General features: G+C 37.6%; 2 protein-coding genes across 2 annotated transcripts; one reads left to right on the top strand and one right to left on the bottom strand.

The window, feature by feature from the left end:
* The first annotated feature begins 21,989 nt into the window (after positions 1-21,989).
* LOC114680653 (pleckstrin homology domain interacting protein) lies at positions 21,990-149,000 on the top strand. Its single transcript, XM_037208233.1, has 40 exons — positions 21,990-22,266; positions 22,372-22,430; positions 22,580-22,609; positions 22,793-22,852; positions 40,571-40,721; positions 40,810-40,908; positions 57,746-57,906; positions 71,374-71,595; positions 71,891-71,991; positions 74,716-74,786; positions 76,164-76,264; positions 76,355-76,395; positions 77,106-77,204; positions 78,133-78,286; positions 78,695-78,829; positions 90,369-90,497; positions 91,897-92,122; positions 95,834-95,971; positions 96,681-96,864; positions 101,102-101,219; positions 103,905-104,044; positions 107,312-107,482; positions 110,039-110,270; positions 115,050-115,169; positions 117,961-118,068; positions 118,424-118,548; positions 118,675-118,757; positions 122,194-122,305; positions 122,655-122,716; positions 125,371-125,526; positions 126,315-126,435; positions 128,763-128,888; positions 132,405-132,474; positions 132,793-132,843; positions 133,917-134,066; positions 136,504-136,656; positions 137,387-137,550; positions 138,009-138,268; positions 138,823-139,020; positions 143,206-149,000. Exons 1-40 carry the CDS (start codon positions 22,227-22,229, stop codon positions 143,841-143,843), a joined length of 5,559 nt encoding a protein of 1,852 aa, XP_037064128.1. The 5' UTR covers positions 21,990-22,226; the 3' UTR covers positions 143,844-149,000.
* A 20,252-nt stretch (positions 149,001-169,252) lies between these two features.
* On the bottom strand, positions 169,253-188,708 carry Irak1bp1 (interleukin 1 receptor associated kinase 1 binding protein 1). Its single transcript, XM_028853672.2, has 4 exons — positions 188,110-188,708; positions 179,392-179,457; positions 169,883-170,013; positions 169,253-169,784 (listed from the first exon to the last, which is right to left on the bottom strand). Exons 1-4 carry the CDS (start codon positions 188,419-188,421, stop codon positions 169,517-169,519), a joined length of 777 nt encoding a protein of 258 aa, XP_028709505.1. The 5' UTR covers positions 188,422-188,708; the 3' UTR covers positions 169,253-169,516.
* Between the last annotated feature and the right edge of the window lie 76,121 nt (positions 188,709-264,829).

Raw genomic sequence — 264,829 nt, 5'->3', positions numbered from 1 at the left:
AGAGCAGAGAGCCCAGAGCCCAGGCAGGGTGGGGATTTTATCATAGCTGACATTTGTCTAGGGATATAGGGAATGTTTGGAATGTCAGGTATTTCCTCTTAGATACAGGCCCCACTGGGTGGGGTCAGCTCAGGGCTTTTCTTGAGTCCAAGTGTTGCCTGCCAGAAACTGTGTCTGGGCCTCTAAGCCTGTCATGGCAGCTGTGTGGTCAAGCTGCTCACCCCACCCCACCCCACAGTGGCACCTTCTTAGTTCATTTCCTCAGTAGGTTCAGTTTAGGTGGAGACAGAGGGTGGCTGGTAGGCAGTGTTGAAAGTCAAGTGAGGCCCTAGATCCCATCCTCAAACCCGTCTCCCAGGCCTGCACCTCTCTGGAATCACTGACTTGGGCCGTTTTATCAGTGAGATGACAGAGCAGGGAGAGAGCAGCTGTGTTTAAAAGCTCTTAACTCGTATCATTCTGCTGCTGGAAACCTTCAGTGAGCCTCTCTTTCATGCTCCATAAAATCTAAGCTATCTTAACATTTTTCATGCGGTGGGGGACCTGCTGGGCATGACACAGCGCACACAGGGAGGTCAGAGGACAACTGTCAGGAGTTAGTTCTCTCCTCCCACCTTGTCTCTCTGTCTCTGTACCCCAGGCTTGCTCTCCTACTATTCTCTCTCCACTTCCCATCACCCAGTAGGAGTGCTGAGATTAGAGATTCAGGTCATTTGGCTTTTTGTGGGTTCTGGGATCAGGCCGTTAGGCCTGTGTGGCAAGTTCTTGACCTTGGTCTTCTACCGTTTCCGGGGACAGACTATGTTAATGTCTTGAAACCAGCACTCAGTAGCAATACGACCTTGGGAAAAGTCTTTGGACACTGGACTATTAGCCATCTAGTAGAAAAGAAGAAAAGGAGTGCTGAATTATACTGATCCTGTTTTATGTACAATATCAGCTTCTCGCTGGTATTTGTTAGCCATGGGCCTAGGGTTTTGGTTTCTTCCCTCCAGACTTGAATGGAGTGATGCAGAACATGGGATCTAGCATTCCATGCGGCCACACAAACCTAGACTTGGAGAGGAGTCAATACGAATAGTGTAAAATTGAACTAGTTGGGGGAATGGGAGACAGAGAAATTCTGTCTTCTTCATTCCTCTCCACAAATTGCCACAAGGCATTCTTTCTCCCAATATCATCTATGGTGATAGCCCCAAGCCACGGGTGAGGCACCTGCGCCTCTTTCAGGGCTGGTCAGGAAACGAGGAGAGCTTGAGATGGCATTGCCTTGTTCTGCTGCCGTTTCCCACTGGTACCAGCCCCCTTGCATTTTCTCACTTAGGGTGTGAACCTCGCAAGTAAAACCTTCTACATGGCTTTGGGATAGACGAGGAAGAAGTCATCAGAGTGGAGCTGAACTAGTCAACCCCCAGTGAAACTTCCCTTCTACATAGTCCAGCTGCTTGGATTCCCCGGGTTTAGGTCACATGTTTTTAATTCATTTACTTCTTTGGCTTTATTGAGTTGAGGCTTCACTATGAGACCCTAGGATGAATTCATTATGTACCTGAGGCTGGCTTCAAACTTGAAGCAGTCCTTCTGACCCACCCTCCAATTTCTGGGGGTGGGTACAGGCCTGAGCCACCATGCCCGGCTTCAGGTTGTAGATATTAAGGAGCCTCTCCTGCCCTGCTATCCCTAGGGTAGCGGGATAATGACTGTCTGGTCAATTTATCCTGGTAGTTTAGAACTCCATCTATGGAGTCAGTGGACAATTTTACTTAGCAGCAAGCTAGTAGTAAGAAAAGAAATTGTCCATATCCTAAAGTGACAGAGCCAGGATTGGAACCAGGATCTGTCTGCTCCAGAGGTCTCTTTCCTGAGGTCAGCTACCTTCTATAGATTCTGGCCCAAGCCAAGTCTTGAGACAAGCCATGGGGATTCAGGTCTGATTCCTATGCTCAAGGGACCACGTTGGGGCAGAAATGGTCACCTCGGTGCAGTGGCCACAAGAAGAGGTAGGTCAGAAGAACTTTCTAGAAAACATAATTCCAGTAAAAGCATACCATTTAATAATCCCACAAGTGTCAAACAAAGGAGGTGGATGAAAAGGCAAAGACATCTCAGAAAGAGAGGACACCAGCAAGGGCTCAGGAGAGTTACCCCACAAACTTCCACAACACAGAGCATGTGAGGCGCATAGACTCAGCCAAAGGATGTGCCAGGGTCAAAAGGTGCTTAGCTGTCCTGCCTCCCTTCCCCCTCTTCTCCTTCCATCCTTTCTTCTGCTCCCCCTGTCTTTCCGTGTACAGTTGGGTTGCCTGGTCCTCACCATCTAGACTGCTTTGGCCGCAAATTCCTGGCAATCTTGCTTCAGCTTCCTGAGTGGCAGGATTACAGACATAAGCCACCATACTCGGCTGTTGTCAAGTATTATGTCCGAACAACGAGAAAAGTCTTGAATACAGTGACTGAGGTCACAGGTGACTAGCCCTTCTTAAGAATCATTTCAGCCGGGCGGTGGTGGCGCATGCCTTTAATCCCAGCACTCGGGAGGCAGAGCCAGGCGGATATCTGTGAGTTCAAGGCCAGCCTGGGCTACCAAGTGAGTTCCAGGAAAGGCGCAAAGCTACACAGAGAAACCCTGTCTCGAAAAACCAAAAAAAAAAAAAAAAAAAAAACATTTCATATACACACAGCAAAAAGTCACACTGCGTATCTTGAACTTAAATCACTCTTTAAAGCTGAACAAGATACTGTTTTGGAAAAACTATTCAGAAAAACAAAGTACACACTATCACAAACATAAGCTGTTTTAAAGGCTCTGGTTTGATTTTTTTTTTAATGACATAAATAATAACACTCCATTTATTAAATTAAATCTCAATAGAGTGGATTATTTTTAAATGCTTAAAGTGACTGTCATACACTCTGAAATCTGGTGCTGTTTGTCTAGAAAGAGAAAAAGTAAGAAATAGTCTGCTGTGAGGAGAGTAACTGCCCAAGTCTTAGTATAAAGCACAATTAGTCTTATCAAGCTGGCTTCATGATTTGGTACAGGCAACCAGGAAACCAACACCTAGTTGCTTTCCCTTGAAAGTTGAACATGTGTGAATGAGCAATTTTGTCTTTTTAAAATGTGTTTATTTTCTTTTCTATTCTTTTTTTCCTGTTTTTTCTAGACAGGGTTTCTCTGTGAAACAGTTCTGGCTATCCTGGAACTCACTTGGTAGCCCAGGCTGGCCTCGAACTCACAGAGATCCGCCTGCCTCTGCCTCCCGAGTGCTGAGATTAAAGGCGTGCACCATCACTGCCTGGCCAAATGTTAGTTTCTTAGAAATATGTTATAGGCCTAAAAAGAGAGGCTTCATCTGAGTACGTTTTTATTTTTTAATATAAGAAAAAAGTAAAACTAAACACCGGATAAGCATACTTTTGAAACTACCAAAAGACGGATTATTCTGGTGATAAGCCATCAGCTATGGCTGGGCACGTGGCAAGACATAAACCAAAAGTACCGTGGATAGTCTGGATTCCTGATTTCCCCTCAGTGGTATTCTGCAGTACTTTGACAATGTCTGGTTGCTCTGTTTCTCTACTCTGAAAAGCAATTACATGGAAGACTCCAGCACTTTGGAACACAAACCCTCTCTGAGTGTTTCTATAGCTTGGGATCTTGAATGGCCTCCAAAGACTCCTGTGTTAAGTATTCAGCTCCAAAGGTGATGCTATTTGGGGATCGGTGGATGTTTATGAGGTGGGGTTTGGTTAGAGCTCCTTAGGTCATTGGGACTGTGTTGGGAAGTAGATAATGGTACCTGGGTCTCTTTTTATTCTTTTGCCTCCTGGCTGATGAGATAAACATATTTCCCCCTCTGCTCTTCACTCCTGCATGTGTGTATATATGCATACACACATGCATATAGAAACACACACACACACACACACACACACACACACACACACACACACACGATTACACGGAACTTTTTGTTTTTTTTGAAGAAACTGCTTTGCAGTATTCTGTGTATAATGAACCTGCTGTGGGCTCAGCCTTTTCCTGACATTGAAGTCTATCCAACACCCAGAATATAGGAATAATGCTTACTGGAAGATAGGTCACAGAGAAGAACTTTGCCAGCCTGCAGTAAATGACTGGGGTACACATTACTCACAAAGGAGACGATCAAGCCTAAAAGATGGCAGAGCTCATGGACAACCTCAAAGAAGTTAAATGTAGAATTTGTCTAATGTTCAAATTTTAGTTCTTGAGTTTTCAACATACACACACACACACACACACACACGCACGCACGCACGCACGCACGCACGCACGCACGCACGCATGCATGCACGCTTTTCACAAGTCTATATAGAAGAGTTTCTACTTTTCCTTTTTTTGAATAGTTTAAAAAAAAACCAAACATGTCATTATGACATTCCAACTCACTAGGATGGGAAAAATGGCCTTGAAGGAGAATATGGCTGGTTTCCAAGCTTCCTGCCCAGAATGGTGCAGTGGTGAAGAAGAATTGGGTAGAGTGGTTAAGGCTTTTGCTTGGATTATTTTTTTTTTTAAATTAGGGAATGCATTCATCACACAAAGTCTTACTGTCAAATTGATCCCAACAGCTTACACTGAAGACCTTTTATGAAGCTGATCAGTGAAAATGAGCTAAATAAAGCAGTAGAAAGCTAGTGTCTACCCTCCTTGAGAGAAGTTACTTTATTATTTGTTTGTTTGTTTGTTTTAGTGTGTCAAAGGTTTGAGGTATTAAAATTACTAAGCAACTTTAAATACAGCATAAGAGAGATAAATTGTTCAGATTTGGGTAAGATAGATGTTTTAAAACTTGAAGAATGGACTTAGGCTTCCAGCCAAGGTGAAAATAGCAGAAACTAAATTGCTTTTCAAGAAACTGGATGTCAGGTTGGACTTACATTCATATATATATTCAGAATTGACTCAGGAAATGCCTCATGAGGGAATGCAAATTAGAACTATAATAAAAATCCACTACCCATCTGTGTTGGCTAGTTTCATGTCAGCTTGACACAAGCTAGAGTCATCTGTGAGGAGGGAATCCTGATTGAGAAAATGCCTCCAGAAGATTGGACAAGCCGGTGGAACATTTTCTTAACTAGTGATTGATTGGGAGAGCCCAGCCCATTGTGGGTGTTGCCACTACTCTGAGGGTGGTGGTCCTGGGCTCTAGAAGAAAGCAAGCTGAGCAAGCCCGAAGGAGCAAGCCAGTAAGCAGCACCCCTCCATGGCTTCTGCAACAGCTCCTGCCTCCAGGTTCCTGCCATGCTTGAATTCCTGTCCTGACCTCCTTTGGTGATGAACAATGATGTGGAAGTATCAGCCGAATAAACCCTTTCCTCCTCAAGTTGCTTTTTGTCACGGTGTTTTATCATGGCAAGGGTAACCCTAACTAATACACCATCCAACAGTATTGCTAAAATTAAACTCTGACCATTTTAAATTTTTCAATAAAGATGTGAAACAATTGGGAACTCATAAATTTTTGATAACAGTGGTGTAATCACTATGAAAATATTTGGGATTATCTACAAATACCAAAAATATGTTCAACCTTGAATCCATTCATTTTTGTCCTGATATATAAACCTAAAATACTTGTACATAGTAAATGGTCATATGATTATGGCCATGAACAATAGCCATATTATTCCTAGTTGCCGCCAATGAAAAGCAAAGCAGCCGGGCGGTAGTGGCGCATGCCTTTAATCCCAGCACTCAGGAGGCAGAGCCAGGCGGATCGCTGTGAGTTCGAGGCCAGTCTGGGCTACCAAGTGAGCTCCAGGAAAGGAGCAAAGCTACACAGAGAAACCCTGTCTCGAAAAACCAAAAAAAAAAAAAAAGAAAGAAAGAAAGAAAGAAAAGAAAAGCAATATCTCCCTACAGGTAAATGCAAAACTACACTATAGAATAGTCATACGGTGAAATACTATGAAACAATATGTAGCTACAAACTATGGAACATCCAACAATATGAATGAATCTTAGAATGGCACAGCTGGGGAAAGAAGCCAAGCATGGAAGAATATTTGACTCTATGATTCATTTATCTAAAAAATCAAGAACAAGCAAAAAAAATCCATCAGATAAAGTTTAGAAAAGTAATTTTCTTGGAAAGAAAATGGGGGAACTTTCTATGGGTGATGTCAGTCTTCTATGATTTTATTTGTGTGGTAGTTTGTGTGGGTATATACATAGATAAGTATTCAGCAAATTATACTTTTATTAAGTGTATATTTTTACTTTGTATGTAAAGTTCCTTAATATAAAATAAAATAGAGAAAAAAATCCCAGTTTGATTGGAGAGAAATCATAGTAGAATGGTGTTATAAAAGCTGGAAAATTGTCAGATCATGTAGACCCCTAAGAATATCCAATCTTTTTGTGTGAATGACCATTATAATGCCAAACGAAGCTAATTGTTGAAGAAATGACTAGACTGGTTAGCCATCCTTGGTGTTGATTAGAGAGGTGTTGATTAGGTGAAAGTAAAGCAGACAAATGCAATATGAGACAGGTCCTCAGCCAACAGGTGACACTTGGCTTCTTCAGACGACACGGTGAAAACAGTAAGAGCTAGCATCTATGTGGCTAGTGCTGCACACAGAGAGCAAGATTTGCACATTCTCCTAACACAGGAGTCAGGAGACTGAATGGCCAAGTAGAGGCTCTGGAGTCTTCAAGGTTTGATTCTCGGCTTTCCAAGTTACTAGCTTGACACAGGACAAGGTACTTTATCATTCTATAATAACAGCATGTTCATCATGGGGTCTTGTGAAGATGAAGTAAGATGGCATTTATTAAACATTTTAATAGTGTCTGACCATTCTCAATGCTCAGCACTGTATTTAAGTAAATAATTTTAGCTTTTTATTATAAATAGTATTATCTAATTCAGGCCTCATGATGGCCTTATAAGTTAGGTAAACATCTCTATTCTTATATTATTTGTCGGAAAGTAATGCTAAGTGAGGTTAAATCCCCTAAGGCCACTGATATGATTCTTGTCTCTTGTCGATGTTACTTTATGAAGTGTGATCCTAATTAGTCTTATTAATAAAAGCCAGGAGTCAGATATTGGGTTAAAGCTGAAAGATCAGAGAAGCAGAGCAGCAGCCATTAGAGGCCTCTTACCTCTATGAATCCTCAGACTGAATGGGGCCGAGATCTTGTCTCCACCTACCTTATAGTTCTGTCTCTACCTCCTGATTGTACTGAGATTAAAGGTGTGAGCCTCCCAAGTGCTGGGATCAAAGGTGTAAGCCACCACTGCCTGGCCTCTATGGTTAACTAGAGGCTAGCTCCACACTTTGACCTCCAGGCAAGCTTTATTTGTGAGAACACAAGCAAAATATCATATAATATTTTAACTCTTCAAATCTTTTCTGTTTCTCGCTACACTCTCTTCTTCACCTCCTCCTCCTCTTCTTCCTCCTACTCCTCCTCCTTCTTCATCTTCTTTTTCTACTTCCCTGTCCTCCCTCTGGTTTATTTTGCCTCCTGGTTGCAGAACACCCAGCCAGTCCCTCATGGAGGGAAGGGTCTGGCAGAACACAAGGTAGAGACTCCTTATATTCAGCAGATCATGACATCACCAGGCTGGTTCATAATGGTTTAAATAGTCTCTGAAAGTCTTGTCAAAACCATTTTGAAAGTTTGAATATCAAATTTTTCTCCAGATTTCTTAGTTGTCTTTTGTTATTCCCTGATAAACCTTATGCAGAGGACATGTTGACTGCTTCATGATGAACTATTCTCTTTTGATGATTCTGCTCACCTACCCTTTAACTAAGCATAGCAGAATTATCTCAGTGCTGGTTGACATGTGGAAAAGAGGATATGGGTTTTGACAAATTATTTAGCATCCTAGATTTTAAGATATACTACAGAGGTGCAGTAGTGAAAGCAGCATGGCACTGGCATAAAAACAGATTTAATTCCCATATAAATCCACATTTCTACAGCCCACCCAATTTCTTACAATGAAGCCAACAATACACATTTGGAGAAAAGACAGCATCTTCAACAAATGGTGTTGGTTGACGTGGATAGCTATTTGTAGAAGAATGAAACGTAATACTTCTCTCTGCCTGAACAAAACTCAACTCTTAATGGATCAAGAACTTTAACATAAGATCAAATATCTTGAATTTGATAGAGGAGAAAGTAGAGAATACACTTAAACTCATTGGCACAGGAAAAGACTTTCTAAGCAGACCCCATTAGCACAGGCATTAAACCCAACAATTAATAAATGGAACCTCATGAAACTAAGTGGTACTTGGACAACGAAGGACACTATCACTTGAATATAGAGGGAACCTATAGAATGGGGGAAAAATCTACTAGTTACATATCTGACAGAGAGCTAGTATATAGAATATATAAAGAACAACAAAAAATTAGATATCAAGTAAGCAAACACTCCAACTAAAAGCTAGGACATGGAACTAATAAAGTTCTTAATAATGAAATACAAATGGCCAAGAACATTTTTTTAAATGTTCAACGCCTTTAGTTAACAGGAAAATGTAAATTAAAATTACTTTTAGATTTCACCTTACCTCAGTCAGAATGGCTAAGGACAAAATAATAAAAATAAAACAAAACAACACAAAAACCAAGCAACTACAAATGCTAGCAACTCCTATTGAATGGGGATTCTCTGCATCCTATTGATGTAGAGAAAGGGGAACACTTATTCACTGTTGGTGGGAGTGCAAACTTTTTCAGCTACTATGGAAATCAGTGTGGAGGTGCCTCAAAAAGCTGAAAATAGATCTGCCACATTACCCATCTATACCACTATTGGGCATATGCTCTAAAGACCCTATATCCTACCATAGAGATGCCTGTTTATCCTTATTCCAGGAAATAGAAATAGTTTAGCAGGCCTTCAACTGATGAATGGGTCATGAAAATGTAGATATATTTACACATTAGAATATTATTCAGCTATTAAGAAAAAGAAAGTATGAAGTGCTCAGCTAAATGGATGGAGCTGGAAAGAGTGTGGTAACCCAGACTCAGAAAGACAAATATCACAGTTTCTCTCATTTGTGGAGGCGAGCTTTGAATCTTTAGACATGTGTGTTACATTTGGAATGTAAGGAAGAGGTAATGTAATGTAAGAGGTCAGGAAATTACTAAGGGCCCATGGAAGAGTCTTTCAGGGGAGGAAAAAATAGAATACACTGGTATAAAAGGTTAAAAGGGAATCGTGGAACAAGAAGTGATAAATTGGGAGAGGGGATGACAAGAGGGCATGATAGAAGAGAGAAACTAGATGGGATAGAAAACACTAAAAACCTTTGCAAAAAGTCATAAGGAAGTCTATTACTGTAAAAGCTTCCTAAAATATATCTATGTACATGGATAGAGTTAAAAAGGAGTTATCGTTCATTATAGGGGCAACAACTAGACACTATAGGCTAACAAATTAAAAAGCCCAGTCATAGGAATGGGTTACTTCCTTTGGAATCATTGGACATCGAGTTCCCAAAGACCCCCAAACATTACAATTGCTAATGATCTTGGTTACCTACCATAACTTGATGGTTAGACTCAATTGCTGAAGACACCACATACTTGAGTTACTGGACATAGAGAAACCAAGCTGGCCTTAACTTGAAAACTTTGTCTCTACTGGCTAGCTTTTACAGTGCTTGAAGGTGCTATTCATACTACTGGAGGGGGAAATTAACCATCACTCTTAACCCAGCTGTGAACCCTGCGAGCTACAATAATGGTAAGACATACCCACTGGTGTAATAATGGTACACATGTTGTGGGAGTAACCCATTGTTTTCTGATTGGATTCAAGTCCCACTCAACAAGATAAACTTCATACCTAGAGCCATTATTTGCCAAGAATCTGTAACTATACAGATCACAAGCCCTAGGAGAGACTTACTATTTTTTTTTTTTTTTTGTGATATATATTTTTTATTTTACAATACCATTCAGTTCTACATATCAGCCATGGGTTCCCCTATTCTCCCCCCTCCCACGCCCTCCCCTTACCCCCAGCCCACCCTCCATTCCCACCTCCTCCAGGACAAGTCCTCCCCCGAGGACTGTGATCAACTTGGTAGACTCAGTCCAGGGAGGTCCAGTCCCTTCCTCCCAGACTAAGCCAAGTGTCCCTGCATAAGTTCCTGGTTTCAAACAGCCAATTCATGCATTGAGCACAGGACTTGGTCCCACTGCCTAGATGCCTCCCAAACTGATCAAGCCAATCAACTGTCTCACCTATTCAGAGGGCCTGGTCCAGCTGGGAGCCCCTCAGCCTTTGGTTCATAGTTCATGTATTTCTATTCATTTGGCTATTTTTTTTCAGTAATTGAGAGACTTACTATTATTATCCTGCTAACTGGACGTAGTACTTAACCAACTCCTATTGAATTATCATTATACCCATAGATATCTCTCCACCTTCATCAGAGATGTTGCTGTTTACAGTAGCTAATGATCAGCTGGCTAATACAGACAAAAAGAGACTGTAGAATGTTCAGCTTTCAAAGGAACATATATACTGTGGTAGTTTAAATAAGTATTGCTCCCATAGACCCATGTGTTTGACCCATGCTTGGCCCATAGCAAATGGCACTATTAGGAGGTGTGGTCTTGTTGAAGTATGTGTGGCCTTATTGGAGAAAGTGTATCACTTTGGGGGCGGGCTTTGAGGTCTCATATGCTCAAGCTATGCCCAGTGTGGGACACAGTTTACTTCCTGCTGCCTGTGGATCGAGATGTAGAAATCTTAGCTACTACTCCAGTATCATGTCTGCCTGAAGGCTGCCCATGTCATGCTGATAATGGACTAAACCTCTGAAAGTGTAAGCCAGCCCCAATTAAACGTTTTTCTTGATATGAGTTGTTATGGTCATGGTGCCTTTTCACAGCAACAGAAACCTTAACTAAGACATATACCATTCCCTCATCTCCAAAGGCCCAGGGATTATTGCAGAAGAGGAATTGGAAAAAGCATAATAGCCAGGGGTAGTGGATGACTATAGGGAAAAATGATCTCTGGACACAGCCAGGCAGACGAACATATGGATTTACAGTGTTAAGACAAAACATGCAAGACCTGTGTTAGCCCAAGTCAGAACAAATCCCAGGCTAGAGAGGAGAGATGGACACAAAGTTCTAATTGGCAAATATCAATTACTGTGGAAGGAAGGGTCAGTAAATCAACCATGCTTAGAAAAAACATACATCCAAGAATTTTTAGGTAGCAGAAATTCACATTAATGGGGGGACACAAAGTTAGTGGGAAGAGAAGGGGTATGTCTTTGGGAAAAGTTGGGGGAGGGAGGGTGAATATGATCTGTGGTGATATTTTGCTTATGTTCTAACAAATAAAGCTTGCTTGGAGATTAGAGTGCAGAGCTAGCCACTAGTTAACCATAGAGGCCAGGCAGTGGTGGCACACATCTTTAATCCCAGCACTTGGGATCTCAAGCCTTTGATCTCAGTACTTGGGAGGCACACGCTTTTAATCCCAGCACTAGGGAGGAGGAAACAGGAAGTGATAGGGCTGGGCAGAGAGAGGAATATGAGGCCGGCAGAGGCAAGAGCTCTGCCCCTTTCAGGCTGAGGAGTTGGTGAGGTGAGAAGTAGCTGTGGCTTGCTCTTTTGTCTTTCTGATCTTTCCGCATTTACCCCTATATCTGACTCTGGGTTTTTATTATGACCAATTGGAATTTGCACTACAATGATAAAAGTATATTGTACAAAATTCTCAAAGAGCTGATAAAAAGATGTGTCCATTTTTACTTTATATGTATGTGTGTTTTGTCTGCAGATATGCATATGCACTTCATGCACATAGGCCAGAAAAGGACAGCAGAACCTCTGGAACCAGAGTTACAGATAGTTGTGAGCCACCTTACATGGGCACTGGGAACTGGACAGTGGCATATGTAACCACTGATAGTTTTCCTGTAAGAGAACTTACAAGAGCACCAAGTGCTCTCAACCTCTGAGCCATTGCTCCAGCCCATAGTTCCCATTTTAAGGTGGAACTGCCAAAGTTGTAGTTGAAATGACTCAGACCCTCTTCTGCACTTTGTGCCTAAAAGATATTGAAGAAAATTATACTATAAAAGGCATAATAAAGTCAAGTGGCAAGAAAGAATATGAAGGAGAAAAATGTATGTTCGTTAATTTAAATTAGGCTTGTTTTGTATTCTGTGACCTTTTATAAGTCATATCATTTCTTCATTTTATATTCAACTAATACTGTTATAAAGACTTGGAAAAGGGCAAAGCTGATATCTAAATGTCACATGATTTTCTGGTGTTTCATTTAAATGCAACCTACCTTTTGTTTTCTTCTCTCAACAGGAAAACTATCAATGGTTTCCATATGCCAACGTTAGTCTTATGGAATTATGAAAAACTAGAATCATTGTTGAGAGCACCTTAATATACCTCCAGAAGTGACCATAGTCTAGTTAATAGAATTAACTTAAGGAAAATGCCACAAATTATTGGCTATTGTATATTTTGAATTGTGTACACAATGAAGATGCAGAAATCCAAAGTTCAGGGACTGTCCAAAAAACAAAAACAAAAACAAATTCCTAGTATAGTGTTAGCTTTCACTGTCAAATTTGAAACAGCCCACAGTCACCTGAGAAGGGAGTCTTAACTGAAAATTGCCCAGATCAGACTGACATGAGGGTGGAGATTGTCTTGATTATTAACTGATGTAAGAGGACTCAGCCCATTGTGGGCAGAAACATTCCCTAGGCATGTGATCCTGGGATATAAGGAATATAGCTAAACATGAGCGAGTAAGTAAGACAGCAAGCAGTGTTCTATGGTTTCTGCCCCGAGTTCCTACTTGAGTTCTGGTTATGACTTCCCTCAATGAGGGACCATGCCCAGCAAGTGTAAGCCAAATAAATACTCCTAAGATGCTTTTGGTCATGGATGGTGTCTGTCATAGGTACAGAAAGAAAACAAATATAGTCAGAAGAAAAAGCCAACAATTGTACTATACCTGAATGTTTTATGACTATAGAGACTTACAAAGTTTATTCAGGGGCTAAGAGCACTGACTGCTCTTCCATAGGACCTGGGTTCAATTCCCTGCACCCACAAGGCAGCTCACAACTGTAGTTCAAGTTCCAGAGAATCTGACACCCTCATACAGACATGCAGACAGGAAAACACCAATGTATATAAAATAAAAATAAATAAATCATTAAAAAAATTATCTAGAAGCACAGAGTATGGGCAGCTCATTGCTTGATTGCTAGTAGCTTTTCCCTTGTTCTTTCTTTGGGAAAGGTTTCCCAAACAGCCAATTTTTTTTTTCTTTTTCTTTTTCTTTTTTTTTGCTATGCATCTTGAAAACTGCATCAGAGTGACCTGGTTTGGAGTTGAAAATTCTAAAAAGAGACACCAGTATTTGTAAAAAACAAACAAAAAACCAGATGTCATCTTCAGAAAATTTAAATGTTTACCTGGAAGATAGTAAAGAGATCATGGTCCATGAGATCCAGTTGAGCATAGAGATTTGGGGGGCTAGCCATGACCTTGTAACATTATAGAAAACTAGGGTCATCCTTGAATTTTAATGGGACATTTCAAGTGACATCTTGACTGGCTAGGTGTCATAGAACATCATGATAGGGCTGAAATAGTTGAGCAATGTGATTCCACTGGTTATCAGTTTATATCTCTAATCAAAGGGTCCCTTTAAAGGGTCCTAATAGTCTTGGGTCCAGCCAATTCCAAGACTAAATACAGTGTCAAGAATATGGTCACATTCAACATATGTTTAGTAGAGGTAGTAAATGATTGAGTCCAACAATCAGTAAATAAGTAGCTAGAAATTAACTTCTTTATTCATACCCAAGTTTTACAGGAGTAATGCTGGAATTCACTTTAATACAGTTAATCAAGAAGGCTGGTTGGGGAACATACATAAAGCCTGATTATTAAAAATTGGAAAATTACTAACATTAGGAATTGGGTACATCAGTGGTTTACTTTTTATTTACTTATTTTTTTAGTATTTGAAAGTTTTCACATTTAAAATTTTTATTCTGAAAATTACTCAATTTCTAGAAGAATAAATATCCTGGCTTAAGAAAGAATTAACTCTTTTTTTTCAGTGTTAGGCATTGAAGCCAGGGCCTGGCACATGTTAGGCAATTGCTCTTCTACTAGCTGCACTCTTAAGCCCAAGGCTTAATCTTTTAAAAAACGAGAATGTAGGTTTGTAACTTTGAAAACTAGATCGGAGGGAAAACTTTGCACAGTATAAATATTTTTGTACTCAATACAACTTAAAAATTGTTACATTTGGGCCGGTGGTGGTGGTGGTGGTGGTGGCGGCGGCGGCGCGGCGGCGGCGGCGGCGGCGGCGGCGCGGCGCGCGGCGCGGCGCGGCGGCGGCGGTGGCGGCGGCAGCAGCAGCAGCAGCAGCAGCAGCAGCAGCAGCAGCAGCGGCGCACGCCTTTAATCCCAGCACTCGGGAGGCAGAGGCAGGCGGATCTCTGTGAGTTCGAGGCCAGCCTGGTCTACAGAGTGAGTTCCAGGAAAGGCGCAAAGCTACACAGAGAAACCCTGTCTCGAAAAACCAAAAAAAAAAAAAAAATTATTACATTTATATTTAGTGTGTGTCTGTGTGTGGTCAGTGTACAACTTGCAGGTGTCACTTCTCTTTCTACAATGTCTTGAGGATGAAACCCAAGTTGCAGGCTTGGGAGGTACCTTTATCTACTGCATCATCTCACCCACCTATAAGTATGGATGAGACTTCGACTCTAAGCAAAGTTTCAGTCTTAGCATGGCTACAGGACCGTTCGGCTCAAAACTCTCCACACCCAGTTGCACGACTAAAACTAATTTACTAGAAATTAGATGTCAAAAGCCTACTCTCACTCCAAGAAGTCCTGTAAAGCAGTCAGGAGTCCGTATTGTACTTAGGAGATTATTTCATATAATTTGTTAAAAATATCTTTTCCTGGATTTGTAAAAGTTATATTTTTGTAATACAAGAAATTAGGTTAAGACACAAAAGCATAGTCTGCATGTAATAAGTACATCCATTGTTTCTATTTCTGGTTTCTGAATTTTCTAAAGCTAAACTAAAGAGGTCTATGTAGCCATTGAATCAGATCTCTTGCAGTCTATGCAATAAATTGAGTTATTGCTGCTGAATAAAGCCTGATTTTAATAACTGATCACTGAGGGAGACAGGCCAGACCACCAGCGAAACCTCTGCTTTCCAGGTCTAGGCCTTCGATGGGGAGGCTGCCGCCTCACATTCACTCTTGGCCTCTGGACCGCCTGTGCTTATCTGTGTACCTTGTGTGTTGGAGTGAAATGTACAACAGGGCCCCCACCTGCAAACTGACATTTAAATGATGGTTCTTCAGCTGGTACACAGAAAGTAAGAATTTACAATGAGGATACTATTGTGTGAAGCGAGGCAGACAGGGGCAAGGGGCAGATGCTAGAGATGGACTTGGGGTTTCCATGTCAACTCACTTGTGTCCAGAAAAAGAAATATATCTTCACAGAAGTAGTACGTGATACCAGAACTTGTAATAGATACTCCTATTTGTTTTTTTTTTTTACTTTTAAAAAGTAAAGTTCTATTGAAATAGTTTATTGGTAAAATAGAATAAGAACTAATTGAACAAGAAAGGAAAAGAATTGAGAGCCAAAGGAATAAACAATTTTTTAATAATTATCCTAATAAAAGAAAAGGGTCTAGTAATAGTTGGTAATAGTTATTGGAGGAAAATATCCTTACAACTGAGCCACAGCAAATTTTCCAAGTTTATACCATAAATCACTCTTTAAAAATTTAAGGTTGTATGGGATCTGGACCCAATAATCAAACGCTTTTTCTAATTTAAATTTTGTAAAGAGGTGAAGTTAGGCAAAATTAGTCATAAAGAAATTCAAGCCTATGTAAGTGCTAGAAGCATCACAATCTAAGAATTGGAGAGAAGCAAAAATGACATGTAAAAATTCACTAATTTCTTTGTGTGAAATTTAATATCTGAAGAGGCCTCTTCCATCTTGACTTGGTCAGACACACGGAAACAAAATTAGTAATATAAAAAAACACATGCACACATTGCACAAGCAGAAAACACTTGTTTAGACTTCATTTGTTTATGTTTGTGGAAAAATGAGAAAGGAAGGAGAAAAGGAGGAGGAAGAAAAGGAGAAATGTAGGGTGAGGAAAAGGCCCTGCTTTCCTGATTTTTTTTTTTCAAAAATCGTTCCCAGCCTTTCCTTTGATAACCAAAACAGTTGAAAGTTAGAGATGCTAAAGATTTTAATGTATGACAACCTCAATTTTAAAAAGCAGGGACCAGATTCATATGTATATATATTTTTAGAGTTCTTACAGTAGATCCAAACCGATCACATTAAATGGAAATTGTTTTTTGAGTTGATTATGGATCTTGCTTCTCATACTTGATTTACCACTAGAAAGTAAAGTCTCATTTATGGAGGAGAGGAAAATTTTAGATATTTTTGAAAATGACTGAAGATGTAGGAGTGTTGGGGGAAGGTGAAAATCTGAGGCATGACCTTATGAAGGAACCCAAGACGGACTAGAAAAAGCGCACAGTGTGACCTGAAGAGTCAGGGACCAAGGGAAAAGAGGAGCGCTTTGAAGAATGGAAACTGTTCATTTTTGACTTTTTTAAAAAAAAATTGTTAAACGTTAAGAAGACATGCTAAGCCAGGAAGGAATGGCAGAACAACAACAACAAAATAATGTATTTCTTCCTTCTCGTGTAGTGCTACTTTCTTAATACTAGTGAGCTAGTCCCCCAGGGATGCCCAGTGATCCGACGTGTAATAACACTTGAAGGCAAACAGCACGGGTGTACCTACTACAGTGTCTCATGGAAAGGCTGTTTGTCTATAAATCATTCTCTCTCAGTACGGCTTTTTCCACACCTGAATGTGAGCACTCGAATTATGAAGGTAATAGGATTTGCAATCCCAGAATCTAGTGATAAGCCTTTCATAAACTTCAGCGCAAATATCTCACTAGAATAATGTTGGTTTTATTCTATAAGGGCCTGATGGATACTCTAGCACAAGTTAGCCGATTACATTTCAGTCTTTGCAAGGTGCAGGCACGTATAGGAAAACAAAAGCAATTTACATGTAAATTATAGCTAGGCCTCCTATTTTCTAACTCTGAAGTTGGAAAGAACATTTTGATTACCAAATGGGTTAAATCTATAATGTCAGTCACATCTTTAATCTTCGTTGGAAACTAATTTAATTCTCAAGTTTGAGTTGGACTTGACCTCTACTGGCATCCTGAAAGTTTAGGTCTTACTCCTTCGGAGCCTTTTCCTTCCCCGCCGACAGGTCTACTTTGGTGTCCTTGGTTCCTCGGCATTTTTCTTTTGAGAAAATTTCTCAATGTTTGCTAGAGAAGCCTCCCTTCCTTCCCTTTCCATAACGAAATCCATTTTTATTCTGTGGGGGTCTTGAAGTTTATGAATTAAGTACATATAAAGGCAAGAGATGACTAACTCCTGCCCTGAAATCCTATCTCAAAAATCACATGAATAATAAAATGTTTCATTTAAAATCCCTCCAGTAGCAACTTCTGGAGCCTCGGCATCCTCCTCCCCATCTCTCTTTTCCACTGTTCGGAGTCCAGCCCACTCCCTGTCCATCAAGCACCTTGCTAGGATTGAACAAGCCTGCAGACATCTTTATGTTTTTTTTCCCCCCTGAACAGGCTTTTTTTACTTCATTTACTGTGCTGCTCTGAATCTTGGAGAAATATGTTCTAAAACTGTTTCTTTTTTCTAACGTCCAACTGTACTGTTAAAGTCATAAAGTGATTTTTAAAAAATAAATTTATCCATGAAGACATGTATTTATTTTATAAATTAACATGTACAAATTGTAAACTAACAGGATAATTTAATTGGGAGGGAAAAGAAGCTTGAATGATTTACTAATGTTAAACTTGGGAAGGGAATAAATGATTGCTGAAATCTAGTTAATATTTGCTACAGATTATAAGGGAAGGTGCTACAATTTATGTAAAAAGTTCTTTCAGTGATCTAATAAGGGATAACCATTAAATATCTAATAAGGGGTAACCATTAAATACCAAAAAAACCTTGTTAAGTGATGGGGTGGTTTATTCAAGTAAATCAAGCCTGTTCTTTCTAAAGGCACCTGAATTCTATAGCTGCTCATGAACTTCAGCTTTGGCATTCACACTCTGTGGAGACAGAAGGATGTGAGAAGACAAAGACAGACAGGCATGGCAGGAACACGGTGGTGGAGAGCAAAGCTACAGGAGCGTGGCTTATAGGACAACGCCCTCCTAACAGCGGATGTGTTTCGTTCTTCAGGGCAAATACGTATGTTTAAAAAGGTGTGTTCTTTGGAGAAGGATGCTTTCTACCTTTTTATTTCATTGGGTGAAACGTTTTGCTATGAAAGTAGCATATGAACGGAGAATACAAAGCTCAGAGGTGGACTGCCTAAGTAGTGTGAGCAAGAACCTGGGTTCAATGACCAGTATTACAAAATAAGAAAACAAAACAGAAGAATGCAACAGTCCCACCAGAACCCATAAGGATAACATGATACCAGTACTGAAACATGACTTAACATACAAGGTAACACACTGAATCCATGAGCTTCAGTTATGTGTCATTCACCATACTACAGGAGACAAATCAAATTTCATAAAGGGAGCACAACTGCAATTAGTAGCCATCTTATTCTAGAGAAGACTTAAATGGCAGATTTTTTAAAAAATAATTATTGCTTATCAAGATCAACACAAAGTTTTTGTGCAATGTTTAGCTTGTTTCATGCGATGCCAGGCTGCAGTATGGAATTTCATAGAAACTTCAAAAAAGTTTATAATTCTCTTAAACTATCATATAAAAATTACTTTCAGCTTTCTAAGAGTTCTTCTCTTTCTTCTTTCATTTTTTGTTTGTTAATTTGTTTTCTGTTTTATTGTTTGTTTTTTGTTTTTGTCCAGCTTTTTAGTTAAAATTCATGGAGAGTTTTTTTTTTTTTTTTTTTTTTTTTTTTTTAATTTGGAGTACATGAAAGAGATGAAAATAGAAAGGGCTGTGGGTGGAATCTCAACTCTCTATAGAAACAGATAACCTGTGAAAATAACTGTACACACTCTGCTGTGGGAATAAAATACAGGGCTTCTAAACAGGAGCTTCTATTTGATAAGCACAGACATTTTGCATATAGATGCACAATAGATGACTGAGCAAGCTCCCAGTGAGCTGAAATGTTTGATGTTAAAGAGACTTATGTGAAGTCATCTTGGTTTTATTTATTTATTTTTCAAAAAAAAATTAATGGACTTAGCAGGATATAATTTAACAGTGAGAGGGAAAATAATACTTTATTGGACTGAGAGAATGGGAGAAAAAAAATCTTAATTTTTGTCAAGTTCTCTGTGTTTTTAATACAAAGTATTGATAGGAATTAGTTTAAAGGCAAGCTTGTACTGTTTTCAAACTAAGTTTTTCAAAAAGAAACTAAAAACATTGTCAAGGGTTAGTCAAAACAATGGGAATATCTGAATATGATATTCAGAAGGAAGCAGGCTTTTCTTAAACAAGTTTATTTATTTTTTATTTTGGTCTCATGAAAAAGCTCATAAGGCTTCTGCATAAAAAGCATACATGAAATAATCATGATAGCTTTGCATATCTCCCAAACACCTATAAGACATGTACAGAAAACTTTACCCAGAGAAATTTTGCATTACATGTCGAAATTTGACTTTACTTCACAAGGATAAAAAAATCTAAGCATAAGAATTAGATTAGTGTGTGCATTCAGAACCAGAAAATGTCAAGTAGAATTTCTAGTTCTCATAATCTGTTGATTTAAAGACCTTCCCAGTGGAATATCACAATTACGTAAAGAAATAACACATTTTAAGAAGTAAAGATAAAACAGCATCAGCCATATAAATAAATACAATTGCAAAAGGCATAGAAAATGTGTTTTTAAGCCTAAGCATCTAGAAGCCGGCTATTTTACCTATCACTGTAAGAATAAAATGCCTTTAAAAATGCAAACATTTTCAGAATCTGAGGATAGCCATGTCAGGTTACTAGCAGTTCTTCTGATAACGAGGCGGTGACAGGACCAATCATGGTAACCTCTCATTTCTATTTTATTGAGTTACAAAAGGCAATTTTATATCCCATTATTCCGAAAGGGTGGAGGTTGGTCCCTCTTGCTTCCACGTGTAAGCATTTCTGATGTTTTAGTGCACTCTTGCAGTTCAGCCCAAGGCAGCTGCAGCATTTCCCACCAGGAAGGCAAGGAGCTAGGAGGGAGCGAGCTTTGAGGGAACAATCCGGAAAACCACAGTACAGCTTCTTGGTCCTTACCTCACAAATTACCTTTTAAAATCAGACTCATAAAAATGCAGCTTATTGTCTAAAAATTTCAAAGAGGAGCTTTTGTTAAAGGATTAACAAAAGAACGACTATCCTAATTCTTTTTAAAATGCCAACCTCTAAAAAACTGACCTCTCAAAGTCTTTTTGGAAAGTGTTTAAATCATCTGGAGATAAATATCACTTGGTGTCCTTGTTTTCTAACAAATGGCATTTTCCATTGTTTCCATTAATTTCACCCATATTCGTTTTAAAAATAACAAGGCCCCTATCCTCATCAGCAAAACAAAGATGAACGATTTATCATATGAAACCAGTAATTACATTCTGATTTACGAAAGATTTTTGTTTCTGCTTTTCGTCTGTTTTTAAGAAGTCCTCCGGTGATTAACTGTAAACAGGAATGGTTTACACCTCAAATTAGAAGCCATTAATTAGCATGACGAAGTCAACTGCAAGATACACAGATAATTTAAATTATTTAATCACTAATCACCTTGGCTAAACTGTAATATACTCTTTTCAATAACCTTCGGTAGGTTATCGACCGGTCAGTAATTTACGTTCATATCAGTTAGAGATTAAGTATTAGCTAGCGTCCTTTCCTTCCCCTCAGGTTTATAATAGCCCTTCTTGTAAACACTTTAAAAAGCTTTACGGTTCTTCTCTCCCAAATCCCTAATTAGCCATCACTAGCCTTTTTGTAATAAGGGGGAAAAGATGATCTGAAGTACAAAATCTGGAGTTCCTCCTATCCGTTTAACAAAACAAAAAAACATTTTTTTTTTTTTTTAAATCGAACGCTTCAGGCAATGGTAGTAATAAAAGAAATATGCAGAGGTGGCTTCGGGAAATAACGGGTTTGCAAAACGCCAAGTGCCTCACAAAAAAAAGCAGCCCGAACCTCTATGGCAATCCACGGCACTCCAATAAATTACACAACACTTGCACAGGCTGCAGAAATATCGCAGGACAAGACTTACACAGATGCCAATCCGCAGCATTTATACTCATGCACATGGCAAGACAGAAAGCAAACACTAGCGTTCAAGTCGGGCAGGGCGGCGCGATCCCGACTTGGCCCAGCGTGAGAGTGCTCCCTGAGTGTCTCTGTGCGTGCGTGAGAGTGAGCCCCATCCTCCCGGCATTTCCCCTCTTTGGGCAGTTTTGCTTCATTTGTTTCCTATTTCTGCTACATAGAAACTAACTTCCATCTCAGCCCAGCCAGCGCCGCTGAATAGAGCCTGTGCTGCGGCTCCGTGTGCGTCAGATCCCTCCGCGCAGCCGTGCCGGGGCCCCCCTCCTTTCCCTCCTTCCCTTTCTCCCTCCCGCGGGCGGCCTCCTTCAGAGAAAGCGCCTGCCAGCCAGCCAGCCCGCCAGCCCGCCGTTTCGGCTCCGGCATCTTCTCGGGCTGGAAAAATAAATAAATAAGTCGCGGCCCGGGGCCGCGCGGAGGGGGGCGGGGGGGGGGGGACAGCGCAGGCCTAGGCCGAGGCACTCCTTTTCCCGCGGGGGGCGGGGGCGGCGAGTGCGGGCCGCGAAGGCGCGGACTCCTTTCTGCGGCGGAGGGATCCCGGCGGAGGCGGCCGCAGCCGGGGCCGCTGCCTGAGAGTTGTTGTTTCCTCCTCCTCCTCCTCCGCCTCCGCCGCCGTTGCTTGAATGGTGGAGCCGAGGCTCGGCTCGTGAGCACACACTGACAGCTACAGGGCAGGCGGCGGCACCGTCCCCGCTTCCCCTCGGCGGCGGGGTGTCCCGCCGGCGGCCCCGAAGTGACCCGCAAACATGTCTCGTGAGAGGAAAGGCCTCTCGGAGCTGCGATCGGGTAAGTCGGGCGCTGCGGGGCCGCCGCGCCGGGCGGACTCGCCCGCGGGCCCCCGCCCCCCGCGGCCGCTCAGCCCGTGTCTCCCCGTCCCTCTCTCCCGCGCAGAGCTCTACTTCCTCATCGCCCGGTTCCTGGAAGATGGACCCTGTCAGCAGGCGGCTCAGGTAGGCGGCGCGCGGCGCGGGGCCGGGCGGGCGCTCGCGGTGGCCGCCCGCGGGCGTTGGGGGAGGGCGGGCGGGCGGGCGGCGGCGGCGGCGGCGGGGCCGCGGCCCGGGGCGCGGGGCTCAGCGTTTGCCCCGCTTTGTTGTTGCAGGTGCTGATCCGCGAAGTGGCCGAGAAGGAGGTAAGGGCGCGGCGGGGTCGGCGCGTCCCGCCGCCGCACGGCCTCCTCGGGCCGGCGGCGCGAGCCCGGGCATCCGGCGGGGCGCGGGGCGCGGGGGTCCCCGCGGGGCGCGGGGCGGGCTGGGGCGGGGAGCGGCGCGGGCCGGGCCGGGGGCCGCGCTCACCGGGCGTCCTGTCCCCGCAGCTGCTGCCCCGGCGCACCGACTGGACTGGGAAGGAGCACCCCAGGACCTACCAGAATCTGGTGAGACATTCACAGCGCACAGCAAAGAAACTTTTCCCCGAGTCGAATAAAAATTGAATTTCCCGCAATTTTTTTTTTTTTTTTTTTTTTAACAGAGACAAAAACTTGGCCTCGGAACGGGAAAGCTGCAAAGGCCACGGGGGAGGGTTGGGAGGCAGGAGCGGGGGCGGCGGGGGGCGGTGGCTGGGGGGTGCGGGCGCCCCGGGGCCGCAGGGGCCGCGGACAATTTATTTGTGATATTTTGTTAATGTGCTAGAAATAAAGATACGTCATGAGTGTTGTGCAGTGCAAGGCCGGAGGAGGAGGGGCCGGCGCGCGCGTCCGTGCGGGCGGGCGGGCGGGCGCGGGCGCGCGCGCGCCGCGGCGGCGGGAGCGGCGCAAGCCTGGAGAGCGCGCTCGCCAGCTCCTCGCTTGCTCTGCACGCGCGGCCGGCTCAGCTTTCTCCAGACCCACACAATAGCTGGTGACTAACTGCTCCGAAGTGGCATTAGCATTTCACAAGAAGGCCTTTCAGCCAACGGACGAACCTTGGCAAGATTTTTTTCTTTTTCCCTTTTCCCCCCTCTCTCTCCTTTTCCTTTTTTTTTCCTGTAGATTCAGACCTAGATTTTTTTTTAAAGCTTTTTTTTTTTTGGTTGGAGGCGTTCAGATAGATCTTTGATGGTAGCTACCCAGAGGCACATTGTGCATTTATAGAGACATATCTGCTGAAGTAGAAACCGAGAAGTTTTAACAGGCGTTTTCTAATTTTGCTGATTCTTAGGGTATATCCCCTTTTATTAAAAATCATTAACGTAGAGCTTTGCTTTTTAGCTGCATAGTTACCGTGGTCTGGACCTTGGCTCTTAATTTTTTGTTTACATTGAGATGTTTTGCTTAATGGCTTGAAAAATCATGTGTTTTTTTTTTTTTTTTTTTTTTTTTTTTTTTTTTTTTGTAGTTTGTGGGTCTTTCAAGGCAATAATTTAAAAAAATAGCTTCCCCAAAATGGAGCTATCACTTGAGTATTGTGAATGGAAAGGTAAAGTCTCACTGCTAGTTGACTTTATTAAAAGAGCTGTAGTTTGCCTACCCTGATAGAAGTTGTTTGTATGAATGTATTGAATAGTCAGTTACGGCAGGGCCCATTTAACAGTTGAAATTTAGACAGTACTTTGAAAAAACTGTTTTTGGACACGTTTGTGACTGCTTGAGGTAGATGTAATTCCTCGTGTTGACAGGGCTGTAGTGATTGGGCAGTTTTGGTAGTTCAGAATGTCTTCTGTGAGGCGATGGCATGACACGATTCTGATTGCTTTGGTTTTGAATAGAATTCGCATAGCTTTTGTGTGTATGTCTTATGTTTTAACGTAAACTATTGATGACTACGCTGCTGTTTAGGCTTAAATCTAATGGAGACTGTTTTTCATTTTCATGCCTAAAGTTAGTTTTCAGGTAGCGATTTAGGGTAGTTCAGTCAATACTTGGGCCAATCCCAAAATGATTGGGATTGGAAGTAAACGCCACGGTTTACTGCTTTCGATGTTTTAAGTTTTTAGGTTTACAATTTTTGGTAAAAATCTTAATTTCCATATCTTCCTTGCTGTTTAAGAAAAATCAACTCTAAAAATACTGTCACAAAGATACAGTGTGTTTTTACCAAACTCAGTTTTCCTTTCTAAAAATCCCACAAAGTTCAAGTCAATAAAAACTGCTGTCTTTTTAACTAGGAGACTTTAAGTAATACTGTGTTTTTTTGATCAAAGCACTTAATGGTGTTTGACCAAATAATGACAATGTCTAATCTGTGTGGGAATATAATTTGGTTTGTCTAGTGAAAACACTACTGCAGGTTTAGATTTAGACCTAATTTAATTTTAGAGGGGGTTCTCATCGGTTCAGATACTAGTAAGATGAACTATTCATGGTTTTCAAATTTCTTAAATTGCCTTTGTTAGTGTGCTGCTTACCAAGAGGCATGCCTTTCCCACGAAGGTGCTTCTTCTTGCTTGAAGAGTTTTTATTTAACTCTAGTCAACGATGGCTTTACTCTTAAGACAGGTGAAAATTCCTCCTGGAACTTGGGGTTAATTATTGCTCTTTTATTTACTCTGCGCTTACTGCCTGCTGGATGCAAGGCACCCTTGGAAGTGCTTTCGTATCCATCGAGTTATATGCTGAGGTGTGTGAGAGTGTGATTTATCTTTATCTCACTTTAATTGCAATTTTAGTTAGCTTTAAAAACATTTTGATTGCCAGGTTTCTGAGCACATTAGTAGATCTGAAAATTTTGTGTTTTGGTAAACAAATGCAAAATCTCTTGTATATTCTGTTGCCTTAATTTAATCTCATGGCTTAAAGTTTTACTTTTTATACATCAAATTGAATTAACAAAAATTGCTTTAAAATTATTTGGTGTGTAAAAATGTAGTTTCAGTAGTTTCTACTTCTACCTGGAAATAGTTTGTTGGTGTATTAACCAAGAAACTGAACAGTATTTTAAGTGGAAAAATTAATGTGAAATTGGAATTTTCTAGAAAGTCTTTAGGAAGAAGATGTTCATTTGTACTTAATGAGTTTAAAAATAAGTATTGATCAGCACTGATAGTCTATGAATAGAATTGCAGTGATTCAGTTTTGGTCCAGAGGAAAATGGAGTGTTTAGTTCTGTTTTGAAAGTTTTATAAGTTAAGAAAAGTAAAACTGATATAGTATATATAAATGATTGTATATAAATGATTGAAAAGGGGGATTCTCACAAACTGAAAATTTTGTCTTTGCTACTAAGAATGTGATGGATTATTATCTGGGCAAACACTTAAAATATTCTTTTAAAAGTGAATGGAATATGATAGGACGTTAAAATTGTTTTGAGGACTGATTTAAGTTTATTCAGAGTTTATATTTGTTAACCTGTAAATTTTTTTTTAAGGTAAAGGACATTTTTCAAGTATTCTTCAGAATTCTTTTACATGAAGCCAAGTATTAATCCAAAAAAGTATTTATTTATTTATTTTAAAGATAGGCTTGCCTTGAACTGTCCACGTAGCTGAAGTTGACCTTGAATTTCTGCTTCCACTCCCAGAAGGCTGGAATTACCGAGTGGTTTATACAGTACTAGGAAATGAACCAAGGAGCTCTGTGCATGGCCCTTCAAAAACTGAGCTGGCTACATCTTCAGTCCAGCCACATTTCTATAGAATAAGAGGTCTATTTTTTGGACAGTGTTTTCAATTTTTTTTTCTGTGGGATTTCACTTATCCCAAGGTGGTTTTGAATTAGCTGCAACCTTATACAGTAGTCGGATGGCCTCTGTCCTCTGCCTCAGCTTCCCAAGTGTTGGGGTTATAGGCATGAGCCACCTGGCTCATTTCTTAATTCATGTATTTGAATTTGTTGAGTGTCTAGTTCTGTTTCCCACTTGTCTCCTTACTTAGTCCTGACTGCTATTTTATTAGATATTAAAGCAGATTATTAAAGCATTTTCACCAGACTTGGGATACTCTGATTGCATTATTTCTTACAAGTTCTTTTTTTCACTAGAGTTGATGTTTTGCTAATTTGTTAAAATGATATAATTTTGCTTTAAAAAAAAAAATCATACTTTTCTTTCCTTAAACTGATTGCATCTTACTAGATATATTTTTGTCAAAGTGAAAGAATTATAAGTCAGGAGATGTGGTTTGTTGTTTTAAACCCTGGTGATAGCTTGCAGGTAATATGGGCAAACTCTTAATTTCTCTTGTCTTGGTTATTTGTAACCATATGTAAAAGCATGGATTGAAAATTATCTGGAAGTATGATTTTGAGTTAGAAATAACAGTGCATTGTTTTTAAGTTCTTAGCCTTCATTTTTGGAGTTTAGTTTTCCAAACTGGAAAACTAAGCCTGTAGAAATCATGCCAATTTGGAAGTTGAATAAGTGCTTCTCATAGTACCATTCTTTGGTGGTCTTCCTACTTTGGTTTATGTTGCTGGCATAAAAATCTCCATGAAAAGCAACTTGGGGAGGGAAGGGTTATTTCATCCTAAAACTCCCAGATCAAAATCCATCCCTGAGGGAAGTTGGAGGAACTCATGTCAAAAACCTGGAGGCAGGAACTGAAGCAGAGGCCATGGAAGATGCTGCTTATTGATTTATTCCCTGGCTTGCTTAGCTACTTTTCTTATACAGCTTAGGCTGGGTACCATCCACAATGAGCTAGATTCTCATCAGTACATGGCCACAGGCCTCTTTGATTGAGGCAGTTCCTCTTCCCAGGTGTGTCAAGTTGACAACCGAGTTATTATAATACATTTCTTGTAAAGATGAAGGTTTTTGAGATAGTAGCCAAATTGTAGAATACCTCGTCATTGCTGTATGATTTGTGTTTTTCACTTTGGTTTAAGTAAGCTATTAGTAGCTTCAAATTGAGAGATGAATACAGGGGCCATGAATAGAATTTACTCAAGTATGTGTATATTTTAGGTATACACGTATTTAGAGTATGCTGATTAAATTGAGTCATGGAATTAAACTTAGAGGTGCACTTAAGGAAAGTGATAACATATGAGATGTCCTTAAAATAGGATTAAGATGCTTTGAAGACTTGTATAACTCTTTTTCCAGTTTGAAAGAGAACATATGAGGAGGTATATATATATATGTAACATGACAAGCAAGGCTTCTGTGGGGATTTTCTCCTTTAATTTTAAATTCTTTGACAGTTTTCATACATGTACATAATGAATTTTAATGTCCCCTTTTAAGAGTTTCAAATAATAAGCTTAGCTTGGTAGTTCACAAAACTGGATGTTTAAAATGACTTACAGTTATAATTAGGGATAAAATGTGTTAGGTAAAAAGGAAACAGTATGTGCTAAAGGACTGAAACTTCATCTTTTTTTATATGTGCAATTCTGTTGGTACTTAGTATCATTTTTAAACATTGGATTCATTTATAAAATTTATATGTGTACTTGTGGGTTTTTATGCATGTGCGATTGTGGAGATCAGGACAACTTGAGATGGTGGTCCTCAGGCACTACCCACTTTCTTTTTCTTTCTTTTTTTTTCTTTCCAGATAGTTTCACTGACCTACAACTCTCCTAGTTAGGTGAGTTTGACTGTCCAGCATATACCAGGGATGTATCTACCTGTTTGTCTTTCCAGAGCTAGAATTAATTACATGTGTGGATGCCTGATATTTTTTAACATGGGTTTTGGGGACCAAACCCAAGCACTTAGCTGACTTTATCCCCCAGTCCTATACATTTTTAAATGAAATAAATCCACATTAGATTCTTAATACTCACATTGCAAAGTGATGTGGTATGAAAGGGTAGTGGAATTGTTCCTTTCCTAACTGCATGGTGGTGGTTTATATGACTGAGACAGGAGTATCAAAGGCATCCATTTATTTGCTAATATCTAAAATGGTCTGATGATGAGAAATCCACCTTAAAAGGCTGGAGTGGTAATTGGTGTCGGTTTGGATTTGCTCTTGGCAACCATAGTGACAGTAGAAAAGGCTGTAGAACTGTGGCGGTGTAAAGTTTTCCATAAGGAAAGCATTTCTGTTTGAGATACAAGTACTCAACTTTCTCAGCCTAGCAATACTTTCTAAAAAAAGCTACTTTGAAACTTTAGAAAGTACTAATACACTTTTTAGACTTGAAGATGAAATAACCCTAAGAAATAGAAAAAAGGCCAGTGAATGTAAAATAAATAATTTCTTAGATATTGTGGATGGGTCTCTAGACATTTTGCTGTTAATTTTGCAATGATTTTCTGTGAGATAGCAAACATTAAATGTTTGGATGGTTGAGTTACCTTGAACTGAGGCTGGAGTTACAGCTCTCTATGTGGTCAAGCACTTGCGCAGTCTGAGTGAGGTCCTTTCTGGGTTTGATCCCCAGTGCTGAGAGAAGGAAAAACAATAAAAAATGAAGAGGAAAGTAAAATCCTGAAGTGATTAAAGATGTCATGAAGTTTTTTCTTTTAGGGAAGATTGTACGGTACTTTGGAGTAGGTAAAGAGAGACTGAGTGTTAACATTGGCTCCTTTTATTCACAAGTTTGTGGAATTTAAAGCCAGGGCAGTTTGTGAGAATTGTCACGTGTTGTTCTTAGTCTGTTTAAAGATGTGTTCCAAGCAATTTAATAATTTAAAATTTGCATTATTCTTCGGTTAGTTTTAGCTTAAATAAATACTGTCAAGTTTTTACTTCATTTAGAGGTTCTTTGTTAAGATTGTCTGCAAGTTTTTGTCTTTGTTGATTACCTCTGGAAATTCTTTTCCTGTAGGCATTTTTCTCTGTCCCAAGTTTTGTGACTGTCTGCCTGTTCCTGGAGAGCTTTTAACACATGGGCAGTTTATTTTGAGCAGTACCTAACCTAATGGGTGAATTCATTCTTTCGAGTAGTTTTCTTATGTGTATTTTAGGATTCTCAGAACAATATGTTAATATTAACTTACTTGGCCTTGAGTTAGCAGATTATTTAGCAGATAATAAAATAATTTCCTAGTTTATTTTGTATTGACTTCAGGAAGATCAGGCATTATATAAGTACATTGGACATAAAAAACTTATCTAATTAGGAATTTTAATTTACTTTTGTAATTATATCTAAAAGTGATAAGGGCTATCAAATTTAAAAAACTTAAATTACCATGTTTTTAGTTTCATATTTTGTTTGAGAGGATATTTTGGTGACATAAACAATTCATGAAAGTTAATAAATTTCTTTGAAAAAAAATTTTGAGAATCCATTTTGAAGAATTAATATGTGAAAGTGAAAGTTAATGTTTGCAATTAATAAGGTATTGAGCATGCAGATTATACAGAGGTATAAGTACTCTATGATATGGGGAAAATTTAATTTTTATTTATGGAATTTGAGAATATAAGATATTGCAAGTCAGAAACAATGATACAGAACAGTCATTTATGTAACTTTGAGAACTTGGTTATGCATACGAGGCAGTCGCTGCTTGTCTAAGTCTACCTTCAGTTACTCAGTACACATGCATGTGCAGTCTTTGAGTTTTCACGGATGGTTGGATGAGAAGTTTTGATATTGAGGAAATCTAAGCAGCAGCGTAGTTTGGTATATCTTCTGATTAGTTAAAAATGAAACTGTAATGAGATTTGTCATCTAAGTTATCCATGGCATTACAGATGATGGTAGCATGTAACAGGCAGTACCAAAGAGTGCGTGGATTCTGCCACAGTTGTCATGGCATGACTGTCCTGAGTTTCTGTTATGGGTGGAGAGCTTGTATAGAACTTAGGAAGGGTTATAGTGTAACAAGGCAAGAAATAACTACTGTAAGCTGAGTCAGTTGACTCCAGTTTACTTGTGGAGTGCAGAAACACTAAGTTTGTAGGCACCTTGGTGAAACACATGTCTGAAACGTCACTCTATCTCTAGATGTTAAGGGATAGTTATTTTGAGTACTGGAAACTAAAACATAGCTAAAAATGAAACTGGTTTTTCTGTTAGCATTATTTACATTGACACTTTTAAGAATAAGCAATTTAAGGACTTTCTCCTCTATCTTTTTACTAGAAAGTATCTTCATCAGATTCATAAATTTGAGTTTTGAATTACACTCTAATAGGTTTGAGAGAGAATTTATTGTACATAGCAAATACTTGATTTTAAAAACTCAGTGTGTTACTCTATGAATAGAGCACCCTACTTTGCTGTAGGGAGGAATCTGAAGAGGGTTTTTTTTTGTTGTTGTTTTTGTTTTGTTTTGTTTTTAAGCAAAACAATCAGATTTTAAGTGAATAAGGTTGAAAAATTTGTATTGCCATTTTCTTTAATTGATAACATCATCTGAATTAACTAAATGTATTCTTATGGTTGACTGATTCTTGAAGACAGGCATTCATGTTGTGTTTGTTTCCAAGTACTTTGTAAGTAGACTTTCCAAGTTAGTTTTGATGTTTGGCAAAAAGTGTTTGTGTTAACTGTTGTTAAGCATCTTATAAAGAAATGATGAAAATTTAAGAATTCTCAAGTTAGTTAACCTAACTTAGAAAATTTGGTTTATAGAGTCTGTTAAATTTTAATGCTCAAACTTGTGTAATTATTGGGGAAAACTAAAGTTTTGAGAAGGAAACAGTACTATAAACAGTGTTGGAATCTGGAGACCTGGACTTGATTAATTTGTGTCCTATTTTCTGAAGATAAATCCTTGAACAAATTTACCTTTTCTTTACCTATAACATAGGTAGTTTCCTTGCATTTGTTTGCAAATCTTTAATCTTTAAAAGATTAAATTTTGAAAAATAGTTGGCACCAACATGTTTTTCTGAGGAGAAGCTAGTAAAAAGTTACTAGAAAATACATACTAGCTTTAAAGACTATAGATAAATTTAACACATACTTAAAAAACCATAATAGCTTATAAATTTGGAAGTTTTGAAACTTAGTTTTAAAGTTTTGGAGTTTTTATGATTATGCTTATAAACAGTGAATATGTTTCTTGAAATTTTTTAATATTCTAGAATAATTGGAAAAATGAGAGTTGTATTCCATTCAACTGGCCTTTTATAATGCAAAATATAGAGAGCAGAAATAACCAACCCTTTTGATCTGACAAAGTTTATTGGTCTAGTCACATGGAAGGAATGAATATGAAGTGTGTATTTTAATTAAAACATCAACGCTGAACTTCATTTTCAGAAATACTGATTTGCTAAAGGAAGGACATTTTTAGGTCAACATAAGCAAACCAAGTAATTGGAATGAGTCTGTGGAGCTAACCTCACAGTGGGAATTTGCTGGATTTTGTATTGCTATATCAGTCGTGTATACGTCATGAAACTAGAAGTGAAACTGACAAGGGGATAAAAGGACTAAGGGGAGTGGAGAGGGATGAGGATGCAGGTAGGAGCCCTGCAGAGAAAATGCTCAATGTGCAGTATACACTTGTATGAACGTTTAACAAATAAAGATACCCTAAACAATTTCCTGGATTAGACAAGTTTTCTTCCCAGTATGTGGGTCACCATGTAATTTGTGTTTGGAGTATAATTGAAGTAATAGTTGACTGTTTATGTGCAGTGCTAAGGATATCAGATGGTTTAAATAATAAGTTAGTGATGCCTTCTATGTGATGATGAGGACACTTGGACTTAGTGCTTTCTCCATTTGTATTGCCAGTAGAATGCCTGGCTGCTTTGACTTGAAATGTTTTCTGAGCTGCTTACCTTTTCTTTAAAAGTTGAGTAAGAAGTTCTTTTGGTTTGTTAAGACAGGGTTTCTCTGTGTAGCCCTGGCTGTCTTGGATCTTGCTCTGTAGACCAGGCTGATCTCAGATCTGCCTGCCTCTGTCTCCCAAGTGCTGGGATTAAAGGTGTGCCCTACCACTGCCTGGCTGAGTAAGAGAGGTTCTTAATCACAGTATGTCTAGTGGAAATCAGTGGCTTTCAGTTTCCTCATAGGAACATCTTACTGATTATACCTTTTTTTTTTTTTTCAATGAATGAATGCTCTGCATATATACCTGCATGCTAGAAGAAGGCATCAGATCCCACTGTAGATGGCTGTGAGCCACCATGTGGTTCCCGAGAATTGGAGCTCAGGACCTCTAGAAGAGCAGCCAGTACTCTTAATCGCTGAGCCATCTCTCCAGCACCCGACTACCCTTTAACATTACCTTCTGATAGTTGCCAAACTTTCTGTCTAGAAGGGATAGGTGCTTATATTGAATAGCTTGTATCTTAGTTTGCTTTTCTATTGTTGTGATAAACACCATGACCCAAAGCATCTTGGGGGAGGAAAGGGTTATTTTATCTTAACAACTTCAGGTTACAGTCCTTCACTGAGAGAAGTAAAAGCAAAAACTTAAGGAAGGCAGGAATCTGGAGGCAGGAACAGAAACAAGCAGGGAGGAGTATACTGGTTTAATCTCCTTGGCTTGCTCAGTGTGCTTTCTTTTACAACACAGATACCTGCCCAGGGGCGCACCACCCACAGTGAGCTCTTGAGACTTCCCATATCAGTCAACAATCAAGAAAATGATCATCAATCAAGAAATGTTCCACAGACTTGTTTATAGACATATATATATATATATATATATATATATATATATATATATAGAGAGAGAGAGAGAGAGAGAGAGAGAGAGACTGTATGTATATAGTGTAATGGAGGCATTTTCTCTACTGAGGCCCGTCTTTTTGCATAACATTAGCTTGTGTCCAGTTGACAAAAAACTGACCAGTATAGCATGCTACCCAGAAACAGCTTGGTTTACCCAAAGATGCAGATAAACCAACCATCCGGCTTAGTTTTTTTTTTTTCTTTTTTTCCTAATATGCTGCAATTCACATTCTCAAATGATTATTGTTAGTTATTTGGCGGTTGTAGCTAGAGTTTTCCTCTTGTCCACAGTCAGGACAAATCTTTGTCACCCGCTAGTCCCACAGCTGCTCAGATCCAACCAAGTAAACACAGAGACTTATATTGCATACAAACTGTATGGCCGTGGCAGGCTTCTTGTTAACTGTTTTTAATATTTTTTGTTTGTTTGTTTGGTTTTTCGAGACAGGGTTTCTTTGTGTAGCTTTGCGCCTTTCCTGGAACTCACTTGGTAGACCAGGCTGGCCTCAAACTCACAGAGATCCGCCTGCCTCTGCCTCCCGAGTGCTGGGATTAAACGCGTGCGCCACCACCGCCCGGCAACTGTTTTTATAGCTTAAATTAGTCCATTTCTATAAATCTATACCTTGCCACGTGGCTTGTGGCTTACTGGTGTCTTTACATGCTGCTGGTCATGGCGGCAGCTGGCAGTGTCTCCCTGCCTCAGCCTTCTGCTTCCCAGAACTTTTCTCTATCCTTGTCCCACCTACTTCCTGCCTGGCCACTGGCCAATCAGTGTTTTATTTATTGACCAATCAGAGCAAACAGGAAGAGGGGGGAGAGACACTGCAGCCACCGCCAGGACAAGCAGCATGTAAAGATGCCGGCCGGTAAGCCACCAGCCATGTGGCTAGGTATAGATTTATAGAAATGGGTTAATTTAAGATATAAGAACAGTTAACAAGAAGCCTGCCACGGCCATACAGTTTATAAGTAATATAAATGTCTGAGTGATTATTTTATATATGGATTGTGGGACTGCGGGGCTTAATGGAACCTGGAGAGAAGCTCTCCAGCAATAGGCGGTGTTCTTACCCTGCGAGGAAATATCACGAAACACGACAGAATCCACTAACAAGAGTTTTATTAAGATAAGAGAGAGAGAGAGACAGATGTGCTCAGGCCTGTGGAAAAGACTTGTGTATAAGGAGAGGAGCCGGGAATACAGCGCCGGCTGGGCCACTCCTGCGTACACAGGCTCATGTGGTTACTCCACGCATGTGTGTAGATCACATGATTGTGCTGCACACTTTACACAACCATGCAAAGCCACAGGGTCCTGGTCACGAGAGATGTTTTGACCCAGAAATGGCTAGGCGGAAGTGTTTATGTCTGCCGGACATGGGGGCGTATTGTAAATCTCTATACCATTCAAATTGTAGTTAATAATTCCAGAAATATTTCTTATATGTGATCTGAGAAAGAAGTGATACACATGTGATTTTGATCAAAGTGGAAAAAGAAATAAGAGCTGTGTTGTTTTTCAGAGAAGTTTTTTGACCCTGATGTGAGAAACATTGCTATAGACCTATGGATCATTCTTTTGGGAAAGGGTCAGTAAATATTGATTGCCATGGTAAAGTGCTTCTGGCTTTTAAGGTTGCGTACCTAATTGGTATTGATAGTCCCTGTTTTGCAGCATTTTGTGTGGAGTGTTGACATGAAGGTCCATGGTTGCAGTTTTCCAAATGAGTTCTTAAAGAGACTCCTAGGATTCCAGGTGTCCTGAGGAAGTTGAATGGCCAAGGCTAAGAAAAGATGTAAATTTGGGAATTAGCTAAGAATTGTCCAAAGAGAGAATGTAGCGTGAGGAAATCATGTGTGGATTTGGGTTCTGACAACTAGGACCTCAAGGGCTTTACCACTTTGTGGCTAGGTAGAAGAGAATGAACTTGTAAGAAGGAATGGATCCACAGATAGAGGAAAGTCAGGGAATAGCTTGAAAATCAAGGCTAGATGGTGGTAAAAATATGAAGATACAGATTTAAAAAAAAAAAGATCACTGGGCGGCAGTGGTGACACACGCCTTTAATCCCAGCACATGGGAGGCAGATCTCTATGAATTTGAGGCCAGCCTGGTCTACAGAGGGAGATCCAGGGCAGGCTCCAAAGGTACACAGAGAAACCCTGTCTCGAAATCCCCCCCCCCCAAAAAATCAGAAGTTAAGGTGAACCCCAATGAGGCTTTTGTTTTTCTGGTATTTCTGTATTTATTTTAAAAATAAACTTAGAAATCTACTGTCAACATTACTTTTTAGTAGAATTTTATATTAAAGTATTTGTAGGTTCACAAGTAAGAAAAAATAGTGGAAGCCTATGTAAACATAGGTCCACTGTGAACATTTTGTGAAATCATGGTGATAATGACTTTGATACAGTGTGATCGTACTTATATCCCAGTTTTTCCCCACACTTGCTTATTTGTGTACATGTATGTGGGCATATTACATTCTATGTCATTATTGTTTTTATTATTTGAATTGTATTTATTCACCAATATATGAGTCAATATGTAATGTGTAACTTGAAGCATAATTAAAGTAACAGTTGACTCTTAGACCAGGTGCAGTTCTAAGGACATCACATGTGGTTTAATGTATCCAAGACCATAGCCAACAGTTATAACACTTTCACTCTGTCTTAATGTCTCTAAACTCTTAACAATGCCCTACTTGCCCTATGTTTCTAAAATAGTATCTCAAAAAGTGATATATATACCTGAGCTTTTTTTTTTTTTTTTTTTGACTCAGGATTTCTCTGTGTAGCTCTGTAGACCAGGCTGGCCTCGAATTCAGAGATCTGCCTGCCTCTGCCTCCCTAGTGCTGGGATTAAAAGTGTGCACCACCACCGCCCGGCCACTTGAGCATTTCTTAATGTTTTTTTGTTTTAATTCATTCGAGTGAAAGCTGTTGTTGACTGAGGCAGGAGAGTGAGGGAAGAAATGAGACTGAAAATGAGCTATCAAAACAACAACAAAACATGTTTCTGAGGAGGCAAAGACTAGAAACACGTCTGGATGATTAAACTGAAGGGGTGGAGAACAAGTCAGGCAGGATTTGGGAGTTTTGCTAAGAAGAAACTTGAGGATATTTAAATAAATGTAGGTATGAATAGGAAGGAGGTACTTGAGAAGAACATTAAATATAAGGAGGACTAGCTTATGGTTTGGAGGATTCATAGCCTAGGTAGAGGATTTAGATCTTATATATTAAGGGGAGCAATTCTGCTAAGAAGTGGAGTAGGTTCAGTTGTAGCTTTAGGGATTTGATGGAGAGAAAGCAAAGTTCCCCCCATAAAGAGATGACAAAGGGGGTATGGAAAAGGACTCAGAAGAGCTTATTATGGGAAAGAGAACATTGTTAGTCTGTTTTCACCTTCCACCCCCTTTTGGTGATAATTCCTTACAGACTACTAAAGAGAAATAGTGGCAAATGGAGATATGTATTGCTTGGAGCTACTTACATTAGAATACTTTAATACAGTATCTGTACTTTCCTGTTTCATTTAGAATTTTATTTGGGGAATTTTCTTTGGCTTTGAAAAATGTTTGAAACTACTAGAATAAAGCACTAGAATGCATAAAGTCAAACATTTTGTTTTCTCTATTTTTATGTGCTGGAGTAGGTGCTAATAAAATGTTTTCAGTATTGGGTAATGATGAAGTCAGCAAGTCTTTGTTAACATGTTCATTTATCTAAATAATCATTTATTAACCCCCTCAAGTTGTTAGGTACCTAGTAGACAGGTAAACCAGTCTAATCCTGTGTCTTACATGGGACACAGACAAATTAGTTGGTCAGTGATTCAATATAGTATGATGTCTTCTGAAATCCCTGCTAGAGAGGCATAGAATGGATTTCTGATGTGGATTATAGTTACCATTAGATTCTTACTGAGGTTTAAAGTATAAAGATTTATTAAGAATTAATATATATACTTTGAAATGTTATGGGTGACCAGGGAAAACTTGAAACGTAAAAAGGGATGTGCAAAAAGGGACTAAGGTAGTGTATAACAACAGCTCACAGAAGGCAGTGAAGCATAGACAGACATGAGGAAAAGGAGGTTTGGAAGTGGGTGGGTAAAGAAAAAGATTTCCAGTAGACAAGTCAGTTTCTATATTTAATATCTCAGAAACTGGAGAAAGCATTGCATTTAAGAACTGAATGTCTCTTCTAACTTGAAAGTGAAAGTTGAGTTTGAAAAGTTGGAATATTCTACATTATCAAAGAAAGCTTTAGTCAAAGTGGATTCATAATATTTTACTAACAGGTAGAGATCTGTAGAAAAGGTTACCAGTCTTACTACTTGAAAAGGTATTCAGCCTACAGATTCTAAAACAAGACCATTATAAACTTCTCCTTGCTAAAATAAAAAACTGAAAAGGAATTTCGAGCAGTTTCAGAGGTCACATTAAAATACTTATATTTGGGCCAGAGAGATGGGATGGCTCAGTGTTTAAGAGAATTTGTAGCTCTTGCTAAGGACCTAAGTTGAGATTCCAGCACCTGTCTCAGGCATCTCATAACCCCCTGTAACTCCGGATCCCAAATGCTTTCTTGCCTCTGCAGGCACTGGGGGCACATAGACACAGACACGCACACGCACACATGTAAATTTAAAAAATCTTTTAAAGCAATAATTGCTTTAAGTTTGGATCCAAAAGGCACCTTATAATTACTCCAGGCCTTTATTATAACTTAAGGTGCGTGTGTGCGTGTGCATGTGTTAGTTAGCAGGTGTTCTGCTCCATCTGTATTAGTCCATGGAGCCTTTGTGACAGGGTCTTCTACTGATCCTGTCACTAGACTAACCATGAGTAAGCCCCAGCAGTTCTCCTGTCACGTGTCCTCAGTGCTGGGGTTCTAGGCATGTATGGTCACTCCTGGATTTTCCTGTGGCCTTAAGGGATTTGAACTCTGCTCCTCATGCTTGCTCACCAAGCACTCTTAACCTGCTGAGCCATCTTCTCAAGCTTAATTATATTTTTAGTTGACACACAGTTCTTTATGAGGTCAAGTATATGTTCATTGTATGGTTATCAGTCAGTGTTTAGAATATCCATCACCTGATACATTTATTATATCTTTGTGTGGTAAGAACATTCAAAATCTTTTGAGTTACTCAGCTAACTTTGCTAACTATAGTCACGTTGTACTCAGAATCTAGAATTTTCTGGGGCTTATGAAAGAAAAGTATAAATAAAATTTAAAAAATCTTTTATTTTGTTATAATTGCTAAAGATAATTTACTAATTTACTACTCATTAGTGTTTCTTTCTTTTTTGGTTTTTTGAGAGAGGGTTTCTCTGTATAACTGCCCTAGCTGTCCTGGAACTCGCTTTGAAGACTAGGTTGGCTCAAACTCAGAGAGATCCACCTGCCTCTGCCTCCTGAGTGCGCCACCACCACCACCACCACTGGGCATCATTAGTGTTTCTTAAAGTATGTTCTAGTCTGACAGATACTAGGGAGAAAGTAATGCTGTAGCTAAACAAATTAGGGAAATTAAGTGTTGAGCAAAATTAAAAACATTCTTCTGGAGTCTGAGAGGCTTTACTGACACTGGCCAGGAGAGTATATTGTACATCATTTGTAATGCATATTTTATTAAGTCCCTCTTTTTCTAAAGATATTCATTCTGCCAAGCCTTTTTAGCCATTTAAATATATTTATTCTAGACCTCTGTTTTTAATTATCAGTGTGATAGTATGACTCCAAGTTATCTTCACAACAGGAATGTCTTCTGGAGTAAAATTTCTATTACTGGCTTCATGTTAGAAGGATGTTTATTAGTCAACTTTAAAAAATATGTATGCTAGTCTTCAGAGTATAATTAAACCTAAAGGTGTATCTCGGTGGTAGAATGCTTGTCTTGCATGCTCAAGGCCATCTATCCCCAGCACTGAGAAGGGGAAAATAAAAAGAATATAACAGATAATATGAGATATAATAAAAGGATTTATCTATTCACATAGCCCTCGGTATTTTAGGAAATTCATATTAAGATTGCCTAATGGATAAAATACTTGGAGACTTGGGCTCAAGTCCCTTTTCAACACTACAAATTACTGCATTTCTTTGTTAATGTGTGTTGTACTGTACTGGTGGTTGCCATTACTTTTTCATATACTAGAAACCTATCAGACACCAGTATAGTAATCCAATTTCATGTTATCACAGGTAGCATCTATGTTAGAACTTTTCAAAACAAATTTGTAAGGGAAATGGCTTTTTATTTACCTTTTTGTGAATCTTTAATAGCTGCCTTACTTAGATCATTAGTCTTTGTTGACTCTGTCGTGAAGTCATAAGCTGTGTATGTGGCCTCTGGAAACCACTACTGCAGACAGAAAATGGCAGGGAAAAGGTTTTATTCTTAATTATGATTTTTACCTGGAGAGTCATCCTGGTTCTTAGCATATGTTTGAAGAGCACCTTACTTGAATGGTTAGTTTCTACAATAGAACATATTTCATAATTTGGGGAGGTAAATGTAAAGTGGAAGATAGTATATACTTGTTCTAATTTAATTCATTTTGGATTTTGAGAATATTTATTAAAAGATGAAATAATAAAAAGAATGAACATTATGCTTTCAAATGCTGATATAAGTTAATCAGTGGTGTGGAATTCTTAATGTGGTTCATCTTTTTATAGTAGATAGCTTATTTTACTGTTGAAACTTGTTTGATATAACAATTAGAATTTTGCCTCCCTCCCCACCCCTTTTAAAGGTCTCTGGTAAATTAAAAATAAGCATGGCAGGGCATGGTAGTACCTTTAATCCCAGCACTTGGGAGACAGAGGTAGTCAGTCTCTTAGTTTGAGGCCAACATGGTCTACATAGTTGAGAAAGCCTGTCTCTAAACAAACAAACAAAAAACCCAAAAGTTAGCATAGATGGTATATTAAATATCCTTAAACTTTTTATAATGAGAATCTAAAAATACTAATTGTCTTTAATTTTTAATTATTCTAGAGACATAATAGCAGTTTCTTAACACAGATTTTATGGTTTTTTTTTTGCTGCTTTAAGGTTTTAAAATTGCAAATGCTGTGTGTGTGTGTGTGTGTGTGTGTGTGTGTGTGTGTGTGTGTGTGTGTATACACATTTTTTTTTATGGAGGTGGGAGGATATTCTGAGTTTCCATCGCAGGCTGGCCTCGACTTTACACAGTGGAGCATGGAGCATCTGGCCCTCCACACTGCTAGGGTTATAGGTGTGGACCACCACATCTATAGTGTTATAGGTATATAGTGTTAGAGATAAAAACCCAAAGCCTTATGCATTCTAGGCAAGCTCTGCCAACTGAGTGGTATCCCCTGTCCTGAAACTGTATGTTTATCATTATTTAATATTGGCATTGGCCAGCATGTTAATTTATAGAACTTAACGTTTAGTTTACATTAATTTATAGCAACTTTTTCTTCCTTGGTATACTAACTGATAGGCAGCTTGGTTCTGTGAGTTAAGTGGTTTAACAAAATGTGAACATTCTGGAGTGAAGACAGTGTTGACTAGCCTAAACAGATTGTAACTTTTGAAACTGTTGTCTGGGACATAATAGATGTCTATGTCTGTTTTTAACATAATAGGTGAAGTATTATAGACATCTTGCACCTGATCACTTGCTGCAAATCTGTCATCGACTAGGACCTCTTCTTGAGCAAGAAATTCCTCAGAGTGTTCCTGGAGTACAAACTTTATTAGGAGCTGGGAGACAGTCCTTGCTACGTACAAATAAAAGTATGAACATTTTCCTTTACAATTTAGACTTTCTTTTTCTTAGTTTTTATATTTTATTTTTGTATTCATGAAATGTATGTTTTGATAGGCTGCAAGCATGTGGTATGGAAAGGATCTGCTCTGGCTGCACTACATTGTGGAAGGCCACCAGAGTCTCCAGTTAACTATGGTAGCCCGCCTAGCATTGGTGAGTTGAGTTTACTACGTTGTGATATCCTCTAGGTAAAAACCTATTGAAAATAGTTTTTGGTTACTGTGATGTCAGAGATCTTTATATTATGCATATATTATGTATATCAACATTCAAAGATGAAAAACCTCTGAGATTTTCTTATATTTAAATTGTTTTAATAATGAACATGATGTACAATTGTAAATTATAGGCATTGCTTCTTATGAAGATTGGTCATCTCAATGTTTTATTTTTCCTAAAACTTCCTTATTAAAAATTATATTGTTTAGTTAATTAGTATCAGAATTCCAGTTAGCTATAATGTTAGTAAGCAACTAGTTTGGTTAAGCATTGCATATTTTTTGTCTAAAGTTTCAAGGAGAACAAATTTGCAAATAAGTTTGCCTTGCTTTACAGCCTATCACCTCCATTACTACTAGACATTGTCTTGTGAATTAATAGACCATCCTAAAGACTAGACTTCTTGACCTTGTCTTCTACCTTTCTCCCTTCCAGTACATTGTCTAACACTATAATCTTAATTTTTTTGTGACTTTACCTTTGCTCTTCCCAAAGAAATACATGAAGGTAAATTATGACGTTTTAGAGATATTTGTTTCATTTACCATTATGTCAGCTCCTGGCTTTTAGAGATCTCATGTTAATCTTAGCTTCTTTTCTCATGTGCACTCTTCTGCCTAATGTCTTTTGGTGAAGCTGAAAAATTCTTCTTATTTTAAAATAAGGTCTGCTTCATTATTTTTCCTTCCTAGAACTTCAGTTAATAAATGAAGGATTTTTTTTTATTTAGTCTGTTTTCCTCTTTTTTGTTTACAATTTTTTCTTTCTGTGATGCATTCTGAGTCATTTCCTCCTACCTGTTTTTCAAAACTATCCTGATATTTGCATGATATGTAATCATAATTGGTTATATTTTATTTATCTTTTATTGGTAAGATTTAATACCATTTTAATATTAATCTTATGTAAATTATGCTGTACAGTTTTTCCTATTGATCAATTTTTACCTATTCATTGTTATTCCTTTCTTCCGTTCAGTTCATAGTTTATCTCTATACTTATCACATAGTGCTCATCACCTAAGCACATTCATTCCAACCTGCTCTCTTAGTAGCTGTTTTCCTTTCACAATTCATTTTCTTGTGCTTTCTTCATCATAGTTTTACCATAACAGTTTTTTTTTACAGTTTGTGGTTAGTCATTTCAAACTTAGCTATTTTCTTTTTATATTGCCATTTGCTTCTTAATTTATCTTTAAATTTATTTCTCATTTCCATTTGGCACAATGTTAACTTTAAATTTTTTTTTTCTTTTCTGTCTTCTGTAAAGAGAAAAGTGTATTGCCCCTCCAAGGTCATTTTTTCCCTTCATTTTTTTTTCTTTTATAAAATATGATAGCTCTTAAAAGATTTGTAAGATGTGTTTGCATTATACCAAAGTTCTTTTGTTTCAATTTCTATTTCAAGTTACGGTTGACAAAACAAAGGGGTGAATTTTTGAAAAATAGCAATTTCCGTAGGGAGTTCAGTGCTTTTAAAGTTGTGTTTTCAGGGACTGGAGAGATAGCTAGGTGGGTAAGAGCACCAGCTGCTCTTCCAGAGGTCCTGAGTTCACTTCTCAACAACCACATGGTGGCTCACAACCGTCTGTAGTGGAATCTGACGCCCTCTTCTGGCATAAAGTCATACATTCAGACAGAGTAGTCATATACATAAGATAAATTTTAAAAAGTTACGTTTTCATTTCTTTAGTAAATAATTGATAAAGTTTACTTTTAAGTTATAGGTAAGATAAAAGATTCCCTTATCCCACGATGTATCTTGACAAGCAACTCAACTACTAATTAGGATGTACTCACCATTTCTCCTTTCACTTCTCACTATGTATTTTCCCATAGTGATTATTGAGTTTAATGTTGGGTTTTCATCTTTGTAAATGAAACAGATTATCATCTTTTCATTAGGCCTTTGAATTTTTCAATTTCTTCAAGAATCCTTTGATTAGGATTTGAGTAGATTTTATATAGATATTAGTGCTTTATTCAGGTCCTCCAGTAAGACTCAATGTAGTAAAATAGTCTTCCATAAAATAATTTACTTTTATAACACATAATGCTTTGATTGCTTAGGGGCAGCCAATATAAGTAATTGTTAGTGTAAAATAGTGTTGAGTTTGCAGAACCAGTGGTATCATTTGCACTTCATAGCAGGTCTCTGTAAAAGACCCCTTTTATTAACGAAGAAACCAAATTGTAGACGTGGTAACAATTTCAGTGTGTTCTCTGTTGGCTATGGTTTGTAGCTTTTGCATATATATATATCTACTATATAGTAGGAACTCTTTTACTTCTGTGAAATTATTTATGCATTAACATACCCGCTATGTCCATTTATTATTTGAGTATAATAATTGTTGGAAGTATGCCTTAGTATGAGAACTGTAGAAATAATGAAGCGTGGTATATTCTTTCAAGTTTACATATTATCAGATAAGTACTTGAATTTGAAATTAGATACTCGGTTCCTTAAGAAAATTATAGGAATCTTCATGTGTTAGACTTATAACTGAGGATGAACTTGCAATTCTCCTCCCTTTATCTCTTGAGAGTTGAGATTATAGGTGTGTACCTTACCACACCTGGTTTATCTCCTGCTAGGGATAGAGCTTAGTGCTTTGTGGATGCACAAGAACTCTACCAACTAAGCTACATCCTTAACCCCAAATTTTGTAGTTTGAATAATGGATTTGTTTCACTAAATCAGCTTTTGCTTTTAGTTGCATCCTTTCCAGTTTCATTTTCATTGCTGCCAAGAGAGAAAGTCACAATAAATTATCTTAAAGCAAATCTTACATTATTCTGTGCATTTCTCCCTAAAGACTTTAAACTCATTTTCACTGGAATTTAGTTAAAATGCATCTGCCACATCTTCTCTCCTTAATTTTTTCCCTTGACACTTGTTCTTTTGTATTTTGTGTGCTAATCATACAAGACTTAAACTGTGTTTGGTGCTTTTTCTTTTTTCTTTGTTCCTTTTTATTGAGATAGGCCCTCCCTGTGCATTTCAGGCTGAGGGTTGCAGAGTTGGAAGTACAAGCCTCTACTACCTTGTCCAGCTCTGTAACTGACTTCTTAAAATTTTTTTTATTGTATTTGTTTGTGTGTATTGTATGCATGCACATACTACATGTTCATATGGAAGACAGAACGACTTGTGGGAATTGATTTTTCTCTACCATGTGGGTCCTGGGGTTTGAACTGTGGGTATTTGGCTTGGCAGCAAATCCTTTAACTCTCTGAGCCATCTCCTGTCTCCACTTTTTTAATGGTGTTTTAAGGCACCAGGCCATTGTACTCACTGTTCCTCAACTTGGAATATATTCACGTCCTGTGAACATTCTTTGTCTATTTATTTTTCAGTTTTTAGACTTCTAGAGAAATTACTTAAATTTCCCCCCTTATGTTTAGAACCTTTACTATATGTTCCATAATTTCCTAATCTATACCTTTATTTGTTAATACCATTGTTTGTTATAGAATATTATTTTAAGATGTGTTATATTTGTTTATGCTGTGGAATATTTGTTTAATGATACAAAGATGTGTTGCTTTTGTTTATGTTGCATTTGTTAACCCTGTGAAGCTGTGTTACTTAGCTTGTCTAAAACACTTGATCTTCTAATAAAGAGCTGAATGGCCAATAGCAAGGCAGGAAAAAGGATAAGCAGGGCTGGCAGGCAGAGAGAATAAATAGGAGAAATCTGGGAGGAGCAAGAGAACAAGGAGAGGAGGATGCTAGGGGCCAGCTACTCAACCACAATGCCAGCCACGGAATAAGAGTGAAAGTAAGATATATAGAACTAAGAAAACGTAAAGCTTAGGGCCAAAGATGTAATAATTTAAGGAAAGCTGGCAAGAAACAGTCAAGCTAAGGCCAGCCAGAATAAGCCTTGTGTGTGTGTGTGTGTGTGTGTGTGTGTGTGTGTGTGTGTGTGTGTATTTTGAGGGGGTAAGGGAGCTGGGTGGCGAGCCCTCCAAAAGAACAAAAATAGCTAACATCATTTTGACATTCAGTGTGGGCCTGCAGAAAGCTGAAGAGTTGTTTGTACCAGGCTTTTTCTTGTGGGTCACCAACCAGCTCCCAAATCATAACACGAATTAGTTATGAATGATCGGCCTAGCTTAGGCTTGTTTCTGGGTATTTCTTTTAACTAAAACTAACCTGTTTCTTTTTGTGTACCTTTTACCTTAGGGCTTTTTACTTTTTCTTTCTGTATATATTACTTTCACTGCTTCCTGTGTCTGGCTGACGAGCGGCTGCCTGGTTTCTGGCCCTCGGTGTGTCCCCCTCTTTCTCCTTGTTCTCTTCTTTCTTTTGTTCTTCTCAAAAGCCTAGATTTCTCTTATTTATTCTCTTTGCCTGCTAACCCTGCCTATCCCTCTCCTGCTAGCTATTGGCTGTTCACTTTTTTATTAGACCAGTCAGGTGCCTTAGGCAGGCAAGCAGAAACAAATGAAACACATCTTTACATAATTAAACACACATCCTTACGTCATTAAGCAAATGCAGCACGAGCAAATGTAACACACTATTGCACAGTTAAAGTAATATTCTGCAGCATAAACAAATGTAACACATCTTTGTCCAGTTAAAATAATATTCCACAGCAACGTTGCAAGCCCTTATTTCCTACCTTTCTTCCTTTCGAGACTCAGTTTCCACAATGGTAAGTACCACTTCTTTTCTCTGTTAACATCCTTTTGTCTACACTTGGTTCATATGAGCCCTGTAAATATGTTAGTTAGCTCAAAGTTAAATGACTGGGATGTTTGACATAGAGAAAAACTATATAGCATTTTAAGGGTAGACATTTAAAGGTAGTTTTAAGTTTGACCCTCAGCACCAACCCAAAAAATAAATTTTTTTTGGGAGGGACAGGGACTTTCTGTGTAGAATGCTGTTCTGGAACTCACTCTGTAGACCAGGCTGGCCTTGATCTGCCGGCCTCTGCCTCCCAAGAGCTGGGATTAAGGGTGTGTGCTACCATGCCTGGCCAAAAACTAAAATTTGTAAAGAATTTTTATTAAAATAAGTAAACTTTTTGCTAATACTTAAAATTTAAAAGTATTGTTCTACTGTAGTATTTTCTAGTTGAAGTAGCATCAAATTGATTTCTAGTAAAAGGGAAAGAAATACCATTTCCAGTAGTAATAGTCATTATCTTTTCCTTTTCATTTTATTCCTTATGTACTTGGCTCATGAAACCTTTTGCATAATTCTTAGGATTATCATTTCTTCCTGCCTGAAATTTCACCTGCTTTGCTGCGTTTTAGACATTGTTCATCTCTTAAAGTATTTACTAAATCTGCTTTTTTTTTTTTTTTAAGTAAAACAACTGAACACTAAAACTCAACATGTGAGGATTTAACTCCTAAGTATACCAGTCCTTTTATTTATTATTATTAGTAAAATAAGGAGAAAAGCTTTCATGGTTGTTCTGTTGTCCAAGAGATTATTTCTATCTTCTATTCTCCATTACCTTTCTTAATTATTACTATGAAACTGATTATGGGATTGTCCTCTTAATACTGTAATCATCATCTTTGGCTGAAGTTGGAGCTGTTAATTATGTGATTTATCTTGTTCTGCTCTAGGTGGTGCTGTAGAAATGAACCAAATCATGTTGAAATATTTTCCACATGCTATCTGGCCTTCAAATTAGGATTTTTAGGTTGTCTTTTTCTGCTAATGTAATACGACTTCTTGTTCTACTTATTAATTGTAACCTCAATAATTCTCATGCTTCTATAGTGAATTAGATGTTCCCTTTTAAATCTTTTTTTCCTTGTAGCATGAATCTTAAAGAGTCTTATTAATAAAATCAAACCTGAGGCAGGTATTGGGGTGAACTGGAAGATCAGAGAACCAGAACAAGTCACAGCTAACTTCACCTGGCCAACTTCTCAGCTGATCTTGTTTCCTCAGACTGGAAACCTTTGTGTCCTCATATCCGAATGGCTCTCAGCTGAACTGTGCTGCTCAAAACCTAAAAGCTTAACCAGCCAAATGCTTCTAGTTTCTGGTCTTCATGCCTTATATATCTTTCTGTTTTTGCCATCACTCCCTGGGATTAAAGGCTCACTTTTTGGGATTAAAGGCTTGTGTCACCATACCTGGCTGTTTCCAATGTGGCCTTGAACTCACAGAGATCAAGAGGGATTTCTGGAATGCTAGGATTAAAGGTGTGAGTGCCACCATTTTCTAGCCTTTGTATCTAGTGGCTGTTCTGTCTCTGACCCCAGATAAGTTTATTAGGGTGCACAATATTTTGGGGAACACAATACCACCACACTTCCTAAAACAAATAGAAAGTAACTATCTTTGATCTATCTTTCTTTGATTTTAAAAGCACAGTGAATTTGTGTGTGTGGTGGGGGTGGGGAGTATTCCTGTGTAAATGTATGTTTGTGCAGGTACAAATCCATGTATACACATATGTAGGCCAGAAGTATAGTCACATGTCATACTCTGTTGGTTTTCACCTCATTTCTTGAGTTAGGATCTCTCATTGAACTTTAGAGGTCATTGATTTTGCTCAGTTGACAGCAAGTTTCCTGGATTTTATTGTCTTTGCCTTTTCAGCACTGAGGCTATCATGTCTAGTTTTTATGTGGGTGCTCTGGTTCAAACTCAGGTCCTTATACATGCATTGCCGACATTTTATTCAATGAGCCAGACATTCAGTGAGAGATTTTATAAATCAAACTTATATAAAACCAAATGTAGTCAGATTTTTTTTGGGCCAACAGCCCCCAAATAATAACTTGGAGACTTATTAATTATGAAAGCTTGGCTTTTAGCTTAGGCTTGTTCCCAGCTAGCTGTTATAACTAAATTAACCTTTTCTTTTAATCTGAGTTCTGTAAGTTCAACTTGTTCTGTGTCTCACTGGCATCTCCTCTGTACCAAGATTTATCTCTTGAGTTTCTCTCTCTCCCCAGAAATCCTGCCTATCCTCTCCTGCCTAGCTATTGGCCATTCAGCTCTTTATTAAGTTCATCAGAATAAAACAGTGACACATTTTCACACAGTGTGATCAAATATCCTGCAGAGTCAAAATTGAGGGCCTGTTGTGTTTATCTTCTGCCTTACAGATCAGAATATGTGATTGTTTTGTTTTAAGCAATTTTTGTTGTTGTTGATTTTGCTTTTTGAGGTGTTGTCTTATGATGGAGCCCTACGCTAGCCTTAACGCTGCACTCTTTCTGCCTTAGTCTCCTTTATGCTGGGGTTATAGTGTGTCCGCCAATATGTGAATTCTCTATATCAGTTTTCCGTCCATGTGAAACTGGCAGTTGTCATTTCTGTAGCATAATATATTTTCATATTCTTTAATATGCTTATTTTTAATGCTTTTTGTGATTGAATCCTAAGTATTTCTATATTTCTATCAAGCTTTGGATTTAAGTTAATCTTTCTAGACACTGTAGAAGAATATGTGCCCAGTAGGAGAAAGCTTGGAAAATAGAGAAAAGCTTAAAAACATACAAACAAAAATCAGTGTAATTGGTTATATGCTTATACTTTGGAATATTTTCTTTCAGTCTTTTTTCCTAATGTTGATGTAAGCACCATAGTGTTGGGATCATTACAGTTTACTTTCAGTTTTCTTTCTGATGAGGCATATAATTTCTTATGGTAAAGATTATATATGTGTATATATATACATATACATATATATATATATATATATATATATATATATAAGAAACTACTGCATTGAGTAGTTTCTAGAATGTAGGAAAGCACTCAGTAAATATACCTATTATGAGCCATCATTTCCAGATACGGTACATTGACATTTTTAAGCATTATTGAAGTTTATCTGCTAATATTTAACTTTTAAAAAATACAGTTATTTTGTGGCTGTACCTCTGCCACAGTGCTCCTGTGAAGGTCACAGGACAACTAGTAGGAGTTAGCTCTCATTCCACCCTGAGGATGAAACTCCAGAGGATCTGGGCAAGGGTCTTTAGCCACTGGACCATCTATTTGGCCCAGATTTTACATTACTAAAGTCCTTTTACCATGACCCTCTCTAGCTATCATGGCTAGATGTTGATGGCTTTCTTCCTCCTCCAGTCATTTTTTTCCAATATATTTTATATACATATACACACACACATATACATATACATACACACACACATACACACATATATAAAAATCGTGTTTTGTCATTTTTGACTGCCACTGTCATATATCTTTTTATTACAACTCTTTTGTGGTCCTTTGAAATAACATTTTATGTAAATGTTGACATTAAATACTTTAGACCATACAGTATGTTTGTATGATAGAAATTCTGAAGTCATCTTATCCTGTAAAGACAAGTATTTGTTTAGAGTAAACTTAGAAGCATAGAGAAAGTGCTCTCTGAATGTTTGGTTAGAAATACAGAACTATTTCACTAACATTAAAGATGGGCTACATGATAATTTTTTTTCTTTTTTGCTTATTTAGGTTTTTATCACTTCATTGTAAGTAAAATTTAGTTTTAACGATTCATAGATTTCTGTAGTCTTTAATTTACAGATATTGATTGTAAGCCTTATATGTACAAAGTCTTTCTTGACATTGTGGAGATTAAAACGAAACCTAGTTACAGATTATTCACAGTTCATTCTTTTTTGTTTTAATTTAGGAAACATTTTGGTGTTTATTATTATAAATCTTATGTTAACATTTTACTTAGAGGAAACTAGGAAACTTTTCAAGTCTGAGTGTTTTTTAAATCACAGTGACAGAATCAAATTAGGCAAGGTAGGGTAATAAAATTAATATACATTATTTCAAACAACCTGCTAAAATACCCCAATGTTTCTTATCTGAGTTCTTATTTTGTATAAAAAAAGACTTGGGTTGCTCAAATTGTACCAAAATACTTTCTAAGTTAGATATTTTGCCTCTTCATTTTCTTCTTTTCTAAGTGTTCTTTCACAGAAATTGTTTCCCCGGGTTTGGAACATGCAGCTTCTTCTTGTATTCTTTTTTTTTTTTTTTTGGTTTTTCAAGACAGGGTTTCTCTGCGTAGTTTTGCGCCTTTCCTGGAGCTCACTTGGTAGCCCAGGCTGGCCTCGAACTCACAGAGATCCGCCTGCCTCTGCCTCCCGAGTGCTGGGATTAAAGGTGTGCGCCACCACCGCCCTCTTCTTGTATTCTTTAGGCTGATAGATAGGCTTTGATTTTGTAAATGTGTAGTTCTGGGCCCTCCAGTTCTGATGTTAGGGGGAAACAGCTGTCCTACGTGACAATAGGTAGTATATCACATGTTTTATTCATCGTAAAGTTCTTTTTAAAAATTGTGGTTAATTTTGACCTTAGAATTTGGCTAATTTCTTACAGTTTACCTGAATTCGTGTACGTTTTACTAAGTACTTTGCAAAGGAGAAAAAGTCTGACCATTTGAGAGGGAAACAGTGTTTCTTCTTTAGTGCTTAGTTGTTGGTTTTTGCCATGTGTATTCTTTCCTGTCATTGAATATGTAGTTACCAAGGTGGCCGTAGATGCTCTTCTGTGCCGCTGTCTGTGTGCTTGTGCATGTGCTCCTTTCCTTCCTAAAATGGACTCAGTACACTGGTGCCTGTATAGTAAAGGAAACTGGGGTGACGTTGCTGAACTGTGTAGAAAATCATCTGCATTGAAAATTGGATCCAGAGAGAGGAACTTGATAATGAAAGATGTCATTTTATCAGCAAATGAGTCTAAACTGAGACTTGCAACAAATATTTTTACTTATTAATTTCTTCAAAATTAGTTAATACTTAAGAATAAAATATTTTAAAATAGACTTATAATGAAAAATACCCAGAAACATTAAAATGCCATTAATTATAAAACTAAAGTACTTAGTAATGACATAGAATAGCCTATAATAATTGTTAATCACAGTTTAATGGAAAAAAGAATGAGTACAATTGAAAGGCTAGATACAGTGGTTAGTAATTTGGGGGCGGAAAAGTCCTTAGAAGTTGTCTCAGTCACTCTTCTATTGCTGTGAAGAGACATCATGACCCAGGCAACTCTTCATCAGGCTTTTCTTTAAACTTTTTATCTCCTTGAGCACAGGACTTAGCTCCATTACACTTCCTGGTGCTCTTTTCCTCCTCACACTGTACATTTTATATTTTTCCTTTTTCAGCCTGCTTCTTTTCATTAGGAGCTAAAGCATGACCACTAATAACCACACACGTGTCCATACTAGGCTGTCTTGAAATTTCCTCTGCTAATGTCATTAATCTAAAACTCTTCAATTTAGCCTCAGGCAGATATTTAGGACAAGGGCAAAAACAGCCATATTATTTGTCAAAATATCATAAAATTGGTCTCTAGGCCGCTTATTAATATTCTTTCCTTCTAGAACTTCTTGAGCTGGGTCCTCACATGTCAAATTGCCCTTTGCATTGTCTTCCATGTTCCTATAATGATCGTCCATTAAGCCCCACTTAAAGCATAACCAGTTTTTTCTAGTCCAAAGTCCCAACCAAAGTCTTCCATATTCCCCCTGCTAAATAGCATGGTCAGGCCTCACTCTTGTAACCAACTTCTGTCTTAGTCACTGTCTATTGCTGTGACGGTATGGGGATGCCATGACTGAGGCAACTCTAAGTGAAAGCATTTAATTGAAGACTTGCTTACAGTTTCAGAGGTTTAGTCCGTTATCAACATGGTGCGGAGTGCGGAGGCATACACCCTTGGTGTTGGATAAGTAGTTGGGCACTACATCCTGAATTGTAGTGTTGGAACCCAAAGTTTAGGGTCTTAAGTGGGCGCCCCAAGAACCCAGACTCCAGTCCAGTTGATGCAATAGCAGGAGGATTTATTAAAGCTTCTATATAGAAGGGCAAACCCTGCTCCTAAGAGCAGCCCCATAAGGGCTTATAAAGGAAAAACCCACAAAACCCACAAGATTACAATTCCCATACAATTTCGTTTCACAAGATCATGGTCTGATCACAGAGTGATCACAGAGGGGGTACAGTTACATCAACAGGTACATTTTTCCTGAAACCTCAAGGGGGGGGTATCAAGGTGGTAGTGGAGTTTACACACAGGTCATGGTGGTCCTTCCTGGAACACCTGCAACTATCCCAGTCACAGTTGAGCACATCTCTTTTTTTTTTTTTTTTTTTTTTTTTTTTTTGGTTTTTCAAGACAGGGTTTCTCTGTGTAGCTTTGTGCCTCTCCTGGAACTCACTTGGTAGCACAGGCTGGCCTCGAACTCACAAAGATCCGCCTGGCTCTGCCTCCTAAGTGCTGGGATTAAAGGCATGCGCCACCACCACCCGGCAATTGAATATGGTTGCAGGGGAGATTGAACAATGGCTAAGTCAGGTTGCCCTTGGAACTAGATATTTAGTTTCTCATTTCCTGGTGCTTGAAGTTTCTTTTTTCCTGAGGCTTGGGGTTGTAAGCCTGAAGGGCTAGGGTCTTTCAGTAGGCAGAGAGACTGGGCCTAGCATGGGTTTTTGATACCTCAAAGTCCACCCCCAGGGACAGACTTCTTCCAACGAGGCCACACCTTTTAATTCTTTTACTCCTTCTAGGATTCTACTCCCTGTAACTAAACTTTTAAATATATGAAACTATGAAGATCACTCTCAGAAACTCACTTTATAATGTATATTAAAGTAGCAAATGTATTAAAAGCCTAAATGAGAAATGTAAACAAAAATCTTGAAAAGTAGATGTTTATTGTACTGTTTTCTCAGGAGGACTATTAGGAGAAAGCAACACAGAAAAAATTGATATTAGTGATTGTGTAAAATGTGATAGTGTCAAAAGACAGCATTACATAGGAGCCAAGTATATTGTGGAAAATGGAAATGATTTTCCATAACATATCTGCAGAAACTGAAGTGTATAAAGAGGAACTTGCACCGGGTGGTGGTGGCGGCGGTGGTGGCGGCGCACGCCTTTAATCCCAGCACTCAGAGGGAGGCACAGGCAGGTGGATCTCTATAAGTTCAGGCCAGCCTAGTCTACAGATTGAGTTCTAGGATAGGCTCCAAAGCTACATAGAGAAACCCTGTCTTGAAAAAAACCAAAAACAAACAAACAAACAAAAATAAAAAAAACTTTTTTAAGCTTTCAAGAACTCACAGAGATTAAAGCAGCATGCACAGGTCTGCACCAGGTCCTCAGTGTATATATTATGTATGACTTCCAGTTTAGTGTTTCTGTAATACTCTGAATGTGCAGACAAGAATCTGATTGTTGTGCCTTGTCTTTGGCTCTTTTCCTTCTGTTTGTCTTGTCCAACTTCAATGTGATAGTTTTTGTTTTATCTTCGTATATCTTATCTAGTTGTATTTATTATTATCTCTTAGCCAGTTCTTTTCTAATGAGAGACAGAAAGGGAGTGGATAAGGATGGTAGGGAAAGGTGAGGAGGAACTTTGAGGAATAGAGGGAGGGGAAATTGTAATGAGGATATATTATGTGAGAAAAGAAACAAAAAGTAACTTATCTCTGCCAGATTTGAACACAAATACTGCATAGATGTTAAATGGTTTTTGAAGAAAACTTGTATAATTTATGAAATTGGCTTTGGGTGGGGGTTATGTATTGTACTTTTGCAGTTATGTTTTATTTTCTAAATTGACTATGTACCATAATAATTCAATTCTTGAGAAATAACTAGAAGAGAGAAGTGATTTGTTTGGGAAGTATTGTCTTTCTGGTACAGATATTAGTGGATTTGAACTCTTCAGCTTGATATCCTGCATACACAGGTGTTGTTTTATATACATATGTATTAGTTACAGTGTTGGGGGCTTTCCACCTATGGTAGTTAAAGGGAGTGATATTTCAAATGGCTAATAATTGCCAACATTTTTATTTCATTACTGATTTACTTTCAGGAAAATTGAGTAAACATATTAGTTATGCTGTCATCTGTAAATTAAGTCAATTTAGTAGAGTAGTTGAAATACAAAACAGTATTTAGAGATAGAAAATATCTTATTTATCAGATACAGAGATACTCCATTTTCATCTTATTCTTAAATCTAGTTATTTTATTACTGTGTTACTTGTTAATTCACCAAATATATGTTGATCTGAGAATAGCCAGGTTTTAGACTAGTCTAAGTATAAAACAAACAAAATACATTATCTGTGGAGTTACGTTGTATGCTATGGGAAGAGGTGAGAAATAAATACGGTACATAAAAATGTGGTTTTATCTGTAAATGAGTTTTGTAAAGGAACAAATACATGGCTATATAAAGGGTATCAAGTGTTAGCAGTGGTGAGAGTGAGTTATGATTTTCAATGGGCAAATCGGTTTTGGTTTCATAGAAAAGGTGCCAGGAATTTGAGGAAAGATTAAAAGAACAACCCCCCCCCACACACACACACATGGTAGGCAGAAGGTACAGCTAATGCAAACACTCTAAATTAGGAGCATATCTGAAGTGTTGGAAGAATGAAGCAGATTAGCAACTGGAGCTGACAAAGGAGACGGAAGTAACAAATGAAGTCAGACAGGTGTTGATGTGATAAAATACCCTGGCAAAATCAGCTTGACAGGAAAAAGGTTTACTTGGCTTGGCTCACAATTCCAGGTTACAGTACCACGTTAGGAGGGAAATCAAGGCATTAGGAATTTGAAATAGCTAGTTATATTGCATTTGTAGTCTAAAACCGAGAACAGTGAATTCATTCATGTATCCCAGAGCTCAGCTTACCCTTTCCATTTTATATAGTGAAGGTACCCCCTGCTCAGGGAATGGTCCCACCCCCAATTAAGATGTATTCCCTCAGCTGGGCAATGGTGTCGTATACCGGGAGGCAGAGGCAGGCTAGTCTCTGAGTTCGAGGCCAGGCTGGTCTACAGAGTGAATTTGGGGACAGGCTTCAAAGCTACACAGAGAAACCTTATCTCAAAGAAACGGAAAAAAAAAAAGTTTTCCCCACATTAATTGATCAAGACATTCTCAGAAGTTAGCCTTAATATAGATAATCCCTTACAAGTGTACCCTGGAGACCTGCTTCCTTACATGTCATGTTGATAGTTAATATTAACCATCATATGAGACAAATTTATGTAAACCTTGGTAGGTCAGTATCAAAGGAAGTTGGTGATTATTCTGAGTGAAGTGAAAATATTGTAGATTTGAGTAGAGAAGGTGGTAGTACTGGGACCTGAAGTTAGGAAACATTTGAAATTCACTAGTCTGCCTAGAGGGGTATCTTCTTGGCTTGGGATGATAAGAAAGAATTTCCAAGGGAAAATGATTTAGTCGAGTTTAGAACTATTTCCTTTTTCCATAATTAGGAAAATAAACATACTTTTAAACCAAAGTTGTATTTCTAGTTAAAGCTTTAAATAATCTAATAAAAGAACAGTTGCTTTGTATCCCCTTACATCTGTTTAGCCATGCTCATTTAAAAAATTGATGTTCTACTCTAGTAAAATTTTTAAAATTTCTATAATTTGAGGCATTTCCTTTTTATCCAAAAATATAATTAACTCATTATTAGAATATGAGTAATTGCCATTATGTCTTTTCCCATGAAATTAAATTACATTGAACACTAAATTACATTGAACAGCCTTATATATCTTATTAACTAAGATTCACTTATATTCCTTTTTGTTTAAAAGGCTCTGCATTTGCTTGTGAATGAAATACAAGGTAATTTCTATTTTTCAGTGAAATAGTTAGATCTAGTAGGATAGATAGATTTTATAGCAATGGTATAATAAAAGAAAAAATAGGAGGTCATTGATTCCTAGATTATCTTTTTTTTTTTTGTAGAAATGACCTACCTTTTTGATAGTGTTTTGTTTTTTTTTAAATTTGACCTCTTCAATTGTATTTTAATATAGTCTTTTTTCTTTAATTCTTGTAATTACAAGGTTTGAAACACCAACTTGATTACCTGGTATCTCTATATATTATTTCCTTACTATGCCATATCCTTAGTGCTGTTGATGGTTCATAAGTTAGTTGAAAGCTTTATAATACTGTCTCCTACAGGATAGAATGCTAAGTAATTAATTGCTTGTTAAGTGTCACTGAGTGTAGTTAAAGATACTTTCTTGTGTTTCTAGAATGTTTGATTGCAAACTCCTGTGGTGTGGGGTTTTTATTTTTTTTCTGGTTGACTCAAATTTAATTCTAGTTATCTTGAAGATTGAGTAAACCTCATTTTTAAGGCAGTAACATGTTCTCATCTATAAAATATTTTATAAATAATATATTATCAACTGATTTTTTAAAAAGTTTTGACTAAAAATTTTGATACATACTATGGGTAGTCATTGTGAAATAGTAGTTTTGTTATTTTAACTGTCTCCAACAGTTGTGTCTTCATACCTGAACAGTGTTAAATATTATAAAATTTGAATTTCTAAGCATTTTGTAAGTTTTGGGTAGAAGGAGGTAAAGTACATCTTGATAACACTGTCATCATTTGGGTTGCATATTATTATTTTCTTACAGTACAGACAGGTGAGTCTGAGATGTCAGTGGTCTGTATTATTTGAATAATACAGTTTTATTTTGCTTCTGAAGGATAGTTGATAACTGGTTTTGTTTCCACAAAATAAAATTGAAGCCAAGCATTAGATGCTTTATTACCAGGTTATTTCTGTGTGTAAGAAATACATGACAGAGGCTAAACTATCATGGAAACCTACTGAGTTTCCTGTAACTGAATTATTGTATAACCTGCTTAAACTTAACTAAGTAAGTTAATTCACAGCTCTCAGATGACTTGTGATACTTTCAGGGTTAGATTATTGAATAGCATTTGTAGGCTAACAGTAGATATCTGTTGTATTCAAATAAGATTTTATAGTAATAGAACATATAAGCGTATATAATTTACTTTGAAATAGTGTTACTTTAAAACCTGTGAAGCATGTAGTTTTGTTAACTTTTCAGCAGAACTCACACAAATGTAGTGTGAGTCAAAAAGTGCATGTGGAAAAAAACACCTAAGTGAGATACTTTTGTTTCATAAATTATAATTTTTGCTAGGCTCTAATTTGAGTTAGATAGCATACTGTGTGTGTGTGTGTGTGTGTGTGTTATAGTATGTGTGTATATATAAACTACATATACTGTTTTTAAGAAATTTTCTGATAAAGTTCAAGTGAGAAACTGTAGTGATGGCATGTACTTTGGTGGGAAATCGGCCGCCTTCTGTTAAAAACAAAATCAGTCAGCATAGATTTATTGATTATCTTCTCTGTCCATAAGTTATGTATAGGAAGTAAGTACAGTAGTAATTAAGTTAGATGAGAACATTTTGTGTTGGAGTTAGCATATAAAGCAGATTAGCCTCAGTTAGCTCTTGAAGTCAAGATCCCCAAGTGACTTCTCTGTTTTCAATCATGGAAAGATGTGTTTTAAATCATTCTTGGAGACATATTTAGAGTATTTGAGTATTATTAATTGATGAAGAAAAATTACTAGAGTTTAGATTTAACTGCTTTTGTAAGGGAACCTTATTTCTTAGCATTAAAAGGTGTGTGTGTGTGTGTGTGTGTGTGTGTGTGTGTGTAAAATGTGTTTTTAAAGAATGACTTTGGATACAACATTTGATTTGGTTATTTATAAGAATAATGAGGACACTTATTTCAAGCAATAAATTATTTTTATTCTTTATTTTGAAGACTTTAAGCTAGGAGCCATATAGAAAGCATTTTTTTTTTTTTTTAAAGCAGCATGTGATAAATGAAACAAATTCTAGAAATCTGAATTTAAGAAACATAGTTTGTTTCTGGAGTACATTTATATTCCCCCATTTTTTTGGTAGCGGATACTCTGTTTTCAAGGAAGCTGAATGGGAAATACAGACTTGAACGACTTGTTCCAACTGCAGTGTATCAGCATATGAAGATGCATAAACGAATTCTTGGACACTTGTCATCGGTTTACTGTGTAACTTTTGATCGAACTGGCAGGCGGATATTTACTGTAAGTCATTTTTAAAGTCTTATCTTTACTGGTAGATAGAATTGAAGAAACATTGCTGAAATAAGAACTTGAAGTAAAAATTTTGATTTTAATGGGAAACTGGAAATTTGGGCAATTTTAAAAGTGTGCTCTAACAAGTTTTTATTTAAATTTGAACTTTTTCCAAGTTTAGCAGTTCCTAAATTTAGACCTGTTACAGTGTAATCACAGTTACATATACCCTATGAGTGTGTTTATGTATTTCTCAATAGTAATCACATGGCTGATGGTGGGGCTCTTAGAAAAGGTTATATCATATTTTTAATTAGAACCAGAGCCCGGGCAAGTTGTGGAAAAGTATTGTCTGCAGAGAACTACTTGCTAACCTGAGAAAACTCTTTTAAATGTTGATAGAAATTCTAAGCATATCTGACACTCTTTGCTTAGGATTTTGTGATCAGCAGGGCTTTTCAGCTTTGAATGAAAAAAATTATTTTGGAAGTATTTCAACTTATTTTTTTCAAGTGCCTTAACAGTCCGCAATTACCTTTGAAACAATAAAGTGGAAGATAGAACTTCAAATAGAAATTCCCATTTTTGAATTTGGGAAACTGCTGCTAACTTTAAAGATTTATTTATTATATTTTTTTATGCATATGAGTGTTTTGCCTGCATATGTATGTGTGCACCTGGTGCCCATGGAGCTCAGAAGAGGCATCAGATTTTCTGGAGATGGAGTTAATAGATGGTTGTGAGCATCTATATAGGTTGTAGGAATCAGCCTAGGTCTTCTACAGGAATAGCAAATACTCCTAACTACTGGCCATCTCTCCAGTTGCTAATTTTAATTGAAGTAGCAATGATTATAGATTCCTTTTGTTTTTCTTTGGATGAATTTGCATATAAATTAAGTACTACCTATATATTTAGTTATCTATAGAACATTTACAGAAAAGAACATCTGAAAGAATTTTCACATTTTTTTAAATTGATTTTAATTTATTGGGCATTTGTACTTCACTCCTGGTATCAATATCTCCTACTTTTACCTTTTATCATTTCCATTGCTTTTCTGAAACAAAAATAAAATTTCTAAGCTTCTTTATAGATTGTTAAACTCATGAAGAGCAGATAACTGTATTTGCTTTGTGCTTGCTACAGCCACATTAGTAGGTGACTTTTAAATTGTAACTGGATATCAATGTAGCTATTAATTTAATAGGTTAAAGTTTAGTTTTCAAAACCTAAATCAAGGCATTTCTAATATTTGAAAGAATTCCTTCAAAAGTGGTAGTAAACGAGAGTGAGAAGAAGTATTGTGTTGGTTTTGAATTTTGGTGATCATAAAAAATGTGTGACATTGTCACTTTGATGATTTAAAAAAGTACAGCTTTTCTATTGTTGATGTGAGTAAAGAACCTTATGGGAGTTCTTTCTTTAAGAGAAATATGGATTGTAAATACCAAATTTATGCAGGATTATCTGATTTGATAGAAATTTGATGCATAATCTCTTAGAATGTTTTGAATGAAACAACATTGACATAATGTGTTTGTTCCTATTTTTCCTATTTTTTGAGCTTAATAAAATTTTCAGTACAACATTTGAAAGTACTTTGAGCCAGGGAATAATCAAATTAACTGCTTTAGGCTCAATTGAGCTTACCACTTATTCTTGGAAATAGTTCCTTTTTTGTTTGTTTGTTTGTTTTTTAAATAAAGACACATGGTTTATCACAGAATCATATAGCCTGCAGAGTCGAAATTATTTATAATCCGGCCTTACAAGAAAATGGGCATCTCAGGGCATTTCATTTGGGGAAGAAGAATAAGTAAAGAAGAAACTGCCTCCTGGTGTTTCCTTTAGTTGAAGGCATATACAAAAGGGAAGAAGAGGAGCATAATAATGATTATATAGTCTTACCTAGACTCCAAAAGGGAAGAAGAGGAGCATAATAATGATTATATAGTCTTACCTAGACTCTAAAAGGGAAGAAGAGGAGCATAATAATGATTATATAGTCTTACCTAGACTCTAAAAGATATTTTTAAGAATGTGATATAATTTGCTAATTGTGCAAACTCATAGTTTTCATTTATGTGGTGATTTGTAGTTATATACTCTAAAATAGTACCTTGGAGTAGAAATGCTAATAGAGCCTGGTTTTTGTGTTTTAAAATTTAGTGTGTGTGTGTGTGTGTGTGTATGTATTTGCATTAGTTTATGTGCAGGTGCTTGCAGAGGCCATGTGTCAGATGGTGAGACCTATTTTTTTTTCAATTTACTTTTGTTTTTGTATTATCACTTAAATGGGTAACAGGGCCCATTTATATCTACTGCACATATTTATCTTGTAGAGTCAAACTGATGATGGGTATTTTCTCATTCAACTTTCTAAAAGCACACAACATACTGATCTGACTAGTACTTTATAGCTTGGTCTTGAAAATTGAAGAGGGATAGCTAAAGCTTGTGACAGTAGTTCATGTGCCAACACATTGACATATTTATTGGATTAACAATTTGGTAAAGGACTAACCAATATTTTCTTTTAGTACACTGGGTATTTTAAGACTTTCAATTTTATTTCTAAGTTGCTCTTTCAGGTATTTTCGAAAGCTTTACCAAGGGACTAATTCTCTTGAGTTTTCTGCAAAGGCCCAACTGTAGGCAGATTTAGTTCTATCCTTAAGAGCCTCAGCTCTGACCTCAGCTCTAGTCACACACAGCTTTACCACCTCTAAAGAAGGAGAGAGGGGAATGGATAATAATAGTAGCAACATAACGGGATTTTTGTGGGAGGATCTGCAACAAACACTGCATGTGATTAGTAGCTATCAAGGGGTACAGATAAAAGCCATTGAGCTTTACCTACTGCTGTTAATTTTTAGACAGACTTAAGCAAACGTTGTCGGTTTTTACTGTCTTAAATGCTTGTGTGATGTTAGATTTTGAACTCGTGACCTAGTCACTGACTTATGTTCTAGCCTCTAGCTAAACTCTTGTTCATAAATGCTATGAAAAGTTTTATAGGAATTCCTTGTAATTGGTAAGTGAAATTTTCTTTTAGGAAACTATTACTATTTGTGTTAATTTATTTTAATAATATTGTCTTGGTAGATTATTTTTTAAAAGGAAAGAGATAGCATAATTACAAGTTAAATTTTACTTTCTAATTCTTACTTAATCTTATAATCTTTTTACTTGGTTTCAGAATCACTGCCTGAAATTATGTTTACGAAAGAAAATCAGAGTTGATGAATTCTCAGGACTAAGGCAGCAATACAAAAGTTCATTGAGCACAAAAAAGACAGAGATCCCAGCCGGGTGCAGTGATGCAAGCCTTTAATCCCAGTACTCCGGAGGAGGCAGAATCAGGCCGGGCTCTATGTAGAGAGTTCAGGCCAGCCAGGCACATAAAGTGAGGCACAGACAGTGTCTCAGATAGAAAGAGAGAGGGAGAGGGCGGGGCGGGGGGGGGGGAGAGAGAGAGAGAGAGAGAGAGAGAGAGATCCCACACCTCCTTTCAGAAAGGTAAAATGTATTTCTTTTCCATTGAGACTAACGCAAAGGAATGTAAAATGCTACGTTTACTAGAGGTTATAGTAAAGAATATGGGTTGGTGCTTTTAATGAATTTGAATCTTTCTACCCGTCACTATTCTAAGAATTGGAGGTATAAAACTTGAAGACATCTGTTTACAAATAGTAAATGGACAGTAATGATACCATATGATAGGAACTTTTTGATATAGGACACCTAAATTAATATATTTGAATAGGCCCCTTATTCAATCTTACCATAGAAAATGTAAGGGAATTTACTGGAGAAGGAACACCTTAGCTGAATTGACTGGATGTTACCAAGTTAGAGAAAGGGTTTTACAAACTTTGAGAAATTATAATATATAATTGTACATTATTGGATATAGCACAGAATTAATATTGGTTATCATTGAGCAAAAACCAGAAATGCTGATGGAAGAAAACCATATCAAGTTCCTATCTGATGTGCTAAAGAGTAAGTCTTTCCTGAGGGCAAGAGAGAACAAGTGATAAATTTAAAGTATACACTGCATTTCTTCTTAGATAGGACTCCTACAGAAACCAGGCTGCTCCGAAATTCACCATCTTTCTGCCTCATGTTCAGCCAAAATGCTGGGATTGTGGGCGTATACTACCTTCTACGGATCCTTTTGCAGTGTATGGATTAAAACAGCAGTGATGTTGGGAGTGGTGTAAATTAGAAAGGTCCTAATAGTGAGCCATGAAACAAAGCAGAGCTGGAACAATCACAGGGAAATTGAAAATAAGATTTATATAATTTAAAAGACACACACACACACACACACACACACACACACACACACACACACACACACGGACGAGTATGAGAAGATGTACGTAACTTGTTTCACAGAAAGCCATCTCATTTACTGTGTCAGTCATTTAAGCAGAAAACATCTGCTAAGTTGGACATGCTGCTCTTGTGTCTGAGAGGCTTATGTGGGAAGCCAAATACACATTCTCAAGAACAGTGGGAACAAGAATGAGATGTAGCCTAGAAGATTCAGATGAAAAATCATTCATATGGAAAGCAACATTACATACAGCTGAAGAAAGCTTAATCTTCAACTTTTAAAACTGACAAAAGAACATAATAACTGCCATGGGTAGTTGCCTCTGATTCTGGAGGGCAGTAGGTAGGTAGAGAGAGCATCTTAGAAGCCAAGAGAAGAGTTTTTCATGAAAGACAGGAATAAGGCAAATAAGACTGAAGGTATCTTAAGAGTTTGCCAGTTGTTAATTATTACCTGAATCTAAATGTTTGTGGTCCCCCGCCAAACTCCCATTTCAAAAGTATCTTGAAACTAATCCCTATTAAGAGGTATACCTTTTGGTAATGGTTAGGTCATGACTTTGTGAATGGGTTGATTTCCTTTAAAGAGGCCCAAGGGGACTTGTTTGCCTCTTGTATCATGTCTGTTAAAGTTTCTACTTAGGAAGTAGACGCAAAGCTTTTTACTAGAAACTGAATCTCTTAGTCTCTGGGTCTTAGATTTACCAGCTTCCTTAAGTCAGAGCATTTAAATGGCTGTTTATAAATGACCCACTCCAAGGTATTGTTAAAATAGCTCCAATTGATTAAGACAAGTAACTTTGACAGATGCTAAGTTTCCCCTTTTATGTGTTTTAGTTACATTGTTACCTTCCCTATGTATCAAACACAGAGCTTTCTTACTATTGTTCAAAACCTTTCTGCTACCTACTTATTCCCTTTGCTAGGGATTGGATTGTTTTCTCAAACCATTCATGTGGTTAATTTCTTTATTAGCAGGTTGAGGCTGGTAGAGGGAATCTTGGTTTGAAGATCTTGACATAAGCTTGCACTATGCCCCAAAAGGTACCAATTGTTTAAGAGGAAAAATTGGAGGTGAGAAAAATAGGAAATAATATGACTAAATTAACTTTACTAATTGTAGGATGTATTGACACTGTGCATCCTGAAAATGTAGTGTCTTTGCAGTAACTTTTGTTACTGGATTAGCTGGATAATGTCATATAGATAGATTCTGCAGAGCCAGGTTCTGAGACATTGTACAGACCATATTTATAAACTTCTGAGGACATAAATAAGACAGGATTCCAGCTAGGAGAGCCTGACGAAATATGACAGTTAAATGTGATGTGTATATGGAGTCCAGTGCAAAAAAAAGAAGAGTACATCATAAGCAGAGTTGACAGACGGAATGGATCCTGCAGATTGAAGGTAGTATTATTTATATTAGCTAGACTGCTTATTCAGAGAAGGTCCTTGTTTTAGAAAGGAATGGTGTATCAGGTTTGCAACCTGCTCTTAAAGAGTTGAACAAAAGTCTGTCTTTCTCTCCCTGTGTCTGTTTATCTATCTGTCTAAGTAAGTGTGACTTTTTTTCCACCTTTAAAGTCAGGGAAAGATTTACAGGCTTAAATTTTAAGGCCAACTGAGCAAAATTGTTGTGTTCCCAAATGTATACAGTTTTCTACCTGCACAAACATGAACCATATTTATCACTTACCTCTCTATCAGATTTTTTATTTAATATTTCACATACTAGTCACTTAAAAATTTATTTACGTATATGTGATATAAGTGCATGTGTACATGTATGTAGGAATGCTTAAGTTCAGAAGCCAGAAGAGACTGTTGGCGTTGTCTACCACCCTTAACCTATTCTTTTAAGTAGAAGTCATCTCTCTCTGAACCTGGGGCTCTTGCTTTCTCTGGTAGGCTAAAATCCAGCAAGCCCCTGTGATCTTGCTGTCGTTAGCCCCTGTGAAAGCTGGAGTCACAGTCACTTGCAGAAAACTCAGTAGACCCTGGGATCTGAACTCAGGAAGCATTTGTAACCTCAGTCATCTCCCTAGCCTATATATTTGTCACTTCTAACCCTCTAGCCCTTGTTTTAGATCAGCAGCTGGAATGGACTTGGAAAAGGTAGTTTACTGACTGAGTAAGCCATATGAAAAATTACCATCAAGTTCTGAAACAGCTTTCCTTTTTAATAAGTAACAAGTTACTACTTGTTAATTACTTTAAAACTTGCTTTCTAGAAAGTAAAATTTGTGAATATAGATTTTTGACTGTGTTTTGTTTTCTGTATCAGATTTATGTGGTTTGTAGCTTTGTGTTAAAGTTTAGTGAAATTTTTATGTAGACTATACAGCATTTGTTTTCTGAGGCTTGAGGAAAATCAAAGTCTAGTGCATTACAAAATAGGAAGCCATGTCAGACCTGTAGAAGTTTCCTTCCTCAAAAGAGCAAAGTCATACACCTCCTCAGATAATGTGTTGCCTAGACTTGCTATATCCAGAAGAATGCTTGCAGTTCTCTCCATCATGGTGTTTGTCCCACTCAGTTCATCCTTTTTTTTTTTTTTTTTTATAAATACGGCCCTTTATAGAGGGATTCATAAAATTTTAAACTTTTTTAGATGGACAGCCTGATCTTAGTAGAAGATATATTAAAAGGAAGCAAGTATTACTACCACCACTTTAATGGAATACTTCAGAGAATTAGATAAATAGCAGTGAGTCCAGCATAAAGGCCTGTTTTAAAGGTACCTTACTTTAGTATGATATATGTGATCTTTTTAAGTTTAGTGCTAGAAATAAATAGGTTACATTAAACCAAATTCCTTGATTTGGAGAAATCTAAATTTTGCTTAAATCCTACTGTTCTCATCAGACATTTGTACTCTATTGTATTTTCAGAATGAAAGTACATTTTAACTTCTTTGCCTCCAATCTTCATTGACAGGATATCTTGAAATAATAATTAAAAACCCACTACATTTGGTCTCTTACTTTTAAAGATTAGGTAAGCTAAAGGCTGCACAAAATTTTTGTTGTACCGTTTCTCAGCTCATGCTAGGTTTAGTGACAATAGACAAGTAAAAACACGGACGGCAGTGAACACTTTTCACAGTAGTTATGGGTATATTATTAAGTAAAATAACTACTTATTTTTTGTCCATGCTATTTCCAGATTAACACTATATAACATTATAATTGGATTTAAAGTGAACCCCAAAATAAAATTTCAGTTTTGTAGCCAGCCTGATGCTTTTATCATAGCATTCTCTTATAATTATGAACTCTAAGTGGTGCCTCTTTGTAATTCTATCTGTTGTCATTGTCATTTATAAACTAGTAACTAAGTTTTGTTCTCTATCCTAGACCTTCTGTTGTAGCTTCAGATCTGTTTAGAAACAGTAGAAATCAGCGGGATCTGTCAATTGAAATTCTCTAGTAGCTACTTTAATAGGTTAAATCATGCTCTTAATACCTTCTCTGATTTTCCTTAGATTAAGCCTTTCTAGATTAGATGTTAGTATCTGGAGACAGTGTTCCTGCAATGATGACTACCAGTTTCTACTGGGCATTGAGACTTCACTGAAAAACAACAGCAGCAACAACAAAAAAACCAATGCCAGTCAAGATGTCTGTGCTGCCTAAATATATCTAAATGCTATCTAAATATTAGGTTTCCTCAGTATTGATTTTGGGAATTTTCCTTCATAAGTGCCTTTACTCAAATGAAATTCTAAACTTTGTTCACTTTTTTGGTCTGTTCTTTTGTTCCCATTTCTCAGGAAATAATATTCATGTGCTTGTTTTATTATTTCTTTATGTTTGCTGAGGTTAGTTATGTAATTTTTCCTGATTTGCTTTAAAATTTGTTCTCAGTGTCCTTCATACATTTATCTCAAAATTTATTTTCTTTTGACATTTGTCAGTATGAAAAGAATGAGTTTTGGTGTGGCATTTTCATGAATATGTGTCATTATGTTTTTTTGTAATTTGTCACCCTATTGTACTGTCCTCACTGTGTTCCTGTCCTCTGACTTGTTCCCTTAATTGGACACCCCTCTCCTGATGTCTCCTTCTTTGCTTTCAGCTCACAAATATCTATTTCACTTTCTTCCCCCGACCCTTTCAAGAAGTAAAGGAAGGAGCCAGAAAATAGAGAAATAGAGGGAGGGTAAAATTAAATATAAAAAAGGGAAAGAATAATAACAAGGGTAGGAGAATATTATGGGAGGAGGAGAATAAGAGATTGTATTGTTTTTAAAAAGTTAAAGCAAAACAAAACAATTCCAAATAATAGACTGAAAAGAAAAATTACTGCTCAGTAATGAAAACAGTGTAAACAAAATCAGGTGATGTATGAAGAGGAACTAAACAAACAACCTTGAAAATATTTAAAACACTATGAAACAGAAATACATCTAAAAGTGTAGTGATTTAAAAAGATGTGGCTGTGCTTGGTGGCACCCGCCTCTAATCCCAGCACCAAGAGTCAGGACCAGGTGGATCTGTCTGTGAGTTCTAGGCCAGCCTGCTGTGTTGTAAGAGAAAAGGATGGGGTTCTTTGAGCAGGTTCTTCTTGGGTTCTCAGATTGGAGATGGCCGGTTACCTAATAGGAAGCTTGGGAGCATCTTGTATTTCCTGTCGTCTGTACTAGTGCTGTGTCTGTATTAGACAGGTATCTAAAGTCCACCTGACCTGTCTGTATCTTGGTAGCTCTCTTGTTTTTTTTTTTTTTAACCTACCAGGGGCCTTTTCTGGACATACTGAGCTTTGCAGTCTGAAGACTGGCCTGGTTCTCTGAACCTCCTGACACTGACACTCCCCAGATCATTACAGCTGGTGTGACTATTTTATCTGGCAGATCTTTTCCAAGCCTATTAGGAGTGTGACAAGGGACCAAACCGTGAGGCAGATCTGCCTTCCTGCTTTTTCAAGAACTCCTGGAGTTTTTAGGTTCTGTAGCAGTTAGGCATAGATGCATGGCTGCAGAGATTGATCTGCTTGCTTTCTTCGGCTACATGGATGCAGAGGTTGATCCTCACTGTCCTCAGGCTCAGTCCTCTCAAACTCTCGAGTTTTCTCAGTTGGTGAGGTCTGTTGTTAGCCACCAAGGGCAGGATATTTTTGACACACTTCTTGTCCTCCACCTAGCCTCTTGTCATCTATGCCCTTTGGGTTTTCACTGTCCACCCCTCCACAACAATTTCCCTGAGCCTTTCATTATTCAGTGGCTAAATAGGCCAATTTGTGACTTCCCAACCTTGATCTCAGGCTCTTACTGTAGTTCAGTCTTTAGTGATAGGCTCTTCCTCAAGTGGTAGCCAGTTGCTGCCCATCACTTCGAGTGAAACATGAGATTTCTTTCCACCTGAAGGAATTACTATCTCACCAAAACCAGCAACTAACTTTGATGTGAGGATAGGACTTAGACTCTTGAGAATAGAGTCTAGTCTGTCTTCTGATTCTCCTTCACATGGATGTCTCTTTCCTTTATATATCTTAAATATATACCATGTTGATATTGAACCTTTTCACCATTCATATAACATTGTTCTTTTTAATACCCAATATGATTTTAACATTTTTCTTTTATTAGAGTCTGATGTCTTACTCTTTGATTTTTAACCTCAGTATCATTTGTGGTGCTGCAGTTAGGCTCAAGGAAAGAAAGCTTGTTTAAATTCTAACCAACAGTTTGATCTCTTTAAAGAATAATTTTTAGTCAGTTTTCAACTTACCTTTCACAGTTATGTAAAACACATGTGTAAGGTATTGAAGCTGTAATTCAGCAGTCATGTACTTTTCTTGGATTCAGTGCACTGGTTTGATACCTAGTGAGCAACAGTAAATAAATAAAACAATTTATAGTGCATTTATGCATCTATACTTTCAGTTTGGTCTTTTTTTTTTTTTAATGTATGAGTGTTTCTGCTGGCTTGTATGTATGTGCCCACGTGCGTGCCTGGTACCATGGAGTTCAGAAAGTGTCAGAGCCCTTAGAACTATATTTAGAGACAGTATGAGCCACCATGTGGCTGCTGGGAACCAAACCTGCTCCTCTACAAGAGTAGCAAGTGCTCTTAACTGCCTAATCATCTCTCCAGTCCCCTTTGCTTTGTTTTTGTGTTTTCCTGAAGCCTGAGTTAGCCTCAAACTTAGCCAGGGATGACCTTGAGCTCATCTTCTGTCTTCCACATGTTGAGATTACACAGGTCACAATGTGTTATCCTACATAGTTTATTTTCTCTTAGAAATACTTTTTTTTTCAGAGCTGGAGGGATGGTTTAGTGCTTGAAAGCATTGGTTGAGCTTCCAGATGTTCTGGGTTTGATTCACAGCACCCACATGGAGATAACAACTCCCTGTAACTCCAGTCCCAGAAAACAGGATGCTCTTTCTGGCCTCTGCTGGCACTACATGAATATGGTATATAAACATACATATAGACAACACCCATGCATGTTAAAAAATGTTTTCTCAATATTCTATTTTCCTTTCTCGTTAATTGTTTTCTGTGTTTGTAATTTTTACAGTCATTTTAAAAGAATTTAGTTGATTTTTTTCTTTCAAATTTCCTTTAAAAATTACTGATCAAAAGTAATAAAGTATGAGGTAGAATTTGCTTAGTTATACTTAGTGTTCTGTTCGAAATTCTGTCAAGAGTTCCATAGGAGCAAGAATAGGTTTTTGAGTAGTATAGTATAGATTTCCTTAAGTAGTTGATTAAAAGTTCTGTTATGTGATAGGAGGGAAAAAAAGGTTACTTGGAATATTAAATACATAAGCAGAAATATACATTAGTTCTATTATTGGCACTTGTTTGAATAGGGCAGAATAATAAAGTTAGTATTTAGTTGGTACAATTATTAAATAATAAGCTCAGGAATACAATAGGATTAAATTTAATTTGTGAGAAGTGGCTGGAGGGAGCACGAGTTGCCATTTTTATTGTTTGTTAAAGCTGACATTTTTATCAGAAAGCTAAAAGTGTTCATAGTTTTTTTTAACATGGGAAACAATTGTAATGGAGTATAGAGCAAATTCTCATTTAGATTCCTCTGAACAGTGAGTCACACTAGTATTTGGAAGCAGTTATACACATTTTGCTTTTGTCTTGTGTTATATGAATGTTTGGTGTAATATTCCATTTTTGTAATAAATACAAGTCAGAACCAAATACAGTCAGTCAGTTGTCTCTTGATATTTTGGAGGAGTTGATTCCAGGTCCTTTGTGGCTATCCGGGCTCTGTGGTTGTTCAAGTTACATCTATAAAAAATTGCAGATAATTTGTATACAACCTGTGTCTCTTACCTTGTACCTTAAGTCATCTCTGCATTACTTAACAATACCTAATGCAGTGCCAGTGCCTTGTAATTAGTTGTTACATCTTGTTTATGGAAAGAGGCTGTACATGTTTTGTGTACATGTGTTTGTTCTGAATATACTTGTTTATTGAAATAGATAATGGAGAGTGGTGACATTGTTTTGCCTTCAATTTTGGAACTGAATCTAAATGACTGGAGTGAATGGTTTACTCAATTTATGGAATTAAGAGAATTTAATTAAATGCGTGTTGTGAAATGTGCGTGTGTTTTTATGTTTAGCAAGTACTTGTGCTAGGTGTTGGGATAGACTTTGTTTTCAGAAATCAAAGAGTGCTGTTCTTACTTCCCTTACCACAGATGTGCAGATGGATTCTTATCCGTTAGTCCTCTTGATCTTTTTCTGATCTTTCTCTTCTGCTCTAGTAACAACTTACTGTATTGCTTTTTTTACTATCTTTACTTCTCTAGTAACAATTTATTCGTTTTACGGTTAACTGTTTTACCAGCTCTGAACTGATTTCCTGTTTTCTAGCCTCATTCACACCGATGACAAAGTACTCTTTGAAAAATACATCTTGTCCTGGTACTACCTTGCTTGATGTCTATTATAGATCATCTTATTTCTTCATTTTCACAATGTTACTTCATATTCTAAGTTAGTGTGCAAACTGCTTGCTACTTAGTAACTTTTCTAGTTTGCCTCAGGACTCAACCACAACTAGTTTGTATTTAAGTGGGCAATGTTTCAGGTAGTGTTGGCAGAGTATGAATTAATATACATGGTCTAACTTCTACTACTGTGTATGTCATTATTGTACATGTCATATCTTTGTTTTATTAATGTGAAGCAGAAAACTTCTGTGAGTTGTTTGCCTTAGTAGATTCTGTTTAGATCTAAAGGTTTAGGTTTTTTGTTGTTTTTTATTTGCGTTAGATTGGAAGATCTTAGAAGAATGGTTACATGAAACCATAGTGAAACTAGATCCTGCCAGACACTCAGTAATTTTAAAAGTATTTGTTTTCTATTTTAACTTATAGTTTTGAGTTTCTAGGATCATTATATGAGGATTAATGACATGATTTATACTGTTTTAAGTATTTGAGATTTTCATATTAAAAGATAAAAATAGAACCCAGAAGTTCTCATCTCTGTTTTGGAATGTGAAATTGTAATATTCCAGATGAAGAATTAACAAGGAACACTTTCCTTAAAAATTTCTTACTGCATTTAAGCTAAACTAAAATTTTATATATGCTTATTGGCTTCAAAGAGCTAAGCCTTTTTTTCTGAAGAGCAATTTTAGCCAGTGTCACAAATTTTAGCTGAATGTCAGTAATAGTAAACTTGTTTGTTACACTTTCAACTTTCTAGAAGCTTCTGCAGATTACCATACTTTTAGTTTTGTATAGCAAAATGACATATATGATATTAGAAACCAATGTATAATATAATTGTTTTGCAATTAGATTTGATATTATTACTGCAGAAATTCAAATTTCTTTGTAAGATTGGAGGTAGTAAGATTGAAGGTAGAGGTAATTAATTGTAGATGGTGGGTGGGGACCATTGATGCATGTTAGTTATTGCCTATATCTTCTCTTGTTTGCTTATGGTTACACAGATTTTAATTATTGAATGGCTTAATAAAATAAGGAATTTAGGAAGAAGAATAGTTCTTAAGATTTTTCTAGTTTTCAATGCCTGCCATGTAATTGTTGATATATGGACATAACTCATTTTTTTAATATTACAATTTGAATTATTATTTATAGGATTAATTCTGTCAATGTGTCTATTCTCCTTTCAAGGGTTCTGATGATTGTCTTGTGAAAATCTGGGCCACAGATGATGGGAGATTGCTAGCTACTTTAAGAGGACATGCTGCTGAAATCTCAGACATGGCTGTTAACTATGAGAATACTATGATAGCAGCTGGAAGTTGTGATAAAATGATCCGAGTCTGGTGTCTTCGAACTTGTGCACCTTTGGCTGTTCTTCAGGGACACAGTGCATCCATTACATCACTACAGGTAATTGTTTGAAACTCGAGGAAACCTTTTTTGATTTAAAAATTTAAATTTTAATTAAGATTCAATTAAGTTTTATGAAGTCACTTTTACAATATAGTATCCAAGGTTTAAAACAGAAAAGTATTCCTGCTTTATGAATTGTATGGACTTGTTATGTCACAGCAATCATGAATTTAATTAATTCTGTGTTTCTGATTACTATTAGTTTCTATTAATTTGCTTTTTAAAGGAGAGTTTCATTATTTGGACTGTCTTTGTTCTTGTAAAGACTGTTTTCCCTATTATTGCTTTTCAGTTCTCACCATTGTGCAGTGGCTCAAAGAGATACCTGTCTTCTACTGGGGCAGACGGCACTATTTGCTTTTGGCTTTGGGATGCTGGAACTCTTAAAATAAAGTCAGTTGCTATTTTATTCCATAAAATAAGTGTGCTTAATTGTTGAAAGTTTAAAAGATCCAACAAAGGGAATATATTTAATTTTTTACTGGATTAAATAACAGAAATAAGCTTTGATTTTTCACTAATTTCTTTCAGTTTTATGCCTCACCATTTTTTTTATGCTTTAATTTTTTTTCCCTCATACTTATTGATGTTAGTTATCTTTGTCTCGAGCCCAGTTGTTTCCTTAAAGGATATGTTTTATTGCTATGTCTTTCTGTAGGCTGTATAATTTTGTCTCAGTAGCTTAATTTTATGCTGAGAACATATTAGCGTTGCTAATGCTATTTAGTGTTTTCCCAAGGTATTTTATATTATTTGTGGCTATTGTAAAGGGTGATGTTTCTCTGACTTCTTTCTCAGCCCTTTTATTATTTGTGTATAGGAGGGCTACTGATTTTTTTGAGTTGATCTTGTATCCTGCCACTTTACTGAAGGAGTTTATCAGCTGTAGGAGTTCCCTGGTAGAGTTTTTTGGGGTCACTTATGTATACTATCATATCATCTGCAAATAGTGAAAGTTTGACTTCTTCCTTTCCAATTTGTATCCCTTTGATCTCCTTTTGTTGTCTTATTGCTCTAGCTAGAACGTCTAGTACTATATTGAATAAATATGGGGAGAGTGGACAGCCTTGTCTTGTTCCTGAATTCAACATACGAAAATCAGTCAATGTAATACAACATATAAACAAACTGAAAGAAAAAAACCACATGATCATCTCCTTAGATGCTGAAAAAGCCTTTGACAAAATCCAACACCCCTTCATGATAAAGGTCTTAGAAAGATCAGGAATATAAGGAACATTTCTAAACATAATAAAAGCAATTTATAGCAAGCCAACAGCAAACATCAAATTAAACGGAGAGAAACTCAAAGCGATATCACTAAATGCAGGAACAAGACAAGGCTGTCCGCTAATGATATTTAGAATAATTTAAATTGCATTACTAAGTCTGTAAACATTAGTCTTTATTTTAGATTTAGGAAAACAGATGAAGTTTCATTATGCTACATTAAGTTAGATACAAATACTCTACAGCAGCACTTCACAGTGTTGCTTTCCCCTGTATTTGTTTGCAGTCTTGGTTTGCAGAGGTGGAAAGATGGCTCAGCAATTAAGAACGCTTAGAACATATCGGATGCCCAGTTCTGACCTTTACAAACATCAGGCACACACTTGACATAATGAACATACATAAGTAACAGGTAGAACACTCATACAAATAAAATAAATACATCTAAATTTTTTTCAATTTTAGTTTATCAAATCAGGGTGGCAGAAGAGTTAATCTTTTGATTAAGGACACCGAAGTAAAGAAAGGTAAAATGGTTTTCTAATAGCTGAAACCACTTCTGAAAAAATTATTTCCAGGTAGTACTTTGCTTTATGTGCCATTTTTTTAATTGGTTCTCACATTGTAACTCATGTTGACCTGAACTCATCATGGAACCCAGGCTGGCCTCATCTTTGAATAGTCATCCTTCTTCAGCCTCCTAAGGGCTGGGATTAAGGATCATTTATTTGTATTATCTTTTCTTAAATGATCACAAACTGAAAACTGCTCAAATTTTAGTGTTGTGTATTAATAAAATTAGATAGCGTACTATAACACACAGCCCTAATTATTACATCATTTTCTTCTCTGATTAAAAAAATAGGTAAAAATAGGGTTTTAAATGAAATTAATATATCATAGCATTATATGTACTTTGCTACATGCATTAGAACTATTGTCATATTTAAAATCCGTGTTTGATTTTTTCAACGTATAACATTTAAACTTGTCAAAAATTGTAATCTGAAACATAGTGTTGTTATAACTAATATAAATATAGTTGAATATAATCTGTTTTATGTTGATCATGCTATTTGAAGGAATTTTATTGTTGACATGAGTCACATTGCCTTCAGATTTACTTTAGTATAAAGGATAAATTCTTGTGCTTTGGAAGACTATTTTATCATGTTCTATTAGAAGGTGAACAAGAGCTGGGGAGATGGCCCTGTTGGTCAATTGCTTGCTATGCAGGCATGAAAATCCTGTAAAAAACTGGACATAAAAGCACGTCTGTTACCTCAGGGACTAGGGAACAGTAGGGGAGCAGAGATAGTTAGGATCCAAGGGCTTGCTGGCTATCTAGGTTAGCCAATCTGTGAGATCTAATATATTAGCAGACTTTGTCTCAAAAATGAGGTGGAGTCATTGAGAAAGACACATGTGTCAGCTTCTGGCTGCCACACACATACATTCTGCAACACATATAACTTTAATCAGAAAGGAAAAGCTCAATTAACAAATTAACAGTGTCATATAATGCATATAAACTACAGAGGTAACTTTCTTTTGTCAATGCATTCATTTTTGGAGTTAATTTATTTTCTTATATATTTGTATGTTGCTATTCTATTATATGAAATTTGTTGAAGTTCATCAAAAGTGGATATGATTCACTTCTAGAATGATAGTGACTTTAGGATTGTTCCATGTACTAATGGATGTATGTATGGGAATGTACTATGGAATTTATCTCTAGAATTTTACAGGTCTGCTGATAATGTTTTGATTTTTTGATGTTTTTAGGAAGATAGCCATATGTTTTTTCCAAGATCAATAATGGGATTATTTCTTGTGTTTCATAAGGATTTTTTTTTTTAATGATTTTTTTCTTTTTCATTAAAGTCCAAGACCTACAAAATTTACAGAGCGCCCTCGGCCTGGAGTTCAGATGATCTGTTCTTCATTCAGTGCTGGTATGATTGTTTACCCTTTTAATTTTCAACTTAAAATTGTGCATTAGAAAACACCTCTCAAAGAGATAAAATTATAAAAGTATTTTCTGCTGCAGCATATATTGTATTCCTATACATATACTAGAGATAATAAGCAAAAAAGAATGAAAATCAAATTAGGCAATTTGATTTTTGATAATTTGAACTTTGCTGGAATTTAGTGTATATAATCACATAAATACCATATTTCTCTATTAGGAACGAATAAGTGATTTCAAAGTTGACTGATTAAAGAATTAATCTTTATACTATCTCATTGCAGATAAAGTATTTTAAAGCTGGTTTGTTTTCATGGGTTTTGAAGATGTTCCATAAAATCAATAAAAATTTTAAAAAATGATGTATTTATTTTGTTCCAGAGTCTTGTTCTAATTAAGCTTCTGCAGTAGCATTTTAAATGATTACCAGAAGGTTTTATGACCTAGGTATTTAAAGTGAATTAATAAAGAAAATGAGGGTGAATAGATTGATATGTAATGTTCCCAGTATCTGTTCCTCCCACCGTTTTTAATTTAATTTAATTTAATTTTTTTTTACAATATAATTCAGTTCTACATATCAGCCACGGATTCTGTTGTTCTCTCCCCTCCCGCCCTCTCCCCTTCCCCCCAGCAATAGCCACAAATGACATAAAATACCTTAGGGTAACACTAACCAAGCAAATGAAGGACCTATATGACAAGAACTTTAAGTCCCTGAAAAAAGAAATTGAAGAAGATATCAGAAAATGGAAAGATCTCCCATGCTCATGGATAGGCAGGACTAACATAGTAAAAATGGCAATTTCACCAAAAGCAATCTACAGATTCAGTGCAATTCCCATCAAAATACCAACGCAATTCTTCACAGACCTGGAAAGAATAATCCTCCCACTGTTTTTATCTACCTTTCTTTATTAGGTAGCTTAGGTAGCAGTATTGACTGAGGGTAAAGGAGTAAACACCAAGACAAACCTAGGTTCTTCATAGGAAGTTTGTTTTTTCCATACTGTGGATTCATGCTCTTTTTCTAAAGCTACAGTGTTGTTTTTAAGGGCCCATTAAGTGGAATCAGTGTGTCTAACACTTGTGTTAGAGTATTGCTCTCAAGATGAATAAAATTGTCATACAAATAGTGATTTTTAAAGTAAAATTTATATGCTATAGTATGCTCATGTAAGTGAACTTTGGGAACAGGCTCGTATTATTGCAGAGTTGGTGTGGGCACATTACTGAGTGAGTTGGCAAAGTAGGGTAAAATGTGATAGGTGCGTAAATGGACAAAGAAGACTCAGCAAAGTTAGTCGTATCACATGTAAGTTGTGTTTTATTTATGAAAGTGTGCTGTTGTTCTTCATAGGTGGAATGTTTTTGGCCACTGGAAGCACTGACCATATTATTAGAGTTTATTTTTTTGGATCAGGTCAGCCAGAGAAAATATCAGAATTGGAGTTTCATACTGTGAGTATTGGTGAAAGATCTAGATGGGTACAGTCTTCAGTGAATCAAGTTTGTACTGAACTTTTGCTGTATGTTTTTCTCTTTGTACAGGACAAAGTTGATAGTATCCAGTTTTCCAACACTAGTAGCAGGTAAAATATATTTGTCTAATTTAATTGCAACTTCAATTTGTCTAATTTGATTGAAACTTTAAAGTTAGAAGATAAAGATAATTGTAGTCAGATTTCAAGTTGTGTAGAAGTTATTCATTCTTGAAGAAAAAAATATAGCTGCCTTACGCAATTTGCCACAGTGTTAGTTATTTGGATATTTTTCTAACAGGAAGGTTTTTTATTGTTGTTTTCTTTTGTTTTTATCCATACATATGTCTTTCCTATCTATCAGAAGAGAAGCCTTTGATAAAAACTGGAAATTGATCACATTACATTTGAGACATTCTTAGGTTTTAAAAAGATGGCTTTCTGTAAATATTCTCCTGTTCTGGATTTAAAAGAAAATGAAGCTACTTCTTGGTATCTTGAATAGAACAAATCAAGATCTTTGATACTGAGGAACAATTTTTTTCCCATTGGAAAATATAATTCTGTTTGTTAAGTGGTCTTAAATCATTTTGAGTATTTTTATTAGCTTGTTGATGACCTATTAAAATGGTCTTATAAGCTCATAAAGTTTTGGGAGTTCTTAGATTTATGGAGACAGAGATAATCATTTTTATTATATTGGAATATTTTATAAATAAAGATGTCCTTTAAAAAGAGAATTTTGGGAAAAGTACATTTTGATGATCCTTACCCGCCCTTGACAGGATTGGACTGTTTTTTTTTTTTTTTTTTTTTTACAGGTTTGTGAGTGGTAGTCGTGATGGGACAGCACGAATTTGGCAATTTAAACGAAGAGAATGGAAAAGCATTTTGTTAGATATGGCTACTCGTCCAGCAGGGTAAGAGATGAGCTTGATTTATTGATTATTAAAATATTGCAGATTGGAATGACCTTCGCTTATAAAGTTGTATACCATGTTAAGATCATTATTTTTCTTCAATACTTTTGGAGGTGAACAGTGTTGATTTTTGTGAACTGTCTCATTGCCCTGAATATTAAGACCTACTGAATTAATTTTTTATTTCAGTTTTATTAAGGAGATGAAAATGTTTGCAACCCAAGTATCTTATATTTCATGTCTGGTTTTTGTTTGTTTTTGAGACTTGATCTCATGTACTGGGTTGATTTGAACCTACTGAACCTACTTTGTAGTCAGAGATGGCACTGGATTCCTGATCCACCTGCCTCCATCACTCTATCTTCTGTTGCTGTAATTCTAGTCAGGTGGCACCACCCATGGTTTTATTGCAATGCTGGGGATTTGCCCCGAACCTTCCTGCATGTTATTAAGCAAGTACCCTACCAACTAAGGCTCCCAAAAAGATGACTTTTTTTACCCAGTGGCTTTCTTCAGCCAAGAAAAATTATAATCCATGTTGTAACTGTTGTTTTGATTATTTCTCTCTACTTGTGTTTATGTTTAGTTGTCTCAGTAGATGAGAGAACAGCACAGTTAGGATAGAATGGTAGCAACAGTAAAAGGTGGGACAATGAGCAGTATGGTATAAAGCAGCTGGACCATAGATAGGTAAAGCAGTTGCATTTTCCCCAGGGTCTCTGTTCCCAATGGCTTATGGATGCCATAATCCTAGAAATCTTGGATTTCCTAATCCATGCAATAACTTCTGCCATTTTGTCAGTTTAACTGTTTTCAGTAATTATAATAATTACTCATGTTAATAACTATAAAGTGTAAATAAAAACACATTTTATCTTTGTCTTCTATTTTAATAATGTCAGTGTAAATATAAATTTGTCCTTTTCAGCCAAAATCTACAAGGGATAGAAGACAAAATCACAAAAATGAAAGTAACTATGGTAGCTTGGGATCGACATGACAACACAGTTATAACTGCAGTTAATAACATGACTCTGAAAGTTTGGAATTCATACACTGGTCAACTAATTCATGTTCTAATGGTGAGAAACAAAACCCACACTTTTAATATTGCTGAGACTGACTTTAGAATGTAGTCTAAAATAAAATAAAACCAATACGTTGTCTAAAACCTCTTGCTTAATTGGGTAACTGAACTTGATAGGTAATTGGGAATGATATAAAAAAAAATGCAAGCAGGATTGACTTGGAAATTCATTGTAAATTGCTCTATGTGTTTGTTGTATGGGAATGCATTAATTATATTCTTGAGTATTAGTAATAATACCTAAGCCATGGACAGTGCTATTATATTAGCACAGTTCTATTATTTTTTAAGCACTGGTAAAGTTGAAAGTTTAGCCAATTTAATAATGATTTCTAGAACCATTGTCATCCTCCTGTATAATTTTAAGTATTTATAACTGCTTTGCTACTTCAAAATATTTCAGGGTCATGAAGATGAGGTGTTTGTTCTCGAGCCACACCCATTTGATCCTAGAGTTCTCTTTTCTGCTGGTCATGATGGAAACGTGATAGTGTGGGATCTAGCAAGAGGAGTCAAAGTTCGATCTTATTTTAACATGGTAATTACATTTCTTGTTTAATAGCTGTAGAGAATTTTTGATAGAGGTAGTCTACATATCACAAGCGAAATCCATTTTAAAACTTAATGCCTTATTTTGACTTTAATTGTCTACAAATAAGGAATTAATTATGTCATATTTATTGAGATACTAAACTTAAAATTAGTTGTTCATTTTATAATGCCTAAGTATTGTGATAACTGGCTTAGTTTTATTTTATCTATGAAACTTTGATGAGTAAGTCATGTAAATAAAGTTATAGGGAAGAAAATGTGTTTGGAAAGCCAGTGCGGGTAAATTATAAAGAAATCTTCATGGTGCATTTTGTTTGGCTTTCTCTTTTTTTTTTTTTTTTCTGGTACAACATAATTTGATTAGAGTATATTAATTTTAAAATTGAAGCCAAAGAATTAAGTAGTTCTTAATTTTGGTCAAATTGATAGTGTGCTAGATGTTTATTTTGGCTCAATGCCTTTTCCCTCCACATTGTGTTCTTATGTAAATTTGGCATATTTTTGTTGAACATTTAAATTATCATTGGTTTGATTATACAAATAGCTTGCTAATCAGCATCTGCCCTCCTCTTTCACCAGTGTATGAAATAAAAAGGATCCTTAAATACTAGACCATACAATCACATAAAAAACTACTTCCTCTGTATTTGAGGTTCCAGTCAACAATGAGAGGAGACAAAGAAACATGTTCCTACTATTTTTACCTGTTTAGATTTTTAAAAGCAGAAGTCCTTTAAAAGGCATAAGATATAATTAGCAAAATAACAAAAATCAGAATTACTTTATAAGATCAGTCATTTTCAACCTGGGAATATAGCTGATGATAGTACTTTCTCAGCGTGTGCTAGGCCTGTAGTTTTCGATTTCATTGGGGCCACACATGCATGCATATCCCCCAGTTATTTGTAAGATGTTTTGCTTATGGAGATAGAATGACAGTGAATGCTATCCTTGATTGATCATACGAGTCAAAAGTTTTATTAGTGAAGTAAGTGACTGACTTTGGCTTTTACCTTGGATGAGCCTTAGTGTACATAAGGTAAGAAATAAGAATTGTACTATTCCCATTTTTATGAAAAATGATTATTTTGGTTAGTTAGTGATGAATGGATTTCCTTTGTGATTATGTAGAGTTTTTTTTTTTTTTTTAAAGTAAATTCATAGATGTGGTAACTTTTCTCTTTTCTATCTTCATATTTCTGGATTGCTCCTTTTGTAAACATCTCTGTTGAATAAGGAAGTTGATCATTTCTCAGTTGGTCCTTAACTGTGCGCACATTAGTGGTTCCCCTCAGTAATTTACATTTCCAAAGAGTGTTTTTACACTGCTATAGAAATGAAGAGTAGTTTTTAGTTAAATCAATTAAACACTGATTCTGAATTTTCCCTCATCAGGTAAGTTTGGAACATTAACATTCCACCATTTCAGCAGACCTAAAAATTGTAGCACTTTTAGATTTATTGATTTTTCTGGTCCTGCTATTGCAATTAGTTCTTTAACCAGAAATCTGATTGTAAACATATCTTAATTACTATAAAATCTATTTTTGAAGCAGTGTGTGGTGGTCTATACTTGTGATCTTAGCCCTTAGAAGATGAAATCAAGATAGTCAAGAGTTGAAGGTCATTTTTAGCTACATAGTGAGTTCCAGACCAGCCTAGGCTATTTGAGACCACATTTTTTAAGTAAAGAAGGAAAGAAAAGGAAATAATTTTGCTTGTTTAAGTTTCAGTTAAGGAGATTTTTTCCCCCTATTCTTTCTATATACAATTAATAGTAAAGCCTAATTAATGGCTGGTTTAAAATTTTCTGTAATTATTAGTATCTTCAAACTGAGAAAAACAAGCTAAAAAAATTATCCTTGTTACAAAGAGAGAGCATATACTACCTTTTGTCTCATTAAAAACAAGTGATTAACTTTATTTTTTAATGGTTTTTAGGGGTTTCTAATTTTTAAATGATTTTTAATTGATTTCAGTATACTTACCAAACTCTACAAATTTGTAGCTTTATGAAAACCTTTCATAAAGGGTAAATTTTTATTTCTAGTTTCATGGAGAAAGTGTTCATTACAAAACTTTGACCAGCTTTGCTTTGATCACACATTAAGTATAAAATTTTCATGTTTTATAAGACTATTACTAATGTGTTCTTAATATTAAATATATTCAGGGCAATAGCTGAGAAATTATCAGTATCATTGTGTAACAACTACCAGTTAAACCCAGCTAGTGATGTGTCTAGGAGTAATAATTTAACAATGATAAAATTCTGAGTTGCTCTTGTGTGATCTTTATTGCACAGTCTTTGTCAATTCTGTGACTTCCATACTTCTTTTGGTCTTTTCTGTTCACTTCATTGCCTGTTCTTTTTATTTAATGGGCTGATGGCAGAAAAAGCATCCAACACTGCTAATAAGAGATTAAAAACAGCTTTGAATGAGATAGAAGCTGATGGTCTTACTGTTCACTCATACCAGTGTTGAGTTGTGGCCTCAGTTTAGCTGTTTGGCTTTGTGTAACTAATCAGAGTTGTTAAATACAACAAAGCTTTGATGAGTCCTAACGCAATCTCTGATGTGGTGTTGTACTTCTCATCCTAAATCACAGTTGGTATTTGTAAATATTTGTGAGCATTGGTTGTCATGTCTAGTCATCCTTTGTAGAATTTGAGAATGAATAATCCTCAGAGTACTCCAATTTAGTCTTAGAAATGCTGAATGCTTATATAGTATTTTAAAGAATTTTAAAAATTGAAGCTTATAAAATGAGTAAATTCACTCATTATAAAATGAATAAGTAAATTGGACCAACAGCTAGAAAATAAGGAAAGAATGCTATGCCTTTAAAAGAATGAGTCTTTAAAATATATACAAATACTTAAAAATAAATGTTTAGGGCTGGGCTGGGAATGTAGCTCCAATGCTGAAGTAAATGTTTACCTAACATGCACAAGGTACTGGGCTCAGTCTACACTAACCCATCCATTAGTATTAAGCATATTTTTAGAATATGTTTTCTGCATTAGTCTCTGTTTTCTGAATAATTTGATTCATGTCTAAATATATATTATAATTTTGAAAGATAATAAAATTAATTTAAAAAGTAATTCAATGTTATGGATAGCTTTACATTTTCTATACTTTACCAATTAGGAAAATTAGAAGTCTGTTCTTAAAATCTTAAGAAGTAAATCCTGTATTATTAAAGTTTTTCATGTGAAAAGTTAAATTTTTAAATGTATATACTTGATAATCATATTTTAATAAAACTTCAATAGCTATATATTAAGAGACTATTTTAATAAGAACCAATATAGTCAGCATTCAAGTAAGCATTCTTTTCTATTAAACTAAGACTTTTTCAAAAGTTCTTGCCTTATTTTAGGACTATTTAAATTTGTAAACAAAACAATAGGTTTGGGATTAAGAATTCACATAGTTTCTTTTATGCTTAAATAATTTCTAATTGATTTTACTTCATAGTTATATAACTGAATTCTCAGCCTGCTAATGATATTTCTGAAAATAATAATGGGGTAACGTCTTGTTTTTATTGCTAGCACTTCTTTTCAGAGGACCAGAATGATTAAAAACAGTTGGCAGGCAGGCTCTGGGTTTGTTTCTGTTAATTATGAGATATACAAGAATAGAATAAGTAACATGCTTAGTGAAGGGCTAAAACACATTCCTCTCATCTTCTCTACTCTGTTGTCTCATCACATTTGTAGAAAACAACCTTTATTCCTCTCCTTCCCCTCACTGCTTTCCTATTTATTCTTCCTCTTCCTTTTCTAGAGAAGAAACTAAAGAGAGTATTGTAAAGAAGTCAACAACATATTAAGACATTATTCCTCAAAAAAATTACTGAGTTTCTAGACTTTGTACTTTATTCTTGTCTAGTAAGTTTTGAAACTATGTTAGTACTTAATGTTTCAGCTTGAACAGCCCTTGCATAATCTAAGTAATCAAGGAAAAATGCTATATATTTGGGCAGTTTATTAAAGCATATAGTGTATATTATATATACTCAAAACCAATTATGTATAGCTTAAAACCCATGTTTTTGCTTGGCATTGACATGAATAAAACAATTGTTACTTTTGTTGAGTTTTTTGAAACTACATTGTCTAAATGCCAATTAAATACTTAAAAGTAGTTGTTTATTGGAATAACTTGAAAATGTGTGCTGCATACTCTTTGTACTAAAATTTGTGTCATTTACAATCCTAGAAAGAATTAGGTAGGTTTAAAGCTTACTAGAAACTTAAATGGGCCTTTAAAAAAAAAAAGGAATACAAGAGTTGGTTTTGGTCCTCCCTTTTTTCCATTAAACTGTCATACAGTATAATAAGAATTAACAAATTTACAAATGGATTTTAATTTTATAGATTAAAATTTCTTTTACATTTCTTAGTGCTAGTGTACATTAAATGTATAGATTGTACAAATAGTATATATATTAAGTTAACAGTGCTCAGAGTGGCATTTGCATGCCCTTTACTAGATTTTTCTTGTCTTTGCTCCCTCGCTTTATCTCGTTGCTCTTCACATCTCTTAGTCATCACTGGTTTTTACTCTGTATTTTTCTAATTTTGTCAGGTTATTCAAAGCTGTAGTTTGTTGCTTCTTATCTGGTTTTTATTTTAATTAAAGAAAATACAGTATGTCTAATTAGCAAATGCTTTTTTTTTTTTTTACTGAGTTTGATAATCTGCTTTGCTTTGTTGTTCCGTGGGTAGATTCCAATTAAGAGATTTTGTTTAATAAAGTTTTCTTTATTTTTATAATTGTTCTCTTAACCATTCTTTACTTAAAGAGTCTTTTAAAAATGTTCCAGTGTCCACTAATCCAGAACAATGTATTTCTCCTTGCAACATTCCAAATGAGTAGAGGCTGCCAATAAACCACTCAGGATTTTTGCAAATGCCTATTTCTGATATTAGCATGTTCTCAGTGTGATTTTGTTTTAGGTAATTGTAGTTGTGTGTATCTAGGAAAGTGAAAAGCTGAAAATAGTTGTAGCTTATCATGTTAACCACTTGGAAATTGGGAATTCAGATTTGTTCCCCCGCCCCCTTTCATTCTCCATTCCTCTCGCTGTCTAGTAAGGTAGTATCACATCTACAGTGTCTGTGTAAAACATTCTGAATGCTTGTAGTTTCTGTTCCATTGTCTGAGTATAGAATTACCTTCACTTTTCTCAGTATCTATAACTATTATTTTCCAGTTTCTCAGGCTCTTAGATTGATTCTTCTCTCTTTCATCTTTGTATTGGTACAAAAATATCATATATTAGTTTTTAATTGACATAAAAATTAGTTTTCAGTTTGTCATACTGTTGAGCAACTTGCATAGTGCTCTTTTTTTATCTGCTAACCATTATCTCTGGATTTGAAAATTATAAGAAGTATGTATATTTATATATGACGTAAAAATGAAATTGAAGGCATTTTTATTAGCAAATATTTAAGTAATGTATGTTGTGATTATAAAATATCAGTGCCCCCAGAATGATAAAGACATGGCTGTGTTAACAGTTAACTTGAAGAACTAAAACATGCTTGAAATGATAAATATTGATGCCAAATAGCAAGACAAATTAGAACAAACAGTTGCTATATCTGAAGATACAGTGGTCAGTTCAGGTGGGATGATCCAAATTTTGTTTATGAGAATGAATTGGAACTCTGTGTGAAAGGTTAAATAAATATAAAGTCAGTAAGAAAGAATCATTAATAAGAGGAACAGTATAAGAAATAAGTATTGGACTGGAGAGATGACTTAGTGGTTAAGAGCATTGACTGCTTGTCCAGAGGTCCTGAGTTCAACTCCCAGCAACCACATGGTGGCTTCACAACCATCTGTAGTGGGATCTGATGCCCTCTTCTGATACAACATTGATAGTACACTCATATACATAAATAAGTTTTAAAAAATAAGTGTTGATAAAATAATGTAGGAATTTTGTAATAGACTTATAAATAATAGGTAGTGAGCTGAAACCACAACGAAGAGGGTTTAACAATAGCCTCAAGTGATCTTGAAATAGTGAAACATTCTAGTGGTTTTCATAAATACATACATAAACACAGCCCCCAAACCAATGTAACAGTAGTTTTGTTGGAAGGAGTCATATTTCAAGTATGAAATTAAGTAGATGTAGGGAGGGCTAGTTTAGTTATTTAAAGATGAAAAATTGTATGAGTAGGTAGTAAGTAGGAAATTTATGAATGAAAAGTTATGTGTAACACTTGTTTTTTTCTCTGAATGATAGATGGCTGGGGAGTGACATGGAGGAAAGATCTAGTACATGCATTCAGGTAGTTAAGCCTGAGGTACTCTGACAGTGATGGCATTATTAACAGAAGTTCAAGGTAGAGAGAACAGATTTTTTAAAAGTTCGTTCCATGTTTATTTCCTGTGGATTTCCTATTGTGGAACTGTCCAGCCAACATTTGGAGATGCTGTGACTAGAGGGTCTAGGAGTTCAGAACGGAATTGTTTCTTGGTAGAGGTAGAGAGTGGTATAGAGAGTTTAGAATTAACCTTTTTTTTTTTTTTTTTTTTTTTTTTTTTTTTTTTTTTTTTTTTTGGTTTTTTTCGAGACAGGGTTTCTCTGTGTAGCTTTGCGCCTTTCCTGGAGCTCACTTGGTAGCCCAGGCTGGCCTCGAACTCACAGAGATCCGCCTGGCTCTGCCTCCCGAGTGCTGGGATTAAAGGCGTGCGCCACCACCGCCCGGCAGAATTAGCCTTTTTTAAATGCTCCTGTTCGGCAGAATGGACAGAAGACATCAAAATCCCTAAGGTGTCTTAGCCCTCATTTTATTTTCAGAGAGTTGGGAGAAGGAGAATTCCATTATACTTGGAGCTGGCTTATTTATTTTTATTTTGATGAATTTCTAGAGCTGAGTCTTCAAAATCATTCTTATATAATACATTGTTTCTATTTTATGTAATAGTTGATTCACTAGTTTATCCCATAGCAGGTATTGCAATTTTGTCTTTGGTACAAATTTCTTTTAATAGCTATTTTTACTTTATATGTAGTTACCTTACCATACATTAAAGAAATTTCAGTATTAAAAACAGTGACAACCTTTTAAGGTGTTTAGAAAGTTACTAGATGAATAGAATATGGATAATATCTGTTAATACATTATCTTGGTTTAAGCTACAGGAATGATTGGAAGGTATGTTCAGTATATTGAATGAATTTCTTAAAACTAGTTTTTATTATTACATTTGTGTGGATAGATGTGTAGGTGAAGGTCAGAGGACAACTTTGTGGAGTTGATTTTTAATCTTCCACCATGTTGATCTCAGGGAGTGAACTCAGGTCTTCAGGCTTGATGTCAAGCCCCTTTACCCACTGACTCACCACTGGCCCATGCAGTATTCATTTTTTATTTTTCCCAGTGTTGCCTAATTTTAAGGGTTCTTTATACACAAGAGGTTTTTCTAAACATATATTCTCTCTGCTATTTAATATTTAGGATATGTCTGTCCTAAAGAAGTTATTGGAATGTTTTCTAGCTCAAGTGCAAGTGGTCCCTTCCAACTAGTTGTACATTTAAAGAATGAAAAAAAAATTCAATGAGAAAGCGAAGTGGCGCTGGTCATAGAATTGGCATACTTCTTTAATAGGGTGGTTTTGCATAAGGTATTTCATCTCTGTGTTTGTTTTGAGGTCTTCTAGAAGTATGTGTTTTTCATTCCAGTTGGTCAGCCTTCCTCACTAACGTATTAGACCTCATACTTTTAGTCTGTATTTTAGTCCTTCTGATATAATTCATGTTGGGATTTGTCTAGGTCTTTGAATAACCTTCCTGGGTCCTCATGATTTTAGGACTAGAGTAGGATTCTCACCAGCTGTTTCACTGCTCATTCTTCAGCAGAGCTAGGAGATGATTACTTCCCCAGTTCTAGCAGAGTTCTTCTTAGTCTTCCAGTTCTCTTGACAAGGGTTTAACATACATTTTCTAAAAATACTTCTAGGACTTAGTCACATAGAATTTTCTAATCAGGAGGACACTATTTTAAGCTTCATCTTCTACTTTTAAAAAGTAGAATATAGTAATGCTGAATATGTCTTTTATTAGCTATTTTTTACTGTTGTTTAATATGTAGGATTTTTGTTTTATGGTCTTAATATTTGCATACTAGAGGAATAGTTCACCTGGAAGAAATCTTGCTTGGCTTTAAAATTTTGTCACTGCTTTGTTTTGTGTAACTATTTTATTATAACATGAAATAAATAGTATGAATCATATGCATTTTTTATATTTACTCATTAGTTTTGTTAGGTAGAACATAGACCTCATATTCTTTATATATATGTATATATATATATATATATTCTTTTATATATGTATATATATAATTTCTTTTACAAATAGTTTTTTGTTTTTATTAATTTTTTTAAGATTCATTGCTTCCTAGTTATACATATACATTCAAACTTTCATTTATAAATCACTTAACTGGTTTAAAAGGTAAAATCCTTTTCAGAGAGTATTGTTTTTTTTTCTCCTTGTTGACTTTGTCAGTCATAATACACAATACAAAAACGATGCGAGTAGGATAGTCTCTTCATTAATTTTCTATTACTGTGATAAATGTCCATGACCTAAACAGTGTAAAAAAGAAAGCAGTTAATGATGACTTAGAGTTTGAGAGGGTGAGGTTTTGACCATCCTGACAGGGAGCTTGGCAGCAGGCAGGGAGGAATGGTGCTGGACAGAAGCTCAGAGCTGACATATCCACAAGCATGAGGCAGAGAGAGGGTGAGGGAAGGAGAGAGGGCGAGGAAGACAGACAAAGAAACTATCTGGGAGTGGCATTGAATTTTGATACCTAAAGCCCACGCCCAGTGACACACCTCCTCCAACAAGGCCACACATCTTAATCCTTCCCAGTTACACTAACTGGGAATTACATATTGAAACATGAGCCTGTGGGAATCATTTTCATTCAGATCACCACATTCCACTCCGTGTCCTCCATAGACTTGTTATATCACAAAACAAAATTCATTTAGTCCAACTTAGAAGTCCCAGAGTCTTTCACTTTCAAGACTGTTTAAAAGTCCAAAGTCTCTTTTGAGACTCAGAACAACTAATTTAACTCCCTGTAAAATAAAAAAAAAAAAGCAAATAATTATATACTCCAGCGTGAAATGGCACAAAATATACAATACCATTCCAAAGGAGGAATCCGGGTTTAGCAAGACTTAAACCCAGAAGGGCAAATTCTGAAGTTCAGAGTGCCATGTCTTCATGTCAGAGAGCTTAGGTTCTGTTCTTTGAGCTCTATTGACTACAACACAGTTCTCCCTCTTGGACTGGTACTACTCCCTACATTCCCTGTTGGTAACTTCCTTTAGTGATAAAACCCACTCCTTTGTCATCTCCAGCATCCTTGGGTCTCTAACACAATCCATGTATTCTTTCACAGCTTTTCACGTTAGACTCTTCAGGCCTTCCTGCAGGAACTCTTCTGCAAAATGCCTGGCCGCAATGGCTTTTCAGATACTGTGTTTGTAGGACACAGAGATCTTGTATGATTGTCATTTTAGAGCTTTATAAGTTCCAGTTCAGCCAAAATATTCTTCTGGGCATCTACTAACTGTAAATATGAGCACATTGATAGATAGCATGCATGTAAACTTGAGTAACCCCCACACCACCCCCGCCACCAAATTAAATGTAGTGCATGATGACTAAGACATCCAGAGAGGATGCCATGCTCATGAAGGTTTCCTTTGTTGTTGCTAACTGTAACTACACTCACATCTCTTCCTTTATACTATTGTAGCTTAAAACTAGAAACTTAGACGTATTATATAAAAGTGAAGCTCCAGAAGCATTTATAAAATCTTTGCCTTTTTCCTTTTGGAACTTTTTGAGTGAACTGATGACCAAAACATCTTACTCATGGCTTAGACATTCAGAGATTTTTTTTTATTCTTGTTCATGTGGTTAGTTACTTGTAAACTTGTATAGCATTTATTTGCCTGTAAGAGTACTGAACATTTAAAATGTGAATCGTGACGTTTCTACTTACAGTCTTTCAGTTCTGGCATATGCTGTATGGCTAATGTCCTAGACTACTATGGAGAAAGTAGTTCTGTCCTTTCTTGTTTTTGAAGTTGTTTCAAAGCGGTACCTTCCTCTGCTATCTTGCCTTCAAGTTTCTTTACACCCAAGAAACTATCCTATGTCATTAATGATTCATTTCTTTTATGTGGTAAGTTCTTTATATATTAGCATTAGGAAAGCTTACTTGTTTTCTTTAATAATTTTATGGAGAGCTGCTTTCTTTTCTGTTGTCATCATCTGGGATATCAATAATAAGTATCATATCTATATCTATCTAGATACATATTTTTTTAACCTTCAGAGATCAAAAGGCAAAGTTAGTTGTCTTTTTGAGACCATCCTATTGTCTGAATTTTAGAGTGGTGCTTTCTCTTTTGACTGAAGTACTTATTTTTCTTGAGCTATCAGTGGCTCTTCTGCATTTAAATCTGCCTTTCTGCCAAATTTTTAATACTCAAAGTTACCACTTCTTTCTATCCAAGCATTTCCTAGTTTATAAGCAGTCAAGTTCAGTTTGTTCTAGATCAGTGGATACCGGAACAGAAAGGAGGTATTTCTTACCTGATAATGTGTGTGTTCCGATTCTGCTAATCCAGAAATCCAATCACAGTTGTTGAAAATCATCATCCATTAGTTATTATTTGTTTGGGAGTCAACTCCCTATTTTAGATGTTTCTGAAATTCAGTCCCTAGATGTGCTTTAGATAGGGTAGAATTTTTACCTCTTTCAGAGCACTGCTAAAGAAGTTTTCAACTGGAACATAGTCTGAAGAAGCACTGAGAGCAAAAAAATCAGAGTGGTGATTGGCCACCTCTGTTTGATTGACAGGTTGCAGGGAGAAATCCATTCGTTCTGGATTAATGGAACTGGAAAACAGAAAACAATTATCAGGTAAAAAAACCCTTTTCTTTAACCTTTAAAATTCACCATTAAAAGATGAGTCAGACCACCAGGGAATTTTTTTTTTTTTTAAACCAAAACGAATGAAATTTAGTGTCTTGTAAGCAGTGATCTCTGGCTAGTACTTCTGAGTGTTACAAAAGAAATTGCTACCGTTGCTCCATGTTCTTAGCCTTTACAGAAAAGGCAGGAATGAATGGAAATAGATGGAATGTATGGTTCATTTATGTTTTAATCTGGGTTAAAATGTGAAGTAGAATTCTCTGGGTGGGGGGGCAATCTGTGTATTTTTATTTTCTGAATTGTGTCTGCTTTGTAACTAGGATTCTTTCTTTTTCAATGCTGTTAATCTGAAAGTTTTCATGAATTTTCACCAATTTTACTGTACTCTGTTATACTTAATCTTCCCTTTATCAGGATGTATGTATACTTTTAAATCTTTCCATTATAAAAATGTAGTAACGTAGGACCAGCTCTTTATTATTTTAATGACGGTTTTCTGATTTTTGGTTAAATATGTTTCAGATTGAAGGCCAAGGACATGGTGCCGTGTTTGACTGCAAATGCTCCCCTGATGGTCAGCACTTTGCATGTACAGACTCTCATGGACATCTTTTAATTTTTGGTTTTGGGTCCAGTAGCAAGTATGACAAGGTAGAGTATGATAAGCATGCATTGTTTTCCTGTCATGGGTGTTTAGGGGTTATGTATTTTTCTTAGTTGTGGGTGAGAATGCACATTTTTAGAAATAGAAAGCTTGGAGCTGGAGAGATGCTCAGTCGTTAAGAGCACTTAATGTCTTTCAGAGGAGCTGAGCTTGGTTCCCAGAACTCATGGCAGGCAGCTCAAAACCATATATATGTAGCTCCTGTGCCAGGGGATTTGATGCCTCTAGCCCCTGTGGACACCTACACTCAAGAGTGCATACCCATATGTAAATACACACATACACACACATATGCATGCACCCCTACACATAATTAAAAATGATCTTTAAAATCAGCTCAAAGAATCATATCCTAAACAGTATAGAGACTTGCTTTTAGAAAGCAGTGTAAAGACATTTGTACCTCTATAAAATTATACTTTTCTATAATTATATAGTAATTATAATTAGTTCCGAAGGAATAACTTTTTACATATCTTGTTAGAACAATCTAGATTTGAATTCTTAAATTGGGATAAATTAACTTTCAATAGAAGATGGTGCCCATAAAAGGGCTTTTCAAATTAAGTGAAATGATTATATAGGTAATATATATTTATGTAAGGTATAATTCTTTAGCTTTCATGTGATTCTCAGACTGTGTGATCCGCTAATGTTTTGTTGCTAAATATTCTTCAGGACTAGTGGTTAAAATAAGTAAATGTTTTGTTTGTAGCATAATAAATGAATAATTTACAATTTAGTTTAAAACATTGTAAATTAACCAATGAAAATTTGAAGTTGTATATCTATCAGGGCTGAGTTCATAATTTTACGTTATTGAAAGTACTCTAGAATCAGTGCTTTCTTTTTCATTATGTTAGTATTTTAAGTCTTGAGGCTTGGAGTGTAGTATATAGCATGTTTGGGACTCTGTGTTCAATTCCCCCAAAAATATCACATGCCTAAAGATTTAAAAAAGAGCATAGTATCAGTGAAAGTAAAAGTATCATTCGATGTTTTATGCCTAGATGTAATTTTACTTACCATTTAAACTAAAAAGCTTATTTTTAATGATGGGTTCTTTTTTAATGTATATGACATGCCACCCTTGTTTACAGAGAAAACAGCAGATTTTCTTACACTGTACAATGATGAATATAGAAATATGCTTAAAATGATTTAAGAATAGAAAATTCTTTGGTTCCTTCAATCCTTCCTTTTAATTCTGGAGATTAAACATGCCATAGCTGCTGAAATTAAATCCCAGTCCCATTTTGTTCTTTTAAGTAGATGTGAAATACCATAATCTATAGTATAGTGTTAGGCTTTTATTAGAAATTTTATCAATTTTTTTCACAATTTTATTTTTCCAATATTTTATGGACTTTTTTTTTTTTTTTACAGATAGCAGATCAGATGTTTTTTCATAGTGATTATCGGCCCCTTATTCGTGATGCCAACAATTTTGTATTAGATGAGCAGACTCAGCAGGCACCTCATCTCATGCCTCCCCCTTTTCTGGTTGATGTTGACGGAAATCCTCATCCTTCAAGATACCAGAGATTAGTTCCAGGTCGTGAAAATTGTAGGGAGGAGCAGCTCATCCCTCAAATGGGAGTCACTTCTTCAGGTAGGCATCCATTTTCATAGGTGTCTAATTTCTTACAGATTCTAAAACTTTTTACACGCTTGTTTTGAACAAATGAAAAGTTCTTCTAATAAATATATAAACATTACAAGATAATTAAAACATTGGAGATTTTAACTAATAATTTTGTTTCATAGCAGTTTCCAACCTCAAGGGATTACTAGGATCATCATAAATGAAATCATTTATTCATTTAACAAACATTAATTGAAAACCTTCTTTTATCCTGACCTACTAAGCTTTGAATATTTAGTAGGAAATTAGACATGATCCATGCTGTCAAAAACTTAGTCACAAAGTTTAATTAACAGTTTTAAACAACATAGTTGTAATTATGATTGATATTAGTAAAATTAATAACAGCGAGAAAAATCTAAAACTGGAATGACTATTCATGTTGGAGTACATATTTAAAGAGTTGATCACTTTTTTTTTTTTTTAAATTTGAGGCAGGGTTTTATTCTGTAGGGCCATCTGGCCTGACCATCATTATGTTAATCCAAGTTGGTCTTGAATGAACAGAAATCCTTCTGCCTCTTCTCTTGGGTGCTGGGATTAAAGACGTGTTTAGAAGTGATCAACTTTTAAAGGTTTATGAGAAGATAGGGCTGAAAAATGCAGAGAGCTGCTTCTGAAAAGTCATGGAATGTTGAGGTGAGATGAGCTGAAGAGTTGAGTGGTAGTTAGAATGTAGACAAGGTGTGCAGACTCTTTTTTCCCTATTCGACAAGTGTAGCATTGACTGAGTTATTAAGTGAAGGTAATAAAGAACCTCTAAAGATTAAACCAGTTTTGTCATTAGGAATGATATAGAATAAAAAGAATATTTGTGAATATACATACAGGTTTTACACTATATTGTAATGGACAGAGCTTCTGAATAGATTGTGTGCCGAATGAAGTATGAGTTTAGGTCCTATAAATAGAACCGAAGACTCAAAATGTGATACAGCAAGCTATAAGATTGGGTGTAAAATTGAAATAAAGATGACATATTAGATAGAAAGTGCTGGTTCTTAAATTAGACAGTCCCCCGTGATGGATGGTTAAAAAAAAAAAAGTATTCAGAGAATTGCCTCCATTGCCACTTTTAGAGTGGGCTTGTATATTTAATACATAAGTTCAAACTAATGTTTCTTAGCATACTCACAGAAGCTGAGAATAGCTACTGGTTGATAACTAGTCATATTCATATTCTAGAAGTTTCAGTACTAGAGAAGTACCATTCATGGAATTAAAATTAATGAGGATGCATGGAATATCTTGGAGTACAACTGGCAAGGATTAGTTTTTTCTCAGGTCTCAAAATAATTTCCTTATCAAGGGTTTTATGCACAAGAAATTAAAGAAGATTTATTCTTTAAATATCAATGTTATTATAATTGTTACTTTTCTTCCATTTTACATCTTATATAAAGCTTTCATAGATAATTAATTATTGCATTATTTGGAAACAGATTTTACAGTTGTGTCATATAAACATTTACCATATGCCCTATTCTGTTGCTGCTTTTAGATGTAGTGCTAGGTATCTTTATCTTTGCTGAAAAATACCCTACAGTAGCAAGTGAAGCAGGAAGAGTAAAGTGGAGCAGCTCCGTCAGTGGAGAGGGAGAGTTGTTCATTGGCAGCAGAGGGGAGACTGACTAATGCAGGAGGGTGTGACCGTTAACCACTGTTACTCACACTTCCGCCAGCAAGGCCCACAATTTCAGTAGAGCACCACAGACTGGAGGGTGAGCTTTCAGAGCACGTGTCTGGGAGAAGCACTCCAGGTCCAAAGCATAACAGAAGTATAAAATGGCGGGATCTTGAAACCAAGATTGGTAGCAGTTATTAACAATGATTCATAAAAGAAATTTCAGTGGTAATTCCAACTTCTTAGTATTGTTTTTCAATTTTTTTCTAGATCTCAAAATTGTCATTATTTTGGTATTCTGAAATACAAAAGTACTTAATACAAAAAAGAACAAAACCAAGTGTTTTAAGAAAAATATTAGCATCATTACTATTTGTAAATTTAGGATTTTGAAAATTATTTGCTAAATACTGGAAAGATAAGTAAAACTAGATGTAGCCTATTGTAATAATAAAATTGATTTGAGTGTAGTTTTGTTATATTGATACCTAAATGTATTTCTTTAATTGTAAACATAAGGAGGCTATACCAAATTATTAATCAACATTGAAATATGATCTAGTAGCAAATTAGGAAATTGAGTGTAGATAATTTGACTTTAGCTCTATCTTTCTCTGCTTTTTAGCTGTATGACCTAGTCATTTTATTTTTCATATTTAATTAGAGTATTCTCATGTAAAATATATCAAGTAATACATGGTATTTTCTTTTTCTAGACTTCTCTTATTGTTACTTCATTTCAGAATATTCTTTGGGTAGTCTCTTTACAATTTATGTCTACTCTAAAATTCTGACCTTTACTCATTATATACCCATGTACACCTAATGTTAATTATTCCACTTGTTAGTTTTAATGGAAGTAGTTTCATAAATCTTACATTAGTAAATGTTCTTGATTTTTTTCATTCTATCTTCAAGATTTAACTTTTCAAAAAAGATTGATTTTATTTTTAATTGTGTCTGTGTAGGGGAGTGGGCTGGTGTGTGGTTGCCTGTGTCCAATCTCCAAGGCGTTGGAGTTAACAAAAGTAGTTGTAAGCTGCCTCATGTGGATGCTGGGAATTGAACTGGGATCCTCTGCAAGACTAGCACAAGTTCTTAACTGCTGGGCTATATCTCTCTAGCCCCAAGATTGAACATTTTTATGTGCTTCAGTTTATGCTAGATTTAAGAATTAACTTATCAAGATAACTTTTATATTCCATATTTGCCTATGTACTAAGATAGAAGATTGATAAGGACCTGAAAGAGGGAAACAGCTTATTCTTTCAAGGGAATTTTAGAAAAATTTCACAGTGAAAACAAAGTATCGTATGTATCTTTATATGATGAAATTTCAAAGAACAAAGAGAAGTCAAGTGTTTATATGACTAGTGTGAATAGGAGGTGTTAATAAGTAGGTTGGGCTAAATACACGAAATTCCTGTATATATCCAAGCACTGATCTGACGGGTTCATAACATGCTTAACCTAAGCTTCCATTCAAATGCCGCCTTCTCCAAGAGGCTGCTCTAACTTCTGGCTTACCATAGCTGTCTTTTAGTTCCTGTTTTTCTTTCTTTTTACCTTATTTTTTTTTTACATCTTTCACATTCTGCATTTATCTGCAAGCTTATTGTTGAATTGCCCCAATCAGGGTGGGTAGTTTGCTGTAGGACAAAGATCTTGATCTGATTTGTCACTGGATCTCTAGTAACAGGCATATTCTCAGGCACATAGTAGACAACCAAGAGTTTGCTGAATTAATGAGACAGTTGTCAGAAATTCAGAGTAAATAGGAAATTCTACTTTGGCTTCTTCCTAGATGTATGACTTTGAGTGTTTGTTTTTTCAATTGTATAATGGAACTAATTTGGTTTCCATTAGGATCGTGAATGCTCATAAACATAAACAATATGAAGTCATCCTTCTCATCATTCCTTTTGTAAATTAAAAATAGGTTATGGAGGTTATCTTTTCTTTCTTTCCTATCAATTATAGTTAATCATTTTAAGTCTTTTATTTAATTATGGACTTCTGTGAGACTGATTAGTATTTTCTATAATATTGCATAGGATTGAACCAAGTTTTAAGCCAGCAAGCAAACCAGGATATCAGTCCTCTAGACAGCATGATTCAAAGACTACAGCAGGAACAAGACCTGAGGCGTTCTGGTGAAGCAGGTGTCAGTAATCCCAGCCGTTTAAACAGAGGTAAGCTGAGATAGTACTTGGAGAAACTGAGACTATCTACTCTCCAGCAGTAGAGCGGTGACTAAACAGTAATAATATAGCCATAAAATGAAAAAGGCTACCAAAAGATTACGTTTTTGAAGAATAAATACATGGCTATACATTAAAGGTGAATTTTTAAAATATGGATAGTCCATATTTCCTAAAGTAAACATTAGAAGTAAGATTTTATTCACCACCACCCTACTTCCTCAATGCTTTGATAGAAGCCAGTGCTTTATTCCTTCTGGGCAAGTGATCTTACAGTAAATATGAAAAATCAGCTGCTTATATTGTTTTCAAAATACAGTAAAAGTCAAAGTTTTAGTTCCTCACTCTTATGTGTTGTCTATTTAATGTTAAGAGAAAAGTTAAATTTGTGAGTCATAAATGCCCTTAGACTCTTTTTAATTCCCAAAAGACCTAGAGATATTTTTTAAAGTAACGATTTTGTACTTGCAGTACCTGAACTTAACACTCCATAATTATGATTTATTAATTTATCCAATCAGTTGAATAGCCACATTTCTGTTTTCATTAAACTTTTGCCTGTGGTTTTGCTCATGATGGTGGTAGTTCAATCATTTGCTGTAAAAGCTTTGTGTGGAAGAAAATACTAATCTTTTGGTTGTAAATAAGTGAGGTGACTGTCTAAGCAGAACTTCAACCACATTGATTTACCCCCTTGTAGGCTCTGTAAGTTCTCCCTCCGAAGTGCATTCGCCACCAAATGTCGGGTTGAGGCGCAGTGGGCAGATTGAAGGTGTGCGACAGATGCACAGCAATGCCCCGAGAAGTGAAATCGCCACAGAGCGAGACCTTGTTGCTTGGAGCCGAAGGGTGGTGGTACCTGAGCTCTCAGCTGGTGTAGCTAGGTAAGAGGAATTATCAGTTGGTATTCACCATACTTGCTTGCATTCCTTTTGACTAGTAGTCTTGAGAACACCTTTTCAACCTTGTGATTCCTTTTAAGTTAGTATTTTAAGGCAAAAAATGAATTCCTAAGTTTGTTTTTCTAGAACAATTTGAGTATTGAGTACCAGTTCAAATTTTACTTTGTCCTGTTGGTATCCTTGGCCTGTGTGTGCATGTATGGAGCCTAAAGGTTGATGGCAGGTGTCTTCCTCTGTCATTGTGCACTTAGTGCAGATTGTGTGTCATTTTTAGCCACGAGGTCACTGCCTGAACCGGGAGCTCATTGACTGACTAGACTAAGTGGCCAAGGACTCAACCTGTGTTGTGTGTGTCCTCTCCCATAGTTCCAGCACTGGTGTGAAGGATGCACTCAAGTGTTGCATCTGGTATGTGGGCAGAGATGCTAGGGATCCAAAGTCAGGTTCTTTTAACCAGTGAGCCATCTCCCAACCACTCTCAGTTTATATCTTCAAATACATTTTATGGCATTAGTTAGAATTATATAGGGTATTTTGTGCTCTTTACTCATCATTTACATCAGATTATTCACAGGCATAAAGAAGATACGCCTTTTAATGGTAAATACATAAATAGTTTACATTTGAAAATACTTTTTATCCTTAAGTGTGTATGTGATAGAAAATTTTTATATTTCCTTTTGTGTATGTGTAAGTGCATGAACAACAACATGTATGAAATAAATATGAAGCTGTCTACTGTCCTATATTATAATAAATAAAAAATATTAACAAAATGTGAATTTGAGTTTCAGGTTTTTAGGTTTTTTTTGTCTGTTTCTTGAGCAGGATTCCTTTGTGTAACAGTCCTGACTGTCCTATAACTCAGTCTGTAGCCCAGGCTGGCCTCGAATTCCACCTGTCGCTGCCTCTCAAGTGCTGGGATTAAAGACTTGTGCTACCACTGCCCAGCATTTTTTTTAGCTGTTAGTAATAGTAATTATATGATTAATTTTTTAAAGAAAATGTCAATATTCACATTGGTTACACTCCATAATTAGGCAATTCTTAGAATTTTGTGTTAGGATTTAGGGTTGAATATATATCTGGTATGTAAACAATTTCAATAACTTCAATCTCTAACAATTAACGTTGAGGTTTGAAGGAAGTTCAGTTAGTAACATTCTTTCAAAAAATTTTAGATTTATTTATTTGTATGAGCATTTTGCCTTCATGCCTGATGTCTGTGGAAGTGAAAATAAGTCATCAAATTCCCTGGAGCTGGAGTTCTAGATGGTTGTGAGTCACTCTGTGGGTGCTGGGAATGGAAGTTGGACCCTTTGCAAGAGCAAAAGTATCTTAACTGCTGAACTATCTTTCCTGCCCCTGACATTTATCTTCTCAATATCAGTTCTGAACTGAACTAAAAAATACCATAGAAGGAAAATAGAAAATCAGACTATTTTTTTAAGTAATGTTATGAATAATGTAGCTTTAGTTTCACTTTAACCTATTAAAGCTAAATAAACTTCACTCATGTGATAATGAGCCACAGTTTTCCCCAGGTTTGCCTAGAAGGTATTCTTTGCATTCATTGTGTAGGATTAGGTTATGCTAAAACTACATTTTCATTCTAGAACATTCTGATTCTTCTGCTTCTTCCCTAGAAAGGATTAAATGTAAAGATGTATTTGGTAGTTGATTGTTAAGGTTCTTAAAATGAAGGATAAGGGAGATTCACCCCCCACCCCAATACCCTTGACCATTTTATCTCTTTATCCTTTTGTTTATAATCTTTAACCCTAAGTTCTAGCAAGATTGTGACTGTCACTTTAAAGATCAAAGAATCCAACATCCAGTATATGTCCATTAGAAATCTTTCCAGGACTTAAACTTGGTAGGCAATTTAAAGTTTGTCTTAATGTAGCTCTCAAATGAGGCAGAGTAGTATGCTAATTTAAATCCAACCAAAGGGCTTGTGGCTTAACATAGAAGAACTTCTAAAACTCAGGAGTAAACACTGCACAAAGTGGCTTATGCCTGTGACCCCAACCCTTTGCAGGAAGATCAAGAAGCTGGGCTATGTTTAAAAAACAAAAATCTAACCACAAACTGGGCAAAAGTCCTGAACCAGCATTTCACCAAAGAGGATGGTAAATTAAGCATATAAAGAGATACTTGGCACCTTTAGTTACTGGGAAAATGCAGAGTAAAACCACAATGAAATCCCACTGTGTACCTATCAAATTGTCTCAAATAATAAGTGATAGCCTCAAATACTGGGTAACTAGAGAGAAAACTGCTGTACTTGTGATTTTGTTTGTTTGTGATAATATAAACATGACACGTACACTCTGGAATACTGTTTTGTATTTTATTATACAACTGTCATATATGACTCAACAATTTTATCTTGGAAATTTACTTTTATTAGCATATAGTAATCATATGAAGTAATGGGCTTCATTACAACATTTCCATATGTGTGTGATTATTTTGGTCATTTTTACCCCATTCCCTGTTTCCCTCTTGTGCCTCCCTATAATTTTCATTGTCCCCTTGATTTTCTTCACTATTTCCTCTTATACTTTCTGTATTTGTTTGTTTGTTGTTGAATTATGGTTGCTTGAGTGAGCATAGGTGAGGGGTAATTTATAGGAACCACGGGCAGCTTACCAGTGGCTGTACCACTGAAGGAAATGACTCCTCCCCAGCAACCATTGACTACCAATAACGTCTCAGGGAGGGGTGAGAACTCATGCCACTACCCTAAAGCTACCATTAATTGCCTGTAAATACTCAGAGAGGTTTGTGACTTTGTGGATCCCTCCCTCATCCATCATGGAATTTGAGGGTCATACGTAGTCTTGTAAAGGTATTCATAGTTGCCATGAGCTCATAAGTGCAATAGTCAAAAACTGTGGGAACAAACTCAAATTTCTTTCAGTGGTACATGGTTAAACAAACTGTGGTATATTCTACTTTATAGAGGAACAACTTATCGATGAAATAACTTAGATAAATCTGTTTTGATGGACTAATGCTTAATGAAAACAATTCCAGAGTTGCATACTGTTTGATTTTATTTATGAACATTATTGAAATGATTAATATTACAGGGTTGGAGAACAAATTAGTGGTCACTAAGAGTTAGGAGGAGAGAGGGTTGAAGTGTAAGAAAGTGTTGGTATGATAATAAAAGGGCAAAATGAGACATTTTTGTGCTGATGGAATGTTCTGTATATTGATTGTTGTGGTAAATATACATTACACATAATACATTTGCATAGAACTAACATTCACAAATGTGTAGCAGTAAAACTGGAGAAACCACATGATTAGTGGTTTCCATCAGTATCAAGACCTTGATATTGTATTATACTGTAGTTTTGCAAGTTAAGAATTCCTGTACCCTCTTTTTTACATCTATATATGAATTTAAGATTATTTCAATATAAAAGTATAAAAAGCTCAAACTTAAATTTGAAGTTGTCCCCTTTCTGAAGATTTTAACTTGACTAGATACATTAGCGATTCTGTGGCAAAGTAAAATGAAAGTATTAATATGCTCTAGTGTGAAAGTATCAACAATGTATGTGTGCTTTGAATATTAATTATCTTCCTGTTACAAAATCTCTTGGGAAAAATTAAAGCTCAAAGATTAAATTAACTTGTGGGTCAACAAAACTTCCAAGTTAAAGTAAAAATAACATTCTCTAGTTCTAAGGAGTTGGATTTAATGACATTAAAATTCAAAGTTAATGTATTTTTTTGTTTACTTGTTTATTTAGTTTCAGCATGATATCTGGTATAGAACCTAGTTTTGTTTTTGAGTACTAGGGTCTGATCTATGTCACTGGAAAAATTATGTGTACTTCAGGAATTGGTGGTTCAACCTTAAGGCTCTGCTGTTAGTAGATTGCACATATCCTATTTGACATGTAAGATTGTCTAAGCACAAGCCATATACCTAATAAGGAACGTGTCTTGATATAACTTCATAGAATTTAATACTTGGTTTGATTTATAATTACCACAGCAGAAAGAGTTCAAAATGAGGGGAGAATCAAAAGAAATCTCTTTCTAGTGTTTTAGTTTATGTCCTGAGCCATGTGTTCCACATGGAAAGAAAATACAAGAACTAACTTCACATTGTTACCTTAATAACTAACATTCATTTGAAAGGCAATCAGTTGAAAAATTGTAGGTTATGTTTATGGCTTTTAATATTCTCTTTTAGTAGACAAGAAGAGTGGAGAACTGCAAAGGGAGAAGAGGAAATAAAGAGTTACAGGTCAGAAGAGAAAAGGAAACACTTAACTGTTGCAAAAGAAAATAAAATTCTTACTGTCTCAAAGGTAAATATTGATTTGATGTTTAATATTATGACCATTTTAGGCCTTCCTTTAAAATTATAAGCATTAATATTATAAGCAAAGTAACACTAATGAAAAATTAGTATATTTCCTGGTTATTTATTAGGATTATTTTATTTCTCACTTAAAACTTTTGTGTCTGCATTTCCTATCTCTTACCATATCTTTTCCCCATGCCAAGTTTTATGTATATGTTATATTCATTAATCTATAATCAACCTATGGAAAAGTATTTTTCAGTTCTTCCATTAGTTGTAAGTTCTATAACTTTTATTTTCCCCTACGTTGGTGTTTTATTCTCATCTGTTATTAATAATCACGTTAGCTGATGTCTACTGAAAAGAATAGCGAATAGCCTTTTCACTCTTAAGGTGGGTAGGTTGATGGCTGGAAAGCTCTCTTAGTGGTTTCGAGCACTTGCTGGAAGAGAGGACCAGGGTTTAGCCACTCATAATTGTTTTCAGTTCCAAGGGATCCAACACTCTCTTCTGGCCTCTATGAGCACCAGGAATGCATGTGACATGGCTCACATAGAGAGACATAGAGCCAAAACATAAATAAACCTCTAAAGAATATAGGCAGATAGGTTGTCCCTAGTATTTTGTCTTTTTGTCATTTCAGTGGTCCTACCCTGCAGGGCTTGACTTTTCCCTCCTCTAGCTTAGCCGGAACGTTTCAGAGCCATTAGTTCTGAAGTTTAGGAAGAGTGTATGAAACAGCTTCTTATTACTGAACAGTGATCTAAACAAAGAAAAATTATTGGTTTCTGACTAGTTTACAATGGCCTAAACAAATTGAAATGTATTTTTCATGTAAAAATCTTTGTGGCTCAGCCTTTAATGTCTTTAAAGTCTAGACTCACAACCAAAAATATAAAAGTTTTTGGTAGAGGTTGACAAGATTGGCTCACCTGCTAAGGCATTTCTGCCAAGCCTGATAAGCTAAGTTGGATGCCAGGAACCAACATGGTGGAAGAGAACTGACCACACAGCCTTATCTTCTGACCTCACCATGGGCACCACGTATCCACAGACACACGAATAAGTAAATGTAATTTAAATTTATAAAATCAAAAAAGCCTTTGTAACCCAGGGTGGAGAATGAGAATGGTCCCTTTTAATGAGGACTGAAGACTTTTTATTTTCCTGTTCCTCCAAGATTAACCACATTCCTAAAGATAGTGTGACTCTTCAGTCAAGTGTCAGTAAAAAGAGAAAAGTTATGAAGAGTATATATGCTTGTCCTGAGGAAGGCTCTTTCATACTGCATAATAACATTATGCCAGACTTATCATTGGCCAGAGCATCATCACATGATACTCTAACAAGTAGATTTCATTTTGTGTTGAAGGACAAGAAAACAAGTGTCAGTTAACAGCCAGCTTTCTGTTCACTAAATGAGTCACTGAGGTACTTCAGTGCTAGCCCGGGGTGATGAGTGATCCTGTCTCCAATCAAAGCATTGAAAAGGCTTTTAGATTCTTCAGTGTGGAATTTATCTTACTAGAAGCATCAAATTTTGGATGAGATTTTCCACAGTGAGAACATAGCAACTTTAAATAACATGAATTTGAGTAGTTAGAAATTTTATGCTAAGTGAAAGGAATGGTATATTAAATTCTTAATAGTGTGTTTATCAGTGTTTGACAAAGTAGAACATTATTTCCTTTTTATACCTTTACATACTTTTTAAGATTTCTATAAAATTTAGATTTGTATGTGAATATTCCTTTCACTTTTCAGCAGTGAGGATATAATTTTAGGTTCAAAATTACTTTGTGTCAGATTTTTTTCTGATGTTCTCTTCTTAGTGTCTAATGTCAGGTTCATTTTAAAAAGTATTTTCAGGTTTGACTTTGAGATGTCTAATGTAAGTTTTCTTTCTTTTTTTTTTTTGGCTCAACTCAGTTCTGAAACCATAAAAGGTTGTTAGGGATGGAGTTTTTTGTTTTGTGGTTTTTGTTTTTTGTGTTTGTTTTGTTGTTGTTGAGGCAGGGTTTCGGCTCTGGATCTTCTTGCCCCAACCTTCCTTCCAAGTACTATGTTTTCCAAGCATTTGTGAATCATTCAAATTTGTTTTTATTACTTTGAGCAGTAATTAGCTGTTTGATTCTCTCACTCACTGGCATACATTTCAGTCTGTATGGTCAACCTACTGCCTTTTCCTTTTCATTACTAATTAAATGATTAGTTTTTTATTTTAAGGATCTTTAGCTGGTTCTTTTTCATAGCACCCAGTTTTCTGTGACAAGGTCTGTGCTTATGGACATGATGCTCTACTTTTCACTCTAGGAGCATGTTATATTTGAATATATTTCTGTCAGTTTTTGTCAGTTTTTTCCTGATTGTATGTGCCCATCTGCAGATGACTTATTTTTGGTGAGGGTAGGGGTTGAGTCAAGATCTCTATAGAGTCCTGGCTGCCCTGGAACTCATTATATAAGCGAGACTGGCCTTGAACTCACAGAGATCCACTTGCCCTGCCTTTTGAATGCTGGGATTAAAGGAGTGAGCCATTATGTCTGGCTTGTAGCTGACTTTCTGAGATTTATTTCAGAAATTTTAGTGATATTTTAACTATGTATGAATTTTCCATAATAAAACTATTAAACAAGAAAACCTATTCCTTAAAGTCTATTATGAATAAATTTCATTTTATTTTTTCCAGAATCATGCTCATGAACATTTCTTGGATGTTGGGGATTCCAAAAAGCAACAAGCAAATCAACATAATTACCGCACAAGATCTGCACTGGAAGAAATGCCTAGGCCCTTGGAGGATGTAGAGAATGGACTAGTTCTTCAGATGTAAGAGCTTAGCACATTCACAAATTTCTCTATCACTTGTACTTACTTTTCAAATATGACTTTCACTTTGTACATTCATTGATATAATTTTAATATGGCATTTTAGGTTTTATAGTAGCCATATCTTTCATTTACTAAAGACCTACTTCCAGAGAGGTCACATATTCAGTGTCACATTTAAAAAACAAATAGTCCTTATTGGTTAATTATTCTTAGTTCTGTTTGGTAAAATTTTAGAATACCTTGGTGATAGAGTTTGTTAAGTACAAATACTAATTAATGGAAATCCTGTCTTAGGTTTTTTATTACTGTAAGAAGACACCATGACCACGACAACTCTTACAAGGAAAACATTTAATTAGGGTGACTTGCTTACAGTTCATAAGTTCAGTCCATTATCATGGTGGAGAACAAGGTGTCACACAGGCAGACATGGTACTGAAGCTGAGAGTCCTACATCTTTCAGTTAACAAGAAGTTGACTGACAATTTCACTGAGTAAAGCTTGAGTAAAAGAGATCTCAAAGCCCACCCTGATGGTGACACACTTCCTCCAACAAGGCCACACTTTCTAATAGTGCCACTCCCTTTGGGGGTCGTTTTCTTCAAACCACCACATCATGTAAGGGTTCTGAGGTTCAAAGATGTTTAAACTTTACATATATGTAACTGTTAATGGTGATTAATCATTAAATGAGGTCCCCTTTACATTAAAGCTGATCCGTGAAATTGGTACCATAAGGCTCTGGTTTAGTGTGACTAACAGTGATTTGAAGCAGTTGACCATTTGGGTTACTTTTTACCCTCAGTAACAAATTCAGAGCTTCTTAACGTTTTACATGTGCTACTACATGTGCACAGGTTTCTTTACAGGTGTTGTCCCTACTAAGTTGTACATTTTTTTAAGTTAAGTCCATCAGCAAACATCAACCAGTTTACATAGGACTTCAGTCTAAATCCTTTCTCCTCCTTTCATAGTTCCTGTTGCATTTTAACCTTGAGAGATGAATTTACCCTAGTGATAATTATTCTATTTTGAAGCCAAGTTGTATCTTGTGTTAAGCATATTTAAGAATTTTCTTGAGTATCTGGGATGACCCTATCCACAGTGTAAGTATGCAAATCTCAGGTACCATGAAATAATATTTCTGCAGCACAGCACTTAGGAGACTGAGGCAGGATGCACATGAGTCCAGAAATTTGAGGCTTGTTTTGGCAATAATGTTGAGACGCCATCTCTAAAAAAAACCATTATTTTAAGTTAAAAAGAGGAGGGAAAATTTCAGTGTTATCATTCTGTGATTTCTTTTTTATCAGGATTTATTATTTTTTAATTTTCTTACAGACTAGGTTTTTGAATAGTGAAGAAGATTCTTGAGAGGAGAGAGCTGTTTTCTCATATTAGCCAGAATAAACCAGCTGTTTTAGTCACTTTTCTTTGCAAGCAAATTTTCTCCTTTGTCTGGTGTTTCTTATTTTTCCATTTGGTAGGTTTTTGTCAGACTTAGCTGCCTCCCACAGGCCTGCCTTCTGTGCTTTCTTAGAAGAATAGTTACTTCTTCTAAGTCCATACTCTTCCAAGAGTAATCAATGGCCTTGCAGTGCTTGCCACAATGTTACAGTTACCTAAAAAATTATGTTAGTTTGCAGTGGCTTTAAGTTCTGTTATAGCCAAGTTAGAATGGTGTGGTTAGTCCAGCAAAATAAGAAAACTACAAATTAATTAAACCTGATATGAGAAATTCAGGAGAAGGTTTGATTTTTATTGAGACAGTATTAGTCAAATTTGAGCCCAGTGATTCCCTGTCAGCCTCATGAATATGTCTTTGCTTGCCCGTCTTTTGATCATTTAAGAAGACCAAAGAATATAAAGTACACATGGCCAAATCATTTGCTTTTTGAGAGATTTATAATGTTCTTCTGAATACAAAACTTTATATAATACTTTTACTATTCAGTTTATTAGGAATTTGGGTATTTTGACAGTTAAAAAAGTGGCACGAACATTTCAGTTAGGTTTAACATCCTTTTATAGCATTTAAGTAAATTTTTTAGAAAAACTAGAATATGTTAATATAAAATAATTCTTAATGTAAGGAAGCCTAGCTTTTTTGGTTGAAATATCTTTTAATGTTTTGAATGTAGAAGTAACTCTGTTTCTTTTCTCTTCCTATAAGGAAGGAAATAAAATGAAGTATAAAAAAACCCCTATCATTTATTTATAGATTTCAGTTAGTTTACCTAAACACTTGCATGGTTTTATACTTCCCATTTTTCACTAAGACACCAAAATAGGAATACTTTTTCCCTTAAAAAATAAAAAAAATCATAATTAAACAGCAGTAAACAGACTCAGCAGGTTGCATGTATGTGTTTATTTTTAATAAATATATAAATAAACAGTAATAAAAAGGCCAGTGAGAGGGAGCTAAGTGTTGAGAAAGGGGAAATGATGTAATTATATTCTAATTAAAAATTTAAAAAGCAAAGTAATTCTGTTGCTAAAAAAGTGGCTCAGCAATTAAAAGCCCTTGTTGCTCCTCTAAAGGACATGGGTTTGGGTCCCAGTACCTACATGGAAGCTCACAACTAACTGTTACTCCAGTTAATTCCATGGTACTAATCCTGTCTCTGACCTCCAAGCAGCAGGTACACGTGGTACAAATACAAACATGAGACGACATTCATACCCATAAGTAAAGTTTAAAAGGCTACATGAGGTTTATAACAAAAGATAAGAGCCTTATGAAAAAAATAGCTTCACCCATAGTATTCTCTGAACTTTTAATAGTTACTAAGAGGTGAATTAGTCTGTCTTTTTTGTTGTTGTAATAATCTCCCATTGGATAAAATAAGGCTGGAGATGGAATGTACTGTTCTGTAAAGTTGTTTCAATAATAAGTAAAATATAAATGTAACTAATTTTAAGATTCTGAAAGTATCTACAAAGAAAACAGCTTTTAAAAGTATAAATAAGTTTCAGATGTTAACTGTGGCGTTAGTCATTTTAATACATTTGTTTTTAGGCTTTTTAAAAATGAAGCCTCTTTTTTTTTTTTTAAAGTATAAACCTGTAATTCTAACACTTGGGGAAACATGAAAGAGAATCACAAGGCTACAGGTCCAGATGTCCAAAACCCTGCATTTAATTCTCTGTTTTGAAAAATAAAGTAAAAATGAAACATGGCAATTGTCCAGGAGGTGTTCTGAATCTGCTATTTATTAATAGATAATCCTCATGAACATTTGTTTCAACTCTTGAATAAAAATACAAAAGTTATATTTTTCTACTTACCAAGTCAGGTTTTAGATATCCTGCTGTGCTGGGCATTATCTTACGAAATCTGTGCTCCCTGTCTCAGGAAGGTGAAGTGGTTGCTGTCAGTGGCGGGACATCTGAGGAAGAGGAGCGAGCATGGCACAGTGATGGCAGTTCCAGGTACAAGGGCAAGGGAGTGTGACTTTGTCAACTGCTCTACCTCTACCCCTCCAAATCTGGGATATAAAGTTATTTGAAGGGTCTTTTGGTTAACAAAAGTTTAGATTTTTTTCCCTGGTAAGTCTTTAAAGAAAAATTGCAAAGTGGTGTTTTTTAACTCATCTACTTGTTATTGCATTTCTGAACGATGTATTTATCATACAGAATTATAAATTAGCTTCACTGCTGGTTTGAGGAATTTTTAAAAATTTATTTTATTTGCATTGATGGAAAGGTGTCAGATCTCCTGGAACTGGAGTAACAGACAGTTGTGAGCTGCCATGTGGTTGCTGGGAATTGGACCCAGGTCCTCTGGAAGAGCAGCCAGTGCTCCTAACCCCTGAGCCATCTCTCCAGCCCGGTTTTGAGGAACGTTTAAGCATCAGATTATAAAAATAAAGAGGGCTTCCTATTGAATTAGCTCTTACGCTGATGATTTATGGGATATTACTAATTTTCTCTACCATCAATGAAAAGAAACTGCATCTTTCTACTGCCATCCTGTTTTTATTATGCAAGCGAGAAATCCTTCTGCTACTTATGGTGGAATTTCACATTTTTAAAGGCCTAATAGCCTTTAAAAGGTTTTAATGGTCAATGGGAATACACCCTTGGGGGAGGAAATTATTAATTGTTCCTTATATTTTTTTTCCTGCTTTAGCAGTTCCTAAAATAGACTTCCAAAGGAAACATTAGGTGGAAGCTGTAAGAATTCTGTAAGATTCTTACCAGTTCTAGGATGAAAGCCTTTCCTGTCCCTCAGTAGTGATTCTTAATAATGATATACAGATGTCTATAGATTGTGTTTAATAGTTTCCTGTTTTTGAAGCTGAGCGGTGAAAACAAGTTTACGTTCTTTTGGTTCAGCAGCTATTTTAGAACTAGTGTAGTTTAAACCAGGAGACAACATAGTCCCTCTTCATATTGAAAGAGCACTGGTGGTGCTAGCAGTTGAGGATCTTTGTTGTGAAAAACATGACTTCTGTGGTGTATATTTATTTTGTCTTCAAATCTTCCCTGAATGACTGGCAGCTGATGCCCATAAATTGAAGAAAACCCATACTAGAGAAGTGAGAGTTTGAAAACATTAGATTTTTTTGAAAGCCATTTTAAAGGTCGTGCTTGGAGGCACATGGGTTTATCCAGCACTTGGGAAGTAGGTAAAAGAGAATCTCTGCAAGCTTGAGGCCAGCCTGGCACACAGAGTAAAATCCAGGCCAGCCAGAAGTAAATAGGGAGGTGCCAGAAAAATCCCACAACAAAGTCATTTTAAAAAATCAGATCTTTTTTTTTGATTCTGATCTGGAATGAGTACTCTCACAGAGTCAGGTAAATGACCATCAAGACGATTTAGACTATGGAAAAGGCAGTGATAGAGTAAAACTACTGTTTAGAATGTGCTTTTAGCTTACTGGTTAATATGGGAACTATGAGATCAGACCTCAAATAAAGCTAGTGCTTTAATGTAATATGATTATAAATTTTAACATACTCTAACTCATATGTCTTTAAGACATTTATAGTTAGAAATCTATGCAGAATAAGCAAATATTTTAATGTACTAAAATTAAATAGGAGATAGTATATATAGCTAGATATGTGTGGGGTGCCGTATCAGGACTACATATCTATAAAGGTAAAATGTAAAGATAATGGCAAGCATGATTGATAGTGGCATGTAAGAGAGTTCATCTTGTATGTTTCTCAATAATGGAAGTGTAAATAAAATAGTATTCACTAAATATATTACTATGGTCCTGCAGTTGATTAAACTTGGGTCCTCCTGTATGCTAGGGAAGAAAAAAAGATTATACCACTGAACCACACTTCTACCCTGAAATTAACTTCATTTTACATGCTAAGTAAATGTTTATGAGTTCAACCTTCCTACGGCATAGACAGACTTTTTAGCTGCCAGTTCAGTATATGCCACCATGAGAATTCCCATTGGTTGAGAACTTCATCCTTAAGCTAGGCCTTTAAGTCCAGTACTCTGGAGGCAGAGACAGGTAGGTTTCTGTGAGTTGGAGGCCAGCCCGACATAGTTAGGCCTTGTCTTAAAAATACAAAGGAATTTCATACTTTGGCTAGTTCAGTAGTAGAATGCTTACAAGGCTTCAGTCCCAAGCACTGAGAAGAATTCCAAGATTCCCTCATAAAAGAAATCCCTGTGTTTGCTTATTATGGTGTATACATGCTGTGTATACATGCTGGCTCTTCAGGGCTCTTTCTGTTTGAACTGAAAAAGATGATACTCCATTCTTTATTTCTTGTATGCCAAGTATTATTGAGATATATATGCAAAACAGTATGCTTCTTAAAAGTATAAAAGGTTTAAATTTATTTTTCCATAAAAAGTTGTAAAATGTGTTTTTAGATAGTAAAGGTTATGAGGAGTTGATCGAATGAAATATCTTTTAGTTCATTTGTGCTTTTTTTAAATCTTTTTATATATTTTTTTATAAAATGGTCTTAAAACTGTACCCTATGTGATTTAAGTTGCTTCTCTCCTTCTAGTGACTACTCCAGTGATTACTCTGATTGGACAGCAGATGCTGGAATTAATTTGCAGCCACCAAAGAAAGTTCCTAAGCATAAAACTAAGAAAGCAGAAAGTAGTTCAGATGAAGAAGATGAATCTGAAAATCAGAAACAAAAACATATTAAAAAGGAAAGAAAAAAAGCAAATGAAGAAAAAGATGGACCAACATCACCAAAGAAAAAAAAGCCCAAAGAAAGAAAACAAAAGGTTGATTTAAAATTTTTAAGTCTAGTCTTTCCTTCTGGGGAAGTGCTTTAAAGCATAAATGTGAAAAATCCAACATAAATGTCTTTGAGGTTTGTTAATAAATAATAGAGAAAATTCAGAATTAAATAATAAGTAGTAAAGTACATGGAGATTTGAGATTATGTTGACACAAGTGCTTACTCAGACACCTAAGAATGTTTACTCAGAACATAACCATAGTTTAAATATTTGAGCATTTAATTTTAAAACACATTTTTTAGATCCAGTGAGATTTATTTAGGTAAGCAAAATAATGGTATAAAATGGATTTTGTCTACCAATGGTCTTTATATTTAACTATCCTAATTGTCATTGCTAAAAATACAGAGAAACTCCAGGGGAGACATCACATGAAATATAAGTAAAACATCTTGTCATAGTTGACCATAAAGCAAATACAAATCAAATATTGGGTACAATACACTTCTTATAGTAAGTTTTCATTAAGTATAGTGTGTAAACGATAAACATAGTAATATGTTTGTTTGGTTACTTAATGAGTCTGGATAATTAGACTGTAGAGAAAAGAAAAAAGGAAACAGAAAACCAGTACTCATAAAGCTAAAAATCTTTAATCAGGAAATGGGAGTAAGACAGTTTTTTGGTTTTTCTCTGAAATAAATAAAATACTATAGTAAGATTCTGGGGGATGGCTCATGGAGACAGCAGGTGAAGGTGCTTGCTGCCAACCAAATCTGACCACCTAAGTTTGATCCCTGGGTCCCACATGGTAGAATGTAAGAATTGATCTCTGCCTATGTCCTATTACCTACAAATGTGTACTGTGGCACATGTGGTGTACACACAAACACACACGGGGCGGGGGGGGGGGGGAGAAGAAAGCTGTTTTTGAATTTAAAGATAATACTATAGTAAATGGACATATTTGGGTAAATAGAAAAAAATTTTAAAATGTATGTTTACCTATTCTTAGCTGGGCATAGTTATACATGTCTACATGTCTTTAATCTTAGCACTTGGGAGACAGAGGCAGGCAAATTTTTGTGAATTTGAGGCCAGCTTAGTCTACCTAGCAAATTCCAGGATAACTAAGGCTATGTAAAAAGATAGCCTCCCCCACCAAAAAGTTAAAAAAAGAATTATTTTTTAACATTTTTTTAGATGTAAATATGTTATATTTGTCGAATTAAAATACTAGTGTGCTCTGACTCTTTATTCCCAAGAAGCTTGGAAAATATAAGAATCTAGTTGTGTTGTTTTAATTGTTTGATTTTTTATTGTTTGAATTCATATTGATTTCACCTCTATAATTATAAGCTATGGTAATTTGGTTTCATAGTGAAGTGTTGGTTCTTCTTACCTCCTTTGTATTTTGTGAGGAAGCTTTACGGAAGACAATGGCACATTTGTCCTCAGTTTGTGCCTTTGAATGATGGTGAATGTAGTCGGAGCCAGTGCTGTATTTGAATCTTCTGTGTTGAGTATTTTATTTCTGTTGTTTGGTTGTGTCAGAATATTGTAGCAGGATCTGTTTATGGAGCATGCTTTAATGAGAGTAAGATATTATGGATTGTTCCTTTTGACTGGACTTTCGTTCCATAACAGGATAGTACATTTGTTTTTACATAGTCTTTAAGTTAATTCAGGCAGCACAACAGGATTTCCTTCCTAGGAGTACCGTATAGATTGAAAAGCACTCACTAAGCAAGTAATAAGTGCATTACTGAATATATGAAAAGATGAGAACATTTTCCATATGACTGACTTTTAATTAAGCAAAGCATAAGGTAGATATAGAAAATGGTAACAAAAGAATTCTTTAGCAAATTCAATAAACTATTCAGAACTCAGTTTATAAAGTAATGTGATCAGTGAAAATAAGTGAAAGCCATAATCCTTATTCTGAAACTAATGTGTAATTAATATATGTTCTAATGTCCCAAAAGTAAAAGAAATGCCACTTATTTTAGAGATAATAATTCAGAAATCAAATTGAAAAAATATTTCAGTCAGCCTAAAAGCATTCCTAGAGATCTGTGGAAAGAAAGTTAACTGTACCTCCAAAATAAGAAAATCTGAAATAACAAATCAGGAAGTTTTGAAAAATACTTAATACTCAGTGACAGAAATTTGCTTCAACCAAATACTTAAAATACTTAAAAGTTTCCCTGGCATCACTGGGTAATGAAATGTGTCTTTATGATTCTGTATGATGCCAAAATCTTACTTTCACGTTTGGTTATTCCTATTTAATATACAGTTTTTACCTTCTGTACTACTTACTAGATACTGATACTTTCTTGAGAGAAATAATTGCCTATTTAATATATCATAGTTGAGCTATTCCTTTTTATCAAAAGAACCCTTCTTAAGCAAACCTTTGAGCACAACCTAAGTATATAAAACTAGTAAATTCAGAGCTCTTTGAGAGGAAATTTATGGGTTTGGTGGTCTGTGTTAGTACGATTCTTGTTGTTTGGATAAGATCATAGCTACAAAAGGAGAATTGATTTATCTGGGCTCATAAGCTCCAAGGTTTTAGTTTCTGTTAAATTGGCTCTTGATTTTTCAAGGCCAGAATATTCATGGTAGGGAATGTGTGTACTCACCTCTTTGTGACTAGGAGAGAGAAGGAGGTGGGATCTCAGTGTCTTGTAACCCTCCCCCCCCCCCCCCGAGCATGTTGCAAAGCAAAGCATTTTAATGAAGGGTAGGAGCTACACTTATCTGCGGATTTAGATTGCAGTCATGAATTATGCTTTTTTAGTAAAGTGGAAGTAGTAGGTTGTCCTCTTAAGATACATGACCACACTGGCCTTGTGTAGTTGACTAGATTTCTAGTACTAGGCATGATTGTCTTCCTGTTGAGTGGACCTAGAGTCCACTTTGACAGCCGTTGGCTACTAACAAGATATGAGTGCCACCATTGTACCCTTAGGGATGTCTTGCAATGTTGGTTGTTGTGTCCATAGATGTCACAGCTGGCTGCTTCTGTGCCTTGGCAGCTTGCATAGCACTTTCCAATACTATGAAGATAATCCCATTTCCTAAAAGAAAGGGCTAGCTATTCTACCAATATAGCATGAAAGTAGCCATGTATGATATACAAAACAAATATGTGTGGCTATGTTTCAGTAAAACTTGATTAATAAAATACTCGTTAGATAGTGCTTTTTTTTTTTGTTGTTGTTGTTTTTTTTGTTTTTGTTTTTCGAGACAGGGTTTCTCTGTGTTGCTTTGTGCCTTTCCTGGAACTCGCTTTGGAGACCAGGCTGGCCTCGAACTCACAGAGATCCGCCTGCCCCTGCCTCTCGAGTGCTGGGATTAAAGGTGTGCGCCACCACCGCCCGGCGATAGTGCTTTTTGACTGTAGGTCATTTGCTGTTCCTTCTTACACATTCAGCCATCCTTTTAAAATATGTCAGCTCTTAAGTTGTTTTTGTTGTTGTTGTTGTTGTTTGTTTGTTTTTCAAACCAGGGTTTCTCTGTGTAGCTTTGCACCTTTCCTGGAACTTGCTCTGTAGCCCAGGCTGGCCTCAAACTCACAGTGATCCGCCTACCTCTGCCTCCCGAGTGCTGGGATTAAAGGCGTGCGCCACCACCGCCCGGCTGCTCCTAAGTTTTTAAGCCTGCGATTTTCCAGTGAAACCATCTCTTACATAGAAGAATTATTAAAGGCTTTTCCTTTTTCACCATGTTCCTCAAGATGAGAACACTCCTGAGGCATTAAATTGAAAAATGCCATGTGTGATCAGTAGGAATAAGAGGAAAATGTATATTGTAAAATAATTCTAGGAGTGTCTCCTACAAGTTTGCTGTCATGGTATTGCTTCTTCTGTATGATACCATTCTCATTCAGTGTGGTTTAGCTGTAGGTAGAACACAGCTTGATTTTTATTAGTTCAGTGTTAATGCTTAAACAAACCATAACAAAATAAAGTGTACAACTCTTAGTTACATTCAAGCACATTTTTAATTTTTTGCATAAAGTTTCTCTACTTAGGTTTTAGTGTTTTGGTTTTTTTTTTTAAGTTCATTTTCCATGCATGTAATTTAATATAAAGGCTATTGTCATTAGACCACTTGTTGGTGGGAAGAGCATAGGTGAGTAAAAAATGAAATGACTGCTTTGAGGAAGGGAGATCTTTCCTTGGGGGATGGTCCTGTATGCCAGCAGTGAGGAAGTGAAAGGAAAGATGATTAAGAATTCAAGATCAGACTCCACTACGTAGCAAGTTAGAAGCCAGCCTGGGCTACATGTCTAAAAGAAATAGAATGAGTGATAGAGACAAAGTAAGAGAGAGAATAAGTGTGAGTGAATGATTGAATATTAATGAGACTGTCCCTAGGTTATTTAGAAGTGTAATGTCCAGTTCATGGAAGTAATTATGGCTGTCATGAAAGCAATTAGTTTTCTGGATCCTCAGTACTACTTAATCTTACTTAGTTACTACTACCACCCTAAGTCTAGGAGTTTAAGACTGTCGAGCACATTTCAACTTGCTGTATGTACTGTTTATAAGATAACTTATTTGAAAGGGGAAGAAACCTCATGATTTTATAGTTTGGTGTCTATAAGGATAATTTTAGAGAGTTTTGTGAAAACTGCATTTTGCTTTAGTCTCCAGCTCCATCAGTGATTTGGAAAAGTTAAATAACTGTTGCTAGGTCTCCTGCTTTTCTAGAATAAGATTTTAATGCTAGAGAATAAAATCTTTGTACAGATGTCATTTCCTTGTATTTTAAGATACTACTAATGCTGTTCCACACTTTTCTCAGAGATTGGCTGTAGGAGAACTAACCGAAAATGGTCTTACGTTAGAAGAATGGTTGCCTTCAACGTGGATTACAGATACACTTCCCAGAAGGTGTCCATTTGTACCACAAATGGGTGATGAGGTACTTTTAAACTTTAAAATTTTTAAAATTACCTATGTTTTTTCAAGTAGTAACCTCAGTTTCTTTGATAGCTCTTAAAACACACTTCTAGGAGATTGCAGTAGGTTCCTAAAAAAATCTCATGTCAGTATTGCAAAAATACAACCAAGGATATAGTAATGATATTCACCAGGACTCCTATAAATATGTGATAATTTAGATAGTATGACAGAATAGAGACTTCATTGCCATGTTTAATTAAAACTGGCATATTTTAACAAAAGGATTTAATTGCTGTTTTTCATTTGTTTTAGGGTTGCCATGTTTAATTAAAACTGGCATATTTTAACAAAAGGATTTAATTGCTGTTTTTCATTTGTTTTAGGGTTTCTTGCTACTATTACAGTTTTTTTTAAGTTTTTCAAGATGTTCTTATGAGGACTATTTTTATATCATTTGTGCCCTTCCCCCAAGTCCTGTTTCTCACCCTCCTCAAATTCATGACCTTTTTCTTTATTTTTATGTCTCTGTACATGCAGCCTGCTGGGTCACATTTAGTGTTGAACATGTGTATTTCTTTAGGATTGACTACTACCAAGGGGCTTGTCCCTGTAGAATACCTATTCTCCCTCTTTAAGCAGCCATTAATTGCCTGTAGCTCTTCATCTATGGGTAGGGCCTTTTGAGATTTCTTCCATCTACATTCTTTTGTATTTCTAAATAAAAATGCATTTCTTTTTCCTAATCTAGAAAGAAATGTATAGCATATTAAAAGAAAAAGATTTTGTACTTTGTTTCCATTTAATTTTTACTCACATTGATTATTTACCTGTTCTCAAAGCCATTAATTTTATTAACTTATTTACTTATTTATTTTTGGTTTTTCAAGACTAAAAGTAAGAAACCCGTTTAGACTGTACTAAAGAATTTGAAGCCAGGTGGTAATCGTGCATACCCTTAATCCCAGCACTCAGGAGGCAGAGGCAGGCGAATCTTTTGACCAGCCTGGTCTACAGAGTTAGTTCCAGGACAGGCTCCAAAGCTACACAGAGAAACCCTGTCTCGGGGGTGGGGGTGGGGTGGAAAAAAAAGAATTTGAGATTAATTTAATACTATATCGGAATTTTTCAGGATAATATCTTCTCATTTTTATACAGATTGAAGAGATGACACCTAACATCCAACAGACTAAGTGTAAAAATACTTAAAATAGAGGCTTCCTTTTTCAAAGCACAGTAATTGATACTATAAAGTAGGAACTAACAATTTTACAATGGAAATAAGTGGAAGAGTGAATCTAAAGAAAACTCTGGAATAATTTTTATTTAATGATCCTTCTTGCCTCAACAACTTTTGGAGATTAGACTGTTACTATACCTTTACAATGATACTTCTTACCAAATTATGTAGCTTTAAAATAACATGGCAGGACTTTCCGGATAGCCACAGTTGTTTTCTATTTAGATGGTCTTTTCAGTTGTGGGGCTTGAGCCTTCATCACCCCGCCTGAGTCTGAAATCAGTGTCTTAACACTGCTCCCTCTAGTGACTCTCCAAGCAACAGGAGCAGTAAAAACAGAATGAAGATATGTAGGATGGTGACTCCTAAAAATATGACTGATCATTTAAACACAGTTCAAATAGCTTTTCTGGACTCGAGAGTTGGCTCAGCAATTAAAAACACTGTTGCTCTTGCAGAGAACCCAGGTTCAATTCTCAGCACCGACATAGCAGCTCACAACCTTCTGTACCTCCAGTCTAGGAACTCTGATGCCCTCTTCTGAGCTCTGCAGACACTAGTAGGCTTGCAAGTGGCGTGCATATATATAGCCAAAACTCCTACATCCAAAAAAAGTAAATTAATGTTTCTACCTTTAGTAATGAGCAAAATATGTAGTGGCAGACTGTTCCAATACCTGTTCTGCAGGACAGATGCTAGAAGTCACTTAAGTTTCATCTTGAAATAAACATGCATATACATGTTTGTGCACTTAAGAGTTAGCACATTAAGGATCAAACTAGATAAAACATATATGAAAATACATGTTCAGCTTCAAAGTTTTCTGCATATGTGTAAACACATGATTTTAAAAAATAAAAACAAGCCGGGCGGTGGTGGCGCACGCCTTTAATCCCAGCACTCGGGAGGCAGAGGCAGGCGGATCTTTGTGAGTTCGAGGCCAGCCTGGGCTACCAAGTGAGTTCCAGGAAAGGCGCAAAGCTACACAGAGAAACCCTGTCTCGAAAAACCAAAAAAAAAAAAAATAAATAAAAATAAAAAAAATAAATAAATAAAAATAAAAACAAAAGAATATGACCAAATAGTTTAAACCCCTAGTTATAAATGACTTCATTTTTTTTTGTTGCTGTTGTTGTTTTGTTGTTGTTGTTGTTGTTTTCAAGACAGGGTTTCTCTGTGTAGTTTTGGTGCCTGTCCTGGATTTCACTCTAGACCAGGCTGGCCTCAAACTCACAGAGATCTGCTTGGCTCTGCCTCCCAAGTACTGGGATTAAATGTGTGCGCCACTGCTGCCTGGCATAAATGACTTTCTTATACCACATGGATTAACTTATTTTCAATCCAGAAATGAAATAATGAAGTAAAAACAAAAAAGCTATACATCTTAATTTTTTGAGTATATACACAAAAGAATTTTTAATTAGGATGCTTAAGTTTTGATTGTCTTTAGACAATTTGAGGAATACATTTAAAAATTTAGTATTAGAATTTCTGTGTAATGTCTAAATTAGATTTTCAATGTTAGTGTTGTTTTGCACCTTTAGTTTTGATTTTTTTTTTTTATTTATTTTAGGTATATTATTTCCGACAAGGACATGAAGCATATGTTGAAATGGCCCGGAAAAATAAAATTTATAGTATCAATCCTAAAAAACAGCCATGGCATAAAATGGAACTAAGGGTATGATATTTCTTGATGTAAAAAGTACATTTTGAATTATGAAGGAAGTTGTATGGTTTACTCTTTGGACTGTAAGAAACTGTACGATGCCGGAGAAGTAGTTCAGTGGAAAATGCGGGGACCAGCGTTCTGCTCCTCAGCACCCCTGAAGTGTAGGGGGTTTGTGCCATTCCATCCTCTTAGTTCAGCGCTTGCTTGGCACAGGCAGGGCAGAATGGCAAGTCACAGGGTCAGTAAGAGACTTCTGTCTCTAAATAAAACAGATAGTATTCAAGAAAACCCCCAGAATCCACCTCTGGCCTGCATAAGCACATAGTTTATTCCGCAGAGATAATTCTTGTTTTTTGTATTGTAGGAACAAGAACTGATGAAGATCGTTGGTATCAAGTATGAAGTGGGATTGCCTACTCTTTGCTGCCTTAAGCTTGCTTTTTTAGATCCTGATACTGGTAAACTGACCGGTGGATCATTTACCATGAAGTAAGGACTGATACCAAGGCAGTGTTTTGATAGTACTGGAGTATATTTCAAGATTGAAATAAATTTGAACATACCTTAGATATTTTTAGGTGTGTGACCTAATCAGTTTGTTTCTATTTGTAATAGATACCATGATATGCCTGACGTTATAGATTTCCTAGTCTTGAGACAACAATTTGATGACGCAAAATATAGGCGGTGGAATATAGGTGGGTAATTGATTTAGAAGTCACAGGTATTCTGTATATCTTCCCTTTTCCTTTATAAATAATTTACTATTTTTTGTAGTTAGGGAAGTCTTTTTTTTATAAATTGTAAATATGCCAATAGTAAAGTGCCATTTTTAAGTTTTGAGAAAGAAAATACTTTAATCTACTTGATGTTTAAATTAAAAAAACAAGTTCTGTTCCATTTGGTTAACCGTTACAAGTTTATTTTAGAATTTTTCCTTTTAGCTGTTTTATGTGTTAAATTATTTATCCGATCATATTAATAAAAATTGTGTTGGAGGACAAAAGATGATATAATAGCATGAGTTAAAATTTTGAACTTGAATTTTGAACATTAAACAGATTTTATTGTTCATAGCTGTCTGAAATTGTAAAATCATAGGTTACCACACTTTTAAGCTATTTTATTTAAATTATGCAAATGGGAATGTTACTTGTTGACTAGTTCTTAATTTCAAACAAACCATTGTTTGCTCTCTTGGAGGGGATTGTAGTAGGTGCATAAATGGCATGGTTTAACAAATTGTTTAAGTTGGTGTATCAGTATTTTTTTTACTGGTACTCCTGGAAGACACTGGCAGGTTGTTCTTCTTGATTGATCTGGTAAAACTTAGTGTAAGTGGAAGAAGAAAGAGTACAGGAGCATGAATAAAAGGAAACTCTAATGACATACATGTTAAGTTCCCAGAGTGAAGGGGATATTTTGTTTGCTTACCTGAAAGAGGGGAAAGGAGTAAAACAGAAGAGAACTATGACATCCTCTTAAGAAACCAGAGTTGAGCACAGGGAAAATGTACAGCAGTCTCTAGGAAGTAGGAATCCAGAAGACATTATCACCAAGAAGGAAATCTTCAGAAAAGGGTTGAATTTACATTATCAAAAAAAATTTTGTTAAAAACAATATTGAAAAGTGCATTATACTACTTGTGGTATAGAAAGATACTTTAAATGCATAGAAAAACATGAAAATTGAAGCAGTTCAAATTATTTGAGGAAAAGGAATTGCAAGAAAACAAATTTGTAATCTTGAATAGTAGCAAGCAGTATTTACATTCAAAGATGAAACCAATCTAGAATCAGTGTAGCACACATTTCTTTTACATACAGTTGTATTTAAGTAAAGTAATATTGTGTCACAAACTGGTAGATAAGTCAGATATTTTGAATGAATAAATAGGCACCAGAGCATTTTCATTTAGATCTTTAAATATTTTATATTAGTAGATTATTATGTCTTCCACAATCAGTATCTAGTTGGTCTTTTATTTATGCATTTGTCTATCTTCAGCCACTTCAAGTCACCAGGAATGTTTTATGGTTGACTCTGGCTGGTACTCATTATTGTTAACCTAACAGGACTGTCCATTGTGGTTAGATTCATACACAGTATCTGACTCTTCGTATAGCAAAGCTTGTCAGTCTTGGGAGAGCCCTAAGAAATTGGTCTGTTAAGTTCACATTTCTGTAACGTTCTTATAGAGTTAAAGAATTATATTAGTAGTAAGTTTTATAAAATAGCTTTTCTCTATGTTCACTTTCCCTGATACACATTTGAGAAACAATGACAGACTTAATAGAGCATCATGCTTGAATCTAAATTTGGATCTAGCTCCCCAGTCAAAAGTATATAGATTATAATTTTGCAAAATATTTTGTTTTAATTATAATTCTCGAAGAATTCGAGTTTAAAAGATCTGTTACCTTGTTTTATTGATTTTAACTTTTTTTATTAATTTTTTTAAAATTCATCTTACATACCTATCCCATTTCCTTTTCCGTCCCCTTCTCTGCCCCTTATCCACCTCCCCCGACCACCCCCATCCACTCCTCAGAAAGGGTAAGGCCTCCCATGGGGAGTCAACAAGGCCTGGAATGCTCAGTTAGGCAGAACCAAGCCATCCCCTCAACCCACCCACCCCCCTCAGCATCTAGGCTGAGCAAGGCATCCCACCCTATGAAATGAGTTTCAAAAAGCCAGCTCATGCACCAGGGATAGATCCTGGCCCCATTGCCAGGGGTCCCACAAACAGACCTGGCTACAAAACTGTCACCCACATGCAGAGAGGGCCTAGTTAGGTCCTATGCAGGCTCCCCAGTAGTCAATTAGTGTCCATGTGCTTCCACAAATTCAGGTCATCTGTGTCTGTGGGTTTCCGTTTCATGATCTTGATCCCCCTTGCTCCTCCTATAATCCCTCTCCCCTGTCTTCAACTGGAATCCTGTAGCTCAGCCTGGTGCTTAAGTATGGATCTCTGCATCTGCTTCCATCAGTTACTGAATGAGAGCTCTATGATGATGGTTAGGGTATTCACCAATCTGAATACAGGGGAATGCCAGTTCGGCACCCGCTCTATTATTGCTAAAGCTCTTAGCCCTGCTTTTAGCTATTTTATGCATGTCTACATAAATTTTTAAGTCTATTTTTTTAAAAACATGAGAAAATACCTTTCTTGAAAATAGTAACTAATCGATTAGTTGGCAACTTAATTCACTATTCCTTAATTGTATGTTAAAAATGAAAAAGTATCTTAGTAGAAGACACCATTTAAACTGTTCTAATATAGATAATATAATTATTATTGAGTATATGAAGACAAAACCCAATTAATATATTTAGTTACATAGATATTTTTATTTGAACCTATGTATTTTATACTTTTGCCTATGCTAACAAGAGAAAACTTAGTACTGTGACAGCCACAGAAGAGAAAAACACTACACAAAGGAAAAGAGTACCTTGTAGTATGAGAATAGGAAGCTGAAAACATTGACATTAAAACAGTGACCCTTGTAGCTTATTCAAGTGTTTATTACAAGCAATTTTAGTACTATAACCATAGCAATTGGATGAGGAAATAGATAAAAGGCATGCTTTCTTTTTCTACAAAGACTGACAGTTTTCACTGTTGTTTCTTTTTGTTGTGACCCTTTAGAAAGGAAAGGGAGAGTGAATGTGTAGTACAGTGTAAGCCTGATAGAGACAAGGGGGCCAAGCTGAATTTTTTGTGATTTTGCTTTTAATATGAAGTCTTGATTGTTATTTGGGGGAAATAATAGGAAGTAAAAAATTAAAAATAAGATATAAATATTTTTAATCAGTAGTAACCCAAAGAAAGTATACATATGAGAAGTTTAGACATAGTCCTAATGGTGACTTTTAAATGCTGCACTCGTCAAAATGATTAAGACAAAAGGAGAAGCTTCATTACTACCGAGATCTAAGAAATGCTATAAGTCACATATTTGGTATGTGTGCTGATTTTTCTGACTGACTTTTGGAATATATAGATCATCTTCTGTCTTGTGAAATCATCCAGTTTAAGAACCTTAGAGAGTTATACTTTAGGAAAAGGTAGTTAACCAAAGCAACAGTATATGCCCATGTGATAAATATATGGCTTTTGTTCTTCTTCAGGTGACCGCTTCAGATCTGTCATAGATGATGCCTGGTGGTTTGGAACAATTGAAAGTCAAGAGCCTCTTCAACCTGAGTATCCTGATAGTTTGTTTCAGTGTTACAATGTTTGGTAAGAAAATACTGGTTGTATTTTGAATTAGAGTAGGTTTTGAAATTTTTTCCTCTATCAGTAAAGGAGTAAAAATACCTCTTTTAATACTGAAACAATTATTTGTTTAATGTGATTTTACTTTTCTTTTTTTTTTTTTTTTTGTTTTTTTTTTTTTTGGTTTTTTCGAGACAGGGTTTCTCTGTGTAGCTTTGCGCCTTTCCTGGAACTCACTTGGTAGCCCAGGCTGGCCTCGAACTCACAGAGATCCGCCTGCCTCTGCCTCCCGAGTGCTGGGATTAAAGGCATGCGCCACCACTGCCCGGCCTACTTTTCATTTTTTTAATGGAATAATTTTGCTTTCTTAAAGCTGGGACAATGGAGATACAGAAAAGATGAGTCCTTGGGATATGGAACTAATACCTAATAATGGTAAGTGTATGTTAGGTTCATTGCTTATACCTTGTGGAATTAGAATTAGTTGGTGTTGGTGTTGGTGTTGGGGTGTGTGTGTGTGTGTGTGTGTGTGTGTGTGTGAGTGAGTGTGAGTGTGAGAAAGAGACAGACTGACTGACTGACTGACTGACTGACTGACTGACTGACTGTGGTGTATATGGGCACATATGTAATGGCATTTTTATGAAAGTCAGAGGATAACTTGCAGGAGTTGATTCTCTCCCACCTTGTGTAGCTAAGATTTTACTTGCGCTGTTAGGTTTTGTGGGAGGCACCAGTGCTCTCAGAGCCATCCCTTCAGCCCTGGAGTTTTTTTTTTTTTTCAATAAGAAAACTGGTTTACTGCTGGAGATCAATCCCCACACTCAAGAGGCAAAGGCAGGAGGATTACCACATATGTTCAAGCCTAGCTAGGGCTGCATAGTAAGAACCTGACTCACAAAACAAAACAGAAACCAAACTTGATACCAGTTAAGGTTATTGTGACTAATCAATATAAAATATATAATTAGACAAAGTTTAGCAGTGAACATGATTGACAGTCCTTCCCTATCTGGAACCTCTGTCTTAAAGGAGAGATTGAAATTAATATATTAGAATAAAATAGAGAAGTGTTTAATTATCCTTTAAATTGATTATTTGGGGAGGGGTTCAGAGACATTTTTGTAACAGTCCTTAAGAGGTGAAGCTTTTTAGTGGAAGTATGAACAGGACCTTGTCTTGCTACTTTGTATGTGCCCTTGACTAGTTTCCAAGACTCAAAATAACTTACTTGGTACTCATCCTTTGCTATCTAAACAAGTGCCTTTCTTATTCTTTCAGAATTACAGTCCATTATATGTGACAAATATTGAGTGATCAATGGCTAGGGGCAGTTACAATTAATAACAATAAATATCACCTTACATATAGCCTAGGAAAGTTGGATTGGGGAGTTATTCCTGGGAAGAGTGAATATGACATATTTCTTATTCTGGAAAAGAGTGAATGGCTGAAGCATGGTAATGAAGGTTTTTAAAAGTAAGACATAGTTATACATGCCTAAAAGGGGTGTAAGTAGTATATTGTAGATTATAAATGATTTATTTGTATATTAGACTCTTTTATGTCCTGTGCTTAGATTTTTAAATGGTGTACCTGTATCATCAGATAAAGATTTTTTTAAAAAAACAAGAAAAAAATCTCATTTTTAACATAATAGAAATAAACTTTTATAAATGGTATTTCTGAGTAGTTAATGTACCCTAAAAAATTACTAAAGAGATCTCTCAAGTTTCAAGACTAGATTCATCTACCTAGTGACTTGCTAGCCAGTTAGGGCTACATAATGAAATCCTATCTCAAAAACAAAACAAGAGGACTGGAAAAGATAGTTGAGCAGTTAAAAGCACTGGCCTTTCTTCCAGAGGACTCAAATTTGGTTCCCAGCTCCCACATAGCAACTCATTGGCATCTATAAATCTACTTGTCGGCAATCTGACCCTCTCTTGTGGTCTCTGTAGGCATCAAGCATACACTTGGTGCATAGACATACATTTGGGCAAAACACCCAAACATATAAAATAAGTAAATATGTAAATTTAAAATTTTTTTTATGTTCTAACTTGGTGCATGTGGTTATGGTGAATATTAAATAGGAAGTGAACTCAGCCAGAAAACCTTAGTAATGAAAAAACTTTTCATGTTGATAATATTGGTCTAAAATTAGTTCATTTAATACCAGTAATAAACATTTTTATTACACTGCTCAAGTAGAAGTACTAAAGGATAGAAAATGTAAAGATATCAATTTATAACCATTCATTTGGCCTCTTTGTCTTTGTGAGTTTAAATCTCATGTTTGAATTTGAAGTGATTTGATTGTTGTCATCTCAGAATTGGCCTAATAAAGAAATGAAATTGGCTTTCTAGTACTGTGGCTATTTTTTAAAAAAAGAATTAGTAATACTAATTACCTATTTAAATACAACTTCATGAAGTCTATTGGCACTGGTGAAGATTTTTTTCTTTTGTTCTATTTGGGTGCACGTACTTGTGCACACATAGTTATTTTGATTGTATACTATGTTTGGTTTCTGTTACAGTCTAGTTCAAAGGAAGTATTACTACCTGGTGCATTTGTTGAATCAGCCTCAAGACTACTTGAAATTTTCTTAGGTACAATGTTAAAGACTTAAGCTTGTGAAAAGCATTACTTCACAAATGGAAGACCTAAGATTTTCCTTTTGGAATTCATAGTTCTCTTCGTTCCTGTAGTAGAAATGTTGAGGCTTTGATTAGAGTATTCTTAAAATTTTCATCAGTTTATTATCACTGTGTGTATTTTGTTAAAGTAAATAATGGCAGTTGGAAGATGAAATGGATAAGATAATTGAAATTTGTTTTGTAGAAGTATTTTCTCTTCCAGATTTAACTTGACTAGCTATAGTACACTTTAGGTATAAGTAATCATTTAGTTTTAAATGTAATGTCTTTTTTTAAGAATACATTTTATTTGCGTTTAAAATTCTTCCATTATGAAAATAGTGGTGTTTTTTGTTTGTTTTTGTAATATCAATTATTTCAAAAGGAAAAACTCACCAGTAATTACTAAAGATGTTCATTGATGTGTTTTTCTGTCTGCATTTCAGCTGTATTTCCAGAAGAATTGGGTACCAGTGTTCCTTTGACTGATGTTGAATGTAGGTCACTAATCTATAAGCCTCTTGATGGAGAATGGGGAGCCAATCCCAGGGATGAAGAATGTGAAAGAATTGTTGGAGGAATAAATCAGTTGATGACTCTAGGTAAATAATAGCATGTCAGTATAGAAAATCCATCTAAGTTACATGAACTTGCTGTAGCTAAATTTCATGAGCACCATAAATGCCACAGGGTCTTCCACAAACCAGTTTGTAAACCCTTCATGCACTCCACTGACTTGATAGGAACTGGAGAGAGGAAGGTGATCAGAAGTTGAAATTAATTATTTGGATAGCTGTGCTTGGTTTCTCCTGGCTTTACAAGTCTTTGTGAAGGGGAAGAACATGAGAAATGGGCTCATTTTCCTGGTTGGTGAAAATGAAAGTAACCAGTGACATAAAACTTGCTTTTGAACTCTGGGCTTTCAAGGAGATTGTTGTAATTTAAACAACAGTCTAGTAGTACAGAATCAACTTCAAAGGACATACGGAGAAATTAAGAGTAAGAACTGAAGACACTGGGCATATTGTTGTATATTCAAGTCTAGAAATTTTGTTTTTATTTTTCCCCCCTCTTATGTTGCTGAGGATCAGACTGAGGGCCTTGCTCATGGTAGGCGAATGCTGTACTACCGAGCTGTATACCCAGCCCCAGAGTCTAATAAAATGGTAACTTTATAAAAGTCATCTTATAAATACCACCTTAAATAGTTTTATCTATTTTAGGTTTAAAAAAGTTTAAAAATAAAATGATCTTAACTTGTATTCTAGTTTTTGCTCTATTTCCCTTGTGCTGATAAATTGATAATATATTTATCTATTTTTTTCTTCATCCTAATGTACCAGTGAATTTCAAAATACAAAAAATAGATTTATAACCTTATTTATTTTAGATATTGCTTCAGCATTTGTGGCCCCTGTGGATCTGCAAGCTTATCCCATGTATTGCACTGTGGTGGCATATCCAACGGATCTAAGTACAATTAAACAAAGACTGGAAAACAGGTTTTACAGGTTAGAGCCATTTGATGTTGCTGATAACAAAAGAACTCTAAAGGATCCTTTCATCTAGTTAGTTACTAACAATCTATGGCAGTGTTTCTCAGTTTTATCTGTACACAGATGGAAATGAACCCCATAGTGGTCAAGTTAAAATATGAAATAGGAATCACCAACTTTTGAGAGTTTCCTACAGTGTTGATGCTGCTTGTCTATGGGATTATGAATGAATACTTTATTCTTCCATTGGCATTTTATAAATCAAGCCAAAGAGTTCATTCCTCCTAGTAATATACTAGAATACTTAATAGATTTTCTATAAATCTCTTGTTTATTGAGCTTTGAATGCCTATGGAAATACAATTAGAAAGGATTCACAAAAGTTTTTATAGTTTTTGCTTAAACTTTTATGGTTAATTTGCTTCTGTGGGATAATGTTTTTTGGTTACCAGTGAATAGTTTTTTTGAGACATGGTCTTACTCTGTAGCCTTTGGTGTCCTGGAACTCGCCATGTAGAGCATGCTGGCCTCAAAGCCACCTACCTGCCACTGCTTCTCAAGTGCTTGGGTTAAAGGCTGCCTAAAATATTTGCAGAAATATGTTTAAATCTATAGTTTGGAATGAAATGATGTTTTTAAGTTTATTTTTCTTAGTGTCTATGGCTTAATAGGCTAACACTTTAATGTGCATAATAGTTGCATTAAAATCTTTTTTATGATCATTTTTACATTTTTGCAGCGCTTTATTCTTTTTCTAAGTTTAAGGAAGTTTTTATTCATACCCTATACTGATGATTTTCTGTATAGAATGTAGCTTTGGTTTTCTGACTGCTGTGAGTTATATCCTTGGATATAGCACTGCCATGTCCAACACTACTCTGTCCTTACTGACTAACATAAGCCTTAATAGCAGCAGTGTTACTGACATGTGAGCTAGAAAAGTCATTCTTCCTATCTGCCCTGTATATCTCCTGGTGTGTGAGAACCATTTGAGCAAAGTAAACTAGAATTCAACTTGGTTTGAAAGATGATCTCATTGGTGTTAGGTCTACTTGCTGTTGTATCATTATTGGTAATTCTTCGTAGACAAAGAGATGAGCAAATTCCCTATGATAAGTTCTTTGCCACCCTATCTTCAAGGCTTCCACTATCAGGTGCAGAAGTTGAGAAGAATGAATGGAGACTATTAACTGTATTCCTAGACCTGGAATTGTCAAGGCTTAGGAGAGTTTATACATAGTGCTGCAGGATAGAACAAAACGTGGGAGGATGTGAGGGAGATTCACTGGTTGTTGGATTACAGCTTGCAAAAGGAGTTAGCATTTCCAACTATTGTTAATAAACTTTCTCATAGACAGACTGCTAAAAAAACATGCCGATTGCTAAAGTGTAATTTAATTTCAAGATACAGTATGCCTTAAATAGGCTTCTTTGGTGTTAATCTAGCCTTATAACCAGTTTACAATAAAAAGGAAATTGTGCATGTGTAAATAAAAATTGTTTTCCATCCTGCTAATACATTTAAAATGAGTTACATACTTATTTGACAGAATGTTTTCAAATGATATTACACTGTTAAAAGGGTTTTTTTTAAAAATTGTTTTGTATATTTTTACAGTTTGTTTTTCTTCTGATGCCATTCATTCCTTGGTTAAACTACTATAAGTTTTGTCCACTAGTCATTTAATACCTTATTTTATGTTTAAATGCACAGAAGTAGCTTGTATGGTTTTACAACTGTAATTGCTTCTGTTCACAAATCAGTAAGATTAACTGTTATGCAATTGTTTTGTATTCTCAGAAAGTGTCTTCAGATTTTCCTTTACTTAGAAATAAAATTATGAAGCCCCAGAATTTTTTTACATTGCCAGACGTTCAGAAACATTTCCTAGTTAAGTTTCTTGCTGATTCTCATCATCTTTTTATGTTTTATTAGCAATCTATTGTTTACCTTTCTTACTCACATTTTAATTACTATTAGTATAATTAAAATGGTTTCCTTTCTGCATGGAAATGAGAGGAAGAAGTTATACCATACATTTCAGAAATGAGTAAAACTAAAAACTATTAAACTTATTCCTCTTCTGCCACTTTTCCTGGAGATATCCCCCTTTCCAAAAATCAGCATTGTTAATTTGGTATGTCTTATTCCAGACATTTCCTACACAATAAATTTTTCTCTCTTAATGAATACATTTGAACCTTATTATAATTGTTATTTTAGATATAGATTTTTAAGATGCAATATGTTTAAGAGTGAAACTAAAAAGTCAGATACCATAATTTTAAAATGTGCACACATATTTATAAATATGAGATTAAGATTTCTGTATTTTTTTAAGGCGTGTTTCATCCCTAATGTGGGAAGTTCGATATATAGAACATAATACACGAACGTTTAATGAGCCAGGAAGCCCAATTGTGAAATCTGCTAAATTTGTTACCGATCTTCTTCTGCATTTTATAAAGTAAGTTATACATGCTTCAGTATAATAGTTGTAATAATTAATGATGTGATTTTTAAAATGTATACTTTAAAGTATAAAGTGCTAAAATGTAAACTGCAGTCATCTTTTAAATAGGTGATACTGTCACATAAGCAGAGTTCCTCTTTTAAAATAGAAAGCGTACTTTTCATCCCAGCACCGGGGAGGTAGAAATAGTGAATCTATGTGAGTTTGAGGCCAGAATAGTCTAGCTATAGAGTTCCAGACCAGCTAGAGCTACATAGTAAGGTCCTGTCTCAGGAAGAAAAAAAAGAAAGAGAAAGAAAGAAAGAGAGAGGGGGGAGAGAAAGAAAGAAAGAAAGAAAATAAATAAATAAATCACTTCCAGTTAGTCAGAAAATTATAATATATTCCATACGTCTTCATAGATACCTCTGCCTTCATGTGTATGTACCACATACATGCAGTACCCACAGAAGCCAGAAGAGGGTGGTAAATATTCTGGAACTGGAATGACAAGTGGTTCTCAGGTGCCCTGTGAGCATTGAGAACAAAACGGGGTTTTCTGCAAGATCAATAAATGCTCTTAACTACTGAGCTTGCTCTCTAGCCCCCATTTTAGCTTTTGACAATAATCACAGTAAAGATTTACTGAACATGGAATAGTTTTTCCTTCATTGCTTTTTTTGAACCATGTATAATCTTACAGGTGGTAGAGATTATTATCTGGTATTCTCAGTTGAGGAAATTTGCCTTAGCTAAATTAAATTGCACATACAGATGAATGTTTGCCATTTGATTTGATTTGAGAACTTTGCATTTTAACATCATACGTATTTACTCTGTCAAGTTTATTAACAAAGTATTAGACTGTACAGCAAGGTACTAAATTTGAATTTCCAAGATTGAAGTTATCCCAGCTAATGGAGGAGCTGAGGCAGGGTTGGGAATGGCCTAGGCAACATTAAGACATTATTATTTATTTATTGTTTTGGGTCTTGCTCTCACTTGGACATCTGCCTGCCTTTGCTTCCAAAGGTTAGGACTAAAGGGGTAAACGACCATGTCCACCTCAGGAGACAGCTCAAAAAAAAAATGTTCATTTACAAAGTGTATTCTACTCACCAATTCATGCATTAGTAAGGGTAGTAACTACCCTTACTAATTGAAAGTTTGTATTCAACTCATCAGTTCTATATATTAGTAAGGGTAGTAACAACCATTGAAAGTTTGTATTCCACTCATCAGTTCTATACATTAGTAAGGGTAGTAACTACCATTGAAAGTTTGTATTCCACTCATCAGTTCTATACATTAGTAAGGATAGTAACTACCATTGAAAGTTTGTATTCTACTCATCAGTTCCATACATTAGTAAGGATAGTAACTACCATTGAAAGTTTGTATTCTGTTCATCAATTCCATATACTAGTAAGGGTAGTAACAACTATTGAAAGTTTGTATTCTACTTATCAGCTCTATATATTAGTAAGGGTAGTAACTACCATTGAAAGTTTGTATTCTACTCACCAGTTCCATACATTAGTAAGGGTAGTAACTACCATTGAAAGTTTGAATTCTACTCACCAGTTCCATACATTAGTAAGGGTAGTAACTACCATTGAAAGTTTGTAATCTATTCATCAATTCCATATATTAGAAAGGTAGTAACTACCATTTAAAGCAGAAACACTTCTCCCTTACTCAGCGGTCATGTGTCCTTAGAATGAATTGAGCCATAGAAATTGAAGCCAAAGGCATAAATACAATTTTGGTATAAAAACTGTTCCAGTTGTATATTAATGTCACTATTTATGTTAGAGAATTTTTATTTTTCTGTTTAAAAACAGGTAATACTGTATTTTTAATGCCCATAAGGCTATAACCAGTTTTTTATTTGTGTATATTTGAGGAAATATTCAGGCTTTTAAACCAGTGTGGCTCTTAATCTGTAAAGTCATGTCCCCTTTGTGTGTGGGGGGGGATCATATCAGATATCCTGTATATCAGATTTTTGCATTATGATTCATAACTAGAAAAATTACAGTTAAGTAGTAATAAAATATTACTTATATTAAAGAGTTACAGCATTAGGAAGGTTTAGAACCACTATTTTAAGCAAATCTTTCTGAACATAACCTTAGGATTCATCCCTTTTCTTTGAAGTCAGTAGGTTTTTGCTGAGTTACAGGCAAGTTCTATATAGGATTGATAACACAATTACTGAGTAACTTATTAAGTAATTGATTTAGTTATACTGTGCTGATAGTATACCATGAGACCCTTTTTCAGCAGCATCCTGTGACATTTCTCTGTTCTCTGTGTAATTAGGGGGGCTTTTACTACTGTGCCTTTGCCTTTCTTGAGGAAGTTGGTAACATGCACTGACTACCTAGGGAACTTTATCTGTGACATCTCTTTCAAACAGGCTATAGAATTATATAATTCATTTTTAAATGAAGGAGAAGAAAAATATTTTTTTGAATAGTCTATGAAAACACGTTGATTTCAAATAGTTATTTGGTGGCATGGCTGTAGCTTAGTGATTAAGCACTATACTAGCTTTTGATAGACTCTAGGTTCATAGTCACCAATACCACCAACAAAACAAAATCATGCCATCATCTTGAAGGTGCAGGTTAGTATAGATTTAAAAGAATTTATATTACATATCTCTAAAAGTAAATGCCTGGCCTTTTTTTTTTTTTTTGTGATTCAAATAAAATTTGTAGCTAATAGCTTTTAAGATAGATAAGCTTTGAAATTTTAATTATTATACTTTTTCAGTTGACTATTCAGCAAATATTTTACATAATAGATATATCCTAAGTGATGTAATAAATATTTGGTGAAAAAATCATACTTTACTTTTGTAATAGGGTTTTATGAGATAGATAAAAGTTGCTATAAGGATAATGAGCTAATAAGAATTATGAAAAATAAGGGTAAGGGAAAATACAGAACATAGTAGAAGAATGTTAAGGTCACAAAGTAGATGCTGATGAATTAAAAAATTAGGTCAGAGGAAAGTCATTCCAGAGATAAGCAATAGAATTATGTGAGATGATAAAATTTTTTGTTTTTTTGTTTGTGGTTTTTTTTGTTTTGTTTTTTGTTTTTGTTTTTGTTTTTTTTTGATTTTTCGAGACAGGGTTTCTCTACATAGAGAAAAAGGCTTTGTGCCTTTTCTGGAACTCACTCGGTAGCCCAGACTGGCCTCGAACTCACAGAAATCCACCTGCTTCTGCCTCCTGAGTGCTGGGATTAAAGGCATGTACCACCACCGCCTGGTGATGATAAAAATTATTAAGATTGAATTGTTGAGGCCAGTGAGGTTGCCTAGCAGATAAGGATGTTGCAGCCTACCCTGACAATCTGAGTTCAGTTCCAAGAGCCCACAGGTAGGAGAGGAGTTGTAGTCAACAAGTGGAAAAATTGTTTGGCTTAAAGGTTTTATCTTAAAATCTGGTTTTAGGAACAAATTCTTAAAAGTCACAAAAATCTAATTAGTCATCCACATTTTCTTTGATTATTTAGGGACCAGACTTGTTATAACATAATTCCACTTTACAACTCAATGAAGAAGAAAGTTTTGTCCGACTCTGAGGTATGTAACTTACTTTACTGTGGTTGATACATTAACTAACACTACATGTGATAGTATACTAAATAACATTTATGTGTAATAGTTTTCAGATTAAAGTTGGTAGAAAATTGCTCTTGTCCGGTACTATATTGTTTACTGTTGCTATCATATTTAGAATTTACTTGCAATTGAAAACAAGTATTTTATGGGAAGAGACTTTACTTACTCAGTTATGTGCCATAGGATATTTGATATAAATTTTTTAAGGTGTGAAAGGAATAACTACCAAATGATGAGATCTAGGTTGTTTCATGAATTGGATGTTTTATTTCCTCAAAGGAAGAAGAGAAAGATGCTGATGTACCTGGAACTTCTACCCGAAAAAGGAAGGTAACAGCATTTTGCTTTTGATAATATTTGTTTTTACAAAAGTATTTTTGTTAAAGTACATTAAAAGCTTACTCCTTTATTCTTAGTAATATTAAAAGTAATTTAAATGTTTAAAAAAAACCTTTTAATTATAAAAATACTTTACTGAGAAAGGTTAGTATTTTATTTGAATTAATACTTTATATGGGTTGAACATCCCTAATCTGAAAATCTGATATTCAGAATGCTCAAAACTCTATAGGTTTTGACCATTGTCACTCAAAAAGTTTCTCATTTTGGTTTTTAGATTTTTGATTAGTATTCCCCACCCAGTAAAGTCAATGCAGATGTTGCACAACAAAAAGGTTTCAAATGTAAATACTTCTCATGCCAAGCTTTTTGGATTGGGGATGCTCATTCTGTGTCTACCTAAGACTGTATTAAAAGCACAAATTGGGGCTAGTATGGTACCTTATTGAGTAGAGTACTTGCTCTGCAGACATCAGGGCCTGAGTTTGATCCCCAGCATCCTCATAAAAAACCAGATGTAGTGTAGCTCAATTGCAATCCCAATGTTAGGGAGGTGAAGACAGAAGGTTCCTTGATACTTGGTAGTCAATGAGCCCAATCTTCCTGTGAGAAACCCTGAACAAACAAGGTTTTCAGTAGTTGAAAGATTATAGGTGGGTTTCCAGTCCCGTGTTGGACAGTTAGCAACCACTCTCACTCCAGGAGTGAGGGTGTGTTCTGATGCCTATAGCCTTTGCAGGCACATACACATAAGTGCACATACCCATGATGACACACCTTTACCCTCAGCACTGGAGAGACAGAGGCAGACAGATCTCTGTGAGTTGAGGGAGCTAGAGCTACCTAGAGAAAGATTATCTCATAAAACAACATAGAACATAGAATAAATACTTAAAAAATGAAAACAAAGTTGATGGCTCCTGAAGAAAGGCACCAGATATGTCACATAGGCCTCACGTATGTGCACACACACTCCAAAACTCAAGCGGATTGTATTGCATAACAGCTGTTAGTAATATACTCATGTTGGTGTTCTCCCCCCCTTTCCCTCCACCCATCCCCAGGATCATCAACCTAGAAGAAGGTTACGCAACAGAGCTCAGTCTTATGATATTCAAGCATGGAAGAAACAATGTCAAGAATTGTTAAATCTCATATTTCAGTGTGAAGATTCAGAGCCTTTTCGACAGCCAGTAGATCTTCTTGAATATCCAGTAAGTATTTCTAAAATTGTTTTATACTGTTGTTATTCAACTAATTTTTATTACTCTGCTTCATTTCCTCATGAACTCATATATGTTCTCATTATCTATTCAGTTACAAAGAACTCTTAAATTGGAAAGTGTGGTAAAATGGAAAAAGACCTAAAATAGGCTTTCTAAAGAACTTGCTTATGCATGTAGCTATTCTCTTAACATAGAGTAAGTTACTTAGTTTTCCCATATGAGTATAATTTCCACTAACTGTCCTAGTTTGCTTGCTTTTGCCACTGTGATAAACACCATGAGCAAAAGCAGCTTGGGGAGGAAAGGGTTATTTGGCTTACAGATTAGAGTCCATCATTAAGGGAAGCCAGGGCAGGAACTGAAGCAAAAATCTGTGGATGGATGCTGCTTACTGTGTTGTTCAGCTCCCTTTCTTACACAACCCAGGACCATCTGCACAGGGATAGCACCACAGAGGATTGAGCTATTCCACATCATTCATTATTCAAGAAGATGTCCTCTATACTTTGTGTCATGTTGACATCCTCTCCCCCCCAAAAAAACCAGCACATATTCTTTACTTCTGCATACCAATTCTAAGAATTGACAGCTATTATCTAGAAAACAAAAATAATAACTATTTTTCTCATGGAATTACAGTGATGAAATGAAAATACATAATAAATAGTTCTGTAATGATGAAGTAAGTACTCACTACATGCATATATCAGTTACTATTATTGTATGAATTTAGATAATGCCAGTGTGTGAACTTTAGGGAATGGATTGTTAAAAGGGTTGGGATTAAATGGTCCAGCTATTCATAATTGCATAGAGACACAGAAATCTCAATCCAGGTTGAAATGATATATATTTTTTAATTCTTTTTTTGTAAATTTAATTTTATTTTATTTTACAATATAATTTAGTTCTACGTATCAGCCACAGATTCCCTTGGGTTTTTTTTTTTGTTTTTTTTTTAATTCTTCTACTTAGGAATTCAGGATTTTATAGTTTTATATGGCATCACAACCTAGATATGGTTTCATCTAGCTTCGTTATTTTTTTATATAGGCATTTTAATTTGAAATGATGAATATAGACAAGTGTTTGTTGATAGATACCATAAAATAATTTTTCAATTTTGAAAGCCAGAAACAGTCTCATTAAATACGCAAAAGAAATGTTTAATTGTAACAGTGGAGTAAATTGGGTTAATGAGAAACTCACCTTCCCAGAATTCCAGAGAATTCCAACGCTCTGATTTTCTAAAGTTTGGCTTCCCTTTAATTCCTGAAAATTCGCTGTAGTTTTAAAAATTATTTACAATTTACTGATTGCTATTAGTTGCTTATGTTTTGAGCCTTAATGTTTTTATTCTAGAGATAAAAAAATATTAACCCTGTACAGAAACAAACGTGGCCTTGGGCCATGGCTAGGAAAGAATTGAGAACCCACTCTAAACCAACTGAATAATTCCTTCCACAACCTAGGTCATTCTTAACTCTGGTGTGCTATGTATGGGTTTATAATCTCAATTTATACAATTGAATATCAGAATTTGTGAGATATACTTAACAGTAGTGTAGAGAATTTTAAAACTGAGTGTAATTTTCACTGTAGTATATCAGAACTCTTGAAATCAATAATGTATGTTCACATCTCAGTATAGAAGAGAGTAAAAGCAAAAGGAAGCAGGATTAAAATAATCCAAAGCTGAAGTGAGTGCTATTGAAAAATTCAGTATACTCTGTACTACTAAATAAATTCCTAGCCATATACTGCAGTGATCATTAGCTCTCCTTTGACCTCTCTATTTTGTGCCATCTTGTTGCCCTATTTTATATCCAGTTGACTTCAACAGTTCTATTGTCCCTTATGCGAAAGAATGTAGGCTTTTTGACATCTATTTACATTTATTATTATTGTTTATTCAAAAGTACCTAAGTAGGTAAATTCTGAAACTTGAAGTTACTGTAATTTCAGCCTCTATATAGATGGGATGTTTTGGGAAGTTGTAGATTTATTTTTGTTTCACATATTAGTATTTTACCTGCATGAATGTGTACCATGTGTATGCCTGATGCTTGTAGAATTCAGAAGAGAGCATTGGATCCCCTTGAAGTCAAAGGATGGTCATGAGTCACCATGTGGGTGTTGGTAACTGAACCCTGATCCTCTGCAAGAGCAGCAAGTGCTCGTGTCCACTGAGCCATCTGTCCAACCCCAATTCGATTGTATTTCTTCATTTTATAATTTTACAGTGCTTCAATGAGTTGACATTCATTAGATTTATAAGTGGACCGAAGTTTTTAAGGTTTTACTGTTTTGGTTTTACAAATGGTTGTTAATAGTTCTGTGAGTTAACTTGCCTTAGAAAGCCTATGAATTCTTGTGTTGTAAAATACTTTGGTAGTAGTAATAATACTGTTTCCTTCTCTCTTAGGACTATAGAGACATCATTGACACTCCAATGGATTTTGCTACTGTCAGAGAAACTTTAGAGGCTGGGAATTATGAGTCACCAATGGAATTATGTAAAGATGTCAGGCTCATTTTTAGTAATTCTAAAGCATATACACCAAGCAAAAGATCAAGGGTATATCATCAAATTATTTTATTTTGTTCAAAGGATGTCAAATCTGTAAATGTTTTTATTTAAAACTTTGAGCAAAATTAACTGGCTGTTATGTTGTTAATATTAATAGTGGCCTACTGCTTTCTACTGTGCTTTTTTGTGATTCAAATTGATGTCATTTAAACACTGATAGCAGTTCAGGAATAGTTGGCTCTTTAAAGGGAGTGTGGTTGTCTTGTTAAATAGAGCCTTCTGGGCTTAACTTTTCTACCTAGTTCCATATTAATGAGTAGAAACAATTGAGAATGACTTGTAAAAGTTCAGCCTGTCATTTACCTTTGGTAAAAACACAGCTTCACAAAATGGGCAGTATAAGAGTTGAAGAGATCATCTTGATTATAGTCCTAGATGGCAAGGGAATGAGTTTCCAACCCTTTGGGGTGGTTTAAGTATGATAGAGTTCACAATGAGGAATTTTGCCACTCTCCCAACTTGAGAATCTTTTCTGTTAAATATCTCAAATGTCTAAATTCAAAATATCTCAAATGGCTATAGTCAAAATAATTCAACTGTAAAAATGTTTTAGTTTACTTTGCATCAGAAGAGAATCAAAAAAAAATGCAAACAGCAATATTTAAATTCTAGAAAATTTTACCAAAAAAAACATTTATAGTATTTATTTACTAAATAGACATTTTCTTTTGAAGAATTTCATTTCAACCAGTTTTATGGATGCTTTTTCTCTCCGTAGATTTACAGCATGAGTTTACGCCTGTCTGCTTTCTTTGAAGAACACATTAGTTCAGTTTTGTCAGATTACAAGTCTGCTCTTCGTTTCCATAAACGAAATACTATAACCAAAAGGAGGAAGAAACGAAACAGAAGTAGCTCCCTTTCCAGCAGCGCTGCCTCAAGGTACTTAAGTGTCTTTTCGATGACGTTAGCTAATCTGTGACTTTGTCATCCAAAATGGCAGAACGTGGTGGTTTTTAATGCTTCCTTTACTATTCCCTATATTGCAGAATGATATATTTGACATGCAAGTTCCTATGATGTGGAGGATTTTTAATCTTTTAAACTAAAGCTTTACTAGTGTAAGTGCTTAAATTCAAACTGCTAAATCTATACAGTAAAACAGCATTTTTAGGATAATGATGGCATCATGCTTTCTGTCATATAATTTTAGCATTTATGATGATCCTTCACTAAATATTCACTTTTCAAAGGCTCACAACCATATGAAATCCACTACAAATCTCATATTATAACATATTTCATGATAGTACAAATGTTGGATTCAACAATATTATAAAATTCTTACCACTTATGTGGAGAATTAAGAGTGACTAACAATGTTCTAATGTTATTTACAGCCCTGAAAGGAAAAAAAGGATCTTAAAACCCCAACTGAAATCAGAAATATCTACCTCTCCATTCTCTGTACCTACACGATCAGTCCTGCCAAGGCATAATGCTGCTCAAATAAATGGTAAACCAGAATCCAATTCTGTGGTTCGAACCAGGAGCAACCGTGTGGCTGTAGATCCGGTTATCACTGAGCAGCCATCTACATCATCAGCCACAAAAGCTTTTATTTCAAAAACTAATACATCTGCCATGCCAGGAAAAACAAGTAAGACTTAATCACACTTTCTACATCAGGGTGTAATTTTTTTTTCTTTTTAAAAAAGCTTTTGATTTTCCGTGAGTTTTAGTAATTACCTGAAGCTATTGTTGTTGCTTTTTTTTATTGTTTTTCCTCTTTTTGAAAAATTGGGTAAGTGAGAAAAAGAAAATTGAGGTTTAGGGATATTTTTGTAGGGCAAAACAATAGCAAACTGATAGAGACTACCCAAATATAAACCCTAGGCTTGCTAGCAATTTGCCAAGACTTGCCTCATAATCTTAAACTGAGGAGAAATTCTTCTAGCTGGGCTCACTTGTTAAAATTTTCTTGTAGCCATTTCTTACTAGAAAGATTACTGGGCTTCTCTAGTATACATGGGGCTTTGGGTTATATCCCAGTACAGCAGAAAAGAAAGATTTTGTGAAGAAGCCTAAAGTATCACTCAATTTTTGTCCTCTTGGCTAATTGAAGCAATTCAGGTTAGAAGCAATCCCAGACCGTTTGCTTATGTTGGAGTTCACTAAGTCTTAGCTTCTCATCTTTTTACATTTGTGTTCTAGTGCTAGAGAATTCTGTGAAACATTCCAAGGTCTTGAGTACGCTTCCAAGCCCTGACCAACCCACATTTGGCCATGGTGCGAGGAATAATTCTGCAAAAGAAAACATGGAAAAGGAAAAGCCTGTCAAACGTAAAATGAAGTCTGCTGTACTGTCAAAAGCATCCACACTTCCAAAGTCATCAGCTGTTATTGATCAAGGTAAAATGTTACTTACATCTGGGTGTGGTGGTACATGGTTGTTCAGTAGAGAGGTGAGAAAGGAAGATCACAGGTCTGAGGCCAAGCCAATGTAATGAGCACCCTCCTCAAAAAAAAAAAAAAAAAGTAAAAATAAAAGTATTACTTGTATATGGTAGGTCTTTCTTACAATTAATGTTTTTATAGGAGTTGGTGGGTGTCAATTTAAAAGTTACAGGGTGTAATCTGGTAAACCTAGTAACTTGCAGCTTTGTATTAAAAGCAAAACATTGTTAACAATTTTAAAGATTAAAAAAAAAACTATATGGAACTAAAAATTTAGAATTAAAGACTTTGAATGTTGTAAACTAGTTTCTTGCTTCATTGTTAAAAACCTAAACAAATTGGATTTTGTTAACCCAGTATGGCATTATTCATATTTCTAGAACAAAAATATAAATGTTAATAGACCATAGGTCACAAAAAAAAAAAAAATACACTGACCTTTACTAAATGGTAACTCACTGGTTTTCAACTCTTGTTGCCTTACACTTCGGAATCCAAAGGAATCCAAAACCTGCAGCGCAGGGTTTGTTTGTTGTTTTATAAAGGCTTTATATAATATGCCATAAGGCTTATTAAAAGAATGGCTTCATTACCACATTACAAAGAGAGCCTACTAATGAGCATTTTACATTATAGTTTCCAAAAAAATGTTTCCTGGTAGCTTGGTATTATTCATATGGGCTCCAGCTCTGGAGGAGACCAATGTTGTCTTTTCTCCTCCTGCAGCCTACATGCACCTTCTGGTATTGTGTAAGAGTAGTCAGCAGGGAGAAAGTTTGGGGATCCATTGAGGTTTACTTCCTGTCGCCAAAGTGAGGAATGGCTTCATCAGTAAGGTCTTAACTGTCAGTTGTGGTGAGCAGTCAAGATCAATGGAAATAGCTTGTGTTGTTGGATGCTTCTGGGGGCTCCTTACCAATGACTCAGATCCTGAGCCAGACACTGAGATTTTTATTTACTAGTCCATCTCTTCTGGGAGCAGCAGTAGCCACTCATGCAAGGTTCTTCTATTCAAATCCTAGTTTAAATAAAATTTTGAAATTAGCTGTCAAAATAGTCAATTTCCATAATACTTTTTCATATCTTCTTAGTTTGGACTAACCTAACTCCCAAGCTCTCCTCAGTCTTCCTATCTCCACTTACACATAGAACTCTTGAGTATTCCCCCATCTCCCCTTCATGTGGCTTGTGTTCTGTTCCCTATAATTAATTTGTACCTTTGCTGGCTAGTTTTGGTTTGTGCTCCATTTTGTCAGATACTAGAGTAGTAGGTATTATTTCATGATTCTACTTGCCTAGAACACCTTTTTCTGTTCTTTTATCCTAAAATAGAACCTGTTTGTAACCCAGTTTGCCAGTCCTTGTATTTTTATTGGGGAATTGAGGCTATTAACATTCAGAGCATTCAAAGTTTTGTCTGTGTTCTTATCATTTCATTGTGGTCTTTAGTTGGTTGGGGGTTTTGTGTGGTGTGTTGTTTTTTGTTTGGGTTTGGTTTTGTCTGTGTTTTTTTTTTTATTATTGTCCTAATATTTACTTATCTTCTGTGGCCTCTTGTGTGTTTATCTTTCTCTTCATTTCTATGTATTCTTTCTATGTATTATTTGTAGGGCTGGCCTAGTCTTCTTAAATTCTTTCAGTGTTTTTATCCTGGGAAGCTTTGATTTCTCCTTCTATTAGTAGACTTGCTGCTACACATTATAATCTAGGCTGACAGTTTGAGGCTTTCAGAACTTGGAATACATCTTTCTAAGGTCTTCTGGTTTTAAACATCTCAGTTGAATAATTAGGAGTTATTTTGATGGACCTGCCTTTGTAAATGACTTGACCTTTCTCTCTGTACCCTTTCTTTACTCAGTTTTTAGTGTTTTCACAGGATGTCGTTGCGGGGTAGGGTGTTTTTTTTTTTTTTTTTTGTTTTTGTTTTGTTTTGTCTTGTGGTCCTTTCTATTTGGTGTTCAGTTAGACTTCTTATAACTGCATAAGGCATCTCTTCCTCTAGGTTTGAGAAATTTTCTTCTGTGATTTTCTGGAAAGTCTATCATGCTATTTCTTTGTTCTATGCCATAATTTGCATGTCAGATCTTTTCACAATATCTCAAAAAAAATTCTGATACGTGTATGTAATTGATCTTTTTTGAATCATCCAGTTCCTCTGCTTATATTTAGTGTCTTTATCAGTAGTCTGTCTTTATGTAAAGAAAAGGAAAAAAAAAAACACCCTCCTCAAGTCAGTTTGCTTTGTAGAATACCCTTAGCTATTTTATGCACATTCCCACATTTCTCTACCACACCTTTACCTCACAGTTGTAAAAAGCTGATCTAAAGAAAATTGTTTATGGGGGAAGACTTACTTTTTTTTTTTTTTTTTTTTTTTTTCCCTCTTTACCCCTTGCGCTGACTTGGTAAATTTCTTGGCTTTTATCATGGGATTAGTTAACAGTAAAATTTTTAACCAAAATAATAGTCCACATTACATGATTGATATAGTGTCAATATTGTGTGATTGGAGAGTATCATTTGCCATTCAATTACATGAAGAGTTAGACTATTTCAATAGCATGTAAAAAGAAAAACTCCTATTCAGTTGTCTTACAGTGAATGTGCACACATGTGTGTGCATGTGGAGGTCAGCAGTTGATGTAAAGTGTCTTTCTCAATCAATCACCTTCTATTTTGAGGAGCAGGACCTTATGGTTATATATTGTTTGTAATTTAGGAAATAAAACTTGCCTGAAGAGCAGAGGACAGAGCTAGCCTCAGAAGTAAGGCAGTGGTGGCATATACCTTTAATCCCAGCACTAGGAAAGTTGAGACAGGAAGTGATATGACTGGGCAGAGAAAGGAATATAAGACCGGAGGAGACAAGAATTCTCTCTCTTGCAGAGGCCCAGTCAGGCTGAGGAGTTGGTGAGATAAGAGGTGTGTGATAGCTGTGGCTTGCTCTGCTTCTCCGATCTTTCAGCTTTCACCCTGGTATCTGGCTTCAGATTTTTATTATAAGACCATTTAGTAGTCGTTCAACAGGACCTCTGCGCCTGGATTTCCCCAGTTGGCTAGGTTGGTTGGCCACTGAGCTCTATGGTCCCTTGGGCTCTATTCCCTCAGCAGTTGGACTTTTATGTGTGTATCACAGAGCTTGGCTTTTTGGTGTAACTTTTTTATACATTTGTAAATAAGAGTAGGTGAGGAGCATCAAAGCCATGGCAGTTTTTATGGAGCGTAAGTGATACAAATTACTGCAGCAGATATACTCCTAATCATCTTGGGTAGGGAAATTAAGAAGGAAGAGTCTTTGTATGTCCAGGGAACCACACGGAGATCATCAGAGTCCAGATATAGAAGTTATTGTGGTCACATTCATAAGAGATGAAAGAAAAGCTAGAATTTTTCCAGTCTTTATTGTTGAATCTTCTCACTGATCAAGTGACTGAAAGGAAGAAAGTAAGTTATTTATTGGTATGACCAAATTAAAAGGTCAAAATTCGTATTCTAAGAATATTTTTCTGTGACTTAAATTTCTTAGAAGTGGTGATACAGATACACCCTGTGTTTAGTGAGTTAAACAGTAAAAGACTTTGTTGTGATAAACTGCAAGTGAATATGATCATTTCATGTGATTCATACAAAACTCTTAACATACATATTATAATGTGTAAAAAGGAGGCAGACATGGAATTTCTACTCTTTGCTATCAATGACAGTATTAACTTGGGTCTTTTATTTGTACTTAAGTCTGTCTTTCTGTCTTCAATAAGATCTTTTCCCAGGGGCCAATAAGATGGGCCAGTAGGTAACTGCTTGCCTGGCAAGTCTGTGGCAACCTCATTTCTGTCCTCAGAACCCATGTGAAGAGAACTCTCTCCCAAAAGTTACCCTCTGACTTCCACAGATGCGGGTGACTCATGTGCCACTCACACACAGACATCACCATCCAAGTGCACACACAATTAATACATTTTTAAAATAAAGATATCTAGGTAATAGCTGAAGAAATTTATCAATTCTCTTATTTTAGTGGGAGCTTTTTTTTATTGTTGTTTATTATTACTGTATCATTATGTAGAAGTATTCTAGTACCCTTACCGATGAGTTGGAGGGCTAAACGACATATTAAGTGTACTGTTTTTTTCTTTTCAGGAGATTGTAAGAACAATGTTCTTATAGCAGGAACCATTCAAGTAAATGGTCATGGAGGACAGCCATCAAAACTTGTAAAGAGAGGGCCTGGGAGGAAGCCTAAGGCAGAAGCTAACACCAGCAGTGGTGAAGTTACACACAAGAAAAGAGGGAGAAAGCCCAAGAAACTTCAGTGTACAACGCAAGAAAACTCTGAGCAAAATAACATGCCTCCAATCAGGGCTGAGGTGGTTCCTTCTTCAACATGCAACTTTCTTTCTGAAACGAATGTTGTTAAGGAGGATTTGTTACAGAAAAAGAGTCGTGGAGGCAGAAAACCCAAAAGGAAGATGAAAACACAAAACCTAGATTCAGAACTCATAGTTCCTACGAATGTTAAAGTGTTAAGGAGAAGTAACCGGAAAAAAACAGATGGTCCTGTAGATGAGGAAGAAGAGTTTGAAGAACTCAAAGGCTCTGAACCTCATATGAGAACTAGAAACCAAGGTCGAAGGACAGCTTTCTATAATGAGGATGACTCAGAAGAAGAACAGAGGCAGCTGTTATTTGAAGACACCTCTTTGACTTTTGGGACTTCTAGTAGAGGACGGGTTCGAAAGTTGACTGAAAAAGCAAAGGCTAATTTAATTGGTTGGTAACTTGAAGCAAAATATTGTACTTCAGAGTCTATGAAGCAGGTACAGTTAAGGAGTAAGTAGAACTAAGGTTTCTGCTTCCTGGCTGCTATGAGGGATTAGGGAATGTTACAATTTGACTTGGGAAAAAAGGAGACAAACAAACAAATTTAGAAAATAATTTACGTCTTTGAATGAAAAAGAAAATCTATATACATATATATTTCAAATGTTTGCTATTTATTGCCCTTAGGTAGGTTATTCATTTCCACATTCATTTCATTCACTGTTTGAAATTGAGGACCTGTTATAAATTCCTGATTTATTTATGGAAGAGACAGCTCTGCTACACTCTTGAAGCATAGTATTCCTAGTGATAGAATGTTTCCTGGTAAATTGAATTATTTTTGATCAAGTAAGATACATTTTTACTGATACAGAAGTCATGCCCTTAGGAAGAAAGATGTTACACAGAGTAGCAGTACATTAAGAAACGTTTCCTCTAAAGCTAACTTTGAAGACCCCACCATTTGTTAACCTGGAAGTGTTAGTTGTAGGGTGTTCAACTACAGAACATCTAGAGGAAGCTTTTTGTTTTACTCCATTTCTGCCAAACTTAAGGAGAAAATGTATTGATGCAAAGGAAACATATCCACATTGGAAAACGTTGACTGTCTAATTTTTCAGACCTTGATTCTTGTATCAGTCACTCTATCTCTGTTTATTGTGCCAAAGACTGAGAATCAGTGCAGTGGAAAGCCTGTTTTTGACTGTCAGGACAGCATACACTTTTCAATACTGGAAAAGCTATATATTCTAAAGAGCAAGTGATTACAGAATTATGCTGAGTTGTATCTTTTTTCTTTCTTTTTTTTCTTTCTTTTTTTTGGTACTAATAGTAGGAAAATAATGCACTGGTGGGTCCTTTGACAGAGATATCTTAGAGACAATGTTTAAGTGGTTAAAGGATTCAAGGAAAATACAGGAAAAAAAGTATGGAATTTGATGTTTACTTGATCTGGATTAATGTCATTTTAAAATTTCAGACATATCCAATAGGCTAAAATGACTTACAAAGAACCATGTCTGTGTGCGTGTGTATATTGATAAATGGGTGTGATTGAATAGATATACAAACGCATACTATTACCCAGGTATAAATTCTTTTTTCAGGATTTTTTAGATAGTAGTAGAATAAAAACAATTTTAAAATGTCATACTTTATAGTTTAATTTTAAGGAAAAGATTGGTTATTTTCAACTATTAAAAGTTAAAAATAGGCCAAATCACTTTTTATGCAATCATGTTTTATACAGTGGTCTCATTGCACATTGTGTTTTTTCTGCACTTTTTACGGTATCCTTATCACGCTGGTATCTCAATATACACTCTAAAGAGAAACGCCCATTTAATGATTGTGCCTTGTATTCTATTATTTTTTTGCATCATTAGTAAAATTAAGTTGTCTATTGTAAATGATAACTATATGACTTAGGAGAATGTATTACTATATGTACTGCTATGGAAAAGGAAAGCAGTTATTTATTTCTTTATGGTACATTAGTTATTTTATACCTTGAAAACCAACATAAATGCCATTTCTATTGTTTAAAATTACTTTTTTTCTTTTAAGTTTTAAGAATGTAGTATTTTCTGAGGACTGATATGGTACAAAAATGTAACCAAAATTTTCAGATACTACATTTTTAAAAAGAAAGGATGGGAAAAATATGTATCAGCATGAATGATCCTGATGTAGAGAATAAAGTCCTTAATTGAACCTTGGCAAAATATATAATTAGATTATATAATTATTTCCTTGTTTCCAATAAGGACAAATGTTAACTGTCTTGAAGAATGAAAAGTGATGCATTTGGGCTTTTTAGATCATTTATAACGAAATTTGTACAGAAACCCTCCAGTGAAACTAAGTGAACCATTTTCCAGATCCTGACTGGATTGCTGTGATTTTACAGTTAAAAAACTAATTTCAAAATTTTTAGGTTTTTGTACATTTATTTTTTTCTAACAAATATATTGAACTATATAATTAAAGTTAAGTAGTTAACTCTTCATAATGCAGAAATGGATGACATGTTATATAGAAAAATGAGTCAATTTCACCGTTACTGAAAATGATAGTGTGTATGTTGGAAATTTTAAGTCATTAAAGTAACTAGTTGCTTTTGAAGGGAATCTATTTGAAAAAAATGTAATTTCCTGATGTTATCTGCATTGTATTAGAAAAATAGACTAAAATCCATTTTTATAAAAAAAATGTAGATGTAAGATGTGCTCAGTAAAAGGAAGCGCACACAGTCTTAGTGTGGAGGACCTCTTGAATGGTACACAGATAGTTCCAACTTCTAAGCAGTGAAATAAGTATTTCCATCTTTCCTACAACAAAGAAATACATTATTTCTGTTTTAAAGATGCTGTATATTTATGACCATGTTTGGACATTTTTTCAGACACTGGTTTCTTAGTAAAGCAGAATGACTTGCATCAGATTATTTGTAACTGAAACACTTAAGATATATTAATACCAGATACAGATTTTATATTTTTATAATTTAGCTTCTGTAGATTGCAAAAGTTGAATTAAGAAATTTAAGTCATCATGTTTTGGGTTTTACCACTTGGAAAAGTCTCCTTTGAGATAGTAACATCAATGTATGTACTGTTTATAGACCAGAAGGAATTGTTGGCACTTGTCTTAGTTAAGCAATAAGAAAAATATCAAGTTTATGGAAACTTTCAGAAATAAAAATTGGTATGTGCATAGAACATAAAAAAAATCAATTTTCAGGCTGAGCTCAGTGGTGCACACTGGTAATCTCAGCATTTGAGAGATGGAGGCAGGAACATCAGGAGTTCAAAGTTATCTTTAGCTACAAACCAACTTTTAAGACTAGGGCTACAGCAGCAGCAACATCCCCAAAATCAGTTTATATACCTAATTTTGTTCTTTTATGTTATTCTGACTTCACAAAACCTGAGTTTAAAAGACTTCTAAATGTTGTCACAGGGTAGTTTATTTAGACTCCTTTTAAATATAATCTATCAGCCTTTGGAAGTAGATATGTAGGTTCTTAAAATATCCCCCTTCACAGCCTTCTCTAGAGCAATCTGTCTTCTACATATAAGTATAAACTGAAGATTAAGGGCCTTATTGCCATTGTATTTACTGCATTGTATCACTCCAACTCGAAAGACTGGTGGATTACAATAGAACTGTCTTACTATAGTTAGAATAACTGTAGAAAATTTGTTGGGTGATTAGGCCACGTCAGACAGAAGAGATTGACTGGAATCAGTTTCACTTGGAAATTAATTATGTAGGACCCTGAACAGCAAACATTCCCTTACCATAGAACTGTTAACAGAAGTGTCCCTTAGCTGTAGCGTTGTAGATTAACCAGATACCTTCATAGGTGTATTGAAATAAAATTTGGGCCCTGTGAGATGTTAGCATTTGCATGGTTAATTTCAGTAGGCAGTGTTTAATTTTGACATTCCGTTTTATACATCATAGCTTTCTATAAATTTGTCTCAAATGTTAAGTTGAAAGGAACTGGTTTTAAGCTTTCTCTCTAAAGAAAACAAACTGATTTTTAATATTTTGTTCACCGGAAGTTCATTTTGAGTAGGTTGAAAGGACCAAGGTACTTGAGTGATGAAAGGGCTATTATCAATGTTTATCCTATATGCTGGGAGTGTAGTATTTTAAAAATGAGAACAGGGTTGGGGGGGAATTTCTTGTGTCTAGAATGCATTACTCCCTATTTATTTAGAAGATACTGTTAACAATAGTACCTTGATTTGGTAATAAGTTGTCTTATGTTAAAATTAAAGTACACCTTTTGTTTCCATCAAAAAAAAAAAGTGCAGACTTTCCCTAGTTCCCCTGATTTCTGGATGACTTGAACTAAAATTTATGCATCTACTAAGAAACTTTTGTTTTTAATTATACTTATCAAAGTGCTCCAAATGAAAAGTCATTTTGAACTATGTACAGTACCCCAGGAAGAGGTCAGATTGAGTCAGAAGACTGTAAGTACCACTGTGAGCGCTCTGGAGGTGACCCTGCACACATTACAGTGAGTAGACTATCTGAGCTATAAATATATTTTTTAGTTTCAATAGCTCTCTTTTGAAAAACTTTTAATGCAGATAAAAATATCAGGAAATTAATCTTTTATGGCACAAACCAAATACATAGTAGTATATGGATGAGTTTCTACATTTAAAGAGCTAAGAAGATAGGTTCAGGATTGTATTATAGTACATGCACTTACAAAGCAGATAGATGCACACACATGCTGATTACTTTCAAGGATGTGGGTGTTGATTTATCACAACAATAAATTAAAAAATAAGATACAATGTTACATTTTAGACCATATTGAAACTGCAAGAAGAGACAGATCTTAAAAAGTTATTAAGAAAACTACTAAATCCCGCCATGGGATATTTAGATGTGTAGGACATAGCTCAAGTTTTGAAAAGCAACTGACCTAAAGGGTTAAAGTTGTAACTGACACATTTCAAATTAAAATTATGTTTATTTTGTACAGAAAGCAATGTTAAACACAAGCAAATCTGTTGTATGTAATAAGTGACAGAGTTTTGAAAAATTATTTAGCTTTATTGATGTTTTTGTTTTATTTCTTCTAGACCTGGAGTATCATGTCATAAACGGCAGTCTTGCACCGCGGTAGCAGGCCCTTTCTTTTTGTACATATTGATTGGACCTTTCTTTACTGTTACGTGGACACTTTCTATGTTAGTTTTGATGCATAATTCTTGGAATCCTTTTATACAAACTAGAATGTATGTGTAAGAATTCCTGTCCCTGCAATGTAGTAACTATAAACTTATTTTTAAATAAATAGAAAACTTGTTTTTCTAAGCCATTTTGTAGAGCCTCATGATTTCTTTGCTCTTTTGTTTGTTTTAGTTAGTTCTGGACACCATAAAGCACTTGGTACATACTCAGTAGGCAACTTACCAAAGTGATTGTGATATAGAAGCCATTATGTAAATTCTAGTTCATTAGAGGTTCCATTGTTCTGTCTAGTTGTGAAATGTTAAAATCACTATCAAAGATTTCAAACACCTAATGTGATTCCAGAGTGACTAAAGGTTAAAAATAAAGACTCATTTGCCTTTCTGTGTCTATTTAAATAAACAGTTTTATTGGCTTGTTGTATATAAGTTACTGCATTGATGATAATTAAGTATTTTGGTGTTTTTATGAGGGCTACATGACAAGGGAACATTTTGCATAAACATTTACTTAAAGCTGAAGTTTTGTAAAGGTATTTGTACAGATCTGTAAGAATGCTGTTTTACAGCTTGGCATGGTGGTAACAAGTTTTTAATCCCAGAGGATCAAGATTTCAAAGCCAGTCTGGGTTACAAAAGACCCTGTCTCAAAACAACAAAAATTTGCTATTTTTTAATCTTTTTCCTACAGATCTTTTAGGTTGGCATACATATTTAAGAACTCTAAGAATCTCCAATTTTAGGATGAATATTATATGGAATTATATGTAAGACTTTAAAGTTAAGTTTAAACATAGTGGTAATTTGTGTTACTAATCATTCTCTCTAAGAAATTGCATTTAAATTATTTCATGTAAATAAATTTCTAAGTTGAAACAAGTAATGATTTTCAGGTATATTTTCTTTTTAAATGATACTGATGCACCTGATATATACCTAGAAAAACCAGCAAAGAAAAATTAGTTCAAAACCATTACTTTGAACTGATTTCTTTCGTCATAACATCAATTTTATGATCTAGGTTTTCCTGGTATTTAAGAACAGTAAGATTAAAGGCCACAAAGCCCCTGACTAAGCTTAATTGTAAGACCTTGTAGTTCTGGTTTACCATATGTTGGTTACCATTTAAGGAAAAGAGTTGTAGGGAAGATCCAATTCATTAATATCTTGGGCCAATAAAACATGCTAAACATGGTGCAATGGAAGCCCTGGTCTTCAGATTGGAAAATTCCAGACAGTGAAGGAGTAAGTAACCTAGCCAGGACATTTCGTGTCGGATCTTCATTGTAAAACTGGATTCCATCTTTAAAGTGTAATTCAATCCAAATAGCCTATCTTAGTCGCATCTAAAGCTTGACCTTCGTATCTAGGTCTTAAATTTACCGTTTGATGTAGACCACGAAGCAGACTGTCATAGCTAAATTGCAGTGTGACATTTACTGAATCTTTGAAGTTTTGATGTGCTGTTACAATATATTGTAATAACTGCTGTAAATTGTTGTTTACTATTGATTAAAAACAGTAAAGAATCTCATTTTCCAAGCAGAATCTCAATGGTAGTTTTAATGTAAAACATCCTGAAGTTTTAATTTTTATAAATTTAGGATCTAGACTTGTGAGAAAGGAAAATTAATCACCTGGTAGAAGCTGCTTAATTCCTAGAGTGTCAGAGTATTTTAATTCATTTGCCTACCATCCCCAGCTTCCTATCATGAATGTACAGCCTGCATTCTTGGTACTAAGAAAGCCTTACAGGTTCTGTTCTCAAAAACTGTGTTTGACCTAACTAGTGGCTCAGGGGTTTATCTTTGTTTTTTCCTATTTGGAACTAACTTGGGGCTGAATTGCTCCTCCAGGTGTGATGCATTCCAAAGCATTTAAAAGCAGATCCATTTGCCACAGCAGCCCTAGCACAAAGTACAAGCTATGGGAAAAACAAAGCTAAAAACCTGCATGAATGAATAAAGACTTTGGAAAATTCCCGTGTATTTTAGAGAGTTTAGAATGTCATGTGCATGACCAGGGCTGAATGTTCAAAGAAGACTCAAGTTTCACCTCGTGTAGCTAACTGGTTTCTACACAAGCAGGAAGTGATGGCTCAAGTAACCTGCATCAGCACTGAGGTGGGTAGTGATGCACCAGAACCAGTATCCACAGTCAAGAGTTGGGTTTGGTAAGTTATTTAAGCTCCAAAGATTCAGAGAAATCTCAGTGAAGGCACGAGCTGATCATTTAGTTAATCGACTGGTGGAAAAAGACCTGTGCGTGAAAAGGGTGCTGTCTTTACACAAAGTTTAGAAACAAACTGCAAAGTGCAGCAAGTGCTCAGAAGGTAAGATTACTGGACTAAACACACCTGCTTCGTAGAATAGGATCATCACTTCGTCTTCGTTCCTGAGGTTCCTATTTGGCTTTTATATTGAGCCTGGTAATTAATTCCTGTAGCAATCGCTGTCACTTAGTTCAAAACACTTGCAAAATTTAGAGGTATTTCTGTCATTACTATTGGAGAACCAACTCTTAATTAAATTCCCATAGTAGTGAAAAGTAGCTTTTTTTTTAAACAAAATGGAGTAATGCTAATTCACTGACAAAGTATAATTAATGACATCTTAAAAACAGCAAATTGTGAAGCAAATGATGTAATCATATTAGCTAAATGGACAGATTTGGTCAATTTCTCTAGCCAATCTTTTCTGGGTTTTTGTTTTGCTTTTGTTTTTCAGTCAGATGTATAGTTTCTGTCCTAGATCTCTTGCCAGGCTTTTCTCCAGTGCCAAACTCATTGATAATAAGGATACATTCGACACTAGTCTGCATTTTTATGGAGTTCAGTTGGTTTTCACAACTTCCAAGAGGTCAGTACAGTTGTGTTGCATTAGAGAAAACAGATTAAGGAATTTATACTCCCATCAAAGGAGCTGGCTGGATAGTGACTTGTACTTGTGCATTGTGCTCTAGAGGTGGTTCTGATGTTGGGTCTTACTATAAAGGCCAAACCAAGAATACCTTCCTTTCCTTTGCCAATGGTCATTTTCTAATCTAGAATTAACAAAACTTCATGCATTTGGAATGGATCATACTATATTTATGGGTTAATCTGTCATCTTTAAAAAGCAGATGCCAAGATGAAATTAAATGTTTAAAGATTTTAAAGGATACCTATGAAAGACATGAGACTCCGGAGACTATGAGATCTGTTAGTGTGACTGTAAAGTCAGCCCCCATATGAAGAAGGAGAATGGTTGGGGAGTGTTTTTACCTGCCCTTACATGAGGAAGGTTTGTTAGAGCTGCTGGTCCAACTCTTGGCAGGAGTTACTTGTATTTCAGATGTATACCTACTTAAAAACCCTCAGGTATTCTTTGGCCAGGCACAGTCTAGAGGACATGTGCATCTGCTCATGAGATTCAGAAGGCGGCTTCTGGGTTTCTGGTCTAGTAACTAGCTCCGTGAAAATGGAATTCTGCCACACACAACATGTTTTCCTATCTTAAGGCCCTGGCTTTACTTGAATCATGAGGTCTTGCTCTTTTGTGGGATTGCCACCTTTTTCAGTTTCTGGCTTTGAATCTCTGCCAATTTCAGATATTTATAATTCAATGGATTGCCTTCAGCCTGCTATTCAGAGTCCATGTGATGTGGACAAAAGTTTATTTGATGACAGTTTGATAACAGTTCTGCCTGTAATATCTAGGTTATAAAAACCTAAAATTTGCTGGGTGGTGGTGGCACATGCCTTTAATCCCAGCATTCGAGAGGCATAGGCAAGTGGATCTCTGAATTCGAGGCCATCCTGGTCTACAGAGTGAGATCCAAGACAGGCATCAAAACTACACAGAGAAACCCTGTCTCAAGAAACAAAACAACAACAACAAAAAACCTAAAATTTAATGGCTATTATTTAAATTGGCACCTACAAAATTTATTGTCGTTGCCTACGTAATACAGTCACTTGAGAAAGGAAATGGACTATTTATTGGAGATGTTGCAACTAATTCTGTATTTCTGTGCCATGTTCTATTTTTTTTTTTGGAATGTTGTAGCAAATGAATTGTTTACAAGTAATCAAGTAATGCATACTAGAAATGGAATTATAGGCAAAAGAGCTCTGCTGAAGTCAGCACAGAAATGTCAGAGTTTGTGGGGCTAGATCTTTGCAGCCTGGGAAGCACTGTTCCTCAGAAGAAATGGCTGCTAGAGCAAGTTATTTAATATGTTGGATGTCATAATACCAAAACTCAAATAATGGCTAATCTTCAAAGTTAAAATTCATTTCCAGAAAAGATTTTCTTTGGGTTAGCCTCTCTAATTATTTTTAACATTTTAATTAAAATATAGTTTTATCATTTCCTCTTTCTCTTTTCTCTCCAACCCTTCCTATGTCTCTTCCCTTCAACCCTCCCCACGTTTACCCCATCCCAAAAATTGATGGCCTCTTTTTATTTATTATTGTTACATAAAAACATAGATATACACATAAATATAAACTGCTAAGTTTAATTTCTGTTTGTGTGTGTATCGTTTCAGGGCTGACCATTTTGTATTGGATAACCAATTAGGAGGCTGGTCCCTGAGAGAGGCTAATTGTCTCTCTCTCTCTCTCTCTCTCTCTCTCTCTCTCTCTCTCTCTCTCTCTCTCTCTCTCTCCTCTCTCCCTCCCCCTCCCTCCTCTCTCCCTCTCTCTCTCTCTCTCTCCCCCTCCCTCCCTCCCTCCCCTCCCCTCCCCCCTCTCCCTTCTCTCTCTCTCTCTCTCTCTCTCTCTCTCTCTCTCTCTCTCTCTCTCTCTCTCTCTCTCTCTCGTGTGTGTCTGTGTGTCTGTCTTCCTCTCTCTGCTTCTCTACCTGAAGGAGAATTTTGTTTAGGGGTACTGTGACTCCATGAGATTTTTCTCCCTTTTACATTACTGTATCTATTAATATTGTCATTGTTCAGGTCTTTCTTAGGCAGCCATTTTTAGGAGACACAGTCTCACAGTAGACATTCTGGTCCTTTGACTCTTACAGTCTCCAGAGCTCACTCTCCCACATTGTTCCCTGAAAATTGGGTGCAGTTATATTGAAGATTTCTCCTTAGGAGCTGTATTCCCCATAATCTATTCCCTCTGCCTTAAGTCCAGTTGTGATTTTCTGTACTGTTTCCACTTGCTGTAAAGAGAAGCTACTCTGAAGAAGGGCGAGAGCTGCATTTCCCTCTGGGCAGAAGCGTAAGTTTCAGAATGTAGTTGGAATTGTGCTGGTGTAGTACGTGCCACCAGTGGCTTCTCTTCTAAGATCCCTGACTTCACTAGTCCTGAGTACTTGGGTTTCAGTCCCAGTCATGATTTCCCTTCTGTTGAATGGGCCTCAGTCCAGTTAGATAGCTGTTGGACTTATGTTGTGGTGATAAAACAGTGACCAAAAGCAACTTGGAGGGGGAAAGAGTTCATTTGACTTAGAGTATAGTCCACCGTTAAGGAAAGTCAAGGCAGGAGATGGGAGGCAAGAAATGAGTGAAGCAGAGGCGGTGGAGGAACCCTGTGAATAGCTCGCTTGCCATAACTTGATCAACCTGCTTTCTTGTGTAATCCAGACTGGGCTGAACCGGACCTTCCCATATCAGTCCAAACAAGAAAATGCCAGTACCAAGCTGTTTTTAATTACTGTAGCTCTATAGTAGAGCTTGAGGTCAGGGATCATGATGCCTCCAGAAGTTGTTTTATTGTACAGGATTCTTTTGGCTATCCTGGGTTTTTTGTTTTTCCATATGAAGTTGAGTATTATTCTTTCCAGGTCTGTGAAGAATTGTGTTGGTATTCTGATGGGGATTGCACTGAATCTGTAGATTGCTTTTGGTAAGATTGCCATTTTTACTATGTTAACCCTGCCTATCCATGAGCATGGGAGATCTTTCCATTTTCTGACATCTTCAATTTCTTTTTTCAGGGACTTAAAGTTCTTGTCATATAGGTCTTTCATTTGCTTGGTTAGTGTTAACCCAAGGTATTTTATATCATTTGTAGCTATTGTAAAGAACTCAAGAAATTAGACATCAAAATGCCCAACAGTCCAATTAAGAAATGGGCTATAGAACTAAACAAGAGAATTCTCAACAGAGGAAGCTCAAATGGCTGAAAAACATTTAAGGAATTGCTCAACATCCCTAATCATCAGGGAAATGCAAATCAAAACAACTCTCAGATACCACCTTACACCTGTCAGAATGGCTAAGATCAAAAACACTGAAGACAGCTTATGCTGGAGAGGATGTTGAGTTAGGGGGACTCTCCTCCACTGCTGGTGGGAATGCAAGCTTGTACAACCACTTTGGAAATCAATATGGCGCTTTCTTAGAAAATTGGGAATCAATCTCCCCCAAGTCCCAGCTATACCAACCACTCTTGGGCATATACCCAAGGAATGCACAATCATACCACAAGGGCACTTGCTCAGCTATGTTCATATCAGCATTGTTTGTAATAGCCAAAACCTGGAAACAACCTAGATGCCCTTCAACTGAAGAATGGATAAATAAAATGTGGTACATATATACAATGAAATACTACTCAGCAGAGAAAAACAATGACATCATGAGGTTTGCAGGCAAATGGATGGATCTAGAAAAAATCATCCTGAGTGAAGTAACGCAGACTCAGAAAGACAAACATAGTATGTACTCACTCATAGGAGGATACTAGATGTAAAACAAAGATGACTAGACTGCTACTCACAACTCCAGGGAGGCTATCTAGAAAACAGGACCCCAAGAAAGACATAGGGATTGCCTAATGACAGAGAAATGAATGAGATCTACATGAACAACCTGGATATGAGTGGGGGTAATGAAGGGCAAGGTTCAAGGGAAAGAGAGCTTAGGGGAGCAGGAGATCCCAGCTGGATCAAGAACAGAGAGGGAGAACAAGGAAAGAGAGACCATGATAAATGACCCCATGGATATAGGAAGAAGCAAAGTGCTAGAGAGGTGCACAGAAATCCACAGATACCTCCACAATAGACTACTGGCAATGATCAAGAGAAAGCCCAAACTGACCTACTCTGGTGATAGGATGGCCAAACACTCTAATTGTCGTGCTAGAAACCTCATCCAATGACTGAGGGAACCGGATGCAGAAATCCATGGCCAGGCCCCAAGTGGAGCTCCAGGAGTCCAATTGGTGAGAAAGGGGGAGGGTTTGTATGAACGAGAATTGTTGAGACCAAGATTGGAAAAAGCACAGGGACAAATAGCCAAACGAATGGAAACACATGAACTACGAACAAATAGCTGAGGAGCCCCCAACTGGATCAGGCCCTCTGGATAAGTGAAACAGTTGATCAGCTTGATCTGTTTGGGAGGCATCTAGGCAGTGGGACAGGGGCCAGAAAAAAAAAAATGCATCTCCCCACAAAACAGTGCCCACAGTTCAATCAGATAGAGGCAATCCCTCAGTTGAGGTTTCCTTTTCCTGGGTGACTAATTTGTGTCAAGTTGATAATAAATAAATAAATAAATAAATAAATAAATAAATAAATAAATAAATAAATAAATAAAAAATAGCCGGCATACTCCTTCAGGAAAAAGTTTTAGTAAGGAGCATTCTTTCTAACGTATTTTTCATATTCTGTGTGGCCTCCTAATTACCTCTAACACAAATACCAAAAAAGTTTCATGTTCTCTTAAGGTCTAATTTTCAAATTTTTGATCATCTCAGGTTCTTCTTTTCCTCACAACAGTAACTCAGTGGTTGCTCACTTCCTTCTTCTAGATCAGTGGTTCTCAACCTCCCTAATGCTGCCATCCTTTAATACAGTGCTGACCCACAACCATAAAATTTTTTTTTGTGCTACTTCATAACTTCAATTTTACTACTGTTGTGAATCATCGTGTAAATATTTTTGGAGATAGAGGTTTGCCAAAGGGGTCATGACCCACAGGTTGAGAACCACTGTTACAGATGATACAAATGGTTCTCTGGTGTTCTTTTACATGCTGATCATGGACCTAGCTCTTCTACCCCTTCTCCAATCCCATGCCCTCCCTTCATGGCCCTGGTAGATTCAGCACATGAGGTGGGTCACATATGTTCTATGTTCTCAGAAGAGCCTTTCATCTTGTTTCTGTCATCTAATCCTAAAGAACTGCTGTTTCTGTGGCTTTCTTTCCAAGACTGACCTACTCGAGAAGAACAGTCTGGTTGTATCTCAGGCTTCTTTTATATATCCCAGTGTCAGGGGTTCCTGTGCTCCCTGTCACTACCATCTTTGATTTGATGTCCGTAGTGATGGGTCTGCTGCTGTCACTTTGTAAAAAAAATATGCATATGTGAAAACTATTAGCTATTTTAAACACATTCAGTTGGTGGTTTCTTTATTTTGGTGTATTGTTCCTTACAAATTTGAATCAGAAGAAAAAAACATTTTATTTTGTTAGGTCATTTAAGAAAAAAGTCCAGAAAAATGTTATGGAAACAGATTGAATGATTGCATTCTTGGTATGAAATATTCTTGAACTGTGATGTCTTATTCTAAGGACAGCTGCAAATTGGTTGAGCATGCTTTCATGTCTGCTTATGTAGTTTAATACTCTTGTTGTATAAAAGGTCTATTTCCTCTTGGTTTTAAAGGAAATGCATATGCTTGGATAAATTATATGGCTGTCTTGAAATGACAGCTCTAACTTTGCCATATTAACATACATGCTACTTTTAAAGTTTCTATCACTTATTCTGACTGGAGAAGGGTGCTAAGAGATGAGTCTAGAATCTCAAGCATGCTAAGCACACCAAGCCAGACACCCATGACTGCTGGAAAAGCTTTGGAGAGTGTAGGTATGTACTGCTCATATAAAGCATTCACTACCACACACAGGAAGGTCAAGGCTAGAACATATGATCTGCTTTCATATTTGCTTTTGGAGTCTTACTCAATTTACATGTTCAAAATATATTTTGAGTTAACTTATAAAACACATTTTACTTATTAAGGTTAGGAAAGCCATTTTCTGATTAATCAGTAAGATTACCAGGCTTCTTGGGGCTAGAGCGACAGCTCAGTTGTTAAGAGCAGGTACTGCTCTTGCAGAGGACCAGAGTTGGGTTCCCAGCACTCAGGTTAGATGGCTCAAACTGCTTGTGACTCTGGATCTGGCTTCTCTGTCCTCTGAGGGCAGCTACAAACCTGTGCACATACTCACACACAGACACATACACATAATTGAAAAACAAACAAATCTTTAAAAGGATTCACCAAGATTCTAGTAGTCTATACATGTTATGTCTGTCTGCATAAACATTCCAGGTCAGGTAATGGGAAGTACAGGTAAGTTTTTGTTTAGAAGGAGGAAACAGACAGTGTGTTGGTGCTGCTTAGGAGGCTGAGAAGAGAGGGTTGCTTGAATCCAGGTGTTCTGGGCCAGTTTGGGCAACAGAGTGAGAAAGAGGCTGTTAAATAAAAAGAGCAAGGCAGGTGAACTTTCCTCAAATCCTAAGTATCAGTAGTAATGGAATATGTCAGAAGAGTAATCCTTTGCTTTGATAGCTTTATATATCTGGCTATCTAGATTTCTCATATATAATATTTATATAATTTTTCATGTAATAATGCAATCCATGGATTTAAACCCATCAGTAGCTCTTGAGAATAAAAGTAGTCTAATTTCTATACAAGGAAGCTATTGGCCACAGGCAAGATGATTTAATAGTATGTAAAATGTCTATACAAAGTCTCCTTAAAGCCTTGAAAAAAGAATCCACTTTGATATTTTTGTTTCAATTTGATTATGGAGTTTTCATTTTATTTTTTTAATGAAACAAACAAAACTGGGAAACAATTGGGGCAACTTGACATCTATTCTAAATATTTGTTTCAGGTTTGGCTGGAAAGGAGGATACATTTTTGGCAGAGTATAAAAGTAGAACTGTATGATATGAATAACATAAACAACTTAGTTTCTATGATTTTAGTTAATACCATTATACAGTTTTAAAATTACAAAATCCATTTCCTCCAAATTAGTCATGAAAACCCTTCTGTCATTTCAACTTCTCATTGGCAACAGTGAACAGATGTCTGGCCTTGGCCGTGGTACGGGAGACTCAGTTATGTCGTGTGCCGTGTGCAAACTTGGGGGCTGTTTGCCTTGACCACACATGACTGGAGAAAGGGCATGCTTGGGAACAGCAACTTTGTACTGCTCATGAAGCAGGGAAGTCAAAGGGAAAGGGACTTCAGAGTTTGATTTTTATTGCCTTAAAGAAAAAAGGGTTTGCTAATATAATCAGGTTTTATTCATTTCAAGCATTTTAGCATCTGCCATTTCTAAATAAGTAATACCGCTTTCAAGTTTAACAACTATATCAAAGCCCATCTTTCTGATGATTTAACAGTTCCTTAGCTTATACACATTCTTTCTAGTTTTAACGTCTACTGGGTTGTGAGTGTTCAAATATAAGCAGGAAACTGAAACCTTAGCATTGAAAATACTGCCTGACTTCCATCCAGATTTCTAGAAGTGATATCATAAGACCTATAACAGTAACTATTGTCCTTCAAAAAATGTATTATTCCCAAATACTATCTGCTTCTTCCTTAGTGAGAAGTAACTCTGGGCCCTGTGGATGACGCTGGCATTTCTACCTTCCTGTTGGCAGGGATTCTGTGGTTGCATGAAGGCAAACATTGCCCAATTTTCAGAGTTAGCTGCAAGTATTGTCATTCAGTCAGTTGTGATTGCTGTAGCATTTACTGCATCATCTCCAAACATTATAAGAGTTGTGTACTGTTAAGAGTCAATATAGGGGGCTGGAGAGAGGGCCCAGCAGTTAAGAACACTGGCTGCTCTTCCAGAGGACCCAGGTTCAGTTCCCATCACCCACATGGCAGCTCACAACTAACTCTTAACTCCAGTTCCAAGGGATCCAACATCCTCACACAGACATGCATGCAGGCAAAACACCAATGCACATGAAATAAAATTAATTTTAAAAAGTCAATATAGACCAGTGAAGTACCTAATTATGTATAGACAAAATAATCAGGAGTAGACTCAACTCTCTATTTCTTCTTAAATATTAAATAAGGAAATATTTAAATGACTACAATGTTTAAGAAGAGGAATAACATCTTGGAAATTTTGTGAGTTCTCAAAATTTCTCCACAATGAAAACAATAGTCATTCTTCAAATATATACTGACCTTGTGGTTTGCAAAGAAATTCTTGTTAAAAATTCCACCTGCATATTAAAATTGACAATTGCAAATTATATGAATCTGTATCACTAAATCTATCACTTTAGAAATGGGTGCAATATTGTAAGTCATATGAATCTGTATCACTGAATACAGTGATGGGAACAATGGAGATGAAGAAGCCTGTTTTGCAGGTATATTGAGGTAAGGTGGTATTTGATTAAGGAAGTTTTAAAAAATTTTATTCGGTTGACATTCAACTCTGAATTAATTATACTTCACTCCTTGCTCCATTTGGAATGCAGTATCTTGAACTTTACATGATTAATTTAGCATAAACTTAAAAAATGCTTTTGATGGTTTTCCCTTCCCTTGGGCTAGAGTTGATTTATTTGAATCACTGCACTAATTATTTTAAGATGGAATTGTAATACATATATATGATTTATTCAGTAGAAGGAAAAAATATAACTGTATGTGCTACACTTTCATTATTACTATCAAGTACAAATACAATTTTCTAAATAAGCTTTGGAATTAAATTAATTCCAATGGAAACAAACTCAATTTAAGCATGTTTATTAAAAGTTGTAAGTTACTGAAATTTATTAGGTGTTCTTTTGCAGTAGCTACACAAGGACTTCAAAAACATCTTTTTTTTTTCTGGGCAGAAGTTGATGGTTTGCCTGCTGTGAGCACAAGTGTGTGTTATTCTCAGAGGCAACAGGAGGTACAGGGCAGAGGCACACTTGTTGCTGATGCAATAGGCTTGTAACAGACAGTTCTAACACATCGTGAGAGTACTTTACACAATGGAGTGTATGCTTTCACACAACTATAGATTTTTTTTCCAGACCAGGGCCTCATGCGTGTTAGGCAAACACCCTGCCACTCAGTTGTACTTACTTAGATGTTCTTGTGAGAAAGATGAACTTTGGAGAATTAGCATGCTCATTAAAGATAACAGGCCAACACAGCCCAAATGGACAGACAGCTGGAATCAACACCATGTCCTTCCCTTTTCTGAGTCTGTGTAAACCAGCATTCAGCAGCTCTGCTATTGATGGTCCCTGTTGTTTGAACGTAAAGTACAAAAAAGTAAAGGAAAACCGAAAAACTGTCCAACATAAGGAATTGACAGTCATGTGGGAAGGACAGATAAAAGGTAATTAGGTTACAATTAATGTGATCAGGATAAAATGGGTGTATATGAAATGTGGAACTATTTTCCTATTTCCTGTCCAAAATGTCAAAGAGGATAGGTGATAGAATCTTTTTTCTAAAGGGCACTTCTATTTTGAAAGACAGACATCCCACACCCCCATCTGCTGCACTAGACGGGAAACCACATGGCAGGTGGAAGATTTCTTTAATCTGGGATGATTAGCTTGTTTCAGGACCAGTCCACTTTAGCACGTTCCCTTGCTTCCTTGGCTTTTCATCTCATATGCTATAAATGCTCCCCTTTGCTTCCCTACTTCCCATCAATTATACTGAGTCTATGAAACCCTAAAAAATTTGATACCCACTGTGGCCAAAGCACTCCGACTTGCTTACTCTTCCCTCGCCTTGGATTAGTCTGCATTCAGAACTGTTCATTTTGATGTGAAGCTGGCGATCATCTACAAATGGCATACTTATTTGGGAACAATTGGTTGGTGTAAGTAGGTGCAAAACAAAACACTAAACACAACCACTCTCTATGGAGAGAAAGAACCCCCACTGCCGGGCTGCCTTCGACAAGGGAGGACAGTGTCCAGCTTCAAAAGCTTGTTGTGTTTTATATGTCGGGGGAGGCTGTGCAGAAGCTGGAACAGCCAGGTGGTTAGCCTGGGAACTTTTCAGGTAGAGTAGGTGCTGACAGTTGCTCTTAGACCATTCAGCCAGCCTTTGGGGACTCCTGAGAAATGCTTGAGATTTCTGTTCCCTAATCCCTCTCAGGTGGAAGACGGGTCCTTGTCATCAGCACTTTGGGGCCTCATTTGGGGACCTAACATTCTAGCCCTTTATTGACAATAAGGGGTGACAGTAGATGGTAGGTAGGTAGGTAGGTAGGTAGCAAATGGTAAGCTGCTTCCTGTTGAGTAGGGATGTTGGAAAAGGTGGGGCTTGGAATGCTGGTCCAAAGCAGAGGCTCAAGCTGGAAGGCAATGGACTTGAGGGAATTCTGTCAGAGGCATCTGTTTCACTGAACATTGGGGTAGCTCATTAATTCCTTCCTGAACAATTCTGAAGAGATGGGGCAATCATCACTATGTGGAAGATCAAAATCTGAGGGCAGAGGAGAGACACGAGATGCAGACCACCATACTGAGAGTCCTTAATTTGAGTCAGCTCCCAGGGGCTGGATCTGCATGCCAGCTCAGGGATGTCTTTAATCCCATCTTTCTACCTAGCTAGATTGATTTACATAGTAACAACATTCTTTTCTTTGTTGAGGAAGAGACATGTGCCTCCTTTCTCATCAGCAAGTCAAGGCTGTTTTGTTTTGTAGGACCACTGAGATTAGGGAGGTGAGCTGGTCCTGGGGCAATAGTAGAGTGGAGGTTGATTCCTTGATAGTATCTGGGGACTGGGTGGAAATCTCCTGGGACAGATATAGATTGTGGCAGAAGAGTGGAAACAAATGTCTTTCTGATAAAAGGTTTTTGAGAGTATTTCTTAGTGATGGAGAGATGGCTCAGCAGTCAGAGTGCTCTTTCAAGGAACTAGAGTCCAGTTCCCAGCACCCGCACTGGGCATTGTCTGCAACTCTAGTTCCGGGAAGGTCAATGCTCTCATCTGACTTCTGAAGGCACCCAGCACACATGCATCCATACACATAAATAAAAATAAGTAAGTCTAAAGAAGAGAATATTTTTTTCTTCTTGATAGATGTCTATTACCTGTCCCTGAGAATAATGTCAGGTGTGGATTAGTCACTAACATTTAACACACCTTATTTTGAACTAACTTAGGCTACATTAAATTATGAGTAGAAAAGTATCTAGGTTGATTTTAATTAAACTGTATTTTTTTTTTCCTAGCACAAATAAAGAACCATCCACTTTCCATCAAAATTTCGTTGTAGGAAATGTATTAATTCTGTTTTGACCTTATAATTCATGCTTTATGTTTCCGGATCCTCAGTATCGAATTCTTGGCAAAGAACAAAACAAACAAAAAACAAGCAAGCAAGCAAACAAACAAAAAACTGACCGTAATGGTATTTCTTTGACCTACATTACAGAGAAGGACACAGTAGTTTTTATGAAGATACCAGGAGCTGCATCTTGAATTACACATTATTTTCCAGCTTTTATTTATTTATATTCAGCTTAAACTAACTCATATCAGAATTGTCATAAAATAAGCTAAATTGCAACTACAACAGACTTGTACTTGTGACTAAGTGGACTCCTAATTTTTACCAGTGATTACTATAAATAAACCTTGTTTAATAGACTTTCCTATTATATATATATACACGTAATATATATAATAGTGGGTCTGTTTCAAATATACTTAGAAAAACAATCTTTTGCCTTTTAAATACCAATTGTAATACTCTGCTTTTTGTACCTTTTTAAAAGGGGGTTCATAAGAAAACATTGTCAGATGGTCGAGAGACGGCAGGAACTGACCTACTCTGGTGATGGGATGGCCAGACACCCTGTTAGTTGTGCCATAAACCCCATCCAAGGAAGGTCTGAGGAATCTGGATGCAGACATCCACGGCTGGGCCCCTGGTGGAGCACTGGGATTCTAATTAGTGAGAAAGAAGAGGGTTTATATGAGTGAGAATTGTTGAAGCCAAGGTTGGATAAAGCACAGGGACAAATAACCAAATGAATGGAAGCACAGGATCTATGAACCAAAGGCTGAGGGGCCCCCAACTGGATCAGGCCCCTGAATACGTGAGACAGTCATTTGGCTTGATCTGTTTGGGAGGCAGCTGTGTGTTGGTGCCGGGTCCTGGGCTCGTTGCATGAGTTGGCTGTTTGAATCCTGGGACTTATGCAGGGACGCTTGGCTCGGTCTGGGAGGGGGGACTGGACCTGGCTGGACTGAGTCTACCAGGTCGATCCCAGTCCTCGGGGAGACCTTGATCTGGAGGAGGTGGGAATGAGGGGTGGGTGGGGGAGGGGGAGGGGGGCGAGAGTGGGAGAACAGGGGAATCTGTGGCTATTATGTTGAACTAAATGATGTTGTAAAATAAATTTACTAAAAAAGAAAAAAAAAGAAAAAAAGAAAAAAAGAAAAAAAAAAAAGAAAACATTGTCAGGAAAGGTTTGTGTAGCTAGAGTTTTCCTGCCATGCTCACAGTCAGGACAAATCTTTGTCACCCACCAGTCCCACAGCCGCTCAGACCCAACCAAGTAAGAGGGCTCTGGTACTGGCGGGACTTGGCAGCGGGAGCTGGAGAGAAATTCTCCAGCAACAGGTTTGTTCTAGTTTTAGAGTGAGGTCCCTTACATCATCCATCACGAGACCAGTATATGCTTTGTCAGTGCTAAGCAATTTCCCTCCAGAACTTAACATTCTATCCTGCAGGTAATTTTTTTTTTTTTTTAAAGACAGGGTCTTTCTGTAGTTCTGACTGTCCTGGAATTTGCTATGTGTGGACCAGGCTGACCTTGAACTCAAAGAGATCAGCCTGCCTCTGCGTCCCAGCTGTTGAGACTAAAGGTGTGCACCACCATACAAAGTTTAAATTTTGTGATTGGTTTTTGTTTTTGATGTGTGTGGGTGTTTTGCCCACCTGTTTGTGCACCATGTACATGCATTGCCCATGGAAGCCAGAAGAGGGCAGCAGATCCCCTGGAACTGGAGTTACAGAAGGTTGTGAGCCACCTTGTAGGTGCTGGGAATTGGAACCCTGGTCCTTTGGAAGAGCAGTCAGTGCTCATAACCACCAAGTTATCTCTCCAGCCCTGCAGGTAAACTCTTTAAGACAAAAGATAAACAACTCAAGATAGCTTCAGTAAGGAAGTCTCTGAAACTGACCAGATTACTGGGCCCCTCCCTCCTAAGAGTAAAGACTGCTGAGGGTCACTCTCAGACAAACCGAGCTTCAAAGACTCTTGAGACCTGACCACCTTGCCTGGAAGAAGCAGAAACCAGAAGAGCTGCCTGGAAGAGGTTTAGACCAATTGAGGTACCTGGAGAGTACACTTTTCATCCTGTTGCGCTGCCTGCAGAATGTGCAGTGTGCTCCAGGTTCCTAGCTTTGTGAGCCATCACCTAGGCTCCAGGGGGCTTCGGTGATGCAGCTGTCTTAGAATCACTTCTGCTCCTTTACCCCTCACCTCTGTTCCTGTAGATGATCCCTGTAGAATTCATTGGTTCACCAATTGCACTTTGGTGCTCTCCATACTTGGGTCAACCATGGGTGCTCTCTCTGGGGTGAGTACATGTGTGTTGTGTCGTGTCTCACCAGGAAAAGTCTTGTCACACAGCAGCGATTAGAAGTTAAATTGCTATCAGCTGGTAAACAACTTTATACCTTTAGTCTTCATGGGTAAGCACAGCATGCCTATGACAAAATGGGAGGTCGGGACTGGGAGGGCTGCCAGGAAGCTCTTGATCAGCTTGTCTGGACTATAAACTGTTATCAGCAGAAACAAGGAAGGCACCACCTCAGCAGGTTGGAAGGTGAAACTGAAGGGTCTAGAAATACAGGAATAAGATAGGAATGTAGGAATAAAACCTTAAAAAATTAAGAGATGGAAAAATGACAGCCATCAACTTGGCCAGCAAATAGGGACTAACCTGTAACTGGGCCCTTCTGTGTTTTACGATTGACAGCTCCGTCAGCAACCCAAATGTTTTTTTTTTTTTTTTTTTCCCTGAAGATTGCCCTCTGTAGCCCTGGGGTTAGCTATTTTGATAACCCCCTACCACTTACTACTGAAACCAAAGTTAACTTTTAATGAGTTCTACGTGACAAGCCGCTTTACATTGTTTCATATTCCTCCTGCTTTGGGAACACAACTGTGTCAGGAAAAGTTGCAGGTTTGGGCGAACATCAATTATCTGTGTCAGGAAGGGCTGCAGGGATATGCAAATACCGTTTAGCTAAAACCCTCTAAAACTTTGTTAACTGAAAATTTTAACACCTAAAAGCAATTTGTCTCTACAAGTTTAACTCAAAACTGTGAAAATTCCTTTGTCCATGCCTAATGCTATAAGAAGGGGCTCATGACCCCACTCCAACTGCCGCAGCCTCAGAATCGGAACCATGACTGTGCTCTTAGTTAGCTGATATGCTTTTGTGCCCCGTGGTGATTTTTCTTTCTTTGTTTTTTTTCTGGAATAAAGTCTGCTTCTGGTTTATTAGACTTTGGGTGGTCTGTCTCCCATTATTGTGTGACCCCAGACCCAACAAAACTGACTCTACAAAGTTGTCCAGTGAGCTCCACATGTGGGCTGTAGCATTTACTCACACTCACTAAATAATCTTTAAAATGTGCTTGCTAACCTTATAAGATTATCTATAGTTATTTCATGCTTTCAACTTATATTACAGAACCATAAAAGCAGTCAGGCATGTTGTTTGAAATTCTAAAGGTCTTTTAATAAAAAATCCCAGAGCTTGATATTGTTGGGGTGAAAGCTGAAAGATCAAAGACACAGAGCAAGGCACAGCCACCACCTCTTACCTCACCAACTCCTCAGCCTGAAAGAGCTCTAGCCAAAAGGGCTGCAGCCAAAAAAGCTTCCTCAGCCGAAAAAGCTTTTGTGCCTGTCTCTTCACGCCTTATATACCTTTCTCCTTCCCACCCATATCATTTCCTGTCTCAACTTTCCTAGTGCTGAGATTAAAGGCATGTGTGCTTCCCAATGCTGGGTTTAAAGGTGTGTGCCACCACTGCCTGGCTCTGTTTCTCTCCTAGACTGAGTCAATCTCATGTAGTCCAGGGTGGCTTTAAACTCACAGAGATCTAGATGGATCTCTGCCTCCCGGGTGCTAGGATTAAAGGTGTGTGCCACCACTGCCTGGCTTCTGTGTTTAATCTAGTGGCTTGTTCTGTTCTCTGATCTCCAGGCAAATTTTATTAGGGTACACAACATATCACTACACAGGCATATACATACTTGTGTGTGTGTGTGTTAGCCTTCCATGGTTAAGAAGAGTCTACCCACATAAAAAAAAAGTGGTTGGTTACTCCCATAACATCTGTACCACTGTTGTACCAGTGGCCCCATCTCGCAGGCAGGTTTCTATTTTAGCTCACAGGCTTTACAGCTGGGTGAGATGGATGATTACTTTTTTCCTCCAGTAATATGTGTAGCACCTTAGTCATAGGGGGTGAAGCTTCTTGTTGAGCACCAGCTCCATTTCTCCATGTTGAGTGACATCAGTGGTGTCTTCATCAGTAGAGCCTTACCCTCAGGCTGTGGACCAATAGCCTTGGCAAAAGCCTATGATGTTTGGTGAAGAGGGGGTTATCTATGGGACCCGGTTGGCCAACATCTCAAAAAGATGTAACCTATCCCTGATATTGAGGAATTTATTTGGTGGCATGATATCTAGTTGGGGTATTGTCTCCTCCACTATACAGTACCCTATTTAAACTTGTAGGTGGAGTTTACCTGTCCTGACTGCCTGCTCCCAAATAATCACTCACAGACTTAATATAAATTACAAATGCTCACCTGATAGCTCAGACTTGTTACTAGTTAACTCTTACACTTAACCCATATTTCTTATTTACCCTCTCCCATGAGACTCATGGCTTGTTACCTCAGTTTCTACATGTCCTGCTTCCTCAGCCCCCTTCATCCCAGCATCCTCAGTTTGATTGTTCCCCTTAAGTTTATCCTACCTTGCTACAGGCCAATCAGCTTCTTTATTAACCAGTGAGAGTAACACATATTCAGTGTACAGAAGGATCATTCCACAGCATAAGCTCCTTTTAGAATGTGTATATTTTAGAAAGCTTCTAAAGTAGTAGGTTTCACATGACTTCAAAAGTTAGTGTTCATTGTCCCCATACTCCCCTTCTCTCTCTCCTCTCATTTAATCTTCCTATCCTAATTTTTTGGGGCTTTGTTTTGTTTTTTAATTCCATTGTCCCTTTACAACACTATAGTGTTCCCCCTTCTTTGGAAGATTCACTCTTCCTTCCGATTCTCTTACTAACTTTTGTGGTCACTCTGATTGAAACACATATATTTAAAGCTTAAAACCTAACACTAACCCATAAAGAAGGCAATGTGTATCTTTTTGGATCTGGGTTCCTTCAGTTTAGAAGGATTGTTTCTAGCACTATCCATTTGCCTGAAAATTTTCATTTTTCTTAGCAGCCAAATAATATTCCATTGTGTAAATATACAATTTTGTTACCTATTCATAAGTAGATAAACACCTAAGCTGTTGCCAATTTCTACTTTTATGAATAAAATAGAAATGAACATGAATGAGCAAGTATCTTATGGAACTCATACATGACACTGTTAATAAGGCTAGAACTTAAAAATAGATAGTTCACTGGCCCAAGGGGGGAACATACTATTATTCTACTAAAGGAACATAGCAATAAAATAACTTGTAAGACATATTGCTATATCCATAGATCAGAGCATTGCTGAACCCTCATCAGAGAGGCTTCTTCTTGCTGTAGACTGTAGTTAACACAGAAATCCACAACTGGACAATGTGCAGAGAGTTTTTGGAGCACTCAGCCTTAATTATCAACACACACACTCTCTTCAAGGCTCGGGGATCTATTCAGAAGGCAGAAAGACTGTGAAAACAGAGGTGATGGATGACTCCAAGAAAATAACTTCTTCCAGACACAAGGCTGATGTACATATGAACTTACAGAGACTGTTACAGTGTGCACAAGTTTAAGGCAGACACAATCCCAGCACAGAGAAGGGGAAGTAGACACAAAGTCCCACCCATAACCAAGAAGCTGTTTGCAATTGGTACCTGCTGGAAGAGAGAAACACTTTTTTTCAACAAGGTATGTGAAACTGGGTATATTAACTACACCTCAGGGCAGGCCCCATGATCAAATCAGAAGTAATTGGCTAATAAAATCACAATCCATTCTGTGTCTGTGTGTGTGTGTGTGTGTGTGTGTGTGTGTGTGTGTGTGTGTGTGAGAGAGAGAGAGAGAGAGAGAGAGAGAGAGAGAGAGAGAGAGAGAAGGGGGAGAGAAGGGGGAGAGAGAGAGTGTGAGAGAGAGCATGCGCATACTTTGGTTTGTTTTTATTTTGTTTTTTTTTTTTTAAGAGAAAGAATATAAAAGTAGGGTGGATGTTGGGGTTAGGATCTAGGAGGAGTTGGGGGAGGGTAAAGAATATAATCAAAATATATTCTAGAAAATTTTTTAAAAAAAGATATAGACTGATGAAATAGAAACTTTTTTTTATGGAACATAAACAATTTTTTTCTTGATATGCAGCTCAGATTTTATCTATTTCTGTACAACTGGACACATAAACACAAGACATAACAACTATTCTTGGAAGCAAAAATTCAACATCAGCTGGTTTTTGTTCATTTTATTTTAAATATATAAATTGTCAGTATACAAAAGTGTGTTTTAATACATTTATTTCCCATAGTGTTTCTCAGAGTGTTTTGGAAACTAGAGAGTGAACATAAGCATTCTGTGGATTATGTTCAAAAAGCGGCAGATTTTATAGAGAATCAGTATACCCTACAACATGTATGTTCAGGACAGAAATAAGCATTATAAAATATATAAAAACAGATTTGGAAATACAAATACAGTATGCTTTAGCTGGATTTTAAAGATGCTTTTTTTTCTTCTCTTTCCCTTTTACCTCAAAAGTAATAAACACTTTTGAGGCTGCGTGTATTGTTGCACTTTTGATTTTCTGTTGTACAGTTAATGAGCCTGGGAGTCTGGATAACTGGTCATCAATCTGGCCTTCCCATTCTTTTGTTTCTTCTTCTTTGATTAGTAAAGGTTTTCCCAGAGTTTGGCCAACAAGGTCACAGACTTCTTGAGCTTTGCGCCATGCATTCTCAACAGCAACAAGACAGGCTTGCCGCCTTAGGGATTGAAAGTAAAGATTAATATGGCATTAAAGGAACCGCCACACTCAATAGTTTTATTTAGGATGAATAATAAAAAGATGTGTTCAACTTACCGTAGATTCTCAACAGAACCTGGAGTGTGATAGAACTCAGGTGGGTTGATGACAACAGAGCTGTCTAGCTTTTCAACCAGAAAGTTACAAATATTTTGCATTTTCCCAAATTCAGTAAATGTAATGCAGACCTGTAAGTGAAATGATACTTGAAGTTATTGTCATGCCTCATGTAGTTTTAAAACTTGGTCTAAATCTGAGTATAAAAAGTAGAGCCAAGCTGGTATGGTAGTGCACACCTTTAATCTCTCACTTGGGGGACAGAGTCAAGTAGATCTGTGAGTTCAAGACCAGCCTGGTCTACAAAGCAAGTTTCAGGTCAGACAGGGCTACACAGCAAGTCCCTGTCTCAAACAGATAAACAGGTAGGAAGGGAGGGGGGGAGGGATGGAGGGAGGGGGAGGGAGGGAGGGAGGGAGGATGGAGGGAGGGGGGGAGGGAGGGAGGGAGGGAGAGAGGAAAGGAGTAAAGCCAGATTATAAGGTTCTTTTATAGTAACAAATAACAAATACACCAGATAAGAAAAAAACCCAAAGACTTGTGACTATGAAATTTAAAATGATCTGATGTTAGCTTGTATATTTAAAAACATTTTAAAATTCATTTTTACTTTTTCTGAAAATTGGAGGGTTCTCCCTTTCAGCTTCATTATTTGGCTAATTTCTAACCCTGATACCATTCTGACTTCTTAGTCTAATTTATTCAATTAGATTCTGATTGGTAGTTAGTATGTCACCCTTTACTGATACCACTGAGGTGTGTGTCCCTTTCCAGTGGTCTTACTACACACAGAAGTGAATCTATTTCCCTATGTATCCACCTTTAAACATAGAGCAGCAGTCTTATTTCAGCAAAACTTGAAAGCTGTAGTATTTTCAGCTTTTAATGGAAGACCAACTCTTTTCTATTAGAGGGCCTTTCAAAATCTCAAGCTGTTAAAATGAATATGCACAGGTTGTAGAGGAGCAGGAGGAAATGAAGAGGAGCTGACCTCATACAGCATGGACAGCAGTGTTTGATCATAAATGTTAGCCAAGGAAGAGTAGTGTTCCATCTGGTTTTAGTAAATACTGGTCAGAGCAACACACAAAGGAATAAAGATTCAGCGGGTCACTTTAAATTGCAAGATTGGGAAACTCCAAAGCCTGAAGTTTTCCCTTTTAGTGAGTCCGTATCTCCACTTCAATATATTATCAATGTTCTTTCAAAGGCCATTCTTTTAAGATTTACTTTTATTTTATGTGTGTGGGAGTTTTGTCTACAGGTGTGGTTGTATATTATGTGTGTGCTGTGCCTATGGAAGCCAGAAGAGGTCATTAGATACTTTGGAAATGGAGTCGCAGATGTTTGTTAGATGCTATGTGGGTGCTGGAAATTGAGCTAGGTTTTCTGGAAGAGCAGCCAGTGTTCTTAATCACTGAGCCATCTCTCCAGCTCCAAAAACCAATCAATCAATATCAAACCTTTGAAGTGACCAGGCTGACCTCCCCAGATCTGAGCTGGCTGCCAGCCTGGCCCTGATAGTACACTCTTCTGGAACTTCGCTACACTGGGCCTCTGTTTAGAGGCTGTTTAGGTGCATGGTTTAGGTCATCTGCCTATGGATCCTTCTGGACTCCAGTGTCCAGGGCTGGCTGTTCCTGTTTCATCCATGAGCATGAGAGCACCCAACGTGGGGCCACATACATCCACATAAGGCCTGAGAAATGTTAAAAAAATTTGGAACATGGAGTCAACTGCAGCTTCCCGGTGACTGTGGTCTCTCAGGTAGGCTCAGCAGCATACAGAGATGTGGCTACTGGCCGCTGCCTGTGGCCTGGAGCCAACCAACAGCACCATGCACTAAGCTGAGCTGAGCAGCAGCTGACATACGGTTTAAGATTTGTCTCACATGTTCAGAGAACACTCAGATGCTCTGTGAAGATAGATCCAGACTGGGGGGGAGGGACCTTTAAGATGGAATCCAAAAAATGTATTGCATTGGGGAAGAGGTTATGCTTTGTTTCCACAGGAAATAAAAGGCTGTGGATTCATTCAAGGTTAAAGAGAATCAAGAGTGATGGAGGAGACCTTCTGAAAATCCTGGCTACAGACATAAAGAAATAAACCTAGTAAAACTACAAGATAGGTGACACATATTTTACCTGTTCAAACATAAAAATAAAAATCATCTTTGGCTGGCTTGTGTACAATGCACAGTCCATGTGTTAATGTACATATATATATATATGTATATACACACATATACATATATATGTGTATTATGTATGTTACCTTTGAAAGTTTGTGTGTTTTCAGAGCAAGGGGAACAGACACCAATGAAAACAGGTGGCCCCTGTTATTTATAGTTTTATTATGTTAGAGTTAAAAAACCTTTCATTTTTATTTAGACAAGAGAAGGGGGAAATGTTGTGAAATATTCCTTTACACTGTGAAGATGTGTCACTGTGATTGGTTTAATAAAGAGCTGAATGGCCAGTATCTAGGCAGGAAGAGGTTAGGTGGGACTTCTGAGGACAGAGAGGTCTTGGGGAAGAAGAAAGGCAGAGGAGCCAGACGGATGCAGAGCAAGCAGGACATGCAGGAGGAGAGGTAGAAGCCACGAGCCATGCGGCAGCATGTAGATTAATAGAAATGGGTTAATTTAAGTTATAAGAGCTAGTTAGGAACAAGCCTAAGCTATGGCCAAGCTTTCATAATTAATAAGTCTCTGTGTCATGATTTTGGGCTGGTGGTCCAAAAAAGCCTACTACAGAACTATGCAGCTTCCTGTTGCTCTGATAAGATCTTGTCCTTCACCTCAAACCCTACTAGACTCCTCCCCTGCATAAACTTGGGGCCTTCTTTTCAGATGCTCCTAGCATGAATCTCACCTGTGAAAAGGGAACCACCTTTGCCCAGTCTCCAGGAAGTTTGAGGAAGTGATGTACCCAATGGAATCAAGACCAGAGACATTTATGGTCTTCTGGGTCAAAATCAGACATCAGTTCTCATGAGAAGGCAGAAGGGTGAGCCTCAGAGAAGCATTAAGGGGCTATATGTGTTCTGTGGGTTTTCTTTGTTGCCAACAGGTTCATGGGGGAACCCAGGCTTCCCGATGGCTTACTCAGACAGGAACTGGCCCCACAATATGTACTTTCCCCTTTGCCTTCCTTGGGCAGGTATCAGTCCAACCCGCAGAAGGGTTCACGTGGGGAGGAGAGATGAATGAGGAAGTATTATAGAAATACATACTAGACGACAGGAAAGACAGCGACACAGGATAGCTTCGGGAGGGCCCTGGGTCAATACCCAGTCGCCTCAAGTTTTTTTTTTTTTTTTTTTTCCCGAGACAGGGTTTCTCTGTGTAGCTTTGCGCCTTTCCTGGAGCTCACTTGGTAGCCCAGGCTGGCCTTGAACTCACAGAGATCCGCCTGGCTCTGCCTCCCGAGTGCTGGGATTAAAGGCGTGCGCCACCACCACCCGGCTCACCTCAAGTTTTATTCCAAAGGGCTTTTTATACAATGCCAAGGGGTGAGACAAAAGACCTCCCCTTTCAAGATCAAAGCACAATGCACAGCCAATTGTAGACCCTTCAAAACACCTGGTAACCACACCTGTAGCCAAATCATCCCATTATGCATCCCTACTGGGTAAAGCAAGCCCAGGTTCTCTGATCCTGAGTAAGGTCTCACTAGAGAGCCTCTGTGGGCCCCCACAGGCAGGGCAGATGAGATTCAGAATTCCAGGTCCAAAAAGGTCAAATCCCCTTAAGCCAGGTTTAATTAAGAGCTTCTTGGCCTGAGCAGTAAGGAAGAGGTTTTAAAATATAGCTGTTTAAAAACAGTCCCAGGCAGGGAGCTGTGAAGTTACAAAAGAGGTCAAGAGCTTTTCCAAACTTAATTGGCTTGTTCTCAGAAGAAACAAAACAATTTGCTCCCCCCATAGCAAAGCCAAGGTCGCCGCAAGAATACAAGAACCAAAAGGGGCTATCTTTAAAATGTCTTCAAAATCACCTGCATAGAGAAGTAAAATCAACTTGAGCAATCTAAATTAAAACCTCAATAAATTAATCTATAAATTTGGTAGTGCTGAGACATGTGTAGTGTTGAGGCAAGGGGCAACATTCCCCACCTCACAACATCCCCAGAGATGGAGAAAATGACTATGAAACATTATTGCTGGAGAGTCCCTTTTCAGTAAACCTGAGGCATGTATAAAAGGGGCAATGAGGAAGTAAGGCAGTCATTCAAATCCTGGGAGATGGTAAAGTGGAAACCCAAAGACCTTCAGTGGCCTGTGGGCACATCCATCCTTGGATGGAGGGGTTTATGAGGGGGCCAAGTGTCCCCAGTAGTCTCAAGGTCATATGTTTGGGAGAAACACAGGGGGTTAGGGGGAAGTGGGGGGGAGTGGGAGGGGGCTTCTGCTGATCCTGTCTGTTCTCCCACGCTGACTCCACTGGTTAAATTTGAGTGTGAGAGGCCTCAGTGTGGTGTGCTGACTTAGCCTGGTCTGGCCAGGCCATTTGTAGGGATGCACATGGAGCCAATTAGGTCCCAGTTTTCTTCTCTGGGAAAAAAAAAGCAGGAAGCCTGGGAGAGATAGCCACAGAACAGGAAAGGAGGCCCCTCAGGTTCTAGAGAACTGAACCTGGCAAGATCCCAACATCCTGGTCCTGTCTTGTGCCAGCACTTGATGATGGCAAGGTTCTAGTTTCTGTTGGATGTGCCCCATCACCCCTGGGTCTCTGGGTCCCAGCAGCAGTTGGGGAAAGAGGCAGATGAAGGAGGTCAATGTAGAAGAGCTTGAGGAAGCTCTGGCAGTGAGGCTGCTGTTTGATTCTTGGAAGAGGCCTTTGTTGAGGAGCTTGAGGCAGAAGGCACTGACTTCAATTGTTTGGGGTGGAACTTCTCGGTCCTGCTCTTGCTGCAGCAGCTGATAACAGGAGAACAAAATCCCGCTGCCCATGGCAGTAGGCCTCCAAGTACTGCTGCCCATTTGCTCAAAGAAGCTGCTGACAAAAAGCACGAAATACTCCCAGCACACATGCACTCAGGGTGCCACAGAGAGGGATGTAGTTGTCCAGGATGGCTCCAACACAGCCACCACACTTGGGTGCAAACTGTCAGAATAATGTGTCCAGCAGCAGGCTTCTCCCTTTTCTTATGAACACTTCCATACGGGGAACAGAAGTGTCAGCGCCTCAGAGAAGTTCCAGGATCTGAGCTCTTATTGGCTGTAGATGCAGAGGAAGTTCTCAGGGTGACGTGTCTTCCCCAGGATGGTCACAATCTGCCTGGTGATGGGCTTCCCGCTGGCCTTTTGGCAACCGTGGAGACCCCCAGCTTGTTCCAGTCAGACTGAAGACTCTCCAGTAAGCTGTGGAGCTGGCTCCTGGGCTTTAGAGGTCCTTGGAGGTGAGCTGTTCCAAGTCTTCCCCTGGGCCATGAACCCTCCTCCTTCTTCTAAATAATTAGATCTGTCCCATTACTTCACAAATCTCCTTTAATTTTATTACTGGTTGCTCCTCAACTCCCAGGCCCTTGGCAGTTAACCAACCTGTGCCTGACTGACAGACCTGCCTCTTCCAGGAATATGCCATCTTTGGAGACTCCTTTAACTTGGCGCATTGAACGTGCAGTTCCAGCCATTTCCTGTATAACTGTTTTACTCTATGTGGAGTTCTGTTATGTGGATAAAACCACAGTTTGTCTGAAACATTCGTTTCTAGTTTGAGGCTATTATAACTAAAGATGCTTTTTCAAAGTGGTTGGAGATACTCTGCATTTTTGAATGTATTTTTGACTCAGTTTGCCAATTTCTATTTTTAAAAGCTAGCTAGGAGTTGGAATAGGATTGTAATAAATCTATGTATAACTCTCTTTAGGGAGAACAAGAATCAATAATGTTGGGTCTTCCAAATCACAAACAAGATACATTTCTCCACTTACTTAGTTCTTTCTCTCAGAAATGTTTTATGGTTTTTAGCATATTTTATCAGCTGTATCCCTTGACATTTAAAATTTATGTTTATTACTTCCAGTAGATTTTTTTCCACAAGATTTTCTAGATAGATGGTAGTGTTGCTCCTAAATGAAGTGTTTTATTTCTTCCTTCTCAGTTTGGATATTTTTATCCTTGTCTGTCCCCTCCCCAAACTACACTGACTAGAATTTCAAGTATAATGTTAAAAAGAAGCCATAAGAGTAGCCATCATCTTTATATGGTACCTGATCTTAAGCACAAAGTATTCAGTATTTCATTATAAAGGCATAACGTTACCTGCAGTTTTTTAAATAGATGCTCCTTATCAAATTGATTAATTAATTTTGATACAGTGAGACAGGGTCTCACTACGTAGGCCAGGCTGGCCCAAAACTCACAGAGCTCAGCCTGCCTCTGTCTCCCTAGTACTGAGATTAAAGTTATATGCCACTATACTGGGCTTGCAGAGAATTTTTGTTGTTATTTTTTATTAAATTTTATTAAGAATTTTGTTGAGAATTGATGATGGCATTTTATTAAATGCCTTTTCTGCATCTACCAGAATGAACCTGTCATTTTTCTCTTTTGGTTTTTTAATATGGCGACTCAAAATGATCAATTTTTTTCAAATGTTAAACCAACCTTTTATGCTTGGGATAAATCTTACTTGGCTATTATGGACTGTCTTGTTTATGTATCTGAGGCCTAGTATCCCGTTGCTGTAATAAAACCCTGACCAAAGCAACTTGAAGAGGGAAAAGGTTTATTTGTTTTAAAATTCCAGCTTACAATCCAGCACTGAGGGAAGCCAACACAGGAGCATGAGGGGGCCAGAGACATCCAGTCAAGAGCAGAGCGAATGAACGTCTGTATGTTGACCGACCACTCAGCTCACTTTCTCCATTTTCAGAGTCCAGAACCCAAATACAGAGACTGGGACCGCTCGCTCATGGTGGGCTGGGTCTTCCACATCATTAACATAATCAAGACAATCCTCCACAGATGTGCACAGGCCAGCCTGATCTGGACAATCCCTCATTGAGAATCTCAAGTGATTCTAGATTACATCAAATTGACAATTAAAATGAACCACTCTTATGTGTATAGATATAACTGAATTGGATTTGCTAAAACTTTGTTTATAATTTAAAACATCTGACTGATACTGATACATAGTTTTCTTTCTGATATTTGCCCCACACTCCACGCACACCAAGTTTTACTATCTTCTGACTCCAAAGAATGAGCTGGAAAGTATTATGCCTTTTTCAGTTTCTGGAAAGGTCTACACAGTTGGAATGATGTCTTTTTTAAACTTACTTATACACTTTTTAGTTTCCTTTCAATTTCTTCTTTAATACATGTGTTACTGAAAAGCTTGGTACTGAAATTCCAAATATTTGCAGGCTCTTGCAGAGAACTTTTATTGGTTTCTAACATAATTCCTCTATGGCTGGAGAATATACTGTGCATGTTTCAACTGTGCTTAAGGCTACTGGCCCAGAACATAATCTGTCTCGGAAAATGCTTCAGATGAAGGCATGGGTGCATGGTTTGGGGACTAAGTCATCTATAAATGTCAAGCAGGTCAGGCTGGCTGATAGTATTAGTCAAATACTTCTATTTTTACTGGTTTCTTCTTGGGTTGGCTAATCTTGGTTGTCAACCGGACTCCATCTGGAATCAGCTAAAAAGCCAAGCAGCTGGACAGGATGAAAGAAGCTTTTGCTCTTTGTCTGCTTGCCCTCACCCTCGCTGGTGAGTCTGTTCCTTCACCAGCATTTAGAACCTCCTTCTCTAGGATTCTAATGTAAACTGAAGACCAGTGGAGACACCCAGCCTTGTGGACTGAGCAACTACCAGATTGTTGGCCTTTCCATTGGGAGACTAGCTGGACCACAACCTGTAAGCTATTGTCCTACTAAAACCATAGTAGTTCTATCATCTTTAGTATTCTGAAGCTTTGTATAATATTAGAAATGGACTAAGCATGTATTGACATGGTCTCCACTGACAATTAGTGATGATCTAATGGCAACCATGTACTGGAATGTACAGTATAGTGTTTCTATATATATAAGTGCTTTCTTAAGAAATCAGAATATTGAACACCAAAAAGGCAGGTACAGCAGAAGGAAGAGCAGAGTTTAGCCCAATTCTTGCAGTCAAGGACTCTTGCTGAACTGGTAACTTTAGCCGTAGAACAACTCAGTGATCTGAAAACCCCTCCAGTTTTCCATCCCTTGTTCAGTTTTAGAACAATCTCTTCCCCTGAGCTCTTTGTGAGCCTTTATAATAATAAACCTAAGTATAACTAGGAGTGATGGGCTGGACTGTAATCCCAGCACTCAGAAAGCTGACATAGGAAGAGCCTAAACTTGAGGCTAGTGTGGGCTACATAAAAATAAAGAGCAACAAAGTCTCTGCCCTCCTAACTAGGATTGCCTGCTCCTATATTCATTACAACCTGAATTCCTAATGGGTAAAACCCTCAGAGGGATCTACTATCCCACTAACATCAAACCTCTATAATTTAGAATCCTGCCTGACTACTCTTCATTCTGTCAAAATAATCTATGTCAAATGAATGCCTAAAGCCACAAAGAATAATTGTAAATTTCCTGGAGATAGTTAAATTTTAGATGAGCCATCGCAAAGCTAATAAAGATGACTGTTTATTGTTGAAATTCCTATCCCAAGGGACAAGGAGTCACCTTTCCAATGTCCATTCTGTCCTGACACTCTGATCTTACACTTCCCCTCTGAGAAGTAGGAGCCCCAGTGATCTAACCTTAATCTTAGTGCTAGGAAGCACCATCACACTGACTGACAGGAGAGCACCCGGTGCTTCTGGAGGTTTTCTATCTCTAGAGAGGAAGAGTCTCTCTGGTAGACAAGACTCTATTCTAACTAGGTCCTCTTTGTTTCCTGTGACAAGGTGGCAGCTGGACTAAGTGTCTCGTGAAAACATGAAAGTCAGAAACAGCTGTTTTACACTACTAGACATACTATGATATAAATCCTGACCGCCCGCCCTCAGAGTGAGAAGCACAGCATGCTGGACCTCAGTCAGCAAGGATTGAACATTCTGAAAACAGTGTGCTGCTTATGTGGATAAAGACGGCATGATTTAAAATTTAAATGCTTTTTATCACAGTGACCATGGAATTGTGTTGAGAAACAAAAGAATGTTTTAAAAGTGTCTCAAGCTTTACAGCTTTTTCATGTAATTTTTAATCTAAGGAAGATTTCTTTTCTGTAGTGACTTCTGCTCACCAGCCAATAATACTTCCGAAAGTCTGCAGTACTTAGCTGCCTTTTCCCTATTGCTGTTTCTATTTCATTTGACATCATTTCTCTTAAGTAGATCTCATTAAATTTGTTTTAATGCATCACCAGACACATATTCTTAGAACGAGTTTGAGAAAAAGCGTTTTTGATCATCACCATAAGACTCATCTCTCTGGTAAGTTTCAGCGGAAGACTACAACTAAATTGCAGCTGCCCCACGGTCCAGGTGCTTTCCATCACTCAGTGCGTACCTCGGCTTCCATGTGATAAGCATTTTCTACTCTTCTAATATCCTTTGTGACGGAGACATTTTCTGCCTGAAACAGAAAGTACCATAGTTAAGTTACTAAACCTTTGCCTATTGAATTCAGTAGTTTCTGCCCGACAATTAAGAAACCTGAGTTTGAAATAGGAAGACACACAGTATACAAAAGATGAGCTGCCTGCCTTGATGTTTCAAACTTCCTTAAAACTGCCATAAAATCAATCCGAAGCCTACAAATACTTGTTCAAAAATTTGATCCATTTTCACTTCAGGTTTTAGTTACTTACTTCACTTGTATAGAAGGTATGGACTGATTTGACAAAGTACCTATCATGTACCTTTGGGTAAGTTACTCAGTATTTTTTGAGCTTTTGCTTCCACATGTATACAATCAGGTCAATAGACATACCATATGGTTGCAAGAATGATTTAAAAACAAGTTGTATGTAAAGTTCTTGGATAGAGAAGACAAAAGACAGAAGTAGATCCCATAATATTACAGTATAGAATTCCACTATGCCTTCCCTGCCACAATGACTTCTCAAACTATGAGCCAGAGGGGAAAGACACACACACACACACACACACACACACACACACACACACACACACACAGAGAGAGAGAGAGAGAGAGAGAGAGAGAGAGAGAGAGAGAGAGAGAGAGAGAGCCCACAACCAACACATATACTTACATGACCATGATTGTCCCTGAATCTTCCCACAGATATGGAAGGAAGCTAAATGTTGAGTTTCTACAATCTAGGAAAGTAAGTCCTGAGTGAATGAGTATTGCTTGACATGGGGAAATCCATGTAAGGGCCCCAATGCCTCAGCCCCATGGGGCGACAAAGCCTTCTTCCAGTCAAAATACTAACAGTGTGTGCAGAAAATGGCCACTTTACTTTCAACACACACACACACACACACACACACACACACACACACACACACCTCTTACACCCTAGAGACTGTTCCTGCCTCCTTATCCAGCTATATACAACAACCCCACCTCCCCATTCTACTGCCTACAATAAACACGCTGAGCTTCCGGGGTGCTGCAGCTTCTCTAGTGGAGAGCAGTCTGTCTGCGTCCATGTGTATGCCATTTCTTCATTCCTTTCTGCCTCAGGTGAATCCCTGGAGCCGTGCAGAGCATAGCACCTCTTGATGCTTACAGTCCTAGGTCAGAATCAGTGTTCATTCTAACTGTTTCCATTCTCCTCCTTCACCAGTGAGAAGGAAGATTTGCTCAATACCAGTACACATGCACAGTGGTTTCAGAACTAGTATACCTTGGAAAACAGACCTATCCATCAGAGCACGGGGCTTCTGTACCTTTATCTTTACCCTTACAGTTTCCAGTTAAAACACTATTTCCTAGTTACTTAGGACATGCCCTTCCCCACTTCCTTTAATACAGCTGTGTTCTTTGTTTATAACAGAACTGGGTTCATTTATCAGTCTCAATTCTGTCCTGGGACTAATGTCTTACAGGCTGTTTGATACCTTTCCTCCCCTAGCTTGCAAATGTTACTATTTACTCCGAGACTTGTGGCTCTTTGGGTTCTGACAGATGCATAAGGCGATGTATCAACCACTCCACATAGTGAAGAACTGGTCTTCCACACTAAAGGCTCTCCTGTGCAGCCGCTTTACGGTCAACCACTTAGTCACCTCCACAGGTTTGTCTTTTCTGAATGTCGTAGGAATGGAATAATCAAACATTTGTCTTCTTGGTCTGGCTTTTTACTGACCAATATGCACCTAAATGACTACATTTTGGCTACACTGTAGGTTAGAGGCCAGGAATATTGCTAAACATCCTACAACACACAGGTTAATTCAACACAAGGGAACTAGCTCAAAATGTCAGCAGTGCTATGCTGACAATCTACCATGCCAGCCCACCTCATGAGGCTCCTTACTATGTTACAATTTTGTTTCTACACTCATACAAAAGGCAGACTCTTGTTTTAATTTGTTTTTTGAGACAGGGTTTCTCTGTGTAGTTTTTGGTGCTTGTCCTGGATCTCACTCTGTAGACCAAGCTGGTCTCGAACTCAGAGATCCGCCTTGCTCTTCCTCCCTAGTGCTGGGATTAAAGGTGTGTGCCACCACCGCCCAACAAAAGGCAGACTTTTAAAACAAAATGGTCAACACAGGAATAGCTATTTTAAATACTATGAAAAAGGTAATAGGCTCAATAGCCATAAAAAAGCTATATAAGAATAAACTTAAAAAGTGCAAACCATACAACTATACAGAAAAAAATTTGAATAAACTTACTATGACACAATATTGTAAAATAAGCAATTATCCTGAAATATATATGCTCAATAGCAAATATAAAGGGAAGTTCTACTTGTTCTGTAGACATTTCTACCATCTAGAACTATAGATCCCATCTCCATGTTCTCATTTAACATGCCCTGTTCCCTTGCAGGCAGGAAGTCTTTTCCAGTACATAGTAATGAGGAGAGAACATGGCCTCAAAGTTTTTACAAAGATGTAATAATTTAAACAGTGTGGATAATATAGGAGTACCATAATGACTCGATGTTTTACTCTAGATCTGGGTCAAAATACCTTAAGAATGCAAAAAAACAAACAAAACAAAACAAAACAAAACCAAAACCAATGACTTGGAATATTTCAAAACAGTAGGCAGTATGGAATCCTACTCAGCAGCAACTATGTGATTCAAGTGAACCTGGAGAGACCACCACCATTTTGGATCCCCACATTTGCTTACCACAGACATGCGGGTATCAAAATGTAAGTTAATTTGTCTGTAGCATGTCTCTCGCCACAAACAGAAGCTTAGGCTGTCCATTCAGGCTTTCCTTCTGGATTCATGTCTGTGTACAAGTGTTTTGCTCACATACATATCTGTGCACAATGTGTGTGCTTGGTGCCCACAGAGTTTAGAAGAGGTCATCAGATCTCCTGAAACTGGAGTTACAGGGCTGTCAGCTGCCATGTGTGTACTAGGAATCGAACAAAGACCCTTGGCAAAGAGCAACTTAAAAAAAGTGGCCTAACGAAAAGCAAAGTGCTCTTAACCACTGAACCACGTCTCCAGCCCACAGGCTTTTCTTTCTAATGTGGTTACAATAACTAACTGTGGCTATCTCTTAAGGTGACTTATCATCATGTAATGTAAGGCTCAGGATGGATGCAACATTTTGAGTCACACAGGAAGATACCGGGAAAGTGAGGGGACTTAACCACATAAATCCTGATTAGCCACGAAACAACCTGAGGTTTTCATTTTTAAAGGTACGTGGAGATCATTTTGCAAAGTTAAGGCTGACTAATAAGGATTATCAGGCACAGCTACTCACCTAGTTAAAAGAAAATGAAACTTGTTATTTACCAAAATAAACTCCAAGAATAGAGTATTTATGGACTCTTTAGGATCTCTGAAGATTCCAGGATGTGCCATTTAATAGCCATATTGCCTTACAATCATGGACTGAATAAATAGTACATTAAAGATAGAAAACATACAAAAAAGATTAATGAATTTGGCTAAATAAACTATCAAAACTTTGAAAGTTTAAAACTATGTAAGTTATATAACCAAGATGCAGACTTGTTTTTGCAATATATGACAGTCATAAGTTATTGGTAATCTTAAAATGCAGAAAAGATAAAGGAAAAATGGGCAAAATATTATGAACTAAAAATTTATACGGAAAAGCTTAACTTCCATTGTTAAAATGGAAAATATCACTTCTTTGGACTTAATGAATTTGAAAAGTTACAGAAGAAAATAATGGCTACTGTGCCAAGTGGAGAAGGTAGAAACTAATCTTCCTAAGTTTTTCATAAGCCTTCTTCATACATACAAACACATACACATGTGGAAATATGTAGCATGTGTTTTCTAATCATGAAAAACAATAGCAAATGAACATGCCAAACTATTCCTACTATTCCCTATGTTAATTTGGGTATGGCCAGAAGCAGATTTGGAAACAAGGTTTGGATTAGTTCATTTTGAAGGTAATTCCAAAGGAAAAAAAAAAAAAGGGGGGTTGGGGGAGCAAGACAGAAGGGAACCAAAAGAGTTTGGGTTGTGAAGCAAGCAAATTCCCATCGGGGACTCAAATTGACCCTGCGGAGAAACTGCAGCTGGGTCAGAAACTCTCAGTTACTCCACTCAACGTGAAGAAGCTGGGGGTCTCCTGTCCACTCCTGTCACTCAGCTCAGTTCTTTATTACCTTAACTTGAAGACTGTTGGGGGGGGGCAGGGAAATATCATTTCCTGGTATTAATGCAGGACCCCATTTGCAGGAAGTTTCAGAGCCTGGCCAGGCAATTAATTCACATATAATGGCAGACAGGTGTTGGGCCAGCAAACATATAAAAGGAGATTATTAACATCACCTGCTATGTCCCCTCCCTGACACCTCCATCATCCACTGCCAAGAGAATAAAGTAATAACATCCTGTAACAGTTAAAAGCGTGGGTCAAAGGTCTTGGCTGGCATCTAAACTTGTCATTTCTTAGCTGTGGGCAAGCTAACTGCCAGTAGTCACTCTGGTCCTGAGAATTCTCTTCCATAAAGCAGCAATGTTAGTACGTCATAGGGTAGGAATATTAAGTGAGACAGCATTGTATACGATCTGTCAACAGTAGGTAGCTGTCGTAATTATAAGACTATTGAGACACTTCAGTAGGACACTCATGTTAGAATCTAAAGTAACTTCTCAGGCTTGTATTTTGAGCACTTGTTTCCAAGCTTGTGGTGCTATTTTGAAGCCTGTGGAGCCTGGCTAGCAAAGTAGGCCACTAGAGGTGGGAATAAGGTGGAGTGTGTTACAGGACGATGTGCACGTGCCTGTATGTGTGCATGCGAGTGTGCGCACACACTCACAGAGTTATACTTGGCCCTGCTTCTGGTCCCTTTCTTTCTGCTTCCTGCTCCGGGCCATGGGACTAGCTCTTGACGCCACAGACTCAGCCTTCCCTGCCACCACGGCTCCCCTGCCACCACAGCGAGACCCTCTGAAACTGTGAACCAAAATAAATTCTTCCTCTTTCAAGTTGCTTCTGTCAGGTAGAGTAGCACCGGTGAGAAAAAGTAAAGCTGTACAGTCACACAAGTCTACATCCGGCCTCCAGTTCTCTCCTTTTGTCTTATCTCTTAATTCTCTCCCAGGTTGCCCAGTGTCCTCTGTGTTCCAGCCATACTGAATTACTCAGAGTGCTGTTAACATATATGCCTGCTGCATTCTGATGTGGGACTGGAATGATTTCCTTTTGGCTAGTGCTTAACATTTTAACACAGTGTCACTTCCTTTATGAAGCCCTTCTGGAAGTCTTAAGGTAAAATCCATGTTATCTCTTCAATGTACTATCCACATACTTTCATGGCGGCACGAATCATGCTATTCTATTCTGATCATAGGACTCCAGCAGCAGAGGGTTCAGGATTTATTATCTCTCTGTCTCCATCAAATCCTTCCTCTCAGAGCTTGGAACCCTAGGGAAGAGGAGGAAGCAGCAGTAGTGGGGGGTAAGAGGGGGTTAGAGGACACCAGAACAAAGCTCATATGAACTCAGAGACTGAAGCAGCAATCGCAGGGCCTGCACGGGTCTGTATCAGGTCCCATGCATATATACTAGAGCTTTTAGCTTAGTGTTTTTATGGGATCCCCAATGTGTGAACGAGTGGGTCTCGGATTCTTGTGCCTTCTCTTGGGATTCTTTTATTTGTCTGTTTGCTTGTTTTGTCCAACTTTGATATGATGTTTTTGTTTTATCTTACTATACTTTATTTTTATATTACTTATAATTATATTTATGTTTGGCTGTCATCTCCTAGACACCTGTTCTTTTCTAGTGAGAGACAGAAAGGGAGTGGAGGTAGGAGGAACCAGGAGGAGTAGAGGACAGGAAACTGTAAAGAATCTATGTTTAATAAAAGGGGAAAAAATAACAAAACAATAAAATTAATATAGAAATCATATATTAATACACATTCATACATATTATAATTATATTTATAATGTATAGTTTTAATTAATATATACATTTTAAAAAGAAACAGATACAGTTGCTTTTTAAAGCTTTTCTTGGAAGAAAAAAACTAAATGTACTTGTGTGATTGGTTCTTTGGAAGCTGTTGATAAGCCAGGTTTGGAGAAAAAAGATTAACAAATGTCTCTAAATTTTGCCCTTCATATCACACACACACACACACACACACACACACACACACACACACACCCCATTATCTGACCTCTTATTGCCTACCAACATGCCCGAGGCATGTATAGTTATTGAAAATAATACAATTACGAGTAGGCAAATAAATACTGGAGTTCACAGCCTAAATTTATATATTAAAATAGAAAACAATTATTCACTCTAATCTGCAATGCTTGTGTGCCCCAATCATATATTAAAACCTAGTCACTACTGTGAGGGTATAAAATGGTTTTTGAGATTAGATGATGAGGGTGGAGCCTCATGGATGGAAATAGTGTCCTTATTAAGTTAGTGTCCTTACTAAGAAGGGGCCCCAGTGAGTTGCCTTGTCCCTTCTATCACGTAAGGACACAGGGAGAAGGCGCCACCTATGTACCATGAACTGAATCTTCATCAGACCAAACCACAGCTGTTGGTGCCTTAGCCTTCCTAACCTCCAGGGCTACAAACACTAAATTTCTGTTGTCCAGGAACTACTCAGATGGGGATACTTCATTATAGCAGCCCCTGAAGTAAGACCATACTAGGTTAAGTGCCACATAAATCTGAACAGTGTTAGGGAATGCTTAATAAATGTTTCTCAGTTAAGTAAACATTATTTAGAACGTTACAACATTTTCCCATTAAAACAATGCTAAAACTGACTGCTATATCTTCCTACAAATTCATAAATTCATGATCTACAAGTAATAGGGCTAATAACTTATGCATTGTTTCATTCTTTTCTCTTTAACTCAGTTGAAAGCATTTTTCATGACATGCATTATGTATATGGGCATTACTCAAATGGCAATCATTCTGAGAGATAAGTACATCAAGAATTATAATAGACTGACACACTTCATTTGAAGTAAAAAGTGGAGTATTGTATAACAGGGATTAGTGCTGAATGCCAAGAATGTGATTTTGGTCTGGTTCTTTAAAAACAAAGCAGAATTCATCTAGATTAGGAAGGAAGAGAAGTCAGGAAATACGAATGAGAAAGTCAGGTTCCATCCCTTAAGCAAGTGTTGAGATTGGGAGGGGCTCTTTAATCAGAGGAGTGTATATTTACAAGCCAATATTTCAAAGTTTAAAATGTATAATATTATAAGGACTTTGTGAAGAACATAATTTACCCTGAGAAGCACTATGAATGATTTTTATACCATCTGTTGAGCAAGCTGTCTGTATGAGTGCTTTCCTCCATTAGCAAAGACAGTTTGGGAAATTACAGTCCTCCTGTACCTTGCCTGGAACAATGACTTTGAATGTAATTACTATATTTATTTTGTTTTACATATTAGGAGTTAGAAACATGGGTTCAGATCATGTTCTATGTCAACGACATAAAATGCTAACTACATTATTCAAACAGGACTACAGGAGATTCCCCCCCCCCCCCCCCCCCCCCCCCCCGTCATTTCAATTAATTATTCTGGTTTTGAATGCAATACAAATTTTCTTTTAAAATGCAATACTTTATTTTCTTTTAAAAATAAAGATCTGTTTTTCGAAGGTAAGACATTTCTGGTACAGAAGCAAGATTGTGTTTCACTCTGAACAAATCAGTTACCCCAGAAAACCACAGGTCCTGCAGGTAGGGCCCTGTTTTCTACAATGATAACCCTGAGATAGACGATTGTCCGTGGCTCCCAAGTTTCTTTCATCCTAAGTATCTGAAGTGCGGCAAAGTTGAAAGCAACCTCGATTGTGGTTTCAGGAATAGGATTTCAAATATCGTTCTTTAAAGTTCAGAGCATTATCGCTTCTCGGCCTTTTGGCTAAGATCAAGCATAAAGTTCAGAGCATTATTTTATCTCTCTAAATCTGGAAAATGGGGATATTAAAACATGCATAACAGAGTTTCAGTGTGGAGTAAGTAACGCTATTTCCGTTTTTGCCCCATTCCTTAAAGAGGGCTTAAGGTACTATCTATTTAGTGATTTGTTTTATGAACGGGTCTAGGAAGAAAAAGCATTTCACCTATGATACCTACATATACTGACTTTAAAAAAAAGGTTAAAACTAAAAAAGTTGGTAAATTTGGGGTAGGTGGTCACCATAAACCGGAAATGGACGCCAAATGTGCAATTACACGGAAGATCCCCTCCACAGGAACCTTTGATCGGGAGCAAGCAGTTCAAGCTCCTCACCTGCCAATTTCAACATGCAGAATAAAAACAACCCCCAACAGGGGATTATGGTCCAACATTCTACTTAGGCAAGCATTTACATGTAACTTTTCAAGAAAACATTTCAACACTCTAAGCTTAGAAACAAAATCACTGCAGCAAATGAGACCAGATTAAAAAAACAAAAACTATCCAATCTGCATGTGGGGATTTCAAGTTCACTGCGGCCAATAACTGCTTTCATTTAGACTCGAGAAGGCAGGCTCGAGCATCCATTGCGCCCGGGAATGAATACTGGGGTAACAAAAGCATCCCCAAAGCTCCAGAGTCACCCGCTCTGCACCCCGTCCCCGTCCCCGGGAGGCTCACCTGCAGACCCTGCTGCTGGAGGCTCTGCGTGATGTAGTCCAGGCGACGGCACACACTCTTCTTGGCCTCGGCCGCCGCCTCCTTGGTGCTGCTCACCCGCACGGCCACTTGCGCCCGGTCGGGGCTGGCGGACACCTCGGCCGAGCCGCTCACGTGGACCTCGCGGGCTCCGGGGTGGGCCTTGGCGACGTGGGGGCGGCTGCCGACGGGCTGCGCCTCCAAGGCCGAGATCGAGTTGTTTTCCCGGCCCAGGTTAGCCCAGGGAACCAGTTCCATGAACACCCGCGACGGAGGGGCGGGTTGCAGCGACATAGCTGGGGCGGCTGCGTTGCCATAGCAATGCCCGCGGGCAGGCGGGGACTGACGCCGGGCTCCCCGCGCGCCGCTTCCGAGCGCGGCGGGCGCAGGGGACGCCGGGATGGGAGCGGCGGGGCCGCCGCGTTCCGGGGTGCAGCTGCCGAGTGGAGACGGGCCGACGGCGAGGAGGAGGCCGACTAGGTCGGTACGCGTTGACCGTCGTTCTCATGGCCTGCGGGAGCCTGGGCAGGCAACCCTGGCCTCCGGGTCTTGAGCGCGGGCCTCCCACGTGGCCTTGCCCCCCCCCAGCTCCACCCCTTCACCCCTCGGGCATCAAGCGGACGTGGCCTCTGTTTCCGGAGTGTGTGGACCCCCCCCCCTCCCCGGCAGCCCTGTCTTCCTGGGTTTTATGGTGCAGGTCGGCCTCCTAGGGTGGCAGGCTCCCACCGTCTTTACCCGCAACTAACTTGTTTTGATTCTGGAGATAAACCACGTTTTGCCAAAGAGAGTTTGGACCCTGTGTGTGGTTCTTCCGGTTAGTTTTTCCAGGACAATGTTATTATTATTTTTCTTTCTTTTCAGCTGCTGTATGTCGATGGCCCGTTGTATGTAGACCGTCCGCCCTTGGGAAACACAACGTAAGGGATGGCTGCTGGTCATCGCTACAGTTTTTGGAATGATCGTCAAGTCTCAGATTCTAAAATGCTTGGAGTAATGCTGGTCTTGAGCACTGGCATTCAGCGTGGGTGGTGACAGGCATGTCTTGAACTTGTCTGGTATATATACCTTCCTCTCCCGTTTTTGCAGATAGGTTCTCAGCCTGTAAACCTGGCTGGCCTGGAACTTAACCGTGTTTACCAGACTGACCTCGAACCATTTCGACCCATTTCTTGACAGAACCTTTATAACAAGAAGCTGAGCTTTACCCCTTCAAGGCCCGCCATTATAGTAATCCCCCCCTTCCCTTTTCTCCCTCTTTTTCCTTTTCTCTTTTCACTCTCCTCCCCCCTCCCCTTCTCCCTCTACCTTTGGAGTGCAGGGATGAAAAACTACCACACCTGGCCTATAGTCATTTTCTTAATCACCAAGCTGTGGTCTTTGTGACCACAGCTGATCTGTTTACTACTAGAATTTTATTACCAGAATAGGGAGGAGAAAATTATGGGGGCAAAAATGTAGGAAGTAGTTTTTTATAGGAACTTGAAAAAGTCAACAGTCTTAGAGATTTTTCCTCAACTTTTGAAAAACTGGGTGTTTTTTTAAATAATTCAGTAATTCATTAATTCAGCTAGATTAGGCAGTAATCTCTTCGTTTGGTTCATCATTAGGTTAACATAATTGTTCAGTCTGATGTTTATTGTCAGATGAGAATATATACTGTTATAATTTTAAAATTTTCTTCCACATACATATATGCAGATTTTACAACTCTAGACAATTAAAATATCTCGAAAAATTGGAGGAATTTGTTTTTTCTTGTTGGTGAATCCCAGGGACTGAAAGGTCCTCAGGCTTGGAATCAAGTGCCTTTAGTGAATGAATGATGTCATCGGCCAAAAAGAGAGAAAACAATAGAAGTTTTAAGTGTATTTAGAGGACTATAAAACTTTCAAATTGGTGGAAAGATGATTAAGTTGTATAATTGGCCAGCTGTATTGAAGAAATTGAACTAAATATTATGTGATACACTGGAAATAACATTCAAAGGGGAAAAAAATGAAGAAATATGTACTTATATGTAATTCTGAGGAATGAAAGGCCTTTTTCTCTTAAGCATATTTCAAACATTGAAGCAACCATAAAGGAAAAGTCTGGGGAAAAATGAATACACTAAAAAACTGTAAGAATGTAAACCAAAAACAAACAGGAAGAGGGGAAATAAGTGTTTGTAATACTATGTATGCAAGGATATTTAGAGTGCTGCCTTCTCTCCTCCCCACCCCCACCCCACCCCAGAATAGATAAGGAACACAGATATAAACTGTTAATAGGCTTGGGCCGCCACTGATGTCTAACACAACATCAGATTCTCAGAGTTCTGCAGGTTGGAAGTTCAAGATCAAGGCATCAGTAGGTTTGGCCTCTTCTGGGGTATTTCTGGTTTGCAACAGCTGCCTTCATAGGCCCGCGCCTCTGTGCCTTATGAATGTCATCCTTGGTGTCTCTTTCTCTTCTTACAAGACCAATCCTATTACATGGATTAGAGACCTGTTCTTGGGGCTTCAGTTAACCGTAATTACCTCTTTAAAAGCTTTGTCTCCACACAGTCACATTGGACTTAGGACTTGAGCAAATGAAAGGGAGTAAGGCAGAGCATGTGCCGATTCCTACAGACTCAAAGTACTGAATGAATAATGGCCTGCAACACTAAAAAAAAAAAAAAAAAGAAAGAAAAGAAACAGTTTAAACAATTTATTGGCAATTAAAGAAATGAAAATTTAAACAGATAGAAAGATTTCTTTTTAAAACTGTCATTTTGGTGACTAATGAATTCAGAATGCAGAAAAATGGATAAAAGTAATTTTAAAAGAAGGACAGATTGGCTTTTAGTGACAGAACTATGTAATAAGTAAAAGTAGATATGCCTCAATGATTTATGAGTTTTTCAGAGGAGAATGGTGGGGATGAATGCATCTATTTGTTCAGCTTCTTCCTCAGAGTTAAGGCTCAGCCATTAGCAACCGTTTTGAGCAAGGTAACTGTACAAAGTTGATTGAATCAAGAATATGCATCCGAATTACTTTTCTTGCTCTGGGAGAAGTGACATGGAGTAAGAGCAAAATCTGTATCATTAGGTCATCAGAGATGCATCATTATTATGCATCATCATTATGTATCATCAGAGATGAGCATTTTTTTTTTTTTTATTAAGGCAGCACTGGAGATAGCACAGGATTCTTGAACCTTCTCTGCAACTTCAGTTTCCATGGTACTTTCCATATAGAGAGCTCTTTCTGGGATTCACTGGTGTGATGATCAGTTCCCACCTAATTTTTTTCTGAGAATTCATACATTTATAGTAAAGGTCTTTTTTCCAACATAATATTTTTGTTGGTTATTTGGAAATTTTACACAGTGCACCCCATTCACACTAGCTTCCCATTCCTCCCGGGTTCACCCTCCCACCCTTGTGTCCTCACCCCGAAAAGGAAAGAAACACACACACACACACACACACACACACACACACACACACACACACACACACAGCCAGGTGGTGGTGGTGGTGGTGGTGGTGACAGCGGCGGTGGTGCCGCATGCCTTTAATCCCAGCACTCGGGAGGCAGAGGCAGGCGGCTCTCTGTGAGTTTGAGGCCAGCCTGGGCTACCAAGTGAGTTCCAGGAAAGGCACAAAGCTACACAGAGAAACCCTGTCTCGAGAAGCAAAAACAAAACAAAACAAAACAACAACAAAAGAACACAAACACACACACACACACACACACACACACACACACACACACACACACACACACACACACGAGTTCCAATTGTGTTGCCTGTATTTTCATTTTAGGCATGGTCAAACTCCCAGTAGCCAGCTCCTTAAAGATAACTGAGGCCTTCTCCTCACCCATGCCAGAAGCCATCAACCGTGAAGAGCTACACTTCAGCAAACCTGTCACGATTTTTAAGGACTCTGCAATGGCTTCCTGTCTAGACTGTTTCTTTTGTGGGAAGGAGAGAGGTTGTCACAGAAGCCTTCAATGTCTCTCATTCTCAACTATGAGTCAGCAGTCATTAATACCACTGCAAAAGAAGGTCCCTTGCCCATAATCCCATAACAGCCAGGGTCAGCACAGAACCCAGACCTCAACATGGTCCCCAGTGGCAGCATGGTTGGATTACAGACACCAAAGGACATCCACATGGTCTCTGGCATTAATGAGGACCACGGACACCAACATGGCCTCTGGAGGCAGTGTAGACAATGGAAGTCTTTGGAGGAGGCCCAATCTAGAAAATGAATCGTTCTCCATCTTGGATATCTTGCTGTTGTTGCTCAGAGTAGAGCAATTGTGCAGCTGCAAGGCATGTTCAGGGACAGAGCCTCAGCAAATTCCAGGCTGCTGCACACCACCCTGCTTGCCCTGCTCAGCAATGACATTCTCCCTCCATCCACCACAGCCATGCTTTTACATCTGTTGTCACCACTGCCTCGTCTCTGGTTTTGCCTTTTTCTAACATAAGCATGCCACTCTGTTCTGCCATCCTCCCCATCTCTCCATCTCACATTTATTCATTGAAGTGGCATTGCGAACTGCAGTGTGTTACACAGTATATATATATATATATATATATATATATATATATATATATATATATATATATATTTTGCCCAAACATGCAAATTCTTTTTGCAGTGAGTCATTGGTCTGTTTCAAGGTTTCTGGTTTCTGAAACACCACAAATACTGGTTTATCACCGAGACTCGTCTCAGATATCTGAGCAACAGCTCAGACTCAGGATGATTTCGTGGCTGGGCAGGGCGTCTGGGGGCAGGATCTGAGAAAGCAGCATGCTTGCACACCCTCAGTGCAGGCTGCCCTAAGGCTCACCAGGTATGACTGTCAGGCAGCCCACAGGCAGTACCCACAGCCCCCTGCTTTCCTTCCCACAGCAGGGCAAGCAGTTCATGGCTCCATGCTGCAGGCTAGGCCATGCTGTGCAGGCTGGGCCCACTGTCCCTAGCCTGCTGGATCTGCCCTACCTAACGTCATGTTTCTTTGCCCATCACCGCCATGCCTCTAGCTTTGTTACTCTCTGCCACACGAGGCTCTGCTCTGCCATCTTTCTTTCCAATATCATGAGTCCACTTTTTAAAAGCATCTTCCCATAAGACCTGCCTTTTTTTAAGTTGTTCTGGAGATAGTGCCAGCTCTGGCGGCTCCTCCTCCTCCACCCTGTCTCCCCTTGGGGCCTCTGTGGGTCTCTCAGTTTCCTCAGAGTTGCTCCATAGTCCCTGGGGTGCTAGCTGCTACTTCCAACTTGAATCCATGAGTTTGAGACCAGCTGATCTCTAGATAGTGAGTTCCAGGCCAGCCAAACATACCTAGTGATACCTGTCCAAAGTGGAGAAAGTGGCCATGGAACTGCACATAATTGTCTGAAGAAAAAAAAAATACAAATAGCCAAGAAATAGTTTTTTTATTTCTTTATTTTATTTTATTTTATTTTTTTATTTTATTTTATTTTACAATACCATTCAGTTCTACACATCAGCCACGGGTTCCCCTATTCTCCCCCCTCCCACCCCCTCCCATTACCCCCAGCCCACCCCCCATTCCCACCTCCTCCAGGGCAAATCCTCCCCCGAGGACTGCAATCAACCTGGTAGACTCAGTCCAGGCAGGTCCAGTCCCTTCCTCCCAGACTGAGCCAAGTGTCCCTGCATAAGCTCCAGGTTTCAAACAGCCAACTCATGCAATGAGCACAGGACTTGGTCCCACTGCCTAGTTGCCTCCCAAACTGATCAAGCCAATCAACTGTCTCACCTATTGAGAGGGCCTGATCCAGCTGGGGGCCCCTCAGGCTTTGGTTCGTAGTTCATGTGTTTCCATTCATTTGGCTATTTTTTTTCAATAATTGAGTAAAACTAGGGACCTCCATGCTATATATATAGCCTCTATGGTTCTATGGGTTGTGGTCTGATTGTTCTTTATTTTATATCTAGAATCCACCTATGAGTGAGTACATACCATGACTGTCTTTCTGGGTTTGGGTTACCTCACTCAGGATGATTTTTTCTAGTTCCATCCATTTGCCTGCAAATTTCATGCTTTCCTTGTTTTTCTCTGCTGAGTAGTACTCCACTGTGTATATGTACCACATTTTTTTCATCCATTCTTCCGTTGATGGGCATCTAGGTTGTTTCCGAAATATTGTTTTATTTTAACATTTTATTGATTCTTTGTGGGTTTCACTTCATGTACCCCAATCTCACTCTCTCCCCATCCCTTCATATCTGCCCTCTGCCCTTGCACCCTTCCCCTAAAGAATAAAATAAACTCTTGTGAAAGCTGTAGTGTGTCACAGTGAGTCACACAGTATACCTGTTAGTCCATATATCTTTACTTGCAAGTATTCCTTACAATGAGTCATTGGTCTGGTTTGAGGCCCCTGGCATCTGCTATCAATAATGGATCTTCATGGAACTCCTCGTGGATATCCTGTTGCTGCCCTGTGTCGTGAAGATCCTGCAGCTTTGGGTCTACAGGACTGGTCAAGTGTCCCAGCAGTGAAGCAGGCTTTCTTGGACTGCCAGCCCTCAAATCATGACATGGGGACTTATTATTAATTATGAATGCTCAGCCTTAGCTTAGGCTTGTTTCTAGCTAGTCTTTCTAACTTAAATTAACCCATTTCTATTAATCTATGTGCTGTCCTGAGGTTCGTTTGCCTCATCTATGTACTGCCCATTTTGCTTTCTTGCTTCCTCTGTGTCTGGCTGTCTGGCTTCCCTTTTCTCTCTGTCCAGCAGACCCACCTATCCCTCCTCTGCCTAGATGTTGGCCATTCAGCTTTTTATTAGACCAATCAGGTGCCCTAGGGAGGCAAGGTGAAATAGAAACACATCTTAACATAGTTAAACAAATATAGCATAAACAAATGTAACACATCTTCAATTCACATAATTAAACAAATATTCTATTCCACAATATCCCCTGCCCTGCGCTCCCTCTCTCCCACTTTGTCTAAATAAAAGGAAAGGTTTTAACTTTAACATAGTAAAATCATATAAAATAAGAACAACTATCAGGTAAGAATTACATTTACAATATCCAATCCATTTATATTTGGCAAATTCAAAGAAAATACTCTATTATTTATCCTATCTTGGTGAGTTCAAATTTTACCTTTTGTCATAACTAAGGAAAACTATAACTATTTAGTCTTCAACTCCATCAAAGACCCCAGAAGGATATATTACCTTAGTAAACAGAAAGTACAGAGCAAGCAACTTTCAAAACTGTAGAAATAACAAAGACATCTGGCTGCCTGGACAGTCACCCAAGATTCCTTTGCAACATTGGGGCATACATCTTCAGCCTACAGACCTAGATTATCTGACAGACTTTCCTGTGAAGTAGGAATTTTGAAGGGCTATTCCACCTTGACTTGGCAAAGTTCAGCAGTCTTTTTCCTTTGTGTCCTGCTTGTCCAATTTATACAGCATACTGTCAGCAGTTGAGACAAGGGCAGTTTCTTGTCCAAATGGCTAGCTTTGCCACAATGAAAGCAAATTCCATATGGATGTTCTTTAATACCCATCATCTTTTTGTGAAGTAGATTGGTGCTGCCAGGAGCAGACATGCCTCACTGTCATGAAAAGCCTTAGGTTATGAAACATCTTAAATGCCACATTCTTTAGGTCTTTGAAGCATGTGAAGATCACCTATCTATCTAAAATATAACATGTTTAACCTTGAAAACATACCTAATATGACTATAAGTTTCATTATTATAGATGACTAACTACTAACCCATATTTCTTAGTTATACATCACATTTTTAAATGAGCTGCATATGTACAATACCTTAAACAAGAAAAGAAACATATATTCAGTATAATAAAAATAACTTTAAATTTATATCAATATACCAAAATCCATACCAATGTAAAATATTTGAGGTTAATAGTTGTCTTTTTATCCTATATTCCTATATCACCCCTAAATGATGACAAACATTCATAAACCACTGAATGACCAAAAACCACCCATCCTATCTCTTGGGAATGTGGCTGTTGTGTTCTCTAGACTGCTTTCTGTTGTCTGGGGGCAATGGTATCTCCAGGGGACCCTAAGAAAATTGAGATAATGATCAAGTACTGGGAAAACTAGTTATAACATTTGTTGTCCAGTCTCAAAACTGTTCCCATGCAGAGGGATAAGTATATACCTCACCTGTCTTGTAGTTTTTCTTGATTTATTTCTTTATGTCTGTAGACATAAAGATTTTCAGGAAATCTCCCCCAATCAAACCTGATCTCTATTAACCTTGAAGGAACCCACAAGCTTTCATTTCCTGTGGAAACAAAAGCATAACCTTTCCCCCAATGCTCATATTTTCTGAATTCCATTTTAAAATTAAGATATCCCTAAAGTATTAGGTTGGTCTGATTCAGCAGTCCCTTTTACAATCCAATGTCATTCAGCAGCTGGCCTTTGCTCATCATCAGTGTGGTGACATATTGTGCACCCTTATAAACTTACCTGAGGATCAGAAGACAGAGCCAGCCATTAGATTAGACATATAGGTCAGGCAGTGGTGGCACACACCTTTAATCCTAGCACTTGAGATCTCATACCTTTGCTTGGGAAACACATACACCTTAAATCCCAGGAAGTAATATGGCAGGGCAGAGAAAGGTATATAAGGTATGAGGAAATAGGAACTCACTCTCTTTAGGCTAAGAATTTCATAGAGGTAAGAACTAGTGGCTGGCTGTTCTGCCTCTTTGATCTTTCAGCTTTCACCCTGATATCTGGCTCTGGTATATTTTTTTTTTTTATTATTAAAAGACCATCTAAGATTTGAACAACACACCAGTATTTAAAAAAAATCAAAGTTAGCACAACACCATACAGGATCCAGCCTCCCTTGTGTATTTCCCATCTTTATGTGGATTTTTTTCCTTTTTATTACTTTACTCTCTCTTTAAGGCTTTATTATTTTTAAAATATTTATTTTTTCCTATGACTGTCTTTACCTATTTTCTTTCCTTTCTTAAGCACCAATACACAGTTTGAAATACACTGGAACTTGTTTAGATTTTTTTTTTTCAGTCTAGACCCGCTTTACTGTGCACCTGTTGCGTTCTCTGACCCTGTGAGCCAAACCTTAACCTCACCAAATGGCTTTGAGCTGGTGGCTGATTTTGCTTTACTTGGGTCATGAGAGCTGAGCCTTGTGGCTCATGGGCCTGGCTGAGAGCTGCACTAACTGGGAGCTGCATTGACTGGCATTTAACTGCCCCAGCTCTGGGAAGTTGGTGCCCACGCTTGCAGCAGGCTTTTGTTTCTACCTAACATGCCAGGTGCTCAAGGGCTCGCTGTACAGCATCACTGCACCTCTGTGGGCTACAAGCACTGGGCTGCTGGGAAGTTGTGCTTTTCGTTTTTTTTGTTTTTTCTCTTTTTAGTTTTCTTATGCCCGATGTAAAAATACATGCCCACATTGCATGCCAAATGTAGCAGGCTTTCTTGGACCACCAACCCCCAAACCATGACATAGAGACTTATTATTAATTATGGCTGCCTGACCTCAGCTTAGGCTTGTTTCTAGCTAGCTTTTTTTTTTTTTAACTTAAAATAACCCGTTTCTATTAATCTATGTGCTGCCCCAAGGCTCGTTTACCTCATCTATGTACTGTTCTGCTTTTCTGCTTCCTCCATGTCTGTCTGCCTGGCTCCTGGCAGGCTGACCCTGTCTGTCTGTCTGGCTCTCCTTTCCTCTCTGCCTGCCCATCTATTTCTCCTCTGCCTAGCTATTGGCCATTCAGCTTTTTATTAGACCAATCAGGTGCCTTGGGCGGCAAGGTGAAATAGCAACACATCTTTACATAGTTAAACAAATGCAGCACAAACAAATGCAACACATCTTCACATACTTAAACATATATTCTATTCCAAAACACAGCAGTTCATAGATGGGGGAGGGCAACTAATAGCCATGGATCTGGACCTGAGTGGTAGCTGAGTTGGTCAGACCACCAGCTCTCCCACATCCTTACCACTAGGTTGAGTTCTCTGGCACTGCCTCAACTAGCTCACCCAATGCCACAGGTAACAAGGGGCGGGGTCAGTTCTTCTGCTTTCATGCCCTGGGACTCACCTACACCCACACCATCAGGGCCAGCAAGACAGATGAGTAGTGGAGCCAACTTTCCCATGCTCATGCCCTTGGGTTCGCTAGTGCCCCGCCAACAGGGTCAGCCCTACTGTGCTGTCTGGGCAAGGGGCAGGGCCACTGTCTCAAGTGCTGCAGAGGGGAAGGGACAGAGCCAGCTCTTCCTAGTGCTGCAGCCAGTGCGGTGAGGCTATAACTCTATTCAGTCCTTAGATATCAATGTGGTCCCAGGCAGCAGTCCTTACCAGGGACATCTCCCTGACTTTTGGTGGTAACATGGGCCATGGACATCAACATAGACCCCTGATGCTGCGTGGCCTCAGACCCAGACATGGCCCTTAGTAACAGCTACTTTGCACTCTACTCACATCAGGCTTTTCCTTGAGTCTCCAGATCTGCCTCTTTTTGTAGTGCTTAAGCTGTTCAGCGTTTCTTTCTCTCCCATCTCTACACCCCATACTTGCACATTGTAGTGGCTTGTGCTGTGGGTGGGCCACACATTGGGCGGGGTCCCTGGGTGTCTTCTTTCTGCTCACTCTGTGTGTGGTGGGCAGGGCCTTTGGGTATTTTCAAGTGTTTATTCAACTCAAAGTTTCCAAAGACAATAAATCTCTGGCCAAAGTTAGATACAGCAGGGTAAAACTGTAGTTCAACATAGAGTTGTCCAGCCTCATGGCTGAACTGTCACCACAGCCAACTGGAGAGATTAGCAGCTAGGCCAACGATGAGAAGTAAACACAGCAGGACATGTCCAGTCAGTTGTGGGTCCCCATTCTGCAGGTACTGCTCTTCTTCTTGGGTTGATTATCACTTAAAGGGCTACAGGGCAATTCCCATATGATAGGGACTAAAACCAATCCTTCCGTTCATCAAAATAGATTGCATTTTGTTTTGATTGTTTGTTTTAGAAGATCTGTTTTTTATTGTGATAAAAAGTTTTCTGAAAGTCCAAAGTTTTCTCTCTCCTTTGTGACTCCATTGAGCCCCAGAACCTCTCTCTACCGGGGAATCACAGCTGCCATACCAGGCTGGTCCTCAGGTAGGAGACCTTCATCCTCCTTCTTGTCCTCCATTCTGTCTCTCCAGATTTACCCTTCATCCTGCCATAGTCTGCCTGCAGGTGCCCCTCCTCACTGCCAGCCCACTTCCAACCCTAGGTACTTGGCCCCCATCCCAGATTCCTCTAGTTTTTCCTTATTGTCCCTCTCAACCTTTCATTATAGGCCATCTTCATTCCTTTGTGACTCACTACCAACCTGCAGAACAGCTCTCTACCTGGCACTGAGCTGCAAAACAGTTTTCTACCTGAGACCTCAAAACAATCACACTTGGCTGGGACCCAGAAATGCTTTCTACCAGGGACCCCACAGCCACCATATTTGGCTGGGACTCAGGGATCCCACAGCTTCCACACTTGGCTAGGATCCAGAGTAGGCAATAACATCCAAAGAAAAATGTCCACCCAACAAAAGACAAGACAAGACAAGACAAGACAAGACAAGACAAGACAAGACATCTATGACAAGAAACACTTCAAATGTCATAACTCCATATGTCTAGATTCAACGTAATAAACACTAACATGAACAAGACAATATACCTCTTTCAGGAGCCAGAAATCCTATTGTGTTAGACCCTGAGAAAAATAATTTAACTGAATCAGCATAAGAAAAGGGCTTCAAAATAGCAACTATGAATATGATCTAAGACCTTAAAGAGGTTATCAAGAAATACATTAACGAATACTGTGAAAACACAATCAACTGAATAAAAGAACATAATTCAAGATATAAAAGTAGAATGTGAAAAGAAATAGAATCTCTAAAGAAAACCCACACTGAAACTGGACAGAGAAAACTTCAGAGGCAAGTCTCATCAACAGATTAAAACTTGGAAGATGGAATTTCAAGTCTGAAGATGAGGTAGAGGAAATGGATAGCTTAGTCATAGAAATGTTAATTCTGAAACAGTCCAGGCACAAAACACCCAAAAAATCTGGGTTGACTAAAAAAGCAAGATACACAAACTAGTAAACAGCACTTCTCCATGGTATCTGCTTCATTTCCTGCCTCCATGTTCCTGTTTGAGCTCCTGACCTGGCTTTCCTTGATGATGGACCCTAACCTGTATAATAAGATAAAGCCCTTCCTCTGTAAGTTGGTTTTGGTCAGTGTTTTGTTACAGCAATAAAAACCAAGCTAGAGCACTATTAACTCAAATATATAGCAATGACATTTATTTGTATGACTTCATTTTTGAATTATTACTAGTAATTAACAATTTTATTAATTATTATTCATTACTTTGGTTTTTCAAACAGAGTTTCTCCGTGTAGCCCTGACTTTCTTGGAACTTGCTCTGTAGACCAATCTGGCCTTGAACTCAGAGATCCTCCTGCCTCTGCCTTCCCACAAGTGTTGGGATTAAAGGTGTGATCTACCACTGCCCTGCTTACTAATTATTATTACTTGAAAGTAAATTTGTGTAAAGCACTAAGATAAGTAGAAAAATTTAATACTATGAAAATACTTTCAAGAAGTATAATTTTATTTTTTGGGAACACATTTTTTCTTCTTTCTTCTTCTTATTTTTTTTTCATTTTTACATACCAACACCTGTTCTCCCGCTTTCCCCACTTCCCCCCATCCCACCCCCATTCCATCCTCATAGGGGTTAAGGCATCCATTGGGTAGTCAACACAGGCTGGCATACCAAGTTGAGGCAGGACCAAGCCCCTCCCCACTTCATCAAGTCTGAGTAAGGCATCGCACCATAGGGAATGGGCTCTAAAAAGCCAGTTCGTGTACCTGGGATAAGTCCTGGTCCCATTGCCAGAGGACCCACAAACATATCAAGCCACACAACTGTCACCTACATTCAGAGGGCAGGCTCCCCAGCTGTCAGTCCAGAGCCTATGAGCTTCCACTAGCTTGGGTCAGCTATCTCTGTGGTTTTTCCCATCATAATCCTGACCTGCCTCCCATAATCCCTCCTCCCTCTCTTCAGCTGAACTTGAGGAGCTTAGCCAAGTGCTCTCTGCATCCGCTTTCATCACTGGATGTAGGTTCTATGATGATAATTAGGATAAACACCAATCTGAGTACAGGGGAAGGCTAGTTCAAGCACCCTGTCCACCATTGCTATGAGTCTTAGGTGGGGTCATCCTTGTGAGTTCCTGGGGATTTCCCTAGCTCCAGATTTTTTCCTAATCTCTTAATGGTTCACTCTGTCAAGGTATCTCTTTTGTTGCTCTCCCTCTCCATCCCTCCCCCAACCCAGCCATCTCAAACCCTCATGCTCCACACACCCCCCCCCCATCCTCTTCCTTCTACTCTCCCATCCCAGGAGATCCCAAGAGATCTTAACTCTTTCCCCTTCCTGGGGAGATCCATGCATGTTCCTCTTAGGGTCGTCTTCTTACCTAGCTTCTCTGGAACTGTTTATTGTAGCTTGTTTATCCTTTGCTTTGTATCTAATATTCACTTACGAGTGAGTACATACCATGTTTGTCTTCCTGGGTCTGGGTTACCTCACTCAGAATGATTTTTTCTAGTTCTATCCATTGGCCTACAAATTTCTTGGTGACTTTTTTTTTTTTTTTTAATTTTAAACCACTGCGTAATACTCCATTGTGCAAATGTACTACATTTTCTTTGTCCATTCTTCAGTTGAGGGGCATCTAGGTTGTTTCCAGGTTCTGGCTGTTACAAATAATGCTGCCATGAACAGAGTTGGGCAAATGTCCTTGTGGTGTGGTTGAGCATCTTTTGGGTATATGCCCAGGAGTGGTATTGCTGGGTCTTGAGGTAGGTTGATTCCCAGTTTTCTGGGATACTGCCATACTGATTTCCAGAGTGGTGGTAAGTACAAGATTGTACTCCACCAGTAGTGGAGGAGTGGGGAACACATTTTTAAAAAATAAATTTATTTATTTATCTTACATTCCAGCTGCAGTTTCCCCTCTCTCCTCTCCTCCCAGTCCCTCCCCTCTGTCCCCCTCTGTTCCCATTCCCCAATCCACCCCTCCTGCATCTCTGTCCAGGAAAGGGCAGGTCTCCCATTAGTATCAACGAAACATGGCAAATCAAATTGCAGCAAGACTAAGCACCTCTTCATGCATTAAGACTGGGCAATGTGACCCAGCACAAGGAATAGGGTCCCAAAAGCCTGTAAAATAACTGGAGACAGCCCCTGTTCTGAAGGAACAAATTTTTATAGAAAAAAAAAATAAACATCTTGTTTTGAGGGGTTTAAGTATTGCTGAGGTTATATTTTTTTCCTGAATTTTGATGAATGAGTCTTAGGAGTCTAGGTGTGGAAAGCTGTATCAATAACCATAACATTTATGAATGACCAGGTATTGTTACAGATTCTTTCCATAAGATAGGTGTTTTAATTATTGCAAAAGCATGTGATATATTCTTTTTTTATGTGTGTGTATGTATGTGTATGTGTGTGTTTGTGCACATGTATATTTCTGTGTGTGCTCATGTGCACAGCAAAGTGTGTGTGCACCTGAGGACATGTGCATATGGAGGTCAGAGGTCAACATTTTGTGTCTTTCTCTGTTGATACCCACTTTAGTTTCTAAAACAGCATCCTTCACTGAACCCGTAGTTCACCGATTTGACAGGGCTGTCTGGCTAGTGACCTCACCATCAGTCTCCGTTGGTCCAGCGCTGAGATTACAGATGTGTGCTACTGTGTCTGGCCTGTCACACGGTTATTAACGATGAAAAGATCAGGTCCTCACGCTTGCATAGCTGAACGGAGCCATCTCCCCAGCCCCTGATTCTCATTTTAAAAATGAGAAAATGAATCCTGTTAAGGTGAAGTGGGATGCCCTTGTTACATACCTTGGTGAGATTTGAGTTAAAGTCTCCCTCTCATGTTTAAGCTTTTAATCAATACACTATAACAGATTTTAGCTGAGAACAAAATTGAGAAGTTATCGGATGTGAGAAGTCTGTATTATCACCTCTCACTGACCTTTCTTCCTGCAGAGAACTGTCTGATTGAAGTAAACAGCTTCTTCCTGGTTTTAGTCATCTATCTCCATCAAGAGATTCATGTTTAATTTGAGTATTAATCCTCATCTGTTTCTTCCTAAAGACTTTAGGAAACATCAAGCAGGATTTTTTTTTCTAACCTCTGAAAGCCTACAACTCCTGAGGTCAAATTTAACAGTTTGCATTATGTTAGGATCCTGAGGATCCCAGCAGAGAAGACAGTGTTCTGGGGCCTATTGCATTCTCTTTCCATCTCTACCCTGGAGCTCTATGAACTTGGCCAGTTTACCCAACTTATTCAATGTCAGCTTGCTCATCTGTTTTTTGTTGTATGTGTGTTGAGCCTTCATATCGGACACCCCTGTCATGGAATCTCTTTTTTCACAATATTCAAAGTGGCTGATACTTTCAATCTTTGGACTTATTTTTGAACATGGACAAAACAGTCATGATATGGACTGTGCTTCACACATCCTTTGCGTCCTTCTTTGTTTACAAATCATGCCTGTTAGGCCATGTTCTTTTCATAATATATAGGGTTTTTTTTTTTTTTGGTGTGTGTGTGTGTGTGTGTGTGTGTGTGTGTGTGTGTGTGTGTGAATAAATCTGTTCTGGCTTTTAGATTTTATTTTTGCCAAGAGTTTTGTGAATGCTTCTCTTGAAATGCTTGATCTGACCCAAGTTGACAACTACTTATTTTCCTTCCTAAAGGAAATGCCCATTAACACTTCAAAAAGTTTCAAACCATAAAATTCCCACTACTCTGCTCTAAATGTTCTCCCCAATTCTGACCGAGAGTCACTACTCATCAAACATTTGGTAAAGGAGCACAGTCATGCCCATTGCCACAAAACTGTAACTCAGGAAGTGCTTATGTATATGTATAGATGCAGATGTACATGTATTTCTGGCCTATCAAAACAATGAAATTGCATTATTATTATTTTAGTGATTTATTTATTTATTTATGAATTTGAGATTAACGGAAGATCCACTGTATCAGATACTGATTTTGCCAGACTGTCTTTAGTAACACTTGTATAGCTAAGGTGTTTTTTTTTTTTAAATGTTTGACAGTTTCTTACATATATACAATGTATTGTGATTGTGTTTACCTCTATTCCCTGTTACCACTTTCTTTTCTGTTTGAGCCTTTTATACTTCCAAGTTAGTACCTCAGTGGTGTGGTGATATTGTATTCCCTAATATATCGTGCACCCTAATAAATTTATCTGGGATCAGAGAACAGAACAGCCACTAGACAGTCATAGAGGCCAGAAAATGGTGACACTCACACCTTTAATCCTAGCATTCCAGAGGCAGAGATCCATTTGGATCTCTGTGAGTTCAAAGCCACACTGGAAACAGCCAGGCATGGTGACTCACGCCTTTAATCCCAGGAAGTGATGGCAGAAAGCAGAAAGGCATATAAGGTGTGAAAACCAGGAACTAGGGTTGGATAAGCTTTTAGGCTTTTGAGCAGCAGTTCAGCTGAGACCCATTTAGATGAAGACTCAGAGGCTTCCAGTCTGAGGAAACAGGATCAGCTGTGGCTTGTTCTGCTTCTCTGATCATTCAGCATTCACCCCAATACCCAGCTCCAGGTTTGTTTTTATTAATAAGACCTGTTAAGATTCGTGCTACACAGTGACTACACCATTGAAAAAAATGACTCTCTCTCGTAGCAACCATTAATAGATTTTCTCAGTGACCACACATTTTTATCAGTACAAAAATGAAAATCTCATTAAGGTAACTTCATTTTTTTGTGTTCCACAGTCAGTTATTTATTTTCACTTGACAAAAGCAGGAGGATTCTTTTGTTTTCCCCGAGTCAGGTTTACCCATCTGGTGATCATCTCTAGAGGTGCTTTACCAGATGCTGAAGGGATTATATCTCATTTAATTCTCTCAAAAGTTCTCAGATCAAGTCATTGTCTCAGCTTTACACTTGTGGAAACCATGTGGAGAGGTGAGTTTATTGTACAGAGTCACCCAGAAGCACAGTCAAGATTGAAATCTAGTCCGTTACGCTCCTACTGGTGTTTTCATAAGGATGGCCCTACGTGCTGGAGAGATGGATCAGTGGTTAACAGCATTGGTTAATCTTGCAGAGGACATAAGTTTGGTTCCCAATATCCACATCAAGAGGCTCACAACTACTTGCAACTCCAACTCCACCAATACCCTCTTCTGGCCTCTATCAGCACCTGTACACACACACACACACACACACACACACACACACACACAATTAAAAATAAAAAGAAGATGATTCTATATTTTTTTACTTTATAGTCCCTGAAGCTTGATAACCTCTGAGTTTTATACTAAGTAGGAACATGGAGGTAAAGATAATGAAAATACAAGTGTTAATAGCTATAGAGGCAATGGTAATATAAATGATAGGAATATTTATAATGATAAAATTATCTAAAATTACTAATAGCCAACATTAATAATGTTAATGTGAGTTACAGTAATAATATAATTAACATCAATCTCTCTTACTACATTCTGCCAAGGTTCTGCTAAATCTACATTCAGTTAAATGCAAAATTTATTAGCAGCTACATGAAGATGCAACCTTAAACAGTTAGAAGATAGTTTTTTTTCTTTTTTAAATCTGTTTAAAAGAAAGGGACAGGTATTAAACATGTTGATATTTGTGAAATTGGGGTATTGTAAAGATAGAATTTTTACATATAAATTCTACAGATTGAGCTTAGCTTTTGTATAGAACCAAATGAAACTCCAAATGCCTTTCTTTTTTGATTGACACAGTTTAAAGAAAATAACATAGGAGATATGGTGAAGTCAACATGAAATCTATTTTCCTTTCATACTGCATTTATTCTCACAGCCCTGGAAGAGTAAGAGCCAGGGAGAAGTGTTGCTTTACATGTGGTCAGTATCTTAGCTGCCAGTCACTCAGATAACTTCTTGGTGCTGTGGCTACTGTAACTTGTCTACATTATATATTTTGCCTGTGTGTATGTCTGTGCACTGTATATGTGCAGTGCTCATGGAGGCCTGAAAAGGGCATTGAACCACTTAAAAATGGAGTTACAGATGACTATGATCCACAATGTAGGTACTGAGAGTCTTATCTGGGTCCTCTGTAAGAACAACCAGTGCTCTTAACCACTGAGTTCCTGATGATTTTTTTTAAATAGATTAATAGGAGATTTGCATTTTAGTGAAGGTTGAGATCCATTAATTCACCATGTGTTTTCCTTTTTTAGTGCAGCTTTTATTAGCTTCTCATCACTGAATTCTTTGTCCCTTAGCATTAATAACAGGATAGTGTCAATGTAGAATTTCCCAAGCCTAGTCTCTTGAGTTTAGTGTAAGAAGTCCAAGCCAAATGTACAAAATATAGAATTAGAAGAATCACTTGGTGCTGGGGATGTCTTTCTGTATGCGGTAAATGTGTTGCTCTGATTGATTGATAAATAAAATGCTGTTTGGCCAGTAGCCAGGCAGGAAGTATAGTATAGGTGGGATAAACAGAGAGGAGAATTCTGAGAACAGGAAGGCTGAGTCAGGAGTTGCCAGCCAGAGACAGAGAAAGTATGATGTGAAAGTACCGGTAAGTCACAAGCCATGTGGCAACTTATAGATTGATAGAAATTGGTTAATTTAAGATATAAGAACTGGATAGCAAGGAGCCTGCCATGGCCAAACAGTTTATAAGTAATATAAGTCTCTGTGTGTTTACTTGGGTCTGAGCAGTTGCAGGCCCGGGTGGGACTGGAGAAAACTCCATCTCCAACTTGGGTTATGTAGTGCATAATTCCGTTAGCAGTAAGCAACCAGGGCCAACCTTGCATGGTTTGGATTGATTTAGTACTTAAAACTTGAGTTGACAGCAGTTTATGTAGATACTTGTACTTTAGGAAACCATGTAGGTAGGAGTTTCTGTCCCACCAGCAACTCCTAAATACCCAGCAGCTGCTTCCCAAATTGCCACACAGAGGCTTATATTAATTATAAATGCAGCTCAGGGTTATTACTAACTAGCTCTTACACTTAAATTAACCCATAATTCTTACCTATGTTTAGCCATATGGCTTGGTGCCTTTTCTCAGTATCTGCCTGGTGACTCCTGACTCCGCCCTCCTCCTTCCCATCATTCTCAGTTTGGCTTTCTTGTCTAACTTCCTGCCCAGCTACCAGCCTTTCAACTTTTTATTAACCAATGAAAGCAATACATATTCATAGTGTAGAAAAGGATTGTTCCACAGCAAAACCAGGCTGGCAATTGATCTTACATGTATGTAGTACTATGTATGTAGCATTGTCATATCAAGAGCTCTCAAAGATTATTGTGATCTAAATCTGTACAGTCTTCAGTGTGGACTTGTTAGTGGAAGAATTACTTTATTATATTACTTTGTAACACATTGATCAGTTTTTGTAGTTCTCTTTTATTGATTAAACATAATACATCCATTGTTCCTATGTGTTTATTATAATACCTTTTTTCTATATAATGGAAATTATTTTAAGAACTGGGAAGTAAGTGGCATAGTTGCTATTATTTTTAGTTTCCTTTTTTTTTGAGGGGAGAATGACCAGTAAAATGTCGCTTTTCTTTATTAAGATTTCTTTTGAATATTTTTATTTGTATAAGAAACTTATTTTTCAACTTTCTTAGCATTCACAAGTGCTACTAAAGAAGTTATTGTGATAAATAGTTAAAAATCGAATTACTTGTCATTTAGATATTGGATAATTGATCAAATATATTGATATTCCATGATTCTGTATTAATAATTGATCATCTATCAGAAGCTACTAAAACAAAAAATAACTCTGGAATGGCTTTTCCTACAGAACAAAGATCTAGAACATCTACATCTACCTAGTGCCCTTCTTTAGGCTGATGATCTGAGCCATGTAAGTTGTATTGTTAGTTTTGAGTTTTGATATTCTTTTATCACAGAAGACAATACACAGGCATCCTAGTAAAGAATCAAAGAGAGGTCGGGCTGTGGTGGTGCCTGCCTTTAACCCCAGCACTTGGAAGGAAAGGTATCTCTGTGAGTTCGAGGCCAGCCTGGTCTACAGAGTGAGTTCCAGGACAGCCAGGGCTGTACATAGAGAAACCCTGTCTTGAAAAATGAAAACAAATAAACAAAAAATAAGCAAAGAGAAAACTGAAAATCATTTATAACCTTATTAGGATTTGTTCTTTCTTTGTCTAGAAATGGGAGTTAGTTTCTGACTAGGTTACTTATTTTAGGGTTTATTGTCTCAGACTTTATGGAATCTTTCTTTTGTATATGAGTATTACTCCAATTGTTGTCCTTTTTACCTCGGTGAGAAAAGTGATTTAAATTTCTCCTGAGATACCTTGAATATGTTTAAATAAGAGCTTGAACATTAGCACTCATATCTTCTATGGAAATGAAGCAAGACCTTTAATCTTTGTTTATAATGTTGGTGTTCCATCTACTAGACAAATTTTAATGTTTTTGATTTTTACAACTTTTTAAACACTCATTTAAATTTGCATGATGAGAATACTACATAAGTTTATAAACGTAGAAATGTTATTTGTCAATGTTCTGAAAATTTGTAACTCTAATCTATTCCATATTTCCCATCCCAAGAGCTTCCAAAATTCTGCCCCTTAAGATGATTTTTGGCTGGTATACTTATATATTTTACTACAATCTTTTCTGCAAGAATATTTTGGAGACATCCAGGGCCACAAAGAAACACAATTTTGGATTGGATGACCTTGGCTTCCTATTTCTGTATCCAAAATTCCAAAATTCAGTAACTTTTATGTTGATTTGTTCTTACAAGTGACTTTGAGCTCCTTTTCCTTTCCATTTATTTTCTGTGAACTACATGAAAGACCATTTGGGAACTGTGGGATTAAAGGGAGAGGTCAAATCTTGTGTGTTGAAATATATGTATTATATATATATATCATATATACATACAATATATAAATATATAAAAATGATATTATATATCATAACATCACATATATAACTATATATAACATCAAATACATTTCTATATCATATATATATATATATATATATATATATATATATATATGATTTTTATGAGGTAAGGTCTTACTTTGTAGATGAAGTTTGCCTGGAACTTTGTAGCATTTGTTGTCCTTAATTGCAGATCTGCTTGCCTCAGGCACCCATGTACATCCATGCAACTTTTTAATATAGTTTCCTATTCTCCTTCCTAACTACCCAAGCCCTCTTATGGGTTATGGTTCCTATTTGTTCAAGTTGAAAGAGTCTTACAAAGACAAGATTTTGAAAAGATCACTAACTCATGTTTATAATTTTTTCATAAAATATATCAAGTAGAAAATGCTTCACCAAACATTAAAGTTGAGATTCTTTTCCCTCTTTTCCACAAAGTTGAAGTTATTTAAGAATTATTTCCATTCTGCTATAGTTATTATTTGTAAAACTTACACTTGATTTGAATCTGCCTATTCTTTTCCATGTGTCCCAATTTTGCCTTAATAGACATTGATCTTTCAAATGCCCTTTTGTAGAGTCCTTTGAGATCGCTCTGTTTTTTGGATCCCTGACAGTGACTTCTTCCCATTTGATATGCTACTCAGGGCATGTATATTTTTTTTTCTACTGGGCAGCAGCTTCATCATTTGCATCCTTTATGGTCTGAGTACCTTGTGCTAGGAAGGCATCCCCTTGGAAATGTTCTCTGTCAATGTGCTACAGAGCTCGTTTTAGACAAATTTCTTCAGTTTGTTTTCTCCTAATATTACTATTGGTTCTGTTGTCTCTGGCATCACATTTGAAGATTTCTCTTACATATATCTGTTGGCTCTGCTGTGTTTTTCCCCAGACACTTTGCCCAGCATTGCTGTATGTTTGAAAAGAGAGGGAAGATCTTCACTTCAGCTTAGTCTACTATCTGAATCTAAAATCATATTCTAGATCAAAGTTAGCATCTGCTCTTGGTAGACATTGTTCTTACTCTCCATTATTTCTTATATTTTTCTAATTTGATTCATAGTGATGAACAGAATAATCACTTTCTTAGTTCTCCTGGAAGCTAGAAATGGTGATATGATTCTCACCAGTAAGATGAATAAGGGAGAAGAGCATTTGGTGCTGTCCTGTGTCATTTTCCCCAACTTTGATACTGACTTAATATTTAGAACTACAGCAACTGTTTTGTGACTCTGAGGCAACAGGCATGAAGACAAAAGACAGTGTGTAAGGAGAGCAGAGTGGAAAGCTGAACAGATCATTAGGAACTGATGGTGTCAGGGATACTATCAGAGGAAGCACAGTTCTGCTTGGAGACACACTTATTCTGTAAGTTATGGTTGTGTGTGTGTGTGTGTGTGTGTGTGTGTGTGTGTGTGTGTGTTGTGGATAAGAGTACTCCTAATTCTCATATATATGTTAGGATGTTCTTATTAGGCAATGAAATAAAGTAGGAAGACTCTCTGCCCCACAGCTTTCCAAACTGTATGAGAATATTTGAAGAGTAATTCATTAGAGACATGCATTTAACAGGAACTCTTAGAATTTATAGAAAAGCTAGCACAAATTCAGGCCTGCATTTGCACTGTAATTTTAAAACAAACTTCTGGAACTGAGTATAGTTGACACATTAAAACTCTGTGTAAATTTGTTGCTTATATGCTTGACATACTAATGTTTGCTTACCTATTTGCTTTAAAGAATAGTTGTATTTTGTTTCTGGTTTGTTATCCATTTAAAATTTTTGGACTTTGCATTACTCATGCATCTGGTTAATGTGCAGTGTTACCCAGCATTTTACATTAAAATAGACAGAATATAAAATATAGTATATATGATCAGCATAAATGAGCTCAAGAAATCAATAGGGAGGGAATTATAAACAAATTGCTCAGTGGCTTAATTTTTAAAAATCTAAATGTAATTAGAGTTTAGGATGAGGCAACAAACATTTAATTTTTTTATATGATAATGTAATAGGTATTCAATTTTTGTGTGAAGAGCATGAGTTTGATACCCAGGTTCTAGAAGATGCTTTTGGTGTTTCCTCTTCATGCATCTTCCTCTTTTGTACTGTGCAGTGACAAGACGTTACATAAGATGGCAGTAGGAGATTACAAATATCTCTCTCACACTGCTCCATCCCTCGAGCTGGGTCCCTGAGTATAATAAGCACCATCACACGCCACCTTTTCTAGACTGCGGGATGGCTTACCTTCACCAACCACATACCCCCATTTTGATGAAAAGAAGGAAGGTGCCAATTTTGGCCTCACAGACATTTTTAAAGGAATTATGCACAATGATATATTTCAGTTCACTTTTCTCTAACTCTAAAAACCCAAGGTTTTATGTGATTTTTATGGTCTTGACTTTAAAAAGTAAGCCAGGGTTTCTTAGATTTTTTTTTTCATCCCCAAAACCCAATTAAAATTTCTAGGGATTAAATTCTTCATTGTTTTAAAATAATGGATTGTTGGATTTAATTTTCCTTATTTGAGAATGCAAATGTGTATTATTTCACTTTACTAGTGTTGTGAATCAAACCCAGACAGGGTCTTGCAGATTGTAATTTAATAGTAAATTGCAGTGTATGGTTGTTATCTTAAAAAATCCAAATATTCATTTAGTGTATGTGTACATGTGTATGTGCATGTGAACACATGCCAGGGCACACACGTGGAGGTTGGAGGACAGCTGTAGATTTGGGCTCTCTCCTTCCACCATGTGGGTCTTGGGATTAAACTTGGTCCTTGGTCTTGGTGATAAGTGCCTTTACCTCCTGAGTCATCACACCAGCCTGGTATCTCCTTTCAATGACATTTATGATTATACACACACACACACACACACACACACACACACACACACACACACACAAATTTTTGGCTTTTTAAATTTTATAAGTAAACAACTTAAATTATAATATAGCATTTATTACTCTCATCCAGTATTCCTATTTGCTTGTTATATATGTATGTTAACATTTTTATCTATGATCTCTCTAGTCATTCAGTTTTGTTAAACTTTTCATAATGTTACAACAAAATCAACTTTCAATTTAATAATAGTATATTAATTCTACCAAATTTAGCCGAAGAAATGAAATACTTGTGGATGGTAAGCTTTTTACATTTTTCTTTTTAAAAGAAACTTCTTTCCTTTCATAGGCCTATATTCTTAATTTTTATATTAATAAAATCTCTGTCATTTTCAAATTCAGCATACTTACTTATATCCACATACCAATTATTATGCATGAAAACAATCTCTTTGAGTACATGATTATGCTTGTGGTTTCCCAACAAGCTTCCCCAATGAGCATCCCTCAGTGTAATCTAGAATTTGTACTTGGGCATCTTCTTGTGGTTGAAGAATTTGTTATCTGCTGCCATTTACTTTGGGCTAATAATTGTTTTCATAAATGTTGTACTAATTCTGTCATGTAAACTGTTGTCTATAGGACTCAAAATCCCTGTGTATAGAAATATGAAGTACCATGCATACTCTACAATGTCTATTTAGCTCTAGCTGAATGAGTCACCTGTTAGTAAATAACACAGTTGATGTAATAAATTATCATACTGGGATAGCACTAAAGTGGCTATGTGTTTGTGTGTCTTCCCACGAAACTGTCTTATCTGATTATTGTTCAGTTGAGATCAATCTCAGGAGTGACAAAAGAAATCCTTCTAATTTGGAATACTTCCTACTGCTGGCTTCAGGGAAGGGATTGTCATGGACTTTAGTTTCAGATAAGGTGACTGACTTCTGACTCTAGCTCTGATTATAAAGTTGGTCAAAAGATGGATGTACTCTATTACTCTCAGAACACAGGAGACTGAAATAGAAGGGTCATCAGGTAGTTTGTCTTAGGTTTTTTTTTTTTTTTTTTTTTTTTTTTGTGAAGAGACACAATGACCACAGCAACCCTTATAAAGGAAAACATTTACTTTGGAGTGAGTTCAGAGGCAGTTCATTATCATCATGGCAGGGAGCATGGCGGCATGCAGGCAGACATGGTGCTGGCTACATCTTCATCAGAAGGTAACAGAAACTGGTCTGTGACACCACGCAAAGTTTAAGCAAAAGAGACCTCAGAGTCTGCCCCCACAGTGACACAGTTCCTTTAACAAGCCCACAACTACTTCAACAAAGCCGCACCTCCCAATAGTGCCATTCCTTACGAGCTTATGGGGGTCAATTATATTCAAACTACCACATAGTTCAAGGCAAATTTGAGATACATAGCATAAGCTTGTGTCAGGAAAACAAAAATTAGACAGAAGATCATCAGTAACATAAAAATTAAAAAAAATAAGGAAAAGAGAAGAGAACTGATGGAAACTCAAAGAAAAACACAAAGAATGGAAATTTTCCTTCTTGCTGGAAGATTATATGTAACTAATAGAAAACTGTTTCTAAATGACTGATTAGTTTCAACAGTAATTACTATGTTTTTGCAATAAAAGTTGTCACACAAAGAAAAAAATAACAGAATCAAATTGTTTAAAGGAGGAGTGTGGCCTCACAGAGTTGCCCTCAGTATAAGCCCTGATGTGTGTGGGAAGATATGATCTGGAAATTTCTTCAATAGTAGAAGTTCTGCTGTTACTTGATGCTGACAATAATAATGAGTTGATTACAATGATGATAAATCACTGTAGGTTTTTGAGCACTTGAAATCATTTCATTATTATGATCACTCTACCTTGCAAACTGTGGCATATGTCCACTTTACAGAGGAGAAAACCAAGATTAAGAAGGCTAAATACCCTAACTGCAGTATACATATTTATTCTTATACACAGATAAGTGTAGTTCTCTCCCTTCATAACGGAAACTTCTCTTTGCAACAGATGGAGATTATTACAGAAAACCACAATCAATAAAAATGTAGGGTTATGGAGCCTAGTCCAAATGGATACATTTTCAATATAACTCCTGCACCTAAGGATAAGGGAATATCATTGAAGAGGGGGAAGAAAGACTGTAAGAGTCAGAGCAACAGTGACTTTATTGTAAGATTATGTCTTCTAAGAATGCCAGAAGCTACACTCATGAAGTCTTACCAATAAGGCTGCTTAAACAAGACCCTGACACCAATAGGCATGCTGACATGGAAGGGAGAAATCTCAAGAGGCCTCATTCCTAGACAAAGAACCATAGGAAACTATGGTGCTGAGAGTGGGAGATATAGTCTTCCCCAGGGAAGAGTACTCCAGTTGGTTATCCAATACCAAATAGTCATCCCTAAAAACATATATATGAGTAACATCGTACAGACTAAGAAGGTTGTATTTACATATTTAGGAGCATACACACCACCACCAACAACAACACTACCACCATCACCACTAATACCACCACCACCAAAATAATAGGAGTTAACAATCTTTGATAATTGATATCTCTGAATATCAATGGACTCAATTTCCCAATAAAAAGACACAGGCTAACAGAATGTATGCAAAAACAGGACCCATCCATCTGCTGCATACAAGAAACACACCTCAACATCAAAGACCTCAGAGATAGAGATAGACATTACTTCAGAGTAAAGGGTTAGTAAATGATTTTCTAAGAAAATGGACCTAGGAAGAAAACTGGTGTAGTCATTCCAATATATAACAAAATAGACTTAAACCAAAACTAATCAAAAGAGAGAGAAAAGGACACTTCATACATATCAAAGGAAAAATCCACCAAGATGATGCTTCAATTCTTAACATCTATGCCCCAAATACAAGGGCACCTGCATTTGTAAAAGAAACATTATGAAAGCTTAAATCACACATTGGCCCTCACACATTGATAGTGGGAGACTTCAATATCCCACTCTCACCAATGGACAGGTCATCTAGCCAAAAACTAAACCAAGAAATACTGGAGCTAGCAGATGTTTTAAACCAAATGGACATAACATATCTACAGAACATTTCACCCAAACACAAAAGAATATACCTTCTTCTCAGAACCTCACAGAACTTTCTCCAAAATCACCCACATACCTGATCACAAAGCAGATCTCAACACATACAAGTTGAAATAACTCCCTGTGTCCTGTCAGACTGTGATGGATTAAAGCTGGATTTCAACAGCAGCAGAAACCACAGAGAACCTACACACTTACAGAAACTGAACAACTCTCTACTGAATGATTGCTGGGTCAAGACAGAAATAAAGACATTAAAGACCTCCTTGAATTTAATGAAAATGAATACTCAACTTATTCAAACTCGTGGGACACAAGAAAGTTTGTAGCACTAAGTGCCTACATAAAAAATTGGACAGATCTCATTCTAGCCACTTAACAGGACACCTGAAAGCTCTAGAACAAAAAGAAATAAGCATACCCAAGAGGAACTAATCCAGCTGAGGGCTGAAATCAATAAAATAGAAACAAGGAGAACCATGCTAAGTTGGTTCTTGGAGAAAATCAACAAGACGGACAAATCCTTACCCAAATTAACTAAAAGACACAGAGAATATCCAAATAAACAAAATCAGAAATGAAAGAGGGGACATAATAACTGACATAGAGGAAATACAAAGAATCATACTTCAAAAATCTGTATTCCACAAAATTGGAAAATAAAAAAGAAAGGGATAATTTTCTTGGTAGATACCACTTATCAAAGTTAAATCAAGATCAGATAAACAATTTAAGTAGACCTACAACCCCTAAGGAAATAGAGGTAGTAATTAAAAGTCTCTCTCTCTCTCTCTCTCTCTCTCTCTCTCTCTCTCTCTCTCTCTCTCTCTTTCTCTCAAAAAAAAAAAAGCCCAGGGCCAAACATTTTTTGCATGAAATTCTACCAGACTTTTGAAAAAGAGATAATATCAATACTCCTTAAATTATTCCACAAAACAGAAACGGAAGGAACATTGCCAAATTCATTTTACAAGGCCACAGTCACCCTGATAACCAAACAAGACAAGATTCAACAAAGAAAGAGAAGTGCAGACCAATTTCCCTTATGAACATAGATACATAAATATTCAATAAAATCCTCACAAACTGAATCCAAGAACACATCAAAAAGATTATCTAACATGACCAAGTAGCCTTCCTCCCAGACATACATGGATGCTTCCACAGAAAAATCAATCAATGTAATGCCCTGTATAAACAAAGTGAAATAAAAAAAAACCACATGGTCATCTCATTAGATGCTGAAAAAGTCTTTGACAAAAATCCAACACCTCTTCATAATAAAAACCTTGGAGAGAGTTGTGATACAAGGAACATACCTCAATATAATAAAGGCAATTTACAGTGAGTCTACAGCCAACATCAAGTTCAATGGAGAGAAACTCAAAGCAATTCCATTAAAATCAGAAGCAAGACAAGGCTGTTCACTCTCTCCATATCTCTTTAATATAGTACTTGTTCTATCTAGAGCAATAAAGTAACTGAAGGAGATCAAGGGGAAGCAAATTGGAAAGGGAGAAGTCAAAGTATCACAATTTACAGATGATGTGATAGTATACATAAGTGCCCCACCCCCAAATTATAGCAGGGAACTCCTACAGCTGATAAACACCTTCAGCAAAGTGTCTGGATACAAGATTAACTAAAAAAAAAATCAGTAGCCCTCCTATATACAAATGACAAATGGACTGAGAAAGAAACTATGAAACAGCACCTTTCACAATAACCACAAATAAGATAATATATATTGGGGGTAACACTAACCAAGGAAGTGAAAGACTTGTATGACAATAGTTTCAAGTCTTTGAAAAATGAAATTGAAGAGGATATTAGAAGATGGAAAGATGTCCCATGCTCATGAATTGGTAGGATCAATATACTAAAAATGGCCATCTTACCAAAAGCAATCTACAGATTCAACACAATCCCCACCAAAATTCCAGCACAATTCTTTATAGACCTTGAAAGGACAATACTCAACTTTATATGGAAAAACAAAAAACTCAGGATGCCTAAAATATTCCTAAATAATAACAGAACTCCTGAAGGTATCACTATTCTTGATTTCAAGCTGTACTACAGAGCAATAGAATTAAAAAACACATGTTATTTGTATAAAAACAGACACATTGGCCAATGGAATAAAATTGAAGAGCCAGATAGAAATCCAGACACCTATGGACACCTTATAATGCCAGAAAGACACAATGGAAAAAAGAAAGCATCTTCAGCAAATGGTGCTGGTCTAACTGGATGTATGCATGTAGAAGAATGCAAATAGATCCATATCTATCACCCTGCACAAAACTCAATCCAATTGGATCAAAGAACTCAACATAAAGCCAGATACACTGAACCTGATAGAAGAGAAGGTGAGAAAAGATTTGAATCAACTGGCATAGGAGACAATTTCCTGAACAGAACACTGATAGTGCAGGCACTAAGATCAACTATTAATAAATGGGACCTCATGAAACTGAAAAGCTTTTATAAGACAAAGGATACTGTCAATAGGACAAAATGCCAGCTTAAAGAATGGGAAAAGAGCCGGGTGGTGGTGGCGCACGCCTTTAATCCCAGCACTCGGGAGGCAGAGCCAGGTGGATCTCTGTGAGTTCGAGGCCAGCCTGGGCTACCAAGTGAGTTCCAGGAAAGGCGCAAAGCTACACAGAGAAACCCTGTCTCGAAAAACCAAAAAAAAAAAAAAAAAAAAAAGAATGGGAAAAGATTTTCACCAGCTCCACATCTGACAGAGGGCTAATGTCCTAAATATATACATAAAGTACTCAAGAAACTTGAGATAAATAAACCAAATAATCCATTAAAAAAGTGGGTACAGATCTAAGTAGAGAATTCCCAGCAGAGGAAACTCAAATGGCTGTGAAACACTTAAAGAAATGTTCAACATCCTTAGCCATCAGGGAAATGAAAATCAAAACTATTTTGAGATTCCATTTTACACCTGTCAGAATGGCTAAGATCAATAACTCAAGTGACAGCACATGTTGGTGAGGATTTGATGAGGATGTTGGTGAGGATGTGGAGCAAGGGGAACACTCCTCCATTGCTGGCAGGAGTGCAAACTTGTATGGAAATCAATCCAGTGCTTCCTCAGAAAGTCGGGAATTGATCTTCCTTAAGATCCAGCTATACCACTCTTGGGTATATACCCAAAGGATGCTCTATCCTACTGCAAAGACCTGATAGAAGAAAAAGTGGGGATAGGCTTGAATGAATTGGTATAGGAGACAACTTTCTGAACAGAACACTTTCTGAGCAGGCACTGAGCTCAACTATGTTCATAGTGGCTTTATTCATAATAGCCAGAAACTGGACACAATCTATATGCCCCTCAACTGAATAATGAATAAAGAAAATGTGATATGTTTACACAACAGAGTATTACTTAGCAGCTAAAAAAATGACATAATGAAATTTCTAGGCAAATGAATGGAACTAGAAAAAAAATCATCCTGAGTGAGGTAACCCCAGATCTAGAAAGATAAACATGATATGTACTCATTTATAAGTAGATATTAGTTGTTATTAGTTGTTAAGTAAATGATAATCATGCTACAACCCACAGACATAGAGAGGCTAGGTAACCAGGAAGGCTCTAAGGGGGATGTATGGATCTCCCTAGGAAGGAGAAATAGAATAGATTTTGCAGGTGGACTGGGGGCAGGTGGGGATAGGAACAGGAGGAATCAAGATTGTGGGAGGGAATTGAGGGAGGGAGGATGGGAAGAGATGATTGGAATTGGAGGGCATTTAGGGGACAGTGTGGAAACCTGGTGCAGTGGAAACTCACTGGAATTGACAAGGGTGACCCTAGTGAAGACTCCTAGGAATGGAGATATGGACCCTGAACCAGCCATCTTCTATAGTCAGGCAAAGGCTTCTAGTGGTAGAACTGGGGCACCAACCCAGCCACATAACCTTCGATCTATAATCTGTCCTGCCTGGAAGATGTGTTGGGGCAATGGTGGCACAGAACTTGTGGGAGTGGACAGCCAACAAATGATTGATCTACTTTGAGGCCTGGATCACAAGAGGGCTCTCATGCCTGACACTGCCTGAATAGTCCAGAGACCTAGAGTAGAACCAATCACGAGTGAAAAAAAATCAATGAAATGATTCCTGATGATGTTATGCTATACTCATAGTTAGATGCCTCATCTGAGAGGCTGCCTCCAACAGCTGATGGGAGCAAATGCAGAGACCCACAGACAAACATTTAGGCGGAGAGAGATCTGAGGTTGGAGATCTCCATTGGGGCCTCTCTCCTCTGAGCTCTCCTGGGAACTCTGTGGAAGAGAGGGATGCTGTGGGATGTTCTGTGGTGGTAATCTAATTGTACTGAAATATTATTTTGATTGTATGTTAATAAATAAAGTTGTCTGGGGGTCAGAGCTATTAGAGCCATAGCAAGAGTGTGGCGGTGGTGGCACACGCCTTTAATCCCATAGATATCTGTGTGTTCAGGGTCAGAGCTATTAGAGCCATAGCAAGAGTGTGGCAGTGGTGGCACACACCTTTAATCCCATAAGATCTCTGTGTGTTCAGGGATACAGTCAGCATTGGAGACATATGCCTTTAAGACCTAGGGGGCTATACATTCAGACAGTGACGAGGCAGTCATGTGTTTGGGTTTACAACCAATGAGAAGGCAGAACAACATACTATAAAAAAAACGAACCGACAGGAAGTAGGTCTCTTTTCGCGAAGCTGGGACAGCAGGAGGAAGGGTGAGATTTTAGCTCTGAGCTCTGACCTCTCGGCTTTCTCTTTTACATTGTTTCTGTGTTTTTTATTTAATAAGACGGTTGGATACATCAATAATGTTCTGTATGGCAAATGTGTTGCTCTGATTGGTCAATAAATAAAACACTGATTGGCCCGTGGCTAGGCAGGAAGTATAGGTGGGACTAACAGAGAGGAGAAAAGAAAGAACAGGAAGGCAGAAGGAGACACTGCCAGCTGCCGCCAGGACAAGCAGCATGTGAAGATGCCGGTAAGCCACAAGCTACGTGGCAAGGTATAGATTTATGGAAATGGATTAATTTAAGCTATAAGAACAGATAGTAAGAAGCCTGCCTCGGCCATACAGTTTGTAAGCAATGTAAGTCTCTGTGTTTACTTGGTTGGGTCTGAGCAGCTGTGGGACTGGCGGGTGACAAAGATTTGTCCTGACTGTGGGCAAGGCAGGAAAACTCTAGCTACAGAGGGAGGAGGAATTGTGGGAGCCAGAGAGGTTAAGGATACCAGGAGAGCACAGCCCATAGAATCAACTAAGCAGGGTTCATAGGGACTCTCAGAGACTGAAGCAGTAATCACAGAGCCTGCATGGGTCTGCGCTAGGTCCTCTGCATACATGTTATTATTGTTATCTTGGTTTTTTTTTTTTTTTGGTGGGGGGACTCCTGACAGCGGAACTGGGGGTATTTCTGACTCTTCTGTCTACTTTTGGGACCCTTTTTCTCCTAATTTGGTTGCTTTGCCCAGCCTTGATGTGAGTATTTGTGCCTGGTCTTATTGTATCCTGTTGTGCGGTGTTAGGTTGATATCCCCAGGAGAGATGCTCTTTTCTGAGGAGTGGTGGGGAAGTGGATCTGGGGGAGACAGGCATTAACTGGAAAGAGTGGAGGTAGGGGAAGCTTCAGTTGGGATGCATTATGTAAGAATAAATAAAAATTAAAATATATAAAAAATGAGTGGGCATAGGCATTCATGATGATGTTTAAGTCTTTAGTCCTTTACACTCTTTACAACAGATAACAGCTTCAAAAGGACAATACTTCCCCAAGGTCATACCAAATCAAATGAACTGTGTGGTGGACTTGAATATTAGTATTAAGCAGTGAACTGGCCTATGGTCAATCAGCATTTAATCTCACAGGTTCTCTGGGCTTTTAAACATCAACGCTCAGTTACACTCCCATTAGTTGTTGATACAGAATGTTCAGACTCATGGGGTTTCTGCCTGTCAGTCAGGAAATGCTAATGGAACAGTGTGATTTGAGTGTTGAACTTGGGACGAGTAAATCACTGACATCGGACTGTTTGAGCAAATTAATTATTCTTTCATTATTCCAGTCTTAGAACAATTTCTCATACAAAACTGAAAGCCACTTTGATGAGATTTGAAACTGACTAAATCATTGCTATCAACCCTGAAAATGTGTGAAATGATGAATGTGAATTTCTATAGCATTTGCCTGGGAAGTAAGGCTGGGAGGCCCTTCCAGCAAGGGCCATGATGAATTGGTGGTTTGGGGAAATGGCACAGTGGATGCTAAATGCCAAATCCACAATGTGAATTCTGAGGTGTGAAAAAATCCCTCAGGCTTTTGGTACTATGAGGAATTGAGGATAGTTCTGCTCCCTCGTTCTCCTACTGAAGGAGTCTAGTTTCCATACAAGAAGGACTCAACAAAACATGAGGAGCCATCTGTGCTGAGATCACAAGACTCCTTCCTGCTGGCACTGATCCTTCGAAAAGAAGGTTTTTGATTTAGCTTCTACTTTGCTGTACTAAAATCTCAGCTCTACTGGGGTAATTAACTGGGTAATTACTAAAGAAAAAGAATGTAACCAATAGGTTTGAACTGCATTCAACTGTCACAGTTGAGTAGTTGACCTTGAAGAATGAGAAGGAGGTGTTTTCAAATATAGAAAGCAGCACAAAGAAAAGTTTACAAGCTTGAAAGAATTCTTTGTGATTGGAAAGTAGAAAGTATTCATATATATATATATATATATATATATATATATATATATATATATAATGTTGGCACTGTGGTCAGTAAAACAAAACAAAACAACAAAACAAAACCCAAAACCGGACTTTTAGACTGCTAGAACAAAAGTGTTTTCCAAGCAAAATCCACCTCCATTCAAAGACCTCAACCTTGGGCACAGTTCCTCCCCTCACAGTTCCCTTATGCCAGCTCTAGGCAGTCAGTTGGTAATGGAATCTCTGTGGCAACCATGGCCATGGGTGACCGTCCTGGACACTAGTGAGTCCTGGGTACTAGTGGAGTCCTGGGTACTAGTGGAGTCCTGGGCAGTAGTGGAGTCCTGGGCAGTAGTGGAGTCCTGGGTACTAGTGGAGTCCTGGGCAGTAGTGGAGTCCTGGGCACAGGTGGAGTCCTGGATACTAGTGGAGTCCTGGGTACTAGTGGAGTCCTGGGCACAGGTGGAGTCCTGGGCACTAGTGGTAGTCCTGGGTACTAGTGGTAGTCCTGGGCACTAGTGGTAGTCCTGGACACTAGTGAGTCCTGGGTACTAGTGGAGTCCTGGGTACTAGTGGAGTCCTAGGCAGTAGTGGAGTCCTGGGTACTAGTGGTAGTCCTGGGCACTAGTGGTAGTCCTGGGTACTAGTGGTAGTCCTGGGCACTAGTGGTAGTCCTGGGTACTAGTGGAGTCCTGGGCACTAGTGGTAGTCCTGGGTACTAGTGGAGTCTTGGGTACTAGTGGTAGTCCTGGGCACAGGTGGAGTCCTGGGTACTAGTGGTAGTCCTGGGTACTAGTGGAGTTCTGGGCACAGGTGGAGTCCTGGGCAGTAGTGATAGCCTGACCTAAATTTACTCACTGTAAGAAGTCACAAAGGCATGGACAGTTGCTCCTGTTTCTTGGTTGTCTGTATCAGTGGGCCATGCTCCTGCTTATGCTCTGCTGGATCTAGTCTTTTCTGCATGGTACAGCCCTTTCCTGAACCAGTACTGTCCTTCTTTCATCATTCTCCTCCCCTTCTCCCCCTCCTCCTCCTGCCTTCTCCTGCTCTCCTTTGTGATGGGCATGTCATTCTGTATGTTGTGAATGTGTGTTGCTCTGATTTGGTTGATAAACAAAATGCTGATTGGCCAGTAGCCAGGCAGGGAGTATAGTATAGGCAGGATGAGCAGAGAGGAGAATTCTGGGAACAGGAAGGCTGAGTCAGGAGTTGCCAGCCAGAGACAGAGAAAGTATGATGTGAAGGCAGAACTGAGAAAAGATACCAAGCCACGTGGCTGAATATAAATAAGAACTATGGGTTAGTTTAAATGTAAGAGCTAGTCAGTGGTAGACCTGAGCTAGTGACTGAGCAGTTTTAATTAATATAAGCCTCTGTGTGTTTATTTGGGTCCAAGCGGCTATAGGACTGGCAGGTTATAGAGATTTGTCCTGACCATAAGCCAGGTGGGACACAGGAAAACTTCAGCTGCACCTTTGCTTTCTTTTCTTCTGGCTAGAGTATAAGTTCCTCAAAGGCAGGGATTAGTTTATCTTCAAACCACGAAAATATACAAAATGTATTGATTAAGTTTAATTTCATCCAAATTTGCCATTTTTATTTTTTTGTTGTATCCAGGAACTCGGTTTATAACGTTTTTGTTTTTTATTAGTCAATTCAAAAATTTTAAAAATTAAAATTCATTACTTTTAACTTTATACCTGAATGGCCACTTCATGGAAGTCACTTTATAAGTCATCACTTTTACAGGCCTCTAAGTATGTCGAAGGGATTAAATGGACTGATATGTACAAATACTGTCTTTAAGCAGTATCTGAGATAGTCATTTTATACAGAGAAGGGTCACTGAAGTTGAAGTTGGGTTACAGCATACAAACTTAAGGTAAATGACATTAGAAAGAACATTTAATTCTCATGGTCTTTATGGGATATTTATATCTTTCTTAGTAATAGTTGTTTCTTACTAACGTAATTGTGACAAAACTAAAACCTCAGGACAATACTAGTCTCTGACTTGTTAATATTTAAGTGGTCAAAAATAGATTACTAATCCTTAAATTTTATGAGATGCCAAAAGCCCTCTACAGGACTAGTTAAAAACCATCCTAGTTAAAAACTATGCTCTTATGTGTGTAGGTTGGCCCAACATGTTATAGTGATGCCACTAAATCATGCTGGACGTCATTGAGAATGGTACTCAGCCTACTCCAATCCCCAAAGCAAGTCAGCGAGGGAATTTTCCGTGGAGGTAAAATGGTCTCACTTTTTATTTTCTCACTCAGGCTCTCAATTCACAGCAACATACTTTTCTTTCTTGATTTAAAGATGAAGTATGGCTTTGCAGAAGGGTCCATCTGAAGCCCATGAGGTTCTGTCCTGTAATCTCGACTTTGCTATGGTTTCAGTGATTGCAGCAGGACCCTGCCTGACAAACTCTCATTCCCGATATCCGGGGCTTCACCGCCTGGTTTCACCAAGCCTTCCATCAACTTTATCGGAGAGCCTTCCCGGGCGTTGATTGGTAAACCAGAACAGTTTGGGGACTCTCTTCTCTCTATAGTTCCTTTGTTACCCGACACAAAAACTTGTTTATCTCCTTGGATGTAACACCTTCCAATAGAGGTCTGCTTCCACTTTGTTCCTGAGTCTGTTCTCAGCCTTTGAAACTGTATTCAGTAGAGAAAGACATCTGATACACATTTGCGGAACGAATACATGAAACTGGCTGAGAAAACGTCAAACATTGTGGGAAATTCTAGGTGTTGATTTCTAAATTGTACCACTGGGTCCATATACTGGGATGGCTCAGCTATGGGCTTCTCTGGCAGGAGTGACCTCTGGCCTTTTCACCTTCGTCTCCATTGCTCTGAATTTTTGGGCAGATCTCTTGGGGTCAGTCTCTTGTGCTGCTTCCCGTCATGGTTCTCTATGGGTTTTAAGTTCCAAATCCAGGAGCTGCAGCTGTGGGGATCCAACTCCACCTGCCTTTTCCCCAGTTGTGCCCTCTCATTCTCGCATTTGGCTGCTTGTAGAGCCCTGCACAGGCCGTGCTGTTTCAGAGCCTTTTAAATGTGTCTGTTTTCTCCAATCCTTGTTAAGTATTTCTCTTTATTCCCACAGCTCACACCATTCCCCTTGGCCACTCTTCAGAGTTTCTATGCCATACCTTCTGATGTGATACTCAACTCTAGTCTCAGCCAACCAGCTGAAATGCTGTTGCTCCTTATGACTTACAATTCTTGGTCATTTTGGCTCTGAGTCGTACACACCGGGTCCATTTTTGGCCATCAGCAACCTTTAATTATCTGAACTGTCATGTGTGTTGATTTTTTTTTTATTATCTTGGAAAGCTGATGGCCCTGTGTGTGCCCCATGTCCAGTTTTCAGTGTTTAATGAAACACACAGTTTCAAGAGGTCCCATTGATTGATTGTTTGTCTCAGTGTCTGAGCTACTGGTGTTATATTTAGGAAGTGATCTCCTATGCCAGTGCGTTCAAGACTACTTCCTACTTTCTCTTCTAGCAGGTTCAGAGTAGCTGGATTTATGTTGAGGTCCTTGATCCACTTGGACTTAAGTTTTGTGCACGGTGACAGATATGGATCTATTTGCAGCCTTCTACACGTTGTTATCCAGTTATGCCAGCACCATTTGTTGAAGATGCTTTCTTTTTTCCATTGTACACTTTTGGCTTCTTTGTCAAAAATTATATGTTCATAGGTGTGCGGGTTAATGTCAGGGTCTTCAATTTGATTCCATTGGTCCACATGTCGGTTTTTATGCCAATACCAAGCTGTTTTTATTACTGTAGCTCTATAGTAGAACTTGAAGTCAGGGATTGTGATGCCTCCAGAGGTTGTTTTATTGTACAGGATTCTTTTGGCTATCCTGGGTTTTTTGTTTTTCCATATGAAGTTGAGTATTATTCTTTCCAGGTCTGTGAAGAATTGTGTTGGTATTTTGATGGGGATTGCATTGAATGTGTAGATTGCTTTTGGTAAGATTGTCATTTTTACTATGTTAACCCTGCCTATCCATGAGCATGGGAGATCTTTCCATTTTCTGACATCTTCTTCAATTTCTCTTTTCAGGGACTTAAAGTTCTTGTCATATAGGTCCTTCACTTGCTTGGTTAGTATTACCCCAAGGTATTTTATGTCATCTGTGGCTATTGTAAAAGGTGATGTATCTCTAATTGCCTTCTCAGCTTCTCCAGGCCCTCTGAATAGGTGAGACAGTCGATTGGCTTGATCTGTTTGGGAGGTATCTAGGCAGTGGTACCAGGTCCTGGGCTCATTGCATGAGTTAGCTGTTTGAAACCTGGGACTTATGCAGGGACGCTTGGCTCAATCTGGGAGGAGGGGACTGGACCTGCCTGGACTGAGTCTATCAGGTCAATCCCAGTCCTCGGGGGAGACCTTGATCTGGAGGGGGTGGGAATGGGGGGTGGGCTGGGGGGAAGGGGAGAGAACAAGGGAATCTGTGGCTATTATGTAGAACTGAATAGTATTGTAAAATAAATAAAAAACATATGATAAAAAATTTTAATAGAAAAATAAATAAATAAAAAAAAAAGAAACACACAGCACATCAACATAAGGACATTTAGTATGTGGAGCCTATTGTCACACTGCCTTTTTTTTTTTTTTTTTTTTTACAAGTGTAAATAGTGTCTCATTTATTTATGTTGCTATTATACCTATTTATTTATTTATTTATTTGCATATTCTAGAATTTATTTACTTGGAGTTACTACTCGTATGCTGCCCTATAAGCAGACCAATTGGCACCTTTGTGAGAGCCACTGCGTCTGCCTGCAAAAGATGACCACAGCTCTGTTGATTGATGGGTGATTTACCCCTTCATAGAAGGAGGAGGTAAAGAGGGCCACTGGATCCTCATATGAGTATCCAGCCACTCTTTCCAGCCAGGTTTATGCAATTCTTCTCTTCTCAGGGGCCTTGGGAAAGGTAGAGTAGAAGACTATTGGAAGGGACTCAGTCTTCTAAATTTAAAAACCAAGTGGTGCATTACTATGTAAAATTATGAAAATAATTTTCTATACATGGGTGAAGGGAGGAAGGCACTGGACCTGCCCCAACTGAATCTACCAGACTGAGCTGAATCCCCAGGGGAGTCCTTGCCCTGGAGGAGATGGGAATGGGGGGTGGATTGGGGGAGGGTAGAGGGGGGGGGGTGGGAGGAGGGAGGACAAGGGAATCCATGGCTGATATGTAAAATTAAATTAAATTATAAAATTAAAAAAATAATAAAAAATTATTAAAGAAAGAAAAAAAGAAAAAATATCAATAAACTGTGACTACTTTTAAGTACTCAAATAAGAGAAATGTGACACAAAGATTTTCTAGAAAAGTGTGTCAGACTTAGTTAATGATCTGCATGCTAGTTAAAATGGCATTATCCTACAATTTGCATAACATTTTTGGTAAACATTAATGTCTTCATTTAATTTAACATTTAGAGATCCCAATATTCAAGGAGCTGGTGTGAGAACTTCATCAGTTGGTGGATAGATACTGTTATTCTCATGTCACATATGAAAAAACTAAATCAAGAAGAGATTCAATAATTTGCCCTGAGTATAGTAAGTGATAGGGCTGTTAGCATCACTTTTTGAGGTCAAATTTAATAAATAACATGCCTAGTAGCATGGCTAGATGGTCATGCTTTTAGTTCACTAAGCCTGCTCTATAACAAGCAAAGTTTATCTACAAAGAATAAGGCTAGTATGTTATATATATTACACAACATGCACAAAATCAACACAAAACAAAAGGGAAAGAACAGTGTTGAAGAAATACCAGGTTAATGGTAAAGTTTTTACATCACCAATGACTAAATACTATAAGGAAGATTACTGTACATAAAATGGCTCATGATTAATGATGGTAGATGTGAATTCATATTCTAACTGATATCTTGATAAATGTGAATCTTTGTCCACCTTCTTATCTCCTCTAAATAGATCATCTGTGTTTCATTCTCATAATACAGCTGGTTAAGAGTTCATATCAGGAGTAGACTTTCTAAGTTGCTGGTTCCTTATTCACATCTACTCTGGCAACATGCTTTTTTTTTTTTTTTTCCAGGAATACCTTAAAGCTGTTTGCCCTCCAGGTGGAGGTTAGTTTAGGCAAAACTTGATAACATCATCTACAAATTCTCCTTGTTGGTAATTTATAAATGGCCACAGTGTGTAATCTGCTGAGATCAGAGAATGAATGCATGTGGACAATAATCTCCTCTTCTGTGCCTGGAACATCATCCACACTTTAGGAGAGTTTGTTCACTATACAAAAAGTGGTGCCTCTAATGTTGTTACTGAGCAAGAAACCATATATTAAATAAACTCCATGTATTTTTATCACATTGTGTTTTAGTTTGAAAGAAGAATAAATGTGGAAAATCTGAGGCTGGAGAGATGGGTAGTGGTGAAGAGTACTGGCTGCTCTTCCAGAGGGAGATTCCTAGCACTCATGCGGGGCTCATGTAACTCTAGTATCTGGGTGTCTAATACTCTCTGCTCACCTCTGAGGGCACAGCACTCTTGTGTTGCATGGACATACATTCAAGCAAAACACCCATACAGATAAAACAAAAATAAAGGCAATTTTTAAAATTCCAATATTTTTTGCTGTGGGATGGTCTGTATGTCAAATTGCTCTGATTGGTCAATAAATAAAACACTGATTGGCCAGTGGCCAGGCAGGAAGTAGGTGGGACAAGGAGAGAGAAGAATTCTGGGAAGCGGAAGGCTGAGGCAGAGAGACACTACCAGCCGCCGCCATGACAAGCAGCATGTGAAGACTCCGGTACGCCACAAGCCACGTGGCAAGGTATAGATGTATAGAAATGGGTTAATTTCAGATATAAGAACAGTTAGCAAGAAACCTTCCATGGCAGTACAGTTTGTAAGCAATATAAGTCTCTGTGTTTACTTGGTTGGGTCTGAGCGGCTGTGGGACGGACAGGTGACAAAGATTTGTCCTGACTGTGGGCAAAGCAGGAAAACTCTAGCTACAATTTTTCTTTACATTTACTCTAAAAGATTACCTTGTACTCCTGATGGCATACAATATTCTCATTTGAATTGTAGAATCCTTGAATAGAAGCTGGAGAGGTCACCAAATTTGTAAGTATGAAAACACAAATTTAATAAATTAGATCATTTTACATGATTATAATGAAACACCTGAGACAGAATATTTTATAAAGTAAAATAGGGTTATTTTGATTGAAAACCCGGAGGCTGCATCTGATAATGCTTTTCTTGCTGTTAGACTCTTAGGACAGTACAGGGCATTACATGGTAAGAGATGGAAAGAGGACATATGTATGTATATCTTCTGGTTTCCCCTTCTTATAAAGCCAGCAGTGAAGGTCAGGGTATTCAGATCCCTAAAATGGACATCTCTATCACTCATTCCAAGGCTCCAGGAGTATCTGAAAGGCGGTGAATGAATTGAAGACCTGGAGGACAGAGGAATGTGGTAAATTGCTGTCTCCTGGATTCACTCATGAAATCACATCAACTGTCATCATCTGCACAAGGCTGGGCCCTTCATCATTCAATCATGGATTGGGAAAGAGCTTGGGAAGCCCCATGCCTCCATGAGGACCCACTGACCGTTAATGGTACCAGGGAAGAGGCAGTCATTTTCTTTGATGGTGTTAGGTCTCAGGAAGTGCAGTCATCCAGACATGAGCTCAAGATGGACTAATAGAATTTCTGGCAGTTAGATAAAAGCCAGAATTCCTCAGGAACTTGGGAAATGGGTTTTATTTCCACCAAGAAGATTCCTTTCCCTTGCCTCTGGCACAGGAAACATGTAACTCTCCACTGACAAATACCTGTGGAACCTGCCTATCAGCCTTCAGATTCCCTCAATCCCTATTTCCAAGTTCCCGTTCTACATTTCAAAGTCCACACTAGCATCCTGGCCCCTCTCATCCACTTTCATCTTAAACTCCCAGGCCTGTGGGCTTCCCTCCTCCCAGCCTCTTGTTCTTATGACCAGCATGATTTCCCCACGCCCTTCTCCCAATTCCTTACTTCCTCAGCCTTGACAGTGTCTAGTCTGTTTATTTTTTTCTTTGCTCTGGGCTCTTCCTGATGTCTCTGGATATTTTCTCTTCCTTACCCACAATAACCACTGACCCCCAACAATGGAGCAGTCGTTTCAGCAGTTTCTTTACCATGCCCCCTCACATACCAATGGTACAACCATGGGTTTGTTTGCCCATGCTCTAGTAAATAAGCTACATCCATACTCATGCAAGAAACCTCAGACTCAGTGGATCACAAAACGACATGAGAGCAGGAGTCAGACCTCTTGGTTAGAAAGAGGTTCAGCTGGAGGAAGAGGGGGATGAGAGAGTAATGGGGGTGTATGATCAAAATACATTGTATACATGTATGAATCTGTCAAAGAATCAGGAAAAGACTACCAGTAATTCAGCCAGGATGACCTTATCTAACCCTAAGCACTTCCCAGAGTCCCCATCTATAAACATCACTGTCAGATCAAATTTTCACCCTCATACTTCACAGGGGAGACTGAATTCCAACACAATGAGTTTGGGTGACGCAAACTGTAGCCCAATCACACCAAGCTCTGTTACTCCTGCAGCAAAGGGGGCTGGAATACGGGAGGCTCAGTGAGGTTACAGCAGCAATTCGTCCTACAAGCAAAGATTGGCATTGGTGAAACATTTAAACAGTAAGAAAGGCCTACGTTCTGGCGTTACTTATTTTTTTTTTAATTTTTAATTTTTTTTTAGTTTTATAATTTAATTTTACATATCAGCCACGGATTCCCCTGTCCTCCCTCCTCCTGCCTCCTCTCCGCCCTCCCTCCAATCCACCCCTCCCCCCACCTCTTCCAGGTCAAGGACTCCCTTGGGGATTCAGCTCAGCCTGGTAGATTCAGTTGGGGCAGGTCCAGTCCCCTCCTCCCTTCACCCAGGCTGAGCCAAGTGTCCCTGTATAAGCCCCAGGTTCCAAACAGCCAGCTCATGCACTGACAGGTCCTGGTCCCATGGCCTGGATGCCTCCCAAACAGTTCAAGCTAATCGACTGTCTCACTTATCCAGAGGGTCCGATCCAGTTGGGGGCTCCTCAGCTATTGGTTCACAGTTCATGAGTTTTCCACTAGTTTGGCTATTTGTCCCTGTGCTTTTTCCAATGGCTGTTATGTTAAAAGTCCCCTCCCTCTCTCCCTCCTTTCCTCTCTCTCTTCCTTCCTACTTCCTTTTCTTTCCTAGGTGTTTGGTGTCAAATCTGTAATTTATTCCTTATGGTGGCGGCATCCAGGCTTATTGTAGAGTTAACACAATGGGTCACACCCTGTTGCTTCTCTCTCCACTCTGCTAGCTGCCCGATTCAATCCACTAATGAGCCATGAAATATTCTTCTTCTGCTAATTTAACTCAGGGAGACCACTGGGGATTTATTTCAAAAGTTGAGACAGAGAGGAGTGCTTAGCTTACAAATTAGCTCACTGAAATATATATTTTCCTTTGCAAAACTAAAACCCAAACAAATAAAACAAACTGACCCAACCAACCAATCAACAGAACCAGGTAAAATTGTATACTAAGAATGATTACATGACTTAATTGTATTTAGATGAGCATTGACTTATCTTAGTTATAATCTAGATACTTGAACAAACGACTACATTTTGTAAAATAATAAAATTCCAAAAAACGTCAGATTTCCCTGCAGCTTGTATGTTGCTCACAGATTTTCTCCTAACTAATTTAAATCAGGAAGATTCTGTTAAGCAATTTGTCGTTTTTCTTTTTCCTACTTTCTTTAAACAATTTTTTTTTTATAGTTCAGGACTGGTTTGCCATAATCTAAATTAAAAGTGTCTGTGTAAATTAAAAATCAAAATATTATAGGAATGGTAAAACTCCTATTGCACAGATTCAAATATCAGTAGATAAATGGTACTTGAAAGAAAGATACTAGTTTAAATTCTTTTTTTAAAAAAATTGTATTTGAGAGATGACTCAGAAGTTAGGATTGCTTGCTGGTCTTGCAGAGGACTGAAATTTGTCTTTCAGCACCCACATCAGTCAGCTCACAACTCCTTGAATCTCAGTTCCAGGGGATGAACCCTTTTCTGGACTCCTCAGACACCCGCCCACCTGTGAAAAAACCTACGCGCACCCCCCATAAATTGTTTTTATTAATTTATTATTATTGGTGGTGATGGTATGTATGTATGTGTGCACATGTGCCATAGCATGTGTGTGGTGGTCAGAGGACAACTTTGGGGTTGAGTTGAGTCTCTCCTTCCACCATGGCTTCAGTGGAACAAACTCACTTCAACAAGCTCGCATAGTAAATTCTTTATCAATTTGTCATTTCTGCCCAAGTTAAAAAATGCCATTTAAAAATTTAAGCATGATTACATTTTTTTTTTGTAATGAAAAGGTATTTTTGAGATATTAGAATCCTTCATTTAAGCTGGGTTGTGGCGGTGGTGCACGCCTTTAATCCCACCAATCTAGAGGCAGAGGCTGGTGGATCTCTGAGTTTAAGGCCAGTCTGGTTTATAGAGTTCCAAGTCAGCCAGGGCTACATAGAGAAACCCTGTCTTGACACTCCCCCCCACAAAAAAAAGGAATCCTTAATTTATACCTTTGGTTGGAGGCTAATAAAACATAGAATTGGTGGTCTTATTGAATGCATTAATAAGTTATATTGTTATACTGTGTTTTTAATGTATTTATTCCTTGGGTTTCACTAAATCCAAAATTGGACATGTAGTGCTTAAGCCTGGTTCACTTACTCTCATAATTTAATTAATGCAATGAAAATCAAATGACATATGACACGATGGGGAGCTGCTGCCTTCCTCTTGACCCTCTAAATCCCTGCACTCCTTCCACAGAGGTAACCATCTTTATTTCTCTCAGAAATGTGTTGTTTTCCATGCTCTGTTGATTTCCTGTCAAGTATTGTTGTGTTTTTTTTTTTTTTGATCCTATCTTATACCCATTTCCTGTAATTTACTCGCCTGACCAACTGTGCTGGTATAATAACTTTAGGCGATAAATTACTTTACTGATTATAAAATATTTACTACAAAGATACATAGCAGTCTTTCTCATAAACTTTTTTTTTTCTAAGCCGTTAGTAATTTCCTTTCCCCTACCACATCTATTCACTCTCCATGTATCTGTTACGTTTAAGAACTCCTTCTGGCCCTTGTTAATAATAATTTCAAAGTTTGCAAGCATTCCTGATAATCCATTTCACGATGTTTTAGACTTATCTAATTTCTGCCATCCTAGAACTTCTCTTTGCATCCTAGACTCTATCTTCTTTGTAAGCATTGTGATTGTTTTTTATTACCCCCCCATGTACATTCTTATGTGGCTTCCTAGGAAAAAGTGCCAATAACTATTTATTACATGTATGACATTCTATTTATGACATTCTATTTACTTTCCCCCCAAAAACTTGAGTGATAATTAGGGTGTATATTGTACTATAAGTTAAATGAATTTTTCTATAATGTTTTCAGAGTGTATAACTTCATGCTATGTGGAATTCTTTGCATACAACTTGATGTTTGCTCTGGAAGATTTTAGCTTTTTCATACCCTAGTGCTGTGTAATGTCAGCAAGACGAGTCATAAACAACTATTTCTTTTCCTGTAATTGTGAGTTTCTTTCTTTCTTTTTCTTTTTTCTTTTTTTTCTTTTCTTTTTTTTTTTTTTTTTGAGACAGGGTTTCTCAGCGTAGTTTTGGTGCCTGTCCTGGATCTCGCTCTGGTAGACCAGGCTGGTCTCGAACTGTAATTGTGCGTTTCAATGGACTCTTTTCCTGTAAACAGGTGTCCTTGAGTCCTTGTGTTTTTTTTTTTTTTTAAATGTGGTTCTTTTTAAAATGTAGTTTCTTCAATTTTTAGGGGCTGGGGAGATGGCACTGTGGGTAAAGTGTTTGCTGTGCACTTTGTGAGGACCTTAATTTGGAATCCCAGCACCAATGGGCAAAGCTGGGTATGGAGGATTGTCTATAATCCTAGTTCTGGCATCTTGGGGTTTCCATTGCTGCTGCAAAACACCATGACCAAAAGCAACTTGGAAAGGAAAGGAGGGTGCATTTCAGCTTACATGTCATGGTCACAGTCCTTTGTGCGGAGAAGTCAGGGCTGGAACTCAGGGCAAGAACATGCAGGCAGGGTCTAAAGCAGAGACCACGGAGAAACGCTGCTAACTGGCTTGCTCTTCATGATTTTCACAGCCTGTTTTCTTATAGCATTCAGGACCACTAGCCCCCGGGATGGGGGGCAGGCAGCACCACAGGGGGATGGAGCCTCCCATACCCATCATCAATCAAGAAAATATACCACAGGCAAATCTGGTGGGGACATTTTTTTCAGTTGAGTTTTCCTTTTTCAAAATGACTCTAGTTCGTGTCAAGTTGACACAAAACTAGCCAGCACAACTGGGGAGACAAACAGGCAGCAGTACCAGGATTCTCTGGCCAACCATTGTAGCTGAAATGGTGCGCTGTAGGCTCATTGAGAAACAGAGGAAGACATCTGGTGGGTGAGCACACCCCTCCCACAGGTGCACACACATGTATAAGCTGTAGTTGGTTTTTTTTTTTTTTTTTAACTCTTTGGGTGCCCAACACCCAACTCCCAAATAAATACACAGAGACTTATTCTTACTTATGAATACCCAGCCTTAGTTGGGCTTGTTTCTAGCCAGTTTTTCTAACTTAAATTATCCCCTTTCTCTTTCATTATGTTTTGCCTCTGGGTTTTTTACCTTTCTTTATTCTATGTATCTTTCATTCCTTCTTACTCCGTGGCTGGCTGTGTGGCTGTGTGACTGGCCCCTGGTGTCCTCCTCTCCTTCTCCTTTTCTTTCTCCTCACTTTTTTTCTAGATTTCTCCTCCAATTTGATCTCTCTGCTCACCAGCCCTGCCTAGCTATTGACCGTTCAGCTTTTTATTAGACCAATCGGGTGTTTTAGGGAGGCAAAAGAACACAGCTTTACAAAGTTAAACAAATGCAACATAAAAGAATGCAACATATCTTTGCATGATTAAAATAAATGTGAGACAGCATAAACAAATGTAACACATTTTCAGCTAATATTCCACAACAATATGCTACACTCACATACCCACAGATGTTTTGTCTCCTCCAGTTGTTTCTATAAGTCCTATTATTCAGATACTGGACCTGATTAGTTAGCTTGATTAATACCTTTTTAAAATGCTGCTTGGCTCTTTGTCTAATAGTTTTGTTTTTGAGAGAGTCTCTGATACTTTGAATTTCTAAGTGTTCCTTTTCATTCTTGGATCATTTGTTTATTTTTGGTTTTATTGATACAATCATTAATTTCATCTTTAGGATAATATCAATGTTTCTTTCTCGTTAAAATCTCTACCTGATACCTTTAAGATTCTTCTCTGTCTGTTTTGGACAATTGAACTCTTTTTTTTTCCCTAAAATGTTTGGGAGCCCTTTTGTTATCTGTTTTAAAGAGTTCAAAAGTGGAATGTGGCTCACCAGGTGAAGTGTTTGCCATGAAAGCAGGCTGTTCTGAAACTCTCTAGCCCATGTTAGCTTCAGACTTACTATTCTGCCTCTTGCTTCCTGCTTACAGGTTGTGCCTCCATGCCCAGCTTAAAATTGTTCATTCTTTTTTTTTAAGAAAACATTTCTGAAGCCTTTATTTATAAAAGCTTTAAAAACAAATAATACCCTTTGTTTGCAAATAATGTTTAGTTTAAAAAGGACCACCCAGTTCCAGCATTTTAGTATGAATATCGAGTGTACAAGGGAAATGAACTATGTTGCTAACATTTGGAGACTTGCTGATATTACTGACTGAAGTATAGCTAACACACATTATAACTTGTAGTCCATCACTTCAGGGTAGAGTTAATGATCACCAAAATCTTCCAACACACGCTCTTGTTTGGTCACATTAACTAGCATTGACTGTAATTTATTTCCCTGTTTCATGCCTCTCCCTCTATTCTGCAGTACTTATAGGTATTTAAGATGTGGACCATCAAGCTTGCACTTTAGAGAGTGATTCCAATCCTCTATTTTTATCAGAAATTGAGGTTTTTCTCGCTCTTAGCTGGAAAAATGACCATCTGCCACTTTTTTTTTTTTTTTACAGTATTTGCTTGTTTTTGACATTCAGAGTACAGCAATGCATTGTGCAAATTGTTGATTCAGCAGGACTAAGAGAAAAAGACAAGGAACTACTGAAGAGCCTAGTAACTACTGTTTCTGTGTGTAGTGTTTAACCTTCCAAGCACATCTCGGGTCTGTTGGTTTCTAATTGGCATGCATAGGCTGCTCTGTGACTGAAGACTTGGAGACCAGCTTTACACCCTTCAGGAAGAAGCCCTGTGATTGGACATTTACTATCTGCCAGAAAGTTCAAGATGGTGGAGCTCCAGTTGTATTTTATGACAGCAACGCCTCCCTTGGTTGGCTTCCTTTTACTCCATCACTTTTACCCCTACTGTTTTATTTTATAAGCATATTTATGATGTTCTTGTTGACTACACAAATCAATTTTGTTAAAGTCCAAAGATAAGTCTTTAGGTACATTTTATATCAAATTAAAAAAGCAAAAAAATGTGATTTCATAGATGCTACAAAAATAAATAATGGAGAGATTTGGTGCAAAACAATAAAATGCAAAATATGTATAAATACACACACACATATATATATAGCTAATAAATTACCTGAGGAGTGTAATGCTTGTTTATTTTTTGTGTATATCTTTGCAATCTATTTTATATATATTGACAAGAAACTGTGAAATATTTAGCCATGCAGAAAATTGTTCATTCTTATAGCTGTGTTATACTAGTCTCTGTTAGGACCACACTCACCTTTTTAGTCTATGGATGTGGTAGTTTGAATGTAATTGGCCCCCATAAGCTCATAGGGAATGGCACTATCAGGAGGTGTGGCTTTATTGGAGTGGGTATGGCCTTGTGTGTCACTGTGAAGGTGGGCTTTGAGGTCTTATATATGCTCAAGCTACAGCCAGTGTCTCAATTTACTCCCTGTTGCCTGTCAATCAAGATGTAGAACTCTCAGCTTCAGCACCATGTCTGCCTACACACCACCATGTCCCACCATTATAATGGACTAAACCACTGAAACTGTAAGCCACCCCATTAAGTGTTTTCCTTTATAGGAGTTGACATAGTCATGGCGTCTCTTCACAGCAATAGGAACCCTAACTAAGACAATAGATAATATTTGTGTGAAGGATTGCTTTTAGGGTAAGTGGTGAAATTGAAGCTCCCATACCAATATTTTGAATGAAGTATGACAAATAATAGGCTCTGAACATTCTTAGAAACACTGGAGAAAGGGGCTGGAATTGAGCAAGCACATTAAAGGGTTAAAGGCCAGCCTGGACATTAATGAAAAGCTGACTGAGATGGAATGCACTGGTTACATTATTTCTGAAATCAAAGTGGAGGAGTGGCCTAAGAAAAGCCTGTTAATACTTCTGCCCTTTGTGGTGCCTAATCTTGGTTGCCAATTTGACACACCTGGAAAGAGGGAATCTCAACTGAGAAACCGCTTCCACCAGATCTGCTGTCAAACTGAAGGTGACTTTAGTCTTTGCCATATTTTGTTGAAAAAAAAATCTATGTAATTGTAGACGAGGAAACTGGATGTCAAATTTAAATATGTGCTGTGCTTTATAACTCTCTGATCTTTAAAAAAATATTTTGTTTTTGAGATTATGATACAATTACATCATTTCTCCCTTCCCTCTAAAGCCTTCTGTGGTGATTTGAAAGAAAATGGCTCCCAAAGGGAGTGGCACTATTAGAAGGTGTGGTTTTGTTGGAGTAGGTGTGGCCTTGTTGGAGGAAGTGTGTCTCTGTGGGGGTGGGCTTTGATGTTTCCTTTGCTTAAGTTTCACTCAGACCTGTTGCCTGTGTGTCAAGATGTAGAAATCTCAGCTCCTTTTCCAGCACTATTCCATGTGCATGCTGCCTTGCCTCCCTGCCGTGATGATAAGGGACTAAACCTGAGCTGTAAGCAAGCCACCACAATGGAATGTTTCCTTTATAAGAGTTGCTGAGGTCATAGTGTCTCTTTACAGCAATAGAAACCCTAACTAAGATACCTCCATATACCCCCTTTCTCTCTTTTAAATTCATGACCTCTTTTTCCACTTTAGTAATATGTATGTATATACATACATATTACTAAATGTAACCTATTCAGTCTGTATAACTGTTACTTGTATGTATGTTTTCAGGGCTGACCATTTGGTACTGAATAAGCAATTGGTGTGCTCTCCCCTGGAGAAGACTATTTACCCCACTGTGGGCATTCTTTAGTTGTCTGTAGGCAACTAAATGTGCAGGGTTGAAGCTGTAAGGGCTTTTCCCTATCTATCTACTTTGGTATATTGGTGTCATCCTTGTTGAGGCAGTCATGTTGATGACACTTTTTGGGTACAGCTTCTTTGTGTAAATATATTTGGAGGCTTATGCCTCCAAATTTCTTAGACTCTGAAAGTATAGTACTGTTTTGGGTAATGATTCTATGATATCCAAGCTCTTCTGAATAATTTAGGAGAAACAAATTCTCAATAATTGTTGTGCTATTGTTAAATCTGAAAATTGTAAGAAGAAAGACCAAATCCAAGATTGTCCAACTGAAGCAAGCTTTATTAAATACTGGTCAGGAAGATGGACACTGGCCAGATCCAAACCTGGGATTCCCAGAAAATGGCACTGAATTAGGTTAGTCAGGTGCTCATAAAGGCAAAACCCGTAACACTATGGTACTTCCCACCTTCATCCAATCAGGGCAAGCATACATCCTGTCGGACTTACTCCCGGCCTACATGTGATCAGGAACATCCTGTGTAGTTGGGGCAACCAACTTTATTCACTGTATTGAAAACACATGGCTTGCTTACATGAAAAACAGCCCCCAGCATTACAGGAAGTTGTCTGCCCTTGGTCAAGCGGGGCTTACAGGTTAACTTCAGCCCCTACTATATGTGTTTTAAAATTTATTTGAAAGAGCTGTTGTCAGGCTGCTTCTCAGTCATTTGGTCAAGTAAATACAATTGCTGATTTTAGCGAGGTTTTTCTTTGTTGCTGAGTATATGAGAAACAAACGGTCCTTAAGAATCAGAAGAAGTTGGGCATTTAAATTAATCCCGGCACTTGGGAGGCAGATGCAAGCAGATCTCTCTAAGCTGGACTGGAGGCCAGCCTGGACTATAGAGTTAGTTCTAGGCCAGTCAGGGCTACATAGCAAGACTTTGTCTAAATAAGAAAAAGAAAAAAAAGAGCTTAAAGAAGCAGATCAAGCAGAGGACAGGTGATGTGAGCTTCAGGCAGAGTAGAATGGTGATCGGCCCTTGTCCAAGCAGGAGGCAACTGGAACCTTCTTAGAGTGCTATTGGTTGTCTGTAGTGACATCTAGTTTTCACTAATACCCTTAGCAACATGAGGAGCAATGAAAGGGATTTCACACCACTCTCTCCTTTTTGGCCAGTAATAAAGGGAAGCCCAACTTTTATTAAGAGCATAATTGTCATTTCTCAACCAGCTACTTCAACAGAGGTCTCACAGTTATTAGAGAAACTTGTATTATCATTTTTAATTAAAGAAAGACATCTTTTATTACTCTGTTCTTTCATACAGTCTCTACTTTCTTCCACCTTGAAGAAAGAAAGGTCCAAAGAATATGTGAATTGTTTTTGATGCTGAGGAGTTCATTCTAGATATGGATATGTTTTGTTGGTTACAGATGTTTCATGTCTTGAAATATCTGTGTAGTCTTCAAGCTCCAGAGGGTAGAAGGAGCCAGTGAGTGGTATGGTATTCCTTTGCTGGTTGGCATATTATTGAGCTTTCATTGTAGAGAGCACCAGCTGGCACATCCTTCTCCAGTCTTCAGCAGAGCTAATGAGTTCCCTGCCTCCTACAACATGGTGTCTTCTTGTTAGAGATGGATAGCTCCTCCAGTAATTCTCCAACACTCAGCTTCTCCAGCAGTTGCTTCTTCAGCACTGGTAGCTATTATAATAATGAATTTGTCCCAGACAGTTTCTGTAGGGCCAGACGTTGGTAGTGCAGGCCCTTCTTTAGCATCAGACTCCTCTAGCATGCAGTTTCACTAGTTTCTGACTTCAGCAATGTGGACACTTTCTCCCCTGACTTCTCTAGTGTGTCTTCTCCAGTGCCTCGCTCCCACAGTGCTGTTTCTTTCGTGTTCAGCAGGATCCAGTAGGCACCAACTTCCCCTGGCATTCTTTAGGTCTTTTCATGGTATAAATGACTTGGGCTATTCTCTTTGGAATCTTTGCAGTGAGTGTAAGGCATAGTGTCTTCATGTGAAGTTTTCCCACAGCAGTTTTCAGAAAACTCTCTTTGTTGCTTGTTGGTGACTAAAAGTCCAATAAATGACAGTCATACGCTTTATTCCACAAGCTCAGGACTTTAGCTCAGGTATAGGTGAAGGGGTGGGATGAGGGATGTGGTTAACCTAAGGATAGAGGCTGCTCCTTATATCTGCTATCCCTATGTTCTTTAGAGTTCTGTTTACTATTTATTAGTTATTCATTATGTGATCTCTTATAGCTAATAATTCTATATTAAATTTCCCTTCTCATTTTATTTTTAGATGGGGGGGGCCTCATGTGGCCCAGGCTAGCCATGAAATTGTTATGTATCCAAACTGGCCTGGAAGCCATGAGTTTCTGATCTTCCTGCCTCTACCTCCTAAGTGGTAAGGTTACAGGCATGTGCTACCATACCCAGATCTTAGGTTTTCTTTAGCAATTGAATCTCACTGTATAGCACAGACTGGCTTCCAACTTATGAGCCTCTTGACTCAGCCTTCCAGATTACAGGTGTGTACCACCATGCCCGTTTGGATCCTATCTTTTGGTAGGCACTTTCTGACAAAAAAAAAAAAAAAATCTTTTGGTGTTAATCATTGTTGTTAATTTTTTCAGATCTATGTAATACATTTACAGTTTTGGGGATTCAGGTTTTTCCAGATCTATGTAATACATTTACAGTTTTGGGATTCAGGTTTTATTTTGTCTGAGAAAAAAATTTTTGAAGGCTGTTTTTCATTTCTCAGGAACTCAAATTATGTTTATGTTGAGTTTCTTTTCTCTTTAATAGTTATGTTTCTCTTTGATTTTTTTTCCATCACAGGCAATTTATTTTGTTCTATTCATTCACAATTAATCATTTTATTTCATTAAAATATATTATAAATTTTGTTCTAAATGTATCTGGAATTTTCATTTAATTTATTTGATATCTTTATTTTCTTCCCTATTTTTGTATGCTTACAAGTTTATCATTCATTATTTTTGTTCTCATTGCTTTCCTATGCCTTCCTTATTCCTTTCTACCCTTTCCTCCCTCCTTCCCACCTCTCTCTTTTGATGTGTGTATGTGTGGTATGACAGTTTTTTAAATTTGCACAATCTATAATCACCTGGAATGGGAGTCTAAATGAGAGACTGTTTAGATTAAGTTGGCCTTTGAGCATGTCTATGGGGGATTATCTTGATTAGGTTAATTGAAGTAGTAAGACCCATCCGCTGTGAGTGGCACCATTCCCTTAGCCTGGGATTCAGGACTATGTAAGAATGGATAGAGTGAGCTGAACACTGGTGAGCATGCATGCATTAATTGTTCTTTCCTTCCGACTCTGGATGTAATATGACCAGCTGCTCCAAGTGCCTGCTTATGACTTCCCTATCATGCTGAACTGTAACAGGGAATCATAAGCTAAATAGATGGTTCCCCTTCAGTTGCCTTTCTCAGGATATTTTATCACAGCAAAAGGAAAAGAAACTAAGACAGAAATTGGTACCAAGAAGTGGAGCTGTGCTGTGATAAGCCTGGCCATATAGCTTTTAGGTGTTTGAAACTGTTTGTGGGAGGAATGTGGAAGAGTTTGGAACTTTGGGCTGGAAAAACTGTTGAATGCTATGGATACAGCTTAGTGAGCCACTCTTGTGGAGCTCTGAAGACAAAAAATTCTGAGAGAAATGCTAACAGCAGAGGCCCAGCTCATGAGGCTTGAGATGGGGAGAAAAACTCTCTGTAGAGCTGGGCTGGTTGCTATTTATATAACTCCATTGGCCAAGAATCTAGCTTCAATCTGTTTGTGTTCAAGAACCTGAGTGAAATTGAATTTAAAGATAATGGGCTGATTTGTTATGCATAACACTATTCAAGGAAACATGGTATTCAGACTGGTACTGAAGAGGAGATGTTCACAATTCTAAAGAAACATCCTGAACTTCACTTGGGAGAACAGGAAAGGTGTCCTAAGGGCAAAACTCTACACTTAGAGGCTCCATCTTGGAAAGACCCAACATTATTTAAAGGGATAAAAACCTGAGTAGAAGGGGTTCCTTACTCCTCAAAAGCAGTTGCCTAGGAAACTGTTTCACTAAGGTCATCCCACAGAACAAGCTGTTACAACTATGGTCTAATGCGGGCAGGTTTCATAATGAGCCAGCCACAGAACTTGGAGACATCATCCAGGTGGTACTTGTTTTGAAGATTTGGTGGATCCAATATTGCGAAAGTCATGGAGAACAGATGAAGCCAGGCAATGTTTGACAGGGTCTGAATTCATGAAAATAGCTGCCCAGGGGCCATGATGTGAAGCTATGAAGGTGAAGCCTCCACTGTCCTGGAGACCTTCAGTATACTGAAGATGTCAGGTCATGGTTCATCCGTTAAGGAGGGCTGCAGACATGGAGTGGAGCTGTATTAAGTTTAAGTGAGAAGCTGTATGTAATGCCAATGACAAGGCCGGAGGAATGGGACAACCCACTTCCTTTGGAGTTCCCAAATTGCATTATAAGCCCCAGACACTGTGAGTGGAGTTGCAGGAGTTGGTGTTTGCCCTGCTAAATTTTGTTTTTGGTGTGATGGTTTTATTTCCTGGTTTTTCCTTTTTGAAAATGAAGTGATTACTCTGTGCCACATTCTTTATTTTATAGAAACTCATAGTAAAGATACTTTGGATTTTTAAGTGTTGGAATTTAAAAAAAAATTATTTATTAAATTTAATTTTACATATCAGCCACAGATTCCCTTGTTCTTCCCCCTCCTGCCCTCCTTCCCCCCAAATACTCCCCTGAGGATTGAGTTCAACCTGGTAGATTCAATCCAGGCAGGTCCAGTACCCTCCTCCCAGGCTGAGCCAAGTGTCCCTGTATAAGTCCCAGGTTCCAAACAGCCAGTTCATGCACTGAGGACAGGACCCGGTCCCACTGTCTGGATGCCTCCCAAGCAGATCAAGCTAATCAACTGTTTTATTTATCCAGAGGGCCTGATCCAATTGGGGGCTCCTCAGCTATTGGTTCATAGTTCATGTGTTTCCCTTCATTTGGCTATTTGTCCCTGTGCTTTTTCTGCCCTTGGTCTCAATAATTTTTGCTCATACAAACCCTCTGCTTTCTCGCCAATTGGACTCCTGGAGCTCCACCTGGGGCCTGGCCATGGATCTCTGCGTCTGGTTCCCTCAGTCATTGGATGGGGTTTCTAGCACGATAATTAGGATGTTTGGCCATCGTATCGTCAGAGTAGGTCAGCTCAGGCTGTCTCTCGACCATTGCCAGTAGTCTATTGTGGGGGTATCTTTGTGGATTTCCGTGGACCTCTCTAGCATTTTGCTTCTTCCTATTCTCATGTGGTCTTCATTTATCATGGTCTCTTATTCCTTGTTCTCCCTCTCTGTTCTTGATCCAGCTGGGGTCTCCTGCTCCCCTAAGCTCTCTTTCTCTCGACCCTCGCCCTTTATTACTCCCACTCACGTCCATGTTGTTCATGTAGATCTCATCCATTTCTCTGTCACTGGACGATCCCTGTGTCTTTTTTGGGGTTCTCTTTTCTAGGTAGCCTCCCTGGAGATGTGAGTAGCAGTCCAGTCATCTTTGTTTTACATCTAATATCCTCCTATGAGTGAGTACATACCATATTTGTCTTTCTGAGTCTGGGTTACCTCACTCAGAAGGATTTTTCATCAGGGAAATGCAAATCAAAATGACTCTGAGATACCACCTTACACCTGTCAGAATGGCTAAGATCAAAAGCACTGAAAACAGCTTATGCTGGAGATGATGTGGAGCTAGGGGAACTCTCCACTGCTGGTGGGAATGCAAGCTTGTACAACCACTTTGGAAATCAATATGGCACTTTCTTAGAAAATTGGGAATCAACTGGATCAGGCCCTCTGAATAGATGAGACAGTTGATTGGCTTGATCTGTTTGGGAGGCATCTAGGCAGTGGTACCGGGTCCTGTGCTCATTGCATGAGTTGGCTGTTTGAAACCTGGGGCTTATGCAGGGATACTTGGCTCAGTCTGGGAGGAGGGGACTGGACCTGCCTGGACTGAGTCTACCAGGTTGATCTCAGTCCTCGGGGGAGGCTTTGCCCTGGAGGAGGTGGGAATGGAGGGTGTGCTGGGGGGAAGGGGAGGGGGACAGGAGGGGGGAGAACAAGGGAATCCATGGCTAATATGTAGAACTGAGTGGTATTGTAAAATAAAATAAAAGGAAAAAAAAAAAAGAAAGAAAATTGGGAATCAATCTCCCCCAAGATCCAGCTATACCACTCTTGGGCATATACCCAAGGAATGCTCAATCATACCACAAGGGCACTTGCTCAGCTATGTTCATATCAGCATTGTTTGTAATAGCCAGAACCTGGAAACAACCTAGATGCCCTTCAACTGAAGAATGGATAAATAAAATGTGGTACATATACACAATGGAATATGACTCAGCAGAGAGAAACAATGACATCATAAGGTTTGCAAGCAAATGGATGGATCAAGTGTTGGAATTTTTAAAGACTATTGTCAACTTGACACAAACTAGAATCACCAGGGAAGAGCCTCAGTGAGAAATTATCCAGATTGAGTTAGTCTGTGAACATGCCTGTGGAGGATATCTTGATTGCATGAATTGAAGTGTGAAGAACCAACTACTGTACTACCCATATTACCTAGTAAGGGGATTATGAACTATGAAATAGTGGAAGATGTGAGCTGGACACTAGCATGCAGCACTCTTTTGCTCTCTGTGGCTTGATTGTGGATGTAATGTGACCAGCCCCTGTGACTTTCCCGCTATGATGAGCAGAAATTTGGAATTGTGAGCTAAATAAATCCTTTATATCCTAAGTTGCTTTTGTCAGAATATTTTATCACAGAAACAAGAAATGATATAAAGACGTGCATACACATATGTGTGAATGTGGTTGTATTTATCCATGCTTGCACTTGTGGAAGCCAAAGGTGTTTTCCTCAGTCAATCTCAACTGTATTCTTTTGAGAGGTCTCTCACCTTATTTTTTAGACAGGGTCTTTCACCAAACCTGAAACTTACCATTTGTTTTAGACTGACAGACCATCTAGCTCTCACTGTCCTCAGGCCAGCACTGTGGTTATACACACACACACACACACACACACACACACACACACACACACACACACACACACATTGTGGTGTTTGCCTTTACATGGGTGCTAGGGATATGAGTTAGTTCCTTATGTTTGTGCAACAAGTACTTTGCCCACTGAGCCATCTCCACACATCACAATTCTCTTTTGAAACTCACTTTATATAGGCACTTGCTTTCCTCCAGTGTTTTATACTCGTTTATATTTGGTTATATTTTTCAATTTTATGCAATGTTAATAAGAATAGTCTTCAACTTTCATCTGTTTTTCTTACTCTTACTATTCTACTAATATTTTTATATAAGACTTATGCTGGCTTTTATTTGGTTGTTACATATCTTTGGATACATTTTTTTTTCAGGTCAGGAAGTGCTACTTAATTCCCTTATAAAACTGGCTTGGGCACATATTCCTTCTATTAATTTTGTCTTGCTTCAGTTAAGGAAGCCAAGCAACTTCAGCTACCTTGACAATGCAGACTAAATTGTTCCTACCTTTCTTTATCATGAGCCTGCTTTGTATAAATGTGTAATTCCTCAGTTTTTATTTCTCTGTTTTTTCCCACTGCTCTTTTTTTCTGCACTAAACAAAATCCTGTTGCATAAATAATGGAAAGGATGCAAGCAAAAGGCAACCTTTATCCACTGTTGCTAGAGTAACATAAATAAGCAATTAGAGAAATCAATGTGGAGGTTCCTCAAAAAGCTAAAAATGGAGCTTCTGTTTGCTCCTGCTGTACCACTCAGGGGTATTGACTCAAAGGAATTAGCCAGTATACACCCATTTTAAATTACGGCACTATTTACATTAGCCAAGTTACAGAAACAACCCAGGTGCCCAAAAGTAGATGAATGGATAAAGAAAATGTGCTGTTTATATATACAGTGGAGTACTAACCATAAAGAATAATGAAATTATTCAAATTTTATTAGATGGAACTGGAGTTCACCTATTAAGCAAAATAAGCCAGACTTAGAGAATAAATATTTCATATTTCTCTCAAATGTAGAATCCATATTTTTGATGGCTATTCTTGGTGGTCAACTTGACTACATCTGGAATTAATTAAAGGCCAAAAAATGGAGGGCACACCTGTGAGTGATTTTTGCTTAATTTGAAATAGGAAGATCTGCTTCTAATCCAGATTTTGAGGCAGGAAGACACACACCCTTAAATATAAGGACCTAGAAGAAGGAGACTTTGCTCTTTGCCTGCTTGCCCTCACCTTGCTAGCACACCCATTCCTTCACTGGCATTGGGGCCTACTTCTTCAGGATTCCAGCATCTACAGAAGACCAGCTGAGATATCCAGCCTCATGGACTGAGCAACTTCTGGATTCTTGGACATTCAGTTCACAGACTGCCATTGTTGGATTAGCTGGACTGCAGCCTGTAAGTCATTTTAATAAGTCCCCCTCCCCCCCCCTCTCTCTCTCTATATATATATATATGTATATACACACACATATATATATATATACATATATATTCATTCTATAAGTTCTGCTACTCTAGAGAACCCTAATACAATATTAAAAAAAGATATGAAAAGAAAGTGGAAAAATGATCAAAGTGCATTATATACATGTATGGACACATAATAATAGAAACTATTATTTTGTACAATTAATATACACTAATAAAGAACCAACAGTTAAGTTACAGCCCAGAGTCACACCAAGAAGATGGCTGATTTCGCTTCCTGGCTTTGCCACAGAAAACATGGACTGCTTTTTGGATTTGTATGAGGTTTCCACACACAGAGAGAATCTCTTTCTGCTAAGCTTCCTGCACTTCAGTTTGCCTTTGATGATTGTTGAACCCTTTTCAACATTGTGGTTGGAGATGGAGTTACATTTCTGTTTCTTGTTCTCCTTTGGAATGACTTCCTTTGGTAAACAGGTCTGTTTTTATACTAATACATAAGGATATTTCCTGTTCTTCACCATGATTTGCTCTTCTGGAGACAACACTAAAGACATGTTGGGGTTTATCAATGAAGAACTTTATGAAAACTATGGAAGCTTGTTGCATGGAGTGCTCAGTATTAATTCAAACTCATTTTGGTAAGCACCAGTTAAGAAAGAATAAACATTGTTGCAGTTAACTTTAACAGAATCATCCAAGTAACCGTTATCCTTACAAAAGAACAGCTTCAGAAACTGAAAACTCACTTAACAGGTTTGGGTGGAAATGTTAAGGAGAATGGGAATCTGTGCCCTCGTGTTCTATAGGGACAGTATCATCCATTTGTGTAAATAGGGAAGAACCAAAGACCAAGGGTTGGGAAAAATTCCTACCTATACAGAGCTGTGAATTGCATATGGGGAGAATGTTATAGAAGTTAAAGAAAAACATGACAAGGAGAGATCATAGAAAAACCCAGTGAATATTCACTGTTGCCTGGCAGCCATGATGGCACGTCTAGGAAAGTGTAGAGACCCATAGAGGTTTCCTAGTGAGAACTTACTCAGGGTTGAAGAATCTGAGCTTGCTTTACCCAGCAGGGCTGCATAAGGGGATGATTTGACCAAGGGCATGGTTACCTGGTGTTTGGAAGGGTCTAACTGTGTGGTGTGCTTTGATCTAGCAAGGGGGAGGTCTTTTGCCCTGCCCCTTGGCATTGTTATAAGAAGCCCCTTTGAAAAAACCGAATAAACGGAAAAGGCCCTTGGGTATTGACCCAGGTCCTCCCAAAGCTCCCTTCATTTGTGTTTCTGTTTTTCTCCTCTTCACTATCTTTCTATCTAATATTTTCTTATCTCTCTCTCCTCCTCATAGGAACCCTGGAAAAGGTGGGAGCTGGCCTCCCACAGGAAAGTCCTGTCCTCAGGCTTTATGGTATCTGGAAGAGTTACAAAGGCTTTACTCTGACAGGTAATAGAAAAGACCATTTTAGAAAGAGGTCATTTTTATGTGTTCTTTTAGATACCTGACACACAATGCAAGCTTAATAAATAGTACATAAAATGTTACCTCTAGGGAAAAATTGCATTTTAGACTTCCATTTTCCTTGCTGCAGCACAGAATGTGAGACTAAGGCAAGAGAGATAAGAGGGTGTGTGCAGTCCCAGCAGTGCATTCAGGGTGCTGCTGGGATGCTAATGGAATACACTCTGTTTTTCAGGGAAATCAAAGCGTCCTTTCACAGATCATTTTCAGACCTTTACCAGTATTTGTTTCAAATCTCTTTTTAAGAGATTCACCAGTATGTGAATGATTGTGGAGAAGCAGAACAAAGCCCAAAGTTTAAAATACTGGATGTTAACATTTTGTGCATGCAGCTCCCTATCATTTACAGAAGACACTATCTTACAGCAGATACCCTGGTCCTCTGTCCTTACAACCTTTCCATCCCCTCTTCCAAGATGTGCCCTGAGCCTTAGGTCTAGGGGTTGCATTGTAGATTTATCAATTGGGGATGGACACCTCATATTTTCTTGCTCTTTGCATATTAATCTATTGTGGATTTCTGTGATGGTTTCCATCTGCTTCAAAAGGCTTCTTTGATGGTGGGCTACATTTCCCTATAGGTCATCCAACCCTAGGCAGCCATTCCTAAACATATATGCATGTGAGCAACACTAAATGGACTCAGCAGTTCACACACACACACACACACACACACACACACACACACACACTCACCTGTGTGTGCAACAACAATAATTAAAGTTGAGGGGAACTGGGAAGACATGGGAGGGGTTGGAGGGGGAAGAAGGGTGAAAATGTAAATATAGTACATTGTGTGACACTCTCCAAAATAATAAAATAAATGTTAAAAAGTAAAATTCCAGACTTTAATAAGGCTAGTAACCACTAGCACCTGGAAGCTTTGTAAGGAAGATGACTCCCATATATGAAACCTGTTCCCTAGAAGGCACAGCATATCAGGAGAACTACCTGTTGTCTCTGGACAGAACTGGCTACAGAAGTGTTGCACCTAGGGCAAAGTGAAAATGAATTTTATGGTGTTGACAGTAGAGCATTAAGATAATGTGGATCTTTGGGTCCAGGGCACCGTGGAACTATGGGAGTTTGGGAGTTTTTGTGTGAAGCAGTCCCTGCCTTTGTGTGAAGAAGTCCCTGTCTTTTTCCTTTGTGCTGACTGATGTCTGCTGTTCTGTCACATGCACACAGATAAGCGTCTGGTGATGCTGAGTTGCCGAACCTTATCATCTCAGTGGCTGTGAATTTCATGGCTGCCCACAGGTGAAAGCAAGTTTGATACGTGATAAAGAAGCCAACAGTGTAGAAAGACAAAGGGGAAGCGCAGGGCATGAGACCTCGGATACTTGTGGTGGGAGGATTGCCTCTCTGAGGGTACATCACCAAAATGGTCCAGTAGGAATGCAGTCTAGACTCAGAAGGACAAACATGGTATGTACCCACTCATAAGTGGATACTAGATGTAGAGCAAAGGATAACCAGACAACAATCCACAACTCCAGAGAAGCTAGGTAACAAGGAAGACCTAAAGAGGGATGCATAGATCACCCTGGGAAGGGGAAATAGATGAGATCTCCATGAGTAAACTGGGGATGAGGGGTGGGCAATGGAGGGTAGGGGATGGGGGATGAGAACATAAGGGAATAGGATGGTTGAACTGGAACAGGGGTGGAGTGGGAAAGCAATGAAAGAGATACCATGATAGAGGGAGACATCATGGGGATAGAGAGAAACCCAGTGCTAGGGAAGTTGCTAGGAATCCCCAAGGATGACCCCAGCTTGGACTACTAGCAATAGTGGAGAGGGTGCCTGATCTGAACTGGCTTACCCCAGTCCAGTGATCAAACCGGTGAATACCCTGTCATCATGAAGCTTTTCTCCAATGACAGATGGACGCAGATGCAGAGATCCGCAGCTAAACATCAGGCAGAGCTCCAGGAGTCCAGTCAAAGAGAGAGAAGAGGGATTCTATGAGCAAGGCATTAGGATCATGATGGGGAAACATGCAGACACCAAACCAAACTAGTGGGAACTCATTAAAGTTGGATCGATGGCTATGGAACCTGCATGGGATTGGACTAGGCCCTCTGCATGATGAGACAGTTGTGTAGCTTGATCTGCTTGGGGTGTGTGTGTGGGGGGGGGGCGTTTACCCACCAACCCCACAGCTCCCCAGAGTTTTCTTGAGTGTGAACAGCAGGAAATATTAGATAGAAAGATTTATTGCGGAGAATCTTGCGGAGATAAACAGATAGAAAATAAAGGATAGCCTCGAGAGGACCTGGAACCTTTTCCAGTGGGCCCCTGACTGTCTCTGCCCCAGGGTTTTTATAGAGATGCCAAGGGGTGGAGCAAAAGACCTCCTCCCCCAGCACAGCCAAGTGCAGACCATCTCAGACACCTGCACTCAGGCCCGTGGTCCTAATCATCCTCCATGTGGACCTGCTGGGTAAAGCCACGAGGAACCCGAGAATGGGCTCCCACGGGGGTGGGGGGCAGTAGGATCAGAACCCATCCGCTGGGGCATGAGGGAGCTTTTTGGAGCCCACTACCTATGATGGGACACCTCCTGCAGCCTTGGGGCAAGGGGAAGGGCTTGGACTTGCCTCTACTGGATGTGCCTCACCAAGAGAGGCCTTTCCTTCTTGTGTGTGGGGCAGAAGTGGGGGGTGAGTTGAGGGGGAAGGCTGGGGGGTGGGAGGAGGGAAGAGGGGGATCTTGATTGGTGTGTAAAATGAATGAAAAAATTTTCTTAAAAAAAAGAAAAGAAAAAGGGATGGAGTCTAGAATTAAAAAAAGTTATTTTGCATGTATTTCATATTAGGGTAGAATTTCTTAAGGTAAAAAGATGGTCATCTGTCCTGGTGGTCTGGTGAGCGCTAGACTGTATTCCATGAACTACTATAAGTGAGCGATACAAAGAGCTAAAGGCTCCTATAGCCTGCACACACTGGTTTCTTTGTTTACATCCCCGCAGATTCTATAGCATTTTTCTCACTCTCGTGTTAAGAAACAGTTCTGGGGAAAAACTTTCACCTTGACTTACAATGTACCTGATCATTACTTCAGATAAAAAACTGGATGTTGTTAATATGGGAAAACAAGGAATGCTCTTAACATGCATAATAAAACACTGGCCGTCCATTTTGCCTGTGTGGGGCACAAATCATGCCGAGCTGTTTCTCCAGCCCCCTTCCCTTTGTGTTTTAAAGCATTTCTTTAACAAAAGGCAGAATTTGTATAAGTGTGCAAATAATAAACGTAATAAAAAGATGAAACTTAAATTAAAGGGGAAACTTTAATTTCAAATTTAATTTTATGCTCTCTGATTTAGGAGTAGGGAGATTATCAAGAAAGACACTTCTTATTTCTAAAAATCAGTGTATTCAGCTACTTCCCCCACCTATGAACAAGGACAGATTTTTATGAATGTGCAGAATAGTATAGAGTCCTGAAAAACCTTGAACTTTAGGGGCACTGTGAGAGGTGCAGTTCTAGGGATCACTGGCTACATATCTTTTACGTGAATGACAGCTGCATGGGTTAAAAAATATGTAGCTGCTGTGGTCTGTCTATACATTTGTTTACTTCAAAAACACTTACTAATGTTGTCAAGGATGTGGAGGCCCTGGAGACACTTTAAATTGCTTTATAATTTAGTATGTTAAGTCAGTTTTTCTAAGAGATGTATTAACTCTGACACTTAACCTACTGTCCAAATAAAACAAATTACTTCTCGGAATAATTTTTCAATTTTTGAAAAAGGTCAGGGTCATTTATTTGATTTCTTATAAACTGAGACTCCCAACTCTAAGCTAGAGGAGGGTCATTAGCATAAATTGATGTAAAATTGCTTAAAATGATTGATATATGTACTTGGCTCTTGCCTCTTGGCCAGATCCTGAATAAAATCCTTTAAATTGGAATTTTGGTTTCAGTCTTCAGGTTACATACCTGACAGATCTCTGGGCACAGCAAAATGATTTCACACATGCTGGTGCTACCCATTCTCAGTTCACGTGCACAAGGCTTTGAGGGCAATAATATCCATGACTTCTTTTTCAGAAAATGGAGGTGTCTTCCAAGACTCTGTACTTAGAGTTTCTTTGAGTCTTTTGTTGACATGAACCTGGTCCTATATAGAAAGCTGTCTGCACTGTGGAAAGAATCCTGAACTGAACCCAGTCCCCTGGTGTATGGGCAGGGCTCTGTCACCAGCTACTGAACCCAGATCTCCAGTGTATGGGCAGGGCTATGTCACCAGCTAATGCTGGCCTAGACCTTGGCTTCTCTGCTTTACTTTCTGATCTGTGAAGGCCGCATGGGAATACCTGTTTGTATTCATTTCTACGGCAGTTGTAACAAATGGTTACAGACTCCCTGGCTTATGTATCATCTTATAGTTCATAGATCAGAGCTCTAGTGTGGTTACTGGGGCTACAGTGAGAGTGCTGGCGGGGCCCTGCTGCTCTCTGGTGCTCTTGGAGAGAATTTGTGCCCATTGACTCTGACCTCAGTTGCTATCTTCAAAGTCATCAGTGTGACATCTGATTCTTTTGTCATTACAGCTCGGTACAGTGAGTCCTCATCCAATACAATGTTTGCTCTTATATAAAAAAGAGTAATCTGGACTGAGATAACAGACATGCATCTAGATTGAATACATGCCAAGGTGAGGGAGATTAGGGTGATGTAGCAAAAGCTACTGAAAGCTGAAGACCCTCAGAAAACTCTCAGAAGCTAGTTAGAAGCATGGGACAGGTATCTCCTCTGTGCCCTTGGGAAGGAATCAACTTGTCTATGCTTTATGCTCAGACTTCTTGTCTCCAGGAATAATGGGTGAATTTCTGTTGAAAGATATCCACTTTGTCCCAGCAGATGTTTATGTCACTGTAGTCACAAGACTGGCAAAGTTGAAGGCTGTGAGAGATTGAGAGACCCTAGTCGGTCTTTGGAGACTTCTACTTACTTTTATAGGTTTCTCTGCCTTTGCTTCTCTTATTTTGTATCTCACTTTCAGACTGCTTTGTTTGCTGACCCCAAATTCTAGTATCATATGCAGAGACAAATAGCTTCACATAGTCTTCTGTAATCTCTGGAATCTTATCTCTTTTTATATGTATACTGCTATACTTAATTTGTGTATATATGAGTCTTAGATATGCATCTTCAAAGATTTTTTCCACTAATCTTGGGATTTCCTTTTAATTTTCATAACAGTATTTTTGAGTAGCAGTAATTTTCAAATTTAATGATATAAAATTTATTGATTTTTTCTATTTATTTATTTACTTATTTATTTATTTATTTATTTATATTTGATGTATACATTGGTGTTTTGCCTGCTTGTATGTCTGTATGAGGGCATTGGATGCCCTAGAACAGGAGTTACAGACAATTTTGAGCTGCCATGTGGGTGCTGGGAAGTGAACTTGGGTCCTCTGGAATAGCAGCCAGTGCTCCCAACTGCTGAGCCATCTCTCTAGCCCCTTTATTGATTTTTTTATGATTATAGTTCATATTTTTTGATCTGATCTAGGAAATCTTTGTTCTAGTCATCATGATTCTATCTATCTACTGATCTACCTACTTACCTACCTATCATATATCTATCTACCTATCACATTTAGAGCATAGGAAGGGATAAGAGGGTAGTGTTCAAGGACCATCTTCTGTTTTTGTTCCTATAAAGGTTCAGTTGGTTCAGTACAATTTATTCAAATGACCCATCTTTCTTCATTGAACTGACTTAGTATCTATGTTGATGATCTCTCCTGGTGAGCTTGCATCCGGACTCTTCTGTTCTATTGATTTACTTGTCTATCACTAGGCCAATTTAAGACAGGAAATGAAGGTGTTCTTTTTCAAAACAGTTTTATTACTCTAGATCCTTTAAACTTACATAAAAAAATTTAAAATGAGTTAGTTTTGTTTTTAAGTTTATTTTCTTCTTTTTTTTTGTTTTCAAAACATCTTGACTGCAGTTTTTCTTTCCCCCATTCTTCCCAGTCTCCCCACCTTCAAGCTTTTCCAGATCCTCTCCTCCTTTGTTTCTCTTCAGAAAATAGCAGGCTTCTCAGGGATATCGACTGAACACAGCATAACAATACACTAAGACTAGGCAAAACCCCTCATATCAAGGCTGAGTGAGGCAACTCAGTAGGAGGAAAAGGGCCCCAAGAGCAGGTGAAAGAGTCAGGGAGACCCCCATTTCCCCTATTAGGAGTCCCACAAAAACATCAAGCTAACAACCATAATATATATGCAGAGGAACTAGCACAGACCCACGCAAGCTCCATGACTGCTGCTTCAGTCTCTGGGAGCCCCTATGAGCCCTGCTTAGTTGATTCTGTAGGCCATGCCCTCCTGGTGTTCTTGATCCCTCTGGCTCTAAATGACTTAGACAGTTCTTAAAACAAGCCTTCCTGATATTTTGATTTGTTTTGAATTGGATATACAGAGTAGTTTGGGAAGTATGATTTCTCAACACTGATGATTCTTCTGATGGGTGATAATGGCATCTCCAATCATTTCGGTTTTCTTTAAATTTCTTTGAGAAGTGCTTTAAAGGTTGGGCATGATGACACATGCTGTAATTCATCTATCATTAGGCTGAGGAAAGAGAATTGAGTATTTGAGGCTAGTTTAGGCTGCATAGTTATATTCTATCTCAAAACAAAAATCCTGAAAAAATGTTTAATGTTAAAAATTTCAGTGTAAATGCTTTATTACAATCATCCTATAGTATTTTAAAACTATTTTAATTAAAAATTCTGTGTATTACTCTTCTTCTTCTCCTTCTTCTTCTTCTTCTTCTTCTTCTTCTTCTTCTTCTTCTTCTCCTCCTCCTCCTCCTCCTCCTCCTCCTCCTCCTCCTCCTCCTCCTTCTTCTTCTTCTTCTTCTTCTTCTTCTTGGTTTGAGTACCACATGCTTGCCTGGCACCCATGGAGGCCAGAAGAGGGCTTTGAGTTTCCTGGAGCTGGATTTACAGATAGTTGTAAGCTGCCATGTAGATACTGAGAATTGAACTCAAGTCCTCTAGAAGAGCAGAAAGTGCTCTTAATCACTGAACCATCCCTCAGTGATTTAGTATTTGTAAACTATTATAAGTAGTATTTAAAAATATTTTCTAATTGTTGCTAGTATATAAAAATAAACTCTTTTTGTATGTTGACCTAGAAGCCTACTGCCTTGATTAAACTCAGTTATTTGTCCTAGTCATTTTAAATACAAAAATTGCTACATAATATCCAGAACATAGATACCACCAAGTGCTAGTTAGGACCTGGAGCCACAAGAAGTTTCATTGATTACTGGTAGGAAGACAAAATGGTACAACCACTTTGAAGACACTTCGGTGGTTCTTCATAAAGCCAAAAGTAGGGTTCCTATATGACGCAGCAGTATGCCTCTAGTTATTTGTCCCCCAAAGTATAGAAGGATGTTTAAGGAATTACCTATGGTAGTTCATTACAGTCAAATACTGTCTAGGAATGAGAAGAAATGAATTTTCAATCCATGAGAAAACCTGGAGGAACTGAAAGAAGTCAATATAAATTAGTTATATGCTGTATGATTCCAAATGACATTTTGCAAACAAGTCAGACTCTGAAAACAGTGAAAAGTGTTTCCCAGGGTTTTGGCCAGGAGAGTGGAGCACAAGGGCTTTTTAGGGAAGCAAGGGGGACTTGTATGGAATTGTAATGGTGCATACATCACAGTGTGCTTCTGTTCAAAAACAAAGAAATATCCAACACAAAGTATGAATGTTAATGTATACTGTGGACTATAGTTAATATTAATAAAGGTAACAGTGTTGCTCCAATTGTAATAAATGCATCCCACAAATTGAAGCTGTTAGTCACAGGAGAAACTTCAAGTGTGAAGGATCGGGAACTATATGAGAAATCCCCCCGCTTGGTGTTTACCTTAGATGGCTCTGTGACTATCTACCTGTTATAAATAGCTCAAGAGAAGAATGGCCTATTTTGGTTCATGGTTTCAGAGATTTGGGTCAATGGTAGCTTGAGAGCCTTGCCTTGGGCCCTGTGAGGGTGGATTATCGTGGTGAAGTGTGCATAGCGGGGCAGAGCCACTGATCTCATGCTGAGAAGGAAGTCAGAGAGGGAGAGGCCAAGGATAAGACAGGCCTTTCATAGGCATACCCTGGCAACCCACTTCCTCTAAGTCCTTACCTTCCTTCCTACTACCCCTGAGTGCCCACTCATTCATGACTCAATTAATGGATTAGAATAATACATTGATAGAGTCATATGTGATCCAATCACTGCCTTCAACTCAAGTCTTGCTTTGCATTGGGGTCCAAACCTTTAACCACAGGAGCCTTTTGGGAAGATATACCATAATGACCCCCCTGTCTGTCTGTCTGTCTGTGTAAGTTGTCTTCTGAACTTGCCAGGATCTCTGTATACTTTGAAGAAGATATCAGAAGTATTTTATATTCATGGATTAGAAGTATCTTATTCGCCGGGCGTTGGTGGCGCACGCCTTTAATCCCAGCACTCGGGAGGCAGAGCCAGGAGGATCTCTGTGAGTTCGAGGCCAGCCTGGGCTACCAAGTGAGCTCCAGGAAAGGCGCAAAGCTACACAGAGAAACCCTGTCTTGAAAAACCAAAAAAAAAAAAAAAAAAAAAAAAGAAGTATCTTATTCATGGATCAGTAGGATTAATATGGTAAAAATGGCTACTCTACCAAAAGCAATCTACAGATACAATACAATTCCCATCAAATTCCCAACTCAATTCTTCACAGAAACTGAAAAAAAAACAACCCTTTAACTTCATAAGGAAACACACATGAGACATCTAAAACACTCCTTAAAAAAAAAAAAATTCTGGAGGTATCACTATCCCAGATTTCAAGTTGTATCACAGAGCTATAGCAATAAAAGCAGTATTGTATTGTCATAAAAACAGAAAAGTTGGCCAATGTAATAGAACTGAAGACCCTGACATAATTCTGTACACCTATGGACACCTACCTGATTGTTGACAAAGAAGCTAAAAATACACGCTGGAAAAAATATAACATCTTCAATAAATGGTTCTGTTCAAACTGGATAGCTGTATGCAGAAGGATGAAAACAGATCCTTATCTTTCATCACACACATAACTGATCTCCAACTGGATCAAGGACTGCAATGTAAGACAAGATACCCAAATCTGATAGGAAAAAAAATGTAGGGAATGGCCTTGAACTCATTGGTATAGGAAAGGACTTTCTGAACAAGATACGGATAGCACAGGAATTAAGATCAACAATTAAGTGGGACCACATGAAAATGAAAACCTTTGGCACAGCAAAGGACACCATTATTTCAGCAAAGCAGCAACCTGCAAAATGTGGAAGAATATCAATTTTACATCTGATAGATTAGTATCTCAAATACATAAAGAACTAAAAAGCCGGACATCAAAAAAAAACAAAAACAAAAACAAAAACAAAAACAAAACAAAACCAAATAATGCTATTAAAATGGGGTATAGAATTAAACAGAGTTCTCAAGAGATGAAACAGAAATGGCCGAGAAACACTGTAAATCACAATATCTTTAGCCATCAGGGAAATGCAAATTTGTACTACACCAAGGAAACAAGACCTTCTAAGTACAGTTGGACCTACACACATATAAACACAGAGGCTATGACAGCATGCCAGATGGGGTCCCAGTGCTGAGAAAAGTGGACACAAGCCCCCATCCTTAACCAAAAAAAGCTACCTCCAATTGATAACCACTCACAAACAAAAAACTCTTTTTCTCCAATAGAGTCTCACAGGGAATACAAACCATTCTTCTAGGCAGGCCCCATACCCAGCAGTGAATGGCAAACACAAAATGAACACAGTGGCATCTTTGGAGGTTCTTTGTCTCATAATATTTAGTCAGAGCCTTTCTTAAAAAAAAATCAGCTCATTATTTTTTATATATTTTTACTGTACAGATCTTTTGTATATACATACATACATACATATACATGTATACACACATATAATATGGCTTCTGATTTTTTGTTTTTATGGGATTCCTGTGTGTGTGTGTGTGTGTGTGAATATGTGTATTTGTGTTTGTATCATTTCTTGTGCTTTTTCTTTGGCTTTTTTTCTTATTTGGTTATTTTGTTCTATTCTGATTGGTTGTTTTTTTATTTTATTTTAATTATTTTTTAGATGGCTGTTTGTTTTCTAATGAGAGACAGAAAGGGTGTGGATTGTGATGGAAGGGGATGTGGGAGGAACTGGGAGGTTTGAGGGAAGGGAAACTGTAATCAGGATATAATGTATGAAAAAAATCCATTTTCAATAAAAAATGGAAAAATGCTACTTTGAGATTTCTTCTTCTTCCTCCTCCTCTTCTTCTTCTTCTCCTCCTCCTCTTCCTCCTCCTCCCCCTCCTTCTCCTCCTGCTCCCTTCTCTCTCTCCTCCTTCTTTTATCCCCATTGAGTCTAGTTTGTGCTGCCCAACTAGTTTTTAGAGTGTGTCCTGCTCTGGTATGTGGTAACTTACCAGGGTCACATCATTAAAGAAAAGTAATCTTGTTTTAGACTCAGGATCATCTTAACCCCCAAAACCAAATTCAGAAGTAGCCCTTCCTTCTAAGTCATCTGAAAGAGCATATGTAAAGTAGGTATCAGTCTTTGCCTAAATGTTTGGAACTGTTTACCAGGGAAGCATTTCCGGACTGATGTTTTCTTTGTTGGAAACAATGACAAATTCAATGACTTTATAGGGATGTTTGGATTTTCCGCTTCTTCCAGTGTTAGTTTTTCTGTTGTATTAAAAAAGTGTCCTAATTTCATTTGGTTTTTCTTATTTTAGCAAAAATTGCTCATGCTATTCACTTATGTTACATTTCCTCTTTAATAAAATAACTTGAATCATATAGTTTCTTTTTTAATGTCTACATGGCCACATGTCACTGCTAAGTGAATGTGTCTATAAGTGTCAACATGGCCTTCATTATTTCTTATTTCTCGATCCTTGTTTAAATCGAAATCAAGGAATTTAGTAAAGGTAAGCATTGTAGGGTTTGGGTACTCAACCTAGATTCAACAACTAGGGTGGGCAAGCAAGGCAGACCTAGGCAAGCTTATGGAAAAGGCAAAGATCCCATTAGATTCTTGCCACATCAATTTAACAGACTCTGGCCTAATGCTTTAGAGCTGTAGTAGACTAATAGTGTTAGCAGGATGGGTTTAGACCAAGGGAGGCCTGAGATTACAGTGGGCTCCAGAGGGCTTATTGAGTAAGTGAGGCTGATGTAATGGAGAAGAGTTTTACCATGTATAGGAATTGCAGAGACTAGGGCCTAGAAAAAATTATGTACTGTTTGTTTTGAAAAAAAAAATCTAAGGCTAAGAATTAAAAATAAAACTAAATTTTATGAGTGGATCAGAGCATCATTGTCTATTTCTAGCAGGAGAAGGAAACAGAAGATAGTTGAAATAAAACAAGTTCTATTTCATGCTATTTGCCACTGTCTGGTAAGGCCAGGAGAGATGATCTGGCTAGACTAGCCCTGCTGCATGGACTTGCTGGCAGGCTTTTAGGGCTGTTCTTCCCTCACATGGCTTCACTTGATTATTTTCTATCTCAGCTCTGACCGCGATTTTATGATTTAACACAGATCCTGGCTTTATCTACTACAAATGAACATTAAGAGTTCTGCTTCTGGTAAAGATGGTGGATGAGTCAGAGTGGTTGATTTACTCCCCCATATTAACTTCAGCAAAACTGTAGAACCATGAAGTAAAATAGAGTCAAGAAGTTTACAATTGCAAAATGTCGTGAGATCCTTGCTATACCCATGGAAATTAGGTAACTGTACCCAGGCCGAGAGAATTTGTTGGAAAAAGCACAATTTATTAAGTAAACAATAACTCAGAAGTTTGTGGAGGGCGATTATTCAGCTTTAACAAATGTATAAGGGATTCCGGGGGTATAAGCAATTTCGAAGCAAGCAGTAGGAACCTCAACAGCATAGTCACAAGAGAGACACAGGCAGGAGAGAGCTGTCACAGAGCTCAGATCAGTACTTACAGGGGAAATGGAAACAAAAGGTAATGAATGTGCAAAAAAGTACTCAGAGATCTGGTGACTAAAGCTGACACCATTGTAAATTTCTAAACATTACAAGAAGACGATAATGTTCTAAATGTTGGATCTTTGGATTTCTTTTCAGAAATAGCAGAGATGGATTTAGAGTGCTGAGCTTACAACTCAGAAAATGGTGAGTGCTAAGTCAATATTAGCTGTCATGTACAATAATTTCTAAGATCCATTGATGTACAGGGCACTCTAGGAGTGGCTAATTGAACTTACTTGGTAACGTGTGTGTTTAGCTTTCCCTTTCCTTTAATGTAGCTTTCAAAAAAGGTCTTGCAAGGCAAGAATAAATCGTATTTATGACAATGAGGTTATAATTATATGAAAATGTATGAAGCTATGAACAGAAGTAGCCAGATAATCTTTTAGGGGAATAAACATAAATGACATTGTTGGAGAATATTAGAGGATACTGGGCAAACAACTTATGTAATATATTCTTGAAATAAATCCCAGATATTGTACAAAGGCAAGAGATAATGAATGCAGGGCTCTCCTGTGGGCATCTATAGTTGGCTTAGCTTGTTAAAATCATACCTGATTGTAATGGTTTATTTTTAAAAGGCACAGAAAGTAATAAAGCAAAATACTTTGCTGGCACTAGTTATTAGTTGTGAAAATGCAAGTAATTAAAAATCTTGTAATAAAATATTTTTTATTATAATCACTTAAAAAGGTATAGGGAAGGTGAGTGATATTATAAGCATCCACATAGTTTTTTTTCCTGTATTTAGTATTGTTCATGTTTTGTATAGACATCAATTTTTTCCTTTGGTTTTCAAACAATTCCAAAAGCCAATATAAAAAGCAATAGGCTATCAACAATGGTTTAATAAGCAAAACATAAAGGAAGGGACTGTTCTTCCTGATTTCAGTTTTACAATTCTGTTGCCCACCATGGGTAGATACCCTTTTGAATTTTACATGAGTAGTACTCATCTCTGCAATTTTTCCCTTCATATAAGCAAGTGTCCATTTATTCCCAGCAGTATGCATTGTTTTTTCATTATAGGAGAGATCATTTCCATGAAGTACTTTGGATTTGAGGAGATATTTCAGAAAAAGGGAAACAATCAAGCAATTAGTGATTTAACTTTTATTGTGATGGACACTGATGACTTGGGAGGGATATCTATATTTAATACAGTGTAATGATTTATTTCAAAATTAGTCTCTAGTTTGTAGATAAAATAATAGTTCACTTTTGTATACTGTTCTTCCTTCCAAAAGCTCAAACTTCTCTGAAATTTATTTCTTCATTTATTTTCATCATAACTCTGTGATGCAGACAAGAAGGGGTAGATATAACTTAATGATTAACATTCAAAATATTTTTTAGAAATTTTATTTGAAAGTTGAGAGAATATATCTTATTGTATCTTGCCAGAATTGTATAAGATATTCAAACATATAAATTTATACTGCAGGAATCCTTTTTCTTGAAAATTTATGTGTTGATGCTTATAACCCCTGGGATGGAAAAAATGAAATACATAAAAATACTTTGTACTTAGTTTTATGGCTGTAGATGGTGTGATATTTCACTACACCTCTGAAAGCCAAGCATTTTTTTTTTGTCTAAAAACGGAAAGCATGAAAGCAGCTTAAATATATGCCTTTGAGAAAGTAGTACAGAGATAAGAATACATATTTGATGAAGTCCTGATAGTTATGAATAAGAATAATCATTAAGAATCACTAGTTTCTGATTAATGAAAAACTGTCATGTAATTTTCAATGAAAAGTTATGAAATTATCTTTCATTGAAGAATATGTGCTGTAGTATTATTAGTGTTAATTTATTTTTGTAGAAATTACAGGTGGGTTTATTTTCTTACATTTCTTAGTATTTTTGGCTTTGAAAAATTAAATCTATGATGCTGTGAAAGATAAACACATTTAAAAAATAATAACATCTTTGTGAACTATTAGAAATTTATTTTAAGAGGACTCCAAGACAAATAGTATATTTACCAAATGAAAGAAATTTTAGTTGCTATGCTGTTACAGTACTGTCCTAGTAATTCTTACATATTTAAAGTATGAGATTAACACTTCAATGCATTTTGTGGAGCAAACAAAAGCTTCCTGAAACATCCTTGTGATCAGCATAGCCTTGGACATTACAAGCTAAAATCTAACAAACAATTAAATACAACTGCATCATTTACAGTTCATAGAACACAGAAACCAGCCAAAGCACTGTGAGATTTTACAAAAAGCTGAGATGAGCTTGGCTTTGAAAGAGGTATGATTGAAGAGTCTTGATATCTAGGGTGTAGAAGGAACTGATTAGTTTGTATTCTGGGTACTGGGGTTTCATATCAGTCCCGATGAGGTGAATCACCAGGGATCCCTCTTAGGAAAGTGGGATATGGGGAAAGCGTGGGGCTGGTAGATAGAGGAGGCTGTTCCTTCTTTATTTTCTTTCTGGTAAGAGAATGCTGAGAGTTTTGGTGGCTTATGTGGTCACTCTTTTACCTGCTTTTCCTTATGTGGGCATAGCCATGGTATGATGTCTTATGTGTTAAGGCATCATGTTTTAACCAAGGCAGTTCTGAGTAAAAATGATACAATATGTCCTTGAAGCAAAGAGCTCCTCTGTTCCTTCTCCCTGCTGCTCTTGTACAAGAGGGAAAGATACATTAGCTCAGGGTTCTGTCTCATGCAGCTAAATCCTTGTTATTACTAATACAGCTTGAAAGTAGAGTACTGTACATCTGAGCTACCAAAGCAGATGTATTTGTTTGATTGTTTTACAGAAGCAGACATTGTAGTATGTAATGGTGGTAGCATATTATTAGCTTGTATTTTAATTACATTTCCTGTTTCCCTTTCCTTCCTCCAAACCGTCCCAGCTACTCCTCCCTGCTCTCCTTCAAATTCATGGCCTCTATTTTCATTAATTGTTACTGCATGTATATATGAATTTGTATTTACATATGTATTCCCAAATATAACCTGTTCAGTCCATATTATGTTACTTGTCCACGTGTTTTCAAGCCTGACTATTTGACACTGGACAGCTGGTTAGTGAGCTCTTCCCTGGGGAGGGTCGGCTCTCCCAGTCTCAGCTTTACTCAGTTGCATGTAGCTCTTTGTGTAGGGTTAAGACCTGGTGGGCTTTTCCTCATGCAGTTTGGCATGTTCATTGGTGTCTTTCTTGTTTAGCTCACATGTAGGTGGTCAAGACTTTACAGGTGCAGCTTCTGATATTGCTAGGAGATACAATCTCACAGCAAAGCCCCTGATCTCTGACTTCCACAGTTTTTCTTCCACTCCCTCTTCTGCAAATGTTCTTTGAACCTTAGGTGTGGGAGTGTTTTGTAGATGTATTAGGATGGGGTTCCGCAACTCTCCATATTGATTGGTTATGGTTTTCTGTAGTGGTCTCAATCTGCTGCAAAGAGAAGGTAGCATCTTTTAAATTTTGTGGCAAAGGGGGGTGAGCATGCCTCTGATTCCAGGCAGAATATGAGCTAAGTGATCTGGAGGCTCCTGGGGAAAAGGTATAAAAGCTCCTTGTTTGTTGGCTGCCTTTTTGTGTCGTTTGAAAGACTTTACAAGAGAGAAAGGAATGTTCTAGGAAGATCACAGAGGACTATAATTGAAATGTTTAGACACAATGTGTTGATGAAATCTTCTGCTGTGTTTAAACCTTGAACTCTGAAACACTAGAAAGCTAGCAACCTTTTGAATGAGCATCATATATGATGCACATATCAGGTCAGCAATGCCTGCGATGCTTCAATCTTGAAAACACCCTGTAAATCCCCAAAGGTACATTGATGGAAAGTAGGTTGTTAAAGTTTGAGGCCCCTTTCCAATGCTTCTAAGGATGATAGTGGTTAAAAAAATACCTTCTCTCCATGCAGGCAAAACAAGAGACATTGAAGAAAATGGACATTTAGACAGCAACCAAGGCCTTCAAGATTTTCTAATAGACACAGCTATGAGCCCTTGGAGTTCTTACAATATGAACCCAGGGGTAACTCAGTGGCTTTTATTGTGGATATTCTTGCCATAGCTACTCCTGAGTATGTTAGGTAAGCAGCTTGTCTTTTTTTTTTTTTTTTTTAAATCTGGTATATAGCTAGACCATATCTGGATAGTTCATTACTGGAAAAAAAGGATTTCAGACTATAAAGTAATTGGATATAGTCTTGTGGTTCTGTCCTTAGGTTCTGTGTTGTATATATCGGAAGAATTGTGCTGTGTCACTACAAAAACAAACAAACAAACAAACAAAAACAAAAACAAAAACAAAAACAAAACCCACCCTTCG

The sequence above is a fragment of the Peromyscus leucopus genome, chromosome 7, assembly GCF_004664715.2.
Source record: "Peromyscus leucopus breed LL Stock chromosome 7, UCI_PerLeu_2.1, whole genome shotgun sequence".
NCBI lineage: Eukaryota > Metazoa > Chordata > Mammalia > Rodentia > Cricetidae > Peromyscus > Peromyscus leucopus.
Note: the sequence above shows the minus strand (reverse complement) of the source record. Positions and strands in the feature narration are given on the sequence as shown.

Coding starts and splice junctions, on each gene's coding strand:
- LOC114680653 (XM_037208233.1), top strand. CDS start 22,227: ATGTCTCGTGAGAGGAAAGGCCTCTCGGAGCTGCGATCGG. Junction 76,265..76,354: donor CAGAATTGGAGTTTCATACT/GTGAGTATTGGT, acceptor CTCTTTGTACAG/GACAAAGTTGATAGTATCCA. Junction 136,657..137,386: donor CACCAAGCAAAAGATCAAGG/GTATATCATCAA, acceptor TTCTCTCCGTAG/ATTTACAGCATGAGTTTACG.
- Irak1bp1 (XM_028853672.2), bottom strand. CDS start 188,421: ATGTCGCTGCAACCCGCCCCTCCGTCGCGGGTGTTCATGGAACTGGTT. Junction 170,014..179,391: donor CTTATCACATGGAAGCCGAG/GTACGCACTGAG, acceptor TTTCACTTACAG/GTCTGCATTACATTTACTGA. Junction 169,785..169,882: donor GGTTCTGTTGAGAATCTACG/GTAAGTTGAACA, acceptor TCAATCCCTAAG/GCGGCAAGCCTGTCTTGTTG.